General features: G+C 39.9%; 7 protein-coding genes and 1 long non-coding RNA gene across 15 annotated transcripts in view; 2 read left to right on the top strand and 6 right to left on the bottom strand.

The window, feature by feature from the left end:
- Positions 1-13,147, bottom strand: part of klhl21 (kelch-like family member 21) — a 16,906-nt gene extending 3,759 nt beyond the window's left edge. The window contains exons 1-4 of one of the 2 annotated variants that reach the window (XM_082518144.1): positions 12,840-13,147; positions 2,549-3,633; positions 929-1,334; positions 6-78 (exon numbers count right to left, since the gene is read on the bottom strand). In XM_082518144.1, coding sequence (XP_082374270.1) covers positions 6-78; positions 929-1,334; positions 2,549-3,575 — 1,506 coding nt within the window. In that variant the 5' untranslated portion in view covers positions 3,576-3,633; positions 12,840-13,147. Of the gene's footprint in view, positions 1-5; positions 79-928; positions 1,335-2,548; positions 3,634-5,072; positions 5,176-12,839 lie in introns of those variants that run through there. The other variant, XM_082518145.1, reaches the window with a different exon arrangement.
- Positions 13,148-28,273: 15,126 nt separating this feature from the next.
- On the bottom strand, positions 28,274-31,143 carry LOC309696764 (E3 SUMO-protein ligase ZBED1-like). Its single transcript, XM_082518146.1, has 3 exons — positions 29,768-31,143; positions 29,339-29,591; positions 28,274-29,175 (listed from the first exon to the last, which is right to left on the bottom strand). Exons 1-3 carry the CDS (start codon positions 30,883-30,885, stop codon positions 28,759-28,761), a joined length of 1,788 nt encoding a protein of 595 aa, XP_082374272.1. The 5' UTR covers positions 30,886-31,143; the 3' UTR covers positions 28,274-28,758.
- Positions 31,144-51,962: 20,819 nt separating this feature from the next.
- syt6a (synaptotagmin VIa) lies at positions 51,963-136,538 on the top strand. 2 transcript variants are annotated; one of them, XM_082519272.1, is made up of 7 exons: positions 51,963-52,134; positions 110,930-111,320; positions 113,287-113,845; positions 122,673-122,793; positions 123,727-123,898; positions 127,121-127,271; positions 129,973-136,538. In XM_082519272.1, exons 1-7 carry the CDS (start codon positions 51,978-51,980, stop codon positions 130,042-130,044), a joined length of 1,623 nt encoding a protein of 540 aa, XP_082375398.1. In that variant the 5' UTR covers positions 51,963-51,977; the 3' UTR covers positions 130,045-136,538. The 2 variants fall into 2 exon arrangements, with proteins under 2 accessions (XP_082375398.1, XP_082375399.1); XM_082519273.1 differs by lacking the exon at positions 51,963-52,134 and adding an exon at positions 110,479-110,520 and having other exon boundaries at positions 129,973-136,536.
- On the bottom strand, positions 106,922-107,218 carry LOC309697394. Its single transcript, XR_014273816.1, has 3 exons — positions 107,171-107,218; positions 107,022-107,045; positions 106,922-106,950 (listed from the first exon to the last, which is right to left on the bottom strand). It is a non-coding gene; the product is annotated as an uncharacterized lncRNA (long non-coding RNA).
- Positions 136,539-137,895: 1,357 nt separating the features above from the next.
- olfml3a (olfactomedin-like 3a) lies at positions 137,896-177,098 on the bottom strand. 3 transcript variants are annotated; one of them, XM_082519541.1, is made up of 6 exons: positions 176,932-177,098; positions 175,113-175,211; positions 155,871-156,002; positions 150,061-150,137; positions 142,532-142,844; positions 137,896-140,153 (listed from the first exon to the last, which is right to left on the bottom strand). In XM_082519541.1, the coding sequence occupies exons 3-6, from the start codon at positions 155,878-155,880 to the stop codon at positions 139,369-139,371; spliced, it is 1,185 nt and encodes a 394-aa protein (XP_082375667.1). In that variant the 5' UTR covers positions 155,881-156,002; positions 175,113-175,211; positions 176,932-177,098; the 3' UTR covers positions 137,896-139,368. The 3 variants fall into 3 exon arrangements, with proteins under 3 accessions (XP_082375667.1, XP_082375666.1, XP_082375668.1); XM_082519540.1 differs by lacking the exons at positions 150,061-150,137; positions 155,871-156,002 and adding an exon at positions 146,686-146,947; XM_082519542.1 differs by lacking the exons at positions 175,113-175,211; positions 176,932-177,098 and having other exon boundaries at positions 155,871-156,282.
- Positions 177,099-183,174: 6,076 nt separating this feature from the next.
- Positions 183,175-204,599, bottom strand: c1qtnf12 (C1q and TNF related 12). Its single transcript, XM_082519424.1, has 8 exons — positions 203,507-204,599; positions 191,939-192,043; positions 191,699-191,810; positions 191,342-191,526; positions 189,226-189,334; positions 187,791-187,884; positions 185,720-185,798; positions 183,175-185,633 (listed from the first exon to the last, which is right to left on the bottom strand). Exons 1-8 carry the CDS (start codon positions 203,684-203,686, stop codon positions 185,535-185,537), a joined length of 963 nt encoding a protein of 320 aa, XP_082375550.1. The 5' UTR covers positions 203,687-204,599; the 3' UTR covers positions 183,175-185,534.
- A 2,165-nt stretch (positions 204,600-206,764) lies between these two features.
- sdf4 (stromal cell derived factor 4) lies at positions 206,765-218,223 on the top strand. 3 transcript variants are annotated; one of them, XM_082520257.1, is made up of 7 exons: positions 206,765-207,020; positions 208,904-209,222; positions 211,130-211,266; positions 211,351-211,464; positions 211,561-211,719; positions 215,075-215,250; positions 216,893-218,223. In XM_082520257.1, the coding sequence occupies exons 2-7, from the start codon at positions 208,912-208,914 to the stop codon at positions 217,067-217,069; spliced, it is 1,074 nt and encodes a 357-aa protein (XP_082376383.1). In that variant the 5' UTR covers positions 206,765-207,020; positions 208,904-208,911; the 3' UTR covers positions 217,070-218,223. The 3 variants fall into 3 exon arrangements, with proteins under 3 accessions (XP_082376383.1, XP_082376384.1, XP_082376382.1); XM_082520258.1 differs by having other exon boundaries at positions 206,765-206,976; positions 208,881-209,222; XM_082520256.1 differs by having other exon boundaries at positions 206,766-207,020; positions 208,881-209,222.
- Positions 218,224-219,508: 1,285 nt separating this feature from the next.
- hipk1a (homeodomain interacting protein kinase 1a) lies at positions 219,509-229,869 on the bottom strand. 2 transcript variants are annotated; one of them, XM_082518916.1, is made up of 16 exons: positions 229,469-229,869; positions 227,597-228,333; positions 226,673-227,046; positions 226,464-226,587; positions 226,190-226,309; positions 226,022-226,108; positions 224,908-225,089; positions 224,648-224,798; positions 224,083-224,287; positions 223,868-223,986; positions 222,457-222,605; positions 222,203-222,355; positions 221,941-222,108; positions 221,626-221,819; positions 221,222-221,352; positions 219,509-221,107 (listed from the first exon to the last, which is right to left on the bottom strand). In XM_082518916.1, exons 2-16 carry the CDS (start codon positions 228,329-228,331, stop codon positions 220,685-220,687), a joined length of 3,315 nt encoding a protein of 1,104 aa, XP_082375042.1. In that variant the 5' UTR covers positions 228,332-228,333; positions 229,469-229,869; the 3' UTR covers positions 219,509-220,684. The 2 variants fall into 2 exon arrangements, with proteins under 2 accessions (XP_082375042.1, XP_082375041.1); XM_082518915.1 differs by having other exon boundaries at positions 222,457-222,608; positions 229,469-229,868.
- Between the last annotated feature and the right edge of the window lie 844 nt (positions 229,870-230,713).

The following is a 230,713-nucleotide window of genomic DNA, read 5'->3' on the forward strand; positions in this document are numbered from 1 at the left end:
CTAACCTGGGTCATCGGACTAATTTTGTCCCACTTGTTCTTTTGAGGATTATAAACATCAACTTCAGCTGAGTCATCCCTGCAAATAGAAAGAAACTCAAGTCAAAGAGCTGCCAAAGCAACAAAACAATCTCAGCTTCAAATCTAACAACCCAGTCAAAACATGTTTATTTCTCTTTCATATGTAAAGACCAACCTCATCAACAGTCAGTAGCAAATTGATGTAATATTTGTTATATTAAATAACAAATGCAGAGCCCAAAGAACTAAATTTATCTTTCAACATGATCAACTGGATAGAAAAGATCAACACTAGTGTGTTCATGTGGTCCAGTGTCCCTCATTCTGTGAAAGTCTAAATCGGGTGGCACCGGGGTCGTTTTAGGTCATTGGCCGCAAGCAGCACAATTTGATCTCAAGTGGGCAGGGCAAGTAAAATCATTGCACAAGAGCTCATATAAAAAAAAAAAATCTCCTGAAAACAATGAAAACTCAATGAAAAAAAGGGATTTCAAATTACTTCTCTGCAACTTTGACCCTTTTTAAAAACCATTTATTAGACCCTTCAGGAGTATGCTTAACACTGTTGCTGTTAGCACATGTGGAAGAACGACTCAGATCCTGTACACATAAATCGTAAGGTAAGTATTTAAGATAAAAATGAAAAACAAGAGCAGTTTGAATTAAGTGCATTTAAATATAAATATACATTTACATAACTCAGGTTTTCAAGTAAAAATTACATTTCCCTTGAAGATAAAGTAGACGAATATAAAGAATACAGCTAACAAGTCTCCTCCTAAACAAATTACTTATGCGAATGTACTTAATTACATTCTGTCCCTGGTGTTTACAGTTTTAAAACTATAGTCTAAATGCAAAAAGTAAATTAAAGATGTAAGAAACAACTGGAAAAGATTCTACCTCACCTGACAAAGTAGATGAGGCCATTTAGGGTAACAGTTTTCGGTGTGAAGGACCACGGAGGCAGCTGTCCACAGTTGACCATGGTCCAGCGGTTGGTGTCTGCATCGTAGCTCTGGATGACCATGGTGTCCTCACCGGTCAGAGAGCCGATGGCATACAGGCGTCCGCTGCATGCGGTGGTGGAGCAGTTATCCATCGGATGCAGCATGGCTGGCAGGGCCTCCCAGCAGTCCAGAGCCTGATCGTAACGCTCTGTGCTGTCCGAAGCCACCACATACAGCTGGCCCTTCAGGATGCAGGAGCTGTGATATTCACGAGCCTTCAGCATGGGTGACACTTCTGTCCATTCGTTCACGCTGGACTTGTAGCGCCACACACCGTCATAGAGGCGGGAGCCATCAGAGCCACCTAAAGGACACAGATATGTGTCTTCTTGGTTAGAAATGGTCAGAAATATCATGAAATTGCACATATTTGCCAAATGCATTAATGAAGATTCATTGCATCTGCTGTAGATGAAAGCTGATTATCCTTATGGACCCCACAGAGGTCCATTTTGAGCCAGGGAAAACCCTGAAGTTAAATTTGATACAACCTAAACAGCCACGGTTAGGAAATCAGTGGTGTGGGATTTTATTTCTAAATTAGTGTACAAGGCAGTAATTGAGTCACAAGCCTAAAGTGAAGGTCTATGATGATTTCTCAAGAAGATATCTCACTGTTCAGACATGCTCAGTTACTGGTAATGATGGTGATGATAAAGATAACACCACTGCTGTTCTGTCAGCACACTGTGTCCTGACTCACTTCTCCTTGTTCACACAAAGTCAGTAGCCGTAGAGACTGCAGTTTATTAATAAACAGCAGATGATATTTTTCTCAAATCATGAAAGACCAGGAACAGCAAAATCAAAACAACAACCTCCATAATGCTAGAGCTGAGGCTTCTAAATACAAATGGTGATGTCACAATGGTTATGGCTATGGGCAAATAAAATGCTTGCCAATATCTATCCATTTTATGGTTAAGATGACTCAAATCTGTAAAAACCATGGTAACCAACCTTGGTGTCAAACTGGACTATGATTTTAAGCAAGATAAACAAGATAAAGATATATATTTATATTTAATGTGAGTTTTTACCAGTTGAGGCTTTAATACAAGGTCAAATCTGGGTCATATTTTAAAGTTTTTGAACATTTTATTGATGCTTTTATCATCTGGACTATTGTAACACAATTTATGTTGGCCTTAGCAATGCTTTATTATTTGCTTTTAAAACCTTTAATGTCACTGAGGTTTAGTGGACCAGCTCCTTCTGCTAGTCCCCCCAAAACAGAGGCAATCATCCCCAAACCGTGGAATCATTTCCCTGCCCATGTTAGGATGTCCAGCTAGTTGCCTGTTTTTAAAATGCGTCATAAAATAATTTTTTACTCAACAGCTTTTAACTGAGTATGAAAATGGTGTGTTCTAATCTTGTATTTTTTTTTTGTTTTGTTGTGGTGTTTTTGTACAGCATTTTTTCAAACACTGTTGTTTTTTAAAAAAGTGCTAAATAAAACTGGATTGGACTGGATCAGCATCACAGCCTTACTTTTAATGTCTTCAGATAGCTTACCTGTAACATACATATCATTTCCAAGTGCTGCTATGCTGTAGCCTCCTCCCAGGTGGTCGGGGAATTCAGCCAGGTAGCGCCACTGTCCAGTATGAGGGTTGTAACAGTCCACTGTGACCAGCTCATCACAGTCCTGGTCGCAGCCTCCTACCACCACCAGGATTTCTGCCAATCCTGTGGATGGCCGAGGCCGCATGCGATGACAAGGTCTGTCGTGACGGTCGTATTCACAGGACTGGAAGCTACGCGCTTCATTCACCATACGGAGACAGGTAGGTGAAAGGTAGACAAGTGGGTCGCTCTCCACATGGGCCAACAGGAAGAACCTCCTGACAAAGGGGAGTCGGACTTGCTGGAGGAGCTCGGGCCAATAGTGTAGTCGTCGCTGGAGATCAGCCTTCACCCAACGCACTGCAATTTGATAAACTGTCTCCTCCTTGTCCACACAAAGCTCATCATCTGACACAAACTCAAGGAGGCGTTTCCATGGCAAGCGTTCAAAGTCTGTCCCTTTAGCTAGCTCCATTATGTTTTTGAGGACAAAGCGTCGCGCGCTGGCTGCCAGCTCTTTGCAAGCATAGGCCTCTGCAAAGTCCTGGATTTCTAAACAGTTGGAAACATCCAACCGCTGCTCCAGAAAAGCACAACATGCCTCTTTGACCGAGGGGAACTGAAACAGATCGGCCGTCTTCAGCAGCAGGTCCACGTTATCCTGAGTGACGGTGATCCGTCCTGTGTAACAGAAGTCCACCAGCAGACCTAAGAGCTCACCTGACACCTCGTGTAAAACAACCCGGTCCATAACACTCTCCCTGAGTGTCCCTGCAAACATAGCCCGGAAGTAGGTGCTGGCAGCGGCCAACACCGTGCGATGACAGTGGAACTCACGCCCCTCGGCACATAAAGTCACATCGAAAAACTTTCGTTCGGCACGCAGTTCGTGAATTCCTCGAAGCAGGTTGAAGGCGTGGGCCGTGTCGAAAAAAGGCAAGGTGGAAGGCTGTGTCTGCAATACTGGCTTTTCCATTTCTCCTCTTTTAGGGTCTCTCTTTTTCCAATAGTCGATCTCAAAACTCTGTTTTCATCTGAAACAGATCAACACAAGAAATGTAAGTCAAATCTCAATCAAAACACCACAAAGGGCTGCAGTTTTTAGCCCTTTGGTCAAAAACTATATATAAAAAAAACAACAACAGTTTTCTATAAGTTCATTTTTAAGAAAAGACTATCCGTCAACACAGGAAACTTGTTGCACATCACTTTACAAGTTGGTCACTAACAGACATTCCAGCCTCCAGTTACCAAGGGAATCCTCTAATGTATTTACCACCTTCTCATACATTTATGTCCTGTGCTCTCTTTGATAATAACTTTAATCACCTTAAAGTTGTGAATAATTTAACTTGGGACCCACCTACTGTCAGCTGTTATTTCACCCATCACCTCTTGAAGCCACTGACTGTCACTGACTATATAGCCTGTGGCTGCCATGCCACTGTTAGTCGTTTCCTGTGTGGCCCCTTAAGATTTTTCGTTTTTAGTCGTGTGTGACCAAGAGAAACAAATTTTCACGAGTGTGGAACTGCAGGTAATGCAGATAATCATTCCATTTCCACAAAATTACAACAACTTGTAACAAATAGTTCTTACACCTAATTTCAGTTACCTAATAATGTTTTGCTCAACTTTCCATTTGTTTGCAAGACTACAAGTTTCCTCTGCTGTTTCTGGAAGTTATTATCATACCAAGACAGGGTTCAGATGTGAAGTTGAAGGCTTGTAAATTTGACTACTAGCTAAAAATGTAAGTCAATGGATGAGAAAGGAACCCACTCAAAACAAAACACACACACACACACACACACACACACACACACACACACACAGGAACGGCACAAATATACAAAATCTGAATCTTTTGCTCCCTCAGACAGGAACATTTTCAGGCTAACTGGTTCAGAATATTTTTGTTGCTCTAAATTACAACACTGACATCAGCTGCTCTGTGTGAAATATACAGTCCCGAGTTAGACAGGAAAGATGTTGACGTTAGGGTAGAAAAATAAAATACAGCCTAAAGGAAATACTGTAAGACCTGTAGTGAAGCTCACAAGTTTTATCCCCTAATCTCCCCTATAGGAAGCATTTTAGGGATGAAATTTCCCCCTAATTTCAAAAACCCCTACGGAGAAGATGAAAAGGATCTTTGAGATGTTTGCACGATGAATATGTACATTAAAAAAAGTTACTAGTCATCTGACTAATCGCTGCAGTATACCAGTGTCAAGCATAGACAAACACTTAGCTGTCTATACTGATAAATTTAGTACTGGCTTTGACATTAAATGACATTCGGTGAAACTTCACCGTTATAGAAAACTGGTAAAAAATGAGTCATTCCCACAACAAGACAAGCAAATCTCTATAATACACAGTGATCATTACAGAAATAATAGTCATATGTGAGCACACCAATTATAATAATCAATGTAAAGTTTTTAGCTCAAATATATTCTTCTCCTACCTGATGAGCCTCCAGGCAACGTTTCACAAGCAAAGCGACAGAATTCAACGTCTAGAAAGCACGACAGCAAAGCTCAGCATGACTCTGAATACGAACAGCTCCTTAACTGTGTTTAAGACAGAGAGCCTGGCTGAGGTTGGGGTTTATAAATACACCAGCAGTGTCCATTTTCAGAGAAGGGTGGGGGGGGGGGAAACACCTAACATGCAGTGGGCTGACGCTGTGGGGAGCGTGTAACCACCCCCCTCCACACTGGTATGTCTCTGTGGTCAGTCAGTCTTTGAGAGAAAAGCCAGCTGAACCTGGGCCTCCTCCAAACCTGGAGCACAGCAGCAGACCAAAACACAGCTTCCTCTCCTAATACCTAAAAACTTCTTAGCAAAGCAGCAAAGAATCACAGATCTGCTTGGATCACAGGACAAGACCCTCTGCTAGAAACATACTCGTAGTATGCGGGTCAGACAAACGACATAAATTGTGTAGTTTGGATAAAATTCAAAACACTTCCACTGACTTTACATATGGAAACTGCTAAATTAAAATGGTGATGTCATGCTGTCTTCAGTATTACATTTAAAGCAGTACAGCCTTAAAGAGATCCTACCGGACTCTGGAGCAATGTCCGAATTTGGCTTGTAAATTTGTTTGCATTAGTCTGTCCTCAAAAATTCCACTCTTAACTAAAACAGAAGCTTCAGTGGCATGATCATTACTTCTCCACAACGCAAAGCCCCCAATTTTTTTTTGTGCCATTCAAAAGTACCAATATTTTGGCTATCCCGGATAGCTTGGGCCAGATATTTGTTTGATCCTGACTCAAAAATCTAAAGTGGAAATTGTGAACAGATCTATGCTACCAATTCATTCAGTTAAACGTCATATTGCTCTGTGTTTATTACGTCATATGCCAGCAGCAGTGAAAATGAATTGCTAGATGAAAAACTTAAAGAAAGGGTTCTGGAAATACTACAGTAGTTTTGTTGCTTGACCACCAGGACATCACCCGCTGCCTCAAGCTGACCACTTTCACCATCGCCATCTTAGTTACACTTTACAGCTACAAGATGAGTCTGACTGAGATAGAAGAACAAAGAACAAGGTAAGGGTTAATATTTTAGGAAAAATATCAACCACTCTCAGATTTCATTTGCTGTTTTTTTTGCTTATGAACTTTTTTCACATTTACTAAAACAGTGGATTGCTAGCGGGAAAGAAAGCAGCATTTAAATAATGTATTTATGATTTGGACTCGTGATCAAAGGGCAATTTGAAGGCAACATATTGGCCTCTAAATCACTACAGACCAAGGAATTGATTAAGAAAATCATCAGAATGTAAGTCTTAACTGAAAATAATAGCTAGTACCAGGTTTGGTCAGAGATAAAATAACAAAAATAAAAATCTCCTAACATGGCTGTATTAGATGTTTTTATACTGTTCGAAGAAACACGAGATAGTCGATCCATCAAATTGTGACTCTGGAAAAACAGATTAAACATTAAACAGATTAAATTCTGAAATAAACATATGGTAACAAATTCCTGCATCTCCTCTGCAGCTGCTTCCTGAGAAGTACAGTTTAACCCGTACCAGCATTGAATTTCAGTTATACAGTCCTATTAAATCACCAGGAGAACAAGACCAGATGGTAGGGTGGTTAATAGAAACCTGCATTAAATCTCATGCAAGATTCTTGTCAGTATTTGGAGATAATCATTCCTTCTCTAAACACACAGGTATCTCCTTACAGAGATTTGTTTAAAGGTTGTAATAAAGCCCCTATTCCTCTGGCCAAAGGATTTAGCTCACATTCAACACCAGGGTTCAACAATGCAGAGGTCCAAATAGCTCTGCGAGGGATCAAACTCCTCTCCTGAAGGGCAGGCAGGGCCTCACAACTCAGCCTGCACTGAGAAAACACATGTCCCTAACTTCTGTGTAAGTGATTGTCATTATGTTTGAAGAGATTACGGCATTTTCTTCCAACAAACTGATGGGCTTTCATTTCACTCAGTCGTGAAACGATTTATTACTCCCACTGTCTCTACTACAAAGACTGAAAATATAACATTCAGATCTCCCACTTAAACAACTACAAATACTTTGTTCTGCTAAGTGGAAAGAGGTGAAACTGAAAATGTACACACATATTTACCTGAAATATTTTATCTTACTAAACATACAGTAAGGCACAAATAGATTTAAATAGTACAGTGCAAAAGTCTTTTGCCACCCCTAATTTATTTATATTTTGCTAAGAAAATGGGAAACCAAAGAGCATCTTTGAGTTACAGCAGACAAAGCACTAAATGCAACCACAAAAATATTTTAAATGAAGTAGAGGGCTCAACAAAATAAAAGATGCTGAAAATAATAATAATTAAAAAAAACTAACAAAAAAAGTAAAACTGTAAATAAAATACAATAAAAATCCAGTGAAACAAACTACATTTTTTTAAAATAAAGTGACTGCAAGTTAACTTGAAAAAGTTCAATAAAGCAAACATACCGCCCCCTCCAAAACACAAGGCTTACTAAATGTAGAATGCAGACTATTGAGCAACTTATACTCAGTGTGTTTACCAACAGCCCAAGAATAGCTGACAGAAATGTGTAGTGCGTAGGGAGGCAAACAGCCGAGGTGTGGAAACAATCTTAATGCTATGAGTAAAGAGCACAGAGAGACCAGTCCAACAGCCAGGGTATGATAGCGACACCGCCCTAAAGCCCCCCTGCCCTTGTGAACCAGTCAGGTTTTAGACAGAACCACAGCACTGAAACTGCTCTGACCAAAGTGTTTAATGACATATGTCTGAATACAGACAGTGGAAAATGTCAGTATTAGTTTTACTGGATCTCAGTGCAGCATTTGATACAAATGACCACAACATATTACTCAAACCACTGGAGAACTGGGCAGGTCTTTCAGGAAGTGTACTAAACTGGTTCAAAACATACTTAGAAAACAGGAAATACTTTGTATTTTTTCCAATAGGTAACTTCACATCTATGCAGACAAGTATCACATGTGGAGTTTCACAAGGTTCCATCTTGGGATCCCCTCTGTTTAACATTTACATGCTCCCACTGGCACAGATTATAAAGAACAACAAAATAAACTATCATAGCTATGTAGGTGACACACAAATATATATCACAATGTCACCAGGAGACCGAGGCCCTGTACAGGCTGTTGGTAAATGCATTGAGGAAATTAATGACTGGTTGTGCCACAATTTTCTCCAGCTAAACAAAAACAAAACTGAAGAAATAGTCTTTGGTGCCAAAGAAAAATGATTACAGGCCTCCAGAGAACTTCAATCTATACACCTAAAAACGACAAACCAGGAGAGAAATTTGGGTGTAGTGATGGATGCAGACCTAAACTTAGAAAAACACATTAAGACAGTAACAAAATCAGCTTACTATCACCTCAAGAATATATCAAGAATAAAAGATCTGATGTCTCAACAAGACCTGGAAAAACTAGTCCATGCATTCATCTTTAGTAGGCTTGATTACTGTAACAGCATTCTTACAGGTCTGCCTAAAAAAAAAAAAAAAAAAAAAAAAAAAAAAAAATCAGTCCGACAACTACAGCTCATTCAGAACTCTGCTGCTCGAGTCCTCACTAAGACCAAAAAAGTGGACCACATCAGTCCAGCTCCGAGGTCTTTACACTGGCTGCCTGTCCGTCAGAGGATAGACTTTAAATTTCTGATGCTGGTCTATAAAGCTCTGAATGGTTTAGGACCAAAATACATCAGTGACCTCCTGACCCAGTATGAACCTTCCAGATCCCTCAGGTCATCTGGATCCGGTCTTTTATCAGTTCCCAGAGTCAGAACCAGACACGGAGAAGCATTTGAATAAAACACCAAATCCACACTTTTAAGCTTAAATTTCAAAACTTACATTTTAACTACTGATTTTATCTCGTTCTTTCGGTCACTACCCAAAATAACGAGATCACGGATACGAGCTTCCGCCGAAGGGTGGCTGGCCTCTCCCTTAGAGATAGGGTGAGAAGTTCAGCCATCCGGGAGGGGCTCAGTAGAGCCGCTGCTCCTCCACATTGAAAGGAGCCAGCTGAGGTGGTTCGGGCATCTGACAAAGACGCCTCCTGGGCGAGGTGTTCCGGACATGTCCCACCGGGAGGAGGCCCCGGGGCAGACCCAGGACACGCTGGAGAGATTATATCTCTCGTCTGGCCTGGGAACGCCTTGGTGTTGCCCCGGAGAAGCTAGAGTAGGTGGCTGGGTAGAGGGAGATCTGGGCTTCTCTGCTTAGGCTGCTGCCCCCGCGACCCGGCCCCAGATAAAGTGGAAGAAGATGGATGGATAAAACTAAACTCATGAACTAAAGTTATAACAACAAATGATAATAATGTTTGTCAAAAGCTATGCTAAAAATGCAGGACGGCTGACATATTTAATAAATGTATCATATCTATTCCTTCAAATGGTTGTTCTCGTATCCAGGAGACATGTGTCTTCAGACAAACAATTAGAACAACTGTAAATAGAAACTCTGAGGTTACTTTGACATCTAAATGAACCCAGTACACTGAATCAGAGTTCAAACATCCTGTAATGAGGCACAGAAACCACAGCCATAATAGCAGCTCTGTGAGACTGTACTGCACAGGTCTACTTTGAGCTAAATCATATCAGCTTGCGTGGCTGGTATGAGGTTTAACATGTTCACCATCCTTCATTTGCAAATGAGCAACAAAAACAAACATCTTTTGGAAGGAGATGAATAAATTAGTTTTCCCAGATCTTAAACCCAATTAGCAAAGAAAACTTTTAGGCTTAGTATTGGTGCAACAAGATTAGTATAAGCAATCTTAAGGGGACTCCTACATCACCTAAGTAACAATAAAAGCATGCTGGTTGAAAAAGAAGACAGTGGCAATAAAATAAAGAATTAATAATTAACTAAAAGAGCCAGAAAAGCCATTATCACTATCACAAAACTAAGTAATGCAGAGCAAAACGCAGAAGCTGGTTGAAATAGCAGTAAGTCACAATCTTAACCCACAAACACACAGTTGAGATATTGCCAAGAGAATAGCACTCTATCATCAGAACTCTCCTCTGACTGGCAATAAGCACTCCAACCCTAATTGGTGATGGAAATCAGCTGCACAGATGGTGGAGCGTGAAAACAGACACACCCACACAGGTAAAACCTGGGAAGGCCTGCTAGAGCTGCAACACAGACTAAGCAGATTTCTTGGCAATCTATCCAACAAATATCAAGACATTTTATTTGATGCACAGGATCAACTGGTCCATTGTTTGTTCAATATAGTTTCATGAGACAAAGCTCTTATTGGACATTTGCCGTTGTTACTTTAATACGAAAATTCGACATTGATAGTCTTTTAGGATTGATTCATTAATTTTGGCAGCAGCAGAAACAGACAGAAAAATGGGCATCTCTGGACCTTAGCATACACGGGTAGTTACTACTTATTTCCTGTTTATATTTATAGAATGCCTTCTTGGAGTGTGCTGACAAGTCAAAAAAGATGTCTTTGTAGCTGCATTTTGCTGAATAGATGAGCAAAAAGATTACATATTGTAGCTCAATCACCAATTCATCTTCTGTTTATCTAGGTCACAGGGGAACCAGTCTAAAGCTACCTTTAAGCTATATTATGTGTTTAACTGTTTCGTATTTTTCCCATAGCACAATTTCATCATCCGTTTCGTGAAATCAGCCACTCTACTGCAGATACACACATCCATGTTTGTGATTAGTCAGATGCTAATGCAAGCACTGCACCTTTTCATGTGAACATGCAGTTAACCCTGGGGTAACTTAGCGAGTTTATAACCAGCTCCGCGTGACTGCTTATCCCGACAGCCGATGTTGAGGTAAGTGATTCCAGATAACAGAAAGATACCCTGGGTATGGTGAACTCGTTTTGTAGTACAGACAGTACATAATGTAGTACATAACAATATTCAGGTTCATGCAGTTTCAGCCAGAACCTGGCAGGATAACAACCACACAAAGACAGCTTCCCTCTCTCTGCTGCTGCTCCAGGCTGTTGAGGCAAAGGCAAACATCAGAGTGGAGTGACATGAAAGTCTTGGGTTGTCCACAGCTGAGGCTGTGTTGGCCTTAAAAAGGCAAACACCACTACTCCTCTACAGAGGAGGGCCAGCATGAAGCTACTAGAAGGATTAACATTTGGATGCAGGATATTATGAGATTTAATGGATTCTTGTATGTTGCTGCAGCAGAAACTGATCTAAACAGAGTGGTTTCACTCTTGAAATTACACAATTACAAGACAACATGTTTTAACCAACAAAAAGCATCCAATTACCTTTGCTTTTCAGTGACATAGGTCATTAAATATGCCAGAGATATGTTTTTGGTTTGCTTATTTGTTTTATTCCCCAGATGAAAAAACTCACTCATCCTCACATTTATACATACAGCCAATTTATAATTACCAAATTAATCAAACCTGTATTCGGACTCACTAGCTGACCAGCAAAACATTTCACGACCCTGAATTTCTTCATGTCAGGTGACATAGCTAACCACTACACTTCCCACAAAACAGTTAATAACCATTTCAAATATAATAGTCAAATTTCATGATGAGATCATTAGAAGTCCCTCTAGAAATTATGTCCATGAAGAATGGATTGGTGCAACTTCAGCAGTGACCCTGATGTTATACGAAGAACAGAACACAGAACGCGTTTAGTTTACAACTAAAGTTATGATCGCTGATTGTTGTGGCTGTGTTGTGTTCACCATTTGGGCATAACATGAGACATGACTCCTGGATTAAAGGACACATCTTATTTTATTGGGCATGTTCCACATTATCTGTGCATGCAAAATTTATTATCAGCTTATAAAATACGACGCAACTTTAAAGATTAGACTTACCAGCAACTATATTTTAAATGTACAGTTATACCAGTCCTTTTATGTCTCTATTTTTCCACTAATGTGCCCTGCAAGTGGCACTTTCAGTGAAAGAATCCATCTGTTGCCAAATGAATAATCAAGGCATTATTCATTAACTTGTGCAGGGAACAGTGGGCAGAATGAGTTTAAGTGCCATGCAGAACATTTGTTTCTGCATTATGACTCAGCCTTTACTGGCAGGAATGACTTCTCCAAATAATGTTCTTTCATCTGTTCCCTCGAATTCCTCTAATTCGTGCTCCTGTAATAAAACTTGCACAAACACTTTTATCACTCAGCTCGTGCAGCCATACATGTCCACATTACTGAGCACAGTGAGGCTTTAGTCCTGAAATGCTTAGGAGGAAAAAATGTTCCCTCCTCCCTCTCATAAGCCGTGCTTGGTCCAAGATAATATTCAAATGGTCTAGATAATGTTCAGCCACAGTTCAGATACACTGACAGGTCCAGAATAGGGTCGATAACAACTAAAGCAAACCTATTAACATAATGGGAAAATACACTGATGGAAACTGTTAGCAACTTCTGTGTAGCCAATTACTTTCATGTATTGACTTGTTTATGTTGTTAAAAAGCATTTTCATTAGCATGTGGTGTTTATAACAATACATAAGCTGCATGCAGAACGCTATTTGAATGCGAAAGCTCCCATTTTAAACAGTCAACACCGCCTGCGATCATCAAAGTAAAGTCATATTTATACGAACGACATTTTTCCAACGTTACAGCTAACGTTGGGCTGCCCGCCGCTCGGAACAAGTAACTGTCGTGAAAAGCAGGCTGGCTCAGTTTTAGACAACTTACCGATATGTGTCGTCAACGGGTGGTGATGATTTTACAGGGTGTAACGCCCGAACATCTTAGAAATAGAGCCGAAATTAAAGTTTGACGCTGCTGATCTATCTGGCCTCCTCTGCGCCATGACAGCCTGTACCGTATAGTGATGGGTCGTTCGCGAACGAAATGGCTCTTAGAGCCGGTTCTTTGACGTGAACGACGCGAGCCGGCTCCTTATCGCGAGCCGTCACGTGTTTTTTTTGTGTTTGGTTTTTTTTCTTTCTCTCAGCCTCTCTCTCGCACTTTTTTTCCGCTGCACTCTGCAAGCGAGCCTTGTGCTTTACGCTGGGCAGAGGGGGGGAGGGGCGGTAGTTACACTCAGCACAGGAACAGAGCCAGAGAGAGAGAAAGAGAGGCAGGGACAACAACATTAGAAAGGTATAGTAATCATCCACAACTATTTTCGGTTGCAGATGATAAAGGATTCAGAAAGTTTATTCATGCAGGCCCATATGACAGAGAATATGCATGTTCTTTTTGTTTTCATATTATAATTTATATTTAATTGTGTTGTGGTTTGCAGTGTTTTGTGTTGTTTTCACTTTAAATTTGTAAAAGAAAAAAGCTGAAAATTTAAAGTTAAAACTTGAAATGTGAATAGTTGATTTTTGTATTATGTGATTTATTTATTACATTTTATGTGGAGTGAATAAATAAAAGTATATTTACGGTGGCCCCTAGAGACAAAGCACATACAAACTTCAAATCACGTACGAACTCTGAAGCATGTACAAACTCCAAAACACGTAAAAACTCCAAAACACGTAAAAACTCCAAAACACGTAAAAACACGTACAAACTCCGAAGCACGTAAAAACTCAGAAGCATATAAAAACTCAGAAGCACATAAAAACTCAAAACACGTACAAAAGACAACAGAAGTGCTCCAGGATGCTGGGCGCAGTGTTGAGCCTTTGTTATCTTGTGGCTACACAAGCCAGCAAGTACCAACGACCGGATTTGGTGTGTGGTAGTAACAGGTAAATGAACTTTTTTTTAAATTATTTGAATATATATGAGTGCCTGTGTATAAATACACAAACAATACACACATGCTTTCAATTGTGTAATTTAAGTGATCTAGTAGCTCTGCTTTGGAAGTTCAGTTCATGCTAGAAATGTGTTTTGGAGTTTGTACGTGTTTTGTCTCTAGGGGCCACCGCATATATTTATATATAAACATATATAAATAAAACCACTTTTTTTACGTTAGTAATTCCTTTTGTGCATAATTTTATATTATTGTTAATAATAAATTAATTAAAGCAACAAAACAACCTGAAGAGCCGGTTCGGAGCCGAAAGAGCCGGCTCTTTTTAGTGAGCCGAACCGAAAGAGCCGGATCTGTAAAAAGAGCCGGAAATCCCATCACTAGTACCGTAATGAATGCTGCCTTCAAGTGCTGTCGTAAAAAAGGGCTTCGAACGCAACACCAGGGAAATCTTCCACACGAGACGAGACGCTATAATAAAATAAAATAAAATAAAATAAATGTTTATTGTTTTTACTGAATTGTACATATATGGATTCTTAACAAATAAACATTATTTTCTGGGGCATGTACAAATAAATTCTCATCACAAAATCTGAAGAATAGAATAGCCCTTTATTGTCATAGTACATCAAAACGAAATTAGGGTTGCTCCACACCAACTGTGCAGGAATAAAATATAAATAGTAAGACAGCAGGAATAAATAACAAACAGGAGAAATGTATATAATCAAGAGGAATATATACAAAACAAGAGAAAGGCAATGATAATAGAAGAGGCACACAATGGTGAAAAAAGTGCTGGAAGTAGTGCAAAGGACTTGATTTAGTGTCTATATGTGAGTGGCCTGAGTGATAAGGAATATTCATATCATGGCTGAGATTGGTGAGATGAGTGGGCAGGGGTGGGGTGTGGGGGGATAGTATTTGTTAACAGTCCGAATGGCACAAGGGAAGAAGCTGTTTGTGAGTCTGGAGGTGTGGGACCTGATTGACCTGAGGCACCAACCAGAAGGCAGCAAGTCAAACAGGTGGTAGGTGGGGTTCAAGGGGTCATCTGTGATGGCCCTGGTTTTCTTGAGACAGAAGGATGTATATATTGCGCCCAGGGACGGCAGAGGGCAGCCATGATTTTTTGGGCCATGTTAATTACCCTCTTCGAACCCTTCCTTTCTCAGTAGTGGCCCCTGTGTACCAAACACCCAGGCAGTAGGCGAGCACGCTCTCCACTGAGGAGCGGTAAAAGGCCAGCAGCAGCTTCCAGTTCAGCTTATTCTTTGTCAGGACACAGAGGAAGTGCAGCCGCTGTTGGGCCTTCTTTACCAGGGCGATTCATAACACATGGTATGATTCAAAAGCATGATTAGTTGTGGCAGTGGTTTTGTGGGGCATGTCCCACTGGTTTGGGTGCTGAGCCACTGCGGGTGGGTCTTGGAGCATTAATTTGTAATGATTAATTATTAACAAATTGTTTGATGTGAAGTTTTCTTAAGCAGGCTGTGCCCCTGTGGCTCTGAATTGTCAGCAATGATCATAAACAGAGAAACACATGATCAGATAATGATAAACAGAGAAGAAACCAGTTCAGAGACTTCATGTGGATGGGAGAGAGAAGAAAAGTTCTGGGGCTGGAGTGTTTTCTTTTATTGTTTGATTTTGGGCAGTAATAGAAGAGAGGGGACGAAGCTGTAAGGATACTAATAACACAGGTAATATGTTTTTCACACTTTCTCACTGTGCCCCCTGGTCAGACTCGTGAAAATGTTAAAAGTTGTTTTTTTCTGTTTTGTATGAGTCCTACTTGTTTTTCTCCTTCTCAGAAAGGAGAAAAAAATGTCTACTGCAATGCTATAAATAAATAAATAGATAAACAAATATCCAACCGTCCACAATTCTGCAGAGGTGCTTCATTTCAGGTGGAGTTCTAGCTGAAAAACTTTAGAACAGATTCACTGAAATCAGTATTTAGAGAATCAGTACTATGAGGTTGTCCTTCACTCTAGTTAAATTTTATTTGCAACTAATCAAAATTGTAAAGTTTTTCTAATCTCACTCCGGCCTAGTGCTATAAATAGATCTTACATCTATAAAAACCTTATTACATGGTGCTGGTGCTGAATTTAAGGATGTTTTCTCAACTAGAAATAAAAAATAAATGCCAGGGCATGAGGGATTTAGTGTTCCTGACTTGACACATGGATTATGTGCAGAAACTGGGGTTTCAGTGACGCCTTTGACAGTGCGAAGGACATTACATAAGGTGTGCCTCAACTGACAAGAAACCCACTGGTCACAAAATGGCACAAAACTGCAAACATAAGCCTTGAGCATAACATACAAAATGAAGAATGTTTGAAAAATTACTGAAATGATAACTTCCAGTCTTGAGAAGCTTTGCAGGGCAGGATTTCTCCAAATGAGAGTGACCTGAAACATATACAGAGATGATAGCTGTATCATCTCTAAGTATAGCACACAGTCAAGCCTATGAAGGGATAAATCAGTATAAATGACTACCCAGGCAAACAGAAGGGCAATGAAGTTAAGAAAAGCATTTGAAATACAATAGCTGGAGTGCAAAAGCAATCTTACAAAGAGTGACTGTGGACCACTGGAATATATACCAAAAAGTTAATAAAGTGAATGATAATATTTCTAGGATAAAGGAGCTGGTGAGGAGAGGTCGTGAATGGATAATGCACAAACTTTGACATTATGAATAAATGCCTGCAAAGCCACGGTGATTTTAAAGAAAAAAAATGGAATCTATGATTTAGTTAAGCATGTCCACAGAATTGAATCCGAAACAAGATTATCATGGGTCACATCTCTCATCAGTAATAATGGAGTACTTTACAGGCAAATAAGGATGAATTTAGGATATACTTACTTATTGCTACTGCTTCTGAATTCTTACTCTAGGTATCCAAACATTTAGTTGTTTTATATCAAAACAGTATCAGAGTGTATTTATTTTTGTTGTAACAACTTTAAATAAAAATTTCCATAACCTTTGGAATAATGCTGTGTTTGCTGTCTCAGTGGCTCGTTTTTCAAACTGTGAACTTGAAATGTTGAAATCCCACCAGTCTTCCATATGCCCTGCAGACGCTCTCCCTCATCTTATAATTAAAACCAAAACCAAGCATCATCAACATTTTCCCTCACCCATCGTCTCCACTTGGGAAATAAACGTTTGCCTTTGGGAGTATTGTGCAAATAAAAAATTATTATGTAAAACTATAAGCAGTTTTTTGTAAATACAAACAACTCATAATAAATACTTCAGTCAATGTGCTACGGTTCTGCCTCAGCCTAACCAGATAAAACTGTCAAGGAAAATGGACGTGAAATTGTCCTTTTTAAATTCATATGATTCCCGTGTGAAGCAATAAATTAATCTGGTCCTCTAAGTCACTTGGCACCAATTTCAAGCAGCAGAACCCTCACAGAGAAAATCCGCCAAGGCTTTCACAATGTTTAACTCAATAAACTGCTTAAAATTCAGTCCATGGAGGACACAGGTACATTTAGCTACCTTTGTGGTTTGCTGCTGAGAGGGGGATCATGAGGAGCAGAGAAAAAGATGATGGCCTGGAATGTAAAACAAAGAGCGAAATAACCCTTTGCTGGGCAATTAGGAGTGACCCACTGTTGAACTTCCTCTGGCCTCACTGTGTCCCTCAGGCACTGTAGAGGTGGGAACAGCTGACACACATCTTCCATGGGGGTGACATTGCACAAATGCTGCCAAATTATATGCTTACAGACAGTCTCGTAATAATTTATACTGACATTTTACACCACTTGGCTCGGATTTGGTAATTAAAATTTGACTGTGACACTCGTCCTCACAGGGAACAAGTGAATACTGTAAGATTTTGGCCCCCAAAAATATTCCTCAGACATAGTTTCAAAAAGGAATCTGACATTTTTGGAAATGTCAGATATGGAGAGGAAAAAATTCCACCTCTTGAGTTTACTTAATTAAATACCATTTATGCTCATTATCTTCTTCTTTTTGAATCGTTAGCTGCTAAATGTTTTGGTACATTTACCAATAAGTGATTCAACACTGATTGACCAGCAGAATGGGATGTTTTTCTTTTTCTTTTTGAAAACAGATGATAAATTCTCATTTTTTTGTCTTGATTTATTCAAGATAAATATTGAAAAGAAAATTTCAGAAAACTCAACCCACTGTGATGATCATGATCTCATGAGAGCGAACCAAAAGGCTTGTTAGAAGGAAAAAAACCCATCACTTTACACCACTTCACTCACTAGATGGAGACATTTTACAGGTTTTATGATAAAGCCGCTCTTAGAGCTGTTGACCAGTTGGTGTGAGGACAAAAGGCTCATTCTCAGTTTGTGACCTAATGTCCAAACTTTGGCTTGGTAAAATAATACATTTGAAGGGCTTACTGTAGTACAGCCTGTGGACATTTGGACTCTTATAGCAACAGCTTAAGGCTTGCATGCACAGATGCCTGACACAGAGCTTCTACACTGTGCTTAAGGATTAGCAAGCTGTTAGTAAAGCCCTTCCTAAGTTGTAAGCTGATAGTTTCTGAATATGTAGACAAATGGCCAGACAAGAGTTTAGGGGTGTAAGCTGCAACACACCTTGCAAACCTGTGAAAACTATGCATGTGTTACTAGTTGTAGCAGTCTGTGTGATTATTAGAGACAGACATTACATTGAAAAAATCCTCAATTTAAATTATGCCCCATCCAGAAAAAAATGTTTTTATCAGTTAAGAAATGTAGATATGTATTAAATGTAATACATATCTACACACCAGTTATAGTGTCTGATGTATTTCCTGGCCAGTGCTGAAATGCACTTTATTTATTTAAATAAATTCAAAGTGACCATCATTCATGAATTCATGCATTAGCAAAGAAAATCGAAGGAGACTGGCGGATTTTGCCATCTGCAAATATGTATGATGTCGATTTTAAAGAGCGTAATTCATCACACATCAATCAGCAAGTAAATTAGCTAAATTTAATTTTCTGTCTTTTTGTAAAAAGCAGGAAAACATCCAGCTTATTATATTTTCTTGCGGCGTAGCTGTTAATTGAATTTATAGCACTTACACCTAAAACATCGATGCTTTATTGACATTTGCTGTTGTGATTCTGTGTTGCATATCGAAGGCCACAGCAGTGTTATTGTGTAAATTATTGATATGACAGAGCGCGGCTTTAAATGTCAATACACCTCCCTGGAGAAGGAAAGTGAACGACCCCTGATGCTGAAGTTTGATCAATAGATGGAGATGGGTGCCTTGCGAGAAGTGAAATGGCATAACACAGCGAGACTCAAAAGAGGGGGGGAAATCATCAAAAATTAAACAAAGGAAGTTACAGATGAAGGGAGAATACAAATGTTGCATTTTTTCCCCTAAAAATAAAGCTACAGCAGCACAATATTCCCAAGCAGATACACCGTGTAGCACATAATGACTACCTTCTTGTTGTGTCACAATATCAAAGGTCAAGATGTGCTCTGGTTAATCAAATTCCGAATTTATTGCTGCACAGCGGTGTTTCTCTGAGAGGTGACAGCTTTAAAGGGCTTGATAATAACACACCGTGGGGATGTTGAATAAGCATGTGTATTATTTGCGGATGAGGGTGTCAGGGAAAAGCAACACATTAGGTAGCAGCATAAAATATTGAACAAACTCATCTTTATTGTGCTCGTCAGGAGGATGGTGCTGTGGCTTGCTCAGCAAAGCCTTCCCTGGATACGATAAGGTTTGAATTCTCTGTATATGCATTCTTTGCAGATCCACTTTTATTCATGTATTCAAATTTGCATGGTTTTTTTAAAAAGTATTTTTACTTGCTGGGTGATTTATGACTGTCTACAGTGTGTGCACCAGATTTATTTCAGGTAAGATGCAGAATGTCTGCATCCAGTGGCTTAAGAGGCTGTTATAACCATTTACTTGTGTAGAATAATTAGGATAATATAGTCTGAATAAGAAATGTGTCCTTACTTCTTTCCTTTGATCTTCCTGAGACAAAATCAAAACATAAAATCTTTATGTGACATACATAATTATGATTTCTCCCAGACAACAGAGTGTGTCTATTTGCAGCTGCCACAATATTTATGCAAAATCAAGCTCTATTTGCTCTATTTGTTGCAACCACACAGTTACATGTTTCATGCTGTGTACGCTGTCAGACGTGCCATAAAGAGCATCTTTCAATCAGGTGTCATGGTGTGTGTGTGTGTGTGTGTGTGTGTGTGTGTGTGTGTGTGTGTGTGTGTGTGTGTGTGTGTGTGTGTGTGGGCACAAACTGAAAATCCCCTGTCAAACACTGAGTCATTTCTCTTATTTGCATGTAATGCACACTTAATGCCAGATTATACGTTCATCTTCACCTTCATGTTTCTATCCTGTTATTAAGTCTTTGTTTATGTGCCATGGAACCGCCGAAACAAAAACTGGGAAATTATAACATCACATTCATTCTCGTTTCTCTGTAAATCTTAAACACTGCACCATGTTTGTGATTACTGAGCATTTCTACCCACTGGATTGCAGAAGAAAGAAAAACTTGCAAAGCATAATCACAAAAGCTGTCAGCTGTCAGTAAAGCGACTGAAGTGTGAATGATTGAAATGTGTTTTATTCTGTGTCCGCTCACCATAAATTGCCCTGCGAGGCTAAGGGACTCATGAACATGCACATTTACTGCATTCAGTCAACGGTCTCAGTGTTGCTGTGCTTGCAGTTGCATATTTTTACTTGCATAAACAGTAGTTATTTCATTTCTGTTGCTGTAGCGTTCACTGGGGGCAAAACACTTTAGTGTTGGTTTACTGTGATTAATAATTTCTGAAGGCATGGTTATCTGCTTGCCCACTGCTCACAGCCTACATGATAATCTGCAGTCTAATCCAATATGCTGCTGATGAGTTGAGCTACTACGTGTGGATATTACCTCTGCTGACACATCTGCATTGGCTGAGTTTACAGTAAGAGAAATATAGTCGGAATTTTGCAAAATCTTCTTTATTTCCCCTGCATTTGCAGTAAAGTTGGCCGACATCCCAACCCAGTCATTTAAATTGAATATGACTGTGAAAGTTTATGCTGCCATTACAGGGGCCATCAAAGTGCCTAAATGGAAGATTAGAACCCATTTATCCTTCTGAAAAAAATATTGTTTTGAGACTCTTAGACAGCATTTTCCTAAGACATCAGTGAAATATTTCAGCGCTTTCATTTATCATTGCATTGCTCTTCTCTTTCATGCAGCAAATAAGCAACTGCTTCTGCTTCCAATGCCGAGAACTCCTCACATATCCATCTGCTAGCTTAGTTTGCACCCAAAAACGACACAATTAATCATGCTGTCACACTGTCTATGCATGCGAGCTAGATGGCTCAGGGTTACCAGGCACAGAGGGACGCAGTCAAACAACGTAGCGGAGGATGTTAACTACTTCGTGATGTGCAAAAACTGATTTCCATTATCACTGTGACCATGCAAGACTTTAAGTGTGAAAGTGTTGGATTATGCATTAGTCATCTTGCTTTGCATAATTATTTTGTACTCTGAGTGTCCACTTTAAGCAGTCAATCGGCTTTTCTCAAACATGTCATTCTCTTTCAGAGGGCTAGCCAAAATGAATAAATTTTAAAAAATGAGATAAAATAAAATAGACTTAATAAAAAAAAGGTTTCTCGTCCCCATTTACTCCTTCTAAATTCTCACTACACATGGTTAATTTAGGCTCAATGACTCATATGACTCATCTAGTTAAAATGAACAAGCAGCCCTATTCTAACATTGTGGTGAACAGAAATTCAGTAAGTCAAAGTGTTATAACAGGAATAGAGTCACAGAGGTGGTGACGCTCTAGCACTGGAAAAAAATAATAATTGGACAATTCTATATTTGGCTCCGTGTTTGTGTATTTCAATCCTCATCCTTATTAAATTCATCCTGAGTGCATAACTGATCCCTCAACAGAACGCGCTGAAGTCATCTTCGGATGTAAGATGCCAGCTAAATGAACAGCTACTAATAAAAAAAAGTGAATTTCTCCAGTTTCCCTCAATTCTCAGCAAGCCTCCCCCCTCGCTGCATGCTCAGAGGAAGTGACACCAACACAGCAGTGTCCCTGCCGACAAAAGTGTTCATTTTGGTACTTTCTGTGGAAAATAATAAGACATTAAACCCTGGGAGGGCTGGAGAGCCTTATGTTACTTGCAGCCTGTCTTCGAAGAGCAGCTTTGCCTCCTTCTCGCCAAATGCGCTTACATTTGGGGACTCCTACCTCCTGCCACATTTCCAAGGCAGCTGTGTTATTATGGATAGAGATTACTGAGGGTTGGTGGGCAGAGGCAGACCTCAACTGATTATTAGGAGAAACAAAGCGAAATGCTTGGTAAGCGTGGCCTGTTTGAGTGCAATTATCCTGCACTCTTGAAAATTCTGCCTCAAAAGATTCGAGGGACCGCAGGGTTACTGCTCCCGAATCAAAGCCACAACACGCTTCCATTGAATTAGTATAGATAACAGTACATTTTATGTTTAAGAGCTCTGACTGTGCTGAAGAAGTCTGTGGTAAGGCAATAGAGAGCGAAAGTAAAAAACTGGAGCTACCAGACTTATTAACAGGTGTGTTTTGCTAATAACAAAGAACTACAGCCCTGTAACAGCATGTCGACTGGACAACCCCACACATTTAAAAAAGAGAGGTTAAAAAACAGAATAATCTGAAATATTTCAGTTTTATAGCTATAGTTACATTTTCCCACACTGCTCATTTGGTGGCTACAAATGCATTAGAGATACATCTAAGCTGTTGTATAAGAGCTTGTTTATCACAAGCAGGACTAAATTTTTATGAATTCTGTTTTTTTGGGTTTTGTTTTTTTTTACTAGAAAATTGATATACTTCCCTAATGTCTGCTGGGGGGAACCCACAGCTGGAGGCAACATGGCAAACGGGAAAACAACAAAGAACAGAAGGAAGAACGTTTTCCTCTCATGTGTCACACAAGTCAGCCACAATGTCAGTGACACAGTAGCTCATCTGGCTCACGATCCATCATAATTTACATGTTATTGTAATGTGTGAAGTACTAAAAGAAAATGGTGAGTTTTTTTGTTTTTCTTTTCATTTTTTGGCCTTACTGCACCAACTAATGAAAAGTAAAATCTACCTAGACGCCAAAGAGGATGCAAACCACCACATCCAAAGCAAATGAGTCTACTTCACTCTTGTATGAAAGTGTAGATGCCAGGAGTGTTTGACTCCACTGTCTGTAGGAACCATGACCTTCAAAAGCATGGAAATGTGTGAATGCATCAACTTGTCATAGTGCTGATAACACTGTATTACTAATATTAGCAACTCATTGGTTGACTCCCACAGTAGGAACCTTTCTACTGTGGGAGTCAACCACTAGGATCATGATCATCATTACCATTGTTGGCTAGAGTAACAGAATAACAGAGGTATGCATCTGAAGCTATCACTTTATTGTTTGATAAAAATCTTTCTTCTTCAATCATTTTGTGCAAAACTGACAAATCCACTCCATGAGGAGTGAGAATTTGGTGAAAATGTAAATATAGGTCAAGACATTTTGTCTGAATAATACTTTTCTAGAAGAACCGATTGTTGTGAACTGTGGACAGACGCGTCACCACGGCATGAGCTCATTGGTCAAGTAACGGCTCATGTGTTTGACATCGGGTATCCCGTCGTCTTTAATACATCAGTGTTTCACCTATCAGATGTTGTTCCTCTGGAAGAAACAACAACCAACAACTTATTAAAGAGGCACACAGGTGCAAATATGATATATTTTCAGTAGTTAATTTTTCTTAAAAATTAAGATAAAGGTTTTCTAAAATAAATATTTATTCTATATTCTATATTGTAAAATAATATATCAAAACAAGATAAAAGTTTATGAACTTAGTCACACAATACCAGCACCAGCTGAACTTTAGTTGGGGGTGAATACTTTTAGCCATCTAAAATGAAAATACATTAAATTTAGAGGGTTTATTTTGAACTGTTGGTTGAGAAAATACCATTTTGTACCATTAGTTCATAAATGTTTCTAAGCCTTGCCTTGTTGGAATCATTGCATGTTCCACTTCATTTGTTTTATTTTTGAATCTTACCAAAAGGGAAAATTCAGAAGTTTTTCTGCATGATGGAGTGGTATCAAAATGAAATTTTTTTTCTGTTAGACCAACAACTAAGATATCCAAGGTAGTTAGGAGAATCACTGAACCTGTTTGCTCTTTGCGTGATTATTTTCCACCTTTCACACACTGAAATTGAAATAGAAAGTGTTCTCAATTGCTGAGACAACAGTGAAGGCCGTGTTTATCTGCACAGAAACAAATCTCACGCTGCTGCTCCTCAGCCAAACATCCTATCATTCTGCCCAAACGATTTCATGCATGGGGAAGCTGAGATTAGGAAGAAAATATCAGGTTAGAAAGGACAGTAAGAACTCAGGCTGAAGCACCTTCTAAACACAAACAAGCTCATCTGTTCTCCCACCTTATACTAAAATGTTTTTATAATTATGTAGCCTACTTAGAGCTGTTAGAACTCTATTTTGCTATTATGCACTTTAATAGATACTTAGAAGTATCCATAATTTAATTCAGTCCCTTAAATACAATTTCAGTCAAAATGGAGCACCTAGAGCAGCTCTGAGCTTTTGGTTTAGAGGGGTTACTTGTACTCACTGGCCATGTTTAGTATGAGCGTCATAAGGAAAGGCATAATGTTTCCATAATAAGTGCCATTTACTGTTCATTAATTTCAATTAAAAACATTTTTGCCTTTGGTATTTTACAGTGCAGTTACTGGTCCTGACACATTCGTAATCATATCCTGAAGTTTTTCTTTTGCTCATATAACCTCTTGTTTTTAATTTCTTAGGCTTGTGTGAACCTCTGGGTTCAGTTGCTGTGGCAACTAGATCACATTTCCTCCAGTGGAATGAAAACAAGCTCATTTAGTTTGTCATCTCCGGGCTCTGCTTCCCTGCACCTGCTCAATACAAGGATATGAGTATCTTAAATTACTAACACCCGTATCACAGGCATAAATAGCTAGTTGCGAGTAGTAGATCCAGATGAGCTTGTAAAGTAGTAAAAGAAGAAAAGTCCATATCAGCAGTCACAGAAGTAGTAGCTAGGAAGATTCTGGAGATAATCAGTACTGTCACTTTATACTTACGGTAATATGTTTTGGTCATTGTTTCTTCTTCCCTGCACAGAATGATGCATATGTTTTGCCTGCAGTTCCACTAAGACATCTAATCTCTACTATATGTATATATAAAATCATAGCACATAAATATTATAGATATCATCTACCGAAGAACTTTAATATTTTATTTTGTGTTTATTTATTGTATAAGTTTGACTGTTTTGCTCACATGCTTTGCTATTTACTCACAAAGTTTCTTTTTACACTGTATTTTAATTCATTACACCTCTTCCCGATCACCATAAATAGCAGCTCCCATGTTAAGTCCACAGCTAATGATAGATGCTTTGCTAACTATTCAACACTGAACGCCTGAGATGACTACATACATACAGCTGTGCAGTGGAATAAAAGTGAAGAAGTAGCTTTGTGCCAAGCTGTTCTCATTCCTGGGGCATCTATTAAAACTGCTGTTATGGCTAATTTACACAAAAAAGGGTCACACGGTAGAGCCTGACAGATGGGGTTATGGCATTAGCTGCCCCCAACTTTTACAGCACAGATGGTTACTGTTGAGAAAAGTGTCCCAAATGTAACCAAGAAGTTCTCAGAGTCTAAACCTAACCACAGATTGTTAAAGTAAGTAAAAAACGGTGTAAAACACTTTCAGTAGGTTTTCATGGTTTATAAAACTTGAAGGGAACTCTTTATGATGGGTAATTGGACTATTAACTTTTTTTTTGGATGCATCTGTGCAACCAGGGCACCACTCAAAACCTCTCCTCATGGTCAGGGCAGAGAAGAAGTCAGTTAAGGGATCACTTCACTGATTGGGTTCAGTCCTCTGGGGAAGCTGGTGTAAAGATTCATAGCGGCAGAGGTGGCAAAAGTACATTTGTGACTGAAACAGAAGCACAAATAATTGTGTAAAAAAAATACTACAGTTTTTTACTCAGTTAAAAGTAAAAAAGATACAAATGTAAAAAGTAACTCCTCGTACGACATTTTTGTTTTTTTGCCAAGCCATCGCATTAATATTATAATAAAATAATATAAATAAATATGAATATGAACATTATTTTTAACTGAATTTCTAATTCATCAGAATTAGAATTTTAAAATTTCCATGGGTGACTTTGCATCAACATCTAAACAGAAAAATTTGAATAGTCACAGGTTTAAGTGGGACTTTAAAAAGTGCAAGAACCCAGAGATCTGTGGTTGTGCTGCAGTGTCACAGTAATTTAGATATTGAGTGCTATTTTGTGTAGAGTTTGTTTTTAATTGTGCTGCTAAATTTGGTGGATTTTCACAAGTGAATTCAACATGATACAAGCAGATGTTGTATGATGGCTGATTTCTCGCACCCACACATTATAAAATCAGTACAAATGTAAAATTCAGTCAGCAAATCTAATCCTCATCATCAACTTACATTTAATTTGATGTCTGCTACCCTTTTTGTATCCTAACTTTGACCATGGACACATTAGCTGCTCTGCACCAGTCCACTATAACCCTTTATGATAAACTAAGCATTTAAGCCTGTACTCAGCTGGTATTTTTATGCAACCTTTGAGTAACAAAAAGTGAGTATTCTTCCATTTATTTTGCAGGATGGTTAATAATATGAAAAACTTTAGGAACACATAATGCAGGCCATAGATCCATTACTTTACATGTAATCTGTCTTTCTTACATTTCTCTCACATTCTTTTCTCTCCCAGGGAAATCAAATCAACAACTTTAGCTAACAGACACTCACTGTGTGACAAACTACACAGAAACAGTGTTTCTGTTTTCTGATATTTGTTGAGCTGTTAGAAATGCTGCGTTTGAACTCAACTTCAACATTACTCTCTTTACTTGCTCCTCTTCTGTAGCACCAGCTAGATGCTAAAGTACTTGCGACCAGAACTCCTGGACATCCAGACATATGGAATGATCCGGACAAAGAGCTTCCAAATCATTCTGAGTCACTTTAAGCCCTGAATATCATGCTGCAAATAATACATAAACTGTGTGTGATGAGTCCAGGTGATGGATACCTTAATATGATTTGCTTTATGTGTTATTGTTCTCTCCAAATCTAATGAAATGAAATGAAATCAAATTTTTATTATCTTTGAAGGTGCACAGATGCAGAAAATAATAACTCCCCTCAAATGTGTTAAACCTAAAGTAATGAGCTTGTTTTGAAAATGGAAGGAGTAGAAAGTAAAAGTAAAAAGTTGTCAGAAAAATAAACTCTCAAATCTAGTACATATACCTAAAAATTCTACTTCAAATAAAATACTTGCGCTCTGTTACTTCCCACCTCTACACAGTAATCCCGTCAGTGGCAGTCTTTTAGAAAATTGCCTTTCCATGGCAATAGCAATCTTCCGGCCAAACATCCACTAATTTAATTGTCTATCCTTCCACTTCATCTGATGCATTAATCATTGAATCATTCATCCAACGCATCTATTTAAGAAACAAAATAATTCAAACGATTCCACCAAGTCTGTCTGGCAGCCTCCGTATCTGATCCAGCTCACAGCCCTAATGGTAAACAGTTGACCAGACACTACTCTGCAAGCAGGAATGATTCATAATGAAGATTGTGTCATTCCTCCCACACTGAAAAGCTTCTGGCTCACTGTAGCTTGTAAACACCCTGCTGCTGCCAGCACAGTGCAGAGCAGCAATGGCAGCAGCATCTCCAAAACTGTCAGCTACAAGAGTCAACTTCAAGACCTAATTAATAGACAACATGTAGATGATAGCTTAAAGGACAATAAAATCGAGGTTTTGTAGCCAACATTATTTATCAATGAAGTTTGCATCATTCAAAATGCAGTTAAATTATTTGGCTACAACTAGGGATGGGAATCCTAGGAGTCCAATTCCTTGGAATTGTTAGTCTGCTTGCTTATAAGCCAAACTCTGAATTTCAACAGGTAACAAATGGATGAGCAGTCAGGCTGCAGCTTCAGTTTCTACCTGTTAGTGTTTCTACAGTAGAGTCACATTGGCGAGTCTCTTTGTGTTGGTTTTTATCTTTGCTTTGTGCTGTCGGCTTCGTGTTCTGTTTGTGTAATACTAAGAGAAAGATCATGTCTGTTGCCATTAGGATAGAAATTTGTGTTGGTGTGTGGGACTGTAGCCTATAGGTTTATATTGTTAAATGTTAATTACGAGTAGTGCTGTCAAGAGATTAAAAAAAAATAGAGATTAATTAATTATGATTTTTAATTAATTGATCTAATTAATCTCTTTTTTAATCTCACCTAAAAATAGCTGAGGAAAGCCCTCAACTTATTGTGGCAGACCAAAAGACTGATATAACAAAGAAAGTGACTTTATAAAGTCATTTATTGTTTAACAAACGTTAAACAGATGCAACCATTTACATACTGTTGTATTCTTTTGTAAAATAAGTGGAAAAATAAATACAAATAAAATCAAATAAATTAAGTGCTGCAAGTTAGCACATCAGAGTTGCTCTTTTCTGAGCAATACAGCACTGAAATTCCTCTGCTTCAGATAATGAAAAATAAAACTGACATTGCAGTGCTGCAAGTTAGCACATCAAAGTATTCTTCCATCACAAAAAAAAGTGCTGAACATCAAGCAATCTATTCTAGTAGGCTACAAATGACACAGCAGCTATGCTGACCACATGTGTCTCATTTCTTCTTCCTCAGCCAGTCGCTAAGACACACCAGCCTGGTAACATTTTCTGGAAGCAAGGCTGCCCTTTTCTTTTGCACTATGTGGCCTGCAAGGCTAAAGAGTCTCTCACAGGGTACAGAGGTAGCTGGGGAGGCCAGGTACTTTTGTGCTAGGACTGACAGCTTTTCATAGACTCCTGAGTGAGCATACCACCACTGCAGGGGACAGTCATCAATACTGATGCTGGGTTCTGCTCTGTAGCGCTGCAGCTCTCCAGACTCAATTCCATCTTCTGAGTCAGAGTCAGACCCCAGAAGGAGTTCGCTCCTCCTCTTCTTCTGAGCTGGTCCATCATCCTCTGTGGAGGGCTGGAGACTATCTGCTCTTCTGGGCTCTGCTGCCTGGAGCATATTCTCCAGAATGGTCCACACCTGAATGAATGAATGAATGAATGAATGATTGTGATTAAAACTAAGTGCTTTTTTTTTTAATTTTATTTAATCTTGTAAAGAACTTTGTGTTCCATATAATAAATAAAAGTTTGATTTGATAATGAATTGGACTCATTAGTCCAGCTTAACCTTATTGTCCTACCTGTTCCCTCTTTTCTCTTGGAAGACATTTCAAATCCTTAAACCGTGGATCCAATGCTGTGGCCACCTCGAACCATATCTCGTTGCCATTAGCTCGTCGTGCTGCCAGATCCTTCTGGAAGGCATTCTTGAACTTCACCACGTAGGCAGGATCATCATCAGTAATGTCCATGACACGGTACAGATGGCGAAAAGCAGGCAGCACTACAGAGCAAGAGACGTAGGCCTCACCACCCAGCAGCTCTGTCACATACCTGCAGAGGTGGAGAGGTTTGCTAAATAAACCTAGCTGGATTCATTTAAATCAAAGTGTAACTGATTTCCAATTTAATTGTCCTTAAAAGTTCCTTGTTATGTTCATTAATTTTGATTTTACACATGTAACAGTAGTTTATATAATTAAAATGGGAAGGTGTTTATTTGAACTTACTTGCATGGTTCAAGCAGGAGCTCCAGCCTCTGCAGTTTCGCCCACTCAGCTTCGGTTGGCAAGACCAACCTGTGGTTCTGTTGGTCCAACGTAGCCTGGACAGCCTCTCGGTTACATAGGAGGCGTGAGACCATTGCGAGAGTCGAGTTCCACCTGGTGGGTACATCCTGTATAAGTTGATCGCTCTTCTTTCCGAGTGCTACTTGTTGTTGGTTAAGTTCTGTGGTACTCGCAGGGCTTTGTTTAAAATGACCAACAATCTTGCGGCACTTTGCCAGTACACCGACAAAACCACTGCTATCGAGACATACCGTGATGGTCCTCTGGAGAATGTGAGCATTGCAGGCGATGTGCTCATATGGAAGTGCTCTCATAGCAGCCAGCATGTTTGCTGCGCTGTCTGTGCCAATGGTGGATATCTTGTTTTCAATACCCCAGTCATTTGCTACCTTGAGGAACTGTTCGGCGCATTTATCAGCAAAGTGCCTGGTTTCTGTTCTCATGACGGTCAGTGCAAATGAGTTGAGGTTCCACTCACTATCAATAAAGTGTCCAGTCACCCCAAAATAGCTGTGGTTGCCAGCTGAGGTCCAGTGATCTCCGGTTATAGCAACACAGTTGGGAGAATCCTCCGCCAAAATCTCAAGTTTGTTTTTCTTTTCGCCGTCGTACATTTTGCTGATTTTGGTCGTTACTGTAGTCCTGCACGGCGGCTTGTATGACGGGTCATTGGACGCAATTTGCAACACCTCTGTCAATCCTTCGTCCTCTACTATATTTATCGGCCTACAGTTCATCGCTATCCACTTGGCAATAACATTAGTCAGCCTGTCGGTCGCAGACTTGCTCATACGAGGGGTATTCTCTAGTTTTGTTTGGCGAAAAGCTTTGCTCTGGCTTGCTATATTGCTAACGTCTTCACTGCTAGCTGTTGCTACACTCGCGGCTGGGTGCTTTGCGTTGAGGTGATAGGCCAAACTTGAGCTGCTTCGGTGGTAAGCAAACTCCTTCTTACACTCTAGGCAGACCACTTTACCTTTGTCAATGGTGCCGTCGGGGCGTTTATGAAATACAAATTTCCCGTTCATTGGGCCAACAACTCTCAGATGCGCCTCCATATCCACACTGTAAGCTAATCACCACTTCTCACCTTGACCTCACGACGTGACTCCACCCCCAACAAGTCAAGCACAAGGAGCCCAGCACATAAAAACGGATTTTATAACATAGCAACTCTCATACAAAATCAATGACGTCAAGAGATTAAAAATTAGATTAACGAGATTAAAAAACATAACGCGCTAAATAGCATTGTAATTAATTAATCGCAATTAACGCGATAATTTGACACCCCTAATTACGAGACAATGTGTTTAAGGTCATTTTGCAGAGTAACACAAAAGTAATGTAACGAGTAGTATAACAAGTTACTTTCTCCTGAGAGTAATTCAGTAACATGCTACAGGGAGCTGGGGTCTTTGACCCGGTATTTTGAGTTTATTTTTGTATTCGTGATTCTATCCTTCCATGATGATGCTTTTAGTCAAATTTTGTATGGTCTAGTTTTGAGTTTAGTTCCTTTATTGTCTCTAAGTTTATTTGTATATCTTGTTCTTGGTTTCTAGTCTGTTAGGGTTTTTTTGTCTTTGCTTCATCTTCCGTGAGAGTCAGTCGCGTCCTCTGTGTTTGTTATTTTGTTTCCCCCGGTCATGTCTGTTTTTTTCCCTCTCAGTCTCATGGTTATTTTCCTGTTGGTGTCTGCCTTCATGTCTCGCTTACCTGTTCCCTTGTTCCTCTCCTTGTGTTTCATCCTTGTCTATTGAGCCTGTCGTGTGTGTGTGTTTGCTTATTCCTGTCCTAGTGTCAGTTCATGTGTTCGGGCAGATCCTTGTCTTTTGTGCATTGTGTCTAGTTTGCTTCCCATGTCTTGTTATGCCTGATTTGTCCCTCCTGTGTTCCCACGTGTCTCCACTTTTCCTAATCATCTTCATGTAAATGTATTGTGTCTGTTCCCCTTTGTACCTTGTGAGATCACCTGTTCATCTTCACCCATGTTCCAGGTTTCATGGTTCTCGCTCCATGCTGGAGTGTTTAGTTTCTTATCAGTGAATGGTCAATCTCCTTTTGCTTTTGTTTTGTATTTCCATGCAACCACAATAAGCAGCTCAGCTTTTGTTTAAATCCAGGTTTGTCTCCGTAGTCTGCACTTAGGTCCTCACTCTCTGCCTTACAGACAGCATTACTTATTTAAACAGAACACATTAAGAAAAGCGTTTCTTGTAATATTTACTTTTTTGACAAAAAATCCAGACACTGATCAAAACAAGGAGGGAAAATCCCTCCAATACACAAAAACATTTGACCACACAGCATGCAATTAATTTGCACGACTGTATGGATGCAGCTCTTTGGTTATACACAAAGCAGATTGCTTGTGAAAACAGGACTGTTGCCAGTACTCTTGCAGAATAAGCAATGATATATCATTCTCAGATGTTTTAAGATTTTTATCACCTTTTCCCTGTTCTCAAAATCAACTGCTTTTTGATAGGCTGATCTTAGCAAACAGAAAGGTTAAAGAGCAGGATGGTGGCACTTCTCTGCTTACAGCAGAGCTGCTTGACTGAGATGACCACGTTTGTGCTCAACAACTTGTTTGAAACAAAACATTTAGAGCAGTTTAAAGCTTTAGCTTTTGGCTCACAGGGATTATTCTTGCAATTGCTGACTTCATTATCTGACAGTTTGGCCCTTTTATGTCAACATCAATAGTTTTTACATGACAGAAAATAAGGGAAAGCATAATAGGTCCCATTTTAAAAAAAGATAAAAAAGGAAATACAGCATAAAACATTAAACTGCTTCTTACAGACCTCACGGTCCTTTAGGACATCTTTCAAAGCAAGTCTTTTCTTCTCCGTCTGTCTGTCTAAAACCAAGAGAATAGATCAAAGTCACCATTGATCTAGTCCGCCTTCATTCGCCCTCAGATCTGAAGGAAAACACTCTGCTACAATAACCTGCAGTACACACAGGAGAAACTAATATTTTTGTCTTACTATACACAACCTGGGTGTTTTTCTACAACACTTGTTTTGCTTTCAGTGTCAGGGGATGTTGGCTTGGTGGTCATTTTTCCTAGGCCATATAAACAGTTAAAGTGTGTTTAACCTGGAAGCTGAACTGAGATCAAGAGATCTCCTGAGGGAAATGTGAGAACAAATTACAGAAACACAAGATCAAAATGAAATCAAAACAACCACCACCACCCCCCACACACTAATTAAAACCATCAGAAATATTATTCCAAATCTAATTTGCTAAAGCTTTAAAGCCTCTCTCAGGAATGAGTGTCTAATCTATTTGAAGCCGTTATTTCAGTGATGAAATGCATAAACCTGCATACAGTCTTCCGTGGCTCACTATTGATAACAGGAACTTTTGAAGTTGATTTGCGATCTATCTGGTGTTGTGTTTATTATCTCTGAGCTGAACTTTGGATGATAAATATCTTGGCCCCGTGAACGGAGACACAGATAATCTGGTGTCACAGATGCCAGAGAGACCATCCGGCCATTTCATATAACTCACAGAAGTGCGTGTGAAAGCTGTTTGCAGTGATGAATCGAGAGCAGTCTGCTAGAAAGTGTCTACTTAAGTGACAGCAGCATGAGCAGCCAGTCTGTGTTTAAAGGAAAAACAAGCTGAACGAATCCAATTTGGACGAGAGATATATCTCCATCTCCAGTATGTAAATATTAAGTAATAAAGCTGTAAACTGCAAAAACATAATTTCAAGCAATTAGACTAAAATAAAGCCTGGCAGCATAAAACTGAATTGGAAGATTTCATTTCATTTTCAAAAACAGTGGCCGTCATTCACTAATATCCCATTTATGAAACATACACTCTGCGCTATTTTATTCTTACCACTGTTCATATATTATTATGTTAAACCAGCGGGCTTGTACAATCTGCATTATGCCACACCCTCATTTCTCTGTACAAAGATGCATGCTTACTTTCAGGTGAAGTGGAGAAATTAGCAAGGATGCTCTAAGAGAGAAGCCTGCACCAAGAAATTAGATTCTAAGGGATGACATCCAGCAATGCTGTGCAATTTTTAATGAAAGATGAATAAGGAATAATGGAATGTGTAAATAATGACCAAAAGACAATAACAACAACAACAATGATTATGATTATCATTGCTGTTGTTTTTTCAGTAGCATTTAATATAAAGACGTTTTTACATTTTGTGAGACAACGAGGCCTTCATTTGTTCAGAGGCACTTTTAAATTTGTTTGTAAAGTGTGAACAAACAATAACTGTTTTGTGCATTAAACTTTTTGTTTGCATGATCTATACACTGTTAGTAAATGAGGTAATCATTCTTACAGGCAGGTCCACAGAAGAAAAAGAAATAGGCATAGTATTTCAATAAGAGTCTAATGGTCTCATAGTCACAAGAAAGCAATCTACTTGTTTGTGCAAAGACACCATAGTTTGGTGTTTGATTTGAATGGTTTGTTTTGGAGTTATTGTTATTTCTGTCAGTTTCACTTTCTCACTTTGGTAACTGTCTATTAATTATCTGCCCTGCCATGATTAATCTCACTTGTGTCGTCTTCCAGTCCTGTCCCCTAGCCATCAGTTACCCTCCTGTGTCCAATTGTTAATCAGTCACCCATGTGTGTAAATGTTCCCCAGCTTCATCTTGTTCCCTGCCAAATTGTATTGCTCATTTTGTCAAGCTTTTCAGCGTTACTCGTGTTCTTTTGTTGTCATTGGCGATTTTGCCTTCCTGCTTCCTGCTGCTTGACCACTGTTAAACTTTTTAGTAAAGACTTTTTGTAACAGTCAGCACAACTTGGATATTAAGATGGTTTATTAGGAGGTATATTTAATGTCTGCAGCATGTTTGTTCCTGAGACTCTTCAGAGCAGTGTTGGGCAAGTTACTTTGAAAAAGTAATTAGTTATAGTTACTAGTGACTTCTTCAAAAATTAATTGAGTTAGTAACTGAGTTACAATATTATAAAAATAACTAATTAGTAGGAAAAGTAACTGTTGCATTACTTTAAAAAAAAGTTTAACCCTCTGTGGTCCAGGTGCTACATTTCACCTTTAAAAACTATTTCCCTTGCCTTGTTTGGTATACTTATTTTTAGAACAACCTCACATGTTTGAATTTACTGTTTTTTTTTTCATTTTGACATACTGTATTTCTGTCAGGGTCCTGGGTCTCCTGACCCAGCGTTTTAGTTCTTTGTGATTTTTGTATTATTGTACTTGGTGTGAGTTTCTTGTTTCGATCCCTTGCCCTTCATGTTTCTCTATGTCCCCTCTGTTCTGTGTAAGTCTGTGTCTGCATGTTTGATTTCCCCTCTGTGTCTCTCGGTTCTTAGAGTCCTCTGCCTTATGGTTTATGTCTCTGTGTTTCTTAGTTGCTGTCTCCACTGTGTCAAGTTCGCGTCTCTGTGTGATCCTTCCTGTTTTACTTTGAAGGTCCGTGTCTTATGTGAATGTGTCCTGCTTTGCTTGTCTCGTCAGTTCTAATTTCCCCCAGCTGTGCTCTCCTTCTGTGTCTCATTCTCCTCGTTACTTCCCAGTGTATTTAGTCCCTGTGTTTCTCTGAGTCAGTGTTGCGTCGTACCCTCAACAAGCTGTGTGTGTTTTGCCTCCGTGTTGCCAGTGTTTTGTTTCCAGTTCCAGTTCAGTGTTTTGTGCTTCAGTGTTTTAGTCCACCAGCGTTTTTGTTTGTCTTTTGGTGAGTTTAGTTAGTAAGAGGTTTTCCAGCATTAAAGCTGCGCTTTAAGTTGAATTTCTGTGTCTGAGTCCTGCATTTTGGATCCACCACTCCTGCTTGCCCGCCTGCCACACAGCCAACCATGACAGAACGACGCAACCATCAAATGGATCCTGCGGACTCACGGTCTCAGTATCTCGCGCAGTTGTGGAATTACTGCCAGGAGGTAATCCACGCTGAGGACACCCCCAAGAGACTCCTTCAGGTGGTCTTTTTCGACAACTTTTTGTCTTCCACCCTCTGCACAGCTGGTTTTTTGGACATTAACGGATTAAAACAATTAATAACAGCTCTGAGAGCCAGGATTTGCTTCGAACTGTTTGGCATGGGCGGTCCAGGCAAGGTAGAGTCAGCTACCCTCCTGGAAGCCCTCGCTGCCTGGTATTCTCAGCATCAGCATCTGTTCCCATCAAGCTTTATCACTAAATCATTCCATCCTCCCTTAAGAGAGGGACTGCATCCTCGTTGCCTTCACCCCAGTACACCAGTGTCTCCAGCAGCTCAGCTCCCAGTGTCGCCTGCTCAGCAGCCACTCTCAGCCCAGTTAGCTCCCCCGCAGCCACTCTCAGCCCAGTTAGCTCCCCCGCAGCCACTCTCAGCCCAGTTAGCTCCCCCGCAGCCACTCTCAGCCCAGTTAGCTCCCCCGCAGCCACTCTCAGCCCAGTTAGCTCCCCCGCAGCCACTCTCAGCCCAGTTAGCTCCCCCGCAGCCACTCTCAGCCCAGTTAGCTCCCCCGCAGCCACTCTCAGCCCAGTTAGCTCCCCCGCAGCCACTCTCAGCCCAGTTAGCTCCCCCGCAGCCACTCTCAGCCCAGTTAGCTCCCCCGCAGCCACTCTCAGCCCAGTTAGCTCCCCCGCAGCCACTCTCAGCCCAGTTAGCTCCCCCGCAGCCACTCTCAGCCCAGTCTCCAGTAGCTCCAGTGCCGCCTGTAGCGCAGGCCCCAGTAGCTCTGGCTCCAGCATTACCGGTTCCACTCGTTCACTCCATGCAGGGAGAAAGCCTAAGTCCTACTCAAGGTGCTTTTCATGGGTCAGCCGCCATTGGCACTGTTTGCCGCTCCAGGGCTTCCCCAGAGGCTAGGTCCCAGTCCTCAGCTGATGCTGGACCCCTGGAGTTTAAGCAGCCACCTGGGAAGTGCCCCGTGTCAGTGCTGTCTGAGCAGGGCCAGTGCTCAGCACAGCACCCATTTCCTTCATGTCTGCCAGTGGACTCCATGCCTGCTGGCTTTGTGATGGCTTCTGCTGGAGGGTCCAAGGGGCCCGTCCAGCCTTCGTCTCGTGTCTCCGCTGGAGGGTCCGAGGGACCGCTCCGGCCTTCGTCTCGTGTCTCCGCTGGAGGGTCCGACGGACCGCTCCGGCCTTTGTTTCCTGTTTCCGCTGGAGGGTCCAAGGGACCGCTCCGGCCTTTGTCTCCTGTTTCAGCTGGGGGGCCCGAGGAGCCCGTCCAGCAGCCCTCCTCGTCAGCTGGTGGTTCCGGAGAACCACACCAGCCTCATGCCTCGTCGGCTGGAGGGTCCGAGGGGCCCGTTCAGCCTCCTGTCTCCGCTGGAGGGTCCGAGGGGCCCGTTCAGCCTCACGCCGCGTCAGCTGGAGGGCCCGAGGAGTCTGTCCAGCCGCCACCTGCGGCCGCCTCGTCGTCGCCTGGTCCAGCTTCATCCGAGTCTTCGTCTTCGTCCTCGCCTGGTCCAGCTTCATCCGAGTCTTCGTCCTCGCCTGGTCCAGCTTCATCCGAGTCTTCGTCCGAGTCTTCGTCCTCGCCTGGTCCAGCTTCATCCGAGTCTTCGTCCTCGCCTGGTCCAGCTTCATCCGAGTCTTCGTCCTCGTCTGGTCCGGCTTCAGCCTGTGCTTCGCCTGGTCCAGCCTCCGTGTCTTCAGCCTCGCCAGGCCCAGCCTCATCAGAGCCTTCAGCCTCCGTGTCTTCATCCGCGCCTGGTCCAGCTTCTGCCTGTGCTTCGCCTGGTCCTGCCCCGCCTGGTCCTGCCCCGCCTGGTCCTGTGCCCACCGGGCCTCAGCCAGTACGCTTGACACTGGGGCGCCGCCGCTGCCTTCCGCGCGGCCGGCCCCCTGAACTGCTCCTTCGTCGCCGCCGCTGCCTTCCGCGCGGTCGGACCCCTGCACTGCTCCGTCTCCTTCGTCGCCGCCGTTGGCTTCCGGCCGTGCGGAAGCCAACGGCATGGACTCCTGTGCTGTCAGCCCCCTGGCCAGCCCCCTGCATTGTTCTTTTTTCTGGACTCGTGTTTTGTTTTGGGGCTTTCTTGTGCTTTGGTGTTTTTGTTTCGTGCCCTCCTTCCTGGGCCCCCGCCGCCCGCCCTGGTCGGGTTGTTTTCTGTTTTGGGCGGTTTTTGTTTTTTTTTTCGTTTTCTTGTGTTGGGCTGTCGGGAGCCAGCCCTTGGGGGGAGGGTACTGTCAGGGTCCTGGGTCTCCTGACCCAGCGTTTTAGTTCTTTGTGATTTTTGTATTATTGTACTTGGTGTGAGTTTCTTGTTTCGATCCCTTGCCCTTCATGTTTCTCTATGTCCCCTCTGTTCTGTGTAAGTCTGTGTCTGCATGTTTGATTTCCCCTCTGTGTCTCTCGGTTCTTAGAGTCCTCTGCCTTATGGTTTATGTCTCTGTGTTTCTTAGTTGCTGTCTCCACTGTGTCAAGTTCGCGTCTCTGTGTGATCCTTCCTGTTTTACTTTGAAGGTCCGTGTCTTATGTGAATGTGTCCTGCTTTGCTTGTCTCGTCAGTTCTAATTTCCCCCAGCTGTGCTCTCCTTCTGTGTCTCATTCTCCTCGTTACTTCCCAGTGTATTTAGTCCCTGTGTTTCTCTGAGTCAGTGTTGCGTCGTACCCTCAACAAGCTGTGTGTGTTTTGCCTCCGTGTTGCCAGTGTTTTGTTTCCAGTTCAGTGTTTTGTGCTTCAGTGTTTTAGTCCACCAGCGTTTTTGTTTGTCTTTTGGTGAGTTTAGTTAAGAGGTTTTCCAGCATTAAAGCTGCGCTTTAAGTTGAATTTCTGTGTCTGAGTCCTGCATTTTGGATCCACCACTCCTGCTTGCCCGCCTGCCACACAGCCAACCATGACAATTTCATTTCATTTATTTATTTCACATTTGGTTCAACAGTTTCAACAGCTTTGTTCTTTCAGACAAACAAACTATACTTTCATTTGGTATAGCACTGCAACCATGCGTGAAAAGGAGCAGGAAGAAGAAAATATTCTTATTAAACCCTGCCCCCTATCTGCGATCCAACTTATATTACAAGTGGGCACCAAAAACCAAGGTACAAAGATTTATCTCCAGGTCCTAACTCAGACCAAACAACAAATTTACAATCAGCAATATACTGCTTCACATAATAGCAAGGAGAAAAGATAAGTAAATAGAATAAAATGAGGCAAAATAAAAAAATTTAAAAAATTTTTCTTCAATTAATTCCAATTTCGTTCATATTCTTTATATTGAATTATCGTTTTAGACATGTAACACTTTTTAAAACAGTGCAAATTTGTACAATTCTTTAGATTATAATGAAGAGAGCATTAACACAATGGATCTAAAATCAGACAAAAAACATAAAATCAGAGTAGAAAAAAGTTAGTTTTTTTTTTACTGTAACAACCACAAACATGTTTAACGACTCATCTTCATAACTTGAAATGCAAACATAAATTGTATATTTTAAAAACCTATGCACAAGTTTTGCAAACAACAAAGTTATGTGCCGCTATTGACCTAAAAATGCAGACAAAGTGGGGTTTTTTTTTTTTTTTTTTTTTTTTTTTAAATAACCATTTCAAACTATTTACAGAACAATCAGGTGTTCTGCATAGAAGGCACACAAATTATTTGTGTCACTCCAAAAAAATCATTTCTGTCCACTACAAGATAAAGGAGAACATCACAAGCCTGATACCTGCAGGCCTGAAAGGTGTATCACAACGCATGTTTTTCCAGCTGGAGACAGTGTTTACATGGCAATCTGCCTTTGGCAGCAACTGCGACATTCAGCAGTTGCCTCATTGTCCTGACACACAAAAACAAAACTTTTGACTACACTACACACTAACTTACACAAGACAACACACTAACTGCACACTCCAAAAACACTAAATGTCACAAATCTCTTGCATCTTAAAACTCACGCTCTCGCCGCCAAGGTGGGTATCCCCATCACTGCTTTAGAGGGGCTGTATCACCGTGGCAATCAAGAAGTTTTTTTAATTATAATCAGTTACACAATTAAATGATGCAGTTATGTGTAAAAAATCGTGCCGCGAGAGACTTGAGCTTCAGTTTGTGTTGCGAGAAGAGATGTGAGTGACACCCTAATACTGATAGTGATTAAAAAGAAAAAAAAATCTTCAGGGAACAATTAAAACTGGTGTTCAAAAGTACAAATTAGGGGATTTAATGTTGTGAATATTTCGTAAACTTCCATGACTGTTAGGGACTATCTCAGTTTAAATACTCTTTCATTCACTATGCAAACTACGCCATGTGCTTCCATGCCCAGTGCTTTAATACAGCATGATGTTCACTTGCCAGAAAGAACTCCAATTCTGCCTTAGCATATTTAAAACATTTACAATTTGGGGGAAATTAAAACTAGTACCTACATGAGTTTTACATTTATTCAATTCCTGTTTTAACATTTTATGAATTTTCACAAGTAAATATATGGAATATAGGGAAATATGTCAAATACCTAATTCATCACTGCAGGTGTAGAAAGCATATTTGAGCCTTCTCTGGAGTTCTATCAGAGCCAAGTAGGACCTGATAGGAACACTATCAGTGCATGCAGAGAAGCTTATCTCCTAACAGGCGATCAATTAAAGGAATTGAATTTAATAGCTTAATTCGTCATTCTTAATTGATGAGTTAATCACCATCTACCGTCAGTTCTCTGCTTCCTATCCACATGCGGGTTGGATTGATTTAATTAATAGAAAATATTGTTCCCTATAATAAGTTTTATTGCCTCTATTGGTTTTCCATCATGCTTTCACAGCCGACTTGTTCACCCCTGAAACATCACTTGACATCATTTGGCGGTATTAAAAATGTTCTAAAAAATCTTAATTTGAACTCACTGAATCCTCTTTAGACAAACAGAACACCTCTCTAACACCTCTGCAGTTTTAAAGAAGGCCCAACAGCGTCTCCACTTTCTGAGAATCCTCAGAAAAATGGACCTGAAGAAGGAGCTGCTGACCGTCTTCTCTGTGTGCTGACATATTGCATCGGTGTGCGGTTCTCCAGCTGCACCACAGCACACAGAAATGCACTTCAGAGGGTCATCAATATGGTCCAAAAAATCATTGGACATCCTCTTCCCTCCCTGAAGGACCTGTACAGCACTCGCTGTCTCAAGAGGGCACGCAGCATCCTACGGGACTGCACACACCCAGGACATCAGGTGTTTAAGCTGCTGCCATCTGGCAGGAGGTTCAGGCTGCTGAGGTCCCGAACAAATAGACTCAAGGACAGCTTTTACAACAGGGCAATAGCCCTAAATCTACAGGAGGAATGCTGACCCACATCCACCCATCCACATTAAGGGGACGGCTGTGGAGCGTGTGAGCAGCTTCAAGTTCCTGGGAGTCCACATCTCCGAGGATCTCACCTGGACGACCAACTGCTCCAAGCTGGTCAAGAAGGCTCACCAGCGCCTCTTCTTCTTGAGGACTCTGAGGAAGAACCACCTGTCCTCAGACATCCTGGTGAACTTCTATCGTTGCACCATTGAGAGCATCCTGACCAACTGTATAACAGTCTGGTACGGGAACTGCTCTGCCTCGGACCGGAAGGCGTTGCAGAGGGTCGTGAAAACTGCCCAGCGCATCGCCGGAGCACCACTTCCTGCCATAAAAGACATCTACAGGAAGCGGTGTCTGAAAAGGGCTGGGAAAATCATCAAAGACCCCAGTCACCCATCACATGGACTCTTCACCCTCCTGCCCTCTGGGAGGCGCCACAGGAGCCTCCGGACTAAGACCACCAGGTACCGGAACAGCTTCTTCCCCACAGCTGTCAGACTCCTGAACTCTGCCTCCTGACATCTGACCCACGTTAAACTCATGGACTGAACATACACACACCCACAATGGACAACTGTACCCTCAAACACAATAATAACATGGACTGAACCACCACTCACAACCACTAGCACTTTATATAGCCTCTGTAGAAACTATCTACACCCTCACTTATCTTAACTGCACTACTGTATAGCTCTGTGTAAATAATCATTCTGTACATTCTATAATCTTTAATCCTACAACTGTTTACAACTTGCATAGTTCCCATTTCTGTATAGCTGTATATCCCAGATTCTGTAAAGTTATTTATTTCATATTCTGTATAGTTTTTCATATTTATATCCTGTTCATATCCTGTACATAGCTTGTACTCACTACAGCCTGTACATACTTATAGTTATAGAATATTCACAACATACTTCATACCGTGTACATTATAACATACCATAATAGACCCATTTCTGTAATATACTCACATATCTATATTATTGCTAATATATATTGTAATATATCTATATCACTAAAGCACTTCTGGATGGATGCAAACTGCATTTCGTTGCCCTGTACCTGTGCATGTGCAATGACAATAAAGTTGAATTCTATTCTATTCTATTCTATTCTAAATCAATGCAAATAGCTGACCTGATTGGCTACCTCCCTGGACTTTTTGGGGGGGCGGTAACAACGGTAAAAACATTAACAACAATAATATTTATATTTATAACAAGGTGCAATAATAATTAATGTTTAATAATTAATGGTTTAAAATGGAGCACTGTAACAAAAAATAATTTCCCCCAGGGATCAATAAAGTATTCTGATTCTGATTCTGATTCTGAATGTGCAATAATAACAGTGTGCACTACAAATACACTTGTTCTTTTTTTTATTACTAAGTTAATATACTGTGTTGTGTTGTTTGTGTTGCGTTGTGATGTGTCGTATCGTGTCATGTTATATGTAGTGCCGACGTAGGACGGTTTTCCAATTTCATTGTACTACTGTACTATGTATGACTGTGCAATGACAATATAGAGTTATCTTATCTTATCTTGGAAACAGATTATTTGTTGCCACATTTCTCATCACACATTGGGTAAGCTGACCAGTAGTTTTAAATTCAGTGAAAATAAGGCATATCCCTCTAATTCTAGGCTTTTGTTGTAGGCAGTTTATGTAGTGTTAATCTGTAAAGCAATTAGGAGAATACTGAATCGAAATTGACTGATGGCATTTACATGCCTCTGGATTGATATGCAGCGGGCACTCACACTCAACTCTTCTGGACTCTTTCAGTCATGTGGGCTGCGCTGACAGTAGCTCAATTAACCACCTCATTTCAATGATATTCAGGACATGTCTGAACGAGATTCTGCTTTCTGTGCATTTCTGTCCGACACAGAATGATAATGCAGATCCCTGTCTATACTGGGGTAAATGTCAGCTTGGTTCACCAGCGTGTTGTATGCTCAGCCTTGTTGAAAAACATTGCGATATAGCTCCATAGGTATTTTGAGCCTCTTTGAGAGCCTCAAGGAAATAGCATGTCAGTATATCATTGTAAATCCTACAAGCCCTTGTGTAACATTCATTGGCAGATTTATTTCTTCACAGATCATCGTCTCATCTGTATTGTAGGAGATGAACCTCATCCATCAAATCCTGCTTACACAATTTATGACTGTTACTAATGAGCTTATGTAACTCCAAATAGGAATATTTTTCTTGTTGCCCCACAGCTGAGTTGGAAAGCTTTAACACATCATGACAATGAAACGCACACACTGAGATAAACCGATATGCATTCTATGTATGTTGTATAAATCTCGGCACCGCAGCCCTCAGGAGAAGTCGCTGATGTTGATTAGCATAGCTTTGAGTGAGCCAACCCTTTGTTGTGCATTTGACACAATGAATCAAGTTCAACATCTGCAGCCACTGGGCTGTCACTACAGAAAGATTTGCCACAGATGAAGTTGATTAGCATATCAAAACGAGGACCTCGTTGTGCCTCAACCCCCTCATTTGCTGTGAAAAATATGCCTGCACCTGGTACAAAACTGCCACTGTGGCCATCACAACCTTCCTCATTTATTTATGGCTTATAGGCAGAATCTCAAATGAAGGTGAAAAGACAAGTTTTAAATCTGTTGGGTTATTAGCCACTATCTAAAACAAGCTCTCTCAGCAGTTGTCTTGATTATCTCATTTATTTAACATTACCATACAGAGGCCTTCTATTTGTTTTCTTTAAAGCACTTTTTGTAGTTGTGGAGCTCTAAATTATTTACAGATGGAAACAAATTTATAGGAGAGACACTATTTTCTCCTCTTTGTAACAGTGGTTTATGAACAAAGAGGCCAAAGCGTGTTTTGCAACTAAATCTGAGCTGTTAAATCTGTACTTCATTCCCTTAAACTGAGAGGCTGCCACATATTTTAGGATGGTGACACAATGTATGTTGTTTTTTTTATTGGTGGACATTTTCAGCTTAATGTGCATAGCTTCAGCTTTAATTTAATAAGAAGAGATCATTTGACTAAACTGAGCTTCCTTAGTTTTCTTAAATGTGTTATTTAAGTAATGCCCTGAATCTAGGTACTGGTGTTGGCAGGTGAAGACTTGGACAAGGATCTCTATTGCCTCTTTTCCACTTGCACTCAACTCATCAATTTCCATTACAATAGAAATCACCTCAATGTGGGTGTTGTTATAGTAGCAACATGGCCTGAAAGTCCTGTGATGTAATTTGTATGTGACACAAACAACACACGAATGGAGGGCATTGAGGCGATGGTGTACCTGCAGCTAATTCCATGGTAAACCTGTGCAGCTCATCACTGGACTACTGTGTTTGTTTGTGTATAGCCATTTCCCATTTCAGCTCGCTTGGAGCACTGGCTGTGTAGGTACTAAAAGATACCTGGCACCATGTACTACCACCTAATGGAAAAACTAAAAACCGAGTTGAGTCGAGGCAAATAGGTACTAGTGGAAAAGAGCCTTATGTGGCCAGGAAGAGGTGGAGGCCGGTTACAAGAATGACAGGAGACAAGTGAGATGCAAAGCACACAAAACATAGGCTGATTGGCTTGCAGAAGGCAGGCAAAAATAAAAATGATTGGACCAGAATAATGATGACAGAATTATGTTCGAGTTAGAACCATTTTATACACAGTCCTCTATTTTCGGAGGTCGTTTATCAGCAGGACTTTTTCATTAAATACTTCTTCATACATTAAGGAAAAAGGCCTAGAGCTTATTCCAACTTAGGCATTTGCATTTGGAAGCTGTGAATCAACAACATATACTAACAGGGGGGTTCATTGTAAGTGTAACAGGACACCCTTAGACTACAGAAACTCAAAGAAACCAATTACAGAAATATATCACTGCCCAAATCAACAGTTCATTATAATAAAAAAATGTCAGCTGGAACATACAAAGTCCTAGACCTCCAGTATCGACAATATTAGATGATTACAGGATTCTTTCCATCGCAGAGTAAAGATTCCTTCATCACAACCAGTGATGTTAGGAACATCCTCTTGGGTTAGTGAAGTCTGCCACAAAGCAAAAAATACCACAAGGTTCATCACAAGATTCAAACCACTGATCCGTCTCAATCAGAAAAGGTCAGATCAGACTTTGCCAAATTATTTTTAAAAAATGGAGTAGTCCTTCACATTATTCTTTTGACAGATGAAGAGATCAACTTGTAGCAAAATGAAAGCTCATGATCTGAAGCACACTACATTACTTGTATATGGTGGAGGCATCGTGATGGACAGACATGTGTCTGCTCAAATTCATCTCAATGCAGCTAAGCTGACTGGATGGTGTTTACAGTACAGCCAAAAAATAGTGAAAAGGATTTTGGGAAAGGCAAAAAAAGGAGTTTCTTGACTCAAAACAGTAGACTATGTTCTGATTTGTTTTGTCCAAGTCAGTGAACTAATCTCAAGGCGATTCAGCACGTAGAAAAACTAAAGCCAGAAAAACCCACAGACTAACAACAGCTAAAGACAACTGCAGGAAAAGGTCTGACTAAATGGGTCGTTGTTGCCTGCAAAATTATGGTAATATAAGCACCTAATATTAACTAATATTAGCTAATATAACTAATATTAAAGCAGAAACTGTGCACTTTTAGGCCATATTCATCATACAACTCTAACTTGAATGTGTTTTGTTACACAGCTGAAATAAAATAGAATTTGTGTCAGTGTCCAGATATGTGGCCCTAGCTCTATATAGAATTTTATCTATCTAATACAGGATTGCTCACCTTAACAGGTGTAGTAATGCACTGTGATGGGAAATCTCAAACTATTGCACATAAACAAGATTATTATTACATTTAAATTGCAAGCAATTTCCTGACTGTCTCAGAGTGATGGAATATCAGTTAACAAGACACCAGTTCACAGAGCTGCATTATTATCGGACATCCTTGGACATTACTTCTAAGCAATGCAATTACACAAGGAAGAAGTTCTACACCCGGGTCTGCTTTCTTTCACCATTAAATCTGTTATATTGGTGGTGTTAGCAGCACTGTACGTAATTATGGACTTGTTTTGTTTTGACATGTGAGCTTGTGATAGAAGTGAACCTGCTTGCAGTTGGAAAAAACACAGCCAGAAACATTTTATTTGCCTGTTAATCAGGATCACTCAAGAAGAACAGATCCAATCTTACAGAAACAGGAAGCACAGTAGACTCCAGATCCAACCTTTGAGGGACAGAGGAGAGAGACTTTGATAAGCCCCCAATTACCTTAGCTATCTCAGAAGAATAGTCCACCGATGTAGATGCTGTAGTATTTATGCCCTGGTTAAACTCGATTAAGGATGGGAGTCAAACAACATCTGGTTAAACTCAATATCATACTGTGATTAGATAGGCATGAAATAATTTTTCTGAGGCCTTAGTCATCACAGAGTTTATTAAATTACTTTGATTAACGGTTAAGTTGGTAAGAACATAATTAAGGGATAAGTTCAAGGAAGTTCACATATAGTTCAACGTAATTTAGAGGAAAAGTCAAGCTAATTAGTTTCTTCTTCTTCACTGCTTTAATTTGAAAATAAATACATCTAATCAGTTACAATATGAGAATTAATTTGAGATAAATCCTCAGAGGATTGGGGAAAAATAGCATAGAGATCAGAGATGTGTTTTATTGAGCTTCATTGGCTGCAAGGTCCCGACAGACATATTAAGGCAATTTCCCAGCTTTACACAACCTGCAAAGTTGTGCTCAATCATATATAAAACAAACATAAACTTGCCTTAGCTATTTCTGCTACTTTGGTACATGTGACACAGTAATGCAGTATAGCTCAACAGTAATGCTCAGTTTTTGCCTGAAGCAGATTACGAGAAGAGCTGATTCAGCTTTTTGCATATATGTGATTTGCATTATAAAGACAGAGGTTTGTGTTACTTTTATTTATATACCCAGGGTGGAGAAAATTACAGAACATTATGCTACTCTATACCTCAAAAAACTGGCAACGTATGAACAACAATCAGCCTTCTGAAAAATTAAACAAAGTGCCCAAAACTGCAGTTCTTCAGGAAATCAGTCTGCAGAAATAAGCATGACCTGCTACAAACAAACAAAAAAGGCTAACAACTTCATCAGTAGGAGATTGATTACATCTCCGCATGTCTTAACAGAAGCAGGTGCAGTCATTTCATGTCTGATGGGCGTTACCTCTGTTAATTTGAGTCTCTGAACTGGATTAATTGGTATTGTTGGTGCCATTTAGAACATTATAATAAAATTACTTGACAAACAGTGGCTGAGTCAAGCAGATATTGTCTTCCTGGTCAAACTTGTTATATTTTTTACGGCAAATGTACTGTAGACAAGCAGATATTGACATTGTTTCCATGTAGTGGTCCAATCACAGAGCTGCTTCCAGGGGAAAAAGCGCTGTTCATATTTCTGCAGTAGATTACGCTTCTTTCGCCTGCTCCCTTCAAGGCAGTTGGAGCACCATATTTGATCAGATTTTTTTGCCAGATGGTGTTCCTGATGCAATCCTCTCAGGGATTTGTGTCTCCTGATAAGTATTTGGTTACTGTTATGATCAGACAACCACATAACATCCCCTCCAGACTATAACCAGAAGCATGTTTTTTTTTTTTTTTTAATGTAGGTAATTTTCATTACATGTGAATTCCGTCTCATCTGTTATATGATTAACTTACTTCCTAGCCTTCCAACGCCTTTGCCTCTCATCTAAATGGTGCAGCTTCTGATTTTTAATCACCTCACTGGGCTAAAAGATTAATTTCTGAGGAAGGTTACAATTTTGCCTTTTTAAGAATCTCTATTCTTCTCACGAGAGAATATTTTTCTTTCATTCAACATGGATATAGTGCTTATATTTATTAGACTACGACCCAGTGTAAGATTTATACCACAGCTGCCCTAAATGAACAGTTCTGCTATACTGAAGAAATAATTTTTTATGTTTCTAATTCAATTCAATTTTAAGTATACAGCGCCAAATCACAACAACAGCTTTATATTGTAAGATAGACCCTACAATAATACATACAGAGAAAAACCCAACAATCATATGACCCCTATGAGCAAGCACTTTGGCGACAGTGGGAAGGAAAACCCCCTTTTAACAGGAAGAAACCTTCGGCAGAACCAGGCTCAGGGAGGGGCGGGGCCATCTGCTGCAACTGGCTGGGGTGAGAGAAGGAAGACAGGATGAAAGACATGCTGTGATGTTAATTTGGTAACATGCAGTAGTACAGCCCGTCCTAAAAAACATTAACCTTGATCATAAGGACCTTGCAAATTTACAAACTCCCATTCTTGTCTAAAATATTGGAGAAGATAATCCTCTCGCAGATGTAGGCCTGCTTGGATGCAAATAATATCAGTGATAAATTCCAGTCTGACTTTAAACTATGCCATAGCACTGACACAGTGCTGCTGAGAGTCCTTAATGACCTTTTTTTATTTGCTGACTCAGGGTGCTCTACGGTCTTAGTTCTATTGCACTTGACTTCTGCCTTCAATATCGCGGACCATAATATCCTCTTAATGAGGCTTGAACATACAGTAGGCATAAGGGGTAGTGCCCTTAACTGGTTTAGATCGTATCTTTCGGATAGGTCCTACTCCGTGCTTATCCATGCTTTTGTGACCTCTAGATTAGACTACTGTAATTCCCTTTACTTTGGTTTCCACTCTGCCCTTCTTCATAGACTGCAGCTTGTCCAGAATGCTGCGGCACAACTTTTGACTGGAACCAGAAGGTTTGCCTCTTTTACCCCAGTCCTTGCTGACCTGCATTGGCTTCCTATCAAATACCACATTGAGTTTAAAATTGTGTTGCTTACCTTTAAAATCATGAGCAATACTGCAACGCTACCTCGTTGAACTCCTCAGTCCGTATACCCCTAGGAGAGCCCTAAGATCATCAGGACAATTACTCCTAGTGCAGCCTAGGTCCCGGCTAAAGACCAGAGGTGACCGTGCTTTTGCCCTGGCAACCCCTAACCTCTGGAACAGTCTTCCTGCAGCTATTCCCGCCTCTGATTCCATCCATTCATTTAAATCACAGTTAAAGACTTACCTGTTTGAGCAAGTGTTGTCGGTTAGTTTGTGCTCATTCCCTATATTTATCCCTATGTTATTTATCTTCTATTTTATGTATCATTGTATAAATACCCCCACCTTATATTTACAAATACTCAGTGCTCAGATGTTTTATTTCCTATTTTATCTGTATTGATTGTTTAACTAGCGTTTCTCCCTTGTAAGTTTATTTGTTCCCTGTTATGGTCTGATATCTGTGATGTTTTAATCTTGCTGTGAAGCGCTTTGGTGTACCTTTGGTTTTAAATGTGCTATATAAATAAACTTGAATTGTATTGTATTGTATTAATCCATCAGTATATACAAAGTGTAATGAACACAATATTTTCAGTGATAAAATAAAATATTGTTGTTATGCATGCATTTACAAATACTGTTTTACAAAAAGCAGAAAAATAGTCTTAAATAAGATGCAAATTCCTGAACAGAAGGATTTGATTGAGTAGTTGAATGTTATGCTTGATTAACTTTCGACTAAAAAGTATAAAAAGGTGAATTAATTTGTTTTCAGTTAAAACATGCATTTAAGAGATTTTAAAAATATTTGTGTTTTTATAGTTTTTAAGAAAGATGGTCTAATAAATCTGCCAAGCATTCTCTATTCAAAGGGGTGTCACGGTCTGGCTAGGGCAGACCGTATGTTGCAGGGAAGGACTCAAGCGCAGACCGAAATGAGATATGAATAACAAAACAAGCCGTTTATTAAGGCAAGAAATGAGGGTACAAAATAATAGGGAATCGATGAAAACTAAACAATGACCTAAACTGGGTGAACTAAAACGAAACATACAAAACTCTAAACATAACGAACTGACAGGGATACCTGGAGCGGAGACATAGGAACAACGGAGCGGAACAACGGAGCGGAACAACAGACCAGTACAACGGACGACCTGACAAAGAATGACTGAGAACACACAGACTAAATGGACACAGGAGGATAATGAGGGAAGTGGCAACACAGTGGGAGAGTAAAACTGAACACGATGAACACAGAAACGCCAGACCTCTTCACAATAAAACAGGAAACAGAGTGAGATATAGACATGACAACCTGAACTTGACAACATAAGCCACAGACATGAAATACATGAAAAGCAGGGGAGACTTAACATGGTGGAAACACGAGGGGAAAATAACTAGAAACACCTAGGCATGAAAACGATGAACTTAGGAAACCTGAAGGCTACATAAACTAAACACAAAACGCTGGGTCAGCAGACCCAGGATCATGACAAGGGGTTTTGACTCCAGCATCCAAGGAGGACATCCAAACATGCACGAAGGGTATGCAACAAATGGCAATGGTATGCCTCTGATGTCAACACAATTTCATTTTGGAAACATTTTTCATCCACAACTAGATATTTATTGAGTTATAGTTATTCAGTATTGAAATATTAGCTTGGATCAGATAACTTGGATTGCACATCAGGACACTTTGCACACTAAGTTCATTTTGCACATTAAGCTCCTTTGTACATCCATCTACATCGACATCTGCATACCTCACTTGTCTTGACTTACTTATTTTTGTACTTATTAATCTTCCATTATTTTTTATCCTTATTTTTATCTTTATTCATCATGTTCTTTTAACCCTTACCTTACTTGGCATTTCTGTATGGACAGCAAAGGAAGAACTTCATTGCATAGAGAAATGCTATTTCTTCTGTACATATGACAATAAACACTTTGTTTGCTGAGAGGCACAGTAAGTCCAAAAGTTTGAGCTTCGGTTTTGTATAATTTTTAGTGTGAAATGAATACTGTGTTACTACTCCACTGGTATCTGCTTTGTGCACAGTTTATAGATATCTTGCTAACCAAGCTCAGTAGAAGTTTCGCTGATAACACATCACTCCACATAAATATGATCACTTCTGGTTCCAAACATGGTGGCAGCTGAAACTCTAGCTGTATAAACTGCTGGCTATTTGAGTTTGTATTTTAGAGTATAAACAGTGCATGAGTGTGTATCAGTAAAGTAACCATTTGAACACATTATATGGAGCCCTGCTTACTCACAAAGAGCTGAACCATCATCATTACAGGTCATTAAGGGATCACAGTTGAACCGATAGGGGATTGTCTGTGGGACTGAGACCTGGTAGTTACAGGTGGTTCAGCTCAGGGGAAATTCGTGTCAGGGGAGTCTCTGACCTGCAGGGACCAGCCATGTTAGACAACTTGAGAAAAACAAGTCTTGTTTTTTAAAAGTCTGTTCACACTCAACGAATGTGTGGTGGCATAACAGCCAAAGGTGAGGGGGCTTGAAGGTGTCATCAAGCTCTGACATTTTATAGTATACAGTACGCAGGTTTGACTGAAATCAGTGTTTGTTGTTTGACTTGCTGTCAATGTGATGCAATCATTCTGCGCTTATAACACATGGGGATAAATGTGATTAATTAAGTCTACAAAACACAGTTACACACACACATGGGGAGCAGCACAAACACCAAATGTTTATGCACTAAAAAATATTGGTCCATCTTACACACACGCACACACAATGTTGGGACAAGCTTACACACATGAACACACAAAGAAAGTGAAGCACACGCATGCACGCACACAAGAAAACATGCACACACATTCGAGAGACGGCAGAAGAAGGAGAAGAATCAGCCTAGGACGGAGACAAGTTGCATTTATCTTCTGCATGCCAGCCTGCTGCGTGTGTGCGTGGGAGTATTGGTCCCCTTGGATGAGCACACGCGGCTGAGGATGCAGCTGGGAGCATGAGTTCTGACAGAGAGGAGTATGACATGGTCTGTCAGAGAGCTGTGACCCTAATTGTTGACCTCTGCCTGCACAACAGCACATCGTTGGATCAGAACACCTGTCAGGATTTCCTTTTCCTATTGTCTGGCCACAGCTCTGACCACAAAGAACCGGGTGAGTAATATCATTAGCTCTTGATGTGCACTGGTTGTAAGGCAGCACTTTCTCTCTGCTTTGTATGGCTCCATGCTCATTTGTTTCCAAGAGCAGAGCTAATAGTAATGGATTTTGTTTGTGAATGCTTTTCTGTCATGCAAAAGTCGAAGAAAGCAGCAATCTGCTTAAACATGTGCTTGTCCTTTTCTATTTATTTCCCACATGTATGCTCAGAGATAGTTACTCGGACAGGGCTTTCACTGAACACTCGTGGCCATTTATATATCCTTAATGAGTTTTTGTGACCTCAGGGCAACAGGGAGCAAAAGGTTTATAACAACAAAACAAATTCCCATTGACTCATCAGTTTGCTCCAGAAGGCAGAGTTTCTTTACTGTAATGGATAAGCCTTAAGACTGAGTGATGCCCGGTGATGTCCTGAGCACAACAGCTTACTATCAAAATAAAATAAAAACATTTTCAGGCATGTATGGTTTATGCCTCTAAATATAAATCTGAACACATGTAACTGCAGCTTGTGGAGAAGCAGGATAGTCGCGCGTTTAATCTGTACGGCAAAGTTTCGACATAATAAAAAAGGGGATTTTTGACTTATTCATGAGGGCTGATTTACACATCTGTTGCAGCCTTGTGCATCTGTTGCTCTTGCACTTGTAGTGGGCTTCTCCCTCTTTAAAGGAATAATCCCTCTCTTCAAATATATTTTAAATGCAGCAGCTCGACAACAGGCTCCAGCATTTGTGTGTATTTTTTCCCTGCTACAAATTCTAGTCATGAGAATTTGCAGTTCAATCTAGCAAATATTGCATGAGTTTTCTAAAAGCGGGGGAAGCTTGATTTAATTTACTTACACTGCAGATAACACTGTCAAATGTACCAGGGTGTTTGAAGGATTTGTTGCTTTATAGATTTAGAAAGGCAGACTTCCCTGAGGTCTCACTGTGTGAAGATTTTTAGTAAATGGGATTTAAATGTTAAATGTCTGTGTACAACATGAAGAGTGACACGATTTATACACTTTTACAGAATAATTTGCATGAAAAATGAAGCAAATTCAAGCTACAGAAGAACAGATTGTTTAAAATAGGAAGTCTATCAGGACACTATTTCGCCGCCAATTTCCATTAACTGTTGCATATTGTTTATCCATAACCCCAATTTGGATTCTTTTTATAATCCATCTGATTTCATGTTCCCTTTTCTAACCAGAGAGTTTTCCTGCAAGTTCACATGCACTGCATTGAGCTTTCTGTGTTTGACAGAAAAAAAAGAGTCTTTAGATTCGTCAGCAGGTGCAGAGCAAAGAGGAAATGTTATTTGTTGCTGCTTTTATGGAAGATGGGCCCCTGCTCAAAGAGTGCATGTCACACCAATCCTGACCAAATCCACTGTCACCTCACATCATCCTCAGCAGAGAAATTGAACGTACATCACAGTGCCACTGGCATCTACTACCGAGCTGTGGGGACATTACATGCCATTGCATGTTATGTGGCCATTGATGCAAATTCCTTCTGCCACAAGGAAGCTAAAGACAAGCTGCTTCTGATAGTGTTGGAGGATGTGTAGGTTGGGGTTGAAGAAAAGGTCTTGTTTCACGTATTTTTGTGCAACACTGATTACAGCAGAAAGAGAGATTTGAGTTTTTGTTCATCAAGATGACTTACAATGCAGGATCGTAATAAAACTGACATTTAAATAAAAGATTTTTGACAGATTTTATAGGTTTAGACTGAAGTGACAACTTATTCATCACAAATCACAGTAAATAAAAAATTACACATATTACTACCATGTAATTGCCAAAACGCAATCTGTGGTCACACATTTGTTCATTCAAAATCCATACAAAGCACACACTGCAAGGCACTTTATATTGTAAGGCAAAGATCCTACAATGACATGGAGAAAACTCCAAGGGTCCCCCATAAGCATGCAGTTGGCGACAGTAGGAAGGAAAAACTCTTCTTTGATGGGAAGAATCCTACATTGTGAAAGAGAGCTAGAAATGAATAAAAACTAATTAAACACACAGAGTATAAACACATAGTGAGTGAAAAAAGACGAGTGAAGATGAAATACTCCAGCAGTCTAGAGCTATTGGAACAAAGCTAATGGAGGGTTCAGGGTCACCTGATCCAGTGTGAATCCAAACTGGGAGCTGGCTTTACAGAAGAGGGGTCAGGCAGCTGAAGGCTCTGCTACCCATTCTACTTCTAAATAGCCTAAGTACCACAAGTAAGGTACTGTAATGAAATCAAACAGAGATCACAATTTAGTTTTGCTAACAAATCAGTTGATAGCCTGATTTTTATTTTGTTTTTGACATATTTGTTCCAATTTGTAAGAAAATAGGAATGTTTTTTGTTAGTTTGTTTTGTTTTTTCTGTGAATTGCTCTTCTGATTTTAACTCAACTATTCCATTTCTTAATTGATCAGTAAATTAAATACACACAAAAACACATAAGGCTGATTTTAAAAGTGCTACCACTTGTCATATTGGGGCGGCAGTGTTTGAGCCTTCACAAACAGTACTGAGAAATGCTATTGTTTGAAAAAACGTGCATTTTTTAAAGTGCAGGGGCATGTTTACAATTTTGCTGCATCACCTCTTTTTAGAAACCTCTGTTCTTCATAACTGTGGAGATCAGCTGGTTTATTTTTAAAAGCAAAAAATAAACCAGCTTTCGCTTCCCAGTCTTTTTCTTCGGTATTAGATCTCTTCTTTCTTCATGTTTTTAATAGTTATTGTGTCTGTGAAGGTTCTCAATCATCCAGGTCATGGTACTCTAAAGCGCTTGGAAAGAAAAATGTCTGAGAAGGTTCTCAGGTTCTCTTTTCTTGGAAAGAAAAGCTTCCTGACTTAAATGGTAAATGGCCTGTATTTATATAGCGCTTTACTAGTCCCTAAGGACCCCAAAGCGCTTTACATATCCAGTCATTCACCCATTCATGCACACATTCACACACTGGTGAATGTGTGCGTTTTCTTCAAGAAAACTTCTTTAAGTTTTCTTGAAGATGTTACACCTCTCATCCAAGAAGCTTCTTCAGTTCAAGGGTCAAATGGTGGAGATTTAAGCCCTGTGGGAGTGTCCCCCTAAGAGGGACAATGGACCCCCTAATGATCCTCTACCTAATCACACGAGCCAAGGTGTGAAAACCGGTGTAGGTCACAATCAGTGATGGTGATGGTAATAGTTATTGTGAATAATATACCATTTCCAAAAAGGACCACACACCACATACGTTTTTCACCTCAGCTTAGCCCATTTTAACTGATCTATGGACAAGGGACAGCAGCTGGTTTTTATGTAATTGCATGGTAGAGTTGTAACTTCTATTTGTTGAAACAAACACGCTGTGTTTACACTCAGTGGTTTTTAGAAGTGTTCCTGTGCTCACACACTAATTTCCATTGCAGAATCATGTTTATGTTTAACCCAGTTCTGTCTGAGGGCCCAAAGATTCACTCTTGGTTTACAGCCTTTTCCCTGGGTTTCTTTGGGTTCTCTGAAACTTTAGATAACATTACGTACCACAAATGAGAACCACTAGAAACCTAAGTGTCTGAACCCTTCCCCATCTTTACTTTAGACAAATTCAGCCTCTCTGGGATGCTTTTTATAAACATTCATGTAACCTGTTCATCTAATAAGCTAACTGAAAGTGAGATGTTGTACCAGGTGTCTTTTTAACATACGGAAATGTATTGGTTGTCAGCCCCTGTACAGACTTTTGGGAAAGTATCAAATTCAAACTTAGGATACATTTTTCTAATTTCTCAGATTTCTATCTGCTTTTAATTTCATACACAGATTATAATCACATCTTTAACTGGAAAAAAAATAGCATAACCTGAAAATTTGTAAAAACGGTTGCAAATTGGTGGATATTTTTCATTTAACATTTCACACATCTTCATCTCACCATTTAAGGAAATATGAGAACTGAAAAAATGAATCTTTTTTCTCCCCTGTGTGCAGTCCAAAAAAAGGGCACATTTGGCTTGCAGCTGTTTGAAAATATCTGCAGCTATCATGCTCACAGCAGCAAAGCCATTTCACTATGGCAAATTTCCCTCTAAGTCCCCCGCTGTCAGCTGAGCGTCCCTTCAACAGATTCAAACAGATTATGACAAAATAAGAACGACTAATTAGAAAGTCTGAGACTCCAGTTCCCCTGTCCTGATGTGACTGGGAGATAATATGCCATTTTATTTATTGACCAGTTTGTTGACTCTTAAGCTGGCTGATAATATCCCAAACAATGCTGGGTATTGGTCTGGATGCACCTGCTGTGAAAACCAGCACATGACTTTTTAAACGAGATAATTTAAAAGTCAGATCAGAGTCTCACACTCTGCTGAGTGAACATTTCCCACTAATCAGCTGCCTGCCTTAGATATTGATATTCACTCCAGAGCCCTGATTCAGGTTACAAAGCATAACCCTTAAGCCTTCGTAGCGCCTAAATGGACGAATGCACCTTCACTCATCCTCATTACTAATTCCACTGTCATTATCAGCCGCACTTTCAGGTGTGTGGGCTTGAATTGACGAGGCTTACTTTTTATCATGTTATTTCTCACACGGCTGTCTCATCTTGAGGTTTATTAAGCAAGACCTCGGCTGGCAGAGGACATTAGCATCAGTAGATCATTCATTTAGTTCCCAGTGGCCTGCTTCTCTCTGCCTGTGATATTTGCAGGGATGGTGCATTGCAGGTTGATTCCAAAACAGAAAAACAAGAACATCAAATTAACTGCTCTGTGGAGATTAGAACCCCAGCCGAACCAGCGTGCCTTTCAATAATTCATACCCCCTGTATACTGTCTTGGTGTATTATTGATACAACATTTCACTGTAGACCACAAAAGAAGGCTGGAGACAGCGTCTGTTCCTGTTGTGAGAGATAACACTGGGGAAAATGTCTGTCTCAGCTGTCAGGAAAAGACCAAACGCCAGTCCTCAAAGGCTCGTGTCTTTACTGCTGTAATCATTAGAATAATAAAACATTTTTTTCATAGCTCGCACTATCCCCTTGTAACCCCTCCTTTGCACTTTGAAGTCTAAGGAGACATAATGTAATGGTCTTTGGTTTGCCTGTGGTTAAAATCACACAGACATGGCACAACACTGGCAGCGGGTCAGTGGGCTTTTCAGTATGTGGAGGAAATGATGACTGGCGATGTGGAACACATTTTTCATTAAAATTAATGCACTAAAGACAGAAGTCAAACACTGGCTTGAATACCAATCAAGGAGTCTGTGAAAAGCATTGTAAATGAGAATGCCTTCATCTCTTTCTCGGAAGGCTTCTTCTGAGTTTCCCTCCCCAGCTTTTTTTTTTAAAGCTCAATGGCAACTGGGATGACCCTGAAGGTGCTCATTTCAAGTGATGTTTTAAGCTCCCCAGATGAACAGCTGTGGCACTATTATGAATGTGAATCTATCTCCATTAATAAATGATCAGAATCCTTCTTCTGGGACTCTGTAGCACAGAGAACTCCAACAGCTTTCATTTACCTTTGTGGAAGTGTTTCATGGTGCTCTCCCTTACAAAATGCATCAGTGTCATTAATGACAAAAAGGTTTTAGAGGATGAGTAATGCAGAAACCTGCTGTGAGTTTCTCAGGTTATCAGACTGTGCAAGCATTCACTGAGGTATTGAGCAGTAACATTGGTTTATTGATTAAAGAATCAGGCCCCAAGTGGGCGCAGTGGTGAGAGGCTCACAGGATGAGGCGAGACACAACACAGGATGAGAAAATCTTTCTTTTTTTTGTACATCCCTTTTGCCCCACTGAAGCTTAACGTTCTAGCACAAGCTGGCACAAATATACAGCAACTGAGCACTAACTGACAGTTCGCTAAGCCTCACGACTGCTGCTGCCTGTCAGGCTTTCTGTTTTTCGCACAGGGAGAATTTACCAACAAAATTCATCTTCGCTTTTTTAACCAACAGTCCCAGATTTCAGACAGAGGTGGGTAAAAGCAGGCATATTTCACAACTGTCACAAGGTAGATAAGCTAATGTGATTCTGCACACCACCTCCTCATCACCAAGCTGCAGGCAGACACCGTTAGCCACTTGCTAGAGACAACAGTGAAGCAGCTAGCAGCTGAGGAGTCAGGTCAACTTAAAGGGTGAGGATAAGTCAGCGGTGTGAGTCAATCACTTCTGGTCAAAAGTGTGCTCCTACCTCTTTTTTGAAATTCAAGTCTGGAGTGTGAGTGATTTTAAGGCGGCGTGAGCTGTTACGTCACATCGGCGATTCAAATTAAATATGCTTGGAAGCTACATCGAGGTTTTTCCGACTGACAATCCGACTCTGCGCCTCTGAGGGGGCCGTCCTATTATACGTTCTTACATCTCTAGCTGCGCTCATTACTCCCAGATAAAGATGTAGCATAAGGAAATTTGCATTATTCATTAGATTGTTCCGATTGGATCAGAGTCAAACGTCATGAATAATGATAATCGAATGTAAATAGCTTCCGAAATAAGCTGCTGGGGGGACAGATGCGAATCTGGACTGTAAAAAAAGATGGTTTAAAGACACTTTTGGCAAATAAAATGTCAAATGTGCAATATATTAGCAAAGATTTCCCAAAGGCTAAAATACCACAGTACCAAGCCAAGGATGGAGGGCTACACAAGAGAATATGTGCATCAAGCACTGTTTGTAAATGTAATGTGTCATTGCAATGATATTTATAGTCTTGGTGAAGTCTTGAACTCCTGGTGAAGTGACATTTTCTAAGGTGTACTGGTCAAATTTACAAAGGTTTAGCCTGCTGTGTGGTCTTGTTCCAAGCACCTTAAGATGACACAGGATGACATGAAGTGGATGAAAGAAATTTCCAGTTGTGCAATTCTTTGGGTCTGCGGACCAGTCACACTTTGTGAATGCTGGTCTTAAAACAATAACTCTGAGAAGTGAACTTCCAGATTTGCTAACATGTTGCGCCTGCACAATCTGAATTTTTATATTAAAAAAAGATTATTGTCTGTATTTACAAAGACAGCACAGTGAACAGATTAACTCTTTCTTTGCAATCACCCTCCTTCATATGTTTTTGCACATGTTGTTTTCAGCACTGTGGCAGAAATCCAACATCCTGCACAACTGGGGTTCAAAACCACAAGGTAGAGGAAAGAGGATGTTAACTTTGAACCCTATCCTGAAAATAGTAAAGCCTTGGCTGGATGATACAGTATTACAGATCTAAAATCTAACTGGTACTTTAAACTTTTATACCTGACTCCTTCTCATTGACACACACATCTCCAACTCTTTCACACGCTTAAAGCATGCGTGAAAAATCCTGCAAAGTGAATGTGTTAATTGCTAATAATAGTGAGTAGTTTTTTAAAGGCTACACTTTTACTCCACAGAGCAGTTTGCTAGTTACCAGAGCGTGGTAACAAACATGTTGGCTATGTCAGCATAAAAAAGCGGTCGGGTATTGCGAGACGATCTAAATTCTTTGCAGAAGCTAAGAGAGAGAAAATCCTGTTGTTCTTGTCTTACTTTCTCTCTTTGTTTTGCTTCGTTTGACTCTTGCCTCGCAGATGTCAAGCCCTGCTCGTTTCCATCTTCTTTCCTAACTGAGCCTCAAGTATCTCATCTCTCTCAAAGTTTCACTGGCTGGTTCGGTTCATGTTGCTGTTTTGTCATAATGGCTGTTGAGCTGTCTGTCACGGTGAAAGCTTCGGGTGTGTGGGGCCGACACTCCTGTCACGGGTAGTGTCTACACCATCAACCACTGGCAGGGTTGATGGTGTAGACTCAGACACGGGGCCTGTACACTTCATCACACAAATTAATGTGCAGGCTTGCTGGGTATCGCTAAACGGCTGAACTCCGTATACACTATTGTTCCAGAAAATAAAGTCAGAAGTGCGAATAAAGGCACACGGAAAATTGGAGGGATGTTATCGAAAGACGTTTTTGTTTTTAATGTGCATATTTCTAACCTGTCTATGATTGTCATTACAGCCCAAGGTAGTCCATTACAGTAAACCACTACACCAAAATATTAGCCCACACAGCCTACTGTTCAACAGTTTTACACAGCCTTTAGATAACGTTCCTAAGTGAAGTTATCACTCAGCACACAGAAACAGTTTGCATATTTCAGAACTTTTGTTGAGCTGTCTGAAAAGTTGCATTTGAAACTACCTGCCACATAAAAGTAACCAAGGCTATGCTTCCCTTCTGCTGAACTAGCAAGATGGCTAGATGCTAAGGACAAGAAGGCTTCTGCAGCCACAACTTTACTGATATCTGTGTGCAGGAACTCACGAAAGAGAGAGAAAATAAAAAGAAAAGGATGTGTGAGGAGTGTCATTATTTGCTGATTTATTGAATGAGTATCTCAATAGTGTCAGCTCTAAGACATGCAGACTGCACAGAATCACAGGATAAATCTGATGTTATCTTGTTCCAACCATAAGAATGCCTGTAAACAATAAAAAGCTCTCCTTTTCATATGGAAAAGAAATAGAAAAAACTTATAAAAGACTTGCATAAGATGTGGCCTACTTCATATAGTGAATCATATAAGGCTTATATGATTTACTCATGAAAGTGGCCACTTTCTCATTACTTTTATATATTGTTTTAGGAAGTATCCAAAACATAAAAGTTTCATTTATATAATTTTTCCAGGGATCTCTTTTTTCACTCTTGTATGCTTTTCATACAAGTTTCACACAAGACAGATACAAACTTTATAAGATTTATTTAATATATATCTGTTCCATATAGGGACTTTCACTGGATTAAAAGCAGATACCTGAGGCTCCATTTATTTACATTTATTTGTCTGTGTATAACTTTACAGCTTATCAATGATAATAATGATAATAAAAATGTAAAAAAATGTAATTAATTTGCTCCCATATGGCCAAAATATGTATTTCAGTAGGCTTAGTCACAGTAGTGTCTGTCTGCCACTGTGGCTCTGGATATTCATAAATTTGTAAGTTATAGTGTAACAAAGTGTCATTTTTTTGGTTAGGTCCATATTAATTAACGTTTATCTTCAAAACAATTTTATAAACAGTACAGTGCTTCAAACGTACACAGAGGGGTCAGGTTTTGGCCCACATTTGCATTCAGAAGTGCTTGAATTGTCCATGCCATAGATTCAAAGGACACATTATCCTGAGAGTTTAGCCAATATTGACACGATAGTATCACACAGATGTTGCAGACCTTTCTTTTTCACACCAGTGTTATGAATTTCCTGTTCCACCGCATCTCAAAGCTGCTCTATTGGACTGAGCTCTGATGTCTGTGGAGGGTAGTTGAGGGCAGCAAAATCAATGTCACATTCAAGAAACTAGTTTGAGATGGCATTTGACATTGTGACACGGTGCGTTATCTTTCTGGAAGCAGCCAACAGAACACCAGTACACTGTAGCCATAAAGGAATAGATATAGTGAGCAATAATACTCAGGTAGGTGGTGGTTAAATGATGTTCAGTTGGTGCTAAAGTGGCCAAAGTGTGCCAAGAACCCTACCCCCACATCACTCCACCAGAAGCAGCCTTAACCATTAATTAATCCTCAATCTACCAACTGATGTTGCAACGGAAATTGAAACTCATCAGACCTGGTAACATTTTTTACAATCTTCTATAATCTGTTTCTGAGATAGTTACACAAACAACCATGTCATAGTCATAGTAGCGTAAATCACCTTTCAGCAGAGTGTCTCAAGCTGCAAATGATACCAAATGCACTGAACTGCAGGCACGTGACTGGCTGATTATATTTGTGTGAATGAACAGCTAAGCAAGTTAACCTAATAAAGTGACTGGGGAGTGCAATTCTGCACAGTTTAGAACCAGACTTGGTTGACATTAATGTTTGTATTGATAAGTTATGGGTATGATTTTACATAGCTTGACAACTGCAGAATGAATCTGATTATATCTTCTTCCCACCATAAAAATTCCTGCAAACATTACTTGAAAAAAATTACAAAAACAATGTTTATGTTTATATGCAACAATAAGCTCAACAAAGCTGCATAACTTCAAATATGTACTGGGTTAAAACAAAATACCCGAGGGTCCATCTGTTTGACTCTCTATAACTCTCCACATCTGAAAGAATGACACTTAGCTCAAAGGCACGTCTTCATTTAGGCCTTCAGTAGTATTATTAACACATTTTAGATACTTTGTCCCCATGTTGTTACATAATGTGTTTTTTACTATGTTTAATCACAAAAGTGTGTGGCTTCCACTATGGATCTGTATATTCATGAAGATATACAATAGGATTGGAGCATAATAAAAGGTGTCAATGTTTTAATCACAGAGGTCAAAATGAATTAATAATCCTCATCTGACAACCAGTTGTAGAGTACAGCACTTAAATGGAAATATATAAACACTGTAGGTTTTAGAAATAGTTTGTACTGTAGTTCCACAGAAATCTGTCACTTTTTACAAATCTGCTCTTTCCATATTTCACTGGGAAACTTTTACTTTTTACTCCACTGAATTTTAAAAGTCTGTTTAAATCAAATTTGTCTCAATACATCAGATAAGATATCACTTTATTGTTCCAGCGTCTGAAATATGAGAATTTGTTGCTTTGTAAAGTAGAGTGATTTCTTTGTCATGGTCTTTATTGTTTTAACATTCGGTAAAGGGAAGAACATGAATATTCTGAAACTGGTTCTCTCAGATGCATATAGACAGAGAAAAAAAATTGTCTTGACTTGCTTTGGAATTCAACAGGATTTCACTGCTGATTTCAACACTGGTCTGATCTTTGAGTAACGAATATAGACAACCTGAGTAAACCAATAAAATGCAAGCATTTGCATTTGACGTGTCTTTATTGACCTGAGTGGTAGCTAGAAAATGTAGTGCTTTGCCTTCACAGGCTTGGAAAAAGCAAAATGTTCCATTCAGTCATGTGTCATATTTATGATCAATCCTAAAGCTTCCAGCAGAACATTGCAATAAAGTGTCAAAGGTCGAATTCTAAGCAAGGATTTTCAGCATCAAATTATTCTCAGGCTGAAGGTTGACACAGCAAGGTGCGTGCCAATGCTGTTTCACTGGTACCCAAAGGAGATTCAAGCAGACCAAATGTGAGCACACCATCAGATCAATACATCGAGCTTTGCTTACCGAGGGGTAGAAAAACATCTTCATCACAGGAAGATAGTTTGCTAAATAAAGAACACGAGCAGTCGGTATATACTTTGGGTAGGACAAAGCAGCAACTCAGAACTGGAAAAAAGGGTTCTTTGTTCTTATGAATCCAAGTTAGATGTCACAAGAAGGTAAGCAGGATGCTGCAATAAATCAAATCTACAGTAAAACATGGTGGAAATATTGAAGCCTCAGGGTGTTTTGTTTCTCTGGAGTTGGACTCCAGCACTGAATCTACTCCACTTTATCCACACAGAAGTAACACTGTGGGGGAAAGTTTATATTATTGGAGGATATTAAACACAAACACACCTCAAGACTTTTTAGACTTCCACTAATTCTTCAGATGACCAACGTGTGCTGACTTTAATCCTTTGCTGTCACCAAGATTAACATTACAATTGTTCCATTGAAGACTAAGAACACTGGGGTTTCACAGTGTTGTGAAGTCTTGTAAAGTCCCTGTAGTGCCTTAGTGCTGCTGCTAAAGCAAATGATGGGAAAATAAGTACTAGTATAGCCTCAAATTTTAGCTTTAAATTCATGTGGGAGAAGCTCAGAGTAGAGCTGCTACTCTTCCACACTGGCAGGTGACTCCTGCATCTGATTAGGATGCATCCTGGGTCAGGAGAAATTATATCTCTTGGCTGGTTTGGAAAAGTGTTACTTTTCCCCTGGATGAGCTTAGTAAGTGCCCAGAGAGAGAAATGGGTCTGGGCGTCTCTGCATAGACTGCTGCTCTTGCTACTCGGATAAGCGGCAGAGGATGGATGTCTATTCAAACTGTTTGTGTGTGTGTATTGAGGGATTTTTTTTAAACATATCTGCACAAATTGAATGCCACTGAAATGCTGCTCTCGCCCTGTCTTACTTACTCTGTTAGTGTTTGGAAACTGAGTTGCATGGATCTCTTAGTGCCAAAATAGTGTTGTTGTTCTCACACGTGTCATGTTTGACCAGAAGAGGTCCAGTCAACACCAGGGTGTGAGCTGCTGCCTGTGGGTGCAGGATGTGAGATGTTTTTTTCCCCTCTACTAAAATTGTAACCACCCACAGGCAACGAGACAGTAATGAGGAGGAGGTTTACTACATTAAAACTTTACTCACTAATTAGATAGACGTTGCATGCATGGGAGACTAAATTAAATACAAATGCTTAAGGGACAAACCAAGGGTGTAATGAGCATGCAACACAGCATTGTATCATACTATGATGCCAGCAGCGTGATGAATTCTGCCATCGTGTATTATGACATTGATGGAAGATGTTTTTTTTGATTTATTTTAAGGTTCAGCCAAAGGGGAAGGGCACCATGTTATATATTAGTCAGTAAAGTCATCCACTACACAATGTGTAGAATATCTTTTTTCTTTTTCTTTTTCTTTTTTAGCTTGTAAACTCTTTTGTATAAATCCTGTTTGTGAGCTGCCTGAAAAAGTGTTAGTCAGTAGACCTAGAACATATGGTGCCGTAGGCCCTCCATCCGTTCAGACTGTATCTTTCCCATTTCCTGGAATCTCTGCTGCTTCCTATATTTTGTGTTTTCACTTATACTGCCATTAACAACCCCCTGAGGTAACATGACCCACAAGAAGCACAATCAGGGAGATGGGGGAAGGACAAATTGAATAACAACCTCATGACAAAAGACACAAAGACAGCGAAAAAGGTTGTCTGTGTGTGCGCGCTCATGTAGATTTGTGAGCATGTGAGTGTGTGCAGCTATATGTGTGCTTTTTTTGTGGGTAAGCAGGGTCACGCTGTTTGCAGAAGATGAGGCTTTTGAACAGGGGGGTGATCATGTTTCATTAAACTGTAGATAAAATTCGATTTTTTTCTTCTTTTCTCAGAACGAGGAAATAGAGCTGCAATTTGAGGTTGGTTGTGACATTTCATCCTGTGATTATATTAGCACCCTCTGCAAAGCAGCCACTGCATGGCTTGAAATGATGTTACCTAAGCTGACAAGAATTGATGGGATGACCTTACAGCTTGTCCACCGGTGGAAAATTGCTCCGTGGTTTCGCTGTGAAACAGTGGAGATGTGAAAAAGCCATGCAGAACTGTTGCATTTTTATCTCTCATATTACATCAGTGGAGCAACACCAGACTAACGTGCAGGAGATCAGAGCGGTAACACGTTCTTAGAAAAACCTCCAAAACATGAAGAAAATCTGTCTTATGCGAAACATACAGTGGAATACACAGCAGATTGAATTTTTGACGTACAGCCAAATAACAAAGTAGATACACATGCTCTAGGGGCCTTGTTTCATTATTCATCAACACATGCATCCATTAAATCTGCATAACTCATTTATTTGGCAGATGCAGTATGAAATGCCCACATATAGATTATATTGTATGACAAAATTACTTGAAATGGATTAGTTTTGAGGCAGAGCTGGAAGGTTCTCCCAGAAAACAGGGTAATAACAAATGTGTGGAAATGCAAATAGAGAAAAGGAAACTTTTCGGAGAAATAAATAATTCTGACAGAAGCTCAAACAAGTGAGTCCCAACTTCTGAGATGCATTTTTAAAGTTTTAGATAGAAGTAGACAGACTGGCGACCTGTCCAGGGTGTACCCCGCCTCTCACCCTATGACAGCTGGGATAGGCTCCAGCGCCCCCCGCGACCCTGAAAAGGATAAGCGGAAGCGAATGGATGGATGGATAGATAGAAGTATAAAATACAGACCTTTAAAATAAGCTTAATATCACTCATCACTAATTTTTCTCTTTTGCATGTTTCAGATCATCAAACAAATATTAATATTAGGCAAAGAATTTTTCTTTTTTAATGTAAAGTGAAGCATTCCCAGTATAAGTGTCATAAAAATGTATCTAGCCTAATGCAGGTTGTTTGTTTCATGAATAAGAAACTAATGAAAAAAATGTATTTTTGGTTTATAGGTGCTCCGATTACTTTTTGGGCAACATGAATCCCAGTTTCACTAGTAGCCAACCTTGTGCAGCCATATGTAAAAAAAAAATCATTTCACAGCCCAGTGCTGTTTCTTGGGGTTTGTTGTGCGCCTGACTGTGCCAACGTATATTCATCTCGATGTACTCTACTTCTAATACTTACAGTACATAACAGCAATGGATGAAAATGTGCTGCAATTCTCATTTTCTTCCACAGACTAATTTAATAGTGAACTGAGACTGCATTTCAGCAAAATGCTTTTCAAATGCTACATGTTACATGGATCAAATCAAAGGCTCCTTGAATGTGACTGGTCAGCAGGAATCAATATACAGAAAAAAGAAAAGCTTCCAGTCCTGCAAACATATTCTTTAATACTTGCGTACATTCATATGCAGATGTCTGTTTATAGAAATGAATATGTAAGTGAAAATGCAGTTCCTCAAATGGCCACAAGAGGCTCACTCTAAAATCGATGTCATGATTTTACAATCAGTTACGAAAAGACTGCCCTGTTAAAAAGTACAACACGAACTACATGTTTACAAGTACGTTCAAAATAGGTCAGCCTGTGGGACTCTGTGGACATCTCTTCTGTAGAGGAAGAGGTATCATCAAGATGGTTTTTGGTAAATGTGAGATGAGCCTTTGTGTTCCTTTTGGTCAGCAGAGGTTTTCTACTTGAAATCTCTTGTTGTTCTGGGTTCTTTTGTTCTTAGAGTAATTCTGGTCGCCCGGTCACTCCTGGGAAGGCTCGTCATTGTTCCAAGTTTTCTCCATGTGTGTATGTGGCTCTCAGTGTGGTTCACTGCAGTCCCAAAACCTCAGAAATGGCTTTGTAACCCTTTCCAGACTTTTAGATGTCAGTGACATCTTTATTTCTCAGGTGTTTCTTTAGCTCGTGGCATGATGTGTTGCTTTTTGAGTTCTTTTAGCCTGCTTCACTTTGTCAGACAGATTCTATTTAAGTGATTCCTTGATTCAAGAGGTCTACCAGTAATCAGGCCTGAGTGTGTTCAGTGTAGCTGAACTCAGTTTTCCAAAAAAAAACAAACACTTTTAATGAGAGTTAATTTATGATTTAACAAAAGGGGCAATTAGTTTTTCACACCACTGTATCTTTTGGCTGGCTTGGGAACGCCTTGGTGTTCCCCTGGACAAGCTGGAGGAAGTGGCTGGGACGAAGGAGGTTTGGGATCCTCTGCTTAGGCTGCAGCCCTGGATATGCGGAAAACAGATGGTCAGCAGACACTGTCTGTAATAGCTAATCATGCTGTCTTAGGCCTAACATCCCCTAATTTGAGTAACTGAACTGGAACTGCTGATAGAGCTGTTGGTACTTTTGAAGTACCAAAGGTGCTAATCAGCAAGTGCTACTACTGTACATGCTACAGTATTGTTGGTCTGTTCGGTCATGCTTTTAGCTGTGAAATTAAAATGATATGCTTGATTAGTTGATGAATTTTAACCTGTTACATGATGTTTTAATGAAACTGTGATTAAAGATGTAGGAGTCTGAAGAAGTACTTTGTTGATTTGTTTAATTTATGCTCTTGTCACTTGGCCTGTGGTTTGAAAAGAAGAACAACCAAAACATTCCAGGTCCCTTTGGACTCTTTTTACAGTAACATATTGCTAATACTTGGAGGATCTGTTGATTTTAAGCATTTTTGAGTTGCTGTAAGTTGATTTAGTACTTACAGTTTATTTCCTGGAATGGGAGGAGGTATGACTACGTAGGCAGGCTTTGCAGCTCTTCTCGAGACCGATTCTGTTATGCAACGAAGGCTGTGCTGCGAGGTGTTCAACTGAAATGGGGTGTAACCCCATAAAGAATCTTTCCTCATCCGCTTTAGTCAGTTGCTTTGCTTAGTTGTCACCTTCAAGTTGAAGATTCACAGTATTTATTCCCAGATTTATTCATAGCTTGCACTATAAAGATACTGCACTAATCAACTGGTGTAAAGTAAAAAAGGATACAGGGCCCTTCATTTCTGCCATCACATCTCTCATGTCACAGGGACACTGACTATGGCCATAGTCTGTGTCCCTGTGACATGAAAGGTGTCATAGATATATGTCTATAAAATAGTTGATTACATGGACACTGGTAATATTATATTAATTATTCTCTCTTAGATAACAATTAAGTATACCAGTGTTGTAATATGAAACAGGTTAAAAGTGTTGAGTATTACAGAAGTGAGACACCTGATTTTACAAGCTATCAGTGATGACCTGGGGGTCATTTATGGAAATTTCACTCTGTAAATATATTTTACAGATGGTAATTTTCCCCCCGGTAGAGCATAACCCCTTCTATGACAAGCTAATTCCCAGCCAAGTGTGTAATTAAGAACAGCATTAGATATGCTGGGAACGTACCGCACGTGTGTGACATGACGGTGAAGCGGCGGCCTGTGTCACCAGTGTGGTAACTAATCACGCGTCACTGGCTGTTACTGACCAAACACGCTCACTGATGCATTCAATGAGCTAAGTCTGATGAAGACGGAAGATGAGCATTACTAGCGTAGAGCATCATTATTAAGCATTACCCCTGACAGTAACATGTGATGTCTGTCACATGGACGCAGATTCATCTACATGAGACTGCGACACACCATGTCATTTAAATGTAACAGCAAGGCCGGAGGGAATTGTCAAGGTTTGGAGCCTGCGGCGCAAACCAGCGTTTGTACTGCTGGATCCATATCACATCACATCATACTCGCTTCAGTGTAGCAGAAATGGCAGGTATATCTGAGGGTATGTAAGGGAAATTCTACTCAGCAGTCCTTCCAACAATGATCTTTTGAGTCTTTTAAAAAATTAAACCACAACCTGATTCGAAGAAACAAATTTTAAAAGACAGGGTTTCGTTTTGTTTTTTGATGATCGGATGAATAACGCTGAAGATAAATCTTCTTGTATATAAGCACACTGATGCTTTTTATGCTGTGCCAAAGTGCCCGCAGACCACACAGCAAAGCCAGTAAATCCCCTCATGCTGCCTTCAGTACTCAAACATCCTACTTATAAACTCACCAAACTGACTACAATTCTGTTTTCCCTTCTTTTCTTCACAGATAACGACATAGCATATTTATGCCAACTGTTTTGTAAACACTTCACTGCTGATATCAATGTCTTCTGTCCTGTCTAATGCTTGTTTTTTTTAGTTTTTACACATTGTCATTTGCTTTCATTTTGTTTGTTATTGCTTCAGATTGGCTTGTTTTGTTCTGTCGCATTGCATTAATAATAGACACATAAAGCTGATACGGTGTGTGTGTTAGCAGACACTTGTGTATACACACACCCAGCAGGCACAGATACGGGCGCTTGAATTATTGGCCCACTCATCACAGGTCTTTAATTGCAACGGCAGCTTCAGTCATGGTGGTCCATTACTAGCTAAACATACACAACTCTCAGTCAGAGAAACACTGAAAATAATATCACATGTGCACTAAAACAACAAACTAAACACAAACTGCTAATTCAACTTCCATCTTTAACAGTCCCATCACTCCTTATGCCATCAGATGACAATCCTTTCCAATTACTATACATAAAATAAATCTTTCCTCACCACCTCTATGGGATGGGAGTTTTAAATTACTGGGATGCAGTTATCATTAACCTACATCAAACCATCCATTCATTTTCTGAACTGCTTATCCGATTCAGTGTAGTGGGAGAGGTTGGAGCCTTTACCAGCTCTAAAGGGGGCAAGAGGATATGCCACCGGTTCATCATGAAGCTAATACACAGTGCAATCACTCATTTTTGCAGCATTTAAACTTAACCTCACATTTGTGTCACTGGACTAGAGCACTTGGAAAGAACAAACTGAAAAGAGAAAGGCCCCAGCTGGCCGATGCTGGTTGGCTAAAACATGTCGCACTTTTGCTGTGAGGCACTTGTGCTAACCACTGCACCACCAGTAACCTACATGAAATCTGACTTTCAAATGACAGGGAATGATCACTTGTGTCATGCAATCTTATGAATTGCTGGTTTCTGCATAAAAAGAGAAAAGCAATCTTAAATAGCAGAATGAATAACCAGTACTTGCCATTGGGATTTGGGTGTTTAAGCGTATGCTTAAGGTCATTAGTTTGACACTTGGTTTAGAGCAGGATTGGAAATTGGGTTTCTAAAAGTGAAACACTGATCCAAAACAAAAGAGTTAAAGATGTTAAAAAACAGAAATGAAGGGAACTAGTGAGTGAATATTGGGTTCACCACAGGAAATGATCATCGCTTACATATAAATGCAGCATTTCAGCTTTTGAGCAGGCTGCTTTCTGTGGATCCATTTCCAGTGTTGCAGCATTTCATGAAACTACATTTAAAAAAAAAAAGAAAAAAGAAAAAAAGAAAAAAAGAAACTACATTAAAAAGTAACTTTATAAAATACTTGGATTACTTTGTTGCAACAAAAGCCATTAGTCTTACAAGTTAACAAATAAATTATTTAGTTTCAAACAAGCAATCTTCTGCTCTTAATGTGGCATAATGTAAAAGCCTTTGCAGTGCTATATTTTTGCCATATTTTACTGGCCCTGTTGTTCCTAATGTACAGGTAACACATTAGAAAGTAACTTCATAAAATGCTTAGATTGGTTTGTTGCAACAAAGCTCATTAGTCTTGCAAGTTCAATTAAATAAGTTATTTAGCCTCAAACAAGCAATCTGCTGCTGTTAATTATTAGCCGTGTTTTATTGTTCCTTTAGAAAATCCCAGACACATTTGCACATTTGCACAGATTCTGTTTCCCTCCCTCTACTTGGCAGCTTGTTGTTTACCAGTGGAAAAAACCCAGTCTTACTGTTGGTTCAGTGTGTGCCATGTTTGGCTCTGGTGGTGATATAGCAGTGAAGAGTCTTTACCTTTGCAGTACTTTGAATTTGGCTGATTAAAACATTCAGTAGTTCACAGCAAAAACGATGTGATTGATTACTTGTGACGGTACTAAAGTCATCAACAAGTTTAACACAGTCTACAGTTCAGCTTGTAGCAGATTTTTCAAAGTGGGGACAAGTTTTTTTTTCTCTAACATTATCATAGCGCTGACAGTGACTGAATCGCCTTTTCAAGGATACTCTTCACGTAAATCCACTGTGGGTCCACTGCTCTCTAAAAATATCCATCACAGCGAGTGGGCTCTGCGTACCAACAGGCTCTGCATGTTAATGAGGTTGTGTTCATCATGTAATACAATGCAAAGATTACACATTAAATATGGAGGTATACGTGCAGATAAAGTCTTGGCGGTATTTTGAGAAAGACTGAAGACAGAAAGTGTCAGAGCTGAGGAGCTGCCCTGCATTCAGAGTGGAGTAAGTCAGTAAGGAAGGAAATACAGAGTCTCCATGGACTCCTCAGACAACTAGAAGGAGAAGTCTTGAAATACTGCCTCTCCTGACTTGATTTCTATGTGTTTTAATTTTAGGGTCAGAATTTGATCAGTGACATCTACTTGGCTAATTAAGCTAATGAGCTGGTTGAAAACTGTAACTTAGGCTGACTTATTAAATGATCCAAGATGATTTAATTTTCATAAAGAGACTTGTAAAGACTTAAAGGGTACATTTGAGAAAAAAAAAGGTCCTCATAGGTCAGCATGTTCATCAGCTATTCATTGATCCCTGGGGAATGTGAAATCAAACTGTGAATATTTAGTAGAACTTTCTATTACAGCTCAGTAATAACATAGCAATAGCAGGGCAATGAGATAGGAAGAAGGAGGTTATACAGAAATAGTAAGTTATTAACTTTTAATTAATAATAATAGCTGAATAATCTTACATTGAAATATATGTATTTGGGTAATAACAGGTCAGAAATTTGGGGTAATAATGTAAAAAGAAACTACTAATTCCTAATGAGCAATTAGTAATAATATAATTAGTAATTATATAATTAATATATATATATATATATATATATATATATATATATATAATTCTCAATATGATTTATATACTAATTTGTAGTAGTTATGTCATAATAATAAGGTAATATTGGCTGATGTTTTGAACATATATGGAAATTCCTGTTTAATAATGCAGGAATTAATTCCACTTCATGTCAACAACGTTATTCTGTGTTTGTTTTCACATTATTACCCTCAGTTTCTGACCTGTTATCACCCAGTTACACAAATTCCAGCTGTAACCACTGTTGACAAAAGATAATTACTTATAGATTACTTGAACATTACTTTAGCAATTGAGATATGTAACTAGTAGAGCAGCAAGGTAGATGCATGTCTAGCTTGCTGACTGCATGTCTTATCCTGTCTTCCTTCATCTGCTGGGACCCCAACCGGTCCCAGCAGATGGCCCCTCCCCTCCCTGAGCCTGGTTCTGCCGGAGGTTTCTTCCTGTTAAAAGGGAGTTTTTTCTTCCCACTGTGGAGTGCTTGCTCATAAGGGGTCATATGACTGTTTCTTTTTTCTCTGTATGTATTATTATTATGTTTCTATGTCAGGATTCTTAAAAAATAAAAAAATTAGGTGAATTCTTCCTACTAGCCGTGGCATCGGCAGATCTGGTTTATCTGTATGTTAAGCTTCTGTGCGCTTGTTTATTTGGATTTGTAAATAAATAAAAAGCAAATAAGCAAATAAAAAAACAACCAAAAAAAAACACACACACAAACAAAATCAACACAATATTCTCACCTTCTTTCTAAACTAAACTAAACTACACATCCATGGCTGTATTTTCACTGGGATGCCATCGGTTCTGTTTTGACAGTCTCTGTGTTTTCAGAAGGAAACCTGCATTTAACATTGTTTTAGCAAGTACAAATCAGCTCTGGAGAAACATGATATTTTTTTCCAGTGTAAAAAATTGATTTCAGAGTTTTCAATGGGAATGCTGACAGTTTGAGATCTTTCTACTGTAGTTTTGGTGATGAACTGTATATTTGGGAGGTAAGCAGTACTTATCACTTATAATACACAACTACACACTGTAATCTATCCTTCTATAACAATGACATCTTTTAAGTAGGCACTGTATGACAGAGAAAATAACATGATGATTTTTGTCCTTACTCTCACTGAGGCAGTGGTGCATGTCCAATCCTCTGCATGCTCTTTCCTTTTCTCCACTCTTGCCTGCACATCATGAATGCAACTCTGCTAACATCTCTTGTTTAGCATTTCTAGCATTTTTCATGTTAACACAGAGTTTTAGGTCTTCCCTGCTGACGCATAAATCATTTCACAGGGCTGGCTGAATTAAATCTCCGCAGGTAAACACCAGAGGGGATTTTAATTTTATTTCAGAAGGATCAGACCCTGGAGAGCCCAGTTCTCCAGCCTGAACCTACTTCCCTTTGAACTCTACTTAGATTTTTTGGGCTTTTGGCCATAAGTAAATCCAGTGTATCTGTGAGACCTAAGAGGACAGGAGGCTTTTGATTCATGGTTTATTTGAAGAAAGAATGTGCTGAGCGCATCCCAAATGAGGATTGACCTTGGACTGATACGTCTGAGCAGTTTTTTGAAGTTATGTATGTATTCAGGCCCTTCTTCATCCACCAGAAGCACTGGGGTCACATAAATCCTCCTTAAACGTTTATCCACATGTGTCACAAACCAGATTGGATTCTCAGGAAATTGAAAAGATTTAAGGCAAATAAAAAAATAAGAAGTTCTACACCTATAAACTTTGTCTAAGTCTGACTTGTGGGGCTGTAGTATGTCTAAATTGAGCAAATCCGCATCTGCTTATTACAATTTAAAGAGGGGTCTGCTGATGGGTTTGCAAACAGGGATTAAAGGCTGTTTTGTTATGCAATTCCACAAATACACAAACTGCTGTCAGATATTCAGTTAAATTGTGTTAAGAACTAAAACTTGCATGGTGAAAAAAATGGAGGTGGACCAATAGGATCACTGCTATGTCCTCTTTAAAACAGAGCACACTGTACCAGGGCACTCTGACATTTTCAGGATGAAGAGAGAGGTAAAGAGGTGAATGAGCCACAAGAGCTTCCCCCAAGAGAATATTTAGGCTATGCTACGATTCTATGAGAGGCAAGTAAATGTGTTGAGAGAATTAAATGAGGCGGCTTTGGAGGAGAAACGATTCTCTCTGTTCGTAAAGATTGTGGCTCAGTGTGCAAAAAGCATTCATTTAGTTCCAAAATCAAGCAAATCCAAATTAAATAGTAAATAAAGAAAATTAAATCATTTATATGAAAAGTTTGCCAATACTGATCTGCTTTCTCAGATTGCAGATAGACAAATAACCCAGACTGATGTTCCGTGGTTCACGACTCTCTACCTGACATTGAATGCTCATGCATTCAGGTGCATCACGTAAAATCCACCCAATTTGTATGGTTTCCGATTGAAACAGAGAGTCTTTGTTGTTATGATTAGACTTCTAAAAATGTGAGAGAGTGACAGACTGATGTTTGTTTTTAAACAGCAAACAGTTAAGTCACTCGTCTGCATCAACTTCCTCCCTGAACCTAGTTTAGCAAGTTCAGTTTAGAACTTTGTTAGGTGCCCCTGTTCAACTACTTGTTAATAAAATATCTAATCAGCATCATATAGCATCAAATCTGTGCATTTCAGCTTGTTAACATGCTCAAGATCTGCTGAAGTCCCATTTGAGCATCAGAGTGGGGAAAAGACCTACTTTGACTGTGGCATGGTTGTTGGTGCCACTCGTGTCAGTCGTAGTACTTCAGAAACCGCTGATCTATTGTGATTTTCACACACAACGATCTATAACAGAGAATGGTCTGAAAAAGAGAAAATATTTGGTGAGCAACAGCTTTCTGAGTTAAAAGGCCTTGTTGATGCTCGAGATCATTGGAGAATATCTGATATATGAAGAAGAACATCACTGAATGAACCTTTAGCCAGATCAGGTAGAGCAACAGAAGACCACACCGGGTGCTACTCCTGTCAGCTATGAACAGGAAACTGATGCTACAATTCACACAGTATCACCAAATTTCGACACTAGAAGATTGGAAAACATTGCTTGGTCTGATGAGTCTTAATTCTTCTGCAGCGCTGGATGGTAGGGTCAGATTTGGTGTAAACAACATGGAAGCATGCCTTATATCAATGGTCCAGGCTACTGTTGGTGATGTAATGGTGTGGGGAATCATTTCTTATATACTTTGGGTCTCTTAGCATCAACTGAGCATGATTTAAACACAGCAGTCTACCGCAGTGTTGTTGTTGACCATGCCCATCTCTGTGCACAAGCTTCTGATGGCTGCTTCCAGCAAGATAACACACCATGTCACTCAGATGATCTCAAACTGGTTTCTTGACCATGATTACTGTACTCAAAATGCCTCAAAGGTCATGTGGGGGAACAGTAGATTCACATTATGGATGTGCAGCAACAAATCTCCAGCAACTATGTGATGCTATTAAATCCATATGGACCAAAATCAGAAATGTTTTCAGCACCTTGTTAAAACTATGCCATGGAGGCAGATCTGTTCTGAACAGTAGTTAATGCTAATTTACCAGTCTGAGAATTAAGGCTAGAATTTACATGTTAGAGTAGCTTAACCTCTTAAGCCCCAACGCCTAACCAATCTCCTGCCTTTTGGCCCTGTATCTGGGGGCGTTGGGGCTTATAGATATGATATCCTAGGCTGTTAGGAAACTTCATCATTATTTCTGAAGCACTACAGTTTTTTTTTTAAAGGAGTCGTATAAAAACAAACCAAAAAAAATTTACAAAATACATTTTCTGTTCATGTCACTTCTTGGATACGAGGGAATGAGGCACTCTTTGTGGTTACATGGTTTACTTTACTTTGCACTGCTGTGTAAATTTAGTGAGCATCAAAAGGTTGATGCTAAATAAGCATTTTCCAAAACAACTTCAGTAACTCAAAGACTCACAAATCATGGCAATAAATACTCTGACCACTTAAATCCAGGCACTGTATCACATCTTTGTGTTCTCTGGAAACTGATGTTTTCTACCTTGCAGCATATGTAAGAAATTACACTGAACATGCAGGACAGGGTTGAAGCGAGAGGGATTTAGGTTTGGATAAAAATACTGACCTGGAAAGAGCATCAAGAGAAATGCTAAGAACATCACCGTTTCCCCTGAGTAATGATCAAAGATGAGGTCAAGGAGCTGCGCTTTCAAAGTGGTGTCCTCATCTGTAATTAGAGCAAAGAAGCTTGTCGTAATCAAAGGTTCTGTTTTCCTTTTTTGGTCCCTTTGAGGCTGTTTAATAGTGATGGACTTATGTAAGCATAGGTCAAGAGAATTTTAACCAGCAAAGCTGCTGATTTCCCACACCGTGCCCACCTTTGACCAGAGCATCGGGGATTCTCTTTATCTTTAATCTGTTATCTTCTTGTAGCTAGCTTCAGGGAGTTGGTCGAAAATCCTTTACTTGAGGAAGAGTATCACTAAACGAACAAGGAAAAGTTCAGCAGTAAACCTCCCACTGTTAGGAATAAAAGACAATGAAACTCACTTCAAATTATCAATACGTTTGATGTCATTACAGATTTCTTGTTGGGGATTTTTTATTAGATACTAGAGTACCACCAAAGGGTCACAAGATATTTAACAAAGTGTGAGATGAGATATGACTTCATGTCAGTGTACTTCTTAAATATCAGTTTAAACTTTTGATATGTTTTCTATCTTCTATTGTGAATAAATTTTCACAGACTGGCCTTTGAGGTGTGGTCGATAAACACAACAAAGTAAAGCCAGTACCGGTACCAAACAAGCAAAGATTTTTTCATAACACGGGAAAAGACCCAGGGGAACCAAGTTAACGATAAAAATTTTTTAAAAAATAACAATAAAAGCCCTGAAAACCATAAATTTCACACCCGAGCCTCAACTCTTGTGGCCCGGTACCAAACGACTGATGGACTGGCACAGGTCCGTGGCCCGGGGATTGGGGACCGCTGGTTTACAGGGCGGTGTATCCTGAGCTATGCAGCATTTCACTGTTTCGTTCCACAGGTATAAATCAGCCCTGAGTGCTTTCTTATCTGCATTAATACACTTATATTAGTCATCTGCACATGCTCAGATTACTTTTCCAGAGGGGATAGCTTCATCCTTCCACCCATCGCACACTAATTCCTGTTGTTCATGTTCTATTGTTCATTTTTAAAAGTGAACTGTAATTTCCAGATAGGTGTCTTTGTTCTCCTCCACACTTTCATAAGCATACTGTTCATATTCATTTCCCCAGGCCTGCTTATCACCTTGATAGCAAGGCTGACTTTTTCCAGCTATTTTTTGAAGCTTTTTTAATGTGTTGCCTCTCAGCTTCTTGTTACTTAACATTCTAGTCTCCCTTTTATATCACAAGTCTGTGAAATGGCACCGAAAATGATTTCTCGGTAAAACTAGCAGTCAGAATGACATCATATTTGTGTTCATCATGGTCATGCTTCTTTTACTTCTCTGACATCCCCTGTGGCCGACTTCAACATCATCATTATTATCAACTAAGAGGATAATTCATGTCCTGCAGCTCGCTCTTGTAATCAGTTATACGAAGAAGAGGAAAAGGAGAAGCACAACGAGTCCTCTTTTGCCTCTATTGGCTCACTGCACATGCTTTTTAAATCTCATAAAAATGGTTGCTGCATCAGTGCCTCAGCTGTGTGATGATAAGTCTCCAAGTGATATCTGTCAATGAGCGGCTGTAGCAGGAAGACACTGAGCTCTGTGATTTAGCCTATGAGGACTGAGGGCCTAAGATATGTGGGTTATTTCAGGGTCCGGCGTTGTGTCATGACCCTCCTTACTCTGAGCCTTACTCTGGGGAATTGGGAACTCCTTCTCTCATCTCACGTCTGCCTCGCAGATTTTCTTGTGGTCTGCTGGGATCAACTCTGCAGTCCTGCGCTTTTATAAAAAGAAAGCTTGGAAGGATTGAAACTGACATTGCTCTGCCACCACCCCTCAGAGCCACCCAAAGCAGAAAATGAATGATTACAATGATGGGTGCTAAGATAAAATAGGGGCATTGTACCCCACCTAGACAAATGCCCTTGTTATGGCAACTCATTACAAGGGTGCAGAAGAGCCTCTGGCACGTGTTTGCATATTAACTCCACAGCACTTCAGATGTTTAGATTCTTATTCATCATGCAGTACCATCAGAAATAAATTCACTCTGCAGCAGCACCACAACCCCAAGGGAATTAGAATCCTTAATAAATTATTTATAATAATAATTATAATAATAATGAGTAAGACATTTTCTTTCTATAGCACTTTTCAAACCAGTAGATAATTCTTATAACAAATAAAAACAAGACATATACCGTGAAAAAACATTGAATAATGTGAAAGGTAAAAAAGAAATAAAAAACTAAAAACTAAAATCTGTAGAGGAGGCACAAAACATACTATCAAAGCCTTTGTGTAAAGGGAGGTTTTGATAAGGAGCAGACACTGAGATTGCTATCATGTGTTGCTCTCCTGCAGGCTCTGACAGAAAATGTACAATTTCCTTTTGTAATGAGGTGGGCTGTTGGAACAGTAAGGGTGAAGAACTGCAATAAGTTCTGCAACATGCTCAGAATTCCTGCTAAGTATCTGTTTTTGGTCCCACCAAAATACTGATTTGAATTAGGGTAAATTTTGGGGGGAAGTGCAGGCTGCACTTAAAAACTTCTTAACCAGGCATAACTACATGCCAGGTTCAGAAGCTGCACTGCCTCCCAGGTAAACGTTTACTGGATTATATCTGCACTGCTCAGGTGTGCTCAGAAATAAAGTGCACAGCCAACAAAGATGCCACAGTGCCCTGTACTGCACCTGCAGATCACTGAAACACAGAAAGAAACCAGGCTGGCAAAGATGTGACTTTCAGGTGGCGATTTCTCCTATAAGAGTCTATGAACTGTCGACCCTTTTTTTACATACCGTAGATGAACTGCAACCTTAATGCCATCTTGTTCAAAGACAAGGTTCTGTTAGCAAACATTTCCAGAAAGTAAATGCTCCCAACCACTCTGCAAAAACTTCACATCTGCAGGTTACAACAACAGTAACAGTAACTCAGGTGATTTCCCACAAAGACAATAACACATTAGAAGATAGCAATGTGGCAGACACCACAGGACATCTCAGGAGGTCCATTAGTTTGAACTGTTCTGGCAGCAAAGAGATGTCTACTTAATCCTGGTCTTAGTGTTGTGACTGCAAATTACCTGAGACTGGGTCAGTGAACGTCAGTGTTTGCTCTTAGGCCTACACTGAGTATAGTATGGTAAAGTAAAGAATTTAAATTGGATAATAATAATAATAATAATAATAATGGATACTTTATTGATCCCCATGGGGAAATTACTTGTTTTTTCTCTGCATTTGACCCATTCACTCAGTGAAGCAGTGAGCAGCCCACTAAGCAGGCGCCCGGGGAGCAGTGTGTAGGGACGGTACCTTGCTCAGGGGTACCTCAGGGTAGCCGTTAAGTGGATTCGAACCGCCGACCTTCCGATCATGGGGCGACCACTTTACCTACTGAGCTATCCCTGCCCCGTAAGTAAGAGTTTTGAAAATTAGACCTCTTTTCTCAGTGTCAGTCTTGTCAGTGATTTCCTTTCCTAGCTAAGAATCAAGGTAAATCATTTTCTTACTTTTCAGATGGTCCAAAATGTTACAGCTTACCTATTAACAGAGACATTTTATCCACACAGCCCTCAGTTTTTGTTTTTTTTAGATATGACTTTAACATTTTCGTCTTTGTTTTTAACCCATTATAAGGATTGGTTAATTCTCAGATCTTTTATCCTTGCACATTTTCATGGAATCAATGGGGTCCACAGGACAGATGCTCCTACATGTCCCAAAGTGATAATCAAATGTCATTTCAAAACTTCATTTTATTCTTTTCACATTTAAACAGTTTGAGCTTCATAATTTCTTGTTTTGTAATGTTGGTTTAAAATGGAGCACTGTAACAAAAAATAATTTCCCCCAGGGATCAATAAAGTATTCTGATTCTGATTCTGATTCTGATTTTAATCAAAACTACCAGCTGAGTATGGTCTAGACTCCTGGTGGTAGTGTGTCCGTCACGATGGAGTTTATATTTACTCCAAAAAAGTGACTTTGAGTCTTTGAATACAAGAATCAATCCTAGAACTGAAGTGCAGATATTTCAGTATTGATTCGCACACCACAGGTGTGTATTTGGTACCATTTAGTGACAAAGAACAAACAAACAAAAATCAATTAACTCTGCTTAAAGCCTGAGCTTTAATATTTGCCCTTTAATTATCACATTGTAATTAGGCAGATTAATGTGATTTGCAAGAATAGGTGGGTATTAACTGGACTTAACTACATTGGCATGTCAAAGTTATATTTGGCCTTTAATTACTGCATTCCCAGAAGCCCATAATCAGTAATTTTATAACCAGGACACGCATTCAAAATGTCTAATTTAATCAAAATTAGGCTGCTTATGTCTGAGATGTCATGCCCCACTTATAAAAATGTTAATTACATCACCCTCACTCTTCATGCATGCTCCCTTAGTGGGAGGTAAACCATGTTTGGGACACCATTTCTTTTCATCTGAGAGTCCCAGCTTATACATATTGTGCTCAGCCACACACTGCTATTTGTTTGGCTAGCACTCATCAGCAGTCTACCTTTAGCTGAGGCATCACTATCCCTCCGCTTACACCCATCAATGCTCCATCACGGATCTGTCCGGCCGTTGTCAGCTGATTGTCATGCTGTACACTTCTTGTAAGCCAATCTGTCATGCACTGTTAATGTTTGAAGGCCATTGTACCGAGTGCTGTTTGCATCAGCTACATCACAAGAAACTGAATGATGTGACTGAGGAGTACCAGACTATGGATACTTCGGTTTCTTTGATGCTACACACCCTTTTTGGTTTTATTGTTTGAACAAATTAAGTCAAAGTCGCAGTAATCTTCTTAGCAGGATATGGTGTGTTGTGATGAAATTTGTAATTGAATCAGATAGCTCTACCCTGTCAAAACTGTTTACTGAATCAATATTTACTAAAGTTGATCCTTAACAAAAGAGAGCAATTTTCTCTAACAACACCGATTCTACAGCAGGTGTATTAAAAATGTCTGTGTGTAGACAGAAAAATTTAACCCTCAACAAGTCCTCCAGAATAACATGATATAATATATAATAGACATTATCCATGAACATGGAGAGGAAACTGTCGTGAGATATTACGCCCTGAACTGCCCCTGTAACTGTTACAAATCAAATATATTCACTAGAGTGAGTTTATGGTTCAGGTTCCTAATGCTTGAATCGTGAAAAGAAAAATATTGATCTGAAATATGAATCAGTCTTTTACATTAAATGCAGAACATCTGTTGCATCCAAACTATGTGGTACAACCAGTCTGTGGTTTATTCTTGCGCGTGGAGTCATTGGTCCTTCAGCCAACCGTGGAGAAGAGCAAAGTTACAACATACAAAGAGTTGATGTGAGATTGTGTGTTAAAAACAATGAAAAGTGTCCACTGCAGTCACTGTCTGTCACGAGGTGGAAGTAATTTTTTACCCTCTGTCTTATCTGGTGCTTGTATTAGTGGATTTGATTGTTTTACATTTTGCATGTTTTTAATTGACCTTTTTTCTAGCATTCTTTTAATTTTGAAAGTAGTTGTTTAACTTTGTACCTATATCACCACAATTAACAAAATGAACCACACCAGGTCAGTACAGTACCACACAACAGGGCACAGCAATGAAATAGCATCAGAGCAATACAGCGGAGAATATAGTGGAGAAACTAACAGAACATGGACGGCAGTATGCCAGGAACGCTAGCTAGGGTTGGTTTTAGAGGTAGGAGGTAGACAGTCATTGAAAGCAGCCCAGGCTTTGTTGGAGCACTGATAGAAGCTGGGAAATGACTGGCAAGTTGAGTGCAATCCAGCCACGAGCAGAGTTTGGACCTTTGCTGGACCCTTGAGGTCGGTGTGCAAAGTGCAGGATAAGATAAGATAAGATAACCTTTATTAGTCCCACACGTGGGAAATTTGTTTTGTCACAGCAGGAAGTGGACAGTGCAAAAGTTATGACGCAAAATTAGAATACAATAAGAATAAATACAGTACACAGCTGTACAGAATAGAATAAAATAATATACTATATACAGTAGAATAAAATAGAATAAAAATATACAATAAGATAAAAATAGAATACGAATGCTATATACAACTGAGTAAAAATACAACGATGCCAGAAAAGATTATTGCACTTAGTGTTATTGCACATGTGTGGATGTGTGTGTTTGTTCAGTTAAAGTCTTTGTTGTGGAGTCTGACAGCAGTGGGGAGGAAAGACCTGCGAAATCTCTCCGTCCCACACCGTGGGTGCCGCAGTCTCCCACTGAAGGAGCTGCTCAGTGCTGTCACAGTCTGCTGCATGGGGTGGGAGACGTTGTCCAACAGGGATGACAGCTTAGCCGCCGTTCTCCTGTCACTCACCACCTCCACTGGGTCCAGAGGGCATCCTAGAACAGAGCTGGCCCTTCGGATCACCCTGTTCAGTCTCTTCCTGTCCCCAGCAGAGATGCTGCCGCCCCAGCAGACCACACCATAAAAGATAGCAGAAGCCACCACAGAGTCATAGAAGGTCTTCAGGAGTGGGCCCTCCACCCCAAACGACCTGAGTCTCCGCAGCAGGTACAGCCTGCTCTGCCCTTTCCTGTAGAGGGCGTCTGAGTTATGAGTCCAGTCCAGTCTGTTGTTCAGATGAACACCAAGGTACCTGTAGCTGTCCACAGCCTCAATGTCCATACCCTGGATGTTCAGTGGTTGCAGTGGAGAATGCTTGTGCCTGCGGAAGTCTACCACCAGCTCCTTGGTTTTACTGGCGTTGATCTGGAGGTAGTTCAGCTGGCACCAGTCCACAAAGTCTTGAGTCAGTCCTCTGTACTCCTTGTCGTCCCCATCAGTGATGAGGCCGACTATTGCAGAGTCATCAGAGAACTTCTGCAGGAAGCACTGGGTGGAATTGTGGGAATGGATGGGAGATAGGCAGGTGTAGAAGGAGGAACACAACGTGTCTCTGCGATTTTAATTGTGGACTTTTTAGCATTTGATGTTTTAGAGGCTGTGGTGGCAGTGACAGTGTACAAGATGTTTAGTTAAGTTCATAGTAGACACTTGCAGCCTCCATTTTTTTGACTCCTTGGTTACCATCCACCTTTCGGCTGCTCTCCACCCAATTTCTCTCACATCTGTGGTTCTGTATTTTGATCTTTGTTTTTTTTGTTCGTGCTTCCTCCATCTCCCTGTTCCAGCCCACTTTTCAACCAAGTAGCATATTACCTGCACACATTTGCACACACGTTTGGGACAGGAGCACGTTTGCGTACGTTGGAAACCTCCCTCTTTAGGCTCTGCATAGGAAATTACCCATGCCAACAGACACAACTATAGTACCATAAAACAAACATAATGTAGGAGCTTTGCCATTACATTCAAAGGTGTGGGGTTGTTAGTGGCTCAAATCAAATGCAAGAATTTCACCTAGAAGACTGGACTTCAATCCCCCTGGAGACAACCATTTTTAGATGTTTGCCAAGTACTTTCATCAACAGCTTGGTGAGGTTTAGGTGATTAATATTTACTTTGCTTGTCAGTTGTGGAACTTTTAGAGTCAGGGTCATGGTTACACCACTGTTACACTTTCTACGTTAGCATGCATGTGCCTGTTTAGAGCCAAGGCATGTCAGTTTTGTTATCTCTCTGCAGACACTACACTACACAGGTACTGACTACACAAACATCTTCCAAGCAGACTAGAAATAGTATAAGAACAACTATTTCCCTGAGGTGTCTGCAGCTGTCTGTGTGTTCATCAGCAAGGAAGTATAATCCCACCATAAGCCGCTTTCATGCATGAACTCTGGACAGTGTCAACAGAATCAAGTTGGGATATTGTCCACAGTTGCCCTTTCCCACGTGGCACATAACATCCACTGGCTTACTGTCAGTTCACCAGACAGTTACCTGCCCTATCCTCACATGGGCTCAGTCAGACACAGAAACTCTGTAATAGGGAGTTGGCAGAGTGTTTAATGTCCAATCCAACTGCATCTGACATTTGCGTTCTCACATGTATCCCGCTGGGTGACGCCTAGAAAAGTTCAGAGCTCCAGTGCACATGTGAAGATGGCTTTAGACTCTGAGAACAGCATGCCCGACTTTCTCCTTTGCTCATTAGAATCCTGGACATTAGAAGACTCTTAATTTACCAGGTCACCAGCTAGAGATAAGGTTTGGCTGTGCTTTAGCCACATGCTAAACAAGCACATCTTCAAATACAGGAACATGCTACGCTACTTTAAAAACTGAAGGCTCATATTTGTCTTTTGGCCTTAAAGTCTTTCTATTCTTCTCTTTTCCCTTTGGGTTTCATAAATAGGTGATCCTGAGGTTAACCCACCTCTGATTTAGTGGATATTATCAGGTTTAACTTAAATAGGACAGTCTGGACTAGTGAAACTGCTAATCTCCTTGGGTGCAATGTTTTAAAACTTTAAAGATTAAATATGAATCAAAGATAAGCCAACATATGGCACTACCATTCAGGAGTTTTAAAGCACTCTGCACGAGCAACTCTGAGTAATGCATTATGGATTAGCCGCTGTAACGCTTAGCAAAGAAACCCTTTCCCTTGATAGCGCTGTGCTGTTCATGCTATCAAGAACACATTATGTTGAATGCCTGGCAATTGCACCATCTCACACATGTGGGCAGTGCCTCAGTGCAATTAATTTCTATTTATTTTGTCAGTGTTGCGCAGCCACAAGGTGCTTCTGCAGTGGGAGCCTCTGGTGGTGGTATCGTCCCCCTGCAGACCACAGGCTTTCGAGGAACTAATGCTAATCTAGATAGAGGGAAGGGAAGACTGGGGGGGATGCACTTTCTCCCCCCCATCCCTCCACCTCCTCTTCTTTCCCTCTCTCTGTTGAAGATTGTACTGATTGTGCTGCAATATGTCGCATGACCATGGTCAGAGCTGCAGACTGGGGTGTAATTTCTCCAATGCTTATTAAATCAGTGGTGTATGCCTCTTGAAGCAGTGTATGGATGTACATGTGTTCATCACAGCAGTTTACCGCAGGATCTCTTGACACAGAACAAAGCGTGTTGCTCAAAAAAAAAATTAACTCCCTTTTGATCCTTCATGGCACATTTGCTTAATCTCATCCTATGAATGGGAATAAAACAACTCTCTGAATTTGAATTATCTGGTCATCTATTCAAAGAAAAGCTTTGATATTTATGAGGATCCCCTCATCAATATTCATGGCTCTAAACTTATGCGCGTGTACTTTTTTTGCTGCATTGCCTGTGTTTTTAGAGAGCGAATAATTGTTTCTTTACTATGTTTCTGGTTTGTTTCTCTCCTTCACTACATGTTTGTCTCAACAATGTTTTCCACTAGAGAAATTCAAGTGGCTTAAGGGTATTTTAGCATAACAGGATTGAAGTGAGAGGCTATTGAGCTTGTTTGACTGTTCGCTGGGCTGAGTGAAGGACCTGCCCCTAGACATTTGCACTACAGTATCCTGCTGACTTGCTTGCTTGCTCACACTGCCATAGAAACAGGGATCCTGAGTGCAGTGGAGGCTCATTCTGTTCAGGAGCAAGCAAGGGAGTGGATCGAAGGAGAGAGTGAGGGGCAGAAACAAAAAAGAGGCAAAAGAGAAAGAGAAAAGTGAGCGAGAGAGAAAGAGGGGGAGACAGTAAAGGATCAAGGAAAGGGAAAAGTGCGAGACACTGTCACTGGTGAGTACAAAGCTGTCACAGCAGATTGAATCAGAGATTCAAATCTGATGCTTTGAGCGCCTTTTTTTCCTTGTTTGGTTGTTTCTGACGAATGCTTGGATTCAGTGCCCGCTGAGGTGCTGTGAAACAGGTTGCAGCATGCCAGTTTGTGTGGGGATGCGAGAGTGTAGCGCTCGTAGTGCTTCGCACTCAGTTGCAGACGCAGATGCAGAGCAGCAGTGGCTTTTCATTTGTTAATCAGTCTTTAATACAGTTCTTCGCTAAACTGCACTGTATTTACTTTTGAATAATGCACGCTGATATGAAAGTACTTCTCTTTTGGCAGCCTTTCTAACTATATCATACTCTTCTCTATCATTTATGAAGCACCAGGTTAATATTTGATTACAGTGGATGTCTGCAGCTGCACTTTCCGCCTCTATCTTACGCACCTCTGCCCATTATCTTGCTGGCTGAACCCGGGTGAAAATATGGTGATATTGATTTGTCCTTTCCATGGCTTTTATTAATAATTGAACAGCTGAACCGGTGCTTTGTGTTCACCTGTATAGTAGAGGTGAGGAGAGTTACTCAGCTGCATAGCGTAAAACATTAAGTTGGGTCACTGCTTTCTGTGCGTGTGAGTGCATGTCTTCTATTTGTGTCTCTGTCTGCTTCTGTGTTCACACGCTTATGTCACTTTTGTTCTCTCCTTCTCGCTCTTGCTGGGTTTGATCAACGTGCATCATGACACTTTGATGAAGCGCCAGAGCTGTGGGGCTAATAGAGGAGAGATACAGCAGGATAGCCTGTGCCTCATGTCAGCCTGAGTAGGAGGAAATTGTGTTATTCTGATCAGCGTCTGCCATGTTGTCACTTGGGATTTAAAGTACTTCATCTGTGATAAGCTTTCATTCCTGCCTTGACTTTATTAGAATGTGTGTAAGGAAATATCTGCTACAGAAATGTACAACTTGTTATTTTGGGCTGAGCCTTAATCCTCCTTATGTTTATCTCTGCGGTTGGCTTAGATCCCCTGCCTCCCTTCACCTGTTCCTCCAGTGCAGTTATATATTATTCCCTCCTTTCAGTGGCAGCAGCAGCTTTGGGAGGCTAAATCAAACAAATCCAGCCAGACTTATCAGTTTTCTGCTGGCTCGTGCCATGACTGGACCCCGGTGGCCTTCCTGGGAGGCTACGTATATGTGTGTGTTCATGGATGTGCAGATATACATGGTTACAAAGACTGTGTGCGCTCGGGCAGGCGGTCTGAGCAGTGGTGACATGATTGTGTGTGATGAGGATAGCCGCAGGGATCGTTTGCGTTTCTTTGTGAGCGGATTCAGGGATTCTGGCATTTTGTCTTCTTTCCTCCCTCCTGTGACATGTTTTATGACTATCTTGTTAAAATGTCACTCACCAAGGCTGGACTGTAAAATGTCCCTTTGCGGGAGCTTAGTGTGTGAACAATAGTGCAGGGCGGTGTGATAAACCCGCTAAAGCACACAGCTGGGAGTACACGCCTGCAGGATGGGTGAGATAATACTGAGCTCTCTGATGTCCCCCTCCAGGCACAATTTGTTTCAATACAATATAAAACTGGGCGGAATTTTGACAGCCATCCGGTGTGAATCAATACCCCTGCTGTCCATGAGAGGAAACAATATTCCTCTTGTAAACAAGAGGATACGCCATCTGAAAATGATTGTACTGGTTTAGCGGAAGCACAAGAAAGTAATGTTAAATAAACCACCCAGGAAAGAGAAGGAGAATGCAACGCTCATGAGGTGGCCTTATGTGGCACCTCTGAAATAAAAGCGTCTGTTTGGCAGGTAGAGATGGGTTCAGATCAACGAGGCCATGTGAGTGCATTATACAGCCAAAGAGTCTCTTACCAAATTTCTTACCTTACAACTTCTCTTATATGTCTTTTTGCCTCCCAGCTAAGAAGACCGACTGGAAATGTCAGACTGCCTCGGCTGAAATACTCACAATATACTTGCACCCATGAGAAACAGGGAAAAAAACAAAAAAAACCCAAATCCATCAAGGTTTTTTAGCCCCAGTCCCAACGTGAGACCCTATCTGTTTCTTTAACACAACAGTAATATCTTCTAAACCTTGATTTATAGCCCTCATTTAATCCCTATAGAACCTAAGCTGTACTGGGTGATGCTATTTTGGCATTGCATGTAATTTCTAGGAGTTTGAGCTAATAAATATACTTAACACTTGCAGGAATGGCATAATAGTTCAGAAATTATTGAAGTTAGAAAACACTGGCTCTTGTATTTACCATTGCAAAGAAGGAAGATACAATTGCAACCTTTTACATTTTGTTTAATGAAGAATTATCCCTGCGCTTGTCGATACAGGCTACTGCTTCACATGGCATGTTACTCCCAAACAGACCAATCACAGCTGTTGTGGTCTGTGTCAAGGTACCTTTCTGGGAAAGTGCCCTAAAACAAATCCAATTTAAATCGGATACTTTGTCACAAGCCACTTGATACATTTACCAAAGGTCTCGACTGAAAAATATTGAGTTTAAATGGAGAAAGCGACTCCTAAAATTGATGCAGTTTGCTTGAGAGAAGATGTACTGAGCTACTCAGTCAGTCAAGCCTAATTCATATTGAGATGCTTTAACTGGGAATAGCTGGAGGTTGTGTTTCTCTGATAGAAAGAGAGACTTAAAGTTTAATAAACGTCTGTGACATTAACACCCGTATTGTGTTCACACCCTGTCATTTTCACTCTTGTATACAACTATTTTGCTGCTGAGCACAGGTTTGAGACAAACCCCATCAGTGCTGTTAGTTTGTGTTGAACAGAACACACTAAAAATAGGAAAGCTCAGATATTTTCTTTTATTCTGACACAGTTCTTTCAAAGTAACTCCAGTGGGCTTGCTGTCTGCTATCAGCTCATTCTGTGACCCTTTTGATTTGGTGTAAATAAAGTTCAGTGCATCATGCATGCACAGCAACTAGCAAGTAAAATTAATTGAATCTGCACAGCCCCCCCGGTGAGGAGCAAACGCCATTTTCCCTGACAGGAAAAAGAGGAAAAAGAGTTAATGAATGTTACGGAGCGGGGACTAATATGAGGTGACACCCCTTCAGCCTTTCGGCCCTGCAGAATCTCCCTTAGTTAAAGTATAAATGTATTAATTATCCTTTTAGCTGACCATTATTTTCTTGTTTAATTAAATTTCACTGACAATTTTGTGTAACCTTAACAGTAGATGATGTCTTCTTAAGGCCGAATTTACCAAGTTTATGAATCACAACCTAAGCTCCTAACAAGAAAATGTGAAGACTGGAGAAAATAAATCGGATTTGTGCAACAAAGTTTTGTTTTCGCTCTTTTTAACCTTTCCCGTGATTCATCTCGTGAAGCATCATTTTTCTGTGTGCAATCCACAGGAGGGCTCTCGACACAAAAGCAGCAAAATCTCCCCAAGTGTAAAAGTATTCTCCAGTGAATAGTTTTATTATAAAAGTTGCCACAGAGTAACTGAAAGTTTAAACACTTAGTTTCTTCAGCTTGCTACAAAGAAGCTAAAAATAATAAATAATGAGGAGCTACTTTAAAACATTCTCAAACCTATTCCTCAACATATTATTGAGGAAATGTACCCATAATTACACTTTTTAGTGATCAAATAAATAGAAATATTAAGAGATTCAAGGCAGTCATGACTGGCAGTGAGTGTAACAGGTTTTATTTCATTAAGGCTCGGGCACTACCGAGTTCTTACTGGAACTCAGCTGTATCCCAAACCTTTGATCACAACCTGATATTGCTGCTGAATGCTGACCTCCTCCCCAAACACCACCAGCAAAGATAAGATCAAAACACCCCGAAGGCACTGTGTGGCTCTGTTTTTGTTCGGTGTAGAGAATATAAATTTAGATTTCTCCAAACAGTCAACCTAAAAAGTCGATACGTTTCTGCGTTGGAGGTTACATCTCAGAATGTTTTCCAGTACAGAAAAATTGACTAACGTTAAAAGTTGACTAACACTAACAAATTTAAACAGATATTAGTAATATCGTTGCATATGGTGCAAAAAGCTTCTGAACTGCATCTCCATTGCACAGTTAATAATCATTAATAAAGATCGGATTAATCAATGCACATTCAGAGAAGAAAAATGGTGTTAGCTGCTTTGCTGAGCAACAATAATGTTTCCTTATGATGAAACGTAGTCTACTCACCATTTTTCTTATTATCAGCTGAGATGTAATGCATCATGAGGCTAGTGGCTTCTGAGCAACTGGGTTCCAAATGTCAGGCCACGGTCGATTCAACAGCGTCAGAGTGATGGATGCATCATTTCCCCATGCTGACTTGTTGTTTGCTGCCATCATTTAGGACCCCAAGGCTAAGGTCAGGTCAACCTAAGGTCCTGCCCACAAAAAAATGTGATGTGGCATTTTTTACCAAATGAAGGTTAAATGTGATTTAATGTATCCTTAATAAGTATGTGAGAAATTAATGTGTCCCTGCTGACACCTACTGGAGTTGAGCCACCACAGAGATGGTTCTAGATATTCTGGCAGGTGTTTTATACCTGGATGGATTTCTTTTTTTAAAGCATTAGCATCGCAGAGGTACGGTTGAGATCATAATGAAGGCCAAGAGAGAAATTGCACAGTAAGCACACACTAATGGGCATCATTGCTGGCATGATTCAATTACCAGTAGGTTTCTAGCTACACTTTGATTTTCATGCAAGATTAATTTAATGAGATACTGCAGACCGATCACAGAGCAAATTCAGTATAAATGCTCTGTTTCTCAGACGTGGATTAAACCTTCTTTGAGACTAAAAACAATATCAAATGTCATTTATTTTATTTCATTTAGATTATGCTTAGGTTTTATCTATATTCAGGAAACCAGATGAAAGGGTCTACTTTAGGTGAACCACCGTGTACCAAAACTCCAGCTTCAATGTATCTTGGTATTGATTCTCCATCATTCGATCAAAAATGTCCCATGGGTATTCAATTAGGCTTCCATCTGATGACTGCAAAGATCAAAGCATATGATTTATATTACTTTCATGTTAAACCATCGCCCAGTATTGATTGGACCACTGTCATCCTGAAGGAGATCCCACTATTAGAACAGAAATGCTTTATCATAAGATGAAGGTGATCAGTCAGAATAAATCTGCATTGATTTGCAGTGACCCTTCGCTTTGAGAGAACAAGGCTACCCAAACCACGCTATGCATAAAGGTCACTGGATCCCATTAGAGTCCAGATTTTCCCTTTGAATCTAACAAAGTGATGCTATACAAATGGGTGATAACTTCTAATAATGATAGGTGGTTTCTGGCAACTTCTCCCTATTCTTAAGCAGGCTGAACAAACATTCAAAATTCAAATTCAAATTCAAATTTTATTTGTCACGTACACAGTCATACACAGTACGATATGTAGTGAAATGCTTGGACAACTGCTCGTGACCTAAAGAAAACAAAAAAAGGAAAAGGCTATGAATAAGATAGGAAATAAATATGAAAAATTAAAAAGGGTAAATTTAACTAGGAAGGAATAGAATATAAATTAAGGTTAAAAATGAAATAACTGTACAACACAAATTAGAATGAAGGGTAAATTTAACTGGGAAGAATAAGATAAAGATAAATATATAAATTAAAGTTGAAAATAAAATAACTGTACAACAAAATACACAATACACAATATAGAACTATATAAGAATGTATGAAGAAATCTAAATATAAATAAATATATACACAATAACAGCAGCTGTACAAGTATTAACCGGAAATGAAGAATATAGTGACCAGTGTTGTGCAAAACCAAAGTCCAGAATGTCCAGTGTGTGTGTGTAAGAACTATATGTGTGGGTCAGTACTGTGTGGTGGTGTGATTGAGAGACTGTATCGCCTGCGGGAAGAAGCTCCTCCTCAGTCTCTCTGTGTTGGTCTTCAGGGAGCGGAATCGCTTTCCTGACCTCAACAGAGAGAACAGTCTGTTGTTGGGATGGCTGAGGTCCTTCACGATCTTCCTGGCCTTGGTCCAGCACCGCCTGCTGTAGATTGAGTGCAGGTCAGGGAGCTCGGAGCGGATGGTGCGCTCAGCTGATCGCACAACCCTCTGTAGAGCTCGTCTGTCCTGCATGGTGCTGTTCCCGAACCAGGTTAAGATGTTTCCCGCCAGGATGCTCTCTATGGTGCACAAGTAAAAGTTCCTGAGCACCTTGGAGGGCAGTTGGAAGTCTCTCAAGTGTCTGAGGTGGTAGAGACGCTGTCGGGCCTTTTTCACCACGGTGTTGATGTGACAGGACCATGACAGGTCCTGCGTGATGTGAACTCCGAGGTATTTGAAGCTGTCCACTCTCTCCACTGGGCACTCGTTGATGACGGGGGTCTGGTAGTTCCTCTCCTGCTTAGTGCTGAAGTCCACTATCAGCTCCTTTGTCTTACTGACGTTTAGAAGGAGGTTGTTCCTCTGGCACCAGTTCTCCAGATTCCTAATCTCCTTCAGGTAGGCCGTCTCATTGTTATCAGAGATCAGGCCCACCACGACGGTGTCGTCAGCAAACTTGATGATGGTGGTGGAGCTGGTAGTGGCCACACAGTCATATGTGTACAAAGAGTACAGCAGGGGGCTCAGAACACACCCCTGGGGGGCTCCAGTGCTGAGAGTGGTGGAGGCTGAGACATGTCCGCCCATCCTTACTGCCTGTGGTCTGCCAGTTAGGAAGTTGGAGATCCACTGACACATAGATGAGCTGAGTCCCAGATGCTCCAGCTTCGTGGTGAGTGTGGAGGGAATTATGGTATTAAATGCAGAGCTGTAGTCTATGAAGAGCATTTTAACATAATTCCCCCTTCTAGTGTCCAAGTGAGTGAGTGATGTGTGGAGGAGATGAGAGATGGCATCGTCTGTGGAACGATTTGGACGGTAAGCGAACTGTAGTGGGTCCAGTGTGTCTGGTAGTGAAGAAATGATGAAGTCTCTGACCAGGCGTTCAAAGCACTTCATCACTACTGAGGTGAGGGCTACAGGGCGATAGTCATTGAGAGAAGCAGGGTGGGGTTTCTTCGGGACAGGAACAATGATGGACTCTTTGAAGCATGTGGGGATCACCGACTGAGATAAAGAGATGTTGAATATCTCAGTGAACACAGGAGCTAGCTGGTATGCGCAGTCTCTTAGGATACGACCTGGGATGCCGTCTGGTCCTGCTGCTTTCCTGGTGTTCACTCTCTTGAAGGCTCTCCTTACTTCATGCTCGGAGATGACGAGCACGTTTCCGGTGCTGGCAGTATCTTCCTGTCTGCAGCCGTTAGCGCCGCTAACACTAGCATTGTTGGAGACCTTAGCTGCAGCCTCGAAGCGAGCATAGAAAGTGTTCAGCTCGTCTGCCAGAGTCACGGCCGCGTTCGTCATACCGGTTGTTGGTGCTTTATAGTCCGTTATTGTCCTTAGTCCCCGCCACAGGCTCCTAGAGTCACTCTGTTGGAGTTGTGACTCTAGTTTCCTCCCGTAGCGCTGCTTCGCCTCTTTCACCGCCCTCCGCACGTTATATGACGCGGCTTTGTACGGGTCCATGTCCCCCGTCACGAGTCCCGTGTTGTAGGCAGCGGTGCGGGATCTCAGAGCGTTGCGGATGGTTTTATCCACCCACGGCTTCTGGTTGGGAAACGTTGTGATAGTCTTTGTCTCCACGGTATCATCCGCTAGTTTCCCGATGAATCCCACAACCGCTTCCGTAAACACGTTGACGTCATCGAGTGCGTCCTGTAACGCGGCCACCGATTGATCCGTCCAGCGCGCGACCTTCCTCTGAACCGGAACTTCCTGTTTCAGCCTTTGTTTGTATTTTGGCATGAGGAAGATGGCGGCGTGATCAGATTTGCCAAAGGGGGGCGGGATTGTGCCTTGTAGCCGTCCTTGACCGTAGTGTAGCAGTGGTCCAACATATATCCAATTTAGGAAGCCACAGTGTCACTAATTTAGATATTACACTCATTTTTATTTTATTCTGTACAAAATATGTTATGCAGTGAGCTTTAGAAGTTTTGGAAGGTGGATTTTTCATACATTTGTGCAAAGCTGGGATGCCTGTTTCCTCCAGTTTCCTCTCCTGCAAACCAGTGACAGGCTTCATGTTAATGAACAGTGTCACTGGTATAGATCTTAACACTCTTGAAAGCCAATAAAATTATTTCCAAGTTGAATGAATTAAGCATCAACCAGCATTTGGTGCTCATCCCAAATCCACAGTGAAGTTTTAGCATGGTATTATATGCAAAGTGTAATCAAGAGACAAATTTTTACCAGGCAATGCAAATAAAGGTAAATATGCACCAACACGAGGTGAAATTATTTTAACTTTTGAGAAATAGTTGTTGATGCTGTCAAGGCTAGCGGGGCAAGCCATGTGCAATTTAGTAATGGACCCAAGATACAGGCACGGCTTGTGATGAGAATGAGTTTTATTGTGACAGTGACGGTGCAAACAGCAAAGGAGGTGGCAAGTGCAGAACCTAAGATTAACTAAACTGGAAAAAACGAACAAAAAGACCTGAAACAGAGACGCAGGGAGACTCTGGGAAACAACACAGGATAAGGCAAAGGAAATAACGCAGACGAACCAGGAACAAGCAGGAGAAAACACAGGGCTCATTTACACAAAAGGGCAATCGGAATAAGAAACAGGAGGGAGTCACAGCTGGGATTAATTGGACATAAAGAGACAAGGGGAAGCAAAACTAACCACACTAACATAGGACATGGCACTGTCAAAATAAAACAGGAAATGACATGAACACAGAGACACAATACTAACACAGCACAGCAGGAGCACAGAAACCAACCTCAGAACTGGAAAATCTTAATCAGAATTAAAGTGAAACCAAAGATAATAACAATGAAAACAAAACCACTGAGTCCACAGACTCAGGACTGTGACAGATGCTGTGTTATAAATGTCTGCTAGCTGAGATTCTCTCACAGAGTGTGGATTCTCTTCACACCACTGACAATTAAAACTCAAGGACGAGCTTATTGCTGCCATATATGAGCATCAGAAGAATTTATTCCACTGTTAAAGAGAAACAGAACTAAAAAGGAACAAGTTTGGAGAACAGTATGCAAAAAAGCTAGGACTTTGGAAAATATTAATGTTAGCAGCTTAATTTTAGTCATCCCGTTGGCTGGTGTTCCAAAAACATTTTAGGTAGCTGCTAAAAGCTATGCAGCCAGGCGCTAAGTAGCTTTTAGCCATGGAAGCCCATTTCCGCCACTAAAAAAAGAAAAAAGTATCCATAACTCAAAATTTCAAGTTATCTTCTCAAAATTTTGACTTATCAACTTGAAATTTCGAGAAAAATAACTCGAAATTTCGAGTTAGCGCTGCCAATCAGTAAGCCCTACATGTATGATGTCATTTTCTTGTTACCTGGAAGGATATGGCACAGAAGAATGTGCACTCAAAACTGGATCGTGAGCTACCAATGCAACAATTTGGCACGTCAAATAGTAACGCCATGTGATTCAGCTAATAAAGCAAGGACTTCATCATTTGTGAAACCACGCTGAAAATACTCAGCAATTTGTGCATTTCATGACTGGCTATAATACTGGTAGCTTAGCTGTAGCATTTTTAGCTGAGGGCTTCAGCTTCCGGGTAACAAGGAAATGATGTAATTCAAATAGATTACTGATTGCCAGCACTAACTCGAAATTTCGAGTTATGTTTCTTTTTTTTTTCAGCTTTACTGTTAGAAACAAAATGAATCAACAAATTGAATAAGCTAACCTCTTAGCGAAAACTATTCTGTAAAATTCCATCAGTTCTTTTATATTAAAATGTTGTACTGACAGCGCCATGACAACAAACAGCCCTTATTATATATTATTAATATCTCTTCTACACATATATTTCTTTACTCTGTCTTTTAAGCAAACACTATTAAAACATCCATTACACTCAGCCTCTGGTAAACAATCAGACATTTTAATAGGCTCTTAAGAATGTGCCAAAACATTAGCATTTCCATTATGTTTCTCCCACATATTTTCCCTAAGCCTAATCAGAGACATTAAGAAGCTGTAGAGTCTTCCCACAGCTTCACATCAGTCACACCCTCTCCTCACATGACAGGAATGCTCCAAGTCGCATTTATTCATCATGATTAACAATGTAATATTTCAGGGCAATGAAGCAGTTTGAGTGGAGCAAAAGCTTTCACTGTGAAATACCAAACACTTAGAACTTGTGCTTATAATGGATGTAACACATCAATTTAAAATCCCTGGTGGTGAAAATTATTGAAACTCAAAATGTTCTTAAGCCATTTTTACAGGGCCAGGATGCAAGCTGTTATTGCTATAACCCTGGAAATTTAAACTTCCATATTGTGGCACGCAGGAAGCATCAGCCAAATCAATAAAGTTCCTCCACCCTCGTAACATCATAAATTGCCACCTTTTATTTGATAGCATTGTGCAGTCCACCTGCCCCACTGGTGTCAGGATTTCTTGTATTTGTAAAGCTTCGAACTCCAGCTGCTTTATGACATTGCTTTCCTCCACATCTCATATAAAAGAAATCATAACTACATACTGGAAATAATATTTATAGCCCTCTGTTCGGTAAAAATTCATTAGCTGCGGAGTGACAGGACAAGTCCCTGAGACAAGGCTGTGGTGGATGATGGATCAGGCAGGTCGCACATGTATCACAGGTCCGGTGGCGTGTTTCTGACTGACAACAAGGGCAATGATGAGGTGACGCAGTTTGGGGTTCAGGACACCTAAATGACGGGGAACAAATCCCTGCATGTCACTATACTGAGAACAACCCAAAGGAAAGAATAATGTTGGGTTTATCCCCTGGAATTGCTTCAGCATTGGAACATTCGGAATGATTTATGTCCAGTGCCAATGCTCAATGTCAATATGGAAAATAATGTGCCCATGTAGCAACGGGGGGTTGTAATAAGGTCTCAAGAGCCTGATGCTAGCAGGTTTGTTTATATGAGCACATCATTTACATACTCACCTGTGGCTGGACATTTTCTGTTTCACAATAATAAAAAAAAGTTAATATCCTGAACAAAATGTCTTCAATCATTGTTGTCGAGCCATAATGGCTCATTAAATGTGTTTATAGCCACCATAGTGAGGGAGAGGAACTGGAGAGACCGTTTTAATCACTTTATTGAGAAATTACACTTAGTTTTACATTCACAAGGACCACAAACAGCTGGGCAACAGTTATTAGTAACATACCTCCTCACAAGTGGCATCTCACCCTATTATAGATATATATATGAAGAACCACTTTCGAGGTCTCCACTCCTGTTTCTGATAAATTTCAGAGCTATCACAGAAGACGATGCTAGCTAAGCTAGCTGCATGTTACCAGCTGTCCTTTGATCACCCCATTGCATGATTCAGTATTGTTACTATTTAGCCATTTAGTGGGTTGAAAGCATCCTTTATCAGATTAATTTTGATTGTTAATCTTGCAAAATAATCCCATTTAGATTCTTGAGACAGTTTTTTTTTCCTTTTAGGTGCTCTTTATATTAAAAAAAAATATATTGCTCTGTATACGTGTAGAAGACACTGTGTGGCTCTTTGGTCATGATAATTTGGTAACTAAATTAGCTTTTTTGTTTTTTGAAAAAAGATGGCATTAAGTTTCTTTATTAAAAATGATTTGATTAATATTTATTACTGTAAAAAACAAAACAAAATGGTATCTCTTACAGTGAACCTGTCAGCATCTGTCCACTCTCGGTTCAGTTTTTGCTCTCATACTGCAACTGATTATAACCAAGGAGATAACATCAGTGTTTCACGTGTGCCTGCTGGGTAGTTTTAACCATTAAAAATATCAACAAATCGGAGACCAGACAAAAGCCAACAATGGGTTTCTCAGTATTTTTGGAAATGTGGTTCCTACAACTTTCAAAACAAGTAAAATTTTAAATGCATGATTTATTATTAGTAAAAGACGAATAGATAAATTAACTAATTAAGTTGAGCTTATTCAGTTAAGAAGACTTGGTTGCTGTTGTCCAAACACTGATGGGAGAAATACTGTATTCAGTTGCATTAAATATCTTCCTGGGTCTCTGTGTTTCTTTGCAGTTCTTATATTCACACCATCAAAATGAACTGAAGGAAAAAAAAACACCCATCTCTCTCATAATATTATAATGTTAAATATCCATTCCAAAATAAGGCAAACTTTAAAAGAGACAATTGAATTTAATGAAGCAAATCAATGTTCATTTATGGTTTGCCTCTGGAAAGTCACAGTGTAGTCTGTGTTGATAAGCAATCAGTTCATTTGGCAGCGCACACCTTTCATCATTTTTCATCTACCAATTTGTATTTTCTATTTTTAATTCAATTTTGTTATTTTCTCTTAAATAGAAGAGAAGCAGGCCTGTGAAGCTCTGCTGTCTAGTTCAATATTTGCTCAGTGCAAATGGCCCCCCAAGAATAAAGGCAACCAGGCACACTGAAAGCCATGTGCCAAGAGATAGGGGATCCTGGTCAACAAGCAGGTTAATTGCATGATAGGACCAGATGTTAATACTGGACTGAACTCGACACAGACGGCCTCATGGGAAGCTTCCCCTGTGGCTTCCGATTGGCTGCAGAAAACAGCAAATGATATTTTACCCTATGCAGTATGTGCACAGGCCAAAATATATTAAATTCTGTAATGAGAAATATTTTAAGTTTCCTGGGTAGATAACTTTTTTTTTTAACTGTTTGGAGGAAGTGAAGATGCGGAGGAGACGGGAGACTTCACTTTGATTAACTTCACACTTGTGGAGGAGATAACAGCCTTCTGAGTGGCTCTCCTGGGCAGATTATTGAGTGTGAGTGCTGGCATATTGCATGAACCCTCTGAAGTCCATTAGCAAACTCAAGTCATTACAAACTGAGACAGTGGAAACTTAAGTCTAGAGAACTGACGTACAAAAACTGATTGATGCTGAAAGTTATGATGAAAAAATGTAACTGTTTAGACTAAAAAGTCTCAGAAAACAAGACTCCAGCTTTGTAATTCAAATTCAGAGGTAATCAGACAGGACTGCTGACACAGCTATAAACAAAATGGGAGCTTTCATGTTACTTCAGAGTTACAAATATTGATTTTAATATTTTATTTGGATTTTGGTGGATAGTTGGAGTTAGTATCGATAGTGCCACATGCCACTTTTTCCCTGAATTAAAGGAAGCTTGTTGGACTCGCCCACAGTAGGAGTTCTCTGTAGAAAGAGCAGGATTGAGGGTTGAAATGCAGAAAAAACTGGTTGGGCAGGACCTTTTCTTGGATCATTTATTACTGAATACAAACCCACCTTACATTCATTCATCTTGCAAGAAAGAGTGAATGTGAAGAGAAGACATGCAGACTAACTACAATAACCACTTGCAAGTTGCAAAAAGTCAACACTATCGTAAGAGCATCATCATTTCTCTGTGCTTTCAAAAATAAATCACAGTATAAATCAGTCTTATCACCTGATGAAGCTGTGATAAGAGTTCAATAAGTTTTAGGTACACATGGATTGGCTGAGTTTAGAGAAAGACAACCACATCACGAAATGACGCATGTAAAGCAGGACCGAAATGCAGGACACAAAGACAGACGATGTGAAACAAAAGCAAGCTGCATAAAAAGTCTGTGAAGACTAAGTACAAAAGCTCAGAAAAAAGGTACCTAACACCACATGGGGATTCACAGAAGACATAAATAGACCAAGAATAAAGACTCGAAGTATAACTCATTAATCTTGCAGAAGTAAAGAGAGGATTATTTATACACAGAAGGTGATCAGAGAACAATCAACAGGTCATCAACACAGGTGAAGACAATCAGGACATTCAGGGGAAGACAGACAGGAAGCAAAACCAACACAGGACACAAAAGAAAACAAACCTTCAAAGTAAAACAGGAAATAACCAAAGGAGACTGAAACTGTCAGGGCTCTGTGTGCGGGCAGGCAGAGATGAGGATCCAAATGCAGGACTCGGAAAATGGAATGTTACTCAAAAAACCTCAGCTTTATTGCTGGCAGGAAAACAAACATGAAGTGAGGACGGAACACTGAGACCAAGAACACACAGGCATAATCTGATAGTACAACACGACACTGAGCATGGGAAAACACAGGGCTTATATACACAGGGTAGTAACGGGGGAATCGGCAACAGGAGGGAGACACAGCTGGGAGAGATCAGGGCTAACGAGACGGGGAACAAAGCTGCACATACTAACATCAGACAGGAACAAGAACCTTCAAAGTAAAACAGGAAACAAAACACACTTTACTAAGACACAGACTAGACAGAGACAGACTTGACACTGACCAAAGGCTACTAAATGATAATCATAATCACAACAGTATCAGATCATAAATCATAATATAGAAAAACACCAAGATAACTGAAACACCAAGTACCAGAGAAACATAAAGGAAAATCCATGATGCAAAAGTACCAAAACATAATGAACTCAAAATACTGGGTCCAACGGACCCAGAACCGTGTCAGAAACAGAAGTGAATACTAACATTTACCAAGGAAGCACTCAAAGGAGACATTGTAAACATGGACACAAGAAGGCTCACACTAAACGGGAAGCTAGAAAAGGGAATACAGGAGAAAAAAGACAAACCGCATTGACAGGGGGAGGAACAGACAGGGAAACACTGCACTTTACTAACAGAAACCAAGAAACCAAAACTCGTAACTAGAATAACCATTAGGTAAAATAGGAAACAAACACTCAAAGATGTCACAAGAAATAAACCTTGCAGTGCACTAGATTAAAGAAATCAAAACAGGAACCCAGAAATTGAATAAAGACAGATATCAAAACTTCAGGCATGTGAAATGACAATAAAAAAGCCCAAAATGAAAAATATTTGCAATAAATTTAAAACCAAAAATTAAATAATCACTGCAGGTAGTACATCATAACCAAAAACTTTTCTAAAACCCTACATCATAACCTGAAATGCACCTCCCTAGAAATTTGTAGTCAGTGCAGCTGTGATTGGCCTGTTCAGCTTCGGCCTTCCCCTCTAAACATTTCTAGCCACTTCTTCTTCTGCAATCAGTAAGTATACATTAAACTTTACTGTCAGAAGTCTGCTTGACATCCTCTGTCCTGTACAGCGAAGCAAGTTTAATGAGAAATATTTTGGCAGACTAACTGTTGTGTGTCAGATATGGCACACTGGAGACATTACTCTTCAAACCTGACAAAGTGCTGTTTTTATTGGTCTTTCAAGGGGAGTCAGTGTAGATGATTTTAATCAGCTTTTGTGCAGAGCCAGGACCTCTGCTCCCTCTTTATCAATCAGCTGGCCCTAACCTTATGGAGATGTCATACTGAACGTCAACACCAAGTGCGAAGTTAATTTAAATGGCACGGCCATGTCCTGAATGATTTAGTTAGTGTTACTTTGTGCAATTCTGAAGTTAAAACTCCCAGTGAGTGACAGGAGCACCAGTGAGAGAACTGCCACCTGCCACTGGAGTTGCAGAGATATGCAGAATGTGTCCTTCTCACAAGGTGACACATCATTAGCAGAGACACAGAGAGCAAACAGTAATAAAAATGCTGGGCAATGAATCCCATTCAGTAACTTTGTGTTTTGCACCTTTTTTCACTTTTTCAATCAACTTCTCATTTTGTACATCACAAAAGTACGGGCATAGGTTTGAATAAAAAAATATGCTTACCCGGTGCATTTAAATGCCGGTCCTTTGCAAGAATCCTTGTGAGCTTGTGATGAATTGAAAATGATAGACTCATCTCACTATGGTCAAACAATAATGCCATGGTGCATATCTGCCAACAACTTTGACAAAAACTGTATTATTCGATACCCTGAGAATGAAAACAGGTTGAAACTGCACTGCTGCTTTAAGGGGTTAACTTAATTATGAGTAAATTATACATGGCTGGACAAAAACAACAGAAATCTGATTATTTTGTGCACTGTGAAACCAACACAAAATTCTACTTTGTTAATATAGAATTTAAAAAAGATTTTAAATCTTTATATCCTTTGGAGGTGTTTGGAAATTATACATGCATAAGCTGCGTCCTACTTAATCTTTAAATGATATGGATAACTACAGCGGAATATATTTGGCGTTTTGCATTCCAGAGGCAAAAATCTGTCCCAAAGCAGCCGAATCCTCGAGCTGTCTGTGTTTTCACAGTGACAGGTTCCTGGACACGATATCTCTGCGGCGTATTTTGACAAAACTCAGGCTGAAAAAACAAAAACCACCACCTGCTCCTACAGACAGCTCTAAAGTATTTGGACACATTTCTGGTTGACAGTATATCTTGGCCCCACAGGTTTCAAACTGTCAACCATACAGAGTGATTGAGCTGACTATTGGGGGCAAATGGTTTTAAGTGAATGTAGCAGAGACGCGGCATCGCCCCAAATCTTTTGTCAGCTCTGTTGCTTCTGACATGTTACCCAATATTCACTATTTTTTTCTTTTTTCCCACTTAAAGCGCCCGAGCTCACTTCAGGGAGGAAAGAAACTAAGTGTTGTGTCTATAAAAGGTTCTGTCCCCTTTTGTCTCACTGCCAACACAGCTGGGTGCTGTAATTGTACTGTTACCACTGTTGCTGTAAAAATATTCAATTCAAATTAAAGCAATGACTAATAGGGGTATTATATTTCATTGAGGCTGGTTTAGACATTTTTTTCCCTAAAGCATGAGCATATTTTCCCACCTTAGCGTGAAAAGATGCTCACAGAAAATGTGAGGGTGTTATTTTTTTCCCACAGTCTCAGAGTCTGCTGGGGCCTAAACTCCTCTTTACATGTGGTGTCGGGGCTTTAGGATTTGGGGATCTGGAGGATTATGGGATTTTCCGATTGCTCTGAAAACGACACCATGGGATACAGAAATCCAAAAATGGCTGAGGTACCCACATCAAGATTAGAGCGTATTATTTCACCCCTTAGGGAAAGCAGACAGGGAAGCTACTAGTGACAGCTTTGAAACAAGTGTGTTTGGGAAACATTTACAATTTAAGGGGATTGTACAATACAAAGCCTATTGGGGGCTAAAATCAGCTGTGCAAAGTCAGCTCACATTTCTAATTCCATGAAAGGTCATTACCTGTTGTGTAATGTGTTCTTTCCCTGAACCAGTTTAATTTTTTCTGGAAGTTGGAACCATTAATAACAGATCTGCTTCACTGCTCTTTATGTTTGAGCTGAAACTAGTTTTAAAAGCTGCCGCAGGTTATTCAGTATTACTTGGAAAACGGTATCTCTGTACATTGTGGAAAGATGCAGAAACATATTAATTTGTCATGTCAGGTAAATACATGAAATCGCCAAAGACTGCTTTTTCTATCTTGTCATGAAGACAGAAGTTTTTCTGTTTTTCCCCCACAGAAATATCAGATGTCATAGCCTTGTGTGAAAGGCAGAAAAGATGAGTTATTTCAGTGTGTGGGGCACAGACAGCACCAGCACTCGCCACCATCCTCACAGACATCGCCCGAAATCTCGGGGGGTTTCTGTTTAAGAAGGCTTTTTTTTTTTACCCCTGCTTATTCCTTTTCCTATTTAAATTCCATATTTCAATCTGTGTTGTTAACATAGCCACAGGATTGCTGGGACGAGGGGGCACAATAAAGCAGTACTTTAAATTCTGCTGTCGACTCTACACCATATGTTGCCCAAATCGTTACAGAAATAAAAGCTGTAATAAAAGAAAAAGTCAATGCAAAGTAACATTTTAGAGGATTTTCAGTTTTCTTAGAAACATATCCAGAAGGAAGACATCACATCTGCTTCTGTCGTATGGGGGAGAAAACAAGGACTTGAGTATGCAGAAGTAACATCGGGTGGGTGGTCCTAACTTCAGTCTACAGCTGTGGAGGGTAAATGCAATGTGTCTGCATGCAGAAATAAATTCTCAAATTCAGGAAAATGTTAAAGTAAATATGAAAATACATAATACATCAACCGCTCCGCTTATTTTTACCAACCCTAACCTGTTATTTAGCTTTTTTTCTGCATCCCTGCATGTTTTATCTGCATGTTTATGCATAAATACATATTACTGACCAGAGGGTTTAACCTATATATTCATATATGCCTGCATTCATGCATTAACTTATTTAAATTCCATCTATTTTTGTGCTACATACATCCATAATATAATGATTCATATAACTTAAACAACAGGTTAAATTTCCACTGTGACTGCAAAGAATGAGTCCACTTTATTGTGCAGGTCCCTCTTCTTATAAAACAGGCAGTTATTTATATTATTCATATAGTTCGCATATTGTTTTGTTCTATTGCATTCATATTTGAAAATCTAAGACATCACCATGCTACCTTTCACTCACCGCTTCTGTGCTTATCATCATCCACCAAATACCTTTTAATGTGTGAATTTACTTAGCAATAAAAGTGACTGGCTATACTAAATATGAAAGAACAAAAACCTTCTGTGCAGTCATTTAAATACTTAAAGCAATGTATTTTTTTATTAGCAGGATGTTTTAAGATCTGCCAGCATGTTCTCATCCCAGGGTGGAACATAACTTAAATTTGTCAGACCCACAAAATCACCATTAGAAGGATGGTGGGGTGAAGACAGAATGAGTTAAAGTAAATCAAGTAAATCTAAACCATAAAGTTTTTAGAGCCTAGAAAAGGTTTAGTTTAAAATAATACTTTCAGTTCACTGAGACTATTGTTGCAATCTTACTCGCTTAAAAATGACAGAGCCATCAGCCTCAGTAATCCCATAATCTGCATCAGGGCACAACGGCTGAAGCCCACCTTCAATATCAATCAGCTACAAGGGCAAGAGATTAATTGGTTCTTGCAAGCAAACACGGAGGATCCATACTTTCTCTAGTTATTGCGTAACTATGGAAACCAGGTCAGACCCTTAAGCACATTCGTCAAATAAAACAAAAAACCCCTTGGGCACCGTCACAAAATATCTGATGAAAGGAAGCTTGATTCGAACAAGAAACTAGGCCTGTACTGAAACGCACACAGTGGCAGCAGAGAGAGCGGCAACCTGTTGCATGCCTCAGCCCTCAATGTGCTTCAGCTTGTGGGAAAGGGTAAGCATGCCACAACGATTTGAAAGCGCTCGAGCTGCATTCACGCAAGGCCCATAGTTGAACATCCTATCTTCCATACTTCACTTCCCTGCCCTTTTCACCTGCCCTAAAGCCCAGCTTTGGAGTGAGACTGAGTCAGCCGCTGCAGTATTGATTGCGAAAAAGGCGTCTGCAGCATGAAAGGACCCCAAAAAGACCCCTTTGATTGGCTGCAGGATAGTGAGAGTCCACTCTTCTTTGGCGTGAGTGTGATCATTAATAGTGCGGTAAACCCTGAGGTCAGTTTAGTCTCACGGTGTCAGGCGAGGTTGTGTCCAGAGGGAGTAATATGTTCACGCAGCTCTGCTCCATTACCCATCTGTCTGGAGAGGAAGAACAATGGCTTTTCCATCACTCTCTATTCCTCAAGCAGTCATACCAGCTCTCTGTCTCTGTCTCACTATCACTGCTTCATTAGCTTTCTGCATTGAGTTTGTCACATCTTCTCAACACTGGCAGACAATAAAAGCACTCAGAAATTAGCAGCAAATTACTTTTGTCATTTCTATTTTTGTACCAGAGGCACAGGAAAAACTACCCTTCTCATTAACAGTGGTGTAAGATGGACGATTAAAGAAAAAAAAAAATCTGTGTCTCTATTTCTTTTTATACCTTTACCCAGCATGGCGTCTGCCATAGAAAGTGCAAAAGTTCAAGAAGTGACAGTGGAGCTGTGATAGGAAGAAAATATCACTGCACAAACATTTCCTCAATAAGCACTCTTGTCTGGATTTGTGTTTTGGCAGACTTTGTCAGGCAGAGCTTGAGTCCAGTTCAAAGTCTGCTCTCAGCCAAGTACAGGAAGTGTCAAGTGATTTTGAGCCAGGCTGAAATGTGTTATTATGTTCCTTCTTGAACTGCAAGCCATCAGCCCATCCTGAATCCACTGAGACTGCAAATGATCTGAAAACAGAAAACACCACGGCTGAAATTATGTGAGATACTGAGACTACAGGAATAAAAAGAGGGATCACATCCATTAAGGGTCAGAAAAGTTAATGTGTACAGCTTTGAGATTATTTTCTACTCAGAAATTAACTGTGAGGCAAAATGTGATGCAAAAGAGAGCATCTGTGTTTAGGACACTATCCCATTTCTACACTGAAAAAAAACCATGATTATTATCTGTTATTCAAATATTGGCTGTTTATGGCATTTGAATCATCACATGAGCCAAGGGGTGGAAAAACGGCCTTTGCTCATGTGAAACTTTGCCCTCGCCCATCATGAGACCTATTGAGGTCACCTGAGGCGAGGTGTGAGTGGGGTAGAAGCACGTGGGAAGGGATCTGTGGACTGCACCTCTGTTCAGTGATGGTCGTTCACAGTAAACACAAACGCAGTGGCCTCCTCTTCTCAGTTAAAAATGTGAACTTTGGCATCTTCTGACCCCAACAGGTGTTAAAAACCTGGCACTCTCCAAGTGTCTTCATTAACTCAAAGATGTCCAGTTGCCTTCTTTTTTCAAGATGCTAAGACTTTCTGACTCTTTTTTTGCAGTGATCAGCACATTAAGTATTTTTAAATATGTATCCACTTTTTTGTCATCTGTTGGCAGAGTATATACTTCTGCCTACTCCTTTTCTAACAAATAATGGAATGATATTTTGTAATGATTGTGAAGGCACATGTTTGAAATAAAAAAAATGAAATAAACTTACTTCGTGAAGTGCTTTGTGCTGCACACTGTTTTTACCTCAGATACCTAACAAGCAAAAGATTTCTTAAATAAAAGGTGCGGATTTGTAGGACTCATATTAAGAAATTTTTAACTACCTGCTAAGACCTCCCGAGATGACCCTGCAAGCATAACATCCATCGTTATTCTAGTTAGGCCTATCTTTGCAAGTCTTTAGCAATTTACAGCTGCCCTTGGTGGGAGAATAAAATTTTGCATGAGACTTTAAATATAAGTTATTTCTTACTGTTTGAGGATGAAGTTGAATCTACCTCTGTGAGCAGAATTAACAGAGCCAGCATGCGACCTTGGAAAACGTTAATAGATGCCGACTGGACAAACGTCTATCTTTTGCCAGTTCCTCAAAGAAGGGTTGTCTGTGTTTGTCTAAAGTGTGGTTGTTTGAAGTATCGTTTAGAGTTTTTCGTGTAGTTCTCTCTCCAGAGTTGAAAATGTGAACTTTAAAATACTTGAGTCTGAACTTTGTATTACAAAGAACTCATGTGTGCCTGCGTGTTTACACAAGTCACCTTGAGTAGTAGTTCACTGAAGAGGTTTTCAAACAGCGAGGCTCACTTTTAGATATTGTGTGTGCCTTACGGACCCCCTTATCAACACGGTCAGTACTTGGAGCTGCAGTATAAAAATACATACTCAAACCTAATATCAAATCAGAGCCTACAGGCATGATATACACTTATTTAAGCCTAATTCTAGTCAGGCCCTTACTCCCTCTCACTCCGTTAGTGTGTGGAGTCACACTTGAAGCTTATGAGGGGTCTCTTAAGTAAGGGGGTTGTAGAAATACAGCAGCAAGATTGGAGATGACCTTGTAATCAGCATACTAAGATCATGTCTACCACTTATTAGAAGATGTGCCTCGATTCAGTTTCATTTGGATGTTTTTATCATTTTCTTTAATTAGCCTATTTTTCTATATTCATATATTGGTATTTCTAGTCAATATTGGAATTTATTATCTAAAATATACAAAAATTGTGCATTTCTTTTTGTTTATTGCTGACATTCTTGAAATAGTCACATGCTTTACCTTCCCACAGTAGTTAGTAAGCTTAGACTCTGTGTTGGAGGGCTTCATAATCCACTTCCACTTTAGGCTATTTGGTCTGAAAAGCACTTAATGTGATGAATCCTTGATGCAAACATGTAAATGGAGTGAAAGTGTGTCGAGGGGACTGAACTGAATTTGGAGTTAGTGTGACTTTCCCTTCCAGAGGGCATTTTATATTTGTATTTCATCATAACTGAAAACCCTTAAACTTATCAAATATGACACAATATACACTTCTTGTAACCCTGAAACCTGACTCTAAGCCATGATGTTTTTATGCATTTTATTTAATGTCAGATAATTCGAATAAAACCTAATTGTTATCAGCTAATTCCCCATAGCTTTAATGTCAAATTACAAAAACGCAAACATGAATAAAGGTTTAAATATCAAGTAATATATTAAAACCAGGAAATCTTGACTTCCTATTTACATCCCCCAAAGCTCTAAAATTTAGTGCACGATTTTGCATTAAATGCAATAAATGGAGTGTCAAAATTCATCAATACTAACATGACTAAGACTCAGAACATCCCACAAACATGGAGGTGGCGCTGGGCACCAACTCAAATGTCAACCTGTGTTTGAAGATGTGTTGCTGCAGTGGAAAAGTTAAAAACAAACCAGAGTAAACATGTTCAAATGAAATTTCTTACCTGTCAACATATTTTGCAGCGAAATATCGTCAGGACAGACATGCAGCAGCACATCTCACTGCACGGTGCAGGGTCAGCTTCAATTTGCCGTGACGGGGGATGAAGACTCGGCAAACGACTGTCCAGCTGAGATGAAGCTTTGTGGGGAGCTGTGTGAAATTTCAGATGACATAGAGAGGCCAGGGCTGTGGACAGCCAAGAAATCCTCTTCAGGCATAAATCCTCCAGACTTGAAATCCAGACCGCTGCTTGGCTAAGCTATAAATTCTTCTTAGTGGACTCTCCATTTAGTTTGAAATTTTAAACATCAAAGCTCTTAATTTGTGCAAAACGGGGGGTTGCAGATTCTGGGGATTTTTTTCCATAACACTTTGGACAAGTAAAAAATGAAACATGACGTAAAAAAACAGAAGCTATTTTCAAGCATTTTAATTCTTTGTAACTTTATACTTCTAATGTATTTTAGAGATAAATATTAAAGTTCCATGTTTCTTAAAACAATTGTAAACTTTAAAGCTTATTTAAAAGAAATCAAAGAGGTTTATGGAGTAAATGACCAGAGAAAAAAAATACTGATAATAACTGATAATAAATAAATAATACTTATATTTTTATACAAAGCTAATAAGGATCAGCAGGTCAGGTGAGTGCATGCAGAAATTAAACCCACATAGGGGTGAACCATAAAATGTATATACTGTGTACATAAATACTGGACTGGCCTCGAAGTCTGAAAAGTGAAGATAATGTGTAAAGTGTCTTAAATCTGCATTCTTTCTCATGGCCAGCAGCTCAAGGCTCCAAAATGGGACTTCACAAACCAAAATGTGATGTCATTGTATAATGAAAACCAGAACTAAACAGCCAGATTTTAGAGAACCGCTTAAAGATACAAGAAGGTATTCAGTGGGAGTCAGCAGAGAGTTAAAAGGAAGGAGAACAGATAGGTGGGAAGACTAGAAACTGAAAGAGGTAAAGACAAGATTTTAAATACACAGGAGGAACTGATAAGGTAACAAGGAACCAGTAAAGGCAGGGCCATCCATCTCTAAGGAGGAAAAAGACAAGGACATGGAGTAAAAGCACCAGACAGAGATGCAGGGGAAATGATAAATGGACACAGACACAAAATTGTTTTTAAAAAATTCACTTAATCGTTTAAATAAACCTATAAGCTAAAATTATTCAAAACAGCATAAAAATACTGACTGCTGACTGCTATTAAATATAGCACATTAGCTGCCTGATTACTATTTGTATACTACATATGGTCTCTAAAATTAAAACCCTGAGTAAACAGAGCTTCAAACGCCTCAGGTTTCTTATAGAAAAGGCTGAGCTGGGTAAATATCAGATAGTAAACCGAGTGCGTATTGCCGCTGATTTCTGTGGTGTTATGTCGAGAGAAGAGGGGGGTTAGAGCATCCTCTGAGAGGCCATGAGATGCTCCATGGCACGAGTTAAATCTGAGCAATCACAGTGCATGGAAAAGAACACTCAGGCAAAGATTGGAGAATTGAAAGCAATCCCTGTCGAAGCACGTGGAAGACACTCCAAGCGTCATATAGTGAGATATAATTACTATAAGAAAGATGCCCCAAAGGGAAATTTGAGAGATGCAGCCTGTATGTTTCCTGTGTTTAGTAATTTTTTTCCCCCCTATGGTCCCTGTGAATCCTTGCAGAGTGCTTGTCAGCATTCCTGGTACATCTCCAGCTTTTTGTATGCTGCTTGTTCCCCGGAAAGCATTTTCATACCATAAAATAAATGAGTTTGACTGTGCCCGGCCGCTTTATCTGCTTCATGATGAGAATCCCAGTGGAAGGCTCCTGGCACCGTGGTCCTTTTCTCATGAGCCTTTTTACAAATGTAAACACTTTACATTGTTTGTTTTGGTTTTTTTTACTATCATCTGTCAGGCTATAATTACTTTTACCACTAGAATGAGTGTAATGTCATAGAAAATTATCCCCGTATGAGTTCACACTACACACATGCACACATTTAAATTCCGTTTACACTACCATGCTTCTCTTATCTGTTGACCCAAAGGAAGACAAATGGAGGTTACTTTAATATTTATGAATCTTGTAGTTTTTGCTTACTGTCCTTAGTCTTTCATTAAAACCAGATTTAGCACCAGGCCTTTTGAAAAATCATGTCCTAACCGACTCTTTCTGTTTCTCTGTGTCCTCTGTCCCCTCTCACCCTTGTGATCACCATCTGTTTATCCATATTGTATGATCCTCTGTTTCTGGCCCCCGTGGCTCGTCACCAGACGCTACTTTTGGCCTCCTGCTCGGTGTGTTTGTGGTCTGTGGCCTGGCATTCCTGGGACTTCTTACATTTGTCTCCTGGAAGCTGTGCTGGGTACCTTGGCGGACTAAGGCCCCCTTTCTCAGTCCATCCCTCAGCCCGCCCCTTGGCCCACAGCACTGCCCGCTTCAGCCGCCACTCTTGTTACCCAGCCCCCAGCAGACGCCAGTCACCATGGCAACAGAGAAGGTGAAGGACCCCATGGGCTCGATTGGTTTCCTGGAGGCTGCGGTGAAGATAAGCCATACCTCTCCTGACATCCCCACTGATGTGCAACTCTCCATGAGGGAGCATTTCCTGCGCCGCACACAACGCATGCAAAGGCAAACAACTGAACCAGCTTCCTCCACTCGGTCAGTCACATACATGCATGTGCATGCAAATCTGATGACACATGAGACTGTCTCATGTGGTTATTTATAATATGTGTGCATATGTGGAGGATTATGTGTAAGCTGAATTCAAGACATGGTGTTATCTAACGTGGAATAAAGTGTGTAAACCAGGGGGAAGTCACTGCTACATATAAGGATTAACATTTTCTAAGTAATTTAATAAATTAGTAAATTATAAATAACATTGAAGAATACTAAACTCTGCCTCAGAGGCACCTCTCTCCAGCTTAAAATTACTGTCTATAAGACTTTCTTCAGAAGTATAAATATAACACAGTTTGAAGAGATTACTTGCAGCTTTACAAGCACAATTCCACGTTACCATTTAGTTAACATCAATGATTTATTATAGCTATTATGCATACTAATACATGGCCATGGTATAGTATTGTATGGCCTATTCATGCAAAAAGACAATTATTCACATTGAGAAAGGCTTTTTTTTTTTTTTTTTTTTTTAAAGGGTCGTTTTACCTCGTTGCTAGGTGGTTGCTAGGCATGCATAATTTTGCTTTCGTGGATATGGATATAAATTAAATTTTATTGTCATGAAATTAAAGTTATAAGATGCTTTCATCGGATGTTATAGGTACATAAATGCTAAAACCAAGTAACTTTTGCCAGTTGATGGGAGATTACTAGGGAACGTACTGACATCAATATATCTGATGTAGATAAGAACCCTCGGGTTACTATAGGCAAAGTAGGTAAAACCCGGGATAAACTTTTCTCATCTTCTAGGTAAACAATTGAAACGATCACCAGTGACAACATAGGATACCAGTGATTGACATGTGGCCTGTTACTAAATACATTAGAGGGTTACCTAGGCAACTGAAACGAGCAGCTGTCAAACTGATGCTTGACAAGTGAATTTCTTCCAGTGTTCATGTAGCTTTCAGGTCAACTTAATGCCAACTCCTGATGGTTTAGGAGGGGTTGGCAGACAAAGAAACCAATAAAAAGACAGACAGGATAATTTTTAAAGGATAAGAATTTATGTTCACACCACTGGGGCTCACTGAGCTGTCACAGTACATTTAACTTTAACTTTTTACACTTCCTGTTCAAATTTTCCCATCAGGTGTCAGGGATAGGGATAGCTCCATACAACAGAAATACAGGCCTACTTACTGTAGAAATACAGGTCACATCCTTTTTTTTAAGGCAAGAATGAACTTTGATCGACTGCCACTATAGCAGAAGACATAACGTGATACATTTGGTTGTATTGTGCCAACACTAGTTTAGTTCAGAGTCAGATGCCGAACACTCATAGACATCACATTAAAAAGCACGGAGTCTTGTCATTTTTTAAACCTGCATGTTAGTCGGATAGTGTTCAGTTTGGGTAGCTCAGAATCTGAAATAAATGCCGTGACACGATGAGACTGTAACCTTTGAAATTAAGAAAACCAAGGAAATGTCAGAGAAACCATATTCACGTGAAAGACCTTTTCATATGTGCTTGTCCTAGAGAAGGCAAAATTTAAAACTAAAATATTTTTAGTATAAAATATTTAATATTTAATTAACCGTGCCACCGTGCTGCCCTAATATTAATAGGGCAGCACGGTGGCACGGTGGTTAGCACTGTTGCCGCACAGCAAGAAGGTCCTGAGTTCAATTCCACCATCAGGCCGGGGTCTTTCTGTGTGGAGTTTGCATGTTCTCCCCGTGTTTGCGTGGGTTCTCTCCGGGTACTCCGGCTTCCTCCCACGGTCCAAAGACATGCAGCTTGTGGGGATAGGTTAATTGGATAATCCAAATTGCCACTAGGTGTGAATGTGCGAGTGAATGTGAGTGTGAATGGTTGTCTGTCCCTATGTGTTAGCCCTGCGACAGACTGGCGACCTGTCCAGGGTGTACCCTGCCTCTCGCCCTATTCCCACTTGTATTATTTTTCTCTTTTCTGTCCTTGTAGGCACAACTCATTCAAAAGACACCTGCCTAGGCAGATGCAGGTAGGCAGTCTAGACCTAGGAAATGACTACATGGTGGACAAGGATGAAAAGCCCACTAGCATCGGACGTATCCAGCCAGAGCTCTACCAACAGAAGGTCCCAGAATCAGAGGACTCATCCAACGACAGCAGCAAAAACTGTGGCAAGATTAACTTCTCCCTCAAGTATGACTATGAAAATGAGTCTCTCCTTGTCAACATCCTCAAGGCAGTAGACCTGCCAGCCAAGGACTTATGTGGCACATCTGACCCTTATGTGAAGGTCTACCTGCTGCCCGACCGCAAGAAGTTCCAGACTCGCGTCCACCGGAAGACACTCAACCCCACATTCAGTGAGAGCTTCCAGTTTCCTGTGCCTTATGATGAGCTGGCTGCTAGAAAGCTCCATATGAGTGTTTTTGACTTTGATCGATTTTCACGGCATGATATGATTGGTGAGGTGGTGATGGAAAACTTGTTTGAGACGTCAGACCTCTCCAGGGAGACAAACATATGGATGGACATCCAGTATGCCACCAGTGTAAGAATCTATTGACTTTTTAAACTTTTCTATTAGAGTCTAAGTCAAATGAGTAATAAGTAAATGAAAGTGATGTGATATTAAAGAGTCTGACAGAGAGATACACATCCTTTAGTTTATTTAAACATTCACTGCCCACTTCATTTGATAAACTTGCTCAGTTGCTTATCAATGCAAATATCTAATCAGTCAATAACAAGTCAGCAAATTAATACATTTATGAATATAGACAAAGGAAGATGACCAAGTTAAAAATGAGCATTAAAACTTGGAAGAAAGATGAGTTTTTAATGTGGTTGTTGGTGCCAGACAGGCTGACTGTTTCACAAAGAATTCAGGCAACTGGTGGTGCAGTGGTATGGGCAATATTTTGGGCTGCTTAGCACCAACTGAGGATTATTTAAATGCTACAGCCTACCTGAGTATCCATTTGGACATGGACATGAAAACCATGATGACAATGTAGGACATACAGGGAGTGCAGAGTTATTAGGCAAGTTGTATTTTTGAGGAATAATGTTATTATTGAACAACAACCATGTTCTCAATGAACCCAAAAAACTCATTAATATCAAAGCTGAATGTTTTTGGAAGTAGTTTTTAGTTTGTTTTTAGTTTTAGCTATTTTAGGGGGATATCTGTGTGTGCAGGTGATTATTACTGTGCATAATTATTAGGCAACTTAACAAAAAACAAATATATACCCATTTCAATTATTTATTTTTTACCAGTGAAACCAATATAACATCTCCACATTCACAAATATACATTTCTGACATTCAAAAACAAAACAAAAACAAATCAGCGACCAATATAGCCACCTTTCTTTGCAAGGACACTCAAAAGCCTGCCATCCATGGATTCTGTCAGTGTTTTGATCTGTTCACCATCAACATTGCGTGCAGCAGCAACCACAGCCTCCCAGACACTGTTCAGAGAGGTGTACTGTTTTCCCTCCTTGTAAATCTCACATTTGATGATGGACCACAGGTTCTCAATGGGGTTCAGATCAGGTGAACAAGGTGGCCATGTCATTAGTTTTTCCCTTTCTTGCCAGCCTCGCTGTGGAGTACTTGGACGCGTGTGATGGAGCATTGTCCTGCATGAAAATCATGTTTTTCTTGAAGGATGCAGACTTCTTCCTGTACCACTGCTTGAAGAAGGTGTCTTCCAGAAACTGGCAGTAGGACTGGGAGTTGAGCTTGACTCCATCCTCAACCCGAAAAGGCCCCACAAGCTCATCTTTGATGATACCAGCCCAAACCAGTACTCCACCTCCACCTTGCTGGCGTCTGAGTCGGACTGGAGCTCTCTGCCCTTTACCAATCCAGCCACGGGCCCATCCATCTGGCCCATCAAGACTCACTCTCATTTCATCAGTCCATAAAACCTTAGAAAAACCAGTCTTGAGATATTTCTTGGCCCAGTCTTGACGTTTCAGCTTGTGTGTCTTGTTCAGTGGTGGTCGTCTTTCAGCCTTTCTTACCTTGGCCATGTCTCTGAGTATTGCACACCTTGTGCTTTTGGGCACTCCAGTGATGTTGCAGCTCTGAAATATGGCCAAACTGGTGGCAAGTGGCATCTTGGCAGCTGCACGCTTGACTTTTCTCAGTTCATGGGCAGTTATTTTGCGCCTTGGTTTTTCCACATGCTTCTTGCGACCCTGTTGACTATTTTGAATGAAACGCTTGTTGTTCAATGATCACGCTTCAGAAGCTTTGCAATTTTGAGACTGCTGCATCCCTCTGCAAGATATCTCACTATTTTTGACTTTTCTGAGCCTGTCAAGTCCTTCTTTTGACCCATTTTGCCAAAGGAAAGGACGTTGCCTAATAATTATGCACACCCGATATAGGGTGTTGATGTCATCAGACCACACCCCTTCTCATTACAGAGATGCACATCACCTAATATGCTTAATTGGTAGTTGGCTTTCAAGCCTATACAGCTTGGAGTAAGACAACATGCATGAAGAGGATGATGTGGACAAAATACTCATTTGCCTAATAATTCTGCACTCCCTGTAGTAAATGAGGGCACAGTCTATCTAGTGCAGGGGTGTCCAATTCCAGGCCTCAAGGGCCGGTGTCCTGCAGGTTTTAGATGTGTCCTTGATCCAACACAGATGATTTAAATGGCTAAATTTCCTCCTCAACATGTTTTGAAGTTCTCCAGAGGCCTGGTAATGAACTAATCATTTGATTCAGGTGTGTTGACCCAGGGTGACATCTAAAACCTGCAGGACACCGGCTCTAGAGACCTGGAGTTGGACACTCCTGATCTAGTGGATTCTTCTTAGTAATATTTACATATATATCTCCCTTAGTTCAAATTACTGGCACTGTGGCATTTATAAAGTAAAATATAATACAACTGTGACTAAATCAAATCTTTTTTTAACTTTAAATCTTCATCACAGTTCAATCAAGATGCAAATGTAAGATTGAAAAATGATAGAATTTAAAATGAGGCGCACTACCGGCTTCTGGATGCTCATATTTCACCTCAGTGCTCCATCAAAACAAACGATCTGATTTCCTTGAGAAGCTCTCTGTATTTATGGTCATGCTCCACCATCGCTGGCAAATATGGCTCAGAATGCTTAAAACCTCACTACATTTTAGGCTAATACATAAATTAGCAGCAAGAAATCATTATTCCCCAGCAGATCCTTGAGCTTCAAAGTGAAGAATAAAAATTTATGTAAAGCCATAAAAGAATATTTTTGACTCACTGCACACTCATGCAGGCATTTTTCTATTGACTTTGTTACTTGTTGACAACATCCAGGGGCCATTTTTAGGAACAAATTGTTTGTGTTAGGTGCCTCGGACCCTTCATCGTTTTATCACCTCGTCTGAGCCCTCACATCTCTCATAAGCCCCACCCCCACTCTTGTTGGACTTCTTCAGGGGTTGTTCAGTAATCTCAACATTATTGCTTAGAGGGCAGAAAAGCAAGGAGCCTTCTCCTTGGCACACAAACTTTATTGAACCACCAAATGATTTTACGACAAAATCCCTTGCTCGTATTAAATTCCAGATTGGCAACATAAAGAAGGCACAGATGGTGCAAGGATTTAGTTAAAACAGAAAACAAATACAGTATGATGTAGTGTTCGATGTGAGACTGTGTACAACACTCTGCAGCTTAATGAGCGGAAAAGACAGCAGTATTGAGCAGAGTGAGGCACAGCAACAAAAAATAACCAGCAGCTCTTCTCTCTTCACAGATCAATGAGCGATAGTCATCAATAACATCAACCCACAAGCGTGACTTTTATAAAGAATCCAGAGGAGACCAGATACTTAGTCACTTCAGACTATTTCTCATGTGTGTTCAGTGTAGCTATTCTGGGAAGGTCTTTAAAGGGCTGATAAGTAGCATTATTTATTAGCTCTGACTGGGACTGAAAGCCAAATTCGTTGTAATAAAACATCGTTATGGTAGAATATGACAAGAAAGTTGTTTAAATTATTTAGCCTCAATTCAGTTTTATTTTTATATTACCACAACACTGTGCTTTATATAGCAAAGTAATGACTGTACAATATTACAAGAGGGACTCCATTGATCCGAGAATCCCCTGTGAGCTAGCAAATGGCAAAGGTAAGAAGGAAGTCCTCACTTTTAACAGGGAAAGCCCTGAAATAGGCTCAGAGAGAGGCAGCCACATGCCTCAACCCCTAAGAGCTGACCTTTTGGGGTTTGAGGCGAAAGAGAGAAAAGAGGAGAAATGAGAGAACAACAAGACAGCAAGTAAAAGCACAAGACTACACTCACTGGCAACTTAGGCATTTAGGCATGTAGACATATTGAAGTTCACCTGGTGGAACTTTAAATGAAACTTCAGAAGAAAAGAAAGATAATTTTATGGATTTGAATGTGGTGTGGTTGATTGCTGATCTACTGGGATTTTCCACACGGGGTCTACAGACAGTAGTTTGAGAAAGAGAAAATATCTATTGAGCAGCAGTTCTCTGATGCCAGAGGTCAGATGAGAATAGCTAGACTGTGTTGAGCTTATAGGAAGGCAAGACTAACTTAAATAACCACTTGTTAAAACCAAGGTAGGCTGAAGAACACACATCTATGCCATGGAGAATTAAGGCAGTTCTGAAGGCAAAAATCAGTGGGTCCAACTTGTAGTCCATTTTGTATTTCAGTAAAATATAGGGTCAGGTCCTGCTGTTCAGCAGAGCATCAAGAGTGATGATGCATAGTAATTATCGTCAAAGCTGCTTTTGCAGTGACCAGAATCAAGTCATTAGAGCCTCTTATTTTTTTGTTTGGGTTTCTGGCAAAGTGTGAATTACCAAAATTACAGAGGGGATTGCCTAACATATGAAATGAGAAAAGACTGCCATGTAACCCATTTATTTCAACAAAGTAACTGTATTCTAATTATCACCTATTTAAGGGGTAACTGTAACGGAATACAGTTTTTGCATTTTAAATACATAACACCGGGACATGTATTCGGTGTCAGACATGTTTGCATTGCTAAAAAAATTCATTTGGTTTAATCTAGAGGTGGAGCTGAAGGAGGCTGAGCATGATGAACATGGGCATGCACCCTGACTTGTTGTGAATTCTTCAGACAATTCGCATTGCATTTTCCCAGTTTGTGGTTAATAGTTCTCACCGTGGTTTGCTGGTGTCCCACAGCCTTAGAAGTAGCCTTATAAGCCTTTCCTGACTGATAGATGTCAGATACTTTGTTTCTCTGCTGCTTCTTTGGATGATGTGTAGCTTTTTGAGATCTTTAAGACTACATCACTTTGTCAGACAGATTCTATTCAAGTCATTACTTGATTCAATAGATCTGCTAGCAATCAGGCTTGGGTGCAGCTAGTGAAACTCGACTTAGCTTTTTTTTTATGTGGTTAATCACTAAAAACTGGATTTTCTATTTACTCGGGTTATCTTTGTCTAATATTAAAACATATTTGATAATCTGAAGCATTTAAGTGTCACAAATGTGCAAATAAATAAGAAAACACTCAATACCTTTTAACAGTTCTGTACCTAGAAGCTCAATCTGATATTTTTGTACCAGGGAGCTGGCGTGTTGAGTCTGACTGAAGTGGATATTTGGTTTCTGATATGCTCATCTGGGTGATCTATAAAAGTTGAGTTCTCCATTACACGTGTCAAAACAACTTTAACCGAGTGCTCTAGTTTAACATCTTATCATTTGCCAATTAGCACCAAGTCTCAGAGTGCAGTCTCATAGACCAAAGCACTGACCGAAAATGAAAAGTTCAGTAATCACCGGGATCATTCTAGGCCTTCAAATCAGTGGTGATTTCCCTTCTTTTCATCCGGCCATCATGAGGCTTTTCGCTTTGAGCAAAACATCTAAACAGTTTTTTGATTGATCGCATGAAAAAAACTTTAAGGCTATCCATCCAATTGTTCTTTAGAGAATTTAATGTGCACTAAAGAGACACTTGGACTTAAAGTGCCAAAACACGCCTGAGAAATTATTAATGCAGTGCAGATGTTACTGACTGGCACCAAAACAGCCTGCATTTCTACAAGAACAATCAAAGTGTCACTTTATGCTTTTACAACGTCTGACACTTCTGCTGTGCTCTCACATTATGGCTCAACCTTCACACCCTTCAAACAAAATCCCTCACATTGGCAGCGCAGAAAGCCAAATCTCAGCTGTATGTCTGAGGAGACGTTAAGACTGCAGCGCTCAGACAGACGTGTTGGGATTTGCCAATCAGTGCTGTTCTCACTGAGCTCATTCAGGGTGATTAGGGGTCTGTTTAACCTTAATACTCTTTTGGCTAATAACTCACATTGGACAGATAACAGGACACTCATTCTTCTTGAGACTATTAGCTCAGCAGGGACTCAACGCAGGACTGTCAGCTGTGCTTAGAAAGTTTTCGACTATGAGAGCTCTTATTGGTGCAAACCTGTTTTTAAGACTGATTCACACTTTGATTGCGTGTGTAATTGGGTTACATTTCATTGGAACCCTAATATGTGAATTGGATGTACTCTGTTTTAATTTATTGCCATTGGCAATGATCTGGAAACATCTAAATTCTGACAGCGGTGAAAGATTCAATTCTCTTTGGCATCATTGCAAAGTAAATACTCGTCTTCTGTTGCTGTTGATACCAGACAACAACAACTCTGATGATGGATGTCTATGGAGGGGAATGATGGTGATCAGGTCACAAATATGATCCAAAACGTAAACTATACATTCATTAAAAACATACAGATGCATGAGACGTTGCTACTTCCTACATCAGTGCAAGAGTAAGATCGTCTGTGGCTGCTCCTCCAAATATGGTCGCATGTGTCTGTAACTTCATTTAGCTGTTTATCTTGTTGTCACATTTTGGGACTCTTTGCAACATATTTAGCCTGTTACCACATGTATTAAATAGGTGGCTTCTAACAATACTTTTGTGATGGGGCGTGGTCTGAGGCGTGGCTGCGAGGGTGGCGGACACTCCTGGACGGCATCCGCAATCACGCCTCGCCGGCTTTAAAGTCTATATTGGGTCTTGAGTTTGTGTTGTTGTTCATGTGTGTGTTTGGTTGCGAGCTGAAAAGCTGCAGCCGTGTTTGTAACAGCAACCATAAATAAAAGAAGTATGCTGAAAAGCATGGAAACTTTGTCGGGTCTGTCGTGCCCAATCCTGGGTTTTGGCACCACTGTAATAAATCCACGACAGACCCGACCAAGTTTCTATGTCCAGGTGCGTCCGCCTCCCTTGCAGCCACGCTGCAGACCACGCCCCACCATAACTTTATTTAAAGATATAACACATTTTTGGGCCAGCTTGAAAGAAAGGCACATGCAAAATGTAAAAGTGAGATCAGAGGTCAAATGTGACCATACACCAGTATCTTTTTCTAAATAGGCAGTAACATTTTAAGCATTGTTTCAAAGATGAAGGAGATTTTTTTAGGAAATCGTATTTGACATTTAGGAAGAGGTCAAAGGTCCAAGGTAATGTTATATATCATCCTCTATGCCTATATGTCGTCAATACAAACAACGGCATATAGGCATATATGTCTATATGCCTATATATGCATATATAGGCATATATGCCTTAATTAAAGCATAATTATGCTTTAATTATAAATTATGCTTTATAATTAGCTGAAACTGATGAAATGTTGTGGTGCACTTAGAGAAGACTGACGAAGAGAACAAGAAAGGAGTTGAAACACAAGTCTGGATTTTAAATATTTCTTTTTGATATATTTAAGGTCCATTGAGGCAAACAAAAAAAAAACATTTGCAAAAAGTGCAAACATTTCAGTCTGTGTTGTGCTTTCCTCAGTGTAAAATGAGCCATGCACCATTAGTCACCCCATATGTGGCTCACTCTACGGGTGACATTGTTAATAACTTGGGCTTTGATTGGACACAGATGAATCCAACTACCAGCTGGTAAGGTCATACCAAACACATTAGAGTAATATAATTCTGAAACATTAGCACCTTCTGGTGCACATAATAAAACACTGGAAATGAGATCTACATGTACAGATAAACAGAAAGCGGGTCAAATCTAATCTGTTTAACTAATTTTATAGAAAAATGCACTTGACTCTCAAATTAATTTGTCTCCTTGTGAACCTGTGGCATTGCCTCAATGTTGGGTGGAGTCCCACTCTTTACTCCAAAAATAAAAGAGTCAAGAATCTCTTTGCACATGTCAGATACAGTAAATATGTACTGGATTTTTCTATAATTGTACAGATGTAAACATTTCAAAATGATGAACGTCGTGCAAGTCGTGCAAAATACAGAAGACATGTTTTCTGCTTTCTGGGTTTTCATTCACTGAATAATTCACAACTGTTTTTCTCATAATCGTTTGCAAATGCAAAGTCAGAAACTGATCAAAGGCTTTTTGAAGTTCCACTAACATCTCCTTTAGAGATGTCTGGCCTTAAACTTAATGCAGGGTGGACCCTTTTGGCCTTGAATAACTGCTTGAGTAGTGTAAAATGTATGCAGAGGAATATAGAACCATGGCAAGCGATTAAATATTGACACGGATTGCAATTAGACTTCAAGGTGGCTGTAGAGTCTAAGTAAGCTCTTTTATAATGTAACAATCAATTAAGAAATGTATAGTATTATGTATCTGTCTAGAAATTATTAGCTTCTTCCATCATGCAAATTAATCTTTAAGGTTCCTTGCTAGTGCTTACAGTTCCCTTTTGGGCAGTGCCGTCTTTGTTTCAAATCCAACTGCAGTTTCATATCCTCACATCTCTCTGCTACCTCAGTCTAACAAAGAAATCTCATCTTAAAGACAGAGGAACTCTAAAGAAAATGCAGGCAACCCTCCAAATTGCAGTGTACTTTATGATAAAAGTATATGCTGCATTAAACCTGAAATGGATGGTGCAGAGATTCAAGAACAGAAGCACAATGCAGCTGCTTTTTGGTACCAATAAGGGGAAATATTGCATTATTTTGCATCAAATTGACTCTTTAATGCATCTTTGTGTGTAATCTGTGCTCTAAATAGATAGCTAGTCTCAGCTGTGAGACTAATCGGGGCATCAGATATCTTCAGAATCTTCAGAACAGATAACCCAGTAGTGCATTATGCAGTCCTAGCTTCACTCAGTCTAAGTGCTGTAGTGGTTACAAAGAGCCGACTTTAAACAAAATATAAGCATTGATCCCAGAAACAAACCTTCAGTAAGAGACAATACACTTATTGTACATCACTTCTCCCTGAATCGAAGCACCGGGCTGAATGTCAACGTGAAACTAAAAGAGATTCTTTTTTTTTCATCTGTGCTCGTGTTTGTTTTCCCGCAGGAAAGTGTCGACCTTGGAGAGATCATGTTTTCACTATGCTACCTGCCCACTGCAGGCAGACTCACACTTACTGTCATCAAGTGCAGGAACCTAAAGGCCATGGACATCACTGGATACTCAGGTGTGTTGTGTTGTGCCTGCACTTTCAGCTGCACTGACTCAAAATGAATGGTGCTCCTTTGAGAATCCAATTGTGAGCATGTCAAATTAAATAAACAAAGGAAAGCTCTCTCCCTAATGCTGCGTTCTGTTTATATCAGCAAATATTAATAAGCAGCACTTGCAATATTAAGACAATGTCAGCAAATAGTTTCAGGCCGTGTGTTTATTTTAATGTCCCGCTGTTCCACTTTTTCTATTAAACATTTTCCCTACGATACTGATACCACTTATGAAACGTGACATTTATTACACGTTAAATGCCAGGCTTTAGGTGTAATTCGGAGTGAAAGAGGTAATTTTCTTCCAGTTTTAAATGACATTTAAATTTTTTTTATGTTATTCACAATTTTAATCCTTGGAGTTTTCGTGGATTTAGCTGACTGCCATTATCTCGATTTACTGAACCGTGCCTTTAAGTATATCGGGCTGTATGCTCTGGCTTTTTTAAGGTGGCTTACATCTGATTAGTGTAGTATAATAACTCATGCAAAGTGATTTATTACTAACAGATGAAAATTGAAATCAGCATTCAGGAGACTCTCTCAGTCATGCTTTTTAGCAGTTTTCTATGGCCTCTCCTTGTCTTTAGTTAGATAAGACATTCACTCATCTACGTTTATGCACATTACTGATTCCTGGTTCCCCCAGTGTTGCTTTCATGTTAACACTATTAACACTGTATTCATTGGACTTCTTTGAAGATGTTTTGGCAGTCAAAGTAACCACAGAAGCTTTGTTGTTTTTAAAATTTGCCAGAGGCTTTCATGATAATTGCTGCTCTGGCTGCTCCTGAAAGAGACGTACAACTTGGAAGTTGTCCAAACGTAATGATATTCAACTATAAAGACACATTTTCTGCCCTTGTTTATCCTGTTTTCCTCTCACCTATCAGATCCCTACGTGAAAGTGTCGCTCATCTGTGATGGGAGACGTTTGAAAAAGAAGAAGACGAGCATTAAAAAGAACACCCTGAATCCCACCTACAACGAGGCCATCATCTTTGACATCCCACCGGACAGTATGGACCACGTCAGCCTGCACATCTCCGTCATGGACTATGATTTGTACGTATATACTTGAGTTGCTCATTCAGTAATAGTGAAAAAATGTTTCGGCTTTTTGTCTGATACATTTTTATCCATTTGCCTTTTCATTGAACATATGAAGCTCCCACAGCAGTCATGATCAGGCTGACCAGATACCAAGAAAACTAAATGTAAGGAAAACAGTGTTTGTGTGGGAGATGTTTGCAATGCTGGGAGGCAGTCTAAAATTTCTTGAAAATAAAAAAAATGAAATAAATGCACATGTAACCAGATTTCTATTTAACAAATAAAGGCCAAATAACTGATTTCACAAAGTAAATTTTCCAAGTCTCTTGCTAGGTAAATGCAAGAAGGATAAAGGGTATAAAGTCCTGTATTGTCTTTTATTTCAGTGTTATTTTAGCAGCTGTTCTGTCAGCTGGGTTTCAGTGGGGATGCATCCATAGATCGTCAAACCATATCCAACAATTTAAGTAATTTCTTAGCCGGTTGTGACACACATACACTGTGTCACTTCATGCCCTATTTTCACTTGTGTGAAATTTAATATACGTAATAAAAACCCTTTCCTGACTTCTTCACACGCACTCAGTAAAAGTAATACTTTAGAAAAGTTCACATCCTGCAGAGTATCTATTTGCTGGCACATATAAACTACAGTTTATATGTTATTTAGTTTTGTTAAAAAAAAACAAAAACTAATTTATATATTACTTGTACACCTCAGAATTGGTTCAGTTTGCATATTTCTAGGCAGCCTCAGACCACAAAAGCACAACATTGTCATTAGTGCCACAACTGACTGAAGCGGACTAGTGATGGGATTTCCGGCTCTTTTTAGAGAACCGGCTCTTTCGGCTCGGCTCACTAAAAAGAGCCGGCTCTTTCAGCTCCGAACCGGCTCTTCAGGTTGTTTTGTTGCTTTAATTAATTTATTATTAACAATAATATAAAATTATACACAAAAGGAATTACTAATGTAATAAAAAAGTTGTTTTATTTATATATGTTTATATATACTTCTGAGTTTTTACGTACTTCTGAGTTTTTACGTGCTTTGGGGTTTGTACGTGTTTTGGAGTTTGTACGTCCTTTGTCTCTAGGGGCCACCGTAAATATACTTTTATTTATTCACTCCACATAAAATTTTTAAATAAATCATATAATACAAAAACTAACTATTCACAGTTCAACTTTTAACTATTTAAATTTTCAGCTTTTTCCTTTTAAATTTAAAGTTTAACAACACAAAACACTACAAACCACAACACAATTAAATATAAATTAAAATATGAAAACAAAAAGAACATGCACATTCTCTGTCATATGGACCTGCATGAATAAACTTTCGGAATCCTTTATCATCCGCAACTGAAAATAGTTGTGGATGATTACTATACCTTTCTAATGTGACGTTGATGTCCCTGGCTCTCTTTCTCTCTCTCTCCCTCGCGCTCTGTTCCTGTGCTACTGCGAGTGTAACTACTGCCCCTCCCCCCTCTTCCCAGCGCAAAGCACAAGGCTCGCGTGCGGAGTGAAGCGAAAAAAAGTGTGAGAGAGAGGGTGTGAGAAAGAAAAAAAAAACAACCCACAGCTCGCGATAAGGAGCCGGCTCGCCTCGTTCACTTCGGCTCTAAGAGCCATTTCGTTCACGACCGACACATCACTAAAGCTGACTACAGTCATGGTTGATGCTGGCATACATGTCTGTGTCATATGTTGCTGTGTGACAGGCAGACTGTGGATCCAAATGCAGGAGGCAGATAACAAACCTTGACTCAAAAAACAGCTTTATTGCTGTAACTCGTGCAAAATACAAAATAAGAAAAATTTAGACTAGGCAGGAACCAAGAACATATGGAACTGGCATTATGGAAACAATACAGACCACACAGGTCACGTAACCTCAGGGAGAATGCGACAAAGAACGACGGGAGACTCAGACAACAAATACACACCAGGTAATGAGGGGAGAGGAAACAGGTGGGAGACACAGTGGGAACAAATCTGGGATAACGAGATAAGGCAAGTAGGACAAAATACAGAACAGGAGCAGGAAATAAATAATACAGAAACACAGGCACAAACCTACAGAAGACAGAAAGACAAACAAACACGGAGATGTGACTGACTGAGGAGACAAAACTAACTACAAAAACAGGTATGACTGACATAGTAATGTAGGTCTTTATGGATTCATAACACATCCAGACACCTCTTTTGCCAACATCATTCCCATAATGTCTGCTACTGAATATGCCTGACATGAGCTGGGTTAATGAGGTCATCCGAAGCTGCCACAACCAATGACCATTGCACAGCTGCAGGCTTCAATCATCTAGAAATGGAGAGCATTTCCTCACCAACAGATCTTAATACTCACATCTATGTACAGACAGGAGGAAGGAGGCCTCATATGAGATGTCTCCTATCTTCTTCTTTGTTCTGCTCTCCTTTTAAGAATCGCCACAGCAGACCATCTGTCTCCATCTCACCATATCACATGATCTTCTGTCACATGGACGTTCTGCATATCCTGCCTCACTACATTCATGAGTCTTCTGCCCGGCAGCTCCTCCTTCAACATCCTTTGTCCAGTATATCCACTATACAGGACAACTTTGCCCAGCCTCCAAATTAGTCTCCACCTGACGTGTTTCTCTTATAAACTGATTTATAATCCTACACCTACTGGTCCAGTAGAGCTGAAGATGCTTTTAGTGTTGTATACACGTTATAGTCCTGGTGTATAAAGTCTATTTAAAACACAAACTTTCTTTTTGACTGGAATAATCACATAATCATTTCATTTGAAGTAGGAGACATTTTTTATGGGGAAAACCCCCCAAATATATATATGTATATAGATCATATTTTATCTTTCTTATTAGCAGAGCAGTACCAGGATTAGAGGTGCGACCCCAAGTGCTTTCTTTACAGTCTGCTATTATGCAAGGAGAAAATCCAGTGCTGTTAATAATCTCGGGGATTATGTGTTTCCTCCATTTACACTTCACATTGTTAGGAGAGCAGAGATCAGCTCTGAAGCGAGTCAGTTCTTCTGCCACAGAGCGGATCAGCTGCAGATCCACCGCGTCAATCGGCGGGACAACCACACTCAGATTTGTGTCTCCTCTGATTACAAAATGGGCGTCTTACAGTTATAAACAATGTGATGTATGAGATGTCACCTCAAGTTAAATCAGACGTATTCATACCAGTATGCGTGTGTCCCTACAGGGTAGGTCATAATGAGATCATTGGTGTGATGAGGGTCGGATGCAGTGCTGAGGGACTTGGCAGGGACCACTGGAACGAAATGCTGGCCTATCCGCGGAAGCCCATTGCACACTGGCACCCCCTGCTGGAGCCCAAGAAATCTGAGAAGGAGGTAAGTTTGAGGATGGATTATTCTGTACGTGTTTATGATTTTGGATGAGGAATCAGGGTGCTTAGCTGGTAATTCTCAGCCTACTTAAGGAACATTGCTATAGGGAAGAGGATTCAAACTGTGAAGGGCTCTGAAGGAGAGACTTGAAGAAAGATGCTGCTTGAGGTTTGAGTCACAGGTCCACGGAGCGCTTTGCAAATTAACTTTAAAGTTAGTTGTTTGTCTAATTTGGCTCATTCATCAATACACTTTGGAGCAGCCACTGGAAAACTGCTTATTGAGGTAATTAAGTGTACTCTTTATGAGAATATTGATATCTCTAAAAACCAAAGCAAAATCCATAAACATCAAAAAACATGATTGTTGTAAAACCTGGACTTCCTGGACCTGGAACTCTTCTTGACCAATCGATTAGTGCAATGATAGCTGTCGGCACATGCATTAGCATCGCACAAACAACAAATAATAATAGATAAATTGGCTTAGCACAATCAGCAAGAAAGACGTTGACAAATAGAAGTTAAGAAGCGACTAAAAAGCAGCACAGTTTTACTTTTTATGTGTACCTTACAAGTAGGAAGTCAAAACTTAGAATTATGCTACATGTGTACCAAAGATTATAATGACAGAAAATATTTGCTTGGTTTCTTTAAAATATTCTATATTATTGTTACTTTTTAAAAGTTTCCTGTTTTTTTCAAATGGGGCCTATTATCCTAAAACTGTAGCTCCATATATTCATTCTCAGACTGAAAGTAATCCCTATGTTTCTTATACCGGACTTTGGTGAAGCCTGTCAGTTGTTCCACTGTCTCTAATGAGCTTCTCTTTAAGCCAAGCTTCTTCCGATTGGCTGATCCTCAATAATAGAATTTTGAAATTGTACTTGGGTTGGTCTCCTATGATCAAACTGGCTCACATTAGTACATTACAGAAATCCCTTCCTCCTGACATCATACGGAGCCAAGTGTAGAAAAAAATGAAACTGAGCTTTTAGAACAGCTTACTTACATAAAGGCTTTATTCAAAAGTTAACCTTTGCCTTTCCCCTTTGTATATACACTTACCAGCCACTTCATTGGGTACACCTGCTCAACAGCTCATTAGCACAAATACCTAATCGCTCAATCACATCAGAACAACTTATTTAGACATATAGACATGGTCAAGAGGACCTGCTGAAGCTAAAAGTGAGCATCAAAATGGGGATAAAGGGTGATTTAAGTGACATTGAAAATGGTATGATGGTGCCAGACTGGTTGGTCTGAGCATTTCACAAACTGCTGATCTACTGGCATTTTTCCCTCACAACCATCTGTAGAGTTTATAGAGAATGCTCAGAAAAAGAGAAAACATCCAGTGAGCGGTAATTCTCTGGGCAGAAATGCCTTGTTTATGCCAGAGGTCAGAGCTGCCTGGCCAAACTGCTTTAAGCTGAGAGGAAGGCAACAGTAACTCAAATAACATTTCTACTAAAGCTTTCCCACCAGGCTTGTGCTGGTTCTTAATCTAGAGCAAACTCTGTATTTCATCCACTCCTGGCAGCTAAGAATAGGAAAGTGAGGCTGCAGTTTATGCAGGCTCACCAAAATTGGATAAGAAAATTCGGGAAAATGTTGCTTGCTCTCATGAGTCTCGATTTCTGTTGCAAAATTCAGATGGTAGGATCAGAATTTGATGTAAACAGCAACCTGCATTGTATCAACAGTTCAGGCTACTGCTGGTGGTGTAATAGAGTGGGGAGATGTTCTTGGCACATTTTGGGGCTCCAAGTAACAGATTATATTTTTTTAAACCTGACAGCTAACTTAAGTATTGCTGCTGACCATGTCTATGCCCCTATGACCACAGTTTACCCATCTTCTGATGGTTACTTACGTAGGATAACGCACCATGCTTAAATCATCTCAATTTGGTTTCTTGAGCGTAATGATGAGTCAAATGGCCTCCACAGTCATGGGAGATTCCCATGAAGAATGTGACACCAACAAAGTGTATTAAGCAACTGTGTCGTGCTATCATTTTAACATGGATCAAAATCTCTGAAGGTTTCCATGACCTATTTGTAGGTGATGGAAGGCAAAAGGATATCCAACCCAGTACTAGAAAGGTGTACCTAATCAATTGGCTGATGAGAATATAAGAAAAAGAACCAAGGAAACACATACCACGTCCACTTTCAATGCAAATGCAGCTACAAAGCAATTATCAATCAGAATACACATGAAGCAAATTTAAAAACCATGGTAACTTTAGGAAGTAGTGAGAGCATTGCTGAACCCATGGCAACAAATTCAGTCTTTAATTCTGCGTTATAGAAATTGCCGTTCCAAAACTTGATGGATATTTAAAGCAAATTTCATTATACACAAGCCAGCACTAAAGATAACAACTGTGGCTTTCTTTATTTCTATTATAATTGCAGCCAAATCATAAGGCTTTTTACAGCTAGATGTGACTCTATTACATTTTGCATCATTAAAGAAAGTTTTCTGGAAAATAGCTCCAAGAAAATGAAAATAAAAGAAAGTTCTGCGGAATAAGGTGTAGGTGATTAGGGAGCTTTCTTTGTTTTGAATTCAACATTTTAAGGCACAGAAGAAGAAACAATGATGAGATTTTGTATGTTTAGTGCTGAGGTTTCATGAGCAAAGCGACATATGTGCCATAAATCACTGCCTTGTGTCTGTGTGCCCTGTAGTGGAAGGCGAGGACAGCCAGCTTTGACAGCCAGGGCTCCTGCCCTTCACCCAGGCCCCCAGCCAGTCCCTGAGCAGAGCCACCTGTGACCCAGCAGCCCAGAAGGGGGTTTCCGTCCTCCTGCTAAACCACTTCCTGTCTGTCTGATTGAGGAGAAATACAACCCCAGCGTTTGTCCCTCTCCCACTTTCTCCCTCTGTTTCTCCCTTCCTCGAGTCTAGTCCCAGAGCACTCCCAAGAACTGATCTCGGACTACTGTCCATCAGTTAGTTGTGTAAAACCAACTCTGTTTTCGGGTAAAAATTTAGGGTCCTCAATTTCAAACGTGGGTGTTTTGATGGCCCGAAGTCATTTGGCGGACATGCAGTCTGCAGATACTGAGCCGTCTGAGCTGAGACGAGCTGATTCTGGTGTCCTCACAGGAGACTTTTTAAACACTGAAGATTCAACATTGCACTGCAGAGACGTTTGATGAAAAAAAAAGAAAAAAGCTCAGTGGGATATCACTCCTTGAAAGCAGTGGAGGTTTCACAGAGGGAAGCTGAGGACATGGCCTCAGCAGAAAAGGAGAAGACCTTAAGAGATCTGAAGCTTTTTCAAAACTCTACAGCTGTATAAGAATAAATGATGCTGAGTGTAGCATTTTGGAAATATTCGATATAAAACCACTCCACCATTCGTTATTGTTTGTGATGCTCCAGCTGAGTTTGCTGTACTTCCAGTTTCATCACTAACAGAAGCAATTATCAGATCTCCATCTTACTGAAGAGAGGCTGAATCAGACTGAAACTAATATATTGTCAGCCTGACAAACTGCAGCTTTGGTGTGTTTTCAAAAGCAGACATTTCACATGACAAAGAAGAAAAGCTGCAAGATTATTGGGCTTCACAGCAGAGCAAATTGGCTGCATTGCAGATTTTTTTCGGGTCTTTGTCCATTTTCAGCGTAAGAGGTAGGAGGTTAAATTACCACACAAAGGCACAGCCAGATTTTAAAAGACAAAATATTATTTTGACACACAAACGTTTTCACAGAGGGAGCTGCAAAGGTTTCTGTAAACAGTGAAAATGCGAGCACACTTTACACACCCTTACCTCTTTCTCTGTTTGATGTTGCAATCTCACCCTCTTATCCAGGTGAAAACTCCCACCAACGCTCATGTTTTCTTTCAGAGAAAAACACTTTTCAGAAACACTTTTGTCACATATTGTGTTTTTTTATGTTATTTTTTTCATCTGATTTTGGTGGATGTGTATAGCTTTATGTACAGGCATCTGCTGGTTACCATATGTATGTTTTATCTAAACAGAAAAAAACAGAAGAGAAATATAATGATAAGGCTAGATTTAAAAAATGACTTTAATTTATGTAGCCTTGTTGGTGGTAAGGATTTAAAATATTAAATGAAAAAAACAACTTTCTTGATGTTTATGCTGTCTAATTATACTGCTGGATTCACTTACAGGGATAAATTAGGCTGGATCTGTAATATGTGGCATTTGGAGGATATTTGATGTGAGAAAATGTTTGATCTGTATCAGTATTATTAATTTGATTGGTCCCTGGTAATTATTGGCTCTCTTTACAGTAACTCAAGTTTTAGTTGGATAAAAGATGATGGATGCAGTCTGCATATCTATGGAATATACACCTTTGATATGTTTGATACAACTGCCTTTTACTCCAGACATCATACCGAGTTACAGTTTTGAACGGATCGTAGCATTGCTTTATCGTACTGACTTTACAGACTAGCAGCTGCAATGCTGCACAAGTGACGATGATGCAATTTCAGTCAAGCTCCCTCATAACCCTTACATACAATGGATACTAAATTTGTGTAAGTTTAATTAAGCACTTACTTGAACAAGTTATGAACTCGGGTTTTTTTTATATCCAATTATGTTAAGCTCATAGACTGTATATAAAAGATGTCTGCAGCCAACGTGATATGACCCTTTGGTTAATAAAGTCCTGTTGTGAAGCTTTAAGCTGCCCATTTTTACCATTACCATGTTGGTGTTTTGGAGCCCTATGTGTTGAGAGAGGCGTGGATGATGCTGAGAAACCGAGGAACACTCCACTCTCATAGGGACTCATCGGTAGTGTTGGGTGTACCATGTTCCAAAGTAACACATTATATAATATTATTATATATTAGTATAGCATTTTTCAATATCACAGTAATTTAACATATTCGTGTACTACATTCAGTACTTACATTACAGTTACAATTTTGTCATTACTTACATTCCAAAGCGTCACTTTTTCTTTAGAATTAAAAAAACAAAAACAAATCAAACATGGCTTTTTAAATGTATATTTACACAACAATCAGATGATTTGGAATGATAATCTCAGAATGGTCTACACCATTTAAGGAGTGGAACTTTGGATATTCCTTTTATTTTTATTGCACGAAAGAACAAGAGCGCAATGGCAAAGTGCAAACTACATCTACAATAGAAACAGCCACATTGTACTGCTCACACAGCATTGGCTCTTTGCAGGCATCTGCACAGATAGCATGCTAATGCAAAAGCTAGCAAAGAAAGCACATTGTAGGTTCTGTGTTTGTAGGTGACACTAAAAGGCAGATCTGATATGTTTGTCCTCAGTGAGACAGGGATTTGTGTCAGTTTGTGCATTATAGCTTTGGGTTTATATAGTTAGCTGATTATTAAAGGAAAACACAAAATTAATTTAGCAAGTGTAACCAGTTAATTTCCCGAATGAGTAATTATGTAATGTACTACATTACTTATGAGGAAAGTAATGAGAAATGTGTGATGTATTACTTTGGAGTAATGACCCAAATACTGCTCATCAATCATAGCCTAGGCCAACATAAAGCACATTCTACTTTATTGTTTTAAATGCTAGTGGCAAATTTGACAAGAGGTTTACTGAGACTCATTGAGCAGAAGGGTTTTTCTTCCTGTAGACTTGCAACCTGATGAGTCAGCCTCTACTATTTATTGGAAGAAAACTTGCTTAAGGCACTTTCCATATTGGCTTCACTTTTCAAACAAGGAGGCTATGTTCATCTTTTATTTACAGTCTATTGTTTAATCCCCCAAACGTTAACTGATTTCTGTGACTTTTTTAGTTTTCTCACAAGTACTTAAACAATGTCAGGAGACCAAATCAGGAAATTACCTAAGCTGTCCTTTCTCATATGGATCACACAATATGACATAATCTGAAGTTCTGTCACTCCCAGAAATGATACCTTTTGGTTTTAACAAAGACTAGACAGATCATGCAGGAGACATTACAACCATTCAGAAGCCGTGAAACTTCCGGACTGTTAGCTGCATCACTCCCAAATTAGCACAATCAATTATCATACAGACTTTGTACTGAGGAGCTGACAGGTTAAAGATCATCTAATGCAACAAATATTTGAGCTTTTACAGATTCTCCATCATATAATAGTTAGAAAAAGTCAGCACCCAGAACTTTCAGTGCATTTGTAAAAACACCTAAGATTAATAGTATGCTGCAGCAGGCAGGTTTTTATTTATTTATTTATGTATTTTTAATTCAGGGCAGATAGCAAAATGAAGCACAAATTGCAGTATCACATAAAATGAATACAAGCCATTTCATAGTTCCTAGCTGGTTGCCGGCATGGCCTTGACTGCTCTCTTATGATCAAGTTTGACACTTATTAAGATGAAAAGCAGTTTTTTAACTGAAAATATTTCGTCATGGACCTTTACGCCGAGGCCACTGAGATTCCAAGGTCAAGGTCCCCGAAATTCAACTTTATACAAGATGTTTTGTACATGCACGTATGATATCAATTTGAAGCTCCTAGGTCATGTGATTCTTGAGTTATCGCATAAACAGACTTAGATGTCCACACCACCTGCCCACCAGGTGTGGTGACGACAAAACTCCATCAGCCTTTTACAGCAGAGAGGAAAAGAGCAATACATATAGAGGGTGTCCAAATTAATAGGCTGCATCCTCCTGAGGCCACATTTGTAGGCCGATTACATCACAGCGACGCGACAAAGGCTGTTTAAATTCGTAGACTCCTCCAAATGCAGCCGACAATTGCGTCCTCGTTTTCCCCGAATTTGAAGGATGGGTCGGGCGTGTCCTTCCTGGCCCACCATGTCCCAGAATTCATAGTGTGGCCCAGCCAATTCCAGTTTTCAACAATGGCGGTCGCTACTAAGTTTTAATATTACTCTTATTAATCTTTCTGGGTCACAAAATAAACTTTTAAGATATTTTCAGGCGAGAATGTGGGCGTGTAAACTCTGCTTGGTTTATCAAGATATCACACATCTGCAAAAGTGCGCCGACATTTTCGGAGGCGTCTGTTACCCACCAGCTCGATAGCTAGCTAGCTAGATAACAGCAAACTCTCTGCACATCATTTTCAAACCCCCCGCGGTCTTTCGCTACTCAGGTTAAACATTATATATGTGTCGCTTAGATAACTTTAAAATGTTATTGTTTGGCTTTTTTTACTGTTTTATTTGTTCGTGAGTAAATCAGTTTGGCTGAGATTAAAGTTATAGTTTTCACACAGCTGAATAAACGTCAAACGGAAAACTGATTAAACAGACGTGTGAATGATCGAGAATTTACGTCAGTGTCCTGTTATATTTTAGATAGAAAGGAGCAGATGGCCAAGTTTATTAAACTCCACCGAGACAGCTGGTGACGCAAAACTGAAGGCTGGACTGTTCAATTTCACAGCCGCTCACTTCCGGTCTACCCGGCCTAAGGAGGACCCGGTCCACGTAGACCGTCAGGAGGATGCAGCCTATGAATTTGGACCCCCCCACAATGTACTTTTTTTTTTTTAATAGGCCAATCTCTCCTTCAAGGTTACTTTGTGGTGAACCTCCGGACTGCTCTCATTGAGGATGTATTTTTAGTCTACCACTTGTGCATCTGCTTTTTAACGTGGACCTCAATCACACAGAAACTCCTTTATCATACTAACCTGACTTTCATGTTATTTTATCTCTGGTTATGAGCGCTAGCTATCCAGCAAAAAATCCAGTGAAAAATAGTCACCTATTTTACTGTTTTTTTCTGGCAACTATATTCTTATTTTTTATTACTACAAGTTACCCTTGTTAATAAAGATATTCTGTGGTTTTCTGCCTACCTGCTGCATGCTCATACACAACTCTTTGTAAACAAAACAAAATTTAACTAAAGCTATGCTAATATTGTATAATTAGGGATTTTTTGTTTTAGCTTTGTAACCAGAATAAACATTTATTTCATAATTTTCTGGAGTTAAAATCAGGACATTTAGCCCAGACATGATAATATGCAGAGTAAATGTTAAGCAGCGAGGCTGACAGACAACATTTAAAGATTATATTTGGTAGGGCTTGTACAGATAAAAAAAATTTCTGACATGAGGACCATTTATTAAATAGTAATTTTGTGTTATAACATCAGCCTACAGCAAATTTAATCTAATATTTAACAATGTTCTTGGCAATGGCACTCAACCGTCTAGACATCTCTGGCAAAGGAATACTTAAACTGCAGGCTGCTGTACAATGAACATGCTGTTTATCACAGAGTCTGTGAAAATGTCATTGAAAAGTTGGGTACAGATATCAAGACATGAGCAGATGGATTCAGCAGACCGAGTAGGGCCTGTTTTAGTAATTTCCTTCATGGGAAGTTTACCCAGAGAGAGCAGTTTAATACTGCTGTATTTCCGTAAGAGGCTGGGATGACAAAGCGGGGGCAGCTGATGGGTGGACAGGTCAGTATCTATAGAGCAGTGGCATTTCTCTAATTGGCACTTGTTACCATGAGAGTGAGTCAGTGCATTATTGTTTGTGCTTGGTGTAATCCATCATAGCATCAACACCCCTTTCACAGATGTTTGAAATTTGCTCTCATCCACGCAGTTTTCAATGGTGAAATTCCTCTGTAGACTAACACCAATATTCATCGATTTCTAATATCTTATTTAAATGTGAAATCTGAAACATGTGTTGAAATATTATAATGTAGTTTCTGTTCTTTTATAAAACGTACTTTATGATGGTCTAACAATGTGGTGTGTTTTCATAGTAGATAAAATCTGTTAAATCAATTGCCTCAGTTTATGGACTGTTTAAAGACCTTCCTTCTTTGCCTAATATTGTAATGTTTCTTGATATGATCTCATATCCCTTCCAACTGTTACGATAGCACTGAATTTCCAATTTTTTATTGGGCATTTTGTATTTGTAATAATAGAAATGTTTGAGAAAATGTTAGTTCAGGCAAATGTCTATTATGGGTTCCTTTTAGAATTTAGATCATTATGGAGATTCAAACGCTGAGTGAACCATTGTGTAAAAAACTGAAATGGCATAGAGTATTTCCACCGCCTTCTTTTTGTCTTAACAAGTCTGAAAATCCACATCAGAAAATTGCTTGTTGTTTTTTTCTCCCATGGGGCGTGATGTGTTATCAGTTCTGTGACATGATTTTCTTTTCTTTGATTAAAAGACTTCTGCAAAATAGGCTCTGTGCTGAGAATTTTCTGGCAAACACACCATATAATGACAACACAGCCAGCGGCTTAACAAGCAGGACTGAGCACGGAGGAAATGGGATTCCGACTGAATCTAATGGTCGAATTAAATGAGGGGTGGACACACACACACAGCACACAGCAGTTAGGACTTGACAGGCTCTAATAAACTGAATGGCATTTTCATGGTTTTGTTTGTTTTGTGTCATTTTTTATTTAAGATACTAGCTAAGCTCTGTATATATTGTATTTCCTTTATGTGGATTTGGAAGACTGTTATCCATGTTGCATTGCAGGAATAATGAGCCTTCAGTTATTGATTCTACTGGATTCGTGTTCGTGAGAGTGTAAAAACTGAGTTATAAGGGGTCAATATGATCAGCTTTTCACCAAGTAGTGGGAAGGTGACCTCAAGAAAAGGCCTCCAATAATGCTCACTAGCATGTTTGGCTACTTCATTGATTTTTCTTTTGTTATAAAGGAAGTGTTCTGCTTATTAACACTCCACATTGCAACAGTTGAGCACGTATTATTCAAGAATCCACAATAGCATTTTTCTAAGAGCAGAAACAGAGCAGAGAAATAATAACCTCTTCACGCTACACTAACTGAATTTGTTATTGCGAGTTTGTTACGGGCCACTTCTTCAGATCACCCTCAGAGGTGTTCTCTAGCATTTTCGTGATAACTGTTACTGATAGTTCTACTTAGCTGATGCCAGAAGTCTAAAAACATAAGCATATTAGTTTATCATTGTTACTTAAAGTGTGTTTCAGTAGTGGCTGCATGGTGCAGTGGTTTACACATTTACTTCAAAAGCAAAAGATCTTTGGTTTGATCCCAGGAGACCTTTGGGGAATGTGTCGTGTGTAATTTGACATCTGCCAAAACAAATAACCAGAATGACCTGCTTAAAAAATGGGACACACTAAAGGTAGCTTGATTTAAAACGCACTGATCTGGAGGACTGAAGATTCATGCATACATGTTGTTTCAGCACGTGACATCTGGGGTGCATCTTTGCTCACATGATCATCGTAGCAACAACTACCAAACACTCACAGCTCACCTAACTGAGCTTCCACTATCAGTTAGCATGAGCAAACCCTTTTTGAGTAAAATAGGGTGATTGCAAGATGCAATAATCAACTTCCCCTTTATTGAGATGTTAAACTGTATAAGCAATTATCCCACTCTCTGGATAATTACATAATGGGTTTTGATTGGCTGCTGGCAGCACTGGGGCGTTTAAAGAAAAACGATGTTTGATTAGCTGGCGCTTGAATTCGTCTTAACTAAGCACATGAAATGGTTCAGTTCGACATCAGCATTAGATTGTATTTCTGAACATCAGACAGATTATAACACTACTGCCTGTCTTAAACTTTTTATTTCTATTTTGGGTGTAAGTCAAAATTACCACCAGATATTAATTCACATATTAGCTGCTTTCCAGCCACCAGCAAACATCACAAACAGAAGAATGGGCTACCTAAGAACTTCTAATTTTATTAAAAAACTGGTGACAGAAAGGCGCACAGACAACAAAAAAACAAATTTAAAAAATCCCTCAATGTTCTACTGTTTAATGCAAAATGACAAGATTAGAGTCTCACTGGTCTATTATTCTTTTATGTATGTTGACAGTCTCCTGCATCTTGCTGGACATCTTCATTTTTCTGGTGAGGACGAGTAATAAATTAATACAGTGATCATCATATTTACCACGAATTGGCAATGACCAGTGACAGAGGAATTTCTTTACAATCAAATAACAGTATTACCTCACTGCACATAAAACTATGTGTTAATGGCAAATTTGATTAAAATATTAAAATATAAAAATCAAAAGTAAAGCATTGAGCTCAGAAAAAAACAGGCATGCCAATAGAAGAATTTAAAGAAATCCAAGTTGAATTAAAAGTCTTCAGCACTGTATGACATCAATTGGGGATTAAATATATCGATGAAGATTAAGGTGTTTATTAGCAAAACAACTGATGAACTAGTTTCTCATTACCCTGACAAAGATTGTGAAGCCTGCGCTTGCTGAATCTGTATGTTTTATTAAACTGGAAATGGCAGCGGTAGATGATATTCTTCATGATATGAATCATCTCTGTGAAGCTGAGGCGGTTTTGGTATCTGACTGGGTGGGATGCCTCCTGGGCAACTCCTAAATAAGCTGTTCCAGGTATGAGCCCCCAGAATACACCCAGGACACACTGAAGGTATTACATGTCTCAGCTTAGATTTTATGCACACAGAAATATGATGAAAACTATTAAAAATGTCATTTGTGTGGATTCCTTAAAAATGTGTCAGCTTTGCCTGGTAGAGGTTACACTGGACCTCCTTTTATTTTGTTTTTGCAGAAGTTCACACAGTCATTTCCAACGCATCTCGAAGACAGTTAGAAATTCTAAGTTGTTGACTTGATAGTAAGACCAGACACCACACTTATAAGAGGAATAGGTTCTCTTGGTGGGGACAGAAGTTTTTGTTCCGTTTACTTCAAAGGTGCACTCTTTAATTGTTCAGATAACCTTCCTTTCAGTTAAAATGTGAAACCACAGCCAAAGGCCAGTAATTAGCATGTCATCTTATCATTTATTTTCTGTGAAAACATTCATATTTATTTAAAAACACACTTTAGAAATGAGACAAAAATCAAAATTTATGCAAATCTTAGCTTTCTAGTCAAAGTGTAAAAAGGCTATAATTTAAAAAGAACCCTTCTGAGAAGAAAGGGATGTTATGTGGTTTAACTATTGCAGAAACAAAGTATCACATGAATAGGGAAAAGGTGGATAGGCTATATAAATTCCCTGTTACTATTTTTTATATGTCTTTGAAAATATGACACCACTTCTCTGCTGTCAAGCCAGGAGTTTCCTCTTCATGGTCAGTCTATAAATAATTTGGTAGCCGTCATCCCAGCCGTAAAGCTGCTTCTCCTCAGGGTTGTATTTCAGACTAGCGTGGGCCCCGTACCTCCTGGGGAAGTAGATGAGTGGAGCCTCTTCACTGAGCACCATGTCGTTGACGTCAAAGACACACTGAACCCGCGAGCGACTGGCCAGACGGGTGTTGTAAACGACATAGACAGTCCCGCACACTACAAAAGCCGCCTCTGCATTTTCCCGCGGGCATCGAGTGTCCCAGATTTGCTCTATATCAAGAGTGGCAGCGTCCATCTTTGCAAGGCTGATGGTTGGTTCACTGTCACTGGGGGCATACAAGAGCCAGAGACCCCCATCATCTGCTGCAAGGTCTGCAACAGTCTCTGGATTGAGGTTGTACACAGTGGCACGGCCCTCCACAGGGAACATGGCAGTTTCTGTCACTGAGCCACTCAGAAGGTCATATTTAACCACCTGCATATCTGCTTCAGCCTCCTGCTTTATGTAATACAAATAGCCATTGTAAACAGCGCTACCAGGGCCGCTCCATTCAGAGGGAAGCCTGATGCTTCTGCTGCCTGTGACTCCCAGGGAGCGTGAAAAGTCAAGTACAGATTTGAATTGGTAGATGGTGTTTCCTGATGTGCCATTAAAAATGTAAACCTTGGAGGATCTCGGGTCTCTGGTCCACATGCCCTTGGGACTGCCCACTCGTTTCATGATTTTCACTGATCGGATGGCAGAAATTATTTCAACACAGTCTGCAGCGAGAGAAAAAACACACAGAAGAGGATATTGGTGAAGTGGAAAGAGCCACTGGTTATGTTCACTTATTTTAAATTAATGGACTATTCATATACTGCATATACTTTAAATTATGTACATATATTTTTAACTGACCAGTACATCCATCTAGTCAGCTGCTCCAGTTGCAGATCATATTTGCCAGTCAGTTAATAATACCAGACATTATTTTTGTTAGTGCTGCAGGTCATTTCCATTTCCAGTAAATATCCCAGACCTGCCCAACAAACCCCCAAAATTTCCTCTAGAAGGAAGGAAAAAGCAACAACAAACCTCCTGTTTGAAAATGCCAGAAACCTGAAATGTTTATATGATAAGCTGTAACTATCTCAGGTTATCTGAAATATCATTTCAGATAAAAAGTACCTAATACAAAATATAACATTTAATAACCTTTACTGCAGTGCCCATCATACTGTTCCTCTACAATTTTACTACCACAGAAAAAAATACCCTCTGATAGTTTCATTTAAAAAAACAAATAATAATAATAATAATAGCAAAAGCAATAACAAAATAACAAAAGCTGTAAACTAAAAATGTAGTGATAACACCTCCATAAATTACACCTGTGACAACAACATTATTGTCACTGTCACTCTGTTAACAGCATAGACTGATTATAAGATTACTTAGCCTTATACATGAATCTATGCAGAGCCTACAACATAGACTGTTTATACTTTTACATGGCATGTCTGCGTTGTCTGCCACCAGAACAACGCTTTTATTCAGTTGCTCCAAGAAACACTGAGACTGTAACATGAAAATCACAAGTTCGCTTAGTCCATTTGTTTCACAAGAGAGCTGCTGGATGTAAGTTTGAGCTATTTTTTTAATCGACCCTCATTAATGTGCCATTGTCTGTGTAGTGTAATTGCTTTTCTTACTGTAATCCATGTGACTGATTACCTGGTTAAAGGGAAATAAAACAGACCAAACTGGAAAACAGCTGGAAAGAGTTGCATCTATATTCTAAACCTCATGTCAAAACAGACATTATAGAATTGTATAAATATATAGAAATGTAAAAAAAAACAAAAAAAAAATAGTGGAATTAATAAAAACATAATTTAAACATATTTTTCCTATTTAGTTTCATTAGCATGTTTCAGTAAAGTGCAACTCTTCAACTAAAATGTGTATTTGCAGCCTTTCACCCAGCAGCCTGTGGTCATTTCTATCTGGCTCTCTAAATTAAAGGCAAATTCAAACCAGTCGGGGAATTGGGCTCAGACTCATATGAGTGCAGCACAAGGGCAGAATGAAGAGAAAGAAGACTAATATCGTTCTTTTGCCAAAATATACACAAAACGGAAGCCCCAATGGCATGTATGCCAGCATTGTGCTTGCAGAAGCTGAACTGGGTCTCTACAATGCAGTAAAGTTCATTCTGGGTCACTTCACAGACGTTCACAATGGAGAACTGTGTGCAGAGATCATTCCGGCGAACATGAGAATAATGTCACTGACCTCAGGTCACTTTCTGTCCTTCCCTCCATGAATAGATTGCACACAAAAGCTAATATAGAAGGCTGTTGTTCAATCATAGACTTGATTTTGATTTTGAGAATACTGTGTATGACCATCATTATGAGCCTAAGCAATGGGTTTATGATATTACAGCCTAATCCTTGAATTAATGTGTTATTGATTGGCTTGTAAAGTCAGCCAGTAAAATAAAGAAATCAATACTTTTTTCATTTGCCTTGCAAGGAGAGTAAATGGCACCAAAGCAATTTAATGATCTATCATTGGGGGATTTTAGTTTTTGGAACCATTTAAGTTCAAAAATTATACATCTTCGGCTTAATGTGCCACATTCACTTAAATCTGCCAACGTGGAGTAGGAATTAAAAACTGATTTCACAACTTTTTACATCATGTTTCAACCAAGCTAGTATTACCTGAGTTAATGACTCAGTGCAGCAGTTGTATTGCAGCACCGTTTGCAGCAGTTCGCCTTGGGACGTGATGATTATAATGACAAACGCTGCGCTCAAACAGTGCAAACAGGGGAGTAGCTCTGCGGAAATAAATGAGTTGCATAAAGCCAGAATTCTACTGGAAAACATGACTGCACAGTGACTCAAAGCACTCTGCTAAATGACTTGTAACAGTGCCGTGTTTGTTTCCCATTTTCCAGAGGCATGGCTCTTCCGAGACTCTCTCTGCATAAGGAATGGTGTGGAATCCGGTCCTGTAGATGTGTAGCTCTAAATATATACATCCCAAAGGATCTGACTGTGTCATTCCTTCACTGTGAATTAAAATAAAAGATCAAAGACCTGAAGAAGACATTTTTGCTGAGATGTATGTGTACCCCGCAGCTCACCAGAGACTCTAGACTGCAGCTCCTCCCACTCTTCTTCTTCCTCTTCCTCACCTCTGCTTTCCTCCATCTCCCAGGCCTCCTGCTCCACTACCTTATCTGCCCTGTTCGTGCAGGCCCGAGGGGACATCTGGGTTTCCACGTAATCCACCTCTTGTTCCACTCGGTCCACTCGAGCAGCTGCTCCTTCCAAGTCTTTGAAGAGCATGCTGTGGTGATTCTTTAGTCCATCCATGGCTTCGGCAGTCAGCTTTTTGAAATCCTTCATCTCTGTGTGGTACCGATGGGATTGCTCATGCCACAGCTGCATGCGGTCCTGTCAGACGTGCAGAAAGCAACACAAGTGTAAAAATGTACTGGAATATGTGTTTTTGTCTCTTTTTTATTCAAACCAGATGACAAGGAAAAAAACTGTGTTTACACTGTAGCAAACGCTGAGGTCATCAGTTTGATACAAAATAAAATTCCTGCCATGAAAACAGTATAAACAATGTATCCTGTCCATTTTCTGCTGCTGATGTAAAATTTTGAGTCTGTTTGATGACCAATCTCACTCTGTGTGGTTTCAGAGTAAATTTCTTTGATGCTTTGGTTTTAATTCCAGGAAGCTTTGATGTTGTCCATCTTTATAGTATCTTTGCAAACATTCATTTCATCTAGAAAATTAATCCCAGTTATTTTGAGTGCTACTGTTACTTATTTTACACCAACACAGTATCTGTGCCAACTGTGCCCAGGACTGTATTGTTAGAGCCAATTCTTCCTTGGTGCCCTTTGAAAACCAGTCTACATTTGGACAGGTTTGATAACAAACTCTCTGTGCTGTTATGGAGTGGAAGTTTAAGAAAATACCTTCAGAATAAAAGCATGGTGGAAGAGATCTGTGAGTTTCATTTGCAAATCACTTTATGCAGTTTTCTTCCAGTGTTTTGTAGGGCTGTGCAGTTAATTAAATTTAAATCGAATAATAAAATTCAATTAGAACTTAATCAGTGAAACATTTTTTTCTGGCCTATTGTTCTCTGAAGTATATAGCATTGTTATTTTGTGATTTATTTTGGTGGAGTTTTTTTATTGCATGTGGATGCAACCTGCTGCAGATTGAATGCAAATTGGACACACAACTGCATCTATAGAAGAGATGTAGGAGGAAGAGATTTTGGCTTTGAAAGTAAAATTTCTTGCGATTTGATTTGAAGTTGTGGAAGTGTTCCACAAGATAAATTATCTTTGAAGAGTAACTTGCAGGAAATAAATGCCAGGAAAAATAAGATTTCATTTTCGGAAAGAATACATTTATATGTCATGACATGAACAAGAAGGAAAAGTTAGCAGAAGTAATTTTTGCTCCCGATGTGGGTTTGACTGGCAAGATCTCTAAAATAATTTAGTCACTCACCTTAAACTCTTAAGGGTTTTTATTATTTTTCCCATTGAAGAAGTGGTAGGACTTTTTAAGGAAACGCAAGTAACCATGTTTTTGCTTTTTGGTGTATGGTTTTAAAATGCCATATTGTTTTGTAATTTTGGTTACATATTGAACACAAAGGGTTAAATCGGTGAAAGAATGCAAATAAAATGACCATTCAAACCACATTCAGCCTGCAGGCTCATGTCCTCTGTGCCACCTTTATCTTGATCTTCTAGCTGCTGCAGATCTGGCTCTATTTTTCTCCATTTGCCACGTTGCTTTGTAATGGCTAGTTACTTGAATAGAGTCTGTGTATATGTAATTTCAATTTTCAATCCCCCTAATCCCCCAATCCCCCAATATGTATCCTACCAGCATGACATTTCTCATTGTGGTTCACCAGTCAGAGACCAAAACTGGAAACACTCCACTGAGTTCAGGCAAGTCTCAGGTTTATAACCTAAATGTCCATCTTTGGTATAAGTAAAGTTAGCATGTTGACTATTTTAAGCTTAAAATGGAACTAAATGGCACTGCCTCAATAAAAGGCACAATTAAACAGATAGTATTAAATTGCTACGCAGAATACTTATGAAAAGTTACAATCATAAACCTAAGGCTTGCTTACAGTGAGCTATCGAATTCATCACACTTGAGACTGTAAATATTGGAAGATACCAGTAAATGAATGGTTCCTTTATCGCAACATCTGTGCATTTCTACAGTTATAACTGACAGCAAGCTGACAGATGAATAATGAGTTGAGGTATATACCTGGTTCTAATGTTCATCTACAACAAACCCCAAGCAAGAAAGAAGTACGAGGACAGTCAGCTGCAACTGACACCAAAAATTGAATGGCAGCTTGAAAAAGTTTTGCCTTGTCAGATGAGTCTCAAGTTCTGCTGCAAATGTGGCATGAATAATGTGAAAGCATAGATAATGGTCTGGAGGATATCTTCTTGGCACACTTACACCCCTTAATACAAGTTCTTTAAATGCCACAGCCTACCTGAGTATTGTTGCTGACCACCCTATGCCTTTATGATCAGTGTATCCATCCTCTGATGACTCATTCCAGCAGGATAACACACCATGTCTCAAACTCGAATAATCTCAAACTGGTTTCTTGAACATGACAATAAGTACACTGTACTCAAATGGCCTCCATAGTCACCAGATCTCAATCCAACAGTACGCCTCAGGGATGTGCTGGACAGATGTCAGTAGCATGTCAATATGGACTAAATTCTCAGAGGAATGTTTCCAGCACTTTGTGTTCGTGCCACATTAAGAAGAAATGTGTTATTAATCACTTTGAGAATAAAGTGGAGAATGAGTGTAGATGAGTTAGTGAAATCGACCTTTAGAATTGGTTTCAGTAACAAGGAAATTGTTTCTTTCAGCTCATAAACACAGTGTGGTGTGTTTATGAGCTGGACGATGAAACGATGGTGCAGAAAGCTGCATCTGGTCAGAAGGAAAAGAAACAAAGAAACTTGAGTGGGAAATGGCTGGTAATGGACAGATGCAAGGATAGCGATGGTTACGCCCTTGTATAGAGGATGTATGAGGATAGATAAGAGGATAGATGGCTGATCAGTCTGCTTCACTGACTAATCTACACAAGGCATTTTGTAGAGGGTATAGCGGCCGTGGAGGACTAAAAAAGTGGCTGGTGAATGTAAGCAAGTAAACTTTAGAAACTAGTATATTAGTATTTTTCACATTGGTAAGGATAATGCATTTACAGCCGAAGACTCAGTCGTGTTTCCAACTATAAACACTGTGGGAGGGTAAGATTTCCCTGTTTCAATCAATCAATTATCGCCTAAACTAAATAGAAAGGAGCACTGTATTTCTCAGCACATGACTGACACAGTGAGAGTGACAGGTGAATTATTTAGACTGAGATGTAATAACTGATAGCTCCCCTGCCTCCTTCCTCCTTTACATTGCTGTGAGCCTGTGGACAAATGGAAAGGAAAGTTCAATGAAAGCTTGCTGATGAATTGCCGTGTTCATATCAATGCAAAGGTTGAGCCAGTATATTGGAATTGAGACCACAGGGGGGAAGTGAGTGGGATTTAATTTTAAATGTATTTATTTCACGCTTATAACAGTTTTAAGGATGACATCGTTGCAACGGAGCCACACAGTTTGACTCTGTAAATGTAAACCGAAAGAATAAAGGAATTATTTAAATTACTCCCTTAGGTGAGCAGATATTTAATCCTCAAGTCAACATAAGTGTTTGACTTGCACAAACTTTCATGACATTGATATAACATGTAGCCTCATGAGAGCCACTTTAAAGAAAAACAATACTGAACACTCGGTAATTCGATTCTTTCCTCGAGGCTCTTTGTTTACTGCAGCTTCATTCTACCTCTGAAGAACACATTTCTCGGTTAGGCTGTTGGGATGTTTGATGCCACAGCCACAAAGGTTGGGCTTGTACTCATTACTGGTGTGTCACTATCTTAAACCCTGAAGAAAATGTAATATTGTTGGACAGAGAAGGAGAGGGCTGCATGCATCAAATGATGTTCCCCCCGAAGGCTGCTGTAGAGCTGATGAGCTGGGCAGACATCGCATTAATTGCTTTGCATTAGGAAAGGCATTAAATTCAAATCAAAAAAAGAGGAGGAGGCAGTCAACTGTTGTTTATGATGTTTTTATGACTACACAGAGATCTGAGCTGCCATTTAAAGCATAAGTCACTTAAAGGACAGTCGATTCTTACCTCAATAGCCAACAATCTGTTCTCCAGATAATCCATCAGCCCCTGGTAGTAATACTGGGCACCAGTGAAAGTCCAGGCAGTGGAAATGAGGAGGGCAAACAGCAGCTTCATTGTAAGCCGATCAATGGAACAGCTGAGTTTCTTTCTTTCTCCAAGTTTTAGAGGATTCTTTGGGTTGATGTTTGCCTCTGCAGAGTTGTCCTTAGTGTCAAACAACCCATCAATGCTCATATGTGGCGTGCAGTAGAAGAATAAGTTTCAGCTGCACATGCAAAAAGGTGAGAGGCATAGAAAGAGTAAGAGGCCACTCGGAGAGTTTCCGATTATTTGACCGCTCTCACTTTGCTGGAATGTTTTCACAAACTCTCAGGGAGGAGCCTTGTGCCTCTTACCCCTCTCTATCCCAAAAAAAGTGAATGTGCTGCACTCACTTTGTACTTGTTGTACACACTCCCGGAGACATGTAAGGAATACAGAACAAACAGAACTCGATACAAGTGCCGCTCTACTCCGATTACTTTTTTACTCAAAGAAACTTTATCATACTTTGTAAGTTTAGCACTCAGTAAACAGCTTTTAGCTTCTTTTTCAGTTTCTGACACCTTTAAGGTTTCTGTCTCCTGCAACTACTTGACATGCAGCTGAATAATGGAATCAGCCAATCCAATCCCCTGTTGGGTGATATTAACTTTCTGTTGCTGCTAAGATGATCTTCTTAGCATTTTGAAGAAGCAACTGTGAGCTGTGTTGAGAGAGACAAAGATGCCAATGCTACAGCTCAGAAATGGCACAAAGCTAGATTTAAGCTCAAGCTGTGACTCTAACACACATTACTGGAGATGACTGTACCTGGAGAGACTCGGTATCAGGAAACTGTGTGGCAACAAAAGGTAAATAAACTCAGGAAGTAAATAGGACTAATGAAATATAACCAACAAATTTGTCACATACACAATCATACAGGGTACATGTAGTGAAATGCTCTATGTCCGAGCTGCGGACAGGCTGCAGACGTAGCCATGCCATTCCTGGGCTTGGTTTTAGCACAGGGGCCTAGCTAGGACTCTCACTGGATACCGGGTGGGAATCACTTGCAACTTGCAACTCCCGCTCCAAAGGTGTGTAGTCTTACCACTACACTATCCAGCTGCTCCAGCTGCATATCCAACCAACATGTGCAAGAAGGTAAAAGCAGAGTGTTTGTTTCTTTGCAAACAAACTCTACCACATTATTTTTGTCCACTGGTAAAACTGTAATGCAATGGATTACTTTAATGGTAGTAATCATCAGTCATCATCACTTATACGACATGATACTCATGCACAGCATTCCTCCCACCAATCATAAACTTGCCCATAAAATGAAAACTTTGACAGACATTCAAACATTCAATTCATACATTTTGTTGAAAAGGGGAAAGTTTAAAAAAAGAATCTTTCACATTACAGTGATTAAAATGTCAATATTCTAAAATAATAACAGTAATTTTGGTAACAATGGCTGCATTTGTCTTGGATGTCTAGATCACCTGTAGCTACACTGACTGCAAGTGAAATTTTGCCTTGAGAATAATAAAGCCTCCTTCAGAGTGAAGAGCACAGAGACTTGGAAACTAAAACAGGTTTTAAAAAGAGGAAAAAGACAGAAAAATTAATCATATTTTTTATGCTGATGAAAAAAACAAAAACTAATTCCAGCTACCCACAAGGAGCACAGACATGGCACACTAGTGACCAAGAATAAGGGGAAGACAGGACTATTTATACACAAAGGGTAGATTAGGCAAGACAGCTGGGGAGGAAATGAGAACAATCAAGACAGTCACAGGGATGGGAACTGATTAACCCAAGTAAAACAGAAAATAAGACCAGCAGACGAAATACAAAGACAAGAAAACTCAAACTGAACACAATACAAATTGACACTGGGGAGACTGGAATGATAAACTCAAGACAGAAATGAAAATGAAATAATATTACCAAACTGAAAGGAAGTACAAGAAGGATTAGTGCCAATATATGAAGTCAGAACAAGAAAACATGAGTATCAGTAATAACTAGTCAGAAATCAGTACTATTAGCAGGCCACAACACACCCAACTGATCTGATAATGGCTGTGTACCATTTAGGCATGTTTTGCACTAAACAGCAGAAATCATAAATTGGTATTTATCCATTTTCTGTTGCTTATCTAAGTCCAGGTATCAGAGGCAGCAGTCACTTCCTCCTCCTGCTGGGATACTGAGGTGTTCCCAAGCCTAGACATGTAATATCTGCAGCACATCCTTCCATCTATAACATATCCAAAACCTGACATTTTGGAGACGTCAAATGCCCAAAGCGCCTCATTTGGTTTCTATTGTTGTACACTTAGCCCCTCCTGCATGATTAAGCTCTCCAACATTCAGCCTCTTCAAATGTTTGAGAGAAAATAGCAGGAACAGATTTGGTAGCGATGGCTCATTTCCAACAAACATCCCAGTAAGCCATGACAGTGAACCAGCATGAACAATACCACGACCCTGTAATTACCTCAACTACACAGCACAGTTGTTTTTCGGTGCAATCGGTTACACCTGTGCTTCCCCTGCTATGAAACATCTGCTGTGAAAAAAGCCAAAAAAATACAGCTTGGCTAACACCTGCACACCTGGATAATCATGTGATTATCCAGTCAGATTAGAATGCGGCGGTACTACAATGGATAAAATCTCGCACACACAGGTCAGGTGCTCCGGTTAATGCTCACATCAAACATCAGAACGGGAAAAAATGTGAGCTCGGTGACTGTGGCGTAATTGGCGGTGCCAGACAGGCTGGTTTAAACACTGCTGATCTGCTGGGATTTTCACAACAGTCTCTAGAGTTAAATGAGTGTTTGGAGCCAACAGAGAGACTATGGTAACTCGGTAACCACTCTGTGCAGCCCTGGTGAGCAGAAAAGCAACTCAGAGTGAAACAACACATTGAGGCAGATGGACTACAACAGCAGAAGGCTGTGTCAGCCAAGAACAGAAATCCAAGCCTGCAGTGGGCACAGGATCAGTAAAACTGGAGATTTGAAGACAGGAAAAAACGTCGGATGAATCTCAATTTATTTCACTGAGGCTGCAGATGATCAGAATTTGGCATGAGCAGCATGAGTCCACTGACCAGCCTGGCTTTGTTTCAACAGTCCAGGCTGAATATTGTTGGGAATGTTGTTTTGGCACATTTTGGTCCTCTTATTACTGACGGTCACAGTGTGAATGCCAGTGTTTTTTTTTAGTATTGTTGCTGACTGTGTGGCTGGCTTACCATCTTCAAGCAAGGATAATGCACCAAGCCATAAAGCAAAAGTCAAACTGGTTTCATGAACATGGCTCACAACTCACCAGATCTGAAGTCAGTGGGACATCTTGGGGATGCGGTTGGAGTGGAGAGTCACAGCATGAGTTTGCAGCTGACAAATCTGCAGACATTATGTGATGCAATCATGTCAACATGGAGCAGAGTCTGACTCAGAAATGGAATGCTGTTTCTAAAAGAAGTGCGATATAAGTAGTTTATCTAAGAAACACAAAATGCTGCTCTGGTATGACCTATAGCGACAGGCTTAGTAACAAAATAAGTGGAATATGCAAAAGAACAGAACCACACAAAAGCATAAAAAGAGGAAAAAGCAGAGGACATTAAAACAGACTGTGCCGGCAGATGGAAAGTTAAGTTACAAAGAAAAAAAAGAAAGGGAAAAAGAAAAAAGTTTGTATTGGTGCATTTGCTCCATTAAGCAAGATTTAGACATTTATGGCTTCACTGGTCCCCTGGGATGATCTAACTTATTGGTTTGAGAGTGGAGCTCTGTTCCCAGCCTGACAGCTGTGATTAGTCAATAACGCTGCATTGCACCTTTGAACGAGATTGCATTTCTCTGATGTGGGCAAACAGATTATTTTCACTGCAAGAGCATCCACGCATGACTCTAACATACAACCTTTGACCCCAAAGCTGAGTTTAGAAATGTACGAATGCAGAGGTGGGGTCACATAAGGGGTTATGAGATCCCACAGTATATGAAAAAGACACATTTAAAACATCTTTTTGCAGTCCATTTATGTCTCGTTTTAGCTGTGTTGCATCTCTCTGCTCTTTGTAGTGTTAGGTGTTAGCTATGCTATCTAAATGGTTGCTTTACGATGTTCCCAGGTTGTCAGAGATGTGGGGAATCTGAATTTTCTTACTATGCATGGAATAACTCACAGAAAGACCCAAACATGCCTATATTTATTGTTAAATTTAAAAACTGTCATAGTTAACTGTCTGGAAGAATCTGGCAGATGGTTGGAGCAAGCCAGGGAATACAAAAATCAGAGGACACAGTGGAAATAGTGAGATAACACAGATCTTAGGCAGGCAACACCACAGTATATGAAACTAAGACATCCAGAAATCCAATCCAAAGAGAACCTAAAATGTAGGTCTCAAACAGACTTCTGGAAGATATAATAAAATACACCAAGCAAAATATAAATAAACAAGAAACAAAAACGCTGGGTTCATGACCAGGGAACCACAGTGACCTGTCAGTGTTTCATCTTAGAAGTCATTAATGTTTTATGTTAAGGCTATTTTTATATTATATATTATGATGTAGAGTCTGTATTTTATACTGTTTATGCCTTTATTAGATGCTTTGAGTTATATGGCTTCAAAGAGATTTGGTTTCAATGTTACTTCCTGATTAAATAAAGTTAGCAAATAAATGTTCTGCTTTATCTTAAGCCTGTCTCATTCCCCTCTCCAAGTTTAAATCAATTTTTATAATTGTATAAGCCTTAAAATAGATATATAATCCTGGCTAAAGGTACCTAAGCCTTGCTACTTGTTGACCTTATATAAAATTTGCAAGTCAGCCTACTTAATGGTTTGAATGACATTTTTATTTATTCTTTATATGCCCTCAGTCCAGCAGGGTTACATCTGACCTTAAACACCATATCTTCATCACAATGACACATCCATTTATAATTTAAGTCTAAATTATAAATGAAAATGGAGCTGCAGTCAGATCTTCTTGTGGTTAATGACACACTGTATCCTTTTTGTTTTTCGTACCAGCTTTTCTCTCTGGTTTTAAACTGATTTTATTTACAGAGCGCTGTTCCAGTCTTCCAGGCTACTCTGCCTGTCTCACATCGCTGCATTGACTGCAGCAAATGTGCTGTTTTAAACCTGTTTTATGTGTTTTAACCTTTTCATATTGTTAGTATTACAGTCTTCTCTTCATTTGAAAGAGATTTTTTTTCTGCTGTCAGCAGACGTGTCCATGTTTGTGACTGGCAACAAACTGCAAAAATCTTATCTTTTTGAGTTTATAACCCCTTTCATGTGAGTGCTTAGCCTGATTACTGATGTTATGGTAAATTAAGCCAGATAAGCAAAAGATATACTGGGTATGCTGAACTTACTTTGTAATGCTGCCCAATGGTGACTAATGAGGACCATAATGTACAAAATAAACATGTCGTATTCAGTAAGACTTGAAAATCACGGCTGAGTCCATAAACCCATCAGGAAGGAGGATACTGAGTGCATGGATCAAGGGAGCACAAGGACATGTTCCCATAGTCTTCTACAACAGCCCTACTTTTGGTAAAAGATGGATGCATCTGAAAGGTAAAGAGGCTTAAAACTGCAGGAGGGCAAGAGACTGGAAATCTAAGAGAAAACAGCCCCCGGCTCCCTTGTTCTGTGACCTCAATAAACCCTATTCTGATTTTTTAATCACTAATCTATCATCCAATCACTAGTTTCAAGTCTCATTGAGTAGAATATGAAGTTCATTATGTAAACATGGTCATTATTAGAGTCAAAGGGAAGGATTATTTAGCATATGATCATCAGCTAACGACTTGTCAATCACAAGTAATTAGCCAATGAGTGTGCAGTGTCCTTGGTTTGTCAGTCAGACCCACTCTTAGACATCACGTCTGCTTTCAAAACATCAAGATGATGATAGCGATAACGCTCACACTAGGGTTTCATAATGGAACTACTCTGAACAGTGGGTACATCCATTGTTTTATAATGACTATGTTTGCAACCACAGCAGTCACCGCTTCCACACTGGCTTCATTTTTGAGATCCATCTTTTATATCCAGTTGAAGATGATCCTTTAGAGTTGGCCAGTACCACCGCTGCCCCCACCCCTCTGACTTTGCCCCTGGTTAACTCCTGCCACAGCAGATCAAGCTATGATTCATGAGTCTTGCGCACACTTCATAAAATAAACCACGAAGTTGCTGCAGCTTGTTGCCGCATCATCATCATCATCATCAAACTTTGATTAATGTGTTGGTGTGTCAAGTGCTGCAGCAGCCTGACGACGGTGGTCTAATCATACTCTGTTTCCCCCTCATTGTCTGTTGTCCGCGATCATCTCGGCAAGTCCTGAACTGAACCACAACCTCTTGTCTATTTTTATGCTGGCAGACAGCAGACCAGACTGGGAGTGTCGTCATGGTAACAAAGTGCCGAATGGCTGCTTTTAGAAACGAAATGGGCAACCTGGAGTTTGATCTAATCTGGAATACACTGCCTGTCTGGAGCTGGCAGGCGAGGGCACAAACAGGCCAGCGGCTGTAAAATTGTGTGTGTGTGTGTGTGTGTGTGTGTGTGTGTGTGTGTGTGTGTGTCTTTCTATGCCCCAGAGGTTTTGTTTAATCACACTTTTTGATTGATGTAATTACAGTTTTAGCCCCTTTTTTTCCCATTTTGCTAAATCAATTTGAGCGTGCTTCTTGTGCTGCCTGCCACTCAGTGTGGACTTATAATCTATTATTAATTACTGCCTTAATTGCGCCATTGAGGCCTGCGATGTGATCAAAGGGCAAAACATCATTCAGGATTCATTATGTTCTACTAAGCACTGGCATATTGCACTCTCATAACCTTTTAGCTCAAGGCTGTCCTATGATGAAAGCTTTTAATTGTTGCTCAAATGTTTGTTTAGGATGGCTCTTTCTGATTCAGTTTATTTAAAAAGAAAGTGGAGAGAAATTTCCTGTGGCAAGTGTATTTTTTTCTTTTTCAAAGAAACCCTTCTGTTGTGCACGGATCATTTACAAAGTCGCCCACAAGATGGCGCCATGTGGCTTTATGTGAAAAAGCTAGTCATGGAAGAAGAATTCAGATAAGCCTCTGCTAGCTCCCTAAAAAGTTAAAACTTATCATCACTAAAATACACTTGTAAGGAGAGTGTTTGTGCATTTATTAATACCAGCAGGTGGTTGAAGTTGGGAGGTTTCAAGCTACTAATAAAAACTGCAATACTCAGTGCTGGCATCCTCCAAAGGGGGACAACATAAAATGTGAGGGGTTGCAAGATGATTAATGGAAGGGGAAAAAATATGCAAATTTTTTTTAAAGCAACTCTACTTAGGTCTTGCATTGTTTATTTTATTGCAGTTATTTAAAGAAAAACATCTGAGGAGTTCAGAAAGTTCATAGTTAACCTGTGAGAATCTGATGCTTCCTTAGAATGTGTCATGTGTCAATGTGTTTAAAAGCCTTATTTCCTTTTTTTTAGTGTAGTGTAGCTTCTAAACTTAAAGTAGCTTTAAAATACAGCTGTCAAATTGAAAGTACTGCAGTACTTTGGCTCTTAAAATGCAATGGAGTAGAAGTGCGTGTAAAACAGGAAAAAGTGTAATAGTGAAACAATAAAGTCAATAAACTTTAAACTGTGCGCAAATTCTCTCACCCCAACCAGTTGCAGGAGATGGCCCCGCCCCTCCCTGAGCCTGGGGCTGCTGGAAGTTTCTTCCTGTTAAAGGGGATTTTTTCCTTCCCACTGTCGCCAAAGTGTTTGCTCATAGTTGTGTTTTCTCTGTATGTATTATTGTAGGATCTACCTTACAATATAAAGTGCCATGAGATGACTGTTGTTGTAATTTGGTCCTGTATAAATAAAACTGAATTGAATTGAAGTTCAGTACTTGAGTAAATGTGCTTATACTTGTACCTCCTGAGATTTAGGCTTGAGCCTCGAATGGTATGAACAGTTAGTGAGTAAGTGCTCTGTAAAACAATTTAATGGGCACAAAGTGTTTTTCACAGCTATGTTGGTACTTCTCATTAGTAGGGATAACAGAACACAATAATGGGGAATGGTACGATATCAGCAATTTGGGTAGGTGTCAAATTCAGTAAGGTGCTGAAAAACCTCAGAGCTTTGTGATATGATGGGTTTTCCTGGCCTAAATAGCCGTCAGAAATCATGTAGGCTGTGGATACAAACAAACCACCACCACCTGGTTTGTGTCAGCCTGAACCGTTGACACAGCTCAGGATGGATCCATGTTTTCATGTTGTTTGTTCGAAATTCTGACCCTCCCGTCAGAATGTTGCAGGAAAAATAGAATCGTGGCGGGTTGGGGGAGGAAGTCGATGCCACCCAGCTGTCATATCGCTGTGTGATTGGTTGATTAGATATTTGCGAACAAACATTGAGCAGTTGATAATAAAGTGACTGGTGAGTGTATAAAATAATAAGTCTGATATCAAACTCTGATTTAATATAATTTAACTTGTTTCATTAGTTAAAGATCACTAGAAGTAAAAAATGTGTAAAATCTTCATAAATGAAGAGGAATGGCACTGTTTTTTTGTACAGTACATTTTAATGGACATCAGCATTAAAATTGTAAGATGTAAACATATGACATTTTAGAAAAAAACTGCTAACTTGTGCCCACAGTCACTCAGTAGGTCTAATTAAATAATAACAACAAAATACCAATGATGAATGTGTTTTAGTGATTTTAATGAAAAAGTAGTGCATCACTTTCTGTATGTGGCCTGATTATTTTTTATTATTAAACAACTGGAGACAAGCATTAGTTATTAAAGCGATAAAGTTCAGTGTTCAGTATGGTTTTGATCTAAAGTCCCCAAAACTAAAATGATTGAAAAGCAATTTTAAATGTTTAATCTACTTGTCTGCAACCGGAAGGCACATTTATATCAAAGCAGGGATTTGTTTTTTGGAGTTCATGATTTGTATAAACACCACCTTCACTGCACCATTCACAGAGGTCTTGTGAACTCCAAATAATTGGGTTTAAATAAATGTTACCATAAAATTGAGTAGACTGCAAAACCTAAGAGTGGTAACTTTGCTTATAAACATGAATAAGTGCATACCTGGATGCATGTTTTTGTGCGTCTGCCTCGGTGTTTATGACAGAGTGCCGATGATCTTGTGTAATCTCACGTCTCTCCGTGTGCTCGCCTTCACACCGGGAATCAGGAGCCGGCCATAAAAACCTGTTTCCTCTGCAACAAAACAAAAAAGGCAAACACCCCCCTAAAGGCAGCGTTCTTTATTGCCCCTTCGTATTGATTGAGAGGGTCAGAGAAACACGGCAGTCCGGTGCCAGGTCGTATAACAGCACAGACCAAATGGGTGAGGCAACGTAAAGCCTTTAGTCCCTTGTAAATAGCTTTAATACACCGGAGGCGCCAAATCACTTGACCTGCGTTAGCCCTGCCGTTTGGGGGCTTTCTGGCTGACTGAGCAGTGTGGAGCCAGCCCTTCTCCTCCCATTCTCTGGCTGTCACTCCAGGTAATAGTCAAGGTCTTATTAGTGGCACACTCCCCCTGTCTGGCTTCAAACCTTCATCTGCTGCATTTCAGCTGCTAAGGCCACATTTCTCTGTAGCCTAAGATTTTCTATAACTGAGTTTCTCACTTTATTGGAAGAGGGAGTGATGTTACTTTCTTGGACACTGAAAGGAGATACTGAGAAATCTGTGGAGATTGCCTAGGTTCAGCTGGGGGGGGGGGGGGCAATGTAAATCATTCTAAGACTTTCAGATTCTTAATTGGTAACCACAGTTTTGTAATCCATGCCCACAGGTTTGTAACTAGTGAGCACAAACTTGCAAAAATGTATTTCCTCAAAGAACAAGTTATGGAGCATTTGAAGAGCCAGGTTCAGTGATCCCCAAGAGAAGCAAGTCCAAGTGTGTCGTGGGGTTTTGTGACAACCTAAAGCATTCTCATTACACAATGTAATTTTGTCAGATGCTGCCTGTGTCTCCCTGTAACTCATAAGGTGCCCGTGCCTGGCCCAGAAAGCCGTAGCGAGATAACGAGAGGCTATATGCACACGGGCCAACTGAACACAGGTGAAAGTGATTAAACACAGGTTAAAGTAATGATGGAGGGGAAAAGGAGAGTAAACAAAGGAAAAAATACTGGAGACGTACAGTGTACGCTGCTCTTTTCCAAATAAGTGAAATAATAAGTCACTGAAGAAAAGGAACAGAGAAAACCAGGGGAAAAACTTAGAAGGCTTTGTATTTTATGTTTACTGCTTAAAAGATTACATATTTATTGGGCTTTTTACACCAAAACCAAGCTTTCATCCTGAAGCTGCCAGGGAAGTCCTTGATGTTTGCAAACCCGCTGGCACGGATTGCTCAGATTGTGAACCTGAGAGCTCGGTTCAAAGAGAGTACAGATTTGCACATGGCTTTTCTTTTCTCAGCTGAAGCAGTGATCCAGAGATTTCAAAAAGTAAATCAGTGAAGATGATTTTCTGTATAAGTCGAGACATTCTTCCCTAGTGCGCAACATATAAAACAATTTGCTCAATTAACCAGACCAAGATCGGTATCAAATATGCAATTATTTCAAATCATTTTGCAGTGAATTAAATTCAGCTGAGTTTAAGACAACAGTCACCTTGAGGCGCTTCATTTTAATAGGAAAAGACCACAATGTTGGAGGAAAAACAATCAGATAATTCCCTGTGAAGAGCACTTGGCAATGGTGGGAAGGAAGAACTCCAATTGAACTATGATCAGGGAGAGCAACCAAAACTTTGATTGTTAATTAAATTTTAATTAGAAACATGAAACAAGTCAGACTTAAGAATAAGAAGTGCGAGAACCAGAGTGTAAAGTTTAATATAGATTCAATTTAAGGTTCACTGTAAAACAAACAATCAAATAAAAGTTACTCCATAGAGTTTTAAATCACTCCATGATTTTCTTTCTCCAATCAGCTGATTGTAGCGAGTAGCAAATGCACATTTGATGGTTCGATGATACGCCCATCAGATAACCGAAGAATCTTTGTAACTTCAATAAGGAACAACATAACAGTCACTACTGAATTCACTCACTACTCTGATTGTTGAATATGGTGCAGTAATGAGTCACAGAAAAATGTATGTAGGTGTATTTTCAATAACATTACACCCGATAATGGTTAGGTTTAAAAAAAATAACATGGCTTCAGTTAAAATACAGTGGTTGCCAGGGTAACATGCCCTACTTTGTCTGAAACGGGGATGTCAAACTCATTCAGCATCGTGGGCCACTTGAGAAATTACAAAGTTAGTATAAAAGAGTTGCACATTTATTCTCTGATATATCTCAATATGAGGGGGGGGGGGGGGAGTGTAATTTCAACAGTGCGTCTCAGTTTTTCGACATGACAAAGAAATGCTGCTGTAGTGAATAAAAATTTTCCGTCACCACAAATCTATGCTAATTGACAGAAATGTCCTTTTTGCAAAAAAAACAGACGTTTCTATAGTAGGTGGTGAAAAAGCTGTAACTTTCTGTCATTTAATTACTTATCTTTTAATAAATTACTTTGTTGTAGCATGAACAGATGTGGGGAAGGTCTTTATCAGTAGGAAAGGCTGTAACAGTGTAAAAATACAGTTAAAAGTTCAAAATTTTTGACCTCGTTCACATTTTCCAAAGACATTAAGTGGGCCAGATTGGTGTCTTTGCCAGGCCAATACTCGCCCTCGGGCCTTATGTTTGACACTACTGGTGTAAAATATCATTCTTGCTAAAATACATTTTATTAATCCTTTATTTATCCAGGTGAAAAAATCTCATTGAGATTAAAAATCTCATTTCCAAGAGAGACCTGGCATCATAGCAACAAAAGTCACATACCACATAGGTATATAACATTTAAAACAAATACAATATCCCATACAAACATGTGTAAAATATACAATAACAGATCAAATTAAGAGTACATTAAAAACAATCACACTGAGTAAAAGAGCTGTTCTCTCGTTCCTTTAAGACAGACTTAAACTCTCCCAAGCCCACATTAACTTGCATTAAGTCTCTGACATTTCTTGTTCATGAACACAAGCACAGAGATTCCTTTTTTATCATCATTTCAAACTTTTCTGAGACTGAGTTGTACCTTCATCGTGTGTATAAATCAATTTTTGTAATTTAAGTATCTTCTGAACTTTTTAGAATTCTGCATTGTTTCCACGAGAAGTTACTAAAAATTGAGTATTAAGGTATTAAAGTCTTTAATACTCTTAAATATATGGACAATATGTGGACTTTGGGACACATTTCTTAAGCTTTGAGTTCAGGTGTTTTCAGATCCTCTGCCTTTACAAATACCTGTGAGAGAATGGGTAATTCTGAGGAGCTCACTGAATTTGAACGTGACACTGTTTGGATAGGACACCACCACTCTGTCATTTTCATCCCTATTTATATATTCCACAATCAACTGTAAGTCATGTTACTGCAAAGGTGGAAGCGACTCAGCCACAATGTAAAACCACATAAAGTTACAGACACTGAGTCCCCGAGTGCTGAGGGGCACAGTGCATAAAAGTCACCAATGCTCTGCTGACTTAGTAACTGTAGAGCTCCAAAACTCCTCTGGCATTAACATCAGCACAAAAACTGTGCAAGGAGCTTCATGGCATGGTTTCCAAGGCTGACAAGCTCCTGTAGGTGTAATGTTGTAAGTCACCAACTACTTTTGTCCATAAATTGTATTAAAAAGGTTTATAAAGTCAGCTGAAAACACATTAATGACAGTCTTTTCTTTTTTTATTTATACTTTATGGTGGCATTTTCTTGAATTTCTGGAGTCAGGTAAATTCTGAAGTCTATCTTGATATCTATCATTGGTACCCCAGTTTGTTTTCAGTTTAACTCACACCACCACCATCTAAGACTAAATGTGATTTACATGTCAGTTGCAATACATCTAACATAGGTTAACCTCTGTGCCAACGCAGAGTTTTTCTGTACCTGTGTATGCTTGTGCCTACCATCTGCTCTTTGTCTTTTGCTATGAAAACAAATATTTTCCACAAAAATTCTGTCTGTAAAAGGCTGAAGCAGTGCCAGATCTCAGTGTTTGTGTTGTTGGCTTCATAATCTTGGAAAATTTACAACATATAGAGCGATTACAAACTAACTTTGGGAAGGTCCCATGAGCATCGGTGAGTCATGCAACTATCAGGAATTGTGAAACAGTTTGATGTGTGTGAAGTATGCAAAGCCAGATTTCGGTGAGGTATGCATTATGTACACATGTCAAACACAATCAGTACACAGGTGTGTCTAGTTTTAATTTGTTTTATACAGGGTCTTCTTTACAGTTTTTTTCCCCTCAGCATGATCTCTACAGTTGACTGTACGCTATAATGAAAACTGTCTCTCAACTTGAACGTTCATTTCTTGCCACCCTGACAGCCTTCGTGCACTTGCTTGGTTTGCTGCACAGACAAATACTCGAGGGGCTGCAGACAGCTGCTCCGAGGGGGGAAAAAACTCTTCACAAAGCTGCATTTATCCATGGTGGGAGCTGCATGGGAGCTTGACCGCTGGAAATAAAGACACAGTATGTGAGCAAGTATCCAAGGAAATGCCGTCACAGGCAGTTGTCCCTGGACAGGAGCACACAGCTGTTAGCCATACTGCTCCTCACTCTGCTCTGCTCTGTGCAGCAGCATTATATTGGCTGAGCAACCGTGAACAGTATGAGCTTACCATCAGTGCCAAGCAAAAAGGCTCCAGCAGTGTGTTCTAAACTATATGTGCGAAAACAAGTTTGTTTTGCTGTAACAAATACCACAAGACTTGAAAGTTTTATCAGATCCTTGGTACAAAATGCTCTAATCCATGTTACTCCAGCAGAAATGTATCAGAGAGTAACCTTGAAGAGTTTGCTCATGCTGATGACGAATGTTTACAGTAATATGAGCTTTCTAGCAAGTTTCAACTCACTGCGTAAGCGTCTAGCCCATTAATTTACTGTAGTGGTATCGTTTTTTAGTAAAAATCTGTAAAGCAGCTGCCAAGCAGCAACCTCCAGGGCTTAAAAAATTAAGCTTGCTTCTTGAATTCCCACTTAAACAGCATAGCAAATTATATCGGTAACCTCTCCTCATGTTCAGCATCTTCAGCCCCTTAACCTGCACGCTTTAGTAGAGGCAGCAAGGCCAAGGTTAGCCTTCACCTGCAGGAGGATTTTACCTGAGAGCTCTCACCAACTTCTCTGTTGCCATGGCTCCACAAAGGCTTTGTTCAGTCATTTGGGCCCCGAGACGCTTTCAACTTCTATAGGAAATAAGGCTGTTTGCCATCCTCTGGCTAGATCTTGATTCTTGGTTTCCTTTAATTTATGTCCTCTCAGAGCACAAGATGTGGTTGTTTCTATCTCTTCTGGGAAGACAAGCTTCTTTCTGAGATCTGCTTGCATCTCCTACTCTCTTGGTGCAAAATAGAAGGTAGTTTTTTGATACTTCTTCTTGCCTTTGAACCCCTGTCTCTTTTCTTGTTGGAACTGAGTGATCGGCTCGATGCATATTAGTGTTGACCCTCTGAAAATCTGTCCATTTGACGATTACTGTGAGGATTTTACTTTGCCTCTCAAAGCCAGTTAAAATGTGGTTAACAATGCACAGGACTGCTCCACAGTGCATCCTCTTTTTTAAGGTTCCAATGTTTCCTCATAGTAAGCTGATCAAAAAGTTTACTTTTGAAAAGACTTCATAAAATTATGCCATAAATAAGTTGATCTTTTAATTGCCAGTTTGGACAGGATGTGTTAAATGTTGATATACTAAGCAGGTAAGTACAGTATTAAGACAGATCTGGAAACCTGTGAAGTTTTCCTTTAACACATGCAAGTAGGGACAAAGAGTTTCCACGCCGTCAGCACTACTTGAGAGTTTTATTCATTGCAATCAGCCCGTCACAAATCGTGTGCCACGTAGAAAACAGATTATATTGCCTACCAACCCCGTCAACCCAAGCTTGTCTACATGACATGTTTCGGCATTGTTCCTGATGCCGTTTGCGCCTCTGGAGCTGAGTGAGGAAACATAGCAGGAGGTGGGCTCGTGCATACCATTATCTCACAAAGCTCTCATTATGGGAGTATTCCCATATCTTCTATACCAGCAAAACATGTCACCTCATGCTGTGTGCCTCATTCTGAACACCGCAGCGCTCAAACCCAACACCTTTTTGGCACGGGGCTCTGCTCTAACCATGACTCATTTGAGTGAAATGCCTCAAACGTTACTGATGCCAAATTATGGAGTGAACAGAAATGTATGCATGGTGCCAGGCCTCCTCTTCCTGTAAGTCAGGGAGGGGGAGCCACTTGCAACCCACCTGCAAGCCCCCTTGTTATCAAAACATTGTGTCATGTTTTGCTACCATACATCATTAGGACATATATTTAATTTACTGTAAACACCAGAGCAATAAAAATGAGGTAAGAGTCTGCGGACAAAAACATGAAATTACAGCGACTGTAATTGCCCAGGTTAATTACATAGGCTCTGTGCCCAATGCTTCAACACTAATTAGAGCATAAACACCAAATCCAAGCTTTCATCTTGCAGAAAATCTCCACATTATCTGTTTTTTCGTTTTCTTAAAAGCATGTAAACGGGGCATGCTTCTTTTATAAGGTAATTGCATGTTTAGTGGCTCCATGCCATAAAATTTATCTCTGGTTTCTCTACAGTTACCACGTGTTAGCTGTGGCATCCATTAAATCTTGTTAACTTTAAAAGCTACGATCACACTGATAAGCAGCTACAATTAGCTAAAAGTATGCTGCTGCGAGATGGAAACAATTTCCTAGACTACAGTAAAATTAAATCAAATGTAGAAGGAAGCACATTAGCTATTTTGTTTATCGAGCCCTCATCTTGAGAGCACCGTATCCGACAAAAGCAGAGTCGCAGACGGAGCATCGCGGCAGACTGGAGCGGGACTCAGGAGAGCTGGACTTGTCAGCAGCTGTTTCATTCTGTTGCACAGTGAGGAAAAGCTCTGTCATGGCCTACCTAATGGTAATTGTTTGGAGCGGTGAGAGCACAGCGTCTTGTCTGCATGCTGGTATCTCAGGAGTTTGCTGCAGAGGAGACAGCGCTTATAGCAGGGGAGTAAAAAGGGTGGGGGTGGAGGGTTCTGCTGTGGTAGTTGCTTTTATAGCTCTTTAAAAAAAATGTTTGTATCCATGTCAGTTATATGTAAAAGAAAGTAAAGACAGTGTAAAACTTACTAGCCAGAAGAATATAATTTTTCTTTGCTAAAGGAAAGCTTTGTTCCAGATATTAAGGGAACAAAACAGGCTATTCTTAAATAATAACAATGTAGCTTAAAAATGATTAGGAGAAAATTCTTGCCTCTTTTTATCAAACATGATCAGTTGGTGATATGGAGGGACCACATAATAATAATAATAACAGTAAAAGGACTTCATTTGTATAGACTATGAATAGACACACATTACATATTACATTCGGAGACTGTTTAACATGTGAGTGTTTCTTCCTGGTCTGAAAAATGAAGCAACACAGAGATCTGCATTCTTTCTAATGGTCAGCAGGGGGTGACTCCTCTGTTGCAAAGAGAAGTCTGTGGGGGAAATGGAGTTCTAAACATTTTCCTGGGCTCATTTCCTGTTTTGTGGTCATTTTGAGTAAAACCTGAAATTCCTTTTGCAAAATATCGTCATTAATTTGCAAAAAGAAGGATTTTTAGGATATGCTAACTCGTTAATGACTTCAATCACATGCTAGTACTTGCTTATCACATCCAGTTTCAAAACCTTACGTCATGGTTGTGCTTTGTGTCAGGCTTGGTTAAGACCCAAACGCCGGACTCAGAGACAGAATTATTAACTAAAGGCGGCAGTTTTATTGCTGGAAAATACATGCTAATACTAGGTACATGAACACTGAAAAGGAAACAAACAAAAGATGAACTTGAACTAAGAATCTTGCGCCAAACTACGAATGACTAGACGAGCCATAACATGACGTGGGTATAGAACACGGCGCTTACGCAGCAAATGCGCAGGACACAACAACAACCAAGACAAGACACAGGACTTAAGTACACAGAGGGATAACGAGGGAATGAGACACAGGAGGAGAGCACAGCTCGAAGTAATCAAACACGACGAGATCAAGGGGAAGCAAAACTGAAAACATTAATACAGGACACCGACTGTCAACATAAAGCATGACGTATGCAGCGACACGGGCTTGACACTGAAACAAGACTGACTGGATATTAGACGTGGAACACAGGAAAGACAGTGACTGCAACTAGAAGCTAGAACAACAAATATAGCATCCAGAGAACTAAAACCATAAATAACAATAATCGAGAAATATAAATTAAAGACAAACTGGCGTGACACCTTAGGAGCCAAAGGTTAATGTCCATTTTTTGTACTGTCTCTGATAACACATTACTTGAACTTTTGTATTTCTATCCATCCATTTGCTTCCGCTTATCTTTTTCAGGGTTGCGGGGGGAGCTGGAGTGTTTCCAATAAACCTAACCCCACTAACTGCATGTCTTTGAACTGTGGGAGGAAGCTGGAGTACTCACACAAACATGGGGAGAACATATAAACTCCACACAGAAAGAGCCCAGCCTGATGGTGGAATTGAACTCAGGACCTTCTTGCTATGAGCCAACAGTACTAACCACCATGCCACCTTTTGCATTCAGATTAGATTAGATTAGATTAAATTAGATGAAACTTTATTAATCCCTGGGGTGGGTTTCCAGTAGCACAGCACCGACAGAAGTTGCATGTTACAGGTACAATAAAGGGGAATGAGAGTAAGGATATAAGCATAAATATACCATATATACACATATATGGTATATTTATGGTATATGATATATACATACATTTATCACCCTTAATTTAAAAATATAATTTGCAGAATAATCACATTTTCATTATATTTGGCAAATTTTGTCTAAACATACTGTATGAAAACATTAGTGTGAAGAATGGTTCAAAGGCGCAGTGGAGCTGTGCCTTTACAGTTTAATAATTAAATGATTTTCATTCTGTCTGCGGAGAAAAACAGAGTTCGGATCCCTTTTGTTATTTTTAGTTTTGCTGTGTGTCTTTGGTTGAGACAAGCTGGGATTTAATATTTATAAAGCTACCAAAAACATAGTTTTTCTAAAATACTATTTAGGATTCTAGTCTTACCTTCTCATAATTATTACGCTCTCAATCATTTTAACATCAACTTTCAATTAGTCCCTCAGTTAAATGCCAGGTTACAGTGTAAACAAGCGTCACATTGGTCTTAACTTTTTCAAAGATTGTGTTAAGAATTACAAATCATTAACATGTTGTTCTGTAATTATGTCCTTTATTAATGTAATAGAAATGTGTTTGACATGCAGACTGATATATTTCTTATTTCTGCTCATATGTTCCAGACAACCAAGTGTAATTTCTCACGAACACTTTCCAAACCCAAATTAGTCAGCAGATGATCAGTCATATGTGGATAATTACTGAGCGCTGTTGTGCCACTGTTTTGCAATGAGTGTAGATGGACAGATGACGAGTCTGCAGACTTCTTGCTGAGTCCTAAGAGTACTTTTTCTGTACAAACTTAAAAAAAACGTTCCTGTTCTTCAGGTGCTTCAGGTACATTTGCACCACCAGGGAGCTGTGCTTCATTTGTGGGAGTCTTGAAATGTTGTTTTTACGTGTGGTCTTGTACATGTACATTTTTATTCTTATTTGTTTATTTAATGTTTTTTTTTATTAACAGCTACCTCAATTTCCTCAAGAAGCTCTGCCTTAATGCAGGCTGTCTGGAAATAAGAATTTAATCCTAACGATTTACCGAGTTCACTCGATGTACCATCTTCTGATACAAATTGGTATTACACAGAAGTACATTCCTCCCATAATTCAGCTTCAGCTGATAAGCTCCTTTTGTCTACTTAGCAGATCGATCCAGATACTCGATTTGGCAGATTTTTACAGTAGATGCCCTTCCTGATGCCACCCTCCCATAGATTTATATCTTCTCCCAGGCTTTAAGTGAGGATCTCTTGCACGCTAGATGAGCATGTTAACCACTATACTATGAAGCCAGTATGAAAATCAATAGGGATTATTTAAATTGATTTATTATTCCTTTGAATGACTGTTATCAACTGTTCTCCATCCTATGCTGGATTTAAGGTGACAGACGAGCAGTGGGCAGCCTGGAGAGAATAAATGAGCTGAGCAATATCTTTAACAGATCCTGAGTCTCAAACAGGAGAAAATACAAGTGTTATGGAAAACATCTTCCCTAGTTCCCATTCCAGAAAAAGTCTGTAACAACTATCAACCAATTTCTCTTACGTAACATATGATGAAGGTACAGGAGAGACTCATCTCGGCCCACCTGGACCAAATCTGAGTGAATAATGCAATCATCTAAAATGCTGCAGGGAGCAAACTGCAATCTAGATAGGGATGCCTGCATATTGAGTATCACTTTGTTTAATTACTCAAATGCACTTAACACCACCCAGCCACTGCTACTAAAAAAGAAGCTATTGGAAATACCACCAAACTCTTCGACCATCCCGTGGATTATTGCTGACCTGGCATGCACAGTCTCGCAGACTGAGCAGAGATCTGTCTGATTAGGTGATGTGCAGAATAGGAACTCGATGAGGGATCATGCTATCTCCACTCCTGTTTACCTCGTCCCCCCCCAGACTTTCAGCACAACTCTGGGTCATTCCACAAATACTCTGAAGATTCGTCAATTGTCAGACGTGTCAGTGATGGGCAAGAGGAAGACAACAGTGCAGTGAATGGTTTTGTGGGGGAAGAGTACAACTATAAGGGCGTCGACATCATCAATGTGTGCGCTTAAGAAAAAGAAGCTACTCTATTATTCAGGTGCATAGGCCTACCCTGTTAGGTAAGCTTCTTTAGTGGCCACATGGAGCTGCCTTCAAAAGTGAGTTGATCCCCAAAGACTCTGGTGTCAAAATGACAAGTTAGCAGAATTGAAAATAATTTTCAAGCATTTGATTGACTTAGATTTCATCACCTCTGTGATTCATCGGATTACCCACACAGGTAGCTGCAACCAACAGTTCCCTGCTGTGACTCACCTTTACTAAATTCAAGTACATAGAGAGCATAAAAAGAGAACATTCTTTGTAGTGGCCAACAGCGGGCGACTCCTCTGGTTGCAAAAACGCATACTTTAGCACAGAGGTTCCCAAAGTGTGGGGCCATTGCAGGGGGGGGATGAAAAGAGAAAAAGAAGAAAGTTTGGACACTGCTAGCATAATGGACAGGTTTTTGTCAGGGCTCCCACACAAACGCAAAGCAGGAGATGAAGCATCGCCAAATATGTTTCCAAACCAATTTCCTTCCAAGCCAAAGACTAGAAAATATGGTAAAGCATATCTTCCCTTTGGCTTCACCTGCACAAGTGCCGAGGTAGGTCTCCTCTGCAGGATTGGTTTTCCCTGTTGGGAGCATATGCTGGGCTCTCCAAATCACGGACAAACAGTATCCCACACTCTTGATTTTTAGTTCACAAACACTTCTTATAATGACTAACTACTCCTGACATTGGAGATGTTACCTTATTATACAGTAAAGTTACAGTGGGATACAAATAATATCAGGCTGATCCTGCCACAATTTGTTCCCCCGGTTCAAATCATGGACAAACAGTATCCCTCAGTTGTTTATGTTTTTGAACACATTTTGCACAGAGAGGCATTTTTGGAAAAATGTATTAGCAATGTTGAATATTATTACACAGGAAAAAACAACTACACGTAAAATAAACACACCGTGACGCCTCTGCCTTTCTAAATAGAGGGACAGTAACTGCGTGTGTATATGTAAGCGTGTAAAACCTGAAGATAGTCAGATTAACAGTATTTTGTCTCTATCTGCCATTCTGCAATTCATCTCATGTAAACAATAACGTGGTGCACAGCGTGACGTGAAAAAAGGCACATACCTTTGACATTGCGTGAAGAACTCTGTATTTCTCGTCCACACGTAAACGCAAAAATGGATTTTTTTAAAAAATCCCCGTTTTCAGTGATTTACGCCGTTTACGTGTGGACGAAAGGCCCAAACACATAGAAACAGCTGCATTTTCAAAAATAGACTTTTATAAAAGACTTTTACTACTAACTATAATGTATTTTATTTGTTTTATATTTATTGTTTACTTTTATTTGTTTAATAAATAAGCCCTCGGGTCCCTCACTAAAACTGTTCTGGGAACTTAATCAATGAGCACTTCTATGTCATATTAAATAAAACAAAGTCAGAGTTATAAAGTTATTATTAGAGTTAGAAAGAAGGATTATACAGAAAAATCATATCTGGTGTTAAAAACCCAAGAAAGGCTCAGCTTGAGACTTCACAGAGACACTGATACATCCATACTTTCCAGACTTTTCACTCGTGTTTTTATCTGACAGCAATGTGACCTGCCAAATATGGTCACTTCTGACTCCAAGAAGCCAAAATGGTGATGGCCAGAATGAGGTTTTGAGGTCTCAAATGCAGAGTTCAGCAACCAGTGAGGTTGTCTGTCAAGGTGGCTTATTTATTTGAACCAATCCAATATCGTTGTGGTTTTTTGCCATGGTGATGGTGTTGCAGTTTTCTCTTTTTTAAGTGCAACTTAAGGTTCAGTTTAACAAAATTCATATATTACCTAAGACAAAAAGAGTCATAAGGAAAAAAGTGGGAGCAAGGGAGAGGAAGTGTCAGGAACAGAGAGGGATGGCGTCTCAGACAGACTGTCTGGCTGCAGTGGGATCTCCAGCACTCAGCGTCATATGATTCTCAGGTCAGAGGTTATCCCCACTGATGAATATCGGGCCGAGCCTCGTCTTCCTCACAAAAGAAAGGGAGTTGTTTTCGCTCTCTGGGTCTGGAAAGTTTATTTCAGGAATCTATCCTGCCAACACGAGACTGTAAACCTGTCTCGAGGCAAAAGAGTTATGTCCACAAATATTACTACTACTTTCTTTCTAGGAAAGGGGGGGGGGGGGGGGGGATTTTATTAGCCTGCCAAAACATCTCAAAATGCTCTTTTTTCATTCAAATACATATTTGGGTTTAATCACATAGCAGTGAGAGGAGGAAAGTAATGTAAAAGTGTGCGTATTTACTTGTGAAACATATATCCCTGTGATTTTGACAGGATTTGGAAGATTATAGTTTTCAGTCTGTGAACTGTGTGAAAATACGCTGGTGTTTTGTGTTTATCCTTTCATACCGAGCGTCTCATCCCACAAGCCATCTCATTATATCCCACTGCCTTAAGATGGTAATACACCAGATTCTTGCGCGACGTAGGCGCACAACAGTCGCAGCAAGTGAGAGAATATATCAGATTTTTCCCTTGAAAGGAGTTATTTTTGTCCTCAGTGTTATTCTGGGTATCTTCCTCTTTAAAGAGCTTCCCACACATGTGTAAACTCTATAATGAATAATCACAGGGCATTTCAAATAACACTATCAGCAGGATTTCTACTAAAAGCCTGTGGGAGATTATAACTGCCCAGGAGGGACAAGTGTGATATATGAGATCACACATGTGAACAAATGGACGGCAGACGCCTGGGTATTTATAAGGATCAGCCTCCGTTGAGATATTCACAGTCGTTTGACAGTCTTTATTTGAGTAATGAAAAATCACACTGGCTCTCCTGCAGAGGCAGAAATGCTGATCTGACACCGATTCAAGTGTTTTGGAGGGTCAAGCTGGCAGAGGGAATGAGGAGGAGGCAGAGGAGGAGGAGGGTTGTAGTGAAAAAGAAGAAGCCTCTTCCTTCAAGCATAAAGTGGAGGAAAATCACTGTGGTGGATGTTAACAAGCCAGGGTGGGGCCAGGTTTTAAGTTTACACTTCATTAATATGCTGTCAGCAAGAGTAATGAACGCTAAAGGGAGGAAGATGTGGAAGGGTTGTAAAGGGATTACATGTTCACATGCTGTATCCTGTCAATAGCGGGAATTAAATCAGTGGAAAAAATTAAAAGTGTTTCAGGGTTTCCCACGATCAGTGACCCAGACAGTCACTCCACCTTTTTTAATCCCGACTCAAATATCTTGACAACCACTGGATGGATTTACATGAAACTCGTCCATATTTTAAAGTTTATGTAACTTTAAAATAAATGTGTTCTGAGATTGTTTCACGGCAGAAAAATGTGTTCACCATCCAGCTAAATTTGAGTGATGAAAAAATTCCTCTGTATATAAAATGAGTTGAAAAGGGCACTGATTGAATGGCCCCTTACATCAGCTCAAGTGAACTGCACTGAGAAAGAACGGGGACTGTTCTACCGAGCAACAGAGATTTAGTAGTGTTGGACAAAGGTTTAAGCAACAAATATACTGAAAAAACCTAAATTGTTCATGCAAAATCACTGTAATACTGCATCGTTGTCATACGTTCATTAATGTGTGTATCACTTTAATGTAACAGGTGGAGATGATTGTAAGTACTTATATAAAGCTGGGTAGTTTTATCTAAATTAGTTTTAATACATCTTCACAATAAATGGTAAATAATTTAAAATAAATAGAGTACATACAGTTCTGCATCTGGAATATTGTAGACTAGAAGGAGTAAGCATTAGAGTATGGAAATACTCAAAGCACAAGTAGTATGTTTTTCAGTAGTTCACTCAAGTAAATGTCAGTTAGATTGCACCACTGGACTCGAGTCTATTCTGAACCTTTTCAAATGATAAAGCAGATGCAAGGCTTGGTAAGTATATGTTATGGAGCTGTGACTGCTAATCACATTAAACCACATGTGAATCTGAGCTTATTTTTAAAAAAGTTACTAAAACTTAGCTTGCCATTGCAGAGGTTGTAGTTTATGCTAATCTTCATCAGTGTTGCTCAATCAGTCAACTCATCATTCTTTAAACACGGAGACTGAGCTGCTCATCCTATTCTGGAATCTTGGGAAAATCAGTAGGATGAAGCTAAATCGGGGAGGCCCATGACCCCTGTACATGATGTGGATGTTAATATTCCCAGGGTCCCAACTGGACTTTGATTTTGTTTTAGATCATCATTTCTAAGTCGGCGATAATTATTTTCTTTTGTTTTCCAGACAAATTCTTCAGTTTGGCCAAACGATCAGCACTGCAAATATGACACACCCGTCCTATAAAGAAGGGGGACTAAAAAGAGGATAGACTGTTGTTTCTGCCTCCGCTGCTCAGCCACCCCTCACGAGCTAGATAACTGTAGACTGTAAAAACAATGGTGTAACTCGAGATCCAGCAGCAGAACCGCTGAAGCCAATGCACTCTAGTATTTATATGGTTATTTTGTTAGGGGAGGGGGAGGGAAACAACCACTCTTTATCACGGATTCAAAAATCCTGACCATGAAACTGATGGACACATGTTTTTTTGCACAATCTTGTAACATGTACAGTATAATTTATTTTTTTGTCCTTATAAAACAAAACCAAACACAGGCATAACCCCCCACCTGCAGACCATCTGCTTCATCATTCAGCTTCAGAGCTGTCCTGTCCTGTGTCCACTCTTATCACTGCAAAACCAAATCTTTTCCACACCGTCAACCTCAGACTCGCCACACCCTAAAACACGAGTCTCTGGTCCATAATCAGATCAACAAGTCTCCTGTTTTTTTGTTTTTCTTCCCAGAGCCCCAAGCTGGAGTTGCTCCACCTGCCCCCCAACTCCATCCTCTGCTGTCACAGGGAAAAGATAATGAGGGATATTTGACCTTATTAGTGTCAGTAGAGCTATTTAAGGTTTAATCATCTGCTATATGAAGAAGCCTGACATGTTTTTCATAACAACTGAGCTTAGTATTGTTGTTGCATAACGAAGCCTGAGACCATTGTGCACACTTTGCTGCAGCTCGAGCAGCCACACATACATTTAAATATGATTTTCATGTAGACTTTTAGTCATAACCAAAAACCATTATCCATGATGTCTGGCTTCATAAATATTTAATGATAATTTAATATCTATAACTCATCTTAGTGATCGTGATCTATGAATTGATGGATCCAGTAACTGCAAATGAAGCATTTGGTGTACTTTTTATACTGTCAAAACATGTTTTGATCAGGAGGCCATCTGGAGGTGATACCTGTGGCTGCAGGAAGACCTTCCTATAGAAGTCTGTGGTACAGTTGTTCTTGGGTTTGACCCCTCTGAACACTAAGCTAATACGCTCCTACACATCCAGGTGACAAAAATCATACAGGACATAGCGTTTTATCTGCTTTAGCCATGCACTTGCTGCAAATCTGCAACCGCTTTAGCATTTCTTGTCATGCTGTATCTGCCTGACTGATACCTACTCTAATCTGCTGTCTTCTAAGAACTCAAAAGAGAGTTATGTTCAATAATCGTCTTTTATCATAGTGGTCCAGATTATCAAATTTAAAAGAGGGAACATTGCAGACATTTTTCTTAAGTCTTGTGGTCTCTGCATCTAACATATTGCTGCAGCCGCAGCGTCTAGGCACCAACTTAAAGGGACAACTTGTGCTTATCTCTGTGACGCCAGAGACAAAAGCACAACCATGAGAGCTGTATCAAAACTCTCATTTACCCATTGTCAGCAAAATACAAATAAACACATTTTGCAAGAGTCATTTTAACTCTCACACACAGACACAAGCAGAGTACTAAAGCATGAGAAAAGTCAGACCAGACAGCTTCCAAATGAGCACAATAGCTCCTGGGTCTGCGTGTGCAATTGTCCCTAATTATGACAATGATTCAAAGGAGCTCCACATTCCAGTGCCTCTTATGGTTTTGCTGTTATGTATCTTGGAGCCTACTGAGCCATTAATACGATACCAATCTCACCAATGGCTCCAGTTTGGGCCTCCCGTGGGCTCCTGAATACAACCTGTCCAGCTCAGGGGAATCCAAAAATCCACACCCTCCCTACGCTCGCGCACTTTTCTCCCGAAGAAGGTGGGCATCAGGACAAACAATCAGTACTAATGACAGATCCATGTCAGACAGAGGATAATTATGGGAACGGCGTTCTGAAAGATACGGTGTCATTAAAACCCATCGTCTCCACTCCAACGACAACAGACTCCTTTCCTGCTGCCTGTTCATGCTGTGAGGTGTGTGTGTGTGTGTGCCGTGTGAATATCAAGCAGGACCAGTGTTTCTAAACGTGTCCTGTGTCCTTGTATAACTCCCTGTAATTGCGCCAGAGGTTGCTGAGTGAACCTGAAAAGATGCCGGGATCGAGACAGGATAGAGACATGGGACAGAAATTGAGGGGCCACGCATGACTGAGGGAAGCCTCAAAATGCTCTTGACAGCTGCAATTTGAGATCTAAATTGCTGAAAATACTTACATAGCTGCTGTCACATTTCAAAACCATCCTCGCCCAGATGCCATTACTGCAAGATTACTCAGAGGAGGCGATGTGACATATTCAGTTTGCATGGGTTTGCAGAGAAGTGGTCGTGGCACTTGTTTGTGCAGGCAAATTATGATATTGTTCTGCAGGCGCTGTATGAAGACATGATCCATGTTTGTGCTTCTCTTCTTCTTCAAGGCAATAATTAAGTTACAGAGACAAGCAATAAATCACATAGTGGAAAAACAACATGCAGGAACAAATACACAAGAATTAAAATCAGCCTCTTTCTGTATCTGAGTGATGAGCTCTAGTCGTGAACTTTGCCTTCTGCAGTGTAGTTAAAGTGAAATTCAACACAAGTTATAAGGTTTTGCTTAACCTAACAAAGTAGCTTTGGCACTGAAACCTAAACAAACATCCCCTGGAAAAGAAAGATAGTTAAAAATAGTTCAGGTATATTGGTCAAAATTTCCACCACTACACAACCCACCTGTGGATATGAATGAAACTTATCCCATTTAGGGGTCACGGTGGGGCTGGAGGCAATCCCAGCTGTCATGGGGAGATCCAGTGTTCATCCTAGACTAGTTGTCAGTCTGTCGCCACAACTAGACCATTTGCATGACGAGAACACACCTCATTTATACGCTCTGGTGCTTTATTCCACAGTAGCACTAGAGAAAACAGTGGTTTGAGACCACAGCATGACCAAAATGTGACCGTGTGCAATGAACTTGTGGTCTTGTTACCTTTGAAATGGTAGCTTCAAAGATGAGGACCAGGTCTGTAACCACTTGTAGTAAGTTGCTGTCCTCAAAGCTACTATGCTACTCAAAGCTATGATCAGTTTGGTATAGAAGCTCATCTTGTAACTGGAAGTTTGCCGGTTCGATCCCCAGCTCTGTCTGTCTTGGTCGTTGTGTCCTTGGGCAAGACACTTCACCTACCGCCTACTGGCGTTGGCCAGAGGTGCCAATGGTGCGATATGGTAGCTTCGCTTCTATCAGTCTGCCCCAGGGCAGCTGTGGCTACAGCTGTAGCTTGCCTCCACCAGTGTGTGAATGAATAGTGGAATTGTAAAGCGCTTTGAGGGTCTTGAAAAGCGCTATATAAATGCAATCCATTATTATTATTACATTTTTTCAAAGGGATATTTCCCTTTGTATCTCCTTATTTCGGTCGTTGTGTCCTTGGGCAAGACACTTCACCCGTTGCCTACTGGTGGTGCCTACTGTCCGGCAGCCTCGCCTCTGTCAGTGCGCCCCAGGGTGGCTGTGGCTACAATGTAGCTGCCATCACCAGTGTGTGAATGGGTGGATGACTGGTTGTGTAAAGTGCTTTGTGGTCCTTAAGGACTAGTAAAGCGCTATACAAATACAGGAAATTTTAGGTGCTCTTATACTGAATATTTTTTCCTGAATTTTTCTAATAGAAAAGAAAATATTAGTAATAATAGTAATAATATACTATCAAGAAAATACATTTTCTTAATAGATACTTTTCAGAACCTGATATTTGCTAGAATTTTAAAATTTCCTCTACCACTGCCAGGCAGAAAACCAAACTACTAGATGGAAAAGAAAGAAGTCATGCAGCCTACTATCAAATATTACTTACAGCTGGCATGAAGAAAGAACGTGTTATGCTAGAGGATTTTCTGCACCCTGGCATTCTCAGAGTTTAAATTCTTTGATTAAGAAATGTCACATATCGATCCCCAGGAATAAAAAAGTGTTTGTCTAACAAAATTGTCACATTAGAGTTCCAACTGAATGCTCCAGGTGCTGCTAAGCAAAGCTCAGGTTAATTATGTAAGCATTTATATATCAGTTTAAAATGAACTAATTTAATAAAATCATTAAAAATAGCATTAAACTAATCTTGCTGGCTTCCTCTCAAAAATGTATTACCGTTACAGTATCCTATCCATCCATCCATCCATCCATCTTCTTCCAGTTATCCAATTCTGGGTTGCAGGGGTGTTGGAGCCTATCCCAGCCATGTAACAGCTGTAATTGTGGTAGATACCAATGTGAACAAGAGGTTACAAGAGGCAATAATTTTAATTTGCAGAAATTCGTAGTGTGCATGAAATCATTTCCAGCATGAAATGACAGTCTGCACAAACATGAGTGAAATGTAGCCCAACGCCAGAAGTGAACCACAGACCATTTCTGTCCAACCTGAAAAATCCCAAAAGTATAACCTCAAGAACTCTCAGAGCAAAATAACAGCTGGTCATATTTAAATTTTTACATATTTGTTTGAATTTTTTTCATTAGTAATAGTAGTATTAGTAGTATACTATTATATATTATATATTGTACATATATTTATTAGTTTCAGATGTAGCCATTCTTGTATTTTGCTTGTTTACATTATTGTATTTGCACAACTCTGTTGCTTGTGAAGCTCGCACACAAGAATTTCACTCACATGTGCTGTACCAATGTACCTGCACATGTGATGTGACAATAAAAGTGATTTGATTTGATTTGATTTGATTTAGTTTGTTGTGTTATCTTTAACTGTGTTTCTACTCAGTTATCGTTTGTTTGGTTCTCTGCTTTTACTTTATATAAATCAGTATTGCCTTTTGGAAAAGAAATGCTGACAACCCCAACCTCACTGGACTGTGTGTAAGCTAGGTTTTTCAACCTTAGTCACTTTTTAATAATTCTCAAAACAGCATGAACCTGATAAAAAGCTGACCTGTTTTACATGGGAATTTTTTTCAGAGACTGATCTTTAGAATTCACAAAATTTAAAGGGGAATCTAATGTGATTCTCAAACTTCTCTGAACACTTGGTTTTAGAAAAAAAAACTTGTCTTTTTCTACTCTTACCTCTATGTGTCTGAAACACAAAAGGCGGAGGAGATGAAAGGCCTTGGCATTAAAGTGCTATGCAGTAATGTGTCAGTTTGTGTCTACACATTCAGACTCGAGATATGTCCTTCGGCCAGACTCAAACCTGTGTGGTACTGTAAATACAGGTTTCTGCTGAGCTCATCTGTGCTGTCAGAAAAAAGTGTTGGCTGGTGATTTATGTCAGAGAAACACATAGGTTCATGTCTAGCTAGAGGGCTCTTGATATTGTTTATTTAAAATTTATCAAAGATTTTTAATTGGGGTTATCTTAAGTTAATATCAGCACCTATGCATTTGCATGGACTACAAAGCAACCTAAGAAACTTGATTCTGTTTATCTAGACGTAGGGTTTTTCTAAAAATGCTAAATCCAGATAAATAGAATCAACATTCTGGTATTTTCTTTACCTGGATGATTAAGCATGATCAAGGAGATAACAACCTTTTTTTTCTACGAGGTAGATAATCCGGTCATATCATATGATATACTTGCAGAAATTGACAAATCTGCAGCATCTGGAACAGACTGAGTGAAATATCTAAACAAATGTAACCAGTTATTGTCAAAACGATCTAATGTTGAATACTGGCTAAACAACAACAGCTAGTTAGCTAAAATTATGCCAGCTAATGTCAGGCTAAAAATCACACTTTCCCTCTGATAAACCGTTTGATTACATTCTCACATTGTATAAGAATTTATTCAGAATGTCTCAGAGTCCAACAAAGTTAAATAGACTTCAAAGACTGTTTCACTAACAGTAGCTAAGAGCTGCTAACAGTGGCTAACAAAGGCTAACAGCGGCAAAAAAAAAAACAGCAGTCTTACTGACAGTCCAGCATATCTAAATCCACTTACCTCAGTATCACTGTTATCAGTAAGAAGTGAGCTTCTCTGACTCACTGACCCATATCACATTCTTTTCACAAGGTTTTACAGCCTCTTCCTGAGTAAATAGTCATGGAAACCTCTCACCCAGCTTAGCTAAACAGTGGACTCACAGCAAAACATGTTTGGCTTCAAAACTAGAGCTCAGTTGACTGCAATCTGCAATCTACTCTCATCTAGCAGTGAAAATTACTTTTAATTGATTTTAGACACTGTGACTTTAAATAGTGATCAAATTTAACTAAATTCAATTTTATTTATATAGTTCCAAATCACAATAAGGTGCTTTATATTATAAGGTAAAGACCCTACAATAATATAGAGCAAACCTCAGCAAAACCTCACCCCTTGCGACCAACCACTTGGTGAAAGTGGGAAGGAAAAACTCTCCATTAACAGGAAGAAACCTCCAGTAGAACCAGGCTCAGGGAGGGGTAGCCATTTTCTGTGACCAGTTAGAGGTCACAAGTGGAAGAGCTCCAGAGTTTAATAGTACGGATTAAATATAAAGTAATATTTTAACATATAGAGAGAAAACAGGTTAGCGAAGAAGAAACACTCCCAAGCATCATGGGAACCCCCAAGCAGTCTAGGCCTATTGCAGTGTAACCACAGGAGGGTTCAGGTTCAGCCAAACGAGGATCAAGGATCACGTCCTAACTGTAAGCTTCATCAAAAAGGAAAGTTTAAAGTCTATTGAAAACTATTTGTTTCAGCAAGTGGATGAAGGACTACAGCAAGGTTCAGTATAGCAAAAACAAGGATTATTTTTAACGCTTAATTATGCAAAGCCACTCTGGTAAAGTTTTAGAAGTCACAAAAAATACCTTAATAGAAAGCAAGCTGCTGTTAATGTGGAAAACCAGCACATAATAAGCATCATTGCACTGCATTTATCTTTCATCACTGCCTCTACTCAGAGGACGGTATCACGGCAACAGGTTTGTTTGGAGCAACTCCGGTATCAGCAGGACTTGGACTGCTCAGCTCTGTTTGGAGTTACTTAGGCTGCTGTGAAAAAATCTGAGGCATGCTAAAAACATAATATACAGGAGCCTGGCATCCCTAAGAGAGTCTCACTGTCTGTTTCTCTCCGCAGGTAGCCATGTTTGGAAGTGCTGACAAATAGAGAAGAAAGACAGAAAGCATGGGGTTCAAGACGGTGGCTGGCCCCTCGCCAAAAATGTCACATCCTCTTCATATTTGGACTCCAACTATGGTCACCTTTCATAACTCGGCTTGATTGCATGCTTCATTGTAACTAGAAGTGATGAAAGAATTATTTCCCTGCTTTATAAGAAATGTTGGCATTTGTAGACAAAACATGAGATAATAAAAACGTGTGTTGCCAATATAGGGTCAAACTAAAGTGAGAGACAAAACGAGCTCCAAATCATTACATTACTAAATACTTTTACTACAGTTTACTTTAGTTGGCTGAGAGTGGATCCTTAATGACTTCAGAGCAGAGTTTTTTGGGAGATTTTGCCTGAAGAAGCAGTGTTATGAAAAGAAAGAATCATTTTATCTCTCTTCGGGCATTTATCAAGAATATCAAGATTAAAATTGGCATTGAAAGTCAGGAACTAAATTCTTTTCACACCTCGTCTCACAGCAGAATATTTTTCTCTTTTGTTGACACTCAGCCAATGCAGTCACAAAGTATTTAGACATTCCCTTTTGCACACTTCACTGTGTTGCAGATATGTTTTCAAACTGATAAGAACCAATAACTTTCCTGTCAATCTACACTCAATAAAACATAAATTTAAATATAAAAAAGGAAAGACTGAAAACTTTGGAAGATGTGTGGTCAGGTTTATCCAGTTTGCTTAAGTTATTATATGTCTTGAACTTCCACCCATGGCAAACAGAACTGACAGCACATAGCTTAGAAAGGATACAGCCTACGTAACAACCCAGAATTCATGCTGCATGCCAGGACAACAACCATGAAGTCCAAAGGACTCTCTTTAGCCCTTTATGATAAAATTACTGGAACAAATCAGACCAACAATATAAAAGCATTTCTGAAGCTCTGAATGTCCCCGACATCAATCATTGTGAAGTGGAAGTTTGAAACTAACACAACTATTCAAAGTTGTTGGCCACTGGTACAAATTGCATAAGAGGCAACAGAGACTTTTGTCAAAGCTTCCAATATCTGTCTCTGTCCTTTTTTTATTACTATTATTATTATTATAATTTCCTACTGTCACACCACCAGATCTTTTGGTTGGTAGCAGCTTCATAACCTGCTATCTTGCTATTCTTGATCTGCCACTTTTCAAACAATTCCTGTTTCCAAGTCACAAAAACGTAAAAGCTGGCATTGTTTTCGTTTCAATACTGTGTGTGTTGAAGAAAACTTTATTATAAAGCACTGTGTGAATGAATATGTACATACATGAATGTGACTTGTAGTAAAAAGTTGCCTTGAAGAGCTCAGCTAGAGTTGAAAAGCACTGCATATAGTTAATCTGCCACTGAAATTAAGACCCAGTTGTGTGGTCTGAGTAAAGAGCCCATCATTTGATGGGATCAAACCAGCTGGAACACACCATGACCCCACCCATAGGCTGCTTTATATAAACGAAGGGCATGTCCACGATGGTATATTGTGAAGAACTGAGCTGAATTTTTTTTGGTATGTTGCTGTTTTAAAAACTGGATGAGGTGGGTGAATGTGACTGGGAATCTGGTAGACCTACCCTGGTTTAGTCACTTTTTTTTACCTTGATGGGGGTGATTGTTTAAAAAACAGATTTCATGTTGTACTTAATAACACCTGAAACTAACAACTGAGACCATAAACTTATCAGGAAAGTGATTGCAGAAGTTGCAGATCAGGGGAGGTGAATTCCATTTTCCCACTGACTCACATACAAATGAACTTATTGCAACCAGAGGCATTGTCCCCCTGGTGGCCATTAGAATGCATTTTAAGACATTTTCACTTTTCAGACCTACAGCAATGATCACCATTCACATAGTCAAATTAACTTTGCTTTTTAATAATCTACCCAGATCTTGTGAAGGGAACTTGAAGAAAAAGGCATCTAAGAAGGACATCAGTTTCACCAGAGCAAATCAAACAAACTTTATGTTAGATGAAAATCACAAGAACCAAACAGCGTTTTGCAGCCCGTTTTTCTGTTTTTTGATTTGTGTGTGTGTGTGTGTGTGTGTGTGTGTGTCTCCTCGGTGCCAGCCCATTTCTCCTGTGGAGCCAGTGCAGCTGACTTCACTCAGCAATCAGCACAGTGTTTGAAAGCTGTAGAGAAGAGCTAGCCAGCCCCAGTGGGCCTGTTTCAGTAGTGCAGTGAATGTCTCCAGCTAGACAAGCAATATGCCTTTCACTGAGTGATTCTTTTTTCCAGCATTTAGCATTTGGTGTTGCCTTTCTTTTGTTCATATTTTATATGACACACATACACTATATGCAAAGAAGTATTATGCCTCTTGATCTTTGAATTCAACTGTTTTTTGGTCCCATAACTGCTGTTGCATAAAATCAGTCACCTACTCATGTAATCTGCCTTTACAAACATTTGTGAGCGAATGGGTCGTTCTAAAGAGCTTACTGACACTTTTATTGTTATTCTCTTCATCTGGTAGCCCTTTCCAGGAACATAACACTTGGGTAGAACTCCAAGTACCACGTCTGGACACTGGTCATCTAATATTATCCTGACTGTCAAGGTGGTGGTGGAAGCATCATTTTATGAGGGTACTGCTCAGCAACAGGGAGAGGGAGACTTGCCAGATCTCAGCAGCCAAATACAGAGGTTACTACATAAAACCTGCTTAAAATCTACTTTAAAGTATTGCTGTAAGCAGCAGTGAAGGTTAGGTGTGGTCTCCCTGAACTAGAAATAACAGACTAACTACTGATAATCCAATGGATTTAGTTGAGGGTTGAATCTGATTGAGAAATTAAGGGATGGTGCACACTCCCAGGAAAGCAACTGGACACTTCATAAAATATACCTTAGATTGTCAACCATAATTTTAACAATAAACATCATGCTGAGTCCAATAAAACATTAAACTTGGGAATAAGAACATAAACTCATCAGTAAAGCGTTTACTGAGGGTACAGACTGAGCGAGCCGAACCCTGCTTACCCATTCACCTACATGTAACTGGACTTCCTTTGTGATCAAAGGTGTCGCTTCCCTGGTGGTCATTAGATAAAAAGTGCATGTTAAGAAGAGAGTGCTTTGGAACAATTAGAGCAGCCACATACTGAATCCACTGAATATAATCTCCCTCAAAGCATCTTTTACACATTTCTTTAAACTGCAGCAAAGACCAGGCCTATATCATAGGCCACAAACACCTTAAATAATGAGATTTGTTCATACTTGGTTAAAAAGGCTTAAAAAGTGGGGAACAAACTGCGGGATGGGCCTGACTTCACTTTAACTCATAGTGCATTGCATTGTTCACATGAAAATTTCCACAAATAGCCAAGTAACGAATGGAAAAAGAGAGCTTAGACATTTAGTGCCTCCTCTCTCACCTCCTCATAGCTGACCAATCACTGAAAGAGGCTGGTTATAAAGAAATATTCAATCAGTGGCTTTAGAAACACATAGACATTTTTTTAACAGTGTAGAGGTTTCAGAAGTAATCCAATGTGCAGTTTGAACACTACATAAATCCAGCTAATGTCATTTTATAAAGTTCTTACACTCCAGAAAGACTTCAGAGCTTTCAGTTGTCTGGATTAAAATCTGATAAACATATCCTTTAGTTGTTTTAAAGAAGCTGTACTAAGAGGGATTTGCGTAAAGCCATCACCCAATGAGTCATTGACTAAGGTAGAGGAATCTCATAATTAAGGCCTCATTAAAGCTACACAGCCCAACTATGTTGGTTTACAGGGCAGACAGGAACCTCAGAGATTCACAATGGGGCCTTTCATAATACCTCACTTAGGGGAAAAGAGAAAAAGCAGTTGCTCTTAGCATTTGGGCAGATGTAATTGCAATCACTCAGCTTGTCTGATGCTGATAATGGGGCGATGGGAAATTCCTGTCAGAGTCGTGGCGCAGGCTGGTTTCGCAACCACTTTGGCAGGCTCCGTGTTCCACTGCGGGGCAGCGAATGCGTTACGGCATGCTCGCATAGCTGTCATTAAACACATTTTGGAAAAAAAAAAACATAAGACAATCAAAACTCACAAGTGTGTGCCACTCTCCTGCTTCTTGAGCAATGAAAAGGCAAATATTATATCGTCTGTCATCCCTGCACAGTTAAACCTGTTGACAGACTACAGCTTATGAAAAAATGGAAAGTGAGTATGCTGCAGCAATCCCACTCACCTAATACACTCAATAAATCCTGGCTGTGTTATTTTCAGCGTCTTTATTCCTCTTGACTGGTAGAAAATTAAATTGTGGGGGAATAAGAACAAATATTACGTGGTACCTAAAAATGTTGGTCAGCTCATTTCTAAATAAAAATGTAATGTTTGTTTTCCAAATTTTGGGTGTGCTTCTTCAGCAAGCAGCTTATTCCTGTCTGAAATGTGTGCTACAGTAGGTGGCTGGAATAGCACATGGGTGCGACGTTCTTGTGGTCGGTCCTTGGGTACAGTATGTGACAGTTGGCATGTCAGCAATGCTTCTTTGAGAAGCCTCTGTTGTAAGATGTTCATGCAGTGATGCTAACAACCTCATTTCACTGGCTGGACGTGCATTTGTGGCTCGTGAGACCACCCAAGAAACAATATGCTCGTATCAAAGCTTTTTAATAAGCACGGCAAGAGTAGCAATAAAGACCTGATTTATCAGGATGTTGTGAGGGACAGCAGCTATCTAGTTTCAATTAAACTGGACACTCGAGGAAAACAAAACACGTGAAAAGTAGCCTGGACAAAACAGCCATTATATTTAGCTCTCAGGGGGGCATTAACCTGAATGTTGTGTAGTGTCTTTGGCAGTTTTAGCAGGTAGGTAAATGCAGCCGTTTACTTGGCAGGCTGCCATATTGCTTGCAGAGGTATTTGAAATATTTCGAGTATTTTACAATTCAAATAAAGGCACAGAGGCATGAAAAGCTTTGTTGTATTGCAGAGAAATAAAATACAAATTCTGATAATGAATTTCTGAAATGAAGATATTGATAATTTTCCTCACATCTTAAGCAATCAATGACCATAATCTTGTAAGGAGATGTTTAAATTATGTGCAGACACCACGTGGCAACATTTTAAAGAGTTTTATTTCAATTTACAGAATATTTTAATTAAAAAATAGTAAAGTTATCTTTTAATTCTGTGGTATAGATTATGGCATTAACTGTGGATCTCAAACATAAATATCAAATTTCAATGCTTCCCAAACTTACTAATATATCAGTTATGATAAATTACAAACATGTATTTGTCAAGAAAAACATAAAATACAATAAAAATATTTAAGGTTTGTAAAAGATAAAACATAGGGGACTGTATAAAAAAATCTTAGTTCATCCAAACATTGTTCTACGTAATCTTTAAAAAGCTGTAAAAACACAATATTTTACAGGGAAACTGGAGTATATTAATTTCCTTATACACTAACTGACCTATAAATGTATTGCATTGACCATTCCAGGTGTAAACATGAAGCAGAAGAATGGCTGCTTGAGAGTGAGATAAAAAATGGCAAAAAGAGTGAGCCTTTGACTGACAATGGTGGTACTAAGGTGCTCGTGACATGACATTAAAAACTAATAATTTATTGGCATTTGTCGCAAACAATATGGACACATATCCAGGTGGTGGAAAAGGAGTATCCACACAAGGTGGATGAGATCACAAACTTTTAACTTCTTCCCTCTCAGATAAGTTGAAGATAAAAATGCTCAGCAGTATTTGCAAAACTCTTCTTTCTATAGTCTAAAAGGCTAGGTGTCAACCACAGACTGTATATGAAATATGGATGTAGTCAGGCACTGGTTTCGAAAGACTCATTTTGACAGTCAAGTTTTTACCATCACCAATAGAAACTGACTATGCTGCACATGAATCTGTTGTTCTTAAGCAACTGGCATTGTTGTGTACTGGTCACCACACAGAGCGTTGCAGACCATTGTCTACATGTTTTAGCTATTTGCTGTCACCAGAGGGCAGCTTGTGTTGTTGTTGTTGGACCTTCCGCCAACCACAGAGAAGACCAAAGTTACAACATACAAAGTGTTGAAGTGAAACTGTTACAAATGTTACAAACAATAAAAAGTGTCCACTGCAGCCAATGTTTGATCTTTAGTGGGGGGGGGGGTTGCTATTCCTACTCTTTCTTCACTCCCTTTCCTTTTTTCAGCCAATCAGCATTCTGCTTATCTGTTACATGCTGATGGCTTTTCTCAAGGACTCCAGTCAAGCATACACAAAATCCTTCACTCAGTGTAGCAATATACCTGCACAAATGGACATGAACTAGGAATTGGTAGTATGAATTCCCGTTTCAGCAAATAAGAATACGCTGCATAATCCTCCTTACTTTTTCAACAAACAAAAAAAAGTTGCCCCCCTGCTGGCCATCGATAGAATGCAGTTTAAGGTACGTTGTAGTACTTTCATTTCTTAAACATCCATTTTTTATATACAGTCCATGGTATTAAATTGGTGACGTTTAGCCACGGGGATGTTAGCATTTGATAACTGGCACTAAAATGATGCCATAAACAAAACTGTGGGACAAGTCAAATTACCATCTGAAAAGATCAGGAATCACAGATGAAATTAGCTTACATTTTATTCTGGAGCAAACAGTTAATTTCATTGCATTATTGTTCAAATATTTAACTCAAAAATGATAAATGTAAGCATCACGTATTGGCTGTAGAGGAAAAGTCAGAGGATCAGCAAAATTTGTGGGATTGTGGGATTGTGGGTCTGTGGGACTCTATACAACTAATCCATCCTCTCACCGTTGAATATTTCAGTCTTAACTGATGCTAAAATGGCTAAAAATGCAGCAACAGTTATGATACAATACCACATGAGGCCTGTCTACTGAGCATATTTTAACTGTCCAGTGTACTCAAGGATCTATGTACCATATAATATAATAAAACTGGATTTTAATCCAACAAAATTATAGTTCATGAGTGTTTAGACAATAGATAGAAAAGACAAAAACATGAATGTCAATATACATTAAATGCACAAATTTACTATTTTGTGTTCCCTAGCTCTTTCAACCACTACAGAGAACATTAAAAAAATCTTGGTTTACTGCAAAGGTCTTCAACAACCATGAAAAATATACTGTAACAAACATATTCTCCATTTTATTTTCAGGTTATTCTATCTGTGAAGCAACATGCGTCCAAGTTCCTGGGGGGGAGGTGGAAGTGCACTGTGAGAAACAAACTCAGTCCATGAGTGCTTCACACTGTCCTTTCACTGACTTTCATCTGACAAGCAGTCAAGTCAATGTCAGCCTTACATCCTTCCTTCAAGCCTCCCCTGTGGTTTGGTCCTGTGTGGCGGTGCTCATAAGCAGTCCATTGAAAGAAAATAAAAAAATAAAAGGCAGCAGTGGACAGCTTGGAGGATGCCCTGCTCGTGTTTGAGGCTATACACCAAGCAGCATGCCCATGAAATCTGAACCGTTCTGTATTGTAATGGAAGCACCGGCTGCGTTATCCACAAATATGGAGGTGTACTGCCCAGCCTGCAGAGCAGAAACAAATAAAAATAAATGTAGAAAGAGTGTAGAAGAGTACTTTATGTCTTACTCTTGTGTGTCCCTGAGATCACCTGCAGCTCCAGCAGTCCCTGCACGCTGACAGTGAATATCTTGCTGTTACTTTCCAAGCCAACGATCATCTCCAGTGAACTGCAATCAGATTAAAAAATAACATTTCTGAGTAATTTTCAAACATGTCAAAGCTGCATTCTTTAAAACCCCATGAACTTCATCCAAGTGTAAAAGGCCTTATATTAAAAAGATAGTTAGTCATTGGCCAAATATGCATGCTCACTTTACTGCCAAGTTTTAGATGAGAGGAATTATTCCTTTGACATAGTTTAACGGTAAACAGGGAAACTATGTGTTGATTGTTTATGCCTATTACACATTGGCTTGCGGGGTCTATTGGTAAAATGTCAGGAAAATCAACTGCTCCAAACTAAAAAAAAAACAAACAAAAAAAACCTTGGAAAACAATCAAAATGTATTCTCCATACAAATCCTGGATCTGTATTTTTGAGCCATTTGATTCCACTGATCACATAATACTCTTTAATAGTATTCAAAATGCTGCCATGTGCCACACGTTCCATGGCAAACCAGTAGCTGATGCAAACTGAGAACTTCACCATCAAAGTAAAAGTTGTGTCAATATTGCAAAGAGTGAAACTTTTACTTTGAAGGGGAACAGTCCTTGTTTCTGGACTGCAGGCACTCTTCATAGTTTCACGACCTCTTGGCGAGTAAATGGCAATTATTTGCAGATAAGTCGGCATCTTCATGCAAAACACTGGTGACCATAGCAACCTGCTAGGAAACAAAGCAACCGCAAACAGGTTTTTGGTGCCACACCATGTACCTCTTTGTGACCATTTTTCCCCAGGGGTTGCCACCAACCTCCAGCATCTTCTCGCCAACTGGTTGGGAAATATGTATTTTTCATTCGTGAATTGCGCATGCCATATGGCTGCTGTCCAGCCTTTAGGCCTGTATTATTCAAGTCTTAGCTAGCTTCTTGTGGCAGCTTCAGAATCCATGATACAGTTGTTTGAATAATCTCAATCTTCTTGTTTGACTCTCAGAAAGAAAAGAGCATAAAGATGAGTTTGACCCAAAGGTCAAACTTTTCCTTGAGCAACTGAGCACTCTCAGAGGCTGCACAGATGGCTGTAACATAGCTGCAGCCTTTAACCACACAGTGAGAGCACTGGCTCCTGTTTAGTGGAAAATGATAAATTTTTATGGCAAATCAATCATATTGGCCTTCCCTCCAACTGCCATCACAATGAGCCTCATTTCACATTCTCTGCATTTTCATGAGTGGGAGGGCGAGACTGGCTGGGGCTTTGGCTCAAAAAAGCAAAAGCCAAGCACTCTTTTGGGTTAAGTAACCCATCATAATAATATTATTTATGCATTCCCCTCATTGTACCACACTGAAAGGGAGGCTGTGGAGCTCTGCACAGTCCAGGGGAGACTTCAGGGAACAATTCATTTCAACAGCTTTCACTGACTTTATGTAAATAGAAATTTTGAAATACTGGAAAGAATTTGGATTTGGTATGGTTTTGTAAAAACATAAAATAAAATAAATGCCCTTCAGGCCCACCCTATCTGATGCTTCGTTATTTGCCTCGCACATCCCAAACTAGAGCAGTTCTCTGCTGTGCTGTTGTATGTAACAGGCTGCCTGCAGTGTCAAAGGTGAGTCTATAAAGATTAGTTAGGCGACAAGGACAAGGCCTCTAAATGAGAGGACATTTCCTTTTAGAGACCTGCTCTGTTTTTATACAGGAAATGCCAAACTGGTTCCACACAAAGTGTAACAGACAACCCCTTTTACAGCTCGTAACTTCTGGTGAAAGTTAAGGAAGCATTAAACACCACTAAAATATGACTGTGAGAGGAGAAAAGCCAAACGTAAATTGACAAAACAAGAATCTCAAGAATGCAAAGGATGACTGTAGTAATATTGAAACCTACTCAAGATTGATTTTATTTGTGATTGGTGGCGATATTATTCACTAACGTGCCAAAACTACATTGTTTCAAAGATTAGGTGCATAATTGAGGGGATTTGGGGGTGAGTCTGTAGGAGACTGAGCTTCAGGATATTTAACAACCTTACAGGATACATACGTGTATCTGTGGCAGAGGGATTCGATGCAGATCAACACCCGAATATTGTCCCTGGCCTTAAGCTGGCTCTTGCTCCTCTTCACCTCATTGTGATCTGTAAAATGGTCAGTGATCAATTAAGATAGGACAGCAAGAGTTACAAAAGTAGCTAAAACATCAAAAAGAGTCTATAAGGTTAGAACAGGCTAAAATACAAGACAAAGACGAAACAGCATAGGTCAATAAGGCTAAAACTACACTAGAAACAAGAAAAAACTCTTAACATTTCAAGATTGAAGTGCAAAGGTTATGAAAAAAAGGAAACTTTACAAGAAAAAAATTGTAAATTTGTGGGGATGTGATTTTTGCTTCTGAACGTGTTACTTTAATCTTTTCCTTTGACATTTTACCCCCATTTCTTTTTCTTTTAACAGATGCAATATGTCATTTCAATAAAAAAAAAGGATCATTGCATAAAGGATTACCAAGATTTAAGTTATCCTTTATATGTAGGAGTCTTAAAGGTATAAATCTTAAACTGAATTTCGATAGCCTTCAGTGTTAGTGATAGACTGACATGCACCCCGCCTTTCAACCTATGACAGCTGGGAAAGGCTCCCGTGCTCTGCAACCCTAAGTTGGATAAATGGTTAAGAAAATGGGCCTCACAGTATGTATATCTATATACTATAATCACCTTCTTAATTATAAACAGGCAATTAAATGACTGGATTTCCACACGTAAGGGTTCAAATCAACTTTTATAAATGAACTTTTTAGGGATTTATAGTTGCAATGATACATCAGCTTAGTCTAGTGTTACGGTTTCAGCCACACTATTTACTGTAGCTCAAACATTTCCCACTACTCCTAATTTAGACATTAAACAAACGGTGGATTAATGGTGAAGTGGTGACGCATTTATTACAAGCTAACACCAATTCTTAAAAACCCATCTATAATACAAAGCCAAGGATCATTTTTTTCATGTCCGACAATGGGCCAGATTTCAAACATTCAAGGATCAGAAGATGATAAGATGACAATGAAGTGGTCAGACGAATGAGACGCTACTTTTTATTTGCACTGGACGAAAAATCATATCGCAGCTTCTTATGGCACGAGAAGTGGTTCGTCAAACAAACAGAGCTTGTTTGGGTGTTCTGTAAACAGTTGCTTCTCTGCTAAGCTGCTCAGAGAGTCTCTGCTTCAGCGAGGTTTCAATAATGTGTGTATGTATGAACTTGATTAGAATCAAGGCTTCTTTTCTTATCACAAAACTGTGATAAGTTTAACTGTTTTAACAAAGCCAACAAAAGCATGAAGAGGAGAATGGAAGCATGCCCTCACTCCTTAGTGGAGGTCTAATCATCTGGGTGGTCTATTAGTGAGCAGGGGCTTTAAGGCTTTGCTATATTACAGTAATAAGCTTTATAGGAAAGTTACTGTGATTTACCAATATGGACATTAGCAGAGAACTGGTAGATCCCTGTGATGGGAGCTGTGAACCTCCCAGTCGACTGGTCCATTCCCGACCCTCTGAGGAAAGCTCCTTTAGCAGGCGGCTGGAAGCACAGGAAAAAAAAGATTGATAGTGGATATGTTTTATGGCAACAGTATACAGGACCACAAAATAAAGGCCCAGCTACAGAGCACTAAGTACGGTATGTCTTCTGTGTGTGCTTCCAGGGCACTTTAGCAGAAACAATCCTACAGCCACTGCCCTTTCTCATCACTGTGGCACAGTTATGACAGAACTGCTTCCATGGCTCATTTATGCACAAGGTGTTGCATGGATTATGGCATTAATGAGACAAGGCTGTTCCATTTTTCACATGGAGGTTTACTGATGTGAAGGAGCATAAGCTATTTTCGCCTGTTCCCTTATCCATATTGGGTCGCCACGATGGGTAGCAACACATGTTAGATTTGGCAGATTTTTTTCTTTACTCTTCCTGATGCAACCCCAAAGGAATTTGTGCGTCCTCCCCAGGTCAAACCAGGGATTTTTCACTCGTTACACAAACATGCAGCTACTAAACCTAAATGCTGATGTAGCATGGGAACGCTGAGGACCAGGCAGGAGGAGAATAGCAAATCAAAGTGATAAATAGGAGATTGCTGGTAGGAGTGGGGACTGCTCCCGGCCATCTTGATAGACTGTGAACTGTGTTCCCCATATGGGCTGGATTGATCCATCCACTTTTTTGGCAGGAATTTAAAACATGCCTAACTGGCAGTGACTATTGGTTATTTTACCCGCCCTTTATATACCACTGTTTAGTAATTATTAATATTTACATTCTAATGCAACAGTTCCATATTTTATTTTTGGATTACTGCATAATTCCCAGTTCAAAATAATTTATCTTACACTGGACCTTAGTGCAGCAGCCCCCCAGTTCATTGTTTGAAACAAGCTTTTGTAGCACTTTCAATTCAATTCAATTTTACTTATATAGCGCCAAATCACGACAACAGTCACCTCAAAGTTCTTTATATTTTACGGTAGACCCTACAATAATACATAGAGAGAAAAACCCAACCATCATATGAACTTCTATGAGCAAGCACTTTGGTGACAGTGGGAAGGAAAAACTCCCTTTTAACAGGAAGAAACATCCAACAGCACCAGGCTCAGGGAGGGGCGGCCATGTGCCACAATCGGTTGGAGAGAGAAAAGGAAGACAGGACACTTCTACTTTAAGACCACCGTCCCTTTAAACCAAAGTTCTTCTGATTGACTGCTGCTCATAAACAGGTTTGATCGGCGGCTGTTTGTGGCTTCTATAGATTTTTTATTTTGTTTTATGTGTGTACAAATATTTGCATTAAAAAATGTTAGAAATTTTTAAAAGAGCACACATTGTGTCAAAATTCACAAAATGTGTTATCCCTGAGCACATGCAGCACATGAGTTAAAGTATATCACATTTAACACATGGAGTCTAAACCATGAATCTCTAATAAATAGGGCCCCTGGACTCAGACCTTATTTTTATCCTTTGTCTCATTGTGTGCCTCTATAGTTCTGACTCTGCAAAAATATTAAAACTTTCCAAAGCCATAGTAACACGTCTTCACTAACATAGCTCTGTGTTTGCATGTTTAATAGTGTGCAGAGCCCAATGCACCCTCCTCCAGCCTTGTCAGCTAGTCCTAACTGGGCATAGTTCTTCCACTACAGCATGCTGTTTCAAACAGTGTCTATTTCTGTCCTCTCCCCACTTTATTCCAAGTCTGAGACAGAGTGCCTTTTGTAAGCTGCCCAGAGAGTGATGTGTAGAATAGAAAAAGCTGATATTTTTGACCAAAGAGGCAGTCTGAGTCTTGGAGTGGCACTGCATGCTTTGCCAGTGCCAGTTACCAGTGAGGGGATGATCCCCTCATAATTCTCCCACATGCAAAGTAAGCAGTGATTAGCAAACACTTACTCTTTCAGGGTTACGACAGAGAAACAAAATGTGAAACCCTGCAGAGGATGGTTAGCCAAAACTTTAGTTTTTCAGCCGCAAGCAGGGAACAAAGCTGGACCGATTCATAAACATTTACTCGGCTTCAAACAAACTTACTGTCTGAAAGTTCTGGAGCTCCACCAGAGTCTTCTTGTCGACCACTACGGGTCCCTTGAGCTTGCAGTGGAAAGCTTCTTCTATTCTGCGGTACGAGGTCATCCCCTCCAGGGTGAGGATGGTTGTAGGTAGCTGGCTGGGGCTGATTTGTCTGTCCAAGGCTGCTGTTCGCCTCTCTGTAGCCTCTGACAGAACATGCCCAGCACACAGTGACTCAATTGGATTTTTTTAACTATTCTCTCAGGATTATATTGTAATTTTAAAAAAGGTGTATAACTGTAAGATGAAGAAAAGAACAACCTTGTATCCAATAAAGGAGAATAAATGAATTGGGACAAAAAATCAACAGGCTTCTACCTTTAATCATCTCTTTGAACTCCTGCAGGAGAACTTCCTGAGTTACTTGAGCCCCAGGAGAGCCAGGAGGACCCTGGGGACCTGGAGGACCTGGAGGACCGGGTGGGCCTGGCTAATGGAAGACAGAGACACAAAAAATAATCATGTATCCAACTTAGCATAAAAAGTTTGTACATAAAATGGCTTAAAGTGAACATTTTTGAATAACTGTGGGACAAATAGCCTATCTTCTGGGTTTACCAGTGGTCGTTTGCGTTTGCGACATTTTCCAGGAAAGTTTCCAACGGGTCGTTTCACAAAGTCCATCCATGATCCCAGTGGATCCACCCTCTGGTGATCAGAACCCTGCACCAGAACAGAAGTCTGTATAAATTATTAGCGCAACATGAGTGTCGACTCATAACGTCATGATTGCAATCCACGCACGCCCTCCGTCAAGATTTCAAGTCAGACAAACCTTTAAAAAGTTTATTCAATTTATATAATAATCATATATTTTATAGTAATTTTGGTCAAACAGGGAAATGTCTTTCTTTCTGTCTCTCTTGCTCAGTCAACTGCAACGCTTCTCAACTGCCCATCAGTCACCATCGTCCTCCGAAAGCTTTACCTTGTGCTTATTTTTTCATTCCAGATAATTCACTCGTGTGCCACGTCACTTCTTATTTTGCCCAACAGGCTGGAATGAATGTAAACAAACTTTGTTAAGAGTAGTTGTTTTTTTTTTCTTTTCAGCACATGAAAATTTCCATGAGCACCCTGGTGAAAAATGAGTCTGCCTGTCTATGTGTAATGTCGATTCTGTGGACCGCAAGCCTCAATTACTGTAGTTTATAACAACATGTCAAAGTGGCCAACACTTTCCCCCTCACTAAAAGACAAACCAGTATTTTTTTATTAATACTGCTCATTAGATCTAATGATGGAAAATTTAATAAGTAAGATGGCATGAATATAGTATATAAACAAAGGGTTGTGTGTTTTCCAATCAGGGTGTATGTTCTCAGATAACTAATTAGTAAGAAACTGCTGTTTAGGTGAGTGAGATCTCACGGGGGGAAGTCCTCTGGATGAAACGTTTTTATACGTAGTGCTACAACTTGCTTGTTTTCATTTTGCTATAAAATGTGAGGCTGAATGACTTCCAATCACAGCAAGCTCACAAACTTACGCTAACCCTTCCCCAAATGTCAAGAGTCTTCAGCTGAGATGGAAGAGGAGATAAAGACGAGCCATGAAGGTGAGCTGTCTGAAATGGAATTTGTTTAGGTTTGGCAGCGGGACACGGATCACTTATCTGCTAAACCAACATGCCCCTTTCTTCACCGTTAAAGACTTGCATCTTGTTCCACCGCAACAGAGTAAATCCTTGTGTGTCTTTTTGTTAGGCTGGAATAAAAAACAGTTTCATGTTTGGGGATTTGCAGCACACACACACACCGCTTTTCACTCTCTGATTTTCTCTTTTCTCTGACATCAGGCAAAATAAACCACTTAACAGGCGCCGCATGCCAAACTGATCTTTGTTTTTGTTGCGATTTTGAGGCTTGGAAGACAGATAAAAGGGATTGATTTGGGCAAGAATACCTTTACACTACTCACTCAGTACGGTTTCCAAAAAACTGGAGGCCAAGTTATTTTATGATATTCGTTAACATAACAATACTATAAGCTTTTAAGCAAATGTTTAACAAAGTGTGCTTTTTTTGCTAAAATATAGATGACGAGATTGATACTACTTTTATTTCCATCTCCTAAATATGAAGCAAACACCACTGGCTTGTTAGTTTCTTTTAGCACGAAGACTGAAAACAGAGGGAAACAGTTAATCCAACACTTCAAAAGTAAGAAAATCCAGCAGCTCTCAAGCTCACTGATTCAATGCCAGCTCATAAATAAATAAATAAATAAATACATTTTTATTTATATAGCACCTTTCAAGACAGAATCACAAAGTGCTGCACATAAGATTACAAGTCATGAAAAGATTTAAAAAGAGAAAATAAAACGGGCAAAAAATTAACCAAAAGCAGTTTTAAAAAGGTGAGTTTTGAGTTGTTTTTTAAAAACAGCTACTGAGTCCACAGTTCTTAATGTTTGGGGGAGAGAGTTCCACAGTCTCGGGGCCACAGTGGCAAAAGCTCTGTCACCCTTAGTCCTCCTCTTAGTATTTTTTAAAGCAAGTAAGCCCTGATCAGATGACCTCAAAGACCTGCTAGGGACATAGGGCTGTAGCAGATCAAAGATGTAGGCTGGTGCCAATCTGTGCACAGCTCTGTAGGTCAAGACCAGGATCTTAAAATTGACTCTAAATTTAACAGGAAGCCAGTGTAACTGAGATAACAATGGTGTCACATGTGAGTACTTGGAGGATTTTGTCAAAAGCCTAGCTGCAGCGTTTTGCACAACCTGCAGACGATCCAGAGAACCTTTGCTTAGACACATAAACAGCGAATTGCAATAATCCAAGCGTGACGAAATAAATGCATGTATAGCAATCTCCAGTTCAGAGCAAGATAAAATCGGGCTTAGCTTAGCCACATTTCTTAAATGATAAAAACAAGCCCGAACCAGAGATTTCACATGCCCATCCAATGTGAGACTCGAGTCAAAGGTGACACCTAAATTCCTGATAGAGGATTTAACATAGAGTGAGAGAGGACCGAGAGCTTTCACTATCTGCGATAGAAACCTATCAGGGGCGCATACGAGGACTTCAGTTTTCCCCTCGTTGAGTTGGAGGAAATTTGCAGCCATCCAACGTTTGATTAAATCTAAGCAATCATTCAGACGCTGAAGCTTAGATAAATCCTCGGGCATAAAAGAACAACTGAATATCATCAGCATAACAGTGATAAGAAATGTCCTCAAAAGAGCCTATTATATGCTGGAGGGGGAGAAGATATATTAAAAACAATAAAGGCCCCAAAACTGACCCTTGAGGGACACCATAAGTGAGGGAGGTAGAGGATGACCTAAAATCGGAGACTGCCACAGAAAAGGATTGGTGATGGAGATAAGAGGAGAACCACTCTAATGCAGTTCCAGATACACCAACCCAATTTTTCAGCCTTTCAATGAGGATGTGATGGTCCAACATGAGTAGAACAGAGCATTTTCCTGCATCATTATTCATCAAGACCTATGAACCTATGAACGTGTCACATTATTTTCAATGTGCATGGTTCAGGCAGTTTTAGTATCTGAGCCCAGTATTGGAACCAATCAGCTAGTCTCAAATATTTTGGGGCTCTGAATGAATAGAGATGTAAAAACAAATGAAAACCTAAATTGTTTACAGACAATAGGCAACGGCCTTCCGTGCTCTGTATCCAGATTTTACCTTTACTCAACTACAGGCTGCTCAAATGTGACTGGTGGCTATTACTCGAACCTAATACAGACTAACAAACATGCTCATATTTGGATGTCTGTTTATAGAGATTATTCTGCACCTAAACAAATGGTTTTATTCCGAGACTGAAAAGTGAAAACAAACCTTACGTTGACCTTAGAGGGATAAAAAAGAATCCAAAAATAGGACGCAAGTCTCGGTTCAATTCTGCTTCATCTATATAAAATATGAAGCAAATCACAAACAATCCTCCCAAGGAACTTTATATTGTCAGGTGAAGATCCTACTATAATGGAGAGACGCGCAAGAGAGAAAGACAGCATGCCCCTGGCAACAGTGGGAAGGAAAAACTCCCTTTTAACAGGAAGCAACCTCTAGCAAGAACACACTCAGGTTGGAGGGGGCAGCCGTCAGTCGCACTGACAGTGACAGATTTATGCCATCATCTCCTAACATCCATCCAGTCCCCACGGTATTTTCTTTTAATTTAACAAAAAGCAAACAAACAAAAAACATGATTTCTATAAATTATTTCATCGCTGCCCTCCAGTAGACTGGTAACCAGTCTAGGGTGTACCCCACTTGTCACCTTATGACAGCTGGAGAGGCTCCGGTGCTTAAAAAAACAAATATAACTGAGCTTAACAGGTCCTGGACTTTCTGATAGAGCCAGATTATATCTTTCCAGTCTATATACTATGCTATGTTAGCCACCTGCTGGCTGTAAGTTTGATTTATAAATCTGTCAAACTCTCAACAACAAAACAATATTAATGTAACATACCAGCTCTGTGAGCTTGAATAAATACTATAAATCAACATGCTGATGCTGGAACTGTAGACAACTCAGTACAATCTGAAACAGACCCACAATGAGATGATGAGGCGGACCGGCAGGCTCTCAACTGAGAAAAAGTAAACACTTAACATTTGTTCTTGGTCAGTGTCAAAGATATAAAACTGTTAATTTGGCCCACACATGTGCCCGGTAATTACACCTCTTATCATTGCCAGGAAATCAGCCATGCTCTGAGCTTGGCATCCTCTTTAATACACACCATTGCAATTAAACCATTAAACCCTTGCCCTGAAGGATTTTCTGTGCTCAAAGAAGAAAGGCTTTGACCACGGTAATTATAACCTTCATTTCTAAGCTAAAATATAACTGCAAATCACTGTATAAATAATTTAATCATCAACTTTAGAAACTTTTTTCTATAAAATATACTGTGCTCTCTTTGTGTCTGTTTCTACTGTCAGTAAAGTGCATCACTTGCCAAAAATTGTCTGATTCATTGCATGCAGCTGGGTGTATGTCTCAACCGAGAACTTCAAAGACTCCACACATGCAGACATGAAAACCATATTGCTGTATGACAAAGAAGAACCTGTCGAAAGGCCTTCAATCCCTCACTCGCTGCTATGCTGTAAAGTAAACTATAGATTCCTTTGCATAGCTCAGTATCAGCACGTATAGGTGACGAACAAACAGGGAGGGGATCCAGGTATACGTCGTAGAGTTGATGAAGAACACCGGGGCTCTGGCTTTGATCACCGCTGATGTGTGAGTGCCTCAAAGTGGCCTCGTCTCTCAGCGGGTATGAGCACACGCCTTTCCAACGCAGACCATGAGAATGTGTCAGGTATTCTGTCTGAAGGTGGGAAACGTTAAATCTTTTAGACAGTGTTTACCCTGGTCGATGATGGGGCTCTAAATCACGTCTCATTACTCAGACTCTCATCTTAAGAATGTAAAGTCTAATATCTATGGATGGATGTTAATTTAATCCATTAAATTATGATTTTAATTGTTTCTGGCAGAGAAAATATCAAATCCATCTCAGCGATTTTAAAGTTCACAAACGACTTATGACTATATCTTATTTGTTATGCAAAAAAACAATACAATTCACTCTTCTGAGTTTTCTGCACAGATTAAACAAGTTACCTTGTTTCCCCCTGCTACTATCTCTGGAGCTTAATTTCAACTTGTAGTTGTACAAGCATGAATGCATGGTCATTTGGGGATTTTAATTTGAGCAGTTCTTGGCCAGCACGGTGATGCAGTCGTTAGCAGTGTTCGCTCTGTTGCCTCACAGCAAGAAGGTCCTGACTTCAACTCCAGTATCTGTCCAGGGCCTCAACCTGATGTTCTCCCTGCAGGTTTGGGTTCGGTTAATCTGTGATTCTAAAGGTGTAAATGTGAGTGCAAATCGTTGTATGTCTCTCTGGCCAGCGTAAGATTGTACCCTCCCTTTCGCTCGATGGCAGCTGGGATAGGCTACAGCCCCTCTGCGACTCTGATAAGTATAAGTGGAAGAGGCTGGATGGGGCTCCTCTTCTTCTAGAGTGGAATGATTATAGAGCATTCATCTTTAATGACTTTTAAATAGAGGAATTGTTGCACAATTTTGACTTTGTGGTGTTCCCTAATCTAATATTCATACACTCACTTAGTGGTAATGAAGGTTCTATAAAGTCTTTTAATACGACAAGGCAAGGCCTATAACCTTTTTCATTATTGACCATGATTGACTACAACTGGTACTTTTTCTTCACCGGCATAAAAAAGATGTGTTTGACAGCACTCGTTGGACTGACCAATAGTTTATTTTTTTGCAGTGTAGGAACAAAAACCACTTGACTATGTTTAGTCTAATTTCTCTAAACAGACATCTGAATGTGCAGAAAAACAAACTGGTACTAAAAGCTGTTCTGTTTTGTTTGTTCTTAGAATAATAGGAAAGTCTAAGCAACTTCAAATCCTAGGTGAGTACAAGTTATTCTAATGTGCCACCACTTTGCCAAGGACTGGAAGAAAACCCAAACTGTCACCCTCAGATAAGAGGAAATTGGTCAGGATATTCAGGAACAATCCAGGAACCACCAAGGCCTCAAGCCTGCCATGAATTGGAAAACACCGGAACACCAGCGTCATGATCAACAGTGAAGCCAGTTTTTTATCATCGTGGAATGAGAAGATGCCGACTAAATAAGCAGGCCCTGCTCCAAAATGAACACCTTCAGGTTTGACCTGAAATTTGGTCACCCACACAGAAACTGACCGATTTGGCCACAATCACAAGAGGTTTGATGGGAGGAGTTAAGGGGAAGTTTTTAAACCTAAGAATACTACAGCAGCAGGCACTTAGGGTGGAGGTAGTGTCATGCTATGGTTCTGTTTTGCTGCCTGTGGTACTGGTACATTGCACAAAAGTAACAATACAAAAGTTTACATCTTATAAGTAAAATGCTTGCATTCAATATTTTGCCTAAAAAGAGAACTTTTAGTTCATTTGTTTATAGGTTATTTATTTATCGAAATTTGGTAGCTATAGTTTGGCTTAGCATAAAACTGGGAAACAGAGAAACAGCTAACATTGCTGTGTCTTAAGATACAAAAGTTTATCTGCAAGCAACTCTAAAGCTCATTCATTAATGCATAATTTGATCTTGTATTATAAAACAAGACAAAATCAAAAGCCTGGCTAGCTGTGCTTCCTGTCTGTGGTCATCAGCTTGAGCTAAGCGACCCAGCTCTAAATGGCAGAGAGAAAGAAATCCTGTAATTTATTTTATTTATTTCATAATATTGTTAAGTAAAGCTTGTCAGTGTTTTAGGATTAAGAATAAAAATACATGTTTTCAGTGTGTGTGTTACCATTATGTAAGTGTTAAAGCTGATGCATTAGTTATTTATAGAGAAATGAGAAAGAGGCAACTTTTCTGATTTCATCAAAAAGTAAGTGTTCATTTTGCATGAGAGCAATTTTTAAAATATCTTTATTCTTTTCTATTCCTTTTTCAAATTGGTAGTTTTTACTGCTTCATGTTCAAAATCTTTAACAGAGTGAAGTAAAAAGCACAATAGTTGCTTCTTAAACCGAATAAAGTTGAGTACGAAGCAAACAAACTTCAAATACTGAAGTGAAAGTGCTTAAATATTTTGCAGTACTTATTATTTGAGCAAATACACCAAATCATTTTCCACTGCTTGTGCCTGGCATCCATGTCTTACCATAAGAGTGAAGATAGATGGTTTTATTAACCCGCAGCATGGTGAGTTTAGAGCTTTTGGATCAATTAGTGGATCAGTTGTGATGATTGTTGATCATTCGCAGAAGCCTATAAGATTTTATTATCCACAGAAGACCGACCTGGGCCTGCACAAATAAATCTTTTCGTACGACGCTTTAAATGTGTTTGTCATGTAGTTTGGGGAAAATTAAGTAGAATTTATTTGAAGCAATAAAATGGGAAATATTTCCCTGGGGCAGCGTGCCACCAAAAACACAAACACAACTGTTAAAACATGTCTCTGGGGCTGCAACCAGATACTGAAACTCTACTCTTCTGCAGGCAGCTCCTGAATTCTTCCGTGTGCGTACAAAAAAACTTATCTTATTTTCACTTCTGCCTTATCTGTTTTTCTACCTGCTCGTACACACTCGACAACATGAAACATTTTGCTGATGATAAAAGTGTTCCGCATGCAGGTTTAAGGTTGGACAGGATGATTAAGAGTCATCTCTAATCCCTTGTTTTTACATCCCTGCACTGCTCCCTGTGCAGTCATCCATGCATGGGTGGAAGGGCCTTACGCTGGGCCAACACCGCCCCAGAAGGCAGGGATCCCCAGGCTGTGTGGGACGAGGGGATCCTGCTAACCTGCGTGCATCTCAGTTGTCATGCATCCGCCCACGTGTTCCCCACCGCTGCGCTTCACAGACACAGATTGATTCGAAGATTTATCACTGAAGAGGTAAATACAGTTAAGCATGCAATGTTGACTCGGCTCTCTGCACACTGTGTTATTACTCAATTGGCAAACACAGTGTGCAAAACATAATTACTCTATCACACAGGGGCATATTTGGAAGTGTAAATTAAATGTAGTTATTATTTAATGATAAGGTCAAACATTCTTCTCATAATATGTCCTGAGCTTTTTTCTAACTGCCTCTTTGTTGTCCCAACAAAGTTGCACTTCTAGCATACGAGAGAAAGTGAATAAATTTGTGTTTATGCTCAAGACAATCTCAGCTTCCTCTTCATATAAAAAGCAATCTAAGCTGAAAGACACTTTGATCGTTGTGTCACATCTGTTTTGTGTACAAATTATAGCTTTGAAATTGGAAGTGAGTGCTCATTTTCCCTGTGGTAGGTAAAATGAGCTGTTGAAAAGCATTACCTATGCTGTGCCATCACAGATCACAGTTTGCCACTTCACAGTAAAAACTCATGAGATCTTCCTCTTTTTACATGATTCCAATACTGTTCTGGACTATGTTATATAACCACATACTAGGAACGCTCCTGGTGACTAATTTACAAGTCACTTGAATGCAAGAAAAGAGTCCAAATTTAGCAAAACTGAATCTGTCCAAGGAGCAATCCGGCAATGTTCTGCCCTTTATCCAGTTTTCGGTCGTTGGGGCAGCAGTCTAGGTAGACAAGCCCAGACCTCCCTCTCCCCAGCCACTTCTCCCAGCTCATCCGAGGGAACATCAAGACATTCCCAAGCCCGCTGAGAGATATAATCCCTCCAGTGTGTCCTCGGTTTCTAGCTAGCATTAACACAAGCTAACATTGACCCGGGTAGTCATTATATTCAAGGTACAATAAAAAATAAGTAGAGTGGTTGCTCCTCCACATCGAAAAGACCCAATTGAGGGTGTTTGGACATCTGACTAGGATGCCCCCTGGAAATTTGAGGCAGACTCAGGACCCGCTTGGGAATGTCTCGGTGTCCCCCTGAATGAGCTGGAGAAGGTGGCTGGGGTGAGGGAAGTTTGAGCTTCTCTGCTGAGAGTGCTGTCCCCACAAATCAAACCCAGATAAGCAGCAGAGAATGAATGGATGCATGGATGGATGCATGGATGGATAATAAATCAGCTAATCAAACCTGAAGAAATACATAGCACTATATACTTATACACTATATACAATACTTTGCCTCTTCCTCACTCATATCGGAGTGCGCTGTATATGCATCTACATTATCGGTTCTCAGTAAAATCCTGCCATGATTAATGACCTCTGCAGTTGGTTTTTGTTTAAGCCACAGTTGATGAATTTACTGCTGAAGTTCTGGATATAGCAGTTACAGAAACATGACCAACTCATGATAAGAATCAGGCAAGATTAAGGGATTTTTATATAAATCCAGCATCAACCTGAAGCTGCAGACAAAATCCAAATAAAACAGCCGCTCTGTGTCTGGGAGGTGAAAACACAACAGTGTGGTTTATTTTACTGCCCAAGTTCAGATGTAACGCAAAACAGTGTTTGTTATTTGTTTCTTTTTCCCTCTGTTTTATGACTCCATTAGGTTAAATAAGCATAACCTTTTTGACTGTCTGACAGGCTGAAACTAGAGTTTACTGTGGACTCTTCACACCAACGGTGGGAGGTGTGTGCTCTCACAGTGGCCTTGTTTCCTGAGGGACTCAGTTTTGTCTCAATGTGTGGGTTGATCCAAAAGGTCCCACACGCCGCTGTATTAATCATCACTACAGATGAGAGAGAGGAAACAAAAACCCTCACCTCAGGCTAAACCCAGCCATTACTCAACACGCCAGGCGTGATGTTTGACTTGACTCCCTCCATTACAGTCATCACAGATCCTTCACTGCGCTCGGCAATGACAGATTCCTCTCATCTTTAGAGCAGGGTGCACAATAAGCCTTGTACTTTTAACGCACTGTACTAAACCTCTGAGACGTGACGGCTCGCAGAGATCACGGTTGTTTGAAATGTTCATCATCTCATTAAAAAAATTCCTCTCACAGCGTAGCTCCACACCTCACTGTTGTGATCACTTTCAAATGGAAAATCTCCAGAGGAATGCAGGGTTTGACTGCCCACTGCCAGCAGCCCACACACAGGATTGGTCAGATAGAAAACGAATGCCATCATAAGAACTGTTTCCACTGGGCACAAGGGGGAAAAAATGTAAATTTGGAGTGTAAATGTTTGGCTTGTTTGAGAATACAAATTGCTTGCCAAGACAGCTCCAATGGACGTGCTGTTTTCTCTGAGCCCTAACAGATGTGTAATAGGATAAACTAACAAACTACCCAAGACAAGCAAGTTTACCACTTTTCATGATGTGTGGCATGCTTTTTTTTTTTTTTCTCTATACCCGCCAAAAGAAACCCAGAAAGAGTGGCAATGACAAATGCAACCTTCAATGCAACCTCTTCCACAGATGTCACGCTTAAATCTCAGGTTCTATCAGAGGTGACAGTGTTTGGCAAAGACACTGTCGGGCATAACACTGCGTCTTAAGAGTGATTATGCCATTACCCTGTGATTGTGGGAGATGAGATGAAAAGAATGTTAGAGAGGGAGGCAAAGGGGGATAATCCTCACAGAGGTGTTCCCTTTCAGGGCCCTTTCTATGGGGCTTTGTGAGGGGCTTACACGGCATGCTGCCCCAGTTTTCAGGGCCACACCGCCCCTATCGGATGTCCCAGACACAGCGGAGTCGGGGTAGGCCTGTGAATGACAGCGTCAATGGGCTGGGAAAAACATCACCACAGGTACTATAATACCTCTCCAGCTAACTTTCCCAGGAGTCACATCACTGCCTACAAGGCAATCCAAGAGCAGCAGTGTTTGTGAGGACACCCTGCTCCCTGTGGGACGAGGCAGACCAGCGAGATCCCGATGGGGTGCAATCTTCAGCAAGATTCAGGGCTGACACAAGGTCATCCTTCATAGCTGTTGTTTTTACTGGGCGAACCAAGTCAAATAAACAGCGCCAGGCCACAACCACCTACAAAGTGTTCTTAGAGACACAAAGAAGACCTCACTGTGTGGTTTCTAGAAGAGGGGGGAAAGGAGTGGAGGTTACCGCGAGACTGGCTGGTATATAGGGCAGTGAGAGTTACATGAGAATGCCAACATAATGGGTGGGCTGAAAGCAAAACAAATAGCCTGTTGGAAAGTTTCACAAATATGCAACACCAGCAATAAACCAATAAATAACAGAGTCAAGGGCCAACTGTTGCTCCTGAAAATGGAAGTGTACCGCAGCAATGTTGTTATGTAAGCGGGATTCATTTCTAATAAAAACACTGTTCTTGTGTTGAGAGGTTTGTAAATACCTCATCTCGCTTTACTGCACCCTGAATTGTTCACATAAGCTGAAACACTGGAGGCAGGCACCCGCAGCGCACACTAATTGACGCATTGATCACCCTTTAGATGTCCACATTCCTGGCATGCCTTGGGAAGTCATCTATTTAGAGCTTCACACATTTTGGTCCGTCAAACTGTATGAGGCCTGACCTGGCAGGGCACACCTGCCCCGACCTTTGCCACACTTTATTTATCTATTTCTATACAGCCTGTGCTGACAGGTATATGTCACATATCTGCAAGGCAACCTTAAACTAATCTGAAGTCCTAAATATATATTAAAAAGAAATTGCATTGGAATTTAATACCTTGATGGTCCCACCAACTTCTTCACTGTTGGATAGAGTTGTGTTGTACGTCTCTGTGTGCTGTGGAGTGGGCTCCTTTGGCCTCTTCCTCTCCTTCTTGGCATCCACTCCATCTAGAAGGACACACTGGGTCCAGAACACCACAGCCACTACGGCCAGAGGCATAGCCCCACACCACATCTTCACAGTCTTTCAATCAGCACCTGAATCCCTGCAGAAACAACCCGAATCTTCTGGAAAAGGACCAGTCGTGTGGTTGGACGCAAGCTGAAGATGCCCACGAGGCTTACAAACACAAGAGACTGGAGGAATGCAGCTTCAGGGACTCCCTGTCCAAGAGACTGTCAGACTGACTGCTGCTCCCCTCTTGATGAGCTCTGAGCCAGCCCAGCGTTTGCAGGGGCACTGCTAAGTCTAGCCAGACTTCCAGGAGGCTTACTCAACTATGAAATGTGTCAAGCAGAATGGTCCAAGGGAATGACAGATCTGTGGAGATCTGACAGCAAATAAACCCATTAGTGAGATTTTTCACGCTTTCTGCTCTGTTGGGGGGGTGGAGGTGCTGAAGGGGGTTGGGTTGGGGTGTTGTGGAGGGCACAGGGGGTCAAAAGAAGAGGCTGAGAGGAGGGGCGTCCAAAGCTGAGGGTGGGCTGTAGGGACTTAGAGATGGATGGCAATATTCTCTTTTCCCTCGCTCTCCCCCGCTGCTTCTTAAACTCAACAATAGAGTCCAGGCTCCAGCAGACTGGTGTGGTAGCTGGAAAAAGCTGCAATATCCACAGAAGTTGGGCTCAGATCAAAAGATGCAGATCAGCATTCAGATCAATCTGCGTGCATCCATGGGGATGCCAAAGAGAAGACAGTTGAAGTCCTGTATTGATCTTAGCCGGCCTTATTTTCTCCTTAAAGTGGTCACTCAGGTGCTGCCTACTGACTGTCCCAACAAGTCCATGTGCAGAGATTTGGTGCCCGGTGGGTCTCTTTTTTTCTTGCTCCACTGCACTCCCTACCTCTCTGGTCCCAGCTGCTCCTTTGCTTTCTGACTGAGCTTACAGGAGGGCTCACAGTGGAGTTTTATCATCACCCATTCTCCCTCCCCCTGTCCTTCTCTCTCTCTCTCTCTCTCTCTCTCTCTCTCTCTCTCTCTCTCTCTCTCTCTCTCCACGTCTCTTTTGACTCTCTCTATTGGCAGCCTCAGCTGATTCAGCTCTGTTTTATCTCACTTCTGAAGAGCTTCTTGGCAGACAAGTTATGGGATGTGTACAAAGTTGTCTATGCCTCAATACAGGCCTGATTTACCAAAGCTCCAAGCTAGAAGTAAAAACTAATTCATGCACCTTTTTGTGACCTTAAGACATTATCTTGTGTAATCTGTTGTTTGAAAGTATGCCAGGGACAGAAATCTAGACTGCAGTACATACCTGTTTGTTTTACTCAGTGTTGGTGTTCAATTCTTTGAATACTCCCAGAGGAAAGGAGTAGAAATTGCATGTTTCACTAAATAATCATGGCTGATGTGAATAAATTACTGGTCTGGGTATTTCTACAATCATTCATCAAAAAGGAATTCAACCCTGCCAGATTGTTTCTAATAAATAACATGTTAGCTCATGAGTGCATACCACATACTTTATTTTTTTTTTAACTTAAAATTTTAGACTGCCGTTTCATTTGTTTGCCAATTTTACATTTTAAAGCAGTGCCATCTAGAGGTAGCGGCGTGAAATACAAACATTTACCAGTGACATCTCACTTCCTGCCTTTTGTGCGAAGACGTAGCAGGAAGTTGCAGCCAAGAAGCACCAAGCTCAACAGCAGACGACAAAATCAGTCCAGGAAATACGTGATCTTAAATTCAAAATAAAAGGAAAAAGTCTTACGCTCAACATAAAATAAAAATAAATAAATAAATAAATAACGTTTGGCAGTTTGGAGCAAATAGTAAAACATGTGTAAGGTTTTATGGTTTATGGTTTTTATGGTTCTTGTGTGTTTTTTGCTTTTTATAGCTTTAATTTTACCACACACACACACACGCACACACACATAGATCTTAAGGTGACATTAGGTTCTTCAATTTTTCATATTTTCCATTTTTGGCTTAGTAAATTCAAGATGCCTAACTTGAAGCTTTGAGATATTAATTTCAATTTTCAGCTTAGCTCCCTGGCATTTACTTTTTGTTTACAATATTGACAGTAATTTCATTTAACTAACCTTTATGCTTTACTTTTTTAAAAAATTAATTATCTTTACTCTAAATATCTATTAAATTTTAATATTTTCTGTTTTAGACCACTAAAATAGACCACTGATTACTTATATCTAGCACTATTTCCACTTTTAAGATAAACCTTTATTAGTATTTTAATGTTACTTTTAGCATTACTGTCAGTTATTTTGTAATTTTTTTTTTGTACAACTGTTTATCTGTTGTTGTTCTAGTCATTTAATTATACTCAAAAGCTAAAAATGTTACATTTTAGTATGTGTTTAGTTGTTTTTAAAATTGTATCTATTGCATGGGCTATGTATCAGTTTCTTTTAGTTTTTTAAAGTTTTGTCTATAAGCTAACTTTTAATTTATTGATTAATTTTAAGTGTTTAAAGATTTTTTTTTAATATTTTGCTTTTTTTTTAACTTATTTTCCATTTTTTTCTGAATCTGTGAGCTATCAATGTACAGTGCTGTGAAAACGTACATTGTATAAACAATTAAATGTTTTTTTAATGATATATTTTATTTGTTTTTGTTTTTTTTAATATCATCAGTCAAATTCTAGACAAAGATAACCTAAGTAAATCCACAATGCAGTTTTTAAATGATGATTTTAAAAAACTCTCCACACCTGAAACCTACGTAATTTCTATGTGAAAAAGTAATTAATGATCCTTCTGGGGAAATATTCTGTTACATTCAAGCTTTCCGTTACATCTAGTGTAAAACCAACATGGCCTTTCATATAAAGTCAAGCAGACAAATATGGTGGTGGTAATTTGATGGTCTGGACAACTTGCTGTAATAGTTGAAACCATGAATTCCGAATGTTCATCAGTTTATACGCTAAACCTCAAGCACACTTGGCTTACAGCAGAATAATAATACGAAAAACAAACCCAATTCTTGCTGTTAGGAGTGGCAGAAACAGTTATAAGGTTTAGGGAGCAAACACCTTTTCACACGGGACCGCTACTTAAGTTTTTATACCACACTCCTCATACCCCCACATCCATCCTTTTACTTTGAAAGGGCTGGCCGGAAATTATCCTGTATTCCCAGTCATCCAGCGGTGTCTGGTTAGAGACAGCCTCTCTTAATTTTGACACTAACTGGAACCTCAGCTTGGACTTGGCGACTGACCTGGGTCTGTCTGGGCTTGTTTTCAGACTGAACCATCCCACACTTTGGAAAGAGAGTGTTGTGTGGTGAGCCACGTGTACAGGAACTGGATCTAGAGGAACCAGCGAAGGTCTGTTTGACTAGAAAGTTACTACTGGTATTAACAGCTAACTGGTAAGTCCAGAACTTATCTACAAATCATTTTCTGGTCATGTTTTAAGGTATTGTTAATCTCTGCGATCACTGTCTTCCTTTACTGCCGTAACAACAGTTATTTTAGTTCCTTAGCAACGAGGGCTAACGTGTTAGCCTGCCCGTGCTAATCGTCAGTGTTTAAAAAGACATGACGAAGCTAAATTAGCATGCTAGCTGTTGTTTGCTTTACTAAAATGCTAGTGTTCGTGTAACTTTTCAGCTCCCAAATGAATATTAAGGCGGACATTAGGCAGGAACGTGAGTTTAGGCAGAGTTAAAATAAATAAATAAATAAATAAATAAGTAACGTTCCTGTTCGTTTGTAGCTCGGAGGGGGGGAGACATGTCCTTACTTACTATATAATTAAGTCTATTATTAGTTTTATAAATGATGAATTGCTAATAAGTCTGGAGGGTTTTTTTGTTAAGTGATCTAATAAATTCGTTAAATTTATTTTGCTTTGGTGAGTTTGCTGACCAGTGTTAATTTATGATGGCGCTTGTTTGTTTAACTTTTGCGTATTTTTGCATGTTTTTTATTACTATGTGCATATCTGGTGCAGTTTTCCTCTGTTGTGTCCCCGTGGTCAATATTTCAGCAGAATAATGTACAGAAAAATGGCTTTATGCATATTTCTGACAATATTTACTGGGTTTAGAAGTGGGCGTGTTTGAGTTGCGAAAGTATCGATTTGTGTCGTTGTGACACTGAAGTCGATTTTTGTTTGTTCGTTTCCCATTTTTGTATTTTTAATTTTTTTTGAAACCCTGAATGGTATTTAATTTAAAATGAGCACATGGAATATTGAATTAACCTAAATACACTAATGCAGTAAGTTTACCAGAGTAGGAGAGAATTTTAAAAAAACAAACAAAAAAAAACTAAAATCTGAGTGATTATACTCGTCAAACAGAATAGGAAATGGGTTGTTGTCTTCAGCACTGAAACGAGCAAAGGAGAAAATGGCAACATATATATGAAGGCCTTACCAACACAGAAATGTAAACTGAATCGCTGAAAAAGCACAGCATTCATACTGATGCTCAAGAGGATGGAAGGGTACAACAGACAATGGTGGAGGCTATAATTTACATGTAGATGTTTAAATAGAGACAGAAAAGATCTCATCAAGGATCTGGATGACAACAATGTAGACTCTATATTGTAGATTAATGGGCTGAACATGGTTTTTGATTGGCAGAGCACACGTAGGGAGCTACAGACCGCCATGGAGATTAAAAAAAGAATGTGGTATTACTGGTCTGTTTGTTGTAGGGTGAAAAGAGCTTTCCATAGGCAAATGCCTACGCAAATGGATATGGCTGTGGTACCATTTAAAAAGAATAAAACACTTGTAAAAACAAAACAGGGTGATAGGATAGGGTCTGAGGAATAGAGACTCTGCCTCAGTATTGTTTATCAAATGATTTCTTGAATCTATCAACACACTTTAAACACATATAAAAACACCTTTGTCCTTTAGTTTATATTTATTGGATTTCTTGCATATAATTGTCTTAACTTATGATTTCTTTTCAGCCAGATTATGATATAAGTAAATATTTTATTTCCTCAGTTTTAGGGGTAGGGAGTAGTGGGGCCGTTTTCTAGTGTTTTCTGGCAGTATGACACCTATGACAATAACTCAACAACCTGTATTTGTTGAACGTTTAAGAATATAGTTCTAGAATTTAAGCTGAACTAAATCTGCTGCCACCTTTCGAGGAATGGGTTTGGGATTTTAGAGAAGGGGAAATGCACATTTATATAAAGGAAAGGCAAAATTGGTGCATAAAAAAAGCAGGACAATAATTGTTATGTCTTGATTATTTTTATAGCCCTGCTTTGACCTTTCATCCAGAGGTAAACATGGCTGTTTGGAGGAAACTGTGGTGCAGAAACCTCCTGGCTGTCTCTCTGCTTTTCTACATGCTCCTCCACATCATCGATGTGCACGCACGGCCAGCCAACATGTCGGCCTCTAAAGATAAGTCTCCATCCAGCAAAGACGAGAACGAGATTCTTCCCCCAGATCACCTGAACGGGTTGAAGATGGAGCTGGACGGCCACCTCAATAAGGACTTCCATCAGGAGGTTTTTCTGGGGAAGGAGATTGAGGAGTTTGATGAGGATTCAGAGCCGAGGAGGAACAGAAAGAAGCTTATTGAAATATTTACCAAGTAAGACGTGGTTTTAATTCACTGAATAGCACTTGAGTCACAGCATTCCTGAGCAAGATGCTCAAGCATAGCTGCAGATCAAGTTTGACGCAATAAACCAAGCATTCAAGTGTTGTTAAGTCAACGTCATCCTTCAGCTCAAAAAAGCAAAGAAATATTGACTAGTGACCAGTGTGGCTGTTCTCACAGGTGTTACAATAAAGTGTAATGTCCGCACATCCATTAAAAGAAAAAAAATGATTTAGGAGATTTAGCAGAGCTGATATAAGAGGATAAGCTTGGTTCTGGGTGAAGTATTTCTTAAAAAAAATGCAGCACTGCTATAACTTTGGAAGTAAACATAGACAGAAAGCTAAAGACTACTAACTTGGACCCAGTTTTATATGCTAATATAAACACTTTAGTTTCATTTTTCAGTTTTATTTGTCATATGCAAGTTAGCACAGGGTCAACATTGCAATGAAATGTGTTTGACGAGCAGCAGTCACTCAGCAGCATGGTACAGTAGAAGAAAATATAATAAAAAATAAATAAATAAATAGAAAAATAGTAAAGAGCAAAATATTAGAGAGACGTGGTAAAAGAGAAAAGATGACTAAATATATATGTTTCTATAAATATATGTACACTAGTGATTAAATAAGAAAATCTTGAAAAGAAATATGAAAGGGGGGGCAGATGGGATATTGCACAGGAATGAGCAGCAGAAAATTACAGTATTGCACTTTTTAAATATAAATATCAATAACAATAAAGTGGAGTAACCAGTGCAGATTAAACAGAGTACTTGTGAAGCTGCAAGGTAGCTTCTGAGTGCGTCCTGTGGACTGTGTTGTGTGTGTTTAAGTGTTGTGTTTGAGGTGTCGTATGGCTTGGTGGTAAAAACTGTTTTTAAGTCTTGTAGTCCGAGCAGACAGACTCCTGTAACGTCTGCCAGATGGTAACAAGGAGAACAGCTGATGTGCTGGGTGGCTGTGGTCCTTGATGATGCTGTGTGCTTTACGGAGGCATCGCTGAAGATAAATGTCCTGAATGGCAGGAAGCTGTAGGATGAGGGTTTAAATTTTTAATTGTTCTCACTAAAAGGAACATCATATTGTAGGAAGATTACATACAAAGCTTCAACCTGATGTCTTTTCCAAGCTTTCCAAACCAGCAAATTTTGGTCATTGGGTATTGGACAGCCAGGGGTCAAACCGTGACTGCCACCCAGAATTAGATCATGGATACAAGTGGTGTAAAGTGGCTTCCTCCAAAGGACGAATGGACTCTTTAGAGAGAGTGAAGAGCTTGTTCATTCAGAAGGGAATCAAAGTAAAGTTACCCCTCTTCTAAAAGAAAAGAGCTAGGTGAGGTGGTTCAGGCATCTGACCAGGACGCCCCCTAAGCACGGATCTTTCAGCATGTCCTATTTGAAGGAGGACCCAAGGAAGACCCAGGAGATTTAGTCTCTTGGCTTGGTCCAGTCCAAGCGTCAGTAAATGTTTTTATTCGTTCATCCATCCAAAGGCAGACAACTTAAAGGCTGAATTTATTAAATGGAAGAAACTAATTTATTCTCTGGTTCTTCTGAGTCACATGATTCATGCAGCTTATCATTGTCCTGGATGTTTTTAATCTATCAGCTTAAATGGCAAGAGGAAAGATTCCTGTTCACGCCGGAGAAGCAAATTCATGATAATAATATAAAAAACAAGCATATATACTGTAAATATACAGCCAGGGTCATAAATCACTCGGTCACTTCAGGGCTAAAGTGCTTTACATGTGTGAGCCAGACAGACAAAGCCTTAGGTGAGTCATTATCATCGTTTAATTAGACGCCTAATGGAGTAGAGACGCTGCTAATGTTCAGGAACTGGAGCTAAATTGGGAACTAATTTATTATTTTAATGATTTCCTCACAGGGTCGACTTCAACAGGGACAGGAGCATAAGTGCCAAGGAGATGCAGCGCTGGATTATGGAGAAGACGGAGGAGCACTTTCAGGAAGCCAAGAAGGAGAACAAGAACAGTTTCCGTGCTGTCGATCCAGACGGCGATGGTGAGAGTCACAGACCATGTCCCAGACTTAAAAATACTTCCTGTCAGGTCAAATCTAAATTCTGATTTCATGGGTTGTGTGTAGGTCACGTGACATGGGATGAATACAGAGTGAAGTTTCTGGCCAGCAAAGGTTTCAATGAGAAAGAGATTGCAGAGAAAATAAAGAATAACGAAGATCTGAAACTGGATGAGGAAAGTAAGTTGAGTTTTTTCCCGTCGCAAGTAAAATCTGCAAAGCTCTGCTGTAAATCTGACTGTGGTGTTAATATTTATCCGATCTTCATCTCTACAGCTCAGGAGGTCCTGGAAAGCCTGAAGGACCGCTGGTTTCAGGCTGACAACCTTCCAGCTGACCAGCTGCTGAATGAGGAGGAGTTCTTGTCTTTCCTTCACCCTGAGCACAGCAGAGGCATGCTCAAGTACATGGTCAAGGAGATTGTGCGTGACTTAGGTATGTTTTACTTATAAATATTACTTTATAGTTGTACTGTCACAAGATAATGGTGTATTTACACACTGAGCAGATGTGGAGCAACCTAAGGATTAACAGACAGTCAACCTTTTAATGGCAATAAACATTTATTGCCATTGCATTAAAAAAATAAGTCAAAGAGAAGAAAATGCAACAGAAGACAAATAAAAAGAGTAAAAATTCAGGACAACGTTATTAAACATCTTACAAAATCAACCTAAAATGGTGAGTTTTGCTAATTTTTTTTAAAAATGAGGAACTGATCTCTCAGTAAGAGGAAGTTTTTTTTTTCTACAGCACTGGGACTAAAACAGTAAAACGTTACAGTAAAGTTTACTTTAAACTTGCGTTTGAAACTGTAGTTGATTCTCTGATCTGAGGTCGGGAGGTAGCATGAAGTGTTAGGAGTACTGAGATGTAAAGTATAGCTGGACCAGGGAGTGATTTTTGAAGTAAATCTTAACCTGGGTGATTTCTGCGAGGTCTGGACTCAAGTGTTTTGTGAGGCCTCTCACTGCTTTGTACTGACTGCAGAAACCGCAGCATCATGCCGACATGTATGCAACGAGTTGTAGTAATATAATCGTGAGGAAACAAGGGTATTGAAGATTATTAAATTATTTGTAAGTGTGAGCTGTAGAGTGGTACAGATGTTTGACATGCTGGTTGGATTTCAGATTGCTTTATGTTGGTTATTAGTTGTCCGAAGTGTGGAGTGACACTAATATAGTGATAAAGACCAGTACAAAAGAGTTTTATCTGAGATCAGCTAAAGTAAATTAGAAGGCAATGTAATGAATTATAGTGTAAAGATGTGCTGCACACACACGGCTGTTTTAAAACATCCTCAACCATGCAACTCCAGCAGTGAGTTTGGAATTGCTTTACATTATGAAATTAATGTATCCAATCAGAGAGTCGCACACCACCCTTCAGCTTGTAACCTTCTCTTTAGTATTTGGAGGGCTGATTTGGTGATTTTTTTTTTCTTCTCTTTTTAAGGCATTAACAGCACCATTGTGCTAAAATGTTTCGCTTCACAGTTTCTTAGATAGCAGGACAGTTCATTTGATAGAGAGAGGGACAGAGAAAAAATAGAGCAAGCCTTAGCTTTAGGCAATCACGAGACATGAGTTAACAACTTGAACTGATACAGCTCATTATTATTATTGTGGTCCTCTAGCTACCACGCCTAAGTTTAATAAGAGTTTCTTGAGGGTAAAATTGCTCCATGTTAAAAGAGAGCTTGAGAATGCCGCACATCAACATGGTCTCCTGAAGCCTCGTTTAATGGTTGTTTGACACAGAAACCGTGAGATGTTCAAAGCCCTGTAAACATTTATACTGATGCTTGAGGTGTGTCAGTCTCGCTGCAGTCTTCTCCTGACAGAAAACCTACAGCATCAGCTTTCCTGGTAGAGGAACAAAAGAAGTCAAAACAGGATAATAGTTTCCTGAGTTTTTACAGCCGTTGCAGCATCTCTTTCTTCCTGTCATTTGGGAATCTACAGTGTGAGAACCTGCATCACTGAAATGCTGGTAAAGACCAACCTTTCAATGCACTTGTGTCTCCAACTCGGCCACACATGCACAAACTGTGCTTATCTGCTGTTGTGACCTAACCTTTGCTCCATGGCATTCATAAGGGCGGCAACAGTGCACACTCATGTACTGAGAGTCAGTCCCTCCCTACACTTCCCTTTTAGTTCAGAATCGGAGGTGAAGTTATTGTTCCCGAGGCAAACACTCCTTATTCACTAAAGGTCCCAGTGTTTGTTTGTTTTTTTATCAAGAAGCTGTGTGTTGTGGAGCTGGAATAGCTTTTAAAGAAACCTGATGATGAGATGAGAAGGAACGTGGGCGACCGTGGCTCAGGGGGTTGGGAATCGCATCTGTAACCGGAAGGTCGCCGGTTCGATCCCTGGGCTCTCTGTCCTGGTCGTTGTGTCCCTGGGCAAGACACTTTACCCTACTTGCCTACTGGTGTTGGCCAGAGGGGCCGATGGCGCGATATGGCAGCCTCGCTTCTGTCAGTCTGCCCCAGGGCAGCTGTGGCTACAACTGTAGCTGCCTCCACCAGTGTATGAATGTGAGAGTGAATGAATAGTGGTATTGTAAAGCGCTTTGGGTGCCTTGAAAAGCGCTATATAAATCCAATCCATTATTATTATTATTATTATTATTATTATTATTAATTATAACAAGGAAATTATGGTAAAAACACTAAATAACATTCAGACACCTCATATAGTGGAGAAGAACTGGATAGTAATTTTATTTAGAAAGAAAATAAAAAATAAATGTATACAAGAGACGTACATGGTTTTTCCTGCTTAAAAATAACAGGTTACCTCAAACTTAACCATAGTTGAGCCACATGTAATTAAAATGAGCTTATTTTACATTATTAGATATAAGCCTGTCCATTTAATAAACAGAAATGTATTTTATTCGTGAGAAAATTTAACCCCACTTCATTAAATACTGGTTTACAATCCTTTCATCTCAGTCCTGGTGGTTTTTCTTTCACAGAGGGACTAAAGCTCTTGCATGAAAAGCATTACTGAGATATTTATTTGACAGAACTGGTTTGGTCTCTCTGTTGGCACAGACAAGCACTGTTTGTACCTGTTGGCATTTTGTCACACGGAAGTAAGCATTAACTTAGTTTTATCTAAGTGATATTTCAAGCCCAAATATAACAGGTTTTCATTTACATCCCATATGGGAAAAGAGTAAAATGTCCCGTTCCCTAATTTTCCATCTTCTCCTATAGTAAATGTTTAACGTTCTCATACTAGGATTGGCAGTTGAAAGTGGCCCCACTTGCAATTTTCTCATGCAGCGTAATGTTTACTTTTCATTTTTCTCATGAAACATAATTTTATGAACAAACAGGGCTGCTGTCATTAGGAAATCTTATACAATGTAAACATTTCAGGCAATTTTTTTGTATGTTCTTTCTTTTCCGTATGGAACTAAAAAAAAAGAAAACGCAGTTAAAAACCAGAGGAAGGCATCAGCTAATGTAATATTTTCCTTTATTTATGTCATAATAATAGTGTCACCAGATCCCAGCAAACTAAATGTGCAGGTGTGGGATTAATGCTAGGAAGTTATTAACATAAAGATAAACACACTATGCAGGTTAGAAGTTTAACATGTGAAGGACTGAATGGCTGCAGCTTTCTCAACCAGTACTACAACAAAATACTTTTATGATCACTGTAGCTGTTAAACTGGTGTTAGGTTAGGTTTTTGTGCTGGCTCACTGTGGTGATTGTGACAGCTGATCTAAACAGTGCGCCGTATAATTCTGGGGTTTTTCTTTCAGACCAGGACAGCGATAAGAGGCTGACACTGTCGGAGTTCATTTCTTTGCCCGTGGGCACTGTGGAGAACCAGCAGGCTGCAGAGATCGAAGATGAGTGGGTCAGAGAGAGGAAGAAGGAGTTTGAGGAAGTCATTGATTCAAACCGCGACGGCATCGTAACCATGGATGAGCTGGAGGTGAGCGATGAAAAAGCAACTATAACCATGATAGATACAGAAATGATATGCAACATAATTATTTGATTGGTTTTGTTTATTTGTTTCAAATAGAAACACAATGATTGAGCTGATTAACAGAAACAACAGATCTCAACATCTCTACATAAATCAAAGCACAGAAAAGAACAAATTGATCAGTAAGGGTCCAATAATGCTCACCGGATTGATCACGTTGCACACAAACAGTCGCCACAGATCCGTACCATTACATACTAGTGATGAAGGCATGAGTACTTATGGCAGTACTCTCCACTACCACCACAATCACCACTCAGACAAAATGCCCATGTTAGTGATGGTATAAGAGGAGCAAAGATTTTGTTTCTTTTTTCTTGTTTTTTTTTGTTTAGAATGCCTAAATTTTTCAAACTCTTACAGCATCTGCCTCTGTCTCTGAACTCCTGTACGTATTATATATTATTTATGTTATATATGGTAGTAAAAGGTGACTTGGTCATGCACCCATGTCTTCAACCAACGCAAGATGATAAAACTTCAGACGTGGATGCCGAGCCAGAACGACACCAAACTGCAGTCACAACAGCGAGCGTAACCAGGCCATAACATAAATACTAGATATGGTAATTGAGAAGTATATAAACAATGGGAAATAAAAAAAGTAAACTAACATTAAAGATGATGGAAAAACTGAGTGAGCTCTTAAGTGTGATTTGGAGAAATTAAAATTAAATTAGTACAGGTTTTATTGTAATTTGTTGTAATCACAGTCTGCTCTGAATGAGCCCTGGGACTTCAGGGTTTGAGCTGATGTTGTCAGCAAGGTTATGCAAAGCCACCAAGCCAATTTCACAAAATGAGGTGGAGCGTGGCAGGAAGGAAGAAGCCGTGAAGTTGTTGTTCAGAGCCAGGTTACACTCCTTTAACACTTTGTTGGCAACTTGGAAAATGCCACCACTATTTTCCAATGTTTTAGCTTTTTACATTTGTCACTTTTTGTCAAGTTTTCACACATATTGTTTTATATGGTTCCACACTTGATAAAGGATTAAAGATGCGAGTGAGTAAAAAAATGCAAAATACAAAAGCAAAAAATAAAAGAAACCCTTCCATTTATACTTTGAACTTTTATAATTATTACATCAAAATAAAAAGTAAATCAACGTGTGTGTATATATAAAGAAAAAGTGACTTACTGAAAAAGATAAATTACATTTAATTTCACTTTATATGTGACTTTTCCTTAAAAGTTCCAACTGCAGGTCTCCTTTTTATGGCGTGTATGAAACAGCTCAATAAGATGTGGGCTGAAATATCAACATTTTATATTCTTAATTATTAACACTTTCAAAAGGAGTTGATAATTAAGCTTCTCTTCATAGTCCTTATAAATTCTCCTTCACGTCTTTTCTTGACCTCATGATGATTATCTGCGTTGTGAGTGGCTGGAAAACCTCCAACGGGAGGTATCCAGGTAGGCGTCATGGTCAGATGTACCAGCTCCCTCAGCTGGTTCTTTACAACGTGAAGGATTTAAAAACTAGTAGAGACAGAATAAAAACATTCTTACATATGTCCAACAAAATAGCTACAGCAGGTATAGCTGATATATTTTCCTGTTTCTCCGTGTTTCATCTTTCAGGAGTACATGGACCCGATGAATGAGCACAACGCTTTGAACGAGGCCAAGCAGATGATCGCTGTTGCAGACGAGAACCAGAACCATAACTTGGAGCTGGACGAGATTCTCAAGTACAGCGAGTACTTCACAGGGAGCAAGCTCATGGATTATGCCAGAAACGTACACGAGGAGTTCTGAAAACAGATCCGGCGTGAGGGACAAACCTGGAAGATTGGCGACGAGATGATCAAGATGTTCTAGTGTGCAATTCTGTATTTAAAAACCCTAGCATCAGCAGCCTCTGTCACTGCTGAGTCCAGTTAACACACTCCTCCTTCAACCCTGGACCAGTGAAGCTAACACAGTCTGCCTTTTGCGTGCCATTGGACTGTTTGAAGCGTTCTTCATTTTAAATTTAAAAGCGCTGCACCGATTCCAAAATGTATTTTTTTTTAAACCGTGAAATGTGTGTATATGAGGAATTTTCATTGCTGGTGCAGTGGTGAGAGAGACTGAGCAGCTAGGCGAGCTGTTTTTCTGCAGGATCTGTTGTCTGTATACAGTGTAAATATTCACATTTATCACACACAATGCGTCTGTCAGTGGGAAAGATAATGGTGCTGAAGGGTGTGACGCTTAGAGAGACACTAATGGAGTAAAAGCGTATATTTGTGCGACAAGATATATCACATAATTGCCCAAACTTTAGTGCAGTATAGTTCCACCGCTTTCCACAATAGGTCGAGTCCGTCCTTCCACTGTACTTAAAAACAGGGTGTTTATGTATTTAAACAGAAAAAGTAAATAAGATTAGAATAGAAATATAAGAAGAACTTAAACTAAAAAATCTGTTTGTTGAAAAAGATTAATATATGAGTATATTTTGAAGGAAACTCAAAAGCAGCATCTAATCATGTCATTTCACCTGTGTCCGTTTCTAAATCTTTACTACAACCACTCTAATTCAGACTTAATGTTTAGATGTGGAAGAAGAATACCTTATATATAAATATATATTATTATTTTAATTTATTTTTTTTTTTGCATCTTTGAACGTCATGCAGACGTGTACTCATTTAGTCCTGGTGTCTTGGGTCTTATTTACCTCTTGAATCTTTAAATGCTCACAGTCGATCCATATAATTGATTTTCAGCTGCATGGACAATTATCGGATTTAACAATTTTCGCTGCATTTCTGTTTCCAGTAACCTGTGGAGTGTTGGCATCCCGCTGCAGTCTTTTCTGTCCTCTGTGCGATTGTAAAATAAGATTTATGATAAGAGAATGTGACACAGCTTTACAAAATGTACTGCAAATATGCCATAAACAATAAATATTTCTTATCAACTGATGACTGTTTGCGTTTGAGTTATGTTTATCCCCAGGCAGGAGGCTAGAGCCCTTTGGTCCTGGCTTTGAAAATGTACTTCAAGAACAGAAGAGGAAAGCCAAACTAAAGCACTGAGTGTTTGTCAATTTTGAACTTTGTTCAGTGGAACAAAGTTCAAACATGACCTTTTTTAGACATGGTACCTTAGGCAGATGTTGCATTTAATTACTGCATTTCAATGTATCAGTCTGAAACCTGCATTTAAAAAGTAACTTTAAGTTAAATTTAGTCCCATTTAGTATCTTAAAGTCATTCGAACCCTTCGCTAATCTCCAAGACCCAAATCTGTCAGATTTTTCCACCAGTGTGACAAATTCTAACACAATGATGCCTCATTGTGTGTTATGTATCTAAAGCTTCTTAAAGATTATTTTATTGAAACCGTATTTGCAACAGTAACATGTAGGGGAACTCCTAGTGTTTATGTTGATGTGTTACAAAGTAACATCTGACTGGGATTTCAGTATTTGTAAAAAGATCAACTTCTGTAAATTAATATCTCTGTTCTGAGCTTTTGAGAAGAAGAATCAGAGAGAAATGTGTTGAAGAAAATCTGCCAGTGAGCAGGTTAAGTTCACAGGCTAACTCTGAGTTTAAGTAAACCCTCTTTTGTAAAACAGAAAACCCAGAGTTTCCCTCGTTTTTGAGTTAACAAACTCAGTTTTCACTAAGCCTGCTTCCTGGACCTAGGTCCTTGACTGCCGCTGGTTTTTCAATACTTTCCTCTTGTCATCATTCCCTTCCTCTCCTTCACTTTTTTTTCTTGCCCTGGCCAACTGCCTGTATCAGAAATGACCGATTCAGTAATTATCATGTTCAAAACCATGTGGGAACTTATCGTCTTCAGTCTGAAGGCTTCATTTATGCTCTGCCCCAAAAAGCTTGATGGAATTCAGGAAAAGGGCTCATGTTTAAGCTGCTCCTGTTTAACTAAATCTTCACCTGGTTTTACTAAATGCCTTTCAGTTGATTTTAACTGACCTGGACCTTTTTAAAGTTTTAGTGTTTTTTTTTTTAAGGTTCAAACTCGTTTAAATCACCTTTCTTCTTCATTCTAATGCTTAGTTTGACATTCAGCAGGTTGTCTTGACCATACCGACATGCACCGAGTTGTAGCCATGTGATTGGTTGATAAAATATAATAAAGCAGTTGAAAAGTTGTTTCTAACAAAGTGGCCGCCTTCTGTGCACTGTTGTATGTAATGTGTGGAAGTATCGTGTTTTTAAAGCACACCTGAGGCTCGTATCCTGTTTTAATAAGGTTTTTATTGCGTATATACGGGTTAAGGTTCATTGTGTGTTCTATGTAATGTAGCACTTCACAACACAGCAGGATTGGAAGAACAACCATCATTTCACCAAACCAATGATTTGCTTAGAAGCAGTGACATACTGAACATCAATTAATTCTTATTTTTTTAATATAAATTGTCCTTGTCAGATTTGATTATTCACTATTAAAAATGCAGCACTGTGAATTTTTTAATCTAAATGGCTTCAGCTTCTACGTATGCCATACCCAATTTCATTTTATGTGCACGCTTTACTCCACAGACATCACTTCACAAGACAAGAACTTGTACATTTTCCCAGTATTATTAATGTGTTTGCCGTACAAATTAAACATTACTAATCTGTCTACAAACCAGCACGGCTGCAGATTACAAACCTCCCCTGAATGCTACTCCATGTCAGACACATGCAACCTTAACATTAAACTAAAAAACAGACGAAAAGAAAGTCTCCTCTGATACACCTACTCTATGCAGAAATGCATCATTCAGTATACCAAACATACAAATATAGTCAAGTTAATGGCCAGTACTCAAACAATAAAAACACACAGACACATCATTATACAGTACAGTACGCTGCTTAGTCTCCATTAGCTTTTGTAATATAGTACAGATAAAACACACACATACATACAGTACATTCATAAATAAAACATAAAACACAGCAAGGTAACTTATCACAATGCGCACACTTTTAAATTAAAAGAAAATGGTATAATTAAGTGAGGCATTTGTTTATATGTAAATGTGTCATTTAACCCATTATTTGATGAATGTGATGATTATTAATATAGCAGCATAACAGTAGAGTTCCACACAGCTTTCGTAAAATCAAAGTATTAGGTTGATATGTGACAAATAAATTACAGTCTGTAAGTAAATTTAGCTTTATCTTCTGCTTGTGTGCTCACAGCACGCTAACCTGTGACATATGACGCAAAGAAACCTCAAAGGTAGAGAATATTAAAGTAAAACTTGACGACGATTAAAATAGTAACACACTCTGGGCGGCAAAAAACAGTTGAGTTGAAGAAGAAGAAAAGTAATAAAAAGAGTCCGATCACAGTCGCCTGTGATGAGCTTGTGCTCGTCTCTAGTCGCGGTCTAAGTTTGGTCTTCATCAGTGTTCACAGGTAGGGATATTGGTTGAGTTTTCGCTGGTAAGCGGCACTGGAGCGTTGGAAAGGCTGTGCTGCCAGCTGTTGCTGCTGCTGCTGCTGCTGCTGATGGTTGTTGCCGTACTGTCCTGGAGCAGACCCCCCGAGGGCTAAGCTGCTGTTCTTCTGAAGCAGAGCCAAAGAGGAGTAAGCCCCGCTTGCCCTGCCATGGCGGGATGTACCGCCCTGCATCTGGTCTACAGCCTGAGACACTGAGGCCAAGGCGGCAGAGGCCGGGTAGGCATACAGATTTGGCGTCGAGCCAAAGAGGGTGCTTTCGTGGAGCCGGTAGGACGAGTGGGAGGAGACGGGAGGGGGATATGTGGGCTGCCTCCTCAGGGAGCTACTGCTTGCTGTTTGCTCGTGAGAAGATGGCATCACAGACTGCTGCAGCTGAAATGAAAGACAAGAATGGCTTGTGAAGTGCAGAGTCAGTCTACAATACCTTTGGCCAGAGAATGCTAAGTAACGCCGTGCACAGAACATCATGCTGTTGAAAGCCGTTACCTGACTCAGATTCAGAGGCTGAGATCTGCTGGACGCAGCCCGCTGATTGCGCTCGGTTGTGGAATCTCCTGACCGACCAGACGCTTGTGTGGATGCCTTTTTGGACTTTACTGAGCCGCTTGTAGCTTGATCTAAAAAAAAAAAAAAAAAAATACAGCCAAGTGTTAGCACTCAGAAGATCAGAAAAATCAATAAAACATAATTTTTTTCTTATTAAACTGCTGTTGAATAATCCAGTTTTGCATCTGCAGTAGCTCAATCATTTATGTGCTGCCTTTTAATAGGATGGTTCATGTACACATAGGCATGTCAACTCTAAATGTTTTTCAATCCCAAAACCAAAGAAGAATGTTGCACACAGTTTTCAAATTAAATGAGCCCCTCTGTTTGAACCGGTTTTGGACCTGAAGCTGCTGGAGCCTTGTGGGTTGTGCTTTCTCCAGGCTGGCTTTTAACTGAGGGCATGATGACTGCTAGAGACTTTGTAGGCTGAGAGGAGGTTTTGGGGCTCAGGGGGCTGCTGGTAGAGGAGTCTGAGTCATGGGAGTCGTGCACAGTCACACAGCTGATCACATTGGTTCTCTGACTTGTTCCAGAGCTGCGGGAGAAAAGAAGAAGAGTAAAAGGTTTTAAAAATAACATTTTTATTAGACACTACTAAAAGTTGGGGAAAAGAAAGCAGTGCAACATAAGGTGACCAGATTGAAAACGAGGCTCACCAGGCAGCAGGAAACTTTGTATCATCCTCATCTTCAGAGTCGCTGTGAATGGTGATGATGCTGACGGCAGGGCTTGGTGTGTCAGAGATAACAATGGGCTGAGACTGGTCACCGGCAAAGGAAGTGCTGTTGACCACATTGGTGGCTGATTGTACTGAGGACACCGGCCTGGAGGAGAGAATAAGCAGCACACTGACTGTCTTAAATCAAATATAAACATATGCGAACAATAAGGTGAGAAATGAAAAGATCGACAGGATACCTGGGTCTGCTCTCAGCGTGTCGAGCCTTTGATCTCTTGCCCTGTTGGGATCTCGAGTGAGCGGCCCCTGAGCTGTGGTTTTGAGTCCCAGTATGACGGCCAGCACCAGAGTCGTGCTGGTTAACGCTATCGTATTGGCTGCCATGGCGACCCCTACAAAGCAGAGATATCGCTTTAGTACAAGTAAGCAGTTACACTTGTGAGAGATGCTGTTCCATTTTAACTCAAAAATGAGCACCATCAGAATAAACTACCTCCAGCCTGAAGTCTGCTGACTGTCGGAGATGTGGGCTCCCATGGGTGGCTCTGGCACCACAGCCTGCCCCGGGTTGTGAATGGACATGCCAGGCATCTGTTGCCATGTGGAGGGGATTAGAATCTGCTGTGTTCCCGCTGGCCAGCCCTGCTGTGTGAGCACATGTACACAAGCATGCTGAAAAACTGTAAGAAACAGGTGTTAAGTGCAAAACAGAAATCTGAGAGAAGACTCAGTGAGCACATGCCTCTATCACTATGCCAGCTGAATAAAAGGCAGCATGGGTTCAGCTTACATATTGTTTTCAGATTTATTGCTGTGTGTAGAGAGAGATGTATTTTTAACTGCTAAAAAGGAAAGAGAAGTGATTTAACAGCTTAAAAAGAAAACATTTCACATGGCTTATGATGCCAAGCATTTATGCCACATGAATCTGGGCCAAGCAAACGCTTTCTTTGTAACAACAATAATCACCAAAGCTTAGACACAGACGTGCACTGCTGTCTTCCACCAGGTGGCACCAAAGGTTTGCTGTATAAGTATGCTAGTAGGCTAATAGGTTAGTAATAAAGAGTCACAATTGTGTTTCCCACAATTATGTAGGAAAGAAGAAAAAACGGAAAAGAACTTGTCCCCTTGGACTGAAAATGTATGTCATCAAAGATTTCTTAAGCAAGACAGGAGGACCTGACTGGACACAGGCTTAAGCCAAAGGACCACTTGAGCCCCTTTTCCATTAGTACCTCCTCGGATCGACTTGCCACGGTGAACCATGCTTTTCAGGGTTTTCCATTTAGTCATAGTACCTGGTACCAGGTTCTAAAATAGTACCTGTTCAGCCGCGGTTCCAAGCAATCTGAGCATATACTAAAAGGTGACGTTGTCAGACTGCATGCCACCAATTGGTTGGTCAGTGACGTCACTCAATCATGAGAGCATCTCATTTACGAAAATCTAAACTGCCATTTTTGAAACCTGGCAATGCTACAAAAACAACACCGTGGTCCCACAGACCGAGCAGCTGGAATATCATTGCTTCAAAGTCCACCTTTGTTGTAGGGTTTTGTGTTGCATACTAATTACGCCAAGGATGCTCGGATACATTGCTATAACAACAACCACGCACATTAGCTGGTACTTGATTGTAATGGAAAACCAGTCGATCCGAGTCGAGTCTTGGCATGCCAATCCAAGTGGGTAATGGAAAAGGGGCTTTAAAGATTGATAACATTAAATGATCTGTAATGCAGCATTTTCTGTAAGAAAACTGTAGGCATTTCATTTAAACGTTTTAAGTACAGCTGTCAAATTTAGCAATATTTCCTTCTTAAATCATAAAAAAGTAGTTGTAAATGTAAATGTAACATGAGTAACACATACTAGTAATTTAAGCATTTATCGGATCCTACCTGTGCCAGCATGCTGGGCTGGATGTGAAGAGACTGGGAGGACTGGTTCTGAGGGACTAAGGGTACTGAGTTTTCCATTCTCACTGGGTAAGCAGATGGCTTGTTAGAGGTTTGAAGACCTGCACGAATGTCAGATATGAAGAACTGGTCACAAATTATAGGTGGAAAAAGAGAGAAAACATAACTTTTTGTTTAAACTGTCCCATCATTTTTACCCTGGATGGTTGGTGGGCAAACAATAAGTGTCTGCTGGAAGGGCTCGGTCTGGGTGCAGAGCTGGGTGGGTCTGGTTTGCAGAGGAACTCCCTGCTGGGTCAGACCAGGGATGTTGATGGTGGCCTGCTGGTAGAGGCCAGGCTGATAGTTCAGCAGTGGGACATTACTACTGAGAGACAGGGACTGGCCTCCTGTAGAGGTCATCTGGAAGACACAACAAAGGAAATTTTTAAATTAATGCCTAAAAAGATGAATTGAGATTTTTACATTTTTGTATGAGAGTTGCATTTACAAGCATACAATGTCAAAGTCTTCAAGTGCCTAAAGCCAGGCTATGAATCAGAAATGGAAAAGTTTCTTTGGTGCATTCCTACATCTAGTACTTGTAAATAAGTTGTTTTTAAATGTCTCGCCGTTTGAAATGAAAGCGTCTGTACATAGAAGTGTACAAGCTAATAAATTAGCATTGTTCTACAAAATAACCAATTACATCTTCAACAGAAATTATGAATATAATCTTAAGATCAAACTGTTCCCGAGGCAGTTTAGAGAGGATCTTCTCACTTGATTGTGCTGATTAAGTTGGCTACTGAATGTGACAGTGAGGTTTGTTGCTGCACTCGGGGTGTTGTTGCTTGCAAACATATTTTTTCCGTTCTCAAAGGCGCTGCATCGGCGTTTACATATATCCATATTTTGGAAGCAGGACTTCACGCTGTGGAATAAAAACAAATACATATAAATATATACATTTAAATCAGACAGAAGCTAAACAACAGTCATCACAATCTGTAGCTTCATTTCTTTATCCACGCAGGTCTTACTGTGAGCTGTGCGGGAAGTGCAGCAGGTGGGTCATGGTAACAAATGGGTGGTTCAGCGTCTTCATAGGTGTGATCCTTTTGTCAGCGTCGAGTGTCAGCATCTTCTTCAGCAGGTCTATAAACTCCCGTCTGTCAGCCTTCTCTGCCAGGATGTCTGTGCCCTCCAGGTTTGTCATGTTCACCTGCAGGAAGTCACGGCCCATGTGACATGTTCACAGCACAAAAAAGTACCTCCTTTCAACTTTTACTAATTACTTTTCCCTGGCCTACATGGAAAACATGAGCCTGGTTCTTTACACCATGCTCCTTTAATATGCATAGCAGAACCTCTAGTAAGAAATACCAGATTATTCCCAAGGTTGTTATTTAAGTAAAAGGGAAAAGGGGAAAATATAATGCTTGTCACATTGTTGCTCATCCTGTGCATCATTTTGTTTCCCTGATTAAATGATTCAGTGTAGCTCCTGCCTTTCCAAAGCTTTTTGATGACCAAAGACAAATTAATTGATCATATTAGAGGTATCAACACAACAACAGCTATAACAGCAGGTTATGACGTGAAATGGTGTTAATGTTTGTTGGATTGTGTACTGCTATGAACTGTGTGACAGCACTGTTTCCTTTATTCATAGAGAAAGGTCCAGTGTATCCTCTGCTAAACAAGGTAATCCAAAGAAGCATTAAAGCAAGCAAAACTCAATCAGGAGAAGAAAAAGTACACGTCACAGGGGCAACTTGAACTCCTGACCACTCGCTCTGAGATCTATTTCTTATCCTATTACACATTAACACACTTAGATCACAGTTACCAAATTAGCTAAAGTCAAATGTCGGTCTATTTAACAAAAATACAACAAAAAACAGACATATGCATTTCATTTCTTTGTTGCAATGATGCAGTTGCTGCAGTTTTTTGCTTTGTTGATATGGTCTGACTGGGGCTTTACCTGGAAACACTGTTGTTGTCTAAAATCTAGGGTATAGTTTTTGCCATCATGCCATTTTGGCTGCTGTTTGGGCCATGTTTGTGAGGGTCCTACTTTGCCCCAAAGAGGGAGCAACACTTAAAATATCTGCTTACAGCAGCTGTCTCTTAGACAGGATAACTCCTCACCTGCATCATGTCATCCAGACAGTTGAAGATGTATTTTCTTGCCTCCTTCGACTTGATGCCCATCTCTGCCTCGTGCTCTGCAGGTGTCTGCAGAAAAAGGAACCACAGCAACACTTCAGTACATGAAGTGTTTTTTCTCGTTTGGGGACTCATATCTGTGTCACCTACTTTGAGCCTCCACAGCGGGTAGCTCGAGTCAGGGCCTCGGTTGAAAAAGCGGCTGGTCTTGGTTCCTGCACTAAGGAGGTACTCTGCTGGAAGACCCTGGGTCTGAGAAATGTAGCGAATCTGAGAGAAAACAATGAAAAATAAGTATAAAATAGTGGTTAAATGATGGTTAAAATTAAAGGCACTGCCTCTTTGGTTGACAGCTGTCCCAAGACAGGCAGCTGTGTCTGATTTTTATGTAAATGTCAGTGTGTATAAGGGTGCTGCAGATGACCTGGTCATACTCTGAGGCACCGGGATAAAGGGGCCATCCTAAGAACAGCTCAGCAATGACACATCCCAAAGACCACATATCGATGGCTTCACAGAAAGGAAGGCCCAGGATAATCTCTGGAGCTCTGTAGGCCCATCAAAGCCAATAAATGTGAAGATCACAGCAAGTAATTCACAAGATATTTCATAGCTCTAGGCAAAAATGCTCACCTGTAATATCGAGACTGCAGGTAAGTTGAGCATACAGCTTTGGAAACATGGCTCGCCGAGCCGAAATCAATGACCTTCACCCTGTATGGCTGCCTCAGAGGGTCTACCAGCATGATGTTTTCAGGCTTCAGGTCAGCATGGATCAGCCCCAGGCTCTTCAGCTTCATTAGCGCGGTGGCGACCTGCTGCAGGATTGGCCGGATGCACTTGAGCATCAGAGGGCTGAACTTGCTGTGCTTCAGAAAGTCGTAAAGGTTCTGCTCCAGCATCTCAAACACAAGGCACGTGTGATTCTTGTGCTGGAAACACTCGTACGAGCGGACAAAGTTGAACTCATCGGCATTTTCCGTGCTCAGCCTGCTGAGGATACTCACCTGCAAGTAGGAGGAAGATGATATTATGTGGTAATAAACAGAAAAATGAATGCGAAAGTAACATCTTCCTTAACAGGCCAAAACATGAAGGTTCACAGAATTTATCTTCGGTACCACCAGTACTCAAAATCACATATCAGCCCTATGGCAGAAACAACACAGAGGATCAGAGAAGTCAGTAGGATTCATCCTCCAATTAAAACATATAAAACAAAACCTGTACAAAATTCTGCGGCAATCAAATAGATTGGCCACTGACTGAAATATCTAAAGTTCAGGTTATTGTATCTGTATTCCCGTAGCTGGATGTTGGCTGATCTCAACCATAACTGCCAACCATGCAGCCAGACCACTAACACTGCTTACAATATAAAGCAAATAAAAGAAACCTGCTTTTGGCATGGTCAAACAAGCTGAAAACAGGCCAAAAGCACAAGTAGGATTGCATTTATGATGTCATATACATGCACCGCCATTCCCAATTTTCATATTATATGAAATTATATGCTAATAAAGGCTCCTTTCATCAATTTTAACAATATGTACTCACCTCAATTTGCCCTTGCCGAGCATAAGAGGGATGGTTCTTCAAGATTTTAATGGCCACTATCTCATTTGTGCCCCGCTTCCAGCATTTAGCCACCTGACCGAAGGTGCCGCGTCCCAGAAACTCGAGCACCTCGTAACTGTTGGACATGGAGCACAGGATCTCGTGCTGCACCAGCTGATAGTCGCCCTCGCTGTGGGAGTTGCTGCTCTTGGTGGTGGAGGTGGAGTGTGCTATGGACTGAGCAGTGGTGGTTCCCCCGCCACCGCCACCATTGCGGTTTGAGACCACGGGGGCGGAGAGCTCCTCCAGTATCTGCACGCTGTCGCTGCTGTCCACCTCCTCACTCTTCCTCTTCAGGCTGTACTGCTTGTGATAGAGGTCGGACGGCTGGGAGGAGGACTCTGCATCCTTGATTCGCCGGCTGGAGGAGGAAGATGAAGAGGAGGATGAAGGAGGCCCGCAAAGGCTGCCCGTGCTGTCTGCCGCCCGCACCACCGTCTGCTCCCTTGAGCCGGCCGTTGGCGGGTGGACCTGATTGGAAGTGTACACTTGGTTAAAGTTGGAGCCAGAGGTTGAGGGTGCAGCTCCCTGGGTAGGGCTCTGCTGGTAGTAACCATTGTCTCCCAGCTGGCTTGATGCATCCCAGGAGGGGTTCTCCACTTTAAGTCTCTTTGAGCGAGAGTAGGCACTGGAGGACACAGAGGGGGAGGAGAACACCTGGAGCTGCGACGCCATGGCTGTGGAGGAGCAGGAAGTGGGTTAGTTTTGTTTTAGAGCCTCTATTTATATTTGTGTGTGTGTTCTTGTATGTTACTCATTTATTTATGTTTAATTATGTGTAAACAGACAGAAGCAGTTAACTGTTTTATCCTCAAGTTTGGAGCTGCAATAATCAATCAATTAAAGAATTATCTGATTAGTGCCAAACATCAAAGGTGATCAGTGGTACTATTTACGCTTGACTTTTGACCTACTTTACATCCCATTTCCTTTATATTTTCCTCTTCTGGAGTACTTGGCAGCAAAAATCATCCTGCAGGAGTAGACTTCACCTAAGCAGGAAAATGATTCTCATATAGTCTACCTAAAATCAGGTCTTTTAAACCCCGTGACTCTTTTTTTCCCCCCAATTTGTTTTCTATTAATTTCAACAAGTCATTGGGATGTTATTTATGATTAAAGTGGACGTATTAAACTAATTTCCGGCTCTGTATTTTTATTCTTGGATTGTAGCAGGGTAGCTATCCCTAATTCCTTAAGTCTGAAACAAGCCGATTTGATTCCCGTAAAGCAAATTTCTTCTGATTAGTGACCCCTCCCATAAAAGCAGGTGGGTGGAGCTTCCGGGCACACAACTAGAACTGTACTCTACAGATGAGCACACGTCACACAGAGCCAAGAGCAGGAAAAAAACTGTCATGGTGAGCGTTTACAGCAGAGTGGAGATTTTGACTCACAGGAATTACTGGTACTTTTTTGAAATTCAAATAATCTGTAGGCCGATTAGGCATGAGTTTCATCACTTAAAGTTAATTGTGAGTGACATGTTGTTGGTAACTGTTAGATATTGGGGGTGGACATTTAAATCTCCAGAACTGAAACCCGTATTTGATTGGTTTAATGAAATAAAAGGACAAAAATGATCACATTTTCACAAGAGACCTGGACTGAGCTATATACTGTTTATTATTCAGATTTGTGATATTGCATTTATTAGCACAGAAAAGTGTGATTCCAGCGTTTTGACCCAATAGAAACTATCAAGCTGGGGCTACATCTAAAACCACTTGACTTAGACATCATTAACATGTGTTTCCGCTAACTGGCAGTAACTAACCCCAGCAGCATTTTCCCAAACCTGACTGACAGTACCTGTATTTGCTGACTCTGCACACCGTTGCCTGTGTGATATTAAGGCCTCGTCATCTTCTCACCGAGCAGCTCCGTGTGGTGCAGCAGCGGGTCGGCGGAGCTGCTCGCTGCCTGCTCGGAGCTGGAAGGATGAGAGCTAACCGAGCTAACAGCCAGCTAGCTTTTTCACGAATATCTGAGTCATACCTGACTCCGATCCGCTGTCTCACATCGCGCGACAAACCCGCATTACGCTTGTCGTTTCTCTCGAAATGTCAGATAACATCCCGATGAGCACCGTCTCCGGGACACAGCTCCATCATCACAGTCTGCTCGCTCCACTTCCTGTCCTGCCGACGTAACCGGCGGCGAGATGTGACGGACGTCAACGGCCACGTGCGTCTCCTGCAGTCAAAGATCGTGTATCTCCCAAGTGTATCTCTCTTCCTTATTTTCCTATCTTTATTAGACCGATCTGGTTCTCTTTTAATTAACCCTGTGACTATATATGTATAACTACATTCGTGACATTTTCCCTGTAGTTTCTCTCTGAGTAGCACTGGTTGAACTGTCTGTCCTGGGACAACATGTCTATGTGGTGGAGGAGTCCAAGTACTTGACTGAAGACTAGTACAGAGTCTGGATACAAGAAGGAGATGAGCAGGCTCTGTTTACTAAGGAAGCCGAGATGCTTAATGTGTGCTGCAAAATGATTGAGAGTTTCTATCAGTCAGCTGTGGGGAGCAGAGTGTAGTTTTCTGTAGTTAGTCTGGCTCTGTGATTGGCAGCAAATTGTGCATTTTTGAAGCTGTGATAGAAAGGTGGACACTGAACAAACTGTTGTCCATAGTCTGTAGTCCTGACCACCCTCTGTGCCACTTGTACCTTCTTCAGTACTGGTGGAGCCTCAAGGACCTTCTATAAGGTGGTAGCACTAGGTTGTTAATGTTGTTATTAACAGTTATTTATATTGTATTATTATTATTATTATTATTATTATTATTATTATGACATGGAAACTAGTGAAAAATCATCAGATTAAGTGACTAATATACAGTATAAGTTTATAATTCTGTATGGAGGACCTGAGAAGCAACGTTCATGGCTGAAAAATTAGTCCTCCCGTGGTCGGCTGAGGCTGGCTCCAAAAGGAGTTAAATCCCCAAGTTCACAACATTAAGAAAACCGTCAGTATACACTGGATCATGAAAAAGATTATTATTATTGTTATCATTATTATATTGATGTGATTTACATTTAAATGTA

This window comes from Aulonocara stuartgranti (assembly GCF_965226115.1).
Source record: "Aulonocara stuartgranti genome assembly, chromosome: 20".
Taxonomy (NCBI): domain Eukaryota; kingdom Metazoa; phylum Chordata; class Actinopteri; order Cichliformes; family Cichlidae; genus Aulonocara; species Aulonocara stuartgranti.

Excerpts from the sequence above, each read along its gene's own strand:
- sdf4 (XM_082520257.1), top strand. The coding sequence starts at position 208,912 with ATGGCTGTTTGGAGGAAACTGTGGTGCAGAAACCTCCTGGCTGTCTCT. Across the intron at positions 209,223-211,129 it reads CTTATTGAAATATTTACCAA|GGTCGACTTCAACAGGGACA; the intron begins GTAAGACGTGGT and ends ATTTCCTCACAG. Across the intron at positions 211,267-211,350 it reads TGTCGATCCAGACGGCGATG|GTCACGTGACATGGGATGAA; the intron begins GTGAGAGTCACA and ends GGTTGTGTGTAG.
- c1qtnf12 (XM_082519424.1), bottom strand. The coding sequence starts at position 203,686 with ATGTGGTGTGGGGCTATGCCTCTGGCCGTAGTGGCTGTGGTGTTCTGG. Across the intron at positions 191,811-191,938 it reads GCAAACGCAAACGACCACTG|CCAGGCCCACCCGGTCCTCC; the intron begins GTAAACCCAGAA and ends GTCTTCCATTAG. Across the intron at positions 187,885-189,225 it reads CTCTGCTAATGTCCATATTG|ATCACAATGAGGTGAAGAGG; the intron begins GTAAATCACAGT and ends ACCATTTTACAG.
- LOC309696764 (XM_082518146.1), bottom strand. The coding sequence starts at position 30,885 with ATGGAGGCGCATCTGAGAGTTGTTGGCCCAATGAACGGGAAATTTGTA. Across the intron at positions 29,592-29,767 it reads CTCCTGCTTGAACCATGCAA|GTATGTGACAGAGCTGCTGG; the intron begins GTAAGTTCAAAT and ends CCACCTCTGCAG. Across the intron at positions 29,176-29,338 it reads CAAGAGAAAAGAGGGAACAG|GTGTGGACCATTCTGGAGAA; the intron begins GTAGGACAATAA and ends TCATTCATTCAG.
- syt6a (XM_082519272.1), top strand. The coding sequence starts at position 51,978 with ATGAGTTCTGACAGAGAGGAGTATGACATGGTCTGTCAGAGAGCTGTG. Across the intron at positions 111,321-113,286 it reads GAACCAGCTTCCTCCACTCG|GCACAACTCATTCAAAAGAC; the intron begins GTCAGTCACATA and ends CTGTCCTTGTAG. Across the intron at positions 122,794-123,726 it reads GGACATCACTGGATACTCAG|ATCCCTACGTGAAAGTGTCG; the intron begins GTGTGTTGTGTT and ends CTCACCTATCAG.
- hipk1a (XM_082518915.1), bottom strand. The coding sequence starts at position 228,331 with ATGGCGTCGCAGCTCCAGGTGTTCTCCTCCCCCTCTGTGTCCTCCAGT. Across the intron at positions 226,109-226,189 it reads ACCCGCTGTGGAGGCTCAAA|ACACCTGCAGAGCACGAGGC; the intron begins GTAGGTGACACA and ends CTTTTTCTGCAG. Across the intron at positions 222,609-223,867 it reads AGCCCAGCATGCTGGCACAG|CAGGGCTGGCCAGCGGGAAC; the intron begins GTAGGATCCGAT and ends GTGCTCACACAG.
- olfml3a (XM_082519540.1), bottom strand. The coding sequence starts at position 146,916 with ATGAGCATTGATGGGTTGTTTGACACTAAGGACAACTCTGCAGAGGCA. Across the intron at positions 142,845-146,685 it reads ACAGATTGTTGGCTATTGAG|GACCGCATGCAGCTGTGGCA; the intron begins GTAAGAATCGAC and ends CACGTCTGACAG. Across the intron at positions 140,154-142,531 it reads GCTGCAGTCTAGAGTCTCTG|ACTGTGTTGAAATAATTTCT; the intron begins GTGAGCTGCGGG and ends CTCTCGCTGCAG.